Source organism: Salmo trutta, chromosome 14 (assembly GCF_901001165.1).
Source record: "Salmo trutta chromosome 14, fSalTru1.1, whole genome shotgun sequence".
Taxonomy (NCBI): Eukaryota; Metazoa; Chordata; class Actinopteri; order Salmoniformes; family Salmonidae; genus Salmo; species Salmo trutta.
Window position 1 is genome coordinate 49,415,146 of NC_042970.1, and position 208,440 is coordinate 49,623,585.

At 41.8% G+C, this 208,440-nt stretch overlaps 4 protein-coding genes across 7 annotated transcripts; 1 reads left to right on the forward strand and 3 right to left on the reverse strand.

Annotated features, from left to right (window-relative positions):
- Positions 1-22,155: 22,155 nt before the first annotated feature.
- LOC115147829 (lysophosphatidic acid receptor 6-like) lies at positions 22,156-23,931 on the reverse strand. Its single transcript, XM_029690108.1, has 2 exons — positions 23,876-23,931; positions 22,156-23,324 (listed from the first exon to the last, which is right to left on the reverse strand). The coding sequence occupies exons 1-2, from the start codon at positions 23,929-23,931 to the stop codon at positions 22,457-22,459; spliced, it is 924 nt and encodes a 307-aa protein (XP_029545968.1). The 3' UTR covers positions 22,156-22,456.
- A 23,049-nt stretch (positions 23,932-46,980) lies between these two features.
- Positions 46,981-144,637, forward strand: LOC115208315 (histone deacetylase 7). 4 transcript variants are annotated; one of them, XM_029776263.1, is made up of 25 exons: positions 46,981-47,143; positions 54,654-54,722; positions 91,538-91,731; positions 91,963-92,056; positions 92,864-92,987; positions 93,500-93,606; positions 95,235-95,357; positions 95,757-95,857; positions 98,913-99,168; positions 100,290-100,495; positions 101,140-101,346; positions 103,156-103,393; positions 103,624-103,757; positions 104,322-104,442; positions 107,617-107,666; positions 109,041-109,148; positions 109,439-109,494; positions 110,440-110,527; positions 110,847-110,966; positions 112,302-112,399; positions 134,404-134,522; positions 138,257-138,390; positions 139,357-139,441; positions 140,743-140,896; positions 142,560-144,637. In XM_029776263.1, the coding sequence occupies exons 3-25, from the start codon at positions 91,591-91,593 to the stop codon at positions 142,603-142,605; spliced, it is 2,910 nt and encodes a 969-aa protein (XP_029632123.1). In that variant the 5' UTR covers positions 46,981-47,143; positions 54,654-54,722; positions 91,538-91,590; the 3' UTR covers positions 142,606-144,637. The 4 variants fall into 4 exon arrangements, with proteins under 4 accessions (XP_029632123.1, XP_029632125.1, XP_029632126.1 ...); XM_029776264.1 differs by lacking the exon at positions 46,981-47,143 and adding an exon at positions 53,983-54,355; XM_029776265.1 differs by lacking the exon at positions 54,654-54,722.
- Positions 144,638-149,461: 4,824 nt separating this feature from the next.
- Positions 149,462-157,203, reverse strand: LOC115208316 (twist-related protein 2). The gene is made up of 2 exons (XM_029776268.1): positions 155,849-157,203; positions 149,462-150,793 (listed from the first exon to the last, which is right to left on the reverse strand). The coding sequence occupies exon 1, from the start codon at positions 156,821-156,823 to the stop codon at positions 156,218-156,220; it is 606 nt and encodes a 201-aa protein (XP_029632128.1). The 5' UTR covers positions 156,824-157,203; the 3' UTR covers positions 149,462-150,793; positions 155,849-156,217.
- Positions 157,204-169,846: 12,643 nt separating this feature from the next.
- Positions 169,847-175,565, reverse strand: LOC115208317 (heme transporter hrg1-A). The gene is made up of 3 exons (XM_029776269.1): positions 175,296-175,565; positions 172,253-172,420; positions 169,847-171,736 (listed from the first exon to the last, which is right to left on the reverse strand). Exons 1-3 carry the CDS (start codon positions 175,423-175,425, stop codon positions 171,600-171,602), a joined length of 435 nt encoding a protein of 144 aa, XP_029632129.1. The 5' UTR covers positions 175,426-175,565; the 3' UTR covers positions 169,847-171,599.
- Between the last annotated feature and the right edge of the window lie 32,875 nt (positions 175,566-208,440).

Sequence of the window (208,440 nt, forward strand, 5' to 3'; positions counted from 1 at the left end):
CATTATAAATGGGTGTTTATGTAATGTTATTTTTGTCAGATGTTTTGCAAATCAAATAATAAACGACTGTGCATAGTGTTGTGTTTGTCTGTTTGATCTTTATTGTATGCATAACATTTATGTGATAGGTTTAATATGAATTAAAAACCTATGTTTATTGGTTCAACAGTTCTTGGACACTGCTGCATGAGTGAATAGTCTACTCAATATAACTAAAATACAATTACAGAGAGAAATCTATAAACTGAATGGGCAGAACTGCGCTCATGTGGTGGAGTAACATACTGTAGAAGTGGTGCATCTAAGCTTGTGGCACCAACTTTATCCAGTGTTTTGGGGATGTCAAAACAATGTGGGGAACTGATGTTTAATAGTGTATATAATTACACACATTTTGGTTGCTGTAAAGTATTTTTGGAGCGGATGAGATGCGTGTTTGGTTGATCGAAGATTAATGTGGTAAGACGTAGGAAAGACCGCAAGGCGACTGAATTACTGTCAGACAACGTTTTATGTGGTTGCTTTATCTAAAAACATAAAATATCTATAATATCTGGAATACATTAAAATACATTGAACTTTTTCAAAGCTTTGGAGCTTTGGTGTCAGTTAAAAACATTTCCATGTTCTAAAACAACCCCAATTTGTGATATGTTTGTTCTCTATCTGTTGTGTTTTTATCTTCTACTGCATCATTGATTGTATGTTGTTTTACTCCATGTGTAACTCGGTGTTTTTCTATGTTGTCGAACTGCTTTGCTTTATCTTGGCCAGGTCGCAATTGTAAATGAGAACTTGTTCTCAACTTGCCTACCTGGTTAAATAAAGGTGAAATAAATAAATAAAAAAAATCTCCTACTGCAGGGTTCCCCAACTGGCGGCCCGTGGGCCGGTGGTCTCATTTGGCCCCCTCAAGTTTTCTGAGCCAAAATAAATACATGTTTTATTCTTTTTTATTTTCATTATTGGGCATAAAAGACTAAAAACACCTGGAAATCAGCTCCTAGTGATTTTAATTTAAGAAATCTGTTCCCAAGTATTCCCAAGCATAATGTGTGATTGTATACAAATGTAAGCAAGGTTTGAAATGATTATGTTTTAGTCAAACGTATGTTTGGGCATCTTGTGATCAAATTGTAGTCTACAAATTATTCGTAATTAAGTTCCAGCCCCCCGACCATCCTCTCAACAAAAAATTGGCCCGCGGCTGAATCTAGTTGATGATCTTGTACTCCTACTATCATTTCATCTATTTTCCAGTAGAGGGTAGTGTTTCCTATTGTGATTTTTTTCAATTTTTTTTTTAACCCATTGACCCTTCTTTTTCAACTTTTGAGTTCAACAGGTGTGTACATTGTGCTTAAAATGGGCTAGCTTAGCTATAATAGGTTGGCTAAACTAAAACCCACTGCATGGCTCCCCTTTAAAAGCATTGTACAAGTTTCAGGGCTGTTCTAATTCAATGCTGCTGCCATTCGGTCTACATAATGCCCCTTGTTGGTTCTCAGTTAGACCTATCATGCTGCTGTGTGATTTTAGCGAATATGTTCCATGTACATTGAGAAGAGATTTCAGGTCACTGTCCTCCCCTTCACACACACCACATCCCCCTTTCTCTAGGAATGGAGAGAGAGATTGCATGTATGGGGTACGTGCAGGGGGAAAAATAAAAGGTTATCAGAGCATCCAGTCAGCGTTGTGACAGTTAATTGTCAGTGTTTTTATGAAGCGGTGGCACTTGCTTGTGCACTGATAAGGCCGTGTAAGTGCGGTTTGGTGAGGGGTGAAGTGTTAGACCCCTATAGGGCTGGGATGAGGAGAAAGTCTTCTAGGTGAGGCCGTTGGTTGGTTGTTCTCAGTACAGTAGTGGTTGCATTATCTTAACTGTATTTTCCTAGCATAGCGTTCATACCCACTGCTTTGTATAGACCTAAGCCTAGTAGGCCTGTCAGTACCAGTCACAGCTGCACTGGTTTCAACAAGGTAAGGTCACCGATAGAGACCCACACACTGTTGTATAGCAGAATGTAAAAAAAAAGACGTTTGGAATGCAATAGACACAATAACAACACATATTTATTGCAATCATGCAGCTTCTAATCTTAGTGTAGTAGTATATTGTGCGCCTTCCATTTGGTTTAGATGGGCAGCTATTTTGTGCTATGGCGCTCATCATCCAACTGTTATCATGAGGAATTGTCAATACAATTAGTCATGCAATGACATTTCAACCACGCAACATATAGACTATCATTTATCATAGTCCTCCTGGAATATTTTCCCAAGGGGTTTTGAATGCAAAGGATTTGGGACATTTTCACTGCTCACTACTACGAGATATAGTGGTGTGTGGGCATCCTCTCTTCCTTTTATGCCTTCATATACTATTATATTTGCCTGCGTGTTACAAGGTACAGTATATACGCTTATGACAACATAATTCACTTTTTACCCTCAAGGGAAGACCCCTTTATGCCCTTTTAACAATATGCATGCTCCACTCTTCAGCTGCTATACCTTTTGGGCCTTAAATCAGATGTCAAGTAAGAAATGCGTCTACATAGCCGCTACCAGGTATGAAAGCAAGGCCTGGAAGTCGAAGCTAGTGTCATCAACAAAATACAATTGGGTGGGGGAAGATATTTCCTTATTCTCCTTCCTACCCCACCCCTCAGTACACCCTATAGAAATGTGCACTATTCTTCATTACAATTATATGTACCTGACAACATGTACCATTTACCTGTTATAATTGTAAAAGTCATTTCTATAATAGAATATCATTTTCCTCTTAAAATAAATGTTCAGTAGGAGGACACCTCGGACACCCCCCTACACCCTAACCCTCCATGATCTGTCAATGAGCGCTCCTCTTTTCTGTTCATGCAGCGCAGTCAGCGGCAGTGTCGGGTCAGCTCAGGACGGCTTCTTGGAAGCGTGCCATTGGCCCTGCTGCGTTCTTCGGGCGAGGTCTGGACCGATAAAGGGCACCAGATAAAGATGTAGAGCGAAGGCTCGGAGAAAGCGTGGTTTATTGGCTCAAATGCCAAGGAGGAGCGGCCCCTGAATTAGCATTTATTTCTGTCTGTATAGGGGGTATTAATACAAAGGGTGGTAACTGGTGGCCGCCTCCTCGTATCAGAAATCCACTGAGACACAGCTTATGGGCATACCGATATGGGAGTCTGTCTTACGCGCCAAATGCAACTGTACTTTTTACTGAGAAAGTGCCTTGGTATAATCAGAAGTGTGTTATATTTTACGTTCCAGTTGGGGTATGCCTGCTGAGTTGGCGATGATGCAATTGCCTCTCTAATGTAAAACTCATGCATTACCTGTGTGTGGACCCTTATGTTGTGAATGACACTCTGTGTATGTGTCTGTGTGTGTGTGTGCGTGCGTGCGTGCGTGCGTGCGTGCGTGCGCACGCCTCATAGAAAGAAGTTCCTTTTCCTCTCCTCATTTTCTATTAATTCTCTGTCTACTTATATAGATTGAAAGTTGGATGCCCTTGATGCAAGTCATCCAAATATCATTACTGCAAACCCACCATGTGGTTTACTGGAGAATGTCTGGAACGCATACAGATATCACATAGATGTTTCTTTATTTTTTTTTGCCCTCTTTTGGGGCAGAATAACATTCTTTCCCCTCAGAGTTTTCAAGGTCGAGACAGCCTCGAACTACATACAGTTTTTAAATAAACCTTTGTTTTTGCAATGGTTAGCGGTTCAGCTAGCAGAATTAGCGGCTTGATAGACTGAACATGGGTCAAAAGCTAATGGTTAGGGTTAGCAATAAAAGAGTCTTGGTGAGCACAAGCGCAAGAGCCAAGCCCAGTACAATGCTGTATGTATTGATTTTAGATTATCAAGCATGTCAATGTGTAGGTTTACATTCACACTAATAATTTGATTTTAAACTGATTATGGCAGTAGTCCGAGTATGGCATTAGTCATGTAAACACCTTACTTTACTTATCTGAATTAGCATAAGGTCTTAATCGAAGTAAGCATACACCGAATAAAACACCTTTCTTAGCAATCTTTCAAATTATTTGGACATGTGAACACCTTAATCCGAGTTACCGGAGGTGTACCAGCAGCGCGAGCCTCCCTCTTTTGTGCCAGTGAAGAGAGTTCGGAAAAACTGAAAGTATGCATCTTAGAAATAGTTTTCACATTCAGACTTTATATATTTGAAATCAGAATCAAATAGGCTTCCCAAAAATGACATGGTCGCTGTGGCAGAACGTTTATTTTGAATGGCAATTTTCTGCATTCATCAAGGTCCCATTGGGTAGCCTGATTTCAGATGTGTCCATGTAAACAGGATTATTAGGGAAATCGTTCCTCAAGCATGCAAAAGTTTTTATCAAACTGCTATATTACTCTGACTATTCACAAAAATCGTATTTATAATTATGTACACGTACCCAACGTGAATTAAAGATTATGAAAAGAGTTAACAATGAGCTTGGGGTTGTAAGAATATGAAACTTTGGTAAGAAGAAGAATTGTTCAAACATGGCCAGAGATTGAGATGGGCCTGTACAGGATTTAAGGGAGAAAGTTCTTTTGAAAAAATAAGCATTTTTCAAAAGAGTACTTGAATATAATACAAACCAAATGTATTTATCTGTATATCTGCAAGTATCAAATAGATGATACCACACTCTCACTCTCATTCCCTCCCCCCTCTCTATCAATATACTCTCTCGCTCTCTCTTGCACTTTTGTTTGACATTGTTCCAAAGAAAGGAAAGAAAAATAACTTGACTTCTTCCCTCCTGCGTGTGCCCTTCTTACTTTACTCCAAGCAGGCTCGAGAAAGAGGGCAGAGCTAGAAGAGATTGAAGGAGGGAAGTGTGGGTGGGTGGGTGGGTGAGTCTGTCTGTGTCTATGTTTGTATGCCTGTATATGTTGTGCGTGTGTGTGTAATAAGGCCATTCACAGCCAAACATTCCCTCGTGCTTTACATTCATACTCAGCCTGAAAGTAAGACATCACATGTAGAGGTTCAGATTTGAGTTCACAAAACACAATTGTGTGTGTGTGTGTGTGTGTGTGTGTGTGTGTGTGTGTGTGTGTGTGTGTGTGTGTGTGTGTGTCAGTGAAGTCTGGTAATTTGAAAAATTGAGGAGGATGGGAGATCCATGGTACAGGCGTGGACTACACGGAGACAACAAAGCATGTTTCAATAATAAAAGACAAATTATTTTAACCTAAAACATTTAATAAAACATTCATAGTAAAATATTTTGGGGAATGGGACAGGCCCAGTGCATATAGAGAGTAGCAATGCTGGATAGGCTCATCAAGTAAGGAGAAAAATCATTGATGTGTATAGTGCCTTCAGAAATTATTCACACCCGTTCACTTTTTCCACATTTTGTTGTGTTACAGCCTGAATTCAAAATGGCTTAAATGTAGATTTTTTTTTTGGTCACTGGCATACACACAATACCCCATAATGTCAAAGTGGAATTATGTTTTTTCAATTTTTTACAAATGAATTAAATTGAAAACTGAAATGTCTTGAGTCAATATGTATTGAACCCCTTTGTTATGGTAAGCATAAGTTCAGGAGTTAAATGTGATTGACAAGTTACATATGAAGTTGCATGGACTCACTCTGTGTGCAATAATAATGTTTAAGATTATTTTGGAATAACTACCTCATCTCTGTACCCCACACATACCATTATCTGTAAGGTCCCTCAGTCGAGCAGTGAATTTCAAACACAGATTCAACCAAAAAGACCAGGGAAGTTTTCCAATGCCTCACAAAGAAGGGCATCTATTGTTAGATGGGTAAAAAAAAAGCAGACATTGAATATCCCTTTGAGTATGGTCAAATTATTATTTTAACTTTGGATGGTGTATCAATACACCCAGTCACTACAAAGACACAGGCGTCCTTCCTAACTCAGTTGCTGGAGAGGAAGGAAACCGCTCAGGGATTTCCCCCGAGGCCAATGGTGAATTTAAAACAGTTACAGAGTATAATGGCTGTTATAGGAGAAAACGGAGGATGGATCAACAACATTGTAGTTACTCCGCAATACTAACCTAATTGACAGAGTGAAAAGAAGGAATCCTGAACAGAATAAAAATATTCAAAAACATGCATCCTGTTTGTAACAAGGCACTAAAGTAATACTGCAAAAAATGTGGTCAATTCACTTTTTGTCCGGAATACAAAGTGATATGATTGGGGCAAATCCAATACAACGCATTACTGAGTACCACTCTCCATATTTTAAAGCATAGTGGCTGCATCATGTTATGGGTATTCTTGTAATTGTTAAGGACTGGGGAGTCTTTCAGGATAAAAATAAACAGAATGGAGCTAAGAGCAGGCAAAAATCCTATAGGAAAACTTGGTTCAGTCTGCTTTCCACTAGACACTGGGAGATGAATTCATCTTTCAGCAGGACAATAACCTAAAACACAAGGCTAAATCTACCAAGAAGACAGGGAATGTTCCTGAGTGGCTTAGTTACAGTTTTGACTTAAATCTGCTTGAAAATCTGTGGCAAGACTTGAAAATGATTGTCTAGCAATGATCAACACCCAATTTGACAGAGCTTTGAAACATTTAGGAAAGAATAATGGGCAAATATTGTACAATCCTATGTGCAAAATTCTTAGAGACTTACCCAGAAAGACTCACAGCTGTAATCACTGCCAAAGGTGATTCTAACATGTATTGACTCTGGGGTGTGAATACTAATGTCAATTAGATATTTCTGTATTTCATTTTAAATCAATTTGATAACATTTCTAAAAACATGTTTTCACTTTGTCATTATAGGGCATTGTGTGTAGATGTGTGAGAATAAACAATACATTTAATACATTTTGAATTCAGGCTGTAACACAACACAATGTGGAATAAGTCAAGAGGTATGAATACTTTCTGAATGCACTGTATGTGTAACAATTAGATTGTGTTAGTTGCTGGTACTATGGTATTTATCCAAATGTGAGGCGACTACTTACACAATGTTGGGAAGAGATCACAGCAGTGATTTAATTAATTGATTGATTAATTAGCTTCTCCTTTTGAGTTGTTGAATTGTAAGTGGAGTTTGCTTCCTAAATTGACTGACTTCAATTGGGATTGACGCCAACCCTGAATCACACGTAAACAATGAAACAAGACAACTTTATGCCAGTGACTAATAGAAACTGAAAATCAAACTTGTTGTTTTTTCTATATGAGTACATTCGTGGAAAAAGGACCAAAAGGACTGATTGGCCTGGATCTTGTTACTTTAAAATAAAATGGACAATTTGAATTGAAAACAGTTGTGACTTTATTGTTACACAAAAATGTTTTTTTATTGAATTTAAAACAGCTGTACTGCACCTGTAATACATTGGGTAACAATTTACTTTCGGTGTCCTTATGCATGCATTCATAAAGCATTTATAATAGCTATACAACACATTATAGCATTTGTCAGAAGTAGTTATAGTTATGAGTCACGGCATGAGATGTTGTAAAACCGGTTATAATGTCTGTTAAAAACGACTGTTCATCCTGTTGTCATCCTGTTAATAACAACTGATATTTTTCACGCCCTGGCCATAGAGAGGGTTTTGGTTCTCTATTTTGGTTAGGCCAGGGTGTGACTGGGGTGGGCGTTCTATGTTCCATTTTCTATGTTTTTGTATTTCTTTGTTTTGGGCCGAGTAGGGTTCCTAATCAGAGGCAGCTGTCAATCGTTGTCTCTGATTAGGAATCATACTTAGGCAGCCTTTTCCCACCTGTGCTTTGTGGGATCTTGTGTTTGTGTAGCTGCCTGTGAGCAGCCCAGAACGTCACGCTACGTTTTCATCTGTATTGTTTTGGTGAGTTGCAAATTTATTAAACATGTGGAACTCTAAGTACGCTGCGCCTTGGTCTACTCCTTTAGACGATCGTGACAATATTACACAGTCCACATGATAACTTATGTAATATGTTATTATATACTACATAAGAGTCAACATACGAGATGTTATAACAGGGTATTATGTAATTTACCAACCTCTGTGTCACATTATTAAATTGAATGGAATGATGGGCATCACAACGTCATATGCTCTTATAGAGTGTGCTCGGACACCTCAAGTAAAGTGACATTAATTGGAGGTGTTTTTTAAGGATCCGCCCCTATTTTTCAATTTTCGCCTAAAATGACACACCCAAATCTAACTGCCTGTAGCTCAGGACCTGAAGCAAGGATATGCATATTCTTGATACCATTTCAAAGGAAACACTTTGAAGTTTGTGGAAATGTGAAATGAATGTAGGAGAATATAACACATTAGATCTGGTAAAAGATAATACAAAGCAAAAACCATGCATTTTTTGTTTCCTTTTGTACCATGATCTTTGAAATGCAAGAGATAGGCCATAATGTATTATTCCAGCTCAGGTGCCATTTAGATTTTGGCCACAGTGGCAGCAGTGTATGTGCAACGTTTTAGACTGATCCAATGAACCATTATATTTATGTTCCAAATTTTGTACTAAGACTGCCCAAGTGTGCCTAATTGGTTTATTAATAACTTTTCAAGTTCATAACTGTGCACTTTCCTCAAACAATAGCATGGTATTATTTTACTGTAATAGCTACTATAAATTGGACAGTGCAGTTAGATTAACAAGAATTTAAGCTTTCTGCCAATATCAGATATGTCTATGTCCTGGGAAATGTTCTTGTTACTTACAACCTCATACTAATCGCATTAGCTTACGTTAGCTCAGCCGTCCGCGGGGGACCCACCGATCCTGTAGAGGTTATGAGGTTAAGGACACAATAATACCAACAACTTGCCAAAAAAACAATGTTGAAACAAAATGGACAACAAAATCAACATTGCATGGTGCACAACATGATTTGTGACAGCTGTGAAAAAAAAGGAAGATGCTGTGCAGGCTACATTAACAAAGGCAGCTATATTATGAAAAAATGGCTAGTTAATCAGGTAACTGAGTAGCTAGCTAGTAGATATTGCAACATTTCCTCGACCCACCAATGGCTAGGTATCTAGCAATCTGCTAGAACTAGCTAGCTAGCTAATTTCACTAGCTACATGTGGAATTAAAAAATGCACATTACACATGAACATCCTCTTTCACTTACACTTTAAACACATTTACCGTTTTCTGTTAATAAACATTCTCCCATTTTATGTTAATCCCACCCTTCTTCCGATTTCAGCGATATGATTTGCTGGCACAATAGTTCTCAGTAACGTTTCATTAGATCTCCAAACTGTCCATGACATTTTAGCTGTGTGAATCGCTGACACAAATGGACAGTTTGCAGATCCAATCAAAAACTAGCTATCCATTTTTTTATAAACTGTTTGTTACTGTAGCCTACACATCTTCCTATTTTCACAGGCTACAGCTGATTTTTTTTTTTTTTTTTTGTGAAGTTTGCCTCCATTTAGATTTTTGATTTAAATTTAAAAAATCCTAAGTATGCCTACATCCTGTGGTATAAGCACATTTGTAACTGTTTTATAACACCTCAAATGAATGTAACTTTACTTAAGGTGTCAATGCACAATCTATAAGGGCATATGACATGGTTATGATGCCCATCATTCCATTCAATGTAATAAGGTTGGTAAATTACATAACACCCAGTTATAACATTTGGTGTGTAGACTCTTATGTAGCATGTAATAACATATGACATACATTGTCATGCAGACTGTACAGTAGCAATTGTTATTAACATTTGACATTAGAGCATATGATGAAGTCATTTTTAACACCCATTATAATAAAGTTTTATTACATCTCATGCCATGACTCATAACTATTGACAGCTACTTATGACAGTTTATGAGCGGTATTATGTATTATATAGCTGTTAAAAAGTCTTTATGAATGCATGCAGAAGGACACCTACAGTACAGAACAAATTTAGTGGTCTTGGTGTTGAGACCACTCAAGACCACATACGTTTGATCTTTAACTTGTCAAGGTCTCAACTCACTTGGTCTGGATCTATTTATTTTACCGAGATGCGCAGCAAGACACATCAATCTCAGATAAAGCATCTGAGCGAGCAAAACAGTGCCCCTCTTTCTCCGTATGTGTAAACCATGTATCTGATGCTGTCTGGACAAAAAGAGTATGACATGTCATACTATTTTTAGCCAGACGGCATCAAATACATGGGCTACATACAGTATAGTAAGACAGAGGGGCACTCTTTTGCTTGCTTGGATGCTTTCTTCAGTGAGATTGTTTCAGCAGAGAGGAAGAGGTGAAGCAACAGGGCTCACTCTCACACAAATCTGTCACGAATAAACCCAATGCGTTTCTATGGGCTTAAAATGCAGACCGAAACTTGTCGCATGCCTTCCCGCCTTTGGGACAACAACTCACTTATTTGGGCGGAGACATGAGCATCTTTTCATTATATACAGATCTCTGGTTTCAGGCAGCCACTTCCGAATTGGAAAGGAAAGTTGGCATGTTTTTCCTCATAATCCTGGACTATCGGACCATGATTTTATTACGTTTGCAATCGCAACAAATAATCTGCTCAGACCCCAACCAAGGATCATCAAAAGTTGTGCTATAAATTCTCGGACAACCCAAAGATTCCTAGATGCCCTTCCAGACTCCCTCCACCTACCCAAGGACCACCTAACTGAGGAACTCAATTTAACCTTGCGCAATACCCTAGGTGCAGTCACACTCCTAAAAACAAAAAACATTTGTCATAAGAAACTAGCTCCCTGTTATACAGAAAATACCCGAACTCTGAAGCAAGCTTCCAGAAAATTTGAACGGAAATGGCGCTACACCAAACTGGAAATCTTCTAGCTTGGAAAGACAGTACTGGAAGTCGACTAGCTTGGAAAGACAGTACCGTGCAGTATCGAAGAGCCCTCACTGCTGCTCGATCATCCTATTTTTTCCAACTTAATTGAGGAAAATAAAAATAATCCTAAATGTATTTTTGATACTGTCGCAAAGCTAACTAAAAAGCAACATTCCTCAAGAGAGGATGGCTTTCACTTCAGCAGTGATAAATTCATGAAAATATTTGAGGAAAAGATCATGATCATTAGAAAGCAAATTACGGACTCCTCTTTAAATCTGCATATTCCTCCAAAGCTCAGTTGTCCTGAGTCTGCACAACTCTGCCAGGACCTAGGATCAAGGGAGACACTGAAGTTTTTTGTATTATATCTCTTGACACATTGATGAAAAATAATCATGGCCTCTAAACCTTCAAGCTGCATACTGGACCCTATTCCAACTAAACTACTGAAAGAGCTGCTTCCTGTGCTTGGCCCTCCTATGTTGAACATAATAAACGGCTCTCTATCCACTGGATGTGTACCAAACTCACTAAAAGTGGCAGTAATAAAGCCTTTCTTGAAAAAGCCAAACCTTGACCCAGAAAATATAAAAAACTATCGGCCTATATCGAATCTCCCATTCCTCTCAAAAATGTTTGAAAAAGCTGTTGCGCAGCAACTCACTGCCTTCCTGAAGACAAACAATGTATACGAAACGCTTCAGTCTGGTTTTAGACCCCATCATAGCACTGAGACTGCACTTGTGAAGGTGGTAAATAACCTTTTAATGGCGTCAGACCGAGGCTCTGCATCTGTCCTCGTTCTCCTAGACCTTGTGCTGCTTTAGATACCATCGATCACCACATTATTTTGGAGAGATTGCTAACCCAAATTGGTCTACACGGACAAATTCTGGCCTGGTTTAGATCTTATCTGTCGGAAAGATGTCTCTGATGGTTTGTCCTCTGACAAATCAACTGTAAATCAGTGTTCCTCAAGGCTCCGTTTTTGAACCACTATTGTTTTCACTATATATTTTACCTCTTGGTGATAACATTATGTTTCCGAATGACAACTTTCACTGCTATGCGGATGACACACAGCTGTACATTTCGATGAAACATGGTGAAGCCCCAAAATTGCCCTCCCTGGAAGCCTGTGTTTCAGACATAAGGACGTGGATGGCGGCAAATTTTCTACTTTTAAACTTGGACAAAACAGAGATGCTTGTTCTAGATCCCAAGAAACATCTTCTGTTGAATCTGACAATTAATCTTGATGGTTGTCACGGCTTTCTTCGTCGGAGGACGATATTGCGAAATCGTCGTCCAAAAAGGTGGACCAATATGCAGCAGAGTTGGTGTTCATTTTCTTAATTTATTTACAAACGTTGAACACGGAAAAACAAGAAAACAATAAGCACGACAAATGACAGTTTTGCAGGCTAACAAAACACGCAATGCAAAAACAATCTCCCACAAATACAAGACAAACACACCCAACTAATATAGGACTTCTAATCAAAGGCAACACCAAACAGCTGCCTTCAATTGGAAGTCCACCCCAATTAACTCAACATAGAAACACACTCACTAGACTACACATAGAAATACATAAACATAGACCATAACTCAAAACCCGGAAATAATAAATCAAACACCCTCCTAACTAACACACCACCCTGAACCACATAAAACAAATACCCTCTGCCACGTCCTGACCAAACTACAATAACAATTAACCCTTATACTGGCCAGGACGTGACAGTACCCCCCCCCCCCCTTAAAGGTGCTAACCCCGGAAGCACCTTAAAAAAAAAAAACACACCCCCTCCCCAACCCACCTATATCAGGAGGTGGCTCCGGTTCTGGCCGTTCCAGGCAGTCGGGTGACTCTGGCAGCTCGGGGCAGTCTGGCCAGTCTGGCAGCTCGGGGCAGTCTGGCCAGTCTGGCAGCTCGGGGCAGTCTGGCCAGTCTGGCAGCTCGGGGCAGTCTGGCCAGTCTGGCAGCTCGGGGCAGTCTGGCCAGTCTGGCAGCTCGGGGCAGTCTGACCAGTCTGGCAGCTCGGGGCAGTCTGACCAGTCTGGCCGCTCGGGACAGTCTGGGCAGTCTGGCAGCTCGGGACAGTCTGGGCAGTCTGGCAGCTCGGGACAGTCTGGGCAGTCTGGCAGCTCGGGACAGTCTGGGCAGTCTGGCAGCTCGGGACAGTCTGGGCAGTCTGGCCACTCCGGCGGTTCGGGGCAGTCTGGCCACTCCGGCGGTTCGGGGCAGTCTGGCCACTCTGGCGGCTCCTGACTAGTGGGTGGCTCTGGCGACTCTTCACTGACGGGCGGCTCTGGCGATTCCTCACTGGCGGGCGGCTCTGGCGACTGTTGACTGGCGGGCGGCTCTGGCGACTGTTGACTGGCGGGCAGCTCTGGCGACTGTTGACTGGCGGGCAGCTCTGGCGACTGTTGACTGGCGGGCACCTCTGGCGACTGTTGACTGGCGGGCAGCTCTGTTGACTGGCGAGGCTGGGTTTACGCACTTGAAGCCTGGTGCGTGGTGCTGGTACTGGGCGTACCAGATTGGGAACACGCACCTCCAGGCTAGTGCAGGGAGCGGGAACAGGACGAGTCGGACTGGGCTCACGCACCACTGGCTTGGTGCGGGGAGCAGGAACGGGCCGGGCCGGACTGGGGACACGCACCACTAACCTGGTGCGGGGAGCAGGGACGGGCCGGACAGGACTGGGGACACGCACCACTAACCTGGTGCGGGGAGCAGGAACGGGCCGGCCAGACTGGGGACACGCACCACTAACCTGGTGCGGGGAGCAGGAACGGGCCAGACAGGACTGTGAACACGTACTGGTGACCTGAAGCGTGGAGCCGGTTTAGCCACTCGTTCTGACTGGATGCCCATCCTAGCACGGCATGTGCTGGGCATGTCCACCGGACGCACCGGGCTGTGCGGGCGCACTGGCGACACAGCGCGCAGCTCCGCATACCATGGCTCCTCCTCCAGCTCTTCCCTCTGCAGGTCCTCAATCAACTGTCTCATCATCGTCTCCTCCTCCGCCGTCATCCCCCACGAGAGCAGTGGTCTGGGCTCTTCCTCTGCCCTTCCGGACCACCCCGTTAGCCCCCCCCCAAAAAAATTATTGGGGGTGTCTTCCCGGGCCTCCTTGGCCACCGCCTGCGACTCCGTCCACCGGCTGGCTTTACCTCCTCGACCTGGGAATCCTTCCGCCAGGGTCCTTTCCCCGACTTGATCTCCTCCCAGGTCCAGAACTCCTTCACCTCGCGAGGCCATCTCTCGCGCTCCTTTCTCTGCTGCTTGGTCCATTGTTGGTGGGAGATTCTGTCACGGCTTTCTTCGTCGGAGGATGATATAGCGAAATCGTCGTCCAAAAAGGTGGACCAATATGCAGCAGAGTTGGTGTTCATTTTCTTAATTTATTTACAAACGTTGAACACGGAAAAACAAGAAAACAATAAGCACGACAAATGACAGTTTTGCAGGCTAACAAAACACGCAATGCAAAAACAATCTCCCACAAATACAAGACAAACACACCCAACTAATATAGGACTTCTAATCAAAGGCAACACCAAACAGCTGCCTTCAATTGGAAGTCCACCCCAATTAACTCAACATAGAAACACACTCACTAGACTACACATAGAAATACATAAACATAGACCATAACTCAAAACCCGGAAATAATAAATCAAACACCCTCCTAACTAACACACCACCCTGAACCACATAAAACAAATACCCTCTGCCACGTCCTGACCAAACTACAATAACAATTAACCCTTATACTGGCCAGGACGTGACAATGGTAGTACAGTTGTCTCAAATATAACTGTGAAGGACCCCTGATCTCTCTTTTGACGAACATATCAAGACTGTTTCAAGGACAGCTTTTTCCCATCCACGTAAAATTGCAAAAATCTGAAACTTTCTGTCCAAAAATGATGCAGAAAAATTCATCCATGCTTTTGTCACTTCTAGGTTAGACTACTGCAATGCTCTACTTTCCGGCTACCCGGATAAAGCACTAAATAAACTTCAGTTAGTGCTTAACACGGCTGCTGGAATCTTGACTAGAACAAAAAAATTGATCATATTACTCCAGTGCTAGCCTCTCTACTCTGGCTTCCTGTTAAGGCAAGGGCTGATTTCAAGGTTTTAATGCTAACCTACAAAGCATTACATGGGCTTGCTCCTACCTAACTTTCCGATTTGGACCTGCCGCACATACCTACACATACGCTACGGTCACAAGACGCAGGCCTCCTTACTGTCCCTAGAATTTTTAGGCAAACAGCTGGAGGCAGGGCTTTCTCCTATAGAGCTTCCTTTTTAAGGAATGGGCTGCCTATCCATGTGAGAGACGCAGACTCGGTCTCAATCTTTAAGTCTTTATTGAAGACTCATCTCTTCAGTAGGTCTTATGATTGAGTGTAGTCTGGCCCAGGAGTGTGAAGTTGAACGGAAAGGCACTGGAGCAATGAACCGCCCTTGCTGTCTCTGCCTGGCCTGTTCCCCTCTTTCCACTGGGATTATCTGCCTCTAACCCTATTACAGGGGTTGAGTCACTGTCTTACTGGTATTCTTCCATGCCGTCCCTAGGAGGGCTGCGTCACTTGAGTGGGTTGAGTCACTGATGTGCTCTTCCTGTCTGGGTTTGGGTTTGGGTTGCCCCCCCCCCCCCCCCCCCCCCCCCCCCCCCCCCCCCCCCCCCCCGGGTTGTGCCGTGGTGGAGATCTTCGTGGGCTATACTTGGCCTTGTCTCAGGATGGTATGTTGGTGGTTGAAGTTATCCCTCTAGTGGTGTGGGGTCTGTGCTTTGGCAAAGTGGGTGGGGTTATATCCTGCCTGTTTGGCCCTGTCCGGGGGTATCGTCTGACGGGGCCACAGTGTCTCCTGACCCCTCCTGTCTCAGCCTCCAGTATTTATGCTGCAGTAGTTTGTGTCGGGGGTTAGGGTCAGTCTGTTATATCTGGAGTATTTATCCTGTCTTATCTGGTGTCCTGTGTGAATTTAAGTATGCTCGCTCTAATTCTCTCTCTCTTTCTCTCTTTGTCTCTTTTTCTCTCCTTCTTTCTTTCTCTCTCTCGGAGTACCTGAGCACTAGGACCATGCCTCAGGATTACCTGGCCTGATGACTCCTTGCTGTCCCCAGTCCACCTGGCCGTGCTGCTGCTCCAGTTTCAACTGTTCTGCCAACGGCTATAGAACCCTGACCTGTTCACCGGACGTGCTACCTGTCCCAGACCTGCTGTTTTCAACTCTCTAGAGACAGCAGGAGCGGTAGAGATACTTTGAATGATCGGCTATGAAAAGCCAACTGACATTTACTCCTAAGGTGCACCTGTTGCACCTTCGACAACCACTGTGATTATTATTATTTGACCCTGCTGGTCATCTATGAACATTTAAAAAATGTTGGCCATGTTCTGTTATAATCTCCACCTGGCACAGCCAGAAAAGTACTGGCCACCCCTCATAGCCTGGTTCCTCTCCAGGTTTCTTCCTAGGTTCTGGCCTTTCTAGGGAGTTTTTCCTAGCCACCGTGCTTCTACAGCTGCATTGCTTGCTGTTTGGGGTTTTAGGCTGGGTTTTTTAGGCTGATGTAAGAAGGGCTTTATAAATAAATGTCATTTGATTTCATGTACACAGTGTACTGTTCAGATGCTGGCTTCCCCTAAAATAAATTGGTTTTGCCAAAATTATATAATTACTCCTGTCTAAATAAAATCATTCAAAATACTTCACCAGAGAGCATGACTTAGTCACAGAGGATCATTAGCTTCTTCCAAAAAAATCTAATCACAAGCGCATAGGCCTATGCCTATTTAGGAAGCCCACGTGGCAATGGGCCTAGCTGATTATTGAGTTGCGGCTGTCAGTGAAAATAATCTAAAATATTTGTGAAGATTATGTCTTGAGTCTAATTTAAAATGCTGAGAAGAAGAATGGGAGGGGTGTGTGGCTAAGATTATGGACTGTCTCTCTCCAGAATGCATGCACTCAGCGCTCCAGAATGTACTCAACTGTCTCCCGCCAATTCTTGTGCTTTCATTACTTCGTTGTGTGAATTGTTTGACCTTTGATTGTTTATTTGTATCAATTGCCCATTACATATGTCACCAGCAATGTTCCCTCAAATTTTGGGGGGCACTGAGCAAATTTTAGGTCTTATGAGCAGAAACTTGAACGTTGTGAGAATTTGGTGCAACTTCTGACGTGCATTTACAGTAAACACTGAGGCTGTAGCTTTACAGTTTTAGACAGTAGCCAGTAGGCTACTAGACAGTAGGCTATTTGTGCATAAAGTAGGCCTAGCAACTAAACCAAATCCCATAATATTCTCACATGGAAATAGCTTTTGAATTCTATGATATATCCTACAGTAGCCTACAGTGAGGGAAAAAAGTATTTGATCCCCTGCTGATTTTGTATGTTTGCCCACTGACAAAGAAATGATCAGTCTATAATTTTAATGGTAGGTTTATTTGAACAGTGAGAGACAGAATAACAACAAAAAATCCAGAAAAACGCATGTCAAAAATGTTATAAATTGATTTGCATTTTAATGAGGGAAATAAGTATTTGACCCCTCTGCAAAACATGACTTAGTACTTGGTGGCAAAACCCTTGTTGGCAATCACAGAGGTCAGACGTTTCTTGTAGTTGGCCACCAGGTTTGCACACATCTCAGGAGGGATTTTGTCCCACTCCTCTTTGCAGATCTTCTCCAAGTCATTAAGGTTTCGAGGCTGACGTTTGGCAACTCGAACCTTCAGCTCCCTCCACAGATTTTCTATGGGATTAAGGTCTGGAGACTGGCTAGGCCACTCCAGGACCTTAATGTGCTTCTTCTTGAGCCACTCCTTTGTTGCCTTGGCCATGTGTTTTGGGTCATTGTCATGCTGGAATACCCATCCACGACCCATTTTCAATGCCCTGGTTGAGGGAAGGAGGTTCGCACCCAAGATTTGACGGTACATGGCCCCGTCCATCGTCCCTTTGATACGGTGAAGTTGTCCTGTCCCCTTAGCAGAAAAACACCCCAAAGCATAATGTTTCCACCTCCATGTTTGACGGTGGGGATGGTGTTCTTGGGGTCATAGGCAGCATTCCTCCTCCCAAACACGGCGAGTTGAGTTGATGCCAAAGAGCTCCATTTTGGTCTCATCTGACCACAACACTTTCACCCAGTTGTCCTCTGAATCATTCAGATGTTCATTGGCAAACTTCAGACGGGCATGTATATGTGCTTTCCTGAGCAGGGGGACCTTGCGGGCACTGCAGGATTTCAGTCCTTCACGGCGTAGTGTGTTACCAATTGTTTTCTTGGTGACTATGGTCCCAGCTGCCTTGAGATCATTGACAAGATCCTCCCGTGTAGTTCTGGGCTGATTCCTTCCTTTCTCATGATCATTGCAACTCCACGAGGTGAGATCTTGCATGGAGCCCCAGGCCGAGGGAGAATGACAGTTATTTTGTGTTTCTATCATTTGCGAAAAATCGCACCAACTGTTGTCACCTTCTCACCAGGCTGCTTGGCGATGGTCTTGTAGCCCATTCCAGCCTTGTTTAGGTCTACAATCTTGTCCCTGACATCCTTGGAGAGCTCTTTGGTCTTGGCCATGGTGGGGAGTTTGGAATCTGATTGATTGATTGCTTCTGTGGACAGGTGTCTTTTATTCAGGTAACAAGGTGAGATTAGGAGCACTCCCTTTAAGAGTGTGCTCCTAATTTCAGCTCGTTACCTGTATAAAAGACACCTGGGAGCCAGAAATCTTTCTGATTGAGAGGGGGTCAAATACTTATTTCCCTCATTAAAATGCAAATCAATTTATAACATTTTTGACATGCGTTTTTCTGGATTTTTTGTTGTTGTTATTCTGTCTCTCACTGTTTAAATAAACCTACCATTAAAATGATAGACTGATCATTTCTTTGTCAGTGGGCAAACGTACAAAATCAGCAGGGGATCAAATACTTTTTCCTCTCACTGTATATGTGGTGTTCAATGCAGGCCTACATTGCATGAGATTTTTAAAAACGTTTTTCCATTAAGGGCTTGACATTAATTATATATATATGTTTTACTTGGTATGTAACACCATGGGCCAAATAGGTGCCTGTAAATTGCAATGTATGATACAAGAAACCACTTTACAAAATAAAAGTAATTATTATTACCATACAGAGAATTAGACAATGTAGGCTACCCCTCTGCCTATAGGCTTATTTGCATATTCAAGCCTGACTCAAAATACAACACTGCCCCTTTATTTAAGACATAAGCTTTTTCGCTTTTCAAAGACAGTTTGAAATGTAGACTACATGTTTTGTGCTATTGTAGGAAGCAGTTACTCCCCATTTCTGACATACAGTTTACGTATCTATAACTGGGCTAATAAGTCGCTAACTAGAAAAGAATATCAACAAATGTGCACGCAAGGCTCTGCGCTCTGATCAGAACTGAATTAAAACATTCACTTGCAGAAAGACTGCTGGTGGGCTACCCCTGCCAATATATTTCTACTCCGTTGCGCTCTGGCTCTGCCTACAACAAAATCACAGACTCAATCATGCAAAGTTATATTTGTTTTGATTTGTTGCATTGAAAAGGGTCTGATATAATGTTGATTGTATCACAGAAAAAAACATTGATCTATATAGTGCAAACTAATAGGGCGAACTCAGTGAAGTTCAATCTCTTGCATCTCTGCACCGCATGGCATTTCTTCTGCGTGGCAGCACACGCGCACAGTTTAGAGGGAACATTGGTCACCAGTAGGCCTAGTAAATGTATGGTTAATCCCACCCAGCTAGCAATGAGGAATCGTCCCAGAAGTCGCCTTCTTCCGGGGGGCCGGAACTGATTGAATCGGCCCAGAATCGGGTGTCGGACTCGGCCCGGAATCAGAATGAATGACTGCCCAGAATCGGCCCAAGTACATCGGGCCATTTCCATTTTACGGAATTCAGCTGACTTTGCCGGCATTTTACCAGAATTCCCAGAAGCGGACTGATGCAAATATAATTAAATATATACTTTTTGTGTCGGAAGAAACACCATACACCTGGTGACTGTGTCAGCGTGCATGCGCCTGGCCTGCCACAGGAGTCGCTACAGCACGATGGGACAAGGACATGCCGGCAAAACCCTCCCCTAACTCAGATAACGCTGGGCCAATTGTGCGAGGCGGCTGGCACGGGTCTCGAACCAGCATCTGTAGCGTGTCTTAGACCCCTGTGCCACTCGGGAGGCTCCATCCACAAAGCTGTTAATGCTTATCAATTGTTTTGCACAAAGTGTACTAAAATACTACACAGGACTCTTAAATGATTTCATTTATTTGTTAATTGTGTTTTTTGATCACAGAAACAATGAAAAAATATGGAAAAATTAAATTCTGAAATGTTAAGACTTTCTTCAGCAAACATGGCTGACAAAAATACTAGGATGGAAGCAAATGTAAGTGATTATAACGTCATAACGAATCATGCAAAAATTTTACAATTGACAGAAATATGTTAGTTAATGTAGAGACAAACGGTTGTGCATATTTTTTTATCATAAAGTTAATTTACAAAAATTGCGATTTAGCCAGCTAGCTTTATGGTGTTGTTTGAGAATTACACAAATATGAATTTTCACAAAGTGTGCTGCTTCAATTTGTATGATGGCAATTTGCATATACTCCAGAATGTTATGAAGAGTGATCAGATGAATTGCAATTAATTGCAACGTCCCTCTTTGCCATGCAAATAAACTGAATCCCCCAAAAACATTTCCAATGCATTTCAGCCATGCCACAAAAGGACCAGCTGACATCATGTCAGTGATTCCCTCGTTAACACAGGTGTGAGTGTTGACAAGGACAAGCCTGGAGATCACTCTGTTATGCTGATTGAGTTCGAATAACACTGGAAGCTTCAAAAGGAGGGTGGTGCTTGGAATCATTGTTCTTCCTCTGTCAACCATGGTTACCTGCAAGGAAACACGTGCTGTCATCATTGCTTTGCACAAAAAGGGCTTCACAGGCAAAGATATTGCTGCCAGTAAGATTGCACCTAAATCAACCATTTATAGGATCATCAAGAACTTCAAGGAGAGCGGTTCAATTGTTGGAAGAAGGCTTCAGGGCGCCCAAGAAAGTCCAGCAAGCGCCAGGACCGTCTCCTAAAGTTGATTCAGCTGTGGGAGCGGGGCACCACCAGTACAGAGCTTGCTCAGGAATGGCAGCAGGCAGGTGTGAGTGCATCTGCACGCACAGTGAGGCGAAGACTTTTGGAGGATGGCCTGGTGTCAAGAAGGGCAGCAAAGAAGCCATTTCTCTCCAGGAAAAACATCAGGGACAGACTGATATTCTGCAAAAAGTACAGGGATTGGACTGCTGAGGACTGGGGTAAAGTCATTTTCTCTGATGAATCCCCTTTCTGATTGTTTGGGGCATCCGAAAAAAAGCTTGTCTGGAGAAGACAAGGTGAGTGCTACCATCAGTCCTGTGTCATGCCAACAGTAAAGCATCCTGAGACCATTCATATGTGGAGTTGCTTCTCAGCCAAGGGAGTGGGCTCACTCACAATTTTGCCTAAGAACACAGCCATGAATAAAAAATTATACCAACACATCCTCCGAGAGCAACTTCTCCCAGCCATCCAGGAACAGTTTGGTGACGAACAATGCTTTTCCAGCATGATGAAGCACCTTGCCATAAGGCAAAAGTGATAACTAAGTGGCTTGGGGAACAAAACATCGATATTTTGGGTCCATGGCCAGGAAAATCCCCAGACCTTAATCCCATTGAAAACTTGTGGTCAATCCTCAAGAGGCGGGTGGAGAAACAAAAACCCACAAATTCTGACAAACTCCAAGCATTGATTATGCAAGAATGGGCTGCCATCAGTCAGGATGTGGCCCAGAAGTTAATTGACACCATACCAGGGCGGATTGCAGAGGTCTTGAAAAAGAAGGGTCAACACTACAAGTATTGACTCTTTGCATCAACTTCATGTAATTGTCAATAAAAGCCTTTGACACTTACAAAATGCTTGTAATTATACTTCAGTATTCCATAGTAACATCTGACAAAAATATCTAAAGACACTGAAGCAGCAAACTTTGTGAAAATGTATATTTGTGTAATTCTCAAAACCTTTGGCCACGACTGTATATGGATATATATATTTACCCCCAAAATATATGGGGGATTGGATATGATGCAGACAATTACATTGATGGAAGCAACAATCTATCTGCAATATTAAAGCTGATCCACCCCTTAACATAAAAAAAACAAAATAAATAAGAATACAATGAAACATAAACCTGAAGGTTGGATGACTCATTTGAAAACATCTTTCTTCCGTCTTCATTCATTAATTCAGAGTTTTTCGTGAGACTTGTCTCCTCTGCTGTGGGGATCTGAGTTTCCTGTTTGTCAGAGGTGATAGCCATCCATCTGTAAGGAATGAGTCTCCACCCTGCTCTTCACTCTGAACACCCTAAGAAGTAACACACCTGATAAGCAAGATCTGTTTAGAAAGTATTTTCTGAATCCATGGACTTAGATGTCTGAGCCTGTTTCTTTGGGTTTCTGCAGAAGGTCATTGGCCTAGACGTTGCCCATCGGCTGTAGCTGGTTAATTTCCCCGGGCCTCCCCACCATGTTTCCTCTAGCAGACAGCCTCCTCCTCTCCTGGCTGGCAGTCAGCTCCTTCAGGATGAGATAGTAGCAGACCCCATCCATCAGACAGTTGATGCTGCTCACGCAGGTACTGATGTGGACAAAGTCTCTGAGGGGGCCGATGATGCCCGGCTCCTCCGTGTGGTTCTTGGCCAGGAAGTAGACCAGCGCAGCCACATGGTAGGGGATGAAGAATAGCAGGAAGGCCACCAGGTTGCTCAGGACGATCTTTAAAGACTTGTTGTTCCTCAGCTTCTCGTCCCGTGGATTCCGTCGCCGCATGTCCTTCAGGATCTGTATCACGCACACTGAGAAGAACAGCATGGCGACCATGCTGACCGTAAACACGGTTTCCATGACGATGAGGATCCACTTCTTCTTCCAAGTTTCACTGGAGAAGCTCTGGAAACACATCCTGGTTTCTTTGATGTTATTGTTTGGCAGTCTGGTGGCATTGTTTTTGTTGTTGTGGAGCTCATAGACGGGCTTGGTCAAAGTGAATATCGTCACCCAGACGGCCAGGCAGAGGAAGGCGGCGCTGTATGGCGAACGAAGACGCTTGGCTCGAAGGGGGAAGCGCAGAGAAACATAGCGGTCACCCGAGATGCATACGATCAGTACGATGCTGCTGTAGATGTTGACGAATACCAGGCTCTCCAGGAAGGTACAGAAGCCCATGCTCAGGCCCCAGGTGTGTTCATAGGCGCACATCTTGAAGGGCAGAGAGAAGATGAGCAGGCTGTCGTTGATGATCAGACTGTTGAGGTACACTGTGGACTCAGTCCATCGACGGATTCTGAAGAGGAGTAGCCACAGAGCAGCCATGTTGAGAGGTAGACCCACCACAAATGTGGGGACATAGATTATCCACTGGATGAAGCACACTGCACTGTCACACAGTGGCATTGTGCTGCAAACAGATTGCGACATAATAGGCATCTGGGAAACGGTCATATCACTTTTCACTTATACAAGTTTAATTAAACGTATACAAAATAAATCTAGTCAGGATGGTGATTGAGCAAGAGTAAAGAGATGGAGATTTAAGCCTCACTGAGATTTAACTGTTGGCTACATGTTATGTCAACTTGATGGGAAATCCAGTAATAAGTAGTCTCTCTTTCTAGTTAGTTGGTTATTGTTGTAAAATGCTAAGTTTACCATGTCATTTCTCAGTAAATACCTGTAACCGTAAAATAAGGTGCTACTCAAAATCCTATTATAAGCATACGTAGCTGTGGCAAAATGATCCGCTTATTAATCATATTGCCTTTATTTCGTTAAATTTAGGATGTGGATACGAAGGCTGAAGCGAGATATACCCTATGTGTTACAGCTTTAACTTACTTTTTATACGAATTCAAGAGAATAAGCACCGTTGATGAAGCGATCTTGCAATCCATATAAGTTGACCTTAGAACTGTAAAGCGATGTTAGAAAACATGAGTCAGAGGCCAAAGGGCAGAGAAGTTGGTATCTGATTGTGAGATAGTGAAACATTAACACTTTATTGATGTAGCCTGAAAAACATTAAGGATAACTTCCTAATATTGAGTTGCCTGCTCCACTTTTGCCCTCAGAACAGCCTCAATTCATCAGGGCATGGACTCTACAAGGTGTCGAAAGCATTCCACAGGGATGCTGGCCCATGTTGACTCCAATGCTTCACACAGTTGTGTCAAGTTGGCTGGATGTCCTTTGGGTGGTGGACTATTCTTGATACACATGGGAAACTGTTGGGTGTGAAAAACTCAGCAGCGTTGCAGTTCTTGACACAAACCGGTGCGCTTGGCACCTACTACCATACCCCATTTAAAGGCACTTAAATATTTGGTCTTGCTCATTCACCCTCTGAATAGCACACATACACAATCCATGTCTTAAGGCTTAAAAATCCTTCTTTAACCTGTCTCCTCCTTTTCATCTACACTCATTGAAGTGGATTTAACAAGTGACATCAATAAGGGATCATAGCTTTCACCTGGATTCACCTGGACAGTCTATGTCATGGAAAGAGCAGGTGTCCTTAATGTTTTGTACACTCAGTGTATATTGTTAGTTATACCCACAGAAATGGATCTGATGAGATTTAGAGATGAGAGAAAGATGTAAAAGCTCTATAGCAAGGGCATGTAGTATCAAACGGAGTGGTGAGACTTGTACTCTGCAGCTCAGTTGGTCGAGCATTGGGCTTGAAATCCCAGGATAGTGTGTTTGATTCCTGGGACCACCCGCATGTAACACGTATGCACGCATGAATGTAAGTCAATTTGGATAGAATAGTCTGCTAAATGGCATATATTGAAGACTCAGTGTTGTGAATGTTACTGTGTCGTGTAAATGTCAAACACTTAAGCTGCACCTCTGTGGTTTTCTAAAGCCCTAGGTGGGACAAAGAAAACATTGAGCAATGCAGTAAGCCATGGGTATTTGGTTATCTCTGTGTGCATGTGTCTCCAAGTTGTAATTAGATTTCCCTGCAACAGGACTGTGGCTGAGCACTGTGCATAATACACAGAAAACATCCTGCTACACGGACCATATCACAGCCTGTGATATGGTCCATGTACAGGGGCAGGGTGTTTTCTGTGTAAAGCACAGGCTTCTCTGTGCTTCACAGCTGTGGATCCAGGACACCTGTAGAGCTCCAGTTCAGCCCTGTGGTTACATTGACCTACATACACTTAACAGTGAGAAAGAGGAAAGTACAGGGTGAGAGAGGGACATGCAAAGAGAGAAAGGCTTATGATAGGTGTCCTTTAACTAATCAAATAAAGATTTCCAGTGCCAATGGTTACCATGATCCCTGACCTAAGTAGTGCCTGTGTCATGTTCAGTGGGCACAATACAGGAGAAACAGTGAAATGGAGGTAGTATCTGAACTTGTCCAACCTGAATTAAAATGTTTCCTTTTCCTATTTAAAGCTTTGCTACGTTATGCCGTATTGAACACAACCCAGATGAGACAGCTTTTGTCAACTCTTCCTTTCCATGCCAAATGTTTGTATTTCAGTTGACTAAATTTAAAGTAAAGGGTACTTGATCGCATCCAGGCTCCTCTTTCTGGGAAGAATTGGGCCCTAAACATGTGCCTTCTCTTTATTCTTCCTTTCGCAGTGTATTCGTCTTTCCTCTAAACTTTCTATACCATCCCACCCACCCATACACACACATACTCAATTACCGTGAGGCTATTTAAAAAAGGAGTGTGTCACACAAGTGGCTATATTTAAGCTTGTGGATTTTGACTATAACTTTGTTTATGTTTATGTCTATATCGGGAGGAGGGGAGAAGGGATACTTGGATACATCAAAAAGACAGTGTGACCTCCCCTGAGACTTTGGGGTAGATTGGGGGTTGTAGAAAATGTTGTTTCTAGACATGTTAGATCTACTGGCCTGACACATTTATCTCTATTATTCTGGTGTGTGTGTGTGTGTGTGTGCGTGTGTGCGTGTGCGTGTGTGTGTGTGCGTGCAGTGTTGGCGTGCAAGCTTGTGTGTGTGTCTGTATGTGTACAGTTTGTAAGGCATGCCTGTGTGTGCGTGTGTGTGTGTGCGTGTGTATGTCTGTCAATGGCACAAAGGTTTGTAACATAACAGGGAGGTTCCCTAATTCCTCTCCCTTTCTTCCCTATTAATCTCAGAGGGACGAGGCACTAAGTGAAGGAAGTGTGTGGGAGCAGATATGGATAGTAAAGACTTCTCCTCCTACTTCTCCTACGCCGTCTGTAACTTATCTCTTGCACAGACAAGCGTGAGAGTGTTGTCTCTACACACACACACACATACACACGCATGCATGCATGCACACATACACACAATCACTGTCCCTCGAGTCCTAATAAGGTAAATGCACGTGTGTTGTTGTACCTAACCCTCTTTATCCACACTGAAATGAGCCTATCAGGGCCCATTATTTTTTTAATGACTTGGGACACTAATTATTTCTGTATGACCATTGTTTGAATGACATAATTACTGACTATGGTCATGTTGTATATCAGAGACTAACGTTTGGAGAGACAGAATAGTGTTACAGTGCAGATGGTGTGTGTGTGGTGAGTTGCCGGGTGCATTTCCGGCAGTATGCAGGTGTGTCAATATGTTGCCCCTGTTCCCTATCAACCACACACACACACCACACACTTGCTCTGATGAAGTCACGTCTACTATGGTGACAGTCAAGTTTTCAGTAGAACCACTGTAAGGGGAATTTCACAAGAGGAGGCCTCACAAAAATATGACCAACTGGGGACATTTTGTTGATCCCCGCAAGGTCAAATGCTACTTCTACGGGGTTTTGAGTCAAGGTTAGAATTAGTGTTAGGGTTAGAATTAGGTTTAGGGTTAGGGTTAGGAGCTAAGGTTATTTTTAAGGTTATGGTTAGGAGCTAGGTTTAGGGTTAGGGTTAGGTTTTTGGGTTAAGGTTAGGGTACGGGTTAGGTTTAGGGTTAGGGGTTAGGGAAAATAGGATTTTGAATGGGACCGAATTGTGTGTCCCCACAAGGTTAGGTGTACAAAACTGTGTGTGTGTGTGTGTGTGTTTGTTTAACTATCCTTGTGGATACCAAAAGTCCTCACGAGGATAGTATAAAGAGGAGAATTTGGACAAGTGGAGACATTTTGTTAAGGGTTATGGTTAGATTTAGGGTTTGGAGTTAGGTTAGGCTTAGAGTTAAGGTTAGGGTTAGGTTTAGGGTTAGGGGTTAGGGAAAATAGGATTTTGGATGGGAATCAATTATTTGGTCCTCACAAGGATAGCAATACAAAACTGTGTGTGTGTATGTTAATTTTGTGCATGTATAATAATTATTTGTGTCTAAAATCCTTTGTAGCTGCTCACAAGTTATTTCCTGCTGCTTTCTTGGTAATATTGTCTTAGTGTGTTTTAGAGTTAGTGTGGTTTGTTTTTTTCTGAAGGGTCTAAGAGTTACACTGTCAACCACAGACATCCAGGTGCTGTCTACTGCTCTTATCTCCAAGAGAGGAAGAGACAAGGCAACACACAGACACCCACACGCAAAGAAGTAATGGGAAAGAGCTAAAAGGAAATAGGCATTATGCCAGGGTAACTGTAAGGGTAACTGTAAGGGTAACTGTAACAGAACAACTGATGTAATAGGACAGTATATTAGTACATCTAGCTAAAAACGTACTACTGCTAAATCTGTTGTCCAAGTAAAGACAAAGGGATGAGTATTGCGGAACTGCATGTACTTAGCCTAGTTTGTCCTAATCTCTAAGTGTTGCGGAAAAGGCGTCAACAAATGTATTCGTCTGACACATGATAGTATTGTTAGAGGTGTGTGTGTGTGTGTGTGTTCATGTGTGTGTGCATACTGCGTGACTGAGAGAGTGTTATGTGTGCACACAATGTATGGCTTTGTGCATGAATCAGTATTTCCAGGTACAGTATGAACACATGCAATACATGGATCATCACCCCGAAAAGCTTGTATCCCACCTAACCATGATGCCATTATTTTATTTCCAGCCCACCCACATAGGGAACTGTGGTCTGTCGTGTATATGCCTGCGTGCTTGCGTGCGCGCGTACACTTGCGCGAGAGTGTTGTTTTATATTCGCTACTTTTCTCCTGTTCTGCAGGTAGTTTTAGAAAGGGCTTAAACACATCAGGGATTTTCTAAAGATATCCGGCTTTAGTTAACCTGACGATCTAAGTCCAAATACTTCAGCTGATCGAGACATATGTGGAGCTATTATTTCGGAGGCAGGAAATTCTAAGTTGAAGCTCGAATTAAATTACTGAATCAATGAATCAATTAATTAAACTGCTTTTTATACAATTACCTCTCTGTGTATTTCCCTCTGTCAAACAATGTTCTTAAACTCCCCATCACGCCCTCTCAATCTTCCTTCCCATTTCTCTTTCTCTCTATCTCTTTTTTTGTTCTCTCTTTCTCTCTCTCTCTCTCTAACCTTCAATTCAGGCCATATCCCAATACCCGCCAAAAAAGCCTAAACTTTAAACCCACTTCCCTATACAGCTGTTCCTTTGCCTCATGTTGCACATTCTTTCATTCTTTAGGGCTCTGGCTGTCAGGGACCCATTACTCTCTTTCCTGCTGTGTGTGTGTGTTTGTGTGTGTGTGTGTGTGTGTATGTGTTTTCGGCTATGTAACAGTCTGAGAGGGATGTAGACTCTGACAGACAACCCACAGCTGCATGGAGTCAACCCCCAACACATACACACACACCGTGTGTTCCCCAGCTGTTTGTCTCTGGCTAATTACTTCAATGCCGCTCCTTTTGCCCCCTTATCCCTCCCCTCGATCCTATAAGCACCTTCCTGCTCCATCTATTTTTAGATATATCCAAACAAGATGTGGGAGAGAGATGGGTAGGGAGAGAGGGAAATAATGAGAAAAAGAGAGGGAGAGACACCCCATTAGGGCCAATCACGACAACCACTGGTCTCAAATTCTCAGTCAATGCCTTCCTTCGGCTTTCCTTCCTTCCCTCGTCTCACTCCTTCTCCCCCACCCTTAGGCTAACGGCCAATCTTTAAAAAGGGCTTTAGTTTCTGAGATACCCATTTTAACAGTTTTGTCCTTTAGCGGACGCTCTTATCCAGAGCAACTTATATGACCAATTAGGGTTAAGTGTCTTGCTCAAGGGCACATCGACAGATTTTTCACCTTGTCGGCTTGGGGATACAAACCAGCAACCTTTCGATTACTGGCCCAACCCTTGAAATTGCTTGGCTACACTCTTAGAAAAAAGGGTTCCAAAAGGTTTCTTTGGCCGTCCCCATAGGATAACCCTTTTTGGTTTCCTGTCGAACCCTCTGTGGAAAGGGTTCTACATGGAACACAAAAGAGTTCTACTTGGAACCAAAAGGGTTCGACCTGGAACCTAAAAGAGTTCTTCAAAGGTTCTCCTATGGAGTCAGCCGAAGAACCCTTTTAGGCTCTAGAAGTATACCTGCTGCCCCGTTGTTATATCCCTACCCGAGATATAACAAAGCACAGCCATGTTTTTCCATATCTCTAAGGTTTCCCATGTATGAAATGGATGGTTGTATAAAAATATTTTACAGCAAAAGTAAATTGATCGATATTGCGACACACACCCTTAACTCAGTGCAGAATAATGCACCTAAGCTCATGTAACCCAAAACTGTATGCTCTGATATTGCAAAAATGTGGAATACAAGTAGTTAGTTGTCTGCCCTACTGTACATACACAAACAAACATCATTAGGATATCTTAACGCATCTTGGAAATATGTACTTGTATACCACCTCGGGGACGACTGTGTGATCACGTTCTCCGCAGCCGATGTGAGTAAGACAGGTCAACATTCACAAGGCCGCAGGGCCAGACGGATTACCAGGACGTGTACCGCGAGCATGCGCTGACCAACTGGCAAGTGTATTCTCTGACATTTTTAACCTCTCCCTGTCTGAGTCTGTAATACCAACATGTTTCAAGCATACCACCATAATCCCTGTGCCCAAGAACACTAAGGTAACCTGCCTAAATGACTACCGACCCATAGCACTCAGGTCTGTAGCCATGAAGTGCTTTGAAAGGCTGGTCATGGCTCACATCAACACCATTATCCCAGAAACTCTAGACCCACTCCAATTTGCATTCCCAACACATCCACAGATGATGCAATCTCTATTGCACTCCACACTAACCTTTCACACCTGGACAAAAGGAACACCTACGTGAGAATGCCATTCATTGACTACAGCTCAGCGTTCAACACCATAGAGCCCTCAAAGCTCATCACTATGCTGGGACTAAACAACTCCCTCTGCAACTGGATCCTGGACTTCCTGACGGGCAGCCCCCAGGTGGTAAGGGTAGGTAACAACACATCCGCCACGCTGATCCTCAACACGGGGGCCCCTCAGGAGTGCGTGCTCAGTCTCCTCCTGTAATCCCTGTTCACTCATGACTGCATGGCCAGGCACGACACCAACACCTTCTTCATTAAGTTTGCCGATTACACAACAGTGGTAGGCCTGATCACCAACAATGACGAGACAGCTTATAAGGAGGAGGTCAGAGACCTGGCTGTGTGGTGCCAGGACAACAACCTCTCCCTCAACGTGATCATGACTAAGGAGATGATTGTGAACTACAGGAAAAGGAGGACCGAGCACGACCCCATTCTCATCGACGGGGCTGTAGGGGAGCAGTTTAAGAGCTTCAAGTTCCTTGGTGTTCACATCACCAACAAACTAACATGGTCCAAGCACACCAAGACAGTCGTGAAGAGGGCATGACAAAACCTATTCCCCCTCAGGAGACTGAAAAGATTTGGCATGGGTCCTCAGATCCTCAAAAGGTTCTACAGCTGCACCATCGAGAGCATGTCAAAGACTCCAGCCACCCTAGTCATAGACTGTTCTCTCTGCTACTGCACGGCAAGTGGTACCGGAGCTCCAAGTCTAGGTCCGGGAGGCTTCTGAACAGCTTCTACCCCCAAGCCATAAGACTGCTGAACATCTAGTCAGTTGGCTACCCAGACTACTTGCATTGCCCCCCCACCCCTCTTTTGCACTGCTGCTACTCTCTGTTATTATCTATGCATAAGTCACTTTAATAACTCTTCCCACATGTATATATTACCTCAATTGCCTCGACTGGCCGGTGCCCCCGCACATTGGCTCTGTACCGGTACCCCCCTGTATATAGTCTCACTATTGTTATTTTACTGCTGCTCTTTAATTATTTGTTACTTTATTTCTTATTTTTTAGGTATTTTTCTTAAAACTGCATTGTTGGTTAAGGGCTTGCAAGTAAGCAATTTCACTGTAAGGTTTACCTACACCTTTGGTGCATATAACAAATACAATTGGATTTGATTTTGATACAACAGTCGGAAGAATCCACTATGAATATTTATAATGAATGCAAATTTCACTGTTTGGTAGCTGTTCAATAGGCAACTTTCCAAGTTAAACTTGCTCTCATTCAGTGCTGTATGTTCCTGCCTGACAAAAATGCATACAGTTACACATGTTTAAAAAAAATGTTGTGGCTATTGTACATCAGCTCTTAAGTAGGCTTCAGAGTGGCACAATGGTCCAAGGCATTGCATCTCAGTGTTAGAGGCGTCACTACAGACCCTGGTTCAATTCCAGGCTGTATCACAACCGGCTGTGATTGGGAGTCCCATTGGGCGGCGCGCAATTGGCCCAGCGTCGTCCGGGTTAGGGTGTGGCCGGGGTAGGCCGTCATTGTATATAAGAATTTGTTCTTAACTGACTTGCCTAGTTAAATAAATAAAATAAAAAAGTGGTCTCAGACACTAAAAACTGTGATTTTCTTCCAGTCAAAGGTTCCACTGTGGATTTTATATGTTTAGCATCTACTCTTGCAATTAGGGGCCCCGCTAGATTTAAACGTAAATCCAATATTGCGTCCAAAATCAAATATGGCTGCCACATTAGGATTAAATGGTGGTGTAATCACCTGTATATGTACAGTACCAGTCAAATGTATGGACACACCTGCTCATTCAAGGGTTTTTCTTTATTTGTACTATTTTCTACATTGTAGAATAATAGTTAAGACATCAAAACTATTAAATAACACATATGGAATCATGTAGTAACCAAAAATATGTTAAACAAATCAAAATATATTTTAGATTTTAGATCCTTCAAAGTAGCCACCCTTTGCATTAATGACTGATTTGCACACTCCTGGCATTCTCTCAACCAGCTTCATGAGGAATGCTTTTCCAACAGTCTTGAAGGAGTTCCCACATATTCTGAGCACTTGTTGGCAGCTTTTCCTTCACTCTGCAGTCCAACTCATCCCAAACCATCTCGATTGGGTTGAGGCCAGGTCATCTGATGCAGCACTCCATCACGCTCCTTCTTGGTCAAATAGCCCTTACACAGCCTGGAGGTGTGTTGGGTCATTGTCCTGTTGAAAAACAAATGAAGGAGACCAATGCTTCACGGTGGGAACCACACATGCGGAGATCCTCTGTTCACCTACTCTGCATCTCACAAAGACACGGCGGTTGCAACCAAAAATATGGACTCATCAGACCGAAGGACAGATTTCCACGGGTCTAATGTCCATTGCTCGTGTTTCTTGGCTCTTCAGTTTTTGTTGGAAAGGTAAGAGTTAACACTGAAGAGAAAAACATATCCAATCAGGATTTTTCTTTGCTGGTCTCTGGGGAGATAAATCTAGCTAGCCAAGTCAGCCATTGGCTAGGCCATCAGAAGCTAGATAAAGGCATCTGCCATTCAACTGTATTAGGGTAAAATTTTGTAGTGACAGTGGAATCTACCAATCACATTTTGACTTAATGGATGGGACCATTTTTACAAAAATGTATGGGAACTTCTGCCTTCTTGAAGGCTAACAGGTCACTGCGCAATAGCAAGCAGTAGTTTTCCCACGGTCTTGGTAGCTAGCTAGCTTTTGTTGTTGGCTAGTTTTCAGCAGCTGCAGCAGGTGTTATCAAAGAGGATGTTATTGCTAATTTGTTAGCTTCTCCCTTATCAAGTATAACTTTCAACAAGAAGATACGTTTCAAAGGGCTATCATCTGGTGAGTGGAACTGTGTTTTTTATCATTGAAAATAACTTGTGTGTGAAACATTGTTGCATTTAAAGTGGAACGTTTTTGTTACGGCTCGAAGTCCGTAACAAAAAGGGAGACAACGTGGAGATAAGGAATAACAAAAAGATATTTTCTTAACTGAAGAAACCTAAATACAATTAACAATGGTGTGTGTAGTCAATAATCAAAAGTGTAAGTCAGTGGATGCGTGCATAGATGTGATAATGAGTGGTGTTGAAAGGTGCCAAAGCAAACAAATAAAACGGCCACAAAAATGCCACAACCAAAATCTATCAGTGTGCCTGCATGGAGAGAGTCTCCTCGATGAATGGGGAACAGGTGTATTTATCCCGGGACACACCCGGGCCCAGGTGTGTCCCATGTCGCCAAAAATTGGCAGACAGAGTGGGAGGGTCGTCACAATTTTATCAACATGAAATCTTATTAAAATCTTTTAAAAACATTTTCTGACAAGCAACGATTTAGATATTTAGATAATTTAGATAATTCTTAAAATGTTTTGGAATTTAGTATACTTAAGGCCTTTGTGAAAATTCTATAACAATATACAGTAGAGTGGGAAAGCAGCCATGCGTTTGGACAATTAATAGACACAGCAGTAAATAAAACAAACAAAAAAACATCTGTCTTGTCCAGGACCGGAGTCTACACAGACCGGTGCGCCGTAGCCAATCAGAGCTACCGTAAGCCTTTATACAAACAAGCCATTTGCCACACAGGCCTGCTATCATTCTCTTTAAATCGTACTGAGTATTTACAGGCAGTTGCAACAGTGTGACTTTAGATCATTAGAACGCATTCGACAAAAGCCACAAAATACACCTGAATAGATTTCTGAAAATATGTAATTACATTTGGGAACTTTACAGTCCTATTGATCAAACAACCATGAAAATGTAGTCTCTCTCTCAGTTATGCACATCAACAACAACTAATGCTAACCAGAGCAAGATGAGCTCAAATCTAATGAAGGAACATTAGATAAACCTTCTCAAACGTTTTCAGCTAGTTGGCCGTCAAAATTGCACTGATAAACGATAGGGAATTGTAGCCTCCCCTTCCTTCTGCAGCTTGCCTGCTAATGCATGCTTGTCCCAACCATGCACCCAAGCTAAGTGGCTAAAGTTGGCTAGCTTGCTAGCTAGCTACTTCCAGACACATATGAGCTGGTTAGGCTGAGCTGGTTAGGCTGTTTACATGTTATCTAGCGCATTCTTACATTTACATTTAAGTCATTTAGCAGACACTCTTATCCAGAGTGACTTACAGTAGTGAATTCATACATTTCATACATTTTTTTTTTTGTACTGGCCCCCCATGGGAATCGAACCCACAACCCTGAATAACACAATACAAAATTAATAAGGGCTACCTATATGCAGTCGAAGGTGTTTGAATGTAAAGCATGTTGGCCAAACGGTCTTTATAGGCATGACTCTCATTTACAAAATTAATATTTACAGGTGTTTTAACTTCTATTAGATTTTGTCCACCATATTGGATTTGAGGCAAAATATAAAGATCATCTGTGATGGCCCCCTTACTTAATTGCAAGACTAGGGCCTAATGATACAAAATCCTTTAAGGAATCCTGGACCCCCAAAAATGTAATTTCAATGTCTGACCCCAATTGTTTCCCTTAGAGCCGATTACAATAGCCACAACATAAAAAAAAAAAAGTTTTACTGTATCCATTTTTGTCAGGCGTGACCATACAGCACTGAATGAGAGCAAATTTGACTTGACAAAGTTGTCTATTAAACAGCTACCAAAAAGTGGATACATTCATCATATTTCCACCTATTGTATCTGTGTGTTTACAGGTCTATATTTCCTAAATGCTTAAAGATATCCTAATGCTTTTTGTTTCTGTATGTAGGGCAGACATTACTTACTTAATACTTACTAAGTACTAATACTTACTCAGTACTTGTATTCCAAATTTGAGCAGTATCGGAGCGTGCAATATTTGGTTAGATGAGTTTATGAGCCCCCAACCGAGCCAGGCATTATTCTGCACTGTTTGAGTTAAGGGAGTGTGTCACAATATCTATCAATTTAACCACTTTTGCAGTAAAAACATTTTACACAATCATTCACTTCATATTGAAGACCTTAGAGATATGGAAAAACATGGTTGTGTTTCGTTATATCTAGGGTAAGGTTATCTCAACATTTATGGGGCCTTGCCACTAGCCTACCTCCTCCAAACTCCTATTACAGACATAGTCTGCAGGTAATAGACTGGGAATTATAAACAAAGGAAAAAAAGAGGTAACATAGAAAGCAGGCCGAAAATTTAACGCAATTAGCGTTTTGTTTTGTCTGGCTGGATGGCCCCTGACCTTTCAGGAAACACTCACTTCCTGTCTGTCCCGTCGTTGCTGGAAAGGTTGGCTCGCCGGGCCTTGCGGCTGATTGAAAGCTAAAAAACACTCAGAAAATTCCTGGAAGTAAGTAAGTGTGTGTGTGTGTGTGTGTGTGTGTGTGTGTGTGTGTGTGTGTGTGTGTGTGTGTGCGTGTGTGCGTGTGTGCGTGCGTGCGTGCGTGCGTGTGTGTGTGGGCGCGCATGTGTGTATATTTATTAATGTGTTTATTTAGTGTACATCTTTTATTTGAGTAGTGGACCTTTTACTGAATCATGATAGCACAAAGTAATGTTTTCATCGAGTTTTCATCTACAGTGAATCTAAACTAGTTCTCCAGATAAAGTCACCATCATCTCCTCCTAATCCTCCTCCTCCTCCCACTGATCTTCATGGTGTTGTTACCACCACGCGTGCCTCATATTTCCAGATGATGCGGATCACAAAGTTGTGTTTTTTTCAGGAATAGAATATAGTATAATTTTCAGTTCCATTCCATGTATCATTTACAGTTATCATCTAACATGAATGTATCTCAACTGTATCCTACATATAAAGCCACCCTCTCCTCTCCTCATCCTCCTCCTCCTCCTACTGATCTTTAGGGTCTTGTATCGGCCTACGCGTGCCTCATGTTTCCAGATGATGCAGATCCCACTGTACTCCTCAAGGACTCCTAACCTGCTTCCTGTCAGCATTGACGTATTTTTCGCCTTCTTTTCTCTCCGTATTGGAAAATGAATAATTTTGCCATTTGTAATAACTTAACCATAGCCCTCAGGGTTTCCAGATCGCAGTGAATGCGTTACATTGTGTCGGGGGTACAACCAGTGCATTTGTAAAGAGGTTTTATCAGTTGCAGACGCCTTCTCTTGCTCATGTAAACAGACACATGCACACAACAAAGTGCTAACAGTTGGGACACACAATGGACAAAACACATCCAGTAGTGAACCCCTTTGTACATTTAAATATATCTGTCAAGCAACATAATTATTTTTCCATTAGGCCTTGATAGTTTTTTCCCTGTGTACCCCCAACTTTAGTGAGGCAATTTGACTTTGTTTATTTTGTCCATGATTTAGGGCAGGGGTTGGCAATACCCTGCAAAACATTGGTCCAGGTTTTGTTCCAGCCAGGCCGTAGCACAACTTATTCTACTCATCAACTAATCATAGTCTCCAGTCAAGCTTTTGAGGAAGGAAGCCTGTCATAAGCAGGTGAAGAATGGTGTAGTTCATTTCACCATGTTAGCACACTAACAGTACACTTGGTAAATGTGGTGATGGGTATTCAGAACACAGCTGCTGTAACTCAACTGGCCACATTAACCATGTCCCCACCAATCTTCACACACTTACATAGCCTTCGGAAAGTATTCAGACACTTTTGACTTTTTCCACATTTTGGTAGGTTACAGCCTTATTCTAAAATGAATTATATTGTTTTTTTCCCCTCATCAGTCTACATACAATACCCCATAACGACAAAGCAAAAACAGGATATTAGACATTTTGCTAATTTATTCAAAATATAAAACTCAAATATCACATTTACATAAGTATTCAGACCCTTTACTCAGTAGTTTGTTGAAGCACCTTTGGCAGCGATTATAACCTCGAGTTATCTTGGGTATGACGCTTCAAGCTTGGTACACCTGTATTTGGGGAGTTTCTCCCATTCTTCTCTGCAGATCTTCTCAAGCGCTGTCAGGTTGAATGGGGAGTGTTGCTACACAGCTATTTTCAGGTCTCTACAGAGATGTTCAATTGGGTTCAAGTCCGGGCTCTGCCTGGGCCACTCAAGGACATTCAGAGACTTGTCCCGAAGCCACTCCTGCATTATCTTGGCTCTGTGCTTAGGGTTGTTGTTATGTTGGAAGGTGAACCTTCGCCCCAGTCTAAGGTCCTGAGTGCTCTGGAGCAGGTTTTCATCAAGGATCTCTCTGTACTTTGCTCCGTTCATCTTGCCCTCGATCTTGACTAGTCTCCCAGTCCCTGCCGCTGAAAAACATTTGCATAGCATGATGCTGCCACAATCATGCTTCACCGTAGCGATGGTGCCAGGTTTCCTCCAGAAGTGACGCTTGGCATTCGGGCCAAAGAGTTCAATCTTGGTTTCATCAGACCAGAGAATCTTGTTTCTCATGGTCTAAGAGTCTTTAGGTGCCTTTTGGCAAACTCCAAGCGGGCTGTCATGTACCTTTTACTGAGGAGTGGCTTCCGTCTGGCCACTCTACCATAAAGGCCTGATTGGTGGAGTGCTGCAGTGATGGTGGTCCTTCTGGAAGGTTCTCCCATCTCTACAGAGGAACTGTAGAGCTCTGTCAGAGTGACCATCGGGTTCTTGGTCACCTCCCTGACCAAGGCCCTTCTCCCCCGATTGTTCTGTTTGGCTGGGCGGCCAGCTATATAAAGAGACTTGGAGGTTCTAAACTTCTTCCATTTAAGAATGATGGAGGCCAAGGTGTTCTTGGGGACCTTCAATGGTGCAGAAATCTTTGGGTACACTTCCCCAGATCTGTGCCTCGACACAATCCTGTCTCGGAGCTCTACGGACAATTCCTTTGACCTCATGGCTTCGTTTTTGCTCTGACATGCACTGTCAACTGTGGGACCTTATATAGACAGGTGTGTGCCTTTATAAACAATTTCCAATCAATTGAATTTACCACAGGTGGACTCCAATCAAGTTGTAGAAACATCTCAATTATGATCAATGTAAACAGGATGTACCTGAGCTCAATTTTGAGCCTTATAGTAAAAGATCTGAATACTTATGTAAATAAGGTATTTCTGTTTTTGTTTTTTTATATATTTCCAAACATTTCTAAAAACCTGTTTTTGCTTTGGGGTATTCTGTGTAGATCGCTGGGGATGTTTTATTTATTTAATCAATTTTAGAATAAGGCTGTAACGTAACAAAATGGGGAAAAGTTAAAGGGGTCTGAATACTTTACGAAGGCACTGTAACCGATAATAGGAGCATTATTTTCCCCTTTGTAGACCTCCCACGCTTCTTCATGAGTAGTCCTTTAGATAAATAACAGTATACCATAATAAACATATTTTTCATGAAGTTACTCCTTATTATGATTAGCATATGTTGTAGGCTATAGTTTTACATTAATTGTTCTGTTTGTGCAATTATAGCTTAAATGTATTTTTGTAGCTCACCTTCTTGACCCTGTAATTATGACAATACTGTACACAGAGCAAATGGACAGGATTCTAGTCAACATTCTGCCCATGGAACTTGTTTGTTTGGAGAGGATTTGAAACCAGGGGGGAAGCCTAACCAAGAATTATTTTGCTTCGCCAAGAAAACAAAATGTCAGAACCCACAAACACGCGTCCCCTTTGGTCAGTGTGTTTTCCCAAAGGATGGAGTTACAGTTGGATGGCTAGCTAATCCACGGTGGCTAGCGCCATAGCGCAGAGAGCCAGACCACAGGCCCAGGTCACGCGAGTTCTCAACCTTCGCCACTTCTCCTACTATCTCTCCAAGGGAGCAGTTGCTGTTTCAGTCGACTGACAGAGGAAGTCTAAGTTCACGTGCCTTCTTCAAACAAACACATGAATCCACAATAACATTGCTAATGTTAGCATTAGCAATGTACCTGGTGTTAATTAATCTAGCATAGTCTAGTGTCACCTAGCCTTAACATGGCAGTTGTTGTTGACTTGTTTAGTCTGGTTCGTTCTGTCTTTGAGTTATGTCTGGTGGGGCTAGAGTTGTTTTGATAGGTGAAATGAAAGCATAATGTTGATTCATTAAAGAAAAGGAAAAATAAAGGCGGTCAAGTGTTTACTTCCATGGTGTTGTAGCCTACATGTCCTTGGTGTGCACTGTTTCTGAAGTGTGTGCATGCAGATATGTATTAATGTGCTTGTGTGTGTGCATGTGTGTGCGACCAAGTCAAGCTTTATCCTTCGTAATCCATAACCAGAGCACCACTGAGGATCATCTACAGTAGTATTCATGTTCCTACATGAACTTCCTACATTTCCTCAGTTGCCTCTCTGAAAGTATTTTTACTCTCAGTTTGAAGCAAATATTTATTTATAAACCAATAATTTCAGCAATTCCAGGTCCAACCACTACTAAAAGCTCTGAATCTCCTCCTGCCTCAATTGTTTTTTCCATATCACCCACATCCTCCCCATTTTCCTATCATTAACTTTCACTCAAGCTGAAATCGAATCAGTGAAAAATGTCGGTTCGTGTTTGTGATTACAGAGAATGGCCCATTTGTGTCTTCACACTGCCACTGCACGTTGTTACCATAGTAACGTTGCATTTCAGAAAGCAGGATCAATAAGCTAGCCAGCTAACTTTGATAAACACTTAAATTAAACTAAAGTTGAATGTGGGTTATACAGAGTCAGTTAGGCCATGCCATGTCCATATTAATTTAATATTTCTCTGTGAACTAGGACAGATCAGGCTTTTCAGAAATGATCTGGTTAACTTATTGTCAAATCCAGCTGTGCATTGCCCACCAAAGCCTCCCTCCCAGACACATTCTATGTTCGCTTCGAGGCAGACAATACTGAGCCATCCAGGAAGACTCTTGCTGCTCCGGGCGACCAGTTGCTTTCGCTCTCTGAGGCTGATGTGAGGATAACTCTCAAAAGAGTGAATACTTGGACTTCCGGCAATAGCAAAGCTCTAACAAGATGTGTCTGCATATCGTCTTCGAACCTTTGACATTTTTTAAGGCATTTTGACATGGTTGACCTGTTTGTTAATAGTGAGTTGGAAGTTAATATGTCTCTTTTATCACCAAAACAAAAGATGCCCAATCTTGCAAAGACTCAGATGAGGCATGGAGAAGTTCCCCCTCTGTCCGCCCTTCTTCGGCCTTGGTGGATGCTAGCTCGGAAGAAGCACCAGCATGGTTCAGAATGGAGATGGACAAGGGTATAAAAAACATTGAAGAGACACTTTCTGAACACCTCATCAAAATGTATGTGCTGGTCGCTAAACTCCACGAAGACCAGAAAGTCACAAAGGGACGAGTGACAAAGTTAGAAAAATACCATGCTGACCACCAGGCTGCCATCCTGGACGTCCACGAGGATGTGGATCAAAAGTACAAGATATTGGAAGACGCCATTTCTAAACTCGAGGAGCAAATCGAATCTTATAAAAATGTCCAAAGGCACTCGAATTTGAGCGTCTTTGTACAGGAATGGATTCCCAAAATCCTGGATCTACCCCTTCCGTGCACCCACTGGAAATTGAGAGGGCCCATATGGAGGCAGCTGCCTGGCCAGGTTGCACACAGGGCAATTGTCATTAAATTGCTACCATCCCAGGACACTGTCCGCATCCTATCTGCTGCTTGAGCAAAGGGAGAGTTCAAGTACAGAGATGCCAGAATCATGATCTTTCCAGGTCTGTCATCCATACTTCACAACAGGAGGATGGCTTTCTCCCCACTCAAGAGGCTACTGCAGCAGGCTGGCTTGGTATACGATCTGCACTAGCCAGCGACTTTGTGGATCGAAACCAAGAATGGTGAGCGCACATTTGAGGGTGAACTCAGGATGATGGTGATTGTTTAACTTATTGTCCCTATTTCATATTTGAGGGATGATAGTTATTGTCTGGAAAAGGTTTCCATTTATTCATCACAGCTTGATGTATTTTTTCCTGTGCTGCTTGGGTGCGTTTGTGGTCATCACTTTTGTTGCTGCGTGGCACACGTTTCAGGGCGCCTTGGGGAATGTCGATTGGTTGACATTTGAGTGTGCAGGTAGGCGCGGCTGGTGTCCATGAACGCATCCTCTGTGTTTTTGGGGGGGTTTGATGGAGACATGCTCAAGCGGGGATAAATAGTCCGGTCATTTTTGTTTCCAATGTTCTTTGCTTTGATTCACATTTTATTTTGTGACTCGACTGACAACATTTTCATGTTATAGGGAACAGTCAATGCACTTTTATGCACTATACATATAATTTAGAATGAACCTAGTTTGGGTGATGCTATGCATAACAAGTACATGTAGCTTAAAGACTGGCATCTAATGGTATGTTTTTTAACTCCCTCAGTTGGGGAGGGGTTTGGGTGGGTTTGTGGTAGGGTATTAGCTCACAAGATGTTGACTATTTTATACTTTCCTAATTTCCTTTTGTACAATTTGTTTCTATCTCTTTCCCTTTTTCTTATTTTCCTTAAAGATGTCAGTACCTAATAACTATACATTTATGACACTTAACATTAGGGATACTAAATGCCCAGTCAAGCGCAAGTGCATTCTGAATAATCTAAAGCAGCATAAGGTTGACATAGCTCTTTTTCAGGAGACACACCTGACTGACTCTGAGAGTGATAAACTGAAGAGAGAGTGGGTGGGTCAAGTGTACTATTCATCTTTCACCTCTAGGGCAAGAAGGGTGGCCATTCTCATTAATAAGCGTTGCCCCTTTCAGCTACAATCTCAGATTAAAGACAAAAGGGGTACATTTGTGATCATTCAAGGTTCCATTAACACTGAGCCCACAACCATTGTGAATGTGTATGGGCCTAACCATGATCCTACATTTTACCAAGACATCTTTCTGAAGTCAATGTGCCCCTCATCAGAGATAATAATGGCAGGGGGTTTTAACTTGGTACTGGACTCTTACAATGATATATCTTCCTCTAATAGTATCAACCTCACACAAGTAGCTAAAATGTTAAAAGATTTTGGACTTGTAGACATATGGAGATTTCAAAACCAAAAGGTCAAAGAATACTAATTTTACTCCTCAGTCCATAACAGTTACTGTAGAATTGACTTATTTCTTATTCCTGCAGGCAAGGGAAGTTTAACTACGGGGTGTAAGTATTTACCAAAACCTATATCAGATAATTCTGCCATGCTGGCTTCATTACCAGTGAGTAAAACACAACCACCCTCAAGAAGGTGGAGGTTTGGCACATACTTACTAAATAATCTCACATTTGTAACATTTCTGAACACTCATCAACAACTCTGCCTCCCCCCAATTGTACGCTCTCCTTGCATATCTGAGAAGGCAAATCATTTTCTTTATATTAGGTGCTCCTAAGATGTATAAGGCTCAAGTAGATTTGTTGGAGAAATACATTTGAGATCTGGAAAATGAACACAGTATAACATTTGACAACTCAACTCTACAAAAATTTCACTCAAAGCAATTGGAATATAACATGCACTTAGGAGAACAAAACAAAACTACTAACACAGTTGTTCAGGGTCCTGAGGAAATTCATCTAGTCTTTGGGGAGTATTATGAAGCACTGTACAAGTCTGAAGGGGATGCCCCTGCCACAGTACTTGGAAAAAGAGATTACATCTGAGGAAATTAGAGATTCCATTTTCAAAACTGTTAGACGGATTCCTTATTGAATTCTATAGATCCTTTTTACCCAAACGAATTGAGGCTCTTTGCAATATGTTTATTCATGCCATAGAGACAGAAAAGCTCCCAGGCACACTTGAACAAGCACTGGTCACAGTTTTGTTAAAAACCTGGGAAAGATCCTCTGCTTTGTGGGTTGAATAGACCAATATCTCCATTGAACACTTCATATAAGATTCTTGCAAAACTCATAGCTCTTTGACTAGACAAGGTTCATCCTGATTTGGTTGATATGGACCAAACAGGCTTTGTAAGAAACCACTCATCTCCTGATAATATCAGAAGATTATTTAATAGTATGCATTATGTAGAGAATGACCAAGAACGTGTGGTGGTGGCCTCATTTGATGCGGAAAAAGCTTTTGACCGCATAGAATGGAATTGCCTGTTTGAAGTTTTACAGATGATGAATATTGGACCTAAGTATGTAGGTCTGATTAGATTACTGTACAAATGTCCGGTAGCTCAGATCCTGACTAATGGAAACGTTTCCTCCCAGTTCTCCCTATCACGTGGCACGTGACAGGGTTATCCCGCTAGTCCTCTCCTTTTTTCTTTGGCTATCGAGCCATTGGCGGAAGCTTTTAGATCTCATCCATTCATCCATGGTGTTCGTATAGGTGGGCGCAAACGTCTGGTCTTGCTATACGCCGATGACATTTTGCTTTACCTCACTAAACCAGAAATGTCACTCCGAGCATTAGTTGACATCCTGAAAGAATACGGGACCTTTTCAGGATATAAAATAAACCTATGAAAGAGTATAATCATGCCTTTTAACAGGGCAACTATGCAGAACCCAATTTTATACCAGCCGTTTTCTTGGAGACATCCGAAAATGACATATCTGGGATTGCAAATTCCTTCTGAAAATATTAAGACATATCAACTGAACTATACTCCACTTCTCAAAAAGGTTGGGGAAGAATTGGATAGATGGCAGGATTTACCCATTTCTCTTATTGGGCGGGTCAATTCTGTAAAGATGAATATATTACCACAATTTCTGTACCTTTTTCAAACCTTGCCCTTTCCTATTCCCAAAGTTTTCTTCAAACAACTTAATAGGAAGGTCTCTTCATTTCTGTGGAAAGGGAAACCACCCCAGAGTGAAACACACAACTTTATGCAAACCATACTCAGAAGGAGGGCTTACTCTACCTGACTTCCTGTTGTATTACTGGGCATCTCAGTTAAAGGCTGTGGCTATGGCAAGATACAACAACATGTTCACCCTCTTGGAGACAGATAGAGGAATAGTCTTTCCCCTGTTTCATTGGCATTTATACCTTATATTAGCCCACCTAAAGCTTTGCTAGGTCTGATAAACAACCTTTTAATTAAAAACAATCTAAACATATTGATTGAAGTCTGTAAACAAACAGAAGGGCATAGCTCTATATATGAACAAACACATTTCTATAAAAAACCCATCTTACCCAAAGCCCTGAGAGATGGTATTACATTTTCTTGGTTCAACAAAGGAATTAAAATATTTGGTCATCTGTATAGAGAAGGTGAACCACTATCCTTTCAACAACTGGCATCTCATTTTCAGTTACCTCAAACTCATTTCTTCAAGTACCTACAGGTTAGGCATTATATTGCCACTCAGCAGGGATGTAGGATTCAGCCCATGAGTAAACCTACAACTGATAAATTGTGACTGGAGAGGAAAGGGGTAAAAGGTTTAATTTCTCACATGTCCTCTAGTCTTCAAGCTCTTTTAGGGAATGATGAAGCCCTGAAGGCTTGCATGAAGTGGCATGATGATCTTGGTCTCATTTTTGTGGATGAAAAATTGAGAAAACTATTTTTAGATGCCTAGCACCTTTCATTTAACACAAGGCACAAGTTGATGCAATTGAATATTTTACATAGGGTCTAATACACCTGAGAGAGTGTATAAGATAAATTGTAAATATTCAACATTTTGCCCAAGATGTAAAACGGGTGTAGGCACACTTATGCATATGTTTTTGTCACTAATATGACGGTACCACTAGATCCTTCCCTTATTATTTTTGTAGATGACTCTGTTCTTCCAGTTAATATTGGTAAATTGGCAGCCATTGCAACCAATAAATACACAACTGTTACCCATCCAGGACATCTACTCAAAATTGGGCCCAAGGAAGGAACGCAGCTTCATCAAGGAACCCACACACCCCAGCCACGAGCTGTTCCTTCACTTACCGTCGGGTAGATGGCATCAAAGCATGAGGTCTGATACCAACCGTCTCAGAGACAGTTTCTATCTACAAGCCATCAGACTGCTAAACACTTGAACTGGACAGACCACCTGCTCTGTATCTCCGCACCTTAACACACACACACATTATATTATATTGCTCAATTTGTACACTTGCCCCCACCCCCAATATAGGTGTAAATATTGGACTATTTTTTTACTTTTATCTTTATTTTACTAGGCAAGTCAGTTAAAAACAAATTCTTATTTTCAATGACAGCCTAGGAACACTGCCTTGTACAGGGGCAGAACGACAGATTTGTATCTTGTCAGCTCGGGGATTCAATCTAGCAACCTTTCGGTTGCTAGTCCAACACTCTAACCACTAGGCTACCCTGCCACCACAACTATAAATTGTGCCTTCCTGTATTATACTTATACTAAAATGAAATGTATTATTCTATTCTACTGCCATTTACTTTATGTTCATATTCTTTTCTTTTATTATTTATTATTGTTGTTGCATTGTCGAGAAGGAACCTGCGAGTAAGCATTTTGTTGGAAGATGTATTCCATGCGTATCCCATATATATGACTAATAACACATTCAACTTATTGATCATGGTTTGTGAGATACCTGCCTGAACCAGTGACTATAAATAAATAGTCATTTGTTGTAAAAGCCCTCTACAAGATACATTGTTATGCCCAAGGGATATTGCATTGTAATGCCAGGTTAAAAACGTACAGTAACTGTCAAAATACTACCTTCCTAAAGGATATTTTGAGTACAATGTGTTTTCAAGTTGTTTTTATGGGTCTTATTTGATTTTACTGTTTGTATTTTCATACAGTGCATCCTGATACAACATTTCCTGCCATTGTCTATGTCTGCCTCTGGCTGCTACAGTCTCTCGCTCTCTCTTTCTCTCTCTCTCTCTTTCTCTCTCTCTCTCTTTCTCTCTCTCGCTCTCTCACACTCTCGCTCTCTCTCTCTCACTCTTTCTTTCTCTCTGACACACAGACAGACACAGACAGACAGACAGACAGACAGACAGACAGACAGACAGACAGACAGACAGACAGACAGACAGGCACACACACACACACAGTGTTGGAAAAAGTACCCAATTGACATACTTGAGTAAAAGTAAAGATACCTTAATAGAAAATGATTCAAGAAAAAGTGAAAGTCACCCAGTAAAATTCTACTTGAGTAAAAGTCAAAGTATTTGGTATAAAAAGTAAAAGTATAAATCGTTTCACCATTATTATATTAAGCAAACCTTACGGTGCTATTTTCTTGTTTTTTAAATTTATGGATAGCCAGGGGCACACTCCAACACTCAGACATAATTTACAAACAAAGCATTTGTATTTAGTGAGTCCGCCAGATAAGAGGAAGAAGGCATGACCAGGGATGTTCTCTTGATAAATGCGTTAATTCAATTATTTTCCTGTCATGCTAAGCATTCGAAATGTATAGAGTATTTTGGGTGTCAGGGAAAATATATGGGGTAAAAAGTACATTATTTTCTTTAGGAATGTAGTTGAGTAAAAGTAAAAGTAGTAAAAAATATAGAAATAGTAAAGTAAAGTACAGATACCCAAAAAAATGACTAAAGTAGTACTTTAAAGGATTTTTACTTAAGTACTTTACACCACTGCTCACACACACTTTCCATTTTTTTTCCTTCCTCTCCTCGTAGCTTCTGGTTCGGGGGCTGCACTGACAAAACCTACATCACACTGATAGAGCTGAGCAACTGTGTGAGTCTGAGTGAGAGAGAGAGAGAGAGAGAGAGAGAGAGAGAGAGAGAGAGAGAGAGAGAGAGAGAGAGAGAGAGAGCGGAAGTGAGAGTGGCTCAAAAGGCAGAGCAAGCCCCTTGTCTCAAGCACTTCTTCTCTCTCTCTCTCCTTGAACGTACACACTTGCTCTCTACCCACTCCGCTGTCCAGCAAGTATCTAACCCACCCACCCACTTCAACCCGTCCCTCTGAGATTGACCTGCTTGCTAACTGCTGTATGAGGGACAAGAAAGCACCTAACACTGGCTGTCCAAATCTAATACTGGTAAGAAAAAATAGTTTTACTGTTCTGTTTCAGATGGGTACTTTTGTGTCACTCTGCAATCTGGTTTCTCAGGGGTTCTATGCTATTAGAGATGGGCTGACAAGAGAATGAGATGTCACTTTACACTTTACTTCAACTCCACTGTACTTGACATGCTCAAGTTAGAGAGGAAGGATAACAAGTGTGCAGATGAAGAGATATGTTGTTTATTCAAGTTGGTAAAGACAGGGTTTGTTGATTCATCCTTGTTGTCATCTTGTTTGAGTCAAACTCCCCGGCAGATGTTCATGTGTCAAGTCTCTCATTGTGCGTTTCTGGAGAACAGCTTTAGCTTTGGTTCTTCCTCTCTCTGTGATGTAGCTTCCCACACTCGCTTTGTTGTTCATGTTAAATAATACCACACTAATATCACATGCGGAAAAACTCTGGGCTTTCGGAGGAAAATATGATTATTGTACCTACAGTAGGTTTTTCCTTTTGTCGTTGAATTCCGAGGTGATGTTGCTTGGGACTCGGGACGGGGAGAGGGTTGAAAATTGGAAACAGACCCCACCCACCCCTGAGAGTTAGTCAGTCCGCTCAGAAGAAGGGAACACAAAACAACAGTCCCACCACCAGTGTCAGAGTGTGTGTGTGTTTGTGTGTGCGTGCGTGTGTGTGTGTGTGTGTGTGTGTGTGTGTGTGTGCGTGTGCGTGTGTGCGTGTGTGCATGTGTGTAGAGAGAGACACACACAGAAACAGAGAGAGTACACAGGGTAAGGGGAAATTTCCTCATGGTTCGTTTTGTTTTGATCACTCTGATGTGCTACTTTCTCCCCATACGGTTAATAGAGCTTGCAGAGTGAGAAGTAGGAGAGATAGCTAGGAGCGTTGAGAGTGAATTGGCCTGCTTTCATAATCTGACCAATGTATTTCCATGTGTCCCACAGCACTGATCACTGCCCTACAGGTCCCTAAGCAGGGGAAAAGAACAAATCAACTAAATGTGCTTGCAATTTGTCCATCTCATTTCCCCCCTCACTCCCTTCCTGTCCATTGGCACACGTCTTCTTATTCCTTTGAAAAACTGTCTTTATGATAGCGATAGCGCAATTTGAAATTGCAACATACAAACGTTTTCTTAGTTGTATAGCTACAAATGCTGTCCTAGCTGTATAGTTCAACATTTGTGTATTTTACCACTGATTGTATTTTTATGGAGTGGGACAATCTTCAGGCAACCAAAAGTTGAAAACCTAAAGTCATTATCAGAGACTAGATCAAAACTAGTCATCATAAGACACACAAAAAACCCAGAGTTCAGAGCACTCCCAGCTCTTGATTTCTTGATCCTCCTCATCTTGAACTTACAGTGCACCACACTTAAATCTAGTTTGAAAAAACACGACTGAACTCATGGCTCAGCCTTTTGCTCACTCTCTTGCCCAAAACACTAAAGTTCCTCTCTATTTTTAATCTTCCGGGGCTACTCCATATATATATAGTTGTGTATGTCTGGTTTGTCGAGCTCCTAAATCAGGAGTTTTATGTCCTTTTTGACAATAATGGTCCATAATGAGGACACTCACAAGCTATTTTGCTCTGACTTGGAGGTGACAAACTCAAATTACTGTCCGAGGAGTTCTTGTTGGTTTGAGAGTTGAAAGCGCTTCATATAGGAGGTTTGGACTGATGTCATCTGTACCTAAATAAATCTCTACTGTTAAGCAGAACAATTCGATGAATTCATATTGTAGATGTGCACTGTTTTCATAGACGCTCACTGCTCACCATTGAAGTTATATGAGACGTAGATGAGAGTATGTAGTGTATATAACACACAAATGAAGTATTTCCATAACAGAGATGGTATCTCACTCCAGACCAACTCTTGTTGAGAGTTACAGAAAATAGCATAACATCGCAAAACAGTGATATTTCACAAAATGCCCTCGGTACCTAGTTATGAAAAGTTCAAATTGGTCATATTTGCATAGTAACCACTATGATTGCACCCTGTGTTATGCTTCTTGGACCAATGGTATGAGTTCTCTGATTATTACATTAATTTAAATTCAATCAAATGAATTTAATTTTAGTGGAACAGAAACTCTCTCTGTGAAATGCCAGATTGGGTAATCAGCCTCTGCTTTAATTACTTAAGGCCAGTATTTCTGTTGCGGTGATAAATCTTCCAACTCAGACTGTGTTTAGTCTGTGGAGGTCACTAGGTCAAGACGTCAAAAGGTCACTGTCAGACAGAAGTAGCCCACTGGGACATTACACTCTCTCTGGGACAGTAGTTGACTCTCAGTCTTAGTAGAGGAGTGACCTGGACCATAGGTCAAGTGCAGAGAGGGAATTATTGTGCATAATGGATAAAAAGGATGTGTGATGGGTTATTTTTTGTTTATGGTAAGACTCCCTTGGGCTTTAGCCAATGTTGAGATTAAATGAGAACTACTGCAGCCTCAGGGTGGTCAATTGGTTCGTTAACTGCCACCCCCTGCTGGAAAAGTTTAGTCATTGCATGACTCTCAGTCAATTTCTGTAACAATACAACAAAAATAGACATTTAATTGTCACATACACCAGATAGGTGCAGTGAAACGTGTTGTTTTTACAGGATCAGACATAGTAGTACTGCACCCCTGGAGTAAATTAGCGTTAAGTGCCTTGCACAAAGGCACATCGACCGATTTTTCACGTTGTCGGCTCTGGTATTATGAAACAGCGACCTTTCGGTTACTGGCCCAACGCTCTAACCGCTAGGCTACCTGCCGCCCACAATTATAACTGCAAAACTATATACCAATAATGACCAACCATCACTAGTTGTAGTTGTCACTTTGAAAGGTAACTTTTGAAAGGGGCACAGACACTGGGTGATGGAAAGGGAGATGTGCAGGTATGTGCAAAAGGGGAAGTGGTAGCCTTTTTCAGCAGTGAATGACCAAAAGCACCCTCTTTGGCCTCATGGGTGGAATGTTATTAATATTTTTCATAATTGTATCATGAATAAAAAAAAAACATTTTTAAACCGAACGAAAATCTTGTGTTCCTTTGTCAAACGGTTTTGTTATATTTCAGTCTTCTCTGATGTATATAGTGTAATATTGGGACACAAACTGAAAATGGAATACATTTCAACTCTATATCTGACATGGTACAGGTGTCTTATTTTTTTAAGCCCTTAACCATGCGTGTGAGGTGTATACTTTTGTTTCGAAATAGATTTGTTTAAGACTACCAAGAAACACTCTGTTCGACCCTGATTTAGCCCACTGCAGTAAAAGGTGATGCTGGATGTTTGATGACTAACAACTTTTCTCAATTCTCACTTGGGGGTGGAAGGAAACCCACTAATAGCAATATAGACAGGAAGGAAAAATGCTGCACTCTCTATTTCTATCCATTATTCATGGCCTCCCTCGTCTTTTCAATTTGTTGTCATCAAAGAGGTGTGTTCCACGTGAATGAACTTTGTTGAGCATTTTAGATTTGAAACGTACCTAATACTAGCTTACGGAGTTCCCGTGGTCTCAAAGGAGTCAGGGCACAGGGTTTAAATGAAACCTACATTTGATCTCATTGATTTCAAGTTGTTGCCTGCAGAGAGCAAGACATAAGACAAGACATTTACACAACACACGCACGCACGCACGCGCACACACGCACACACACACACATACACACACAGAGGAGTGTGTGAGGGCGTCGTATCGCTGCTCTTTCCAGCATCTCTGTTTCCAGTGAAACGAAGCGAGTGTGTTTTATCTGTCTTCTCTGTGGCTTAGCGTAACATAGCATCTCTACCAGGAATGGAAAGGCTGAAAGGCAACCCATTTTCGCTAGCATCTCAACACCTTCAAAGTCACCACACCACTGCTAGCTAGCGACAGTCGAGTCTGAGGTTTGTTACAGGACGTTGACTAGAGTGGTCTCTGATAGAAAACACACTACTCTGATATGAGAGGGAACTGATGTAATGGCAGAGAGAGACAGCAAATAGAATATCAGGAAATGGAATATACCATAACTATACACCCAAAAAAGATAATACCTTCCAAGTGTCAAAGCTAAATGCAACCACATCTTTCACACGCGCCTGGGAAAGGCTGGAACACAACAATGATCCATTACATTCATTCTCTCAGTTCTTTCACACTTCCTGCTCTGCCTTGCCATTGGAAAGGACAGTTTTGCTCAGTGACACACAGCAGTCAGAACTCAGCCGGTGTGTCTCACAATCAGAGAAAGAGACCGTCAGACAGACAGACAAAACAGAGCAGAGACACAGAACAGAGAGACTGAAATAAATAGATGGAGGGTGGTGAACACACCCTGTGCCCCCCCAGAGATTGAATAACAGATGAGTGTTTGCCCAGGGATATACCCTCAGGCCTCCACCCAGTACCAGGAAATCTGTGACTGAGATAATATGACATATTCCAGGAATCATAACACTGTATGAAGCTACAGTAGGACTCCTCATAATAATAATAATAATCTCTATCAAATATTCTACATCGAATCTGTCTGTCTGTCTGTCTGTCTGTCTGTCTGTCTGTCTGTCTGTCTGTCTGTCTGTCTGTCTGTCTGTCTGTCTGTCTGTCTGTCTGTCTGTCTGTCTGTCTGTCTGTCTGTCTTTCTTTCTTTCTTTTTGGCAATCTGCCCTGTGTGTACGGTAACTTCTGTTCCCTCCATCACTGCATTGCCTGACTGCATTCCATTCATTCCTATTGGCTTCCTGTGCCTGGGAGCGGAGCTGGCACCCCACTGGTCATAGAGCTCAGAGCTGTACATTTCAGTATTACTGAGGAATATGTGCATGGTATCTCTCTCTTCCTCTCTGTTTCTCTCTGTACCTCTCCACCTCACTTGTCCTCCTCCCCATTTCTCTCAGCTCTACCCGTCCTCACCCACAGACACCTCAGCATTTATCTCTCTGACAGAACACAATGTGTGGTACAGGAGGGCACGGAAATGTGAGTTTCAACAGCTTATGAAGGGGGTCCTCCAGGGATCAGTTTTAGGGCCTATTATTTTTACGCTGTATATTTATTATATTGGAAGGAATGTAAAATCTACTCAACTCCATCTGTATGCTGACAACATTCTGTAAGACACAACAGCAGTAGCAGTCTGGCCCATTTGCCACAGTCACAGCTGAACTCTTAGTTCTCACAATCCTGGTCATTCTCAGTCAGATCAGCCTCCACTCCTCAACTCACTCTCCTAGATAATAGGATTATTCCCTTTAAATGAGACTAAAGGTTCTCCATTTGGCTAAATCCACCCTATGTCTACAATATGTCGTTGAGCCCGGCCCATGGAGATAACTCTAACCTGATTTGGGATGGTGAAATAGATTCAAATCAAGTCAGTTCATCTTTTGGAATTGTCTGAACCAGTCTGGCACTGTTTACACTTTGGCTCTCTTAAGTTCATTTAAGGTGAAATTACAATTCCACTCAAAACAAACTGATATCAACAAGTTTATCAGAACCATAATACAACACAGCTAGTGTCTCTCCTTTGGCAAGAGTATTCAGCCAACAAGTCATGGGTATGACTGTGGGGTGGACCCAATCCTAACTTGGGATACGTGCTTGTAGCTTGAATTTCAACTCCGCACTCCCATGGATCAATACACAATTTATATTAATGTTGTGGCCCGGGGACCGTTTGCGGTCCATCCTTGATTAATTGTGGCCCCAATTTGTACTCTCATAATTTAGATTTAATGTTTGATTCTTTGAAAGTATGTTAGGAACATATTATTTTACATTAAGCAGTACATGATTTCAAAGCAAATGCTGTTGAGGTAAACTGCTATACAGCCACATTCCTTCTGATGTTTGACTTTACAGAGGCACACACAGACTGAAAAGGGAAAATCCTTTTGGCATATCTGCCTAACACTAAAAGTAATTGACATTTTTTAAATATTATTTTACACCACCATGTTTTACAACTGTAAGCTGAATAGAAGGAGTTATCCCTCTTCTTTGCTCAACAGAGAAAAATAATGTCCAGCTTTGACTTTACAGTGACAAGGTCATGACCTGTTTTCAATTAAGTTGTGTTGGAGTGTGTTGTATGTGTGTTTGGCACCTCATGTTGTTGTCTATTCCAGCAGGGTGAGGCTGGCACTGTACATTGTCTGCACTCATCTCGCCTCTCCCTCCCTGCCATGCTCCTTATCTTACCCTCACACTCTGAACAGTCTGCCTATGGACATCAGGGCAGTGCACTAGTATTGTCTGTGTTTGTTTGTGAGTTTCTGACTGTTTGTTTATTTTTGTTAATTTGCTAATTGCTACTCGACATTCATACACATACATACAGTACAATTCAGTTAACACCGTATTGTTTACTATAATGCTTTTGCATGTATTTTCTACGTCTCTTGCTATTTGTAGTTTTCATCAGAACTTGCATATGACTTTCTGTTTGTGTGTTTGAACTCGAAATCCTCTATAACAAAACAATATACCACATCCTTTCTATACTCGTTATTATCCTTGCAGCAATCTCTATAGAGAAATGCAGCATTACATCGCGATTGAAAGTTAAAGGCAATGTTCCCGTTAGCGGAGCGGTCAATGCTGCACATTTCGGCTCAATCGGAAATCACCTTTACATTTCTTGGGCAGAATCTGTAGGCCTATAACGCCTCACCGTTACAGATTGAATATCGCCCTATTTTTAGAGTGAGCTGTTTCAGTGTTATTGTGCGATTGATTGTGTGGTCTCCACTTTTAGCTCAAACGGACACGATACAGACAGGCTGATAAAATGGGTGCGCGCACTCTGACACGCAGAGTATTTTGAGTTCAGCAGGTGGAGCCCTGAGACCGAAGGGGCTCATTTTACTGTTCCTCAAAGGAGATGAACGTTAGACTAACAGATCAACTCAACAGAAACGTCGCAGAAATTGTAGCTTCAACAATGCGAAAATTAGACAGGTTATGTCAACACCTCTCGTTTAGTTGTTGTTGCGCGTTAGAAGAAGGGAAGTAGGCTAATCAGTTTTTTTTGGAGTTGTCAAGATATTTCATTCGCTACGTTTACAGTAGCCTCATATTACAGACGGCCTATATGTATCGCAATATTGGACCACATGTTGCTCCCCTGTTGAATTTTATTCGCTAATTAATATCAGCCTTGAAGACATCAATACATTAGAAAACTGATCTCAAATTTATGTGTCAAATAGTAACCGCGGAGGTAGGCTACTTATTATTTGGTCTACTCTTGAATAGTCTGTACAATTGAAATGTATAATATAATCTTCAATTCTTCGTTTGCATTATGTTGGGAGAATTGAGGCATAGTTTAGCGCGTGTGAAAGGTCATCACGCTTTTGCATTTACCCACGTACTTGATTAGCCATTTATTGAAACAATTCTCTCGCTATCTGGTTGCCCATCAGAAAGTGATGATGCACTTAAATGGTGCACCTCAAAACTCACTCAGTGCTGAATGTATGTTGTACTCACGATTGTTTTCCTTTACTTCCTAACAGATGGACCAATAGAATCTGGACCTCAAATAGAGACAGGCAGACTGGAAAGACGTTTTTCGACAGTGACGGGTAGGATTCCATATTTCACTAATATCAAGGTTGTCTGGAATCCAGGTGTAGTGTAACCTGAGGTAGTATCAGGTGCGTCTGTAAACTAATGAAGGCTACATTTCCTGTTGAAAGGAGTGAGCTAACTCCATGGTGGTTGTATTCTGCACCATGTATTGTAGGTTAAGCTTGCCTCAATTACTAGAAAATGTGATATAGACCATTGGTAATCGTGTAATTGTGCAACTAAGGCATACACTTGGACAGAATAGCCTTATTGTCAGTGAAGGTATTACATTTATAAGAGGCTCAAATACGACCTATAAAGTCATTGAAAAGTTTGACTCATGCAATGGGCACAACACTTGGTTTTTTGATGTACTGTAGGCTACAGTAGTTTATGAGTATGGCTGATGTTTCGTAGCAATGGGAGAGCAGCTGTGTTTGTGTGTGTCTGTGTGTGTGTGTGTGTGTGTGTGTGAGTGTGTGTGTGTGTGTGTGTGTGTGTGTGTGTGTGTGTGTGTGTGTGTGTGTATGAGAAAAGGAAAAAACCTGGACACATGAGAGTAGCACACACACACACACACACACACACACACACTAGTCAGGATGAGGTCATAGTAATGTGAGGATATAGTTACGCCAGTTTCACGTGTGCCACGCCAGAGGAATCGACACCACTCTCCGTTTGTATAGCCTTTTAGATCTCTTTCTCTCTGTCTTGTTCTCCTCTTTCCCTCTTTCTCTCCACCTCTCTCCGATAACCAACTTAGTTCACTGTGTGAGCGTACGTGCCTGCCTGCCCGTGTGTGTGTGTGTGTGTGTGTGTGTGTGTGTGTGTGTGTGTGTGCGCGCGTGCGTGCGTGCCTACATAGATGCGCTAAAACATTTTTAGTATCACTTTACCTGAAAGTGTCATTACACAGGGATAGTCACAGCCTCAGGCCGACTCCAGTTGTTATGACTGCCATTTGTTTAGTCGTGCAAGTGTAAAGGAGACTGGTATTGAGGGTTCAGGTGAAATGTTATAACCTTACCTTGGAGGTTTCTGTTAGGTGCCACTGCCATGTGTACAGGGTTTGAACTACACTTTTACTCATGGGGTGGTATCATGATACTACGATACTACATTTCCCATAGCAAGAAGGAAAACATGATGCAGACTAAACTCTTGGGGGTGGTTTCCTGGACACAGATTAAGCCTAGTTCTGGATTTAAGAGCATGCTCGATGGAAAATCTCCATTCACAAAGCTTTTTAGTCCAGGACTGGGTTTAATCTCAGTCTGGGACACCAGCCCATAGTCCTTTAGGGACTTTCTTTATGTAACATATTGTGTGCTGTAACTTGGGGAAAGTGTGACAGTATGACAACATAATCCATACAACATGCGTCGTGCCAAGTTATTCATTTGGCCGAAACAATGCATTATTCATGCTTATCAAATGGCTAGCCATTACCTTTTCCCCTTAAAAAGAAGACCCTGCTGAAACATTTGTTGCTAGTCATTTGATATGTCTCAATGAAGTGATTGTTCACTCAATAAAATGCTTGTTACTATTTTTGTGTCCGCTCAGTTGGTAGAGCATGGCGCTCGTAACATCAAGGTTGTGGGTTCGAGTCCCACGGAGGAACAGTACTGGGGAAAAAGTATGAAAATGTATGCACTCTGGATAAGAGCGTCTGCTAAATGACAAACATTTAAAATGTAAACAGAATGTGTTAACATGACTATGTCTTAGCAGACTTTTTGAGGTAAGCGAAGAAAGTAATATAACTTGGTTGGTACTTGGGTTAAGTGGATGTTCTGGACAGGGAATTGGCTGCTCTACCTCTGTGTATTTTTTATTTTATTTTCTACTGAAAAACCACTTAACCCCCCAGTGTGAGAGAGCAGTGCAGACAATATGGATAGTGTTGTGGGCTGGACAGGACTAGATGTGAAGATCACGTTGTTGCCTCTTCCTGGTTTTAAACCAGCTCAGCTGACCGCACACACACTCCCTCAAAGTATAGCAGTACTGCAGTGTGTGTGTGTTTGCATACATGCATGTGTGAGCAACCAAACTAACATCACATTTGTCTACACAGATCGCATTTGAAACAAAAATAAACATGATATGTGCACACATACAGTTGAAGTCGGAAGTTTGCATACACCTTAGCCAAATACATGTAAACTTAATTTTTCACAATTCCTGACATTTAATCCGAGTAAACATTCCCTGTCTTAGGTCAGCTAGGATCACTACTTTATTTTAAGAATGTTAAATGTCAGAATAGTAGTAGAGAGAATTATTTATTTCAGCTTTTATTTCTTTCATCACATTCCCAGTGGGTCAGAGGTTAACATACACTCAATTAGTATTTGGTAGCATTGCCTTTAAATTGTTTAACTTGTGTCAAACGTTTTGGGTAGCCTTCCACAAGCTTCCCACAATATGTTGGGTGAATTTTGGCCCATTCCTCCTGACAGAGCTGGTGTAACTGAGTCAGGTTTGTAGGTCTCCTTGCTCGTACACGCTTTTTCAGTTCTGCCCATACATTTTCTATGGGATTGAGGTCAGGGCTTTGTGATGGCCACTCCAGTACCTTGACTTTGTTGTCCTTAAGCCATTTTGCCACAACTTTGTAAGTATGCTTGGGGTCATTGTCCATTTGGAAGACCCATTTGCGACCAAGCTTTAACTTCCTGACTGATGTCTTGAGATGTTGCTTCAATATATCCACATCATTTTCCTTCCTCATGTAGCCATCTATTTTGTGAAGTGCACCAACCCTCCTGCAGCAAAGCACCCCCATAACGTGATGCTGTGACTCCTGCATTTCATGGTTGGGATGGTGTTCTTCGGCTTGCAAGCCTCCCCTTTTTTCCTCCAAACATAACGATGGTCATTATGGCCAAACAGTTCTATTTTTGTTTCATCAGACCAGAGGACATTTCTCCAAAAAGTACGATATTTGTCCCCATGTGCAGTTGCAAAGCGTAGTCTGTCTTTTTTATGGTGGTTTTGGAGCAGTGGCTTCTTGCTGAGCAGCGTTTCAGGTTATGTCGATATAGGACTCATTTTACTGTGGATATAGATACTTTTGTACCTGTTTCCTCCAGCATCTTCACAAGGTCCTTTACTGTTGTTCTAGGATTGATTTGCACTTTTCGCTCCAAAGTACGTTCATCTCTAGGAGACAGAAGACGTCTCCATTCTGAGCGGTATGACGGCTGCGTGGTCCCATGGTGTTTATACTTGCGTACTATTGTTTGTACAGATGAACATGGTACCTTCAGACGTTTGGAAATTGCTCCCAAGGATGAATCAGACTTGTGGAGGTCTACAATTTTGTTTCTGATGTCTTGGCTGATTTCTTTTGATTTCCCATGATGTCAAGCAAAGAGGCACTGAGATTGAAGGTAGGCCTTGAAATACATCCACAGGTACACCTCCAATTGACTCAAATGATGTCAATTAGCCTATCAGAAGCTTCTAAAGTCATGACATAATTTTCTGGAATTATCCAAGCTTTTTAAAGGCACAGTCAACTTAGTGTATGTAAACGTCTGACCCACTGGAATTGTGATACAGTGAATTATGAGTGAAATAATGTCTGTAAACAATTGTTGTAAAAATGACCAGTGTCATGCACAAAGTAGATGTCCTAACCGACTTGCCAAAACGATAGTTTGTTAACAAGAAATGTGTGGAGTGGTTGAAAAACGATTTTTAATGACTCCAACCTAAGTGTAGGTAAACTTTTGACTTCAACTGTAACCTTATAGCCATTGAAAGCTGCAATATATAACTTTTTGGTTGACGAAATTCACATAGAAATGTGATTTATAGATCTGTCATTCTCATTGAATCTAAGAAGCGGTAGATCTGTTCTATGTGCGCTATTTCTAGGCTTCCCATCCTAAAGTACATTTTTTGTGTATTTTATCTTTGGTTTTGTACACCAGCTTCAAACAGATGAAAATACTATATTTTTGGGATATTGAAAACATTTTACAGCAGTTTAGGTGGTACAATAACAAGAGACCTTGTTTTGTCACGAAATCTGAAATTAGGCAAACTATTCGAATTTTAGCAACCAGGAAATGGAGGAGCGATTTCTGCATACCGCACCAGTGGCCGTCGGTTCCGTTTAAGATGAGGGAGGACGATTATTTTTTTATGAGCATGGCCTTATTTCTATTACAGCATATTGGATGACTGTCACATCGATAGGTTTAGTCTACTACATGATACTAAAATGTTCTCTGTTCCCTATATTCATCAAAAGCCTAGCCTATGAATTAAAGTTTACATCATAGTTGCACAGGTCGAGAGAAATTTGAGTAATCATGGTGACAGATACACACAGGTTAAACACAGCCTACATCGTTGTCACCATATTCAAATCAAATCAAATGTGTTACATGCGCTGAATACAACAGGTGTAGACCTTACAGTGAAATGCTTACTTACAAGCCCTTAACCAACAATGCTTTTAGAAAAAAAAGTGTTAAATAGTAAATAAAAGTTACAAATAATTCATTAAACAGCAGCAGTAAAATAACAATAGCGAGGCTATATACAGGGTGTACCGGTACAGAGTCAATGTGCGGGGGCACCGGTTAGTCGAGGTAATTGAGGTAATATGTAAATGTAGGTAGGGTTGTGATAGTGACTATGCATAGATAATAAACAGACAGTAGCAGCAGTGTAAAAGAGGGGTCAGGGTATCCCTTTGATTAGCTGTTCAGCAGTCTGATGGCTTAGTGGTAAAAGTTGGTAAGAAGCCTTTTGGACCTAGACTTGCCGCTCCGGTACCGCTTGCCATGCGGTGGCAGAGAGAACAGTCTATGACTAGGGTGGCTGGAGTCTTTGACAATTTTTAGGGCCTTCCTCTGACACCGCCTGGTATAGAGGTCCTGGATGGCAGGAAGGTTGGCCCCAGTACTGGGCTGTACGCACTACCCTCTGTAGTGCCTTGCGGTCGGAGGCCGAGCAGTTGCCATACCAGGCAGTGATGCAATCAGTCAGGATGCTCTCGATGGTGCAGCTGTTGAACCTTTTGAGGATCTGAGGACCCATGCCAAATATTTTCAGTCTTCTGAGGGGGAATAGGCTTTATCGTGCCTTCTTCACAACTGTCTTAGTGTGTTTGAACTAGAGGTCGACCGATTATGATTTTTCAACGCCGATACCGATTATTGGAGGGCCAAAAACCCCGATAACGATTAATCGGCCGATTTTTGTATTTATTTATTTGTAATAATGACAATTACAACAATACTGAATGAACACTTATTTTAACTTAACATATTACATCAATAAAATCAATGTAGCCTCAAATAAATAATGAAACATGTTCAATTTAGTTTAAATAATGCAAAAACAAAGTGTTGGAGAAGAAAGTAAAAGTGCAATATGTGCCATGTAAAAAAGCTAACGTTTAAGTTCCTTGCTCAGAACATGAGAACATATGAAAGCTGGTGGTTCCTTTTAACATGAGTCTTCAATATTCCCAGGTAAGAAGTTTTAGGTTGTAGTTATTATAGGAATTATAGGACTATTTCTCTCTATACGATTTGTATTTCATATACCTTTGAGTATTGGATGTTCTTATAGGCACTTTAGTATTGCCAGTGTAACAGTATAGCTTCCATCCCTCTCCTCGCTCCTACCTGGGCTGGAACCAGGAACACATCGACAACAGCCACCCTCGAAGCAGCGTTACCCATGCAGAGCAAGGGGAAAAACTACTCCAAGTCTCAGAGCGAGTGACGTTTGAAACGCTATTAGCGCGCACCCGGCTAACTAGCTAGCCATTTCACATCAAATCAAATCAAATGTATTTATATAGCCCTTCGTATATAAGCTGAAATCTCAAAGTGTTGTACAGAAACCCAGCCTAAAACCCCAAACAGCAAGCAATGCATGTGAAAGAAGCACGGTGGCTAGGAAAAACTCCCTAGGAAAAACTCTCTAGAAAGGCCAAAAACCTAGGAAGAAACCTAGAGAGGAACCAGGCTATGAGGGGTGGCCAGTCCTCTTCTGGCTGTGCCGGGTGGATATTATAACAGAACATGGTCAAGATGTTAAAATGTTCATAAATGACCAGCATGGTCAAATAATAATAATCATAGAAGTTGTCGAGGGTGCAACAAGCACGTCCGGTGAACAGGTCAGGGTTCCGTAGCCGCAGGCAGAACAGTTGAAACTGGAGCAGCAGCATGGCCAGGTGGACTGGGGACAGCAAGGAGTCATCATACCAGGTAGTCCCGAGGCATGGTCCTAGGGCTCAGGTCCTCCGAGAGAAAGAGAGAAAGAGAGAAAGAGAGAATTAGAGAGAGCATATTTAAATTCACACAGGACACCGGATAAGACAAGAGAATACTCCAGATGTAACAGACTGACCCTAGCCCCCCGACACATAAACTACTGCAGCATAAATACTGGAGGCTGAGACAGGAGGGATTACACCAACCTAATCTTGGGAGTTGACAGGCTTGAAGTCATAAACAGCGCAATGCATTGCGAAGGGCTGCTGGCAAACGCATGAAAGTGCTGTTTGAATGAACGCTTACGAGCCCGCTGCTGCCTACCATCGCTCAGTCAGACTGCTCTATCAAATATCAAATCATAGACTTAATTATAACATAATAGCACACAGAAATACGAGCCTTAGGTCATTAATATGGTCTTCCCCGTGGCTCAGTTGGTAGAGCACGGTGTTTGCAACGCCAGGGTTGTGGGTTCGATTCCCACGGAAGGCCAGTTAAAAAAAAAAAAATGCATGAAATGTATGCATTCACTACTGTAAGTCGCTCTGGATAAGAGCATCTGCTAAATGACTAAAATGTAAATGTAAATATGGTCGAATCTGGAAACTATCATCTCGAAAACAAAAAGGTTTTCCTGTCAGTGAAATACGGAACCGTTCCCTATTTTATCTAACGGGTGGCATCCCTAAGTCTAAGTATTCCTGTTACATTACACAACCTTCAATGTTATGTCAAAATAACGTAAAATTCTGGCAAATTAGTTCGCAACGAGCCAGGCGGCCCAAACTGTTGCATATACCCTGATTCTGTGTGCAATGAACGCAAAATGACACAATTTCACCTGGTTAATATTGCCTGCTAACCTGGATTTCTTTTAGCTAAATATGCAGGTTTAAAAATATATACTTCTGTGTATTGATTTTAAGAAAGGCATTGATGTTTATGGTTAGGTACAGTCGTGCAACGATTGTGCTTTTTTCGCAAATGCGCTTTTGTTAAATCATCCCCCGTTTGGCGAAGTTGGCTGTCTTTGTTAGGAAGAAATAGTCTTCACAGTTCGCAACGAGCCAGGCGGCCCAAACTGCTGCATATACCCTGACTCTGTTTGCAAGAGAAGTGACACATTTTCCCTAGTTAAAAGAAATTCATGTTAGCAGGCAATATTAACTAAATATGCAGGTTTAAAAATATATACTTGTGTATTGATTTTAAGAAAGTCATTGATGTTTATGGTTGGAGCAACGTGTACCTAACCGAGTATATGCAACGCAGGACAGGCTAGATAAACTAGTAATATCATCAACCATGTGTAGTTAACTAGTGATTATGATTGATTGATTGTTTTTTATAAGATAAGTTTAATGCTAGCTAGCAACTTACCTTGGCTTCTTACTGCATTCGCGTAACAGGCAGGCTCCTCGTGGAGTGCAATGTAGAGCAGGTGGTTAGAGCGTTGGACTAGTTAACTGTAAGGTTGCAAGATTGAATCCCCGAGCTGACAAGGTAAAAATCTGTCGTTCTGCCCCTGAACAAGGCAGTTAACCCACCGTTCCTAGGCCGTCATTGTAAATAAGAATGTGTTCTTAACTGACTTGCCTAGTAAAATAAAGGTCTAAAAAAATTAGAATAAAAATTTTTTTTTTGGAAAACTTGAAATCGGCCCTAATTAATCGGCCATTCCAATTAATCGGTTGAACTCTAGTTTGGACCATGATAGTTTGTTGGTGATGTGGACACCAAGGAACTTGAAGCTCTCAACCTGCTCCACTGCAGCTCCATTGATTAGAATGGGGAGTGCTCGGTCCTACTTTCCCTGTAGTCCACAATCATCTCCTTTATCTTGATCACGTTGAGGGAGAGGTTGTTGTCCTGGCACCACACGGCCAGGACTCTGACCTCCTCCTTATAAGCTGTCTCGTCGTTGTCGGTGATCAGGCCTACCACTGTTGTGTCATCGGCAAACTTAATGATGGTTTTGGAGTCGTGCCTCGCCATGCAGTCATGAGTGAACAGGGATTACAGGAAGGGACCGAGCACGCACCCCAGAGGGGCCCCCGTGTTGAGGATCAGCATGGCGGATGTGGTGTTACTTACCCTTACCACCTGGGGACTGCCCTTCAGGAAGTCCAGAATCCAGTTGCAGAGGGAGGTGTTTAGTCCTAGGGTCCTTAGCTTAGTGATGAGCTTTGAGGGCACTATGGTGTTGAATTTTTAGCTGTAGTCAATGAATAGCATTCTCACATAGGTGTTCCTTTTGTCCAGGTGGGAAAGGGCAGTGTTGAGTGCAGTAGAGATGTTATCATCTGTGGATCTGTTGGGGCGGTATGCAAGTTGGAGTGGGTCTAGGGTTTCTGGGATAATGGTGTTGATGTGAGCCATGACCAGCCTTTCAAAGCACTTCATGACTACAGACGTGAGTGCTACGGGTCAGTAGTCATTTAGGCAGTTTATTTTACTGTTCTTGGGTACAGGGACTATGGTGGTCTGCTTGAAACATGTGGGTATTACAGACTCAATAAAGGACAGGTTGAAAATGTCAGTGAAGATACTTGCCAGTTGGTCAGCGCATGCTTGGAGTAAACATCCTGGTAATCCGCCTGGCCTTGTGAATGTTGACCTGTTTAAAGGTCTTACTCACTTCGACTACAGAGAGCGTGATCACACAGTCATCCGGAACAGTGATTGCTCTCGTGCATGCTTCAGTGTTACTTGCCTCGAAGCGAGCATAGAAATCATTTAGCTCATCTGGTAGGCTCGTGTCACTAGGGAGCTCGTGGCTGTGCTTCCCTTTGTAGTCTGTAATAGTTTGCAAGCCCTGCCACATGCGACGATTGTCGGAGCCGGTGTAGTACGATTCAATCTTAGTCCTGTATTGATGCTCTGCCTGTTTGATGGTTCGTCGGAGGGAATAGCGGGATTTCTTATAAGCTTTCGGGTTAGAGTCCCGCTCCTTGAAAGCGGCAGCTCTACCCTTTAGCTCAGTGTGGATGCTGCCTGTAATCCATGGTTTCTGGTTGGGGTATGTACTTACGGTCACTTTGGGGACGACAAACTTATTGATGAAAATACCTGGTAGAATTGAGGTAAACGGATTTGAGTTTCCCTGCATTAAAGTCCCCGGCAACTAGGAGTGCCGCCTCTGGATGAGTGTTTTCCTGTTTGCTTATGGCCGTATACAGCTCATTGAGTGCAGTCTTAGTGCCAGCATCGGTTTGTGGTGGTATACAGACAGCTACGAAAAATACACATTAAAACTCTCTTTGTAAATTGTGTGGTCTACAGCTTATCATGAGATACTCTACCTCAGGCGAGCAAAACGTCGAGACTTCCTTAGATTTCGTGGACCAGCTGTTGTTTACAAATATACATAGACCGTCACCCCATGTCTTACCAGAGGTTTACCGAGAAAGCTTAAAACCCGCCAGCTGTATGTACCATGTCCCGTTGGTAGGATATATGTGATTGTAGTTCGTCTATTTTATTATCGATTGATTGTACATTGACTAATAGGACCGATGGTAAAGTTAGATTATCCTCTCGGCGTCGGATCCTTACAAGGCACCTGGACCTTCATCCCCAATACCTCCATCTCTTTCTCCTGCGAATGACAGGGATGAGGGCCTTGTCAGGCGTCTGAAGTAAATCCTTCCCGTCTGACTCGTTGAAGAAAAAGTATTCCTCTAGTACGGGGTGAGTAATCGCTGTGCTGATATCTAGAAGCTCTTTTTGGTCATAAGACACAGTGGCAGAAACATTATTTAGAAAATAAGTTATAAATAACGTGAAAAAAAAAATACACAATAGCACAGTTGGTTACGGATCGTAAAACGGCAGCCATCTCCCTCTGTCACCATTCATATTAACATCATAGTCAACATAGCTACTAGAACTAACGTGTTAGTAAACCCCCTACAATCACGCAGTACAGTCAGCAGTGAGCGGTTTAGCAGTTATACCGGTGGGCCCTGGTGGCAATAAATTAATAAAACCAAACGAATATCTTGACTTGAAAAAGTTCCATTATGGGATAGTCATAGCCAGCTAGCAAACATAGCATCCCTCTCTGTTTGAGCCGGGTGTTTGAGTAGGCTAAACTAGCTAGCTGCATTCACTGGCTAAGTAAGTGAAAGTAAAAAAGAATACAACAAATATAGCTATCTCTCGCTCTCTCTCTCGCTCTTTTGATTCTCCTTTATTTTTAAATAAATACATTTGTTCAAAACTGTTAAACTGTTGTCTTTCTCTCTCTTTGAGTCAACTGCTCACCAAATGTTATGCACTGCAGTGCTAGCTGGCTGTAGCTTATGCTTTCAGTAGCCAATTCATTCTCTGATCCTTTGATTGGGTGGACAACTTGTCAGTTAATGCTGCAAGAGTTCTGATCGGTTGTAGGATGTCCCTTGGAAGTTGTCATAATTACTGTGTATGGGGTGATAACCATGAGCCTCCTAGGTTTTGTATTGAAGTCAATGTACAGAAACTAGCTGTCCTCGGGCTACACCATGGTGCAAACCTGTTGAAGCTACTTTCATTGCAAAACAGTGTGTTTTAATAAATTATTTATTATATATATATACCATGTTATACCAGTGTTATACCGTATCTATTGCCAAGTTAGCACAGGCATCAAGTCAATCTCATGACATTGTTATGAGCCTCTACTTCTGAGAATGTTACGTCAGTTTTTTACACTTTACACTTTTTTACACTTGTTTTTCACAGCCCAAAACCTGGCTCTCTTGACCTTTTGAGCTGCGTTTAACAATTGTGAGTCTGTTTTAGCCGTGAGAAATGTTGAGCATCATGCTTAAGAACTGGTGGGCTTGTGACTCTCTCTCTCTTTCTTTTTCTCACACATCTTTCTCCTTTTCTCTATCTAATGTCTCTCTCGTCTCTCAACTATGAGTCAGCGACCCCTCACCTTAGCCCTGAGGGGATCGCTTCGTGAAAGGACTTGACACACCCATGACTTTGACCTCTGACCTTTTGATTGATCGGCCAGTGTTCCAACACAATTACAGTGAAGTGGAGCCATTGGGAAGGATGAAGTACAAAATTAACAAAGAGAGAGAAAGAGTGAAAGAGAGATAAAGTGAAAGAGAGTTAGTGAAAGAGAGAGAGAGACAGAGGAAAAGAGTGGAAGACTTCTTGAAAGGGGAGTGTAAGACAGTGAGTGAGTGAGACAGTGAGTGAGTCAGTGAGAGAGTGAGTGAGTGAGAAAGTGCCTCTTTTCTTTTGTACAAAGTGTCTTTTTGTGCCACCCAGTAAAATTGGTATAGTCAAGTAAGAGGAAGTGTTACTTTTGCGGTGGCAAAGTTAGTTGTTACTTCATCATGCTGGCTTTTGAAAATATCTGTAGTGAACTACTTTTTGAAAGTAACTTTAGTATGTGTATTAAGTGTAGCTTTAGTGTAGCTTAAGTTCTTCCAGTGTGAATTCATTGGTAGCTTGGCAACTGTATTTTCAGAGTAGCTTCCCCAACACTGGTCATTACCTAATGTTTTCATAGGAATGTTCCAGTGACGTGCAAAGACTGTTTCCAAGAGACCATTCCCTTACTGTCAAACAGAACTTACCCAGAACGTGGTTACCATATTCTCTGAATATTCTATATTAATTTTCTAGACTCGTTTCATGGGAACGTTTTAAGAACATTCCTGTGTCCAGGTTTCTAAGGGTTAAGAGAATATTCCATCAACGTCCCACCAAACATACACAGAATATAGTTGCCATGCGTCACGTCCTGACCACAGAGTGCTTTTATTTTCTATGGTAGAGTAGGTCAGGTCGTGACTGGGGGGTTTTATCTAGTTTCTTCTTTCTATGTTGTGTTCTAGTTTCTTTTTTCTATGTTGGGGTTTTTGTATGATTCCCAATTAGAGGCAGCTGTTCATCATTATCTCTAATTGGGGATCATATTTAAGTAGTTGTTTTTCCCACCTGTGTTTGTAGGAGATTATTTTGAGTTAGTGCATGTTGTACCTCTGTCGTCAAGGTTTGTTGTTTTGTTTATAGTTTATTGTATGTCTTGCATAGTTTCACATAGTAATAAAGATGTGGAACAATACTCACGCTGCGCCTTGGTCCGTTTCTACAAATGATCGTGACACCATGTTTTCAGTATATAAGATCTTTTTTTTATATATTTTTTAAATTTAACCTTTATTTAACTAGGCAAGTCAGTTAAGAACAAATTCTTATTTACAATTAACGGCCTACTCCGGCCAAGCCCTAACCCGGACGACGCTGTGCCAATTTTGCGCCGCCCTATGGGACTCCCAATCATGGCTGGTTGTGATACAGCATGGAATCGAACCAGGGTCTGTAGTGACGGCTCTAGCACAGAGATACAGTGCCCAGTGCCTTAGACTGCGCCACTCGGGAGCCCTCTATTAATGAGCTACACACATTTTATGAGAACGTTGCATGAACATTCATGTGTCCAGTTTTCTGTGGGCTAAGAGAATATTCCAACAATGTCCCATGAAACATTCACAGAATATGGTGGCCGTGTTTTCAGAATATCAGATATTAATGTTCTAGGCACGTTTCAGGAGAACGTTGCATGAACATTCATCTGTTCAGTTTTCTGTGGGTTTAGAGAATATCCCATTAACACAAACACGTGACTGTCTCAAACCACTGTTTCTGAAAACTAGTACCAGAAAGCTTTAAAAGGAAAAAATATCTAACAGGCGAAATGATGAACACGATCTGTTTTATCTATTGCATAGTGCACAAGTTGACTGCAGGTATTTATTTTAAAAGTACAAATATTCAAATGTATTAAAACAACGGTATTGACACTATTGGAAAATCATACCGAGGGTATTTCGAAATACCCCGGGATACAGTATATACAGTATACCGCCCAACCCTTATAGAATGTTCCCCTAAGTAACACGGAACCCAAACCGGCTGCGCGCGTGCGCTATCGTGCATACATTTATTTTGTCCCCCTACACCAAACACAATCACGACACGCAGGTTAAGATATCAAAACAAACTCTGAACCAATGACATTAATTTGGGGACAGGTCGAAAAGCATTAAACATGTATGGCAATTTAGTTAGTTAGCTTGCACTTGCTAGCTAATTTGTCCTATTTAGCTAGCTTGCTGTTGTTAGCTAATTTGTCCTGGGATATAAACATTGAGTTGTTATTTTACCTGAAATGCACAAGGTCCTCTACTCCGACAATTAATCCATACATAAAACGGTCAACCGAATCGTTTCTAGTCATCTCTCCTCCTTCCAGGCTTTTTCATCTTTGAACTTATAAAATTTCATAGTATTACCACGACGACCGGCAAAACAGTTCGTCTTTCAATCACCCACGTGGGTATAACCAATGAGGAGATGGCACGTGGGTACCTGCTTCTATAAAACAATGAGGAGATGGGAGAGGCAGGACTTTCAGCGCGATCTGCTTCAGAAATAGAAAGGAGTTCTATTTTAGCCCTTGGCATCGCAGACGCTCGTTGGCACGTGCGAGCAATGTGGGTGCAATAATTGAATAACATGGATTTCTAAATGTATTCTGCGACCCTCGCGCACGCGACGTGTCCAATCTGGTCAGCATGTAACGGAAAACTGGACACTCAAACATCTGGGGAACGTTATGGGCAACATTACAAAAATGTTCTCCTTACTTAGAATTGTTAGCTGGGTATGTTAGTACAGCATAATATGTCCATGCAATCGAATGCATACAAAGCAGCCTAAATATGCATCCACTCTATGCTGCTTTGTATGCATTACAATGCATGGAAAAGCAATGCCAATTGCATGGTTTGTGTAAGTAAACATTCTCTTCCACACACACCCTCCATAGGACTCCATACGAGGCTGAACATATTGACAAGCACACACACACACACCATTCACAAACACACAAAGACACGAGTGTGTGCATGCAATTCATGACACTATTAATACATTGACATGCATATATACCACACATGCACACACAAACACGCCTTACACTCACAAAGAGACAAATGTGTGTAAGTGGCAAGCGGGGTGATGCTATAAATATATATACAGTATATACACACACACACATACACTTGAACATATGCACACACTTGCTTTGCAGGAATATTCACAGTGACACAAGTGTTAACCAACAGGTGACACTATAAATAAACTAGCACGCCTAGTTACCTACATATACTACTTCAACCCACACAAAGACGTGCTGTGTGCCGTAAAGAGACAAATGTGCACTATTAATACACTGGCACACACACGGACATTCATAAACACACTCGACTGACACACACAGGCATACATAGGCGTACTCAGACACACACACACACACACACACACACACACACACACACACACACACACACACACACACACACACACACACACACACACACAGTAAGGAAGGGGATGGATTCTCCAGCTGCTTGGAAGCAGGGGGACAGAATGTCCCCAACAGCTGTGGATTCCTCCAGTAGTGAAGGAGAAGGATGGAAGGATGAAGGGATGGAAGGAGGGAGAGATGGAGGGAGGGGTCCTAGGAAAGTAGCTGCTTACCATTTTCACACTACCATGTCAAACAGTGCTGACTCTGATATTTACAGCTTGGTTCAGCTTAGTTTGGCTTAGTGTGTTCCAACTAATTATATCAGAATGCCAAGTTAGAATATTGTTATATCTGCAATTGGTCTTATACAGATGTACAGTAGGATCTTGATCACCCTGTTGCAGGAGAACTTTCCATCCAAGAAATGTAATACTTGTATTCTATTTGAGGTTTAAAAAGGCTTCTAAAGTTTGTAATTTCGACTTAGAAATTTCAGACTGTCGAAATTACAGACTGTAGAAGCCTTTTCAAACCTCAAATAGACTACAAGATTTACATTTCGTGCGTTTCAGGAAAGTTCTCTTGCAACAGGGTGATCAAGATCCTACTGTACAGCGGGTACACCCCCCCCCCCCCCCCCAGTTGGTTGTACCTGCTGTAAATTCATGACTGGGGCACTGAGTAGGGGACACTGTAGGGAAGGCAGCTGCTGGACTGTATTAAAGACTGAGCCTTGGCAACCACAACCGCTCGATCCAAAATGGCCGCTCAATGAACCCGAAATGGTCAGATAGGTGTTAGCAATATGGTGGTATGTTTAAGAGACCAAACAAAAGATTTTGCTGTTACATTTATATGGATAATATTACAAATATTTGTTGGTCTGATGTGATTAATAAGGAGCATCTAGATGCTGCACTTGATTAATTTATGAAATTGCTTCTTTCAATTATTGATAAACATGCACTTGTCAGAAGGTGAGTGTGGCTGGTGCATGAAAATTCCTTCTTTCAATTATTGATAAACATGCACGTGTCAGAAGGTGAGTGTGGCTGGTGCATGAAGTCAGGCGCAGGAGAGCAAAAATGAGTGAGCAACGTACTTTACTCATAAATCAAGGCGCAAGGTAACAAATACACTTGACCAAATACAAATGGAAAATATTACGCATGGGTGAAAACAGCACCCGTCAAAAAAACAGCCATCATGAACCGACATGAACATAAAAACAATCACGCACAAAAAACATGGGGGAAACAGAGGGTTAAATACATGAACATGTAATTGGGGAATGAAAACCAGGTGTGTAGAAAACAAAGACAAAACCAATGGAAAATGAAAGGTGGATCAGCGATGGCTAGAAGACCGGTGACATCGACTGCCGAACGCCACCCGAACAAGGAGAGGGACCGACTTCGGCAGAAGTCGTGACAACATGTTAAAAAACTGACTGTTAGAACTGTTAAGTCTCCATGGATTGATGAGGAATTCAAAAACTATATGGTTGAAAGAGATGGCTAATAAGTATGGTTGAACATCTGACTGGCTGACTTGCTGCAAATTGAGAAATTATGTGACTAAACTGAAAAAAAGAGGAAGAAACTGTATTATGAAGCCAAAAAACTGTGGAGTACTTTAAATGACATTTTGGGCAGAAAGACAAATTTAACTCCATCTTTCATCGAATCAGATGGCTTATTCATCACAAAACCATTTGATGTTGCCATTTATTTTTATGATTACTTCATTGGCCAAGTGGGAAAACTTAGGTGGGAAATACCAACAATGAACAATGAGCCATCGTACTCATGCATAAAAAAAACTAATAATGAAAGAAAAGCATTGCAAGTTTGAATTTTGAAAGTTAGTGTTGGAGAGGTGGGAAAATTATTGTTATCAATCAATAATGACAAACCTCTTGGCATTATCAACTTAGATGGAAAGCTACTGAGGATGGTAGCTGATGGTAGCACCCGGGGCGGCAGGGTAGCCTAGTTTGTTAGAGCGTTGGGCTAGTAACCGAAAGGTTGAAAGTTCGAATCCCTGAGCTGACAAGGTACACATCTGTTGTTCTGCCCCTGAACAAGGCAGTTAATCCACTGTTCCTAGGCCATCATTGAAAATAAGAATTTGTTCTTAACTGACTTGCCTAGTTAAATAAAGGTAAAATAAAAAATAGCTGGTCTTCTTAGCAGGCTAGTTAGCAGGCTGACTGGTTGGCTAGCGAAGCCAACTTTGCTGGGTTCATCAACATTTGAATGTCATTCTCTTTTTTGTTTAAATTTTATTTTTTCATTTCCGACCCAGGTTCTGGCTGTTTTCATGGTTCAGTTGTAGTTTTACCATCTGTATTGCTGTTAAACCTCTCTTAACCAGGTTTTTGTCCCCGTAGACTCTGCTGGGGACCAATCTATGTATGTTTGGCTTACTCTGGTTAAATGGTCACAAATTTCAGGTAGCATAGAGTAAGAGTTATCATGCTTTGCTCTAAACTTTTTTTGTATTTAGGGTTTTGCTTGGATCTCAGTTGGTGAGATGCTTCGGCAAGGGAGGGTGTGAGGGAAGGTTGTTTTTCCCTCTTTATTTGTATATAGTTTTTATATGTTTTTTGTGCTTCGTCGCTTGTCTTTGTTTTTTAAATTTGCACTTTTAGGTTCAACTAAGATCTTTAGTTTACATTGTACCTTGTCCTTTACACGTCCTCTCTCTCTTAAGACATGACTCAGACTAGTGTAGCCCATCCTGCTGGAGGGAATGGCTTTAATTTTCTTACTTGGAACTGCAGGGGCATAAATAACCCAGTTAAACGTAGTAAGGTGCTACATCACCTTCATCAATTGAAAGCTCACATCATCTTTCTCCAAGAAACTCATTTGAAGGTATCACAACACTCAAATCTTAAGTGCAGACGGGTGGGTCAGGTGTTCCATTCCTCATTTCAGAGTAAGGCAAGAGGGGTGGCTATTTTACATCACATATCGGTACCTTTCACATATTCTAATTTGATCGCAGATCCCCATGGTAGATAAATAATTGTCAGTGGTTGGCTGCTCAATACGAATGTACTTCTTGTTAATATTTATGCTCCTAATTGGGACAATGGTGATTTTTTTCAAATTGTTTTTTTCTACACTTCCACATATGTCTTCCCATATGTTGATCTTAGGCGGTGACTTTAACTGTTGGTTAGACCCACATTTGGATCGATCCTCCGCTAAACCTACCACCTGATCAACCTTAGCTAGAGTTGTCCGAACCTTTATGTCTGAATTCGAAGTCTCAGATCCTTGGAGAATGTTTAATCCATCTGGAAAAGCATACTCTTTTTTGTCATCGGTTCACCACACTTTTACGCACATAGACTGCTTCCTTGTAGATGACAGGCTCCTCCATTCCATATCTTCATGTTCATATAATCCCATTGTTGTATCTGACCACGCCCCTGTTACTATGGAAGCAGTCTTTCAAACTGTTGACAATCTGCGACCGCCTTGGCGGCTAAATACTCAACTGCTCAGTAATGAACACTTTGTCAATTTTGTTTTATGTCAAATCGACTTTTTCATGATTACAAATAGAACCCCAAACATCTCTGCGTCTACTCTTTGGGAAACTTTGAAAGCTTATATCAGAGGTGAAATTATTTTCTACACCGCACATAACAACAAACTGAAAAGGGATAGGCTATCTATGTTAACACGCTGTATTGCCCAATTAGATGACATTTATGCCGTTTCACCATCTCTGGCTATTTATAAGGAATGTTTAACTTTGCAAACAGAATTTGACACATTATTAACAGACCAGGTTAGTGAACTGCTTGTCAAGTCTAGGAGCACTTACTATGAACAAGGAGATAAAGCCAGTAAATTATTAGCTCACAAGTTATGTCAACTATCATCATCATTTCAGATTCCTAAAATTTGTACATCGTCTGGGATATCATTAGACCCTAGGGGATCAATGATGAGTTCAAGAGATTGTACCAGTCTCTATATACTTCTGAAAGTAAAGCAGATACATTGGAATTGGATGATTTCTTCCACTCACTTGCTGTGCCTTCGGTCAGCTGGGATTTGGTAAAAAAAATTAGAGCAGTCGATCACTATTGAAGAATTGTCTAATGCTGTCAAATCCCTTCAATCTGGGAGAAGCTCAGGGCCTGATGGCTACTCGGCAGAGTTTAATAAAAAGTTGATCTACAAAATAGCCCCTATTCTAATAGAATGTACAATGAAGCATTTGTAAATGGTGTTCTCCAACAGACTCTCACTCAGGCAACCATTTGTCTTATTCTTAAAAAAAACAAAGACCATCTTGACTGTGTATCATACCATCCAATTAGCCTGCTAAATGTTGACTATAAAATTCTAGCCAAACTTCCAAACTTCGCGTCTGGAAACAGTCCTCCCATCAATTATCTCTCCGGATCAAACAGGATTTATTAAAAATAGACTTCAATCTTCGATGATTATTTAATATTATATATAATTCTTCTGTCGCCAATACCTCTGAAGCCATTATATCCCTGGATGTGGAGAAAGCGTTTGACTGGGTGGAATGGAAATACCTTTTTTTACACTCTAAATAAATTCCGCTTTGCCTCCAAATTGAGGGGATGAGCCTTCTGTATTCATCCCCTCAAGCCTCTGTCAGGACTAATAACACTCAATCAGATTGCTTCCCTTTGCAACGATCGACATGCCAGGGTTGCCCTTTAAGTCCCTTACTGTTTGCCCTTGCCATAGAACCACTTGCAATAGCACATTGCTCCAACCCCCTTATCAAAGGTATAGTCAGATACAGACACGAACACAAACTGTCTTTATATGCAGATGATTTATTATTATACATATCCAACCTTTCTCTCTCTGTTCCTGCTGCCCTTGCCACTTTCGCATCCTTCGGTCACTTATCAGGGTATAAACCAAATCTCAGTAAAAGCCAATTGATGCCGCTTAATATGGCCGCAAAAAAAATCGGGGTACATGTCACAATCACATTTGAAAACCTTTTTCAAGGCAACTTTGCTCCTCTTTTAACACGTACTAAGGACGATTTGGAATGCTGGTCTTTGTTACACCTCTCCTTAGTCGCAATCATTAATTATATTAAAATGAATACTCTCCCTATATTCTTATATCTCTATCAGTGCCTTACGATTTTTCTTCCCAATACATTTTTCAAAAAGATCAATGGCCTAATACTACCCTTTATATGGGACAAAAAGCCCCCCAGGAGGCCCAAACCAGACGGTGGTCTAGCTCTACAGGATTTCAGATTCTATTATTGGGCCGCTAACCTTAGGATCATTCAGTACTGGTTGCAGAGCAGAGAGATATTCCCACCCCCAATTTGGCTAGAGATGGAGGCCGCCTCATCTATACCAGCATCATTGTCTTCCCTCGCTCACTCCTCCGTTACAGGCCCTTACTCCTATATGTGTCAAAACAACATTGAAGATCTGGAATCAATTTAGGCGCCACTTTGGGTTTCAGACAACCTCTTCTTTGGTAGTCTCAAACCCAGCTTTTCTCCCATCTATGGTTGATGGTGCTTTCTCAACATGGTCTAGTCTTGGTATTAAAAGATTCAAGGATCTGTATATTAACAATACATTTAGTACGTTTGAGCAATTATCAGCTAAATTTGGTCTCCCCAGACATCATTTCTTCAGGTTCTTACAAGTCCGGAGTGATGTCCACAGCATAGATCCAGGATTCCCACCCTGCCTGGTGAAACACAGTTCGACACATTTCTTATCCCACGTTCTACTCAGAAAGGCACCTTGTCAATAATCTATAGTCAAATTTGCTCACTACAAACCATCTCATTAAACAATATTAAATCCTCATGGGAGGAGGAACTGGGTGAGGAAATATCTGATGAATTATGGGAAGGGGCACTCAAAAAGGTACATAGCACTTCTATTCAATGCATACTCATTCATAGGGCCCACTGGACCAAAGCAAGATTATCCAAAATTTACAAGGATGTGAACCCTAATTGTGTACGATGTAATCAGTCTCCTGCTAATCATGTACACATGTTTTGGTGTTGCCCATCTCTTGTTGGTTTCTGGAAAGACATCTTTAACACACTCTCAGAATTAAGCGGCACACAGATTGAGCCAGACCCTGTTATTGCGCTATTTGGGGTTTCCTTACCCACAATACAATTGACCAAAATGAATAAGGATGTAAATGCCTTTGTCACTTTGTTAGGGAGACGATTAATTTTACTTAGATGGAAGTCCTCTGCACCCCCTTCGCATGCTCTTTGGATTAAATCAGTTTTGAATTGCATAAAGTTGGAAAAAATTAAACACACACTCAATGGGTCTGTAGACATATTCTTTGCAATGTGGGCTCCTTTCTTTTCTTATGTTGAGTGACTACATTTCCCTGCAGTTCCAGAGTGATATATATTTATATATTGGTGATGTAAGAGGCCTGGCATGTGCATACACGACATCTTGGATGTTAAGGACTGCATTATCTGTGCTTATTGACGTTTAACAACATTTTTTTAAATATATATTTTTTTGTATTTGTATTTTTTATGTCTGTCTCTCTCTGTTTTGCTGTATTGTTGTCTTTGATATGTTGTTTTATATTACTACCAAATAACTTACAAGTGCAGTTATTTTGTAAATGCTGGTGTTGAAAATTCAATAAGCAAAGTAAAAAAAAAAAAAAAGAATTTGATGTAGCTCTGTCTTTGAGCTGTTCTTGTCTATTATGTCATGTTTCGTGTTTCGTGTAGACCCCAGGAAGAGTATCTGCTACTTTTGCAACAGCTAATGGGGATCCTAATAAAATAACAACAATTCCAGCCCTTTATGAATTTTGTGATTATCCCAGCAACTCCACTATGCTACTTTCAGTTCACCTTCACCCAACAATAAACAATATCTTGATTGTGAGGTTGAGTTGTTAAAAATAACAGGCATCTGGAACATGCACGCATACACACATTCAACCAAAATAGCAGCGTCTGCTTGCCTAAATGAAAAAGAGGATGTCAATGGTGCAGACTAACTTTAGCAACAGGATGTCACTGTTTCAGTTTCTCTGTGTGTGTGTGTGTGTGTGTGTGTGGGTGTGGGTGTGTGTGTGTGTGTGTGTGTGTGTGTGTGTGTGTGTGTGTGTGTGTGTGTGTGTGTGTGTGTGTGTGTGTGTGTGTGTGTGTGTGTTTGTATGCATGTGTGAGTATGTCTGTCTGTGCGTGTCTTTGTGTGTTTGTGTGTGTGTGTCTGTGTGTGGTGGTAGGCTGTTGCAGCAGCACCCGAGAGAGAAAAACGATGGTTATGAAAGCTGAGATGTCAACATAGACCAGAAGTTTGTCTCGTGTCTATTTTTAGCAACAGAAAACGGATGTGATAACTGTTATTCGTGTTAATATTATCATCGTCTTTCCCCCTATTTTTGAGACCTTATGATTAAATCTTATGTGTACCATTTACCACACCAGGGAGAAAAACAATTTGGTGTTGCACACAGGGTATGGAGGCACACAGGGTGTGACCAAATTTGTGCTCTGTGCTTCAAATAGGACTACGACAACATTTCACTGACTGAGCACACTACTGTATGTGGTCGTAAGGGTAGCCTACACTTGAGGCACTTTATGAGTGATAGATATGTCTCCTATATGTGTCTCAAAAAGCACTTCATAACAATGCGGTTATAAAGTGTCCATAATCACTTCAAGGTAGTGCAATACAGGTATACTTTACACAGACAGCCAAGTTCTACAAAAACTCAAGTTCTCTGATTTATAAATATGATTGGCTGTATTTCATATCTGTGTTCATATCTGTGGTTGGCATTTTCATGTTGAATGCAAAATGTAGCATACATTACATAAAGTATACTGTCGATAGTTGGTGTAGTGTTTCTGAGCGACATCATGGCTGTGGTTCCATGGTAAGAACACAGCTGGTGGTTGTTTGTTGTTCACTAGAGACTTCCTGATCGTTTCCTATCAGGGCATAATTTAGGGCTGGGAGATATGGATGAAATATCATATCACAATATTTTTCACATTTTTGACAGTATGAAGGTATTTGACAGTATTTTATGTTTTTGAATAATAAATGTTCTAAATATGCTTTCTAAGTATCTCATGACCCTAGGGTGGCAACACATAAATTATAATTGATTTAAATGTGTCTTTCTCCATTTATACTGTTCAATCCAACTCCAAACAAAAATCATTTTCAGCATTTTCCTCATTTTCTGCAGTTCCTGCACTTTTATTATAATTTCCACACTATGCCATGCAGAATGATATGGCAAAAAATCTATGCCTACTTAATTGGTGAACTGTTGGATCATGGAAATATAATGATTATTGTTTTTCTATAGCTGGAATATAGTGGGCAGTACCTTGAATACATTGTTTGACATGACAATGAATGAATTAGCTAGTGAGGTATTATTGACAGGGTAGGAACCACAGTGTTGGTCAGTGTTTCCAAGTGACCCTAATGTTACATTACATGTTTTCTTACTTTATGTTGCTAGCTAACTAACCAACATATTAATGCTTCTCCTATTCCTCTCTGTTTAGATACCGTTTCACAAACATACTTATCTAGGCCTAAACCAGTACTTGTACCAGGCAGTATTAGCTAACTAGCTACGTTTGGTCTGTCTCTTAACTGGCTAGCTTGTTTGCTAAATGTACGAACTAGCGATTAGCATTAGCGGCAAAAATATATATTTTTAGCAACACCTTGCTAAGAAAAGACAAACTAGCAAGCAGTAGTTTCAGACAGTGAGATACTCAAACTAATAGTGTAATTATAGAACGCTTGTGGAAAGCAGCATGTCACCAACATTGTTGCATCCATCTGACCAGGCAGAATGAAAGGCAAGAAATTTTTCAGTGACTGAAATTTTTCAGCAATTGCTCTCTCCTTGAGTGACAGGGGGCAGGGCTTGGCATGGTTAGCGACATAGAGCAGCATGAGAAGGAAAGTAGCAAATGAGTAAACTATAAATACGGACAGAGTTGCGTATCACATTTAACAAACCAAACATTGAAATACCGTTAATAGATGGTAAAGCCAAAATTCAAACCGGTCTGTGAATTAATACCGGTATATAGTATACCGCCCAGCCCAAGCATAAATCAGTGGGGCTCACGCTTTGTTTATAGTCGTCTGCTGTGTGTTTGTGTGTGTGCGCGTGTGCGTGTGTGTGTCCCCGACCATTTCCTCTGAAAACACACATCTCTTTATGCTGGTAATACACAGTGTTCTCATGCCTCTGGGTAATTCCTGTAGTAGCTGTTTTTGTTCTCAAGCATGAAGAGAAATGGCAACGTTAATAAATGTATCCATACTGAAGTACCACACTGGATCTTGTAGATAAAGTGCCTACTTCTTCAAATACCCAATTCGAGATGGGAAACAAACATGTACTGTAGCTGGATACACACATGAACACACACACTCACTCATGCACACACTGATGTGAGTTCACAGAAATACCAATGTGTCTGGATTGAATAAGATCAGGTGATGCTGGTCACACCTGGGCATCCTCGTCGGGCATCCTGGTTGAGTCTTACCACACTGACATTAAGGCAGGGTGCAAGTGACAGCCCAGAGAGAGGGGTATTTGGTATTTTTTGGTATTTTATTAGGATCCCCATTAGCTGTTGCAAAAGCAGCAGATACTCTTCCTGGGGTCCACACAAAACATGAAACATGACATAATACAGAACATTAATAGACAAGAATAGAACTATGTAGCCTACATATCTATACAGTGGTTCCTCCTTTAAAAGTTGCAGAGTACTGCGGCGCAGCTTACATGTTGCCGCAGAATTCTATGGTAAGTTGGTACCATGAATGCTAGTTAGTGCTATTTTGACCACCAGAGGGAATATTTGAGAAGCTTTTGATAGCCTTCAATAATGGCTGTACTAGAGAATGCTGCACACGCTGGAGACTGGGGTTCAATTCCCCGACGGGTAGGAAGGAGTTGGCTGTCCTTGTAAATAAGAATTTGACTTGCTTAGTTAAATAAAGGTTACACTAAGAGCATAACTTTTCTGCACCATCATTTTCTAATTCTAGTCTAACCAATACCCAAATGGAGATTAAGTGAAAATAAAAATCTAATTGATTTATCAAGATCAGTCCCCATGCTTGTCTCAGAGCAGCACAAAACAGTGCTGAAATAGTTGTAGGCTTTTGCTTCAAATCCTATTGCTTCTAACTTCAATATGCTCTTTAAATAAATAAGACCTACACCACTTTTAACAGCATATTACTCAACACTAGTGAGACTCATGTCGCCTACGGTAGACCTACAGTATATCGAAAAACATGACGTGACTCTCCACCAATAATTACATATAGAGGATTGGAGGATTCTAAATTAAAATCAAAAGCCACCTCATGGGTCTCCCGGTGGCAGCTGGCATGGGTATCGAACCTGCAACTTTAGCAACGCATTTTGCGCTGCGGGAACCCCCATCCATTCCGGAGCCCCCATCCACAAAGTATCAAAATACAGAGAGGTGTTGGTAAAGGTATATTGTCCTGCTAATAGCCCATAATGGGCTATTATAATACTGTACATGGTGTCCAGGTCAGAATAACCAAAACATTTCTTTATTAAAGACTATCAGAAAGAATGTTGAATGAGTGTGTCATCGAGCCATGAATGAGTGAGTCACTCAGCTTTATGTAGGTGCCGGCTATATGACAGTGTCATCAATTTGATAATATATAACGATATTTTGGAGATTATTTAGAAAGAGAGCGATTGTAATCTGAATAATATTTGTAAAGGCCAAATCATGTATTTCTGTTTTTAGAGGGAGAGAAACGGTGGGACAATTGTGCGCCACCCATAAAGGCTAAAATATAGCCCTGCTAATAGCCATAATGGTGCTGTACAACGTGACCGTGTGTTTGAAAGAGTATTTTCCAGTAAGTAACCATTTGTTTACCTTCATTAGACAACTTTGTTACAATATTTCTGTAATTCACTGATTTATTCCCATAGTAATTCGTTATGTATCCATAACTAAATAAACATCAGCATTTTGAAGAGTATTTTTATCATTCTTTTATTAACGAAAGCATAAAGATGTTGATGAAGAAATACTGTACTGCTGTTTTGAGTTAGAAATGCAACACTTCAGAATACTTAAGCATCGAATACATTGCAGGTAGGGGGATGTTCACAGCTACAGTAGCCGGGCTATAAGAGTCTATTGTCCTGCTAATCGGGTGTTTGAAAACCTGTTTTCAAAATGCCACCAGCTGTCCATCACTACTGTAATGATGGAAACCCCTCTGGGTTTCTGTCAGGATGGAACGGAAAATATGGCGCTGTACAACGTGATGGTTGGGAGTACAGTACTGGGCTATTTAGCTAAAGAATCCAGTGTCCTGCGAGCACGCAGGACACCCGGGTTCAATTCCCCGATGGAGTAGGATGTCCTTGTAAATAAGAATTTGTTCTTAACTGACTTGCCTAGTTAAATAAAGGTTACACTAAGAGCATAACATTTCTACACCCTAATCTAACCAATACCTAAACGGAGATTCAGTGAAAAAAATTATCAAATTGATTTATCAAGACCAGTCACCATGCTTGTCTCAGAGCAGCTCGAAACGGTGCTGAAATAGTAGGATATTGCTTCTAACTTCTAATATGCTCTTTAAATAAATAAGACCTACACCACTTTTAACAGCACATTACTCAACACTAGTGAGACTCATTCTATTGGTGGAGAGTCACGTCATATTGAAAAATATGACGTGACTCTCCACCAATAATTACATACGGAGGATTGGAGGATATTTCTGTATTTCATTGATATTTATTCCCATAGTAATTCGTTATGGATCCATAACTAAATAAACATTGGCATTTTGAAAGAGTATTTTTATCATTATTTTATTAATGAAGCATAAAGATGCCATTATTAGTTACATTGTTTTAGTTTGAATGTGCAGACTTGCACTAAGAACAGAACAGCAGGAACGTTTCCCAAGTCGGCGCTTCAATTTTTTGGAGATAATTTTGTTTTCAAATAATAAAATTAGTGAGAAAAAGGCCATTCTTGAACATGGGGTTAGACATTGTTACTAATTTGTAAATAAAGCCAGTTTGTTATTTAGAATTATTAATTTCTGTTTTTAGAGGGAGAAAAACCAAAAACCTACAGTCATCTCTTGGGTCTCCCAGTCGAGGCTGGCATGGGTATTGAACCAGACTATGTAGCAACACAGCTTGCACTGCTATGTAGTGTCTTAGAACATTGCACCACTCAGGCGCTGTACAACGTGACCGGTTGGGAGTGGCCTTCAGTACTACAGTAAGAGCAAAATAATCCTAACAAAATCAAATAAGAAAAACCTTAGTGTAACTACAGTTTTAGTAAGTAATACTGAAGTCGTGCACAATTATCAGTTTCTATTTAGGTTTATGTTGCCCATTCATTGTCAGTTAGAGACACAGTAGGACCCAAAAGCATAATCAGTGCTCTAACTCCACTTTGTGCTGGTCTGGAACAATGAAGTGGTGACGCAGGGTACCGTACAAAACCACAAATGACCTCTAAGTCCCACGGTGTAAGCTCACAACTTTTAAAGGTGGAACCACTGTACATATACACAAACAATCTAGGTCAAATAGGGGAGAGGCGTTGTGCCGTGAGGTGTTGCTTTATCTGTTTTTTGAAACCAGGGTTGCTGTTTATTTGAGCAGTAATGTGACGTAACGGAGTTCCAATGCAATAATAGCTCTATATAATACTTTACGTTTTCTTGAATTTGTTCTGGATTTGGGGACTGTGAAAAGTCCCCTGGTGGCATTTCTGGTGGGGTAAGTGTGATTGTCAGAGCTGTGTGTAAGTTGACTGCAAACAATTTGGGATTTTCAACACATTCATGTTTCTTATAAAAAAAAAATAGAATAAAAGGGGGTGATAGATGGAGAGAGAGAGACATGCACTCGAGATTCAGTACACTCAGTACACTCTTACCTCTTTCAATTTCTACCTGGAGCCTCTCTCTCTTTCATTCTCTCTGTCGGTAAAAAACACACATGCATGTAAACACACATACAGAACCAATGTTACCCACACTTAAGACACTCCACACCATAGCTCTCATGGCTCTTATTAGTTATTATGGCGACGTAATGAGGGTTTATTATACTAAAATGTGATAGTTATTCCAGTGGTTTCAATCTTACTGGCCCCACACCCCATTATAAAGAGTTTTCCAGATGTACTGGAATCTGTTGTTTGGTGATGGGCCTGTGTGTCATGCATATTTGACCTGCAGTAATACGTGTGTGGGTGTGTTTTCCCTCTGAAAGTACTGTTTGACTGAACCGTCTCGCAGACGTCTCTCTCTTAGTCATTTCTCCACTCAGGGTACATATTCATAAATTGTCTCAGAGTAGGAGTGCTGATCTTGGATCAGTTTTTCCTTTCAGGTCATAATGAATACAATTCCATTTACGATTACATACTTTCATTTTGGACCAATGCTAATTGGGTAACTCTTATACCCAGTATTATAATGCACCATGAATCTTATTAATAGGTATTTATAAGTGTATTCATACATTATAAACAGTTGGCTCATAGAAAACGATATGGTAAATAGTTCGGAACATTGTGTACGCCTGCCATTCACTACTACTGTCCTAATGAACTCCTACTGTTCACCAGGTCATAAATGGCAGTGTAAGTGTTATGAAGGTGACTCATAGACAGTGTTACGGTATAGAGTGATGGACATTGTTGTAGCTAGCTATACAGATAGTTCACTAAGGTTTTATGATGGAGGATTTCCATTTGTTTTGACAGTGAGCCCCTTAATCCTTACCTGTCCTACCTAACTGAATGGGGTATACCAGTGTTAGGACATGGGCCCTCTACGGGAAGTATGTGAGTAATGCTGCTGACTAATGTTTGTCATGGCATTCAGAAACCGTGGTACATTTCCATCATATTCCTCCGCTCCCAGCCTGAGGGGAAAGGTGTCTCCACCCTCCATTTCTGTCCTTTCTTTAAATCTGCAGTATTTTTAATAGAGCATTCCATACAAGAACATAGAAACTGCTTGGAGGAAGAGTAATGTCTCAATCCTTTCGACACCTAAACATGACTTGGTGTAAGTTGAATCAATAAACAAATCTACACTGAACAAAAATATATACGCAACCAGCAACAACTTCAAAAATGTTACTGAGTTACAGTTCATATAAGAAAATCAGTCAATTGAAATGATGTCCTAATCTAGGGATTTCACATGACTGGGAATACAGATATGCATCTGTTGGTCAAAGATACCTTAAAAAAAGGTAGGGGCATGGATCAGAAAACCAGTCAGTATCTTGCAGCGCAACACAGCACCTTCGCATAGAGTTGTTGTTACGGCTGTTCAAAGAATCGGACCAAAATGCAGCGTGTTCGTAGTTCCACATATTTATTTACCGTGAAACTAAATGCAATACACTAAATACTTGAATTTAAAAAATAAAAAAAACCGTGACGCAGAGAGAAAACACACTACTCAAAAATGAATCACCCACAAAACCAGGTGGGACAAACATCAACTTAAATATGACCTCCAATTAGAGACAACGACAACCGGCTGCCTCTAATTGGAGATCATACCAAACAAAACTAACATAGAAATACAAAACTAGAAACTGAACATAGAAATACAAAACAGACAAACACCCCCTGTCACGCCCTGACCTACTCTACCATAGAAAATAACAACTTACTATGGTCAGGACGTGACAGTTGTATCAGGCTGTTGATTATAGCCTGTGGATGTTGTCCCACTCCTCTTCAATGGCTGTGAGAAGTTGCTGGATATTGGTGGGAACTGGAACACACTGTTGTACACGTCAATCCAGAGCATCTCAAACATGGTCAATGGGTGGCATGTCTGGTGAGTATGCAGGCCATGGAAGAACTGGGACATTTTCAGGATTTCGTCATGGTAACTGTGCATTGAAATTGCCATCGATAAAATGCAATTGTGTTCATTGTCTGTAGCTTATGCCTGCCTGCCCATACCATAACCCCACCGCCACCTTGGGGCACTCTGTTCACAGCGCTGACATCAGCAAACGGTTCACTCACACGACGCCATACACGCTATCTGCCATCTGTCCGGGACAGTTGAAACCAGGGTTCATCTGTGAAGAGCGCATTTCTCCAGTGTGCCAGCGGCCATTCTCCAGTGTGCGTTACGACGCCGAACTGCTGTCAGGTCAAGACCCTGGTGAGGACAAGGAGCATACAGATGAGCTTCCCTGAAACTGTTTCTGACAGCTTGTGCAGAAATTCTTCGGTTGTGCAAACCCACAGTTTCATCAGCTGTCCGGGTGGCTGGTCTCAGACGACCCCACAGGTGAAGAAGCCAGATGTGGAGGTCCTGTGCTGGCTTACTTACACGTGGTGTAAGGCCGGTTGGATGTACTGCCAAATTATCTAAAACAAGAAATGGTAGAGAAAGAACATTCAATTCTCTGGCAACAGCTCTGGTGGACATTCGTGCAGTCAGCATGTCAATTGCACGCTCCCTCAAAACTTCATTAAATAGTACCCGCAAACACCAGTCTCAACGTCAACAGTGAAGAGTTCCTCTGTCCAGTGTCTGTGTACTTTTTCCCATCTTAATCTTTTCTTTTTATTGGCCAGTCTGAGATATGGCTCTTTCTTTGCAACACTGCCTAATAGGCCAGCATCCTGGAGTCGCCTCTTCACTGTTGACGTTGTGTCACGACTTCCGCCAAAGTCGGTCCCTCTCCTTGTTCGGGCGGCGTTCGGCGGTCGACGTCACCGGTCTTCTAGCCATCGCTGCTCCACCTTTCATTTTCCATTTGTTTTGTCTTGTTTTCCTGCACACCTGGTTTACATCTCCTCATAATTACTATTTGTATTTAGCCCTCTGTTCCCTCTATGTCTGTGTGGGGTATTGTTTATTGTCAGCTTGGCACGCTTCCGGCTGGTTTGTGCCGGGTTTTGTTTTACACCCGTGCTTTGTGGCAGCCGATACTTTGTACTTGGTTATTGTACTTTGTGCTGCCTCACTTGTTCTTTGGGCATTTGTATTTGTGACGCTGTTGCATTCGCTTCAAATGATTGCCTCAGTAAAGTGCTTTGTCCACTCATCTCTGCTCTCCTGCGCCTGACTTCCATGCACCAGCTACACCCAGCAATGACAGAATACCCCACCCCTGATGGAGTCAGCAGGAGCAGGTGCCCCTGTTATAGGGGTAGAGGAGCGCGTTCAGGAACACTCAGCGATGCTCCATCATCTCGGCGCCGCCATGGACCGTGTCGTCCAAACAATGGACCGCTGGGAGAGACAGGGAGTCTCTCCAGCACCTCCACTACTCGCTCCCCCTGCACCCGGTCCCAGTGGGATTCGCCTCGCCCTCCCCGGGGAGTATGATGGGACGGCTGCCCACTGCCAGGGTTTCCTGCTGCAGTTGGAGTTATACCTGGCGACCATCCACCCGGCTCCTTCGGGCCGTGAGAGGGTGTCCGCCCTCGTCTCATGCCTCTCGGGGAAAGCCCTGGAGTGGGCCAATGCCGTGTGGGTGGAAGGAGATGCGGTGCTGGACCACTTCAAGGAGTTCACCCATCGTTTCCGGGCAGTCTTCGACCACCCGCCCGAGGGTAGAGCGGCGGGTGAACGTCTCTTCCACCTGCGGCAGGGGACGCGGAGCCCCCAGGAGTTCGCTCTGGACTTTCGGACCCTGGCCGCCGGAGCGGGATGGAACGACAGGGCCCTGATCGACCACTATCGCTGCAGCTTGCGCAAGGATGTCCGTCGGGAGTTGGCCTGCAGGGACACCATCCTCACGTTTGACCAGCTGGTGGACCTGTCCATCCGGCTGGATAACCTGCTGGCCACCCGAAGATGTCCAGATCGGGCTCTGTTGGTTCCATCCCCCAGACAGTCGACCATTGGGGTCAGGGTTGATTAAGGAGGCCACCGCTCCCCTGGGCATGGTGATGCAGGGGAATCACAAGGCGAGAATCAGTCTCTTTCTCATTGACTCTCCTGCATTTCCCGTGGTGCAAGGCTTACGCTGGTTAGCCTGTCATGACCCCACTGTTTCATGACAACAGAGGGCTCTGACGGGGTGGTCGCGTGAGTGCTCGGGGAAGTGTTTAGGGGTTTCCGTTGGTGCTACTACGGTGGAAAGTCCAGACCAGGTCTCCACCGTGCGCATTCCCCCGAATATGCAGATTTGGCTCTCGCCTTCTCCAAAAAGAAGGCGACTCAATTACCACCTCATCGATGAGGGGATGGCGCGGCTGGGAATGAGAGGTAGCGGGTAAATCTCCTGGTAGATGCCGCACTACCCAGGAGTCACGTGTATACCCTGTCACAGGCGGAGACAGCGTACATTCAGGGGTACATTCGGTCCTCCACTTCACCTGCCTCCTCGAGTTTATTTTTTGTGAAGAAGAATGATGGAGGTCTGCGCCCGTGTATTGACTATCGAGGTATCAACCAGATAACTGTTAGGTACAGTTACCCGCTACCTCTCATAGCCAGTGCGATTGAGTCAAAGCACGGGGCGCGCTTCTTCACCAAACTAGATCTCAGGAGCGCTTACAACCTGGTGCGTATCCAGGAGGGAGACGAGTGGAAGACGGCGTTCAGTACCACCTCAGGGCATTATGAGTACCTCGTCATGCCGTACGGGTTGATGAATGCTCCATCAGTCTTCCAAGCCTTTGTAGACGAGATTTTCAGGGACCTGCACGGGCAGGGTGTAGTGGTGTATATTGATGACATTCTGATATACTCCGCTACACGTGCCGAGCATGTGTCCCTGGTGCGCAGGGTGCTTGGTCGACTGTTGGAGCATGACCTGTACGTCAAGGCTGAGAAATGCCTGTTCTTCCAGCAGTCCGTCTCCTTCCTAGGGTACCGCATTTCCACCTCAGGGGTGGAGATGGAGAGTGACCGCATTTCAGCCGTGCGTAATTGGCCGACTCCCACCACGGTAAAGGAGGTGCAGCGGTTTCTAGGGTTTGCCAATTACTACTGGAGGTTTATCCGGGGTTTTGGTCAGGTAGCGGCTCCCATTACCTCACTGCTGAAGGGGGGCCCGGTACGTTTGCAGTGGTCGGCTGAGGCGGACAGGGCTTTTGGTCACCTGAGGGCTCTGTTTACCTCGGCTCCCGTGCTGGCCCATCCGGATCCCTCTTTGGCGTTCATAGTGGAGGTGGCTGGGATAGGAGCCGTGCTCTCTCAGCGCTCGGATACGCCACCGAAGCTCCGCCCCTGTGCCTTCTTCTCGAGGAAGCTCAGCCCGGCGGAGCGAAACTATGACGTGGAGGACCTGGAGCTGTTGGCTGTCGTCAAGGCTTTGAAGGCGTGGAGACATTGGCTTGAGGGGGCTAAACACCATTTTCTCATCTGGACTGACCACCGCAATCTGGAGTACATCCGGGTGGCGAGGAGACTGAACCCTCGTCAGGCAAGGTGGGCCATGTTTTTCACCCGTTTTGTTTTCACCCTTTCTTACAGACCAGGTTCCCAGAACGTGAAGGCAGACGCACTGTCCCGGCTGTATGACACAGAGGAGCGGCCCATGGATCCCACCCCCATACTCCCGGCCTCCTGCCTGGTGGCGCCGGTAGTGTGGGAGCTGGACACGGACATTGAACAGGCGTTACATGCAGAGCCCGCTCCCCTCCAGTGTCCCGCTGGGCGTCTGTACGTTCCGTCTGCTGTCCGTGACCGGCTGATCTATTGGGCCCACATGTCACCCTCCTCTGGTCATCCAGTCATCGGTCGGATAGTGCGCTGTCTGAGTGGGAAGTCCTGCTGGCCCACTTTGGCTAAGGACGTGAGGGTTTATGTTTCCTCCTGCTCGGTGTGCGCCTAGTGTAATGCTCCTAGGCACCTGCCCAGAGGTAAGCTACACCCCTTACCTGTTCCACAATGGCCATGGTCGCACCTGTCGATCGATTTCCTTACCGATCTCCCCCCATCACAGGGAAACACCACGATGCTGGTTGTTGTGGATCATTTCTCTAAGTCCTGCCGTCTCCTTCCTCTGCCTGGTCGACCTACGGCCCTACAGACTGCGGAGGCCTTGTTTAAACACATCTTCCGGCACTATGGGGTGCCTGTGGATATAGTGTCTGATCGGGGTTTCCAGTTCACTTCGAGGATCTGGAGGGCATTCATGGAACGTCTGGGAGTCTCGATCAGCCTTACCTCGGGTTTTCACCCCGAGAGTAATGGGCGGGTGGAGAGAGTGAACCAGGATGTGGGTAGGTTTCTGCGGTCTTATTGCCAGGACTGGCCAGGGGGAGTGGGCGGCGTTCGTGCCCTGGGCAGAGATGGCTCAGAACTCGCTTCGCCACTCCTCCACTAACCTCTCCCCCTTCCAGTGCGTACTGGGGTATCAGCCGGTTCTGGCGCCTTGGCATCAGAGTCAGACTGAGGCTCCTGCGGTGGATGACTGGTTCAGGCGCGGAGACATGGGACGCCGCCCATGTTCACCTCCAGCGGGCTGTGCTGCGCCAGAAGGCCAGCGCAGACAGTCACCGCAGTGAAGCCCCGGTGTTCGCACCGGGGAACCGGGTCTGGCTCTCGACCCGAAACCTGCCCCTGCCCTGCCGGAAGCTGGGACCGCGGTTTATGGGGCCATTTAAAGTCCTGAGGAGACTGAACTAGGTGAGTTACAGGTTACAGCTTCCCCCCAATTACCGTATTAACCCCTCGTTCCATGTGTCTCTCCTCAGGCCGGTGGTGGCTGGCCCGCTCCAGGAGTCTGAGGTGCGGGAGGTTCCACCGCCCCCTCTAGACATCGAGGGGTCCCGGCGTACTCCGTTCGCGCCATACTGGATTCGAGGCGTCGGGCGAGGGGCCTTCAGTACCTCGTGGACTGAGAGGGGTACGGTCCGGAGGAGAGATGCTGGGTCCCGCTGGAGGACGTATTGGACCCTTCAATGCTGCAGGAGTTCCACCGTCTCCATCCGGATCGCCCTGCACCTCGCCCTCCGGGTCGTCCCCGAGGCTGGTGTCAGCGCGCGGCTGGAGTTTCAGAAGAAAGTTCTTTGTTTCTGGCCATTTTGAGCCTGTAATCAAACCCACAAATGCTGATGCTTAAGATATTCAACTAGTCTAAAGAAGGCCAGTTTTATTTCTTCTTTAATCAGAACAACAGTTTTCAGCTGTGCTAACATATTTGCAAAAGGGTTTTCTAATGATCAATTAGCCGTTTAAAATGATAAACTTGGATTAGCTAACACAACGTGCCATTGGAACACAGGAGTGATGGTTGCTGATAATGGGCCTTTGTACGCCTATGTATATATTCCATATAAAATCTGCCGTTTTCAGCTACAATAGTCATTTACAACATTAAAAATGTCTACACTGTATTTCTGATCAATTTGAAGTTATTTTAAATGGACAAAAAATGTGCTTTTCTATAAAAAACAAGGACATTTCTAAGTGACCCCAAACTTTTGAACGGTACTGTATGTATGTGAAGTGTTATGTGACAAAACTGGACATTTTAGAGTGATCTTTTTTTGTCCCCAGCACAAGGTGTATCTGTGTAAAAATCATGCCGTTTAATCAGCTTCTTGATATGCCACACCTATCAGGTCGATGGATTATCTTGGCACAGGAGAAATGCTCAAATGTCAACAAATTTGTGCACAACATTTTAGAGAAATATGCTTTTTGTGCGTTTGGAAAATTTATGGGATCTTTTATTTCAGCTGATGAAACATTGGATTAACACTTTACATGTTGTGTTGATATTTGTGTTTAGTATAATATGGCGACTTTTTGTCCCGTGAATTTAGCTACCATCATGGGCAATATTTGTTAAGATTTGTCACAGTCAGGTTCTCTTCCATCAATGCACTATACACATTTTATGGTTGATTTACATTATTTATGGTTGATTTACATTATTTATATGCCAACACTAACTACACACGAACGTGTCACTACATAACAAAAATAACTCACCTGTGCTTCTGAGGGGCATGTCCTTGCTTTGGTCACATGGTGGATGATGGACATCAGGGGTCACCATGTGAGGCTTTGTGTTCATGTCAGGATCTGGTGCCAATTCCTGACTAAAATAAGGAACAACAGTTCATGAACATAATGTTTTGACAAGTAGTTAACCTTGATGCGCACTAAATGTTCATTCAATAACCCGTGACTCAAAATAAGTCAAAAAGATTTCTGGGACGATTGTTGCGGGTCATGACACTGAGTTTGGTTTTATTGTCTCGCACTTTCTGGCTAAATGTAGCCTTGTTTCTGGTAAAAAAAGAGGTGACAAATGCATGCATATGACTCAAATGCCTTTGCCACACAATGTTCTAATCCCCTCTTCTCCCCCTCACTTCCTTAGTTCTTTCGTTATTTTGTGGCAACCTTTCTTTCTTCACTTTCTCTCTTTCCTCTCCTTTTACTGAATGCAATTTTGGGACAGTGGCCAAGTCCCTTAGAGCAGGCTGACGTGAATGAAGTATGACTGTTATTCTAAAGTCAAGTACATAATGCACACACGTATGGACAAACTCTCAACACACAAACTTTCCATACACTGAATCACGTTATCCGACAATGAATGGTCTGTTGTAAGGACTATGCCTAGCTAGTAGACACTCTCTTACACTTCATAATCAGCCCATGTTTTGTTTTGATCTAAGCTAGTTGTTCATTGCCCTGAATCATCTAAATACTTGGACAAAGACCAGGTGTGGGATAGGGTTATGGTTGTTGCTATGGTTTATGTGTGCGCGTGTGTGTGTGTGTGTGTGTGTGCATACCATCATTGGTATGTTTTCATCACACAAGTCTAGACTATTCCATGGGGTCAGTCATCCCTTTTCAAGTGTGGCCCGGTACGGACATCAGCATGGGGGCTTTGACTGGGCAGTGACAAGAAACAACACAAAAGAATGAGAGAGAAAAAGAGAGGACAGAAAGGGAGAGCATGAGAGTCATGGCAGGGTTTTCCATTTGGGGGATTTTGTCCCAATAGCAGGGACTATCCGGAGACCAATTGACGAAGTTTAGTCTGCCGCTTAGAATGCAGCACCGCCGCTTCGGTTCATTCCTAGTTTACCCATTCTCCAATCTAATTGTCCAATCTAACAAAGAAAGCCTTGGATCTTAATCACTAATAATCTCCCTCTTTCTTTTTCCTCCTCTCTTCTTCCCTCCCTCTCTCTCTCTCCATAGTGGATGGGCTAATCCCTTGCGAGGTTTCGTCACCACTCCGGCCGGTGCGGCCCATGGACCTGCGTACCCAGGGGCTGGTGCGACCCGGGCCGGACTCAGCCATGCTGGCCCCCCACCTCCCCCCATTCCTGGGGGCCTTCTCAGCCCAGCACTGTGCCAAGTACTCCCAGCAGCACCTGCCACAGCACATCCAGGTGAGCATCCCTTCCATAGAGATGGACAGAGAGCACACTTCCAACATAGCCTGCTTTCAAATGTAAATAGCCCTCAACTGCGCTGCCCAAGCTGCCACAAAAGCAATCAATGGAAAAGATAGGTGTGCCCTCTTTCCATATAATCCCTCTCTTTCCATTGACTGATATCACTTCCTAAATATAGTCTTCACTGCACCCAAGTGAATGGGAATGTTAATGGTCTCGTTTCAGTACGAGTATGACAGGGAGCAGAGTCGGCAGGAGAAAGAGCAGGAGAAGAGACAGGAGCTGCAGCAGCTGATGCACAAGGATAAGAGCGAGCAGAGTAAGTTACAACGCCCCGTAGCCGTGTGGAGGAAAAATGGCATGCAATAGAAATGAGTGCAATGTTATCAGTATGTTATGTGTCAGGATCGCTTACAGTTCCATGTAAACTATGATGACCATGAATGTCTTTTTAGAAATGCAATGTATGATGACAGCAGTGCGATCTTGTAGGTAGTTTAGGTGTTTGTGTGCATGGGTTTCGGTTGTTTATTTTTGAGGCCCCAATATGATCCTCCGAATGTTGTTGTCTGTAACAGAGGGAGTTCCTTAAGATGAGTCACAGTCTATTTTCACATGAAACCTAAATAAAAAAAAAGGAAGCAAGTCACTTAATAATTGTAAATGTCATGTTGTTTGTTGTCTTTTACTTTCGGGAAGGAAGTGCCTACTAAAGAATGCGACCTAGCAATCTGTCAATCACCAAATTCCAAAGAACCTGCCCTTCAAAGTTCAGCTTCAATAACTTGTCCTTGAATAACTTGCATTATCCAAGTCATAGCAGTCAGACATTTGTCTGACTAGTAATTACAAGGGAAATGCCTAGCGTCTTTCCACTTTTTCTAATGTTGAAATCTCAGGAAGGCACATTGAATACTCAGTTTAGTAGATTATAGATATTTGACTCATAGTGAAACTGCTTGTCAGTTATTATACAATACAGATAAAATCGGTGCATTGGAATATATTGTTTATATCCCTACGCTGACACCAATAGATTCAGATTCAGTCAGCTTAGAATGCTGCACCTGGCTTTGGTTAATTTCCAGGTTATTGTCGCTGATTGGGTGACTCTGTTGACGGACAGGTGCTGTGGCCAGTCCCCTGGTGAAACAGAAACTCAGAAGCCAAATCCTGAAGAGGAAGGAGCAGGCTGCCCTGGAGAGGACCGTCTCCAACCCCTTCAGCAGCACCACGCCCAGGGGTTACAGGTGAGAGACAACCCAGTAAAGACTTCGATTCAAGTTTCTACAGAAAGGTTGTTTTCTTGTTGCATTCGACTTAAAAAAAAAGAAAAAACGTGACCGCGAGAGAGCTGTGTCCACTCATGAAAATACACAGTTATTAGACTCCCGTGGATTTGGTGGGAGTACCATCTTGTTCTTTTCACCTTCCCAATTTTGTCCCACGAATTATCCTATTAAGAGATGGAAGTAAGGAAGATTTACCTCTAAGACAATTTGGATAAGCCCGAGTGACTCCTTAGATTAGGTGAAACATAAGCCTGACTGACTGACTGACTCACTAACTTCAATCTATGGTTGTGCCACAGGTGAAGCATTATTTCACAATACAATATTTTACTGTCCATTTTCATCAAAAGTATTGTTGTGAGGTCACCAGTACGTGCACAAAATTGATACAGCACAATACAACAAACACTTAACAATGATTGTTCATGGTTTTGGTGGATGACTCTCAACTGGCTGTGTTGATTGTATAGGGAATTGGCCCCAGATCCTGACATGACCCCAAAGCCTCACATGGTGACCCCTGATGTCCATCATCCACTATGTGACCAAAGCAAGGACACGCCCCTCAGAAGAACAGGTGAGTAATTATTTTAATGTAGTTTGTACTTTCTATGTAGAGACATTTGTACTTTGTACAGCACAGTTAGAACAAGATAATTTCCTGTTCTCACTATGGTGTCATGAGGTGACATTGTAAACGAAATGCAGTTGACTCCTGACAATGGTTTGGGGTCTGCCATCAATGACGAGCTAAACTGGAGCACAGGAGTGCTGATCTAAGATCGGTTTTGCCTTTTAGTACATCATGAATAAGATTACATGGACAGGGGGGGACCTGATCCTAGCACTCATATACTCACTTTATGAATACCGGCCCAGGTCTCCAGAGCAAATGAAGGTACTACATGCCTTTTAACAAAGCCTCAAGAAGGCAATACAGATTCATTTTAAAGGGAGCCATATTACATTACTTCCATTTGTAGTTGTTGGGTGAGTTATGCAGTTAGATACATGTTAACACACATATACCGAACACTGATGTAGAGAGAGACAAAGACACAGAAAGAGACAGAGACAAAGTGGGAGGCACCAAGCCTACAAGGAAGGAAAAATAACACCGGAGAGAGAGAGAGAGACCGAGAGAGAGAGAGAGACCGAGAGAGAGAGACCGAGAGAGAGAGAGAGAGACCGAGAGAGAGAGACCGAGAGAGAGAGACCGAGAGAGAGAGACCGAGAGAGAGACCAAAAGCTATTACGTAACTAAAGTATGTGTAAAATGAACCATGTGTGAGAATGTCAGACACGTCTGTCTGACTGACTGGACGTGTGAATGACGTGCGGACATAGGGGTGAATAGAGGCCAAACTTTCCACCATGCACAAATGAACTAATAGGATAGAGATAGCCCTCAATGCCATGGTCACAGAATTGAACAATTGCAAAGATGGTAGGTGTGGCCTCTTTCCATTATATGCATAAGTACTACTAAGGAGTGGTCCCTACTAAACTACGTCACCGGGAGGACTATTGCAATGCCATTATTTACCTGTGTTACCCTAGCAGCATTGGGCATTTGCGGCTACACACCCCTCTGTCTCTGTATTAATATCCGACAACAATACCATACTGTCATGGGTGTCTTTTGTCTGTGCTAAGCCGCTCGCTGATTGATCGCTTGGTTAGGCCTATTGTGGTCATTGCCAAAGTAAACATGAAACTTTTGGCACTGCTGTCAACTCTTTTGTTATTTGTTCAGCTGGGGGTGTAGAAGAGCTTTTGGGTTTTGTTATGTAAAAGGGATTGTTTTATGATGACATAGCACATTATGGATTTGTAGCCATTTGTAATTTAATACTGTTGGGGTCTGTTATAGAATGGCAAAGGAGGAATTCAGATATTCGGCGCAATCTACTTTTTCGTTTTTTTTAATTGCCGCCGTCTTGGAGCTAGAATTGGGATCATGACGATACAAAAAAAGAGTAACAGAGAGCAATGTACAATACAGCGAACTTAGCAAACAAAGCATTTGTGTTAAGTACATGGGGGCCGCCATCTTTATACACTTTCGCCATTGTCTTGGATTGGTCAAACTCAAAAAATATACATTCTTTGTGTGTGTATTTGCATGTACGTGTGTGTGCGAGAATTAATGCGTGTGTTTGTGTGCGTCCGCGCATGTTTGCTCGTGTGTGTGTGTGTGTTCAGCCTCAGAGCCCATCCTGAAGGTGAAGAGTAAACTGAAGAAGCACATCAACTCCAGACAGAACCCTCTCCAACGCAAAACCAGTGCTCCCCCTACTGTCAAGCACAGAACGCCGGACACTCTGGGTAACGTAGTCCTTCCTGCCTTGTTGTGTCCACCGTCTATCAAACCAACCTCTATCTCTTCCTGGTGCTGTAGCCACAGTGTCTGAGCACTTTGGCCTCGGCCTAACACTAACATACCTGGGTCGTATTCATTAGGGCCCAAAGTAGAATATATTTTTTTTGTTCAGCGGTAAATGTAAACAAGCATTTCCAATTGGACAATTTCAGTGAGTTAACATCCCTTTGGTGCCAAATGAATACGGCCAGGGTCTTGTTGATGAAGTGATTAGTTGAATCAGGTGTGTTAGTGCTGGGTGGACTAGTGTTTGTGTACCGCCACTAACACACACACACAAATCTGTTATCCTGTATGTCAGTATCTCTTTAGCTGATTGGCTATCCCTCCTTTCCATCCTGCAGACTATTCCCCCAGCAGCAGTAGCACTCCAGTGTCGGGGTGCAGCTCGCCCAATGACAGCCTCCTCTCGGATAGCCCAGTTACTACCGGACTGGCCCACGAGGTGAGCCCCTCTCAACCCCCCTCCTCCCTTCGCCCCTCTTTCCTCCAACCCCACTGTACTCCCAAGTACAGTGTAAGTATATTGTAACAATGAGTAATTACAATGTTGGTAACTATAAGAATCATTTCACAGTAAAAATGATCACACTAATGTTAAGTGTGACCCAGTTTATGTATACAATATATTATTGTAATATTTTTTGGGGGGGGGGGTATTTTTTGGTTAAAAGACTGTAAAATCACCTGGAATTCAGCTAAAACTGATTTTAATTCATGAAATCTGTTCCAAAGTATTCCCATGAATAAAAAAAAGAGACATAAGTGATCGTATCCCGATGCAATCAAGATATGAAATAATTGTTATTTTCTAATACAATTTATTTTTGGGCTTAGTTGTGGTCAATTTGCAGTGTACAAATTATTAGAATTATGATCCGGCCCCACGACCATCCGCTCCAACAAAAATTGGCCGGCGACTGAATCTAGTTGCCTACCCCTGCAGTATAGTATGTGCCTGTTCTGCTCAACTCCCCCTCTATCCAACAGGCATCAACAGAATTAACACTTCCATACTTGATTGAGCCATTTCGTACCACACATAATGTTACATTTACTATCATATTGGCACACACACTAGATACAATATCAAGAACACAGTTTCTTCAGAATCACAGTATAAGAACAACATGAGTGTCTGGGCCAGAATTGGTTTTGGATTCCCACGAAGTTTAGTGAGGTCTGTGTGTTCAGGTTTAAAATAACTTTATTAGCTTTAAATGGCATTCAACATGTTTCCTCCCATGGAATTGTATTCCTTTACTACAACAGATATGTAATGGGCATCAAAGATATGTCATATCCTTGAAGACTGTCCATTTCAAATAAAGAGCACATTTGGGAATGTTTTAATTGAATAAGGGCTGAGCGAATAACATGGCAGTACAGTTGTCCGCCTGTTTGTTCCTGTTCTCAGATTCTCTCTCTCTCTCTGTCTCTCTCTCGCCCTCTCTCTCTTCAATAGGCCAGTTTAAAACATTTGGCCACCCGACTGTACTGTACCATGACACATTACACATTAACATTGGAATAATGTTCAAATGACATGCCCTTTTCAGTTTCCCAAGAACATGTTGTAAAATGGTTTTTCATCACTCAGATTTCAGCAATCTGACATTTTTTCTGCTTACACTTATACTACACACAGCAAATTCTTCAGTGTTAAATCAACACTAAGCGTGGACCTGTATAGACACTGGAACAGTGTTAAATTAACACACTGCCTAGTGTAAAGACTTATTTGCATATTTCCCATAGTGCCTTGCCTTTCGAGTGAATTGTAGAGTTACTACCAATGACTGTATTTGTTAGTGACAGAGACATGGTTGTTGCATTCCTCCATTTTCAGTCCTGTGGAGTTCACCATGTGAGATCCGAAGCTAACACGTTAACATTAAAATTACATTCTTTAACACAATACAAAACGTACAGTATTTCATAAGGCCTTATTTTGAGGGCCTAGTTTTACCCTAATACAGTGGCCTGAAACTCATTGTATACAGGCCACAACAGGCCTGTATACCATTATGCTGGCTTGCAAAGTGATGTGTAATTCCTATTGGAATCCAGCCAGAGTGGGGATATCCAACCTTTGGAACGACCTGCAACTAGGGCTGTTACAGTCATGGAATTTTGGATGATGGTTATTGGCTAGCCAAATGACTGCGGTCACCATAATAAACGTTTGAATATAAAAAAAAATATACAAATAAATTGAAGACACACATTTTCACCTCTCCTCCGCACCTGACTGCATGTGCTGCCATAGAAATAGAAAGAATAGAACAGGAATCCCCATTTCAAGTCTATGATGGCATAATGGGTGGACTGGTGGCTATTGCGAGTGTACCCATAGAAGCAAAGCAGGAAGTGTTGCATGAGCCACATTCCATTGCATGAGCCACATCAGTTAACATAATTTGAATGAAAATTCTACATTACCAAGGAAATTATTGCATCACAATACCAGGCAACCATTGGGAGTGTACCCAAGAGTTTACCAGTGAAATTGACAGGGTTAGAGGTTCCAAGTACGTTATATTCATTCTATTTCTATGTGTGCTGCTGCTGCAGGGAGGGGGTGTTGCCTAGGCAACCGGAGTGTCTTTTGCTATAACACCTTGCTTGTTTTAGCACGTTTTTAAGAGTCCATGTTACCGCAGAAACGGACTCAACCACACGAAGGCTGGTTATGACTGTTAATTTATTTGTATTGCAGTTTTCACAGGTTACACAGTTATACGGTAATTGTGCCAGCCCTAACCGCAATCTACATTCAGATTAACTACAAGGGTTGGAAAAACTATGATATAAAACTACCTAAAGCAACTAAACTGGAACAACCATTTCAGTAACAAATGCAATAAGTCCAAGTAACATATTGGATAAGTTTAGAAAATGTATGTCATGCTGGGAAATATGATAATGATGGGCGTGGTTTTGGTTCAACTCTAGTATTAACCCTAGGGTTATTTTACACCAACGAGTGTTAATTAAACACTTACAGGGAAAAATCAACATTAATTAACACTGGCCAATTTGCTGTACAGTAATGAAACTTTCAAACTATTCTAACAGACATTGAATCCCGGAGGACTGACGTTTGATACCCCAGCAGTTAGTAGTTGAGTACATACTACTTAACTGAATCAAGTTCCAATGACTATAGTGGTTTGAGTCAACGCCAATTTATTTAAATTGAATCCAATCAAATTGTATTTGTCACATGAGCCGAATGCAATGGGTGTAGACTTTACCGTGAAATGCTTGCTTACGAGCCCTTCCCAACAGTGCAGAGCTAAAACATGATAATACAAATAAATATAGTAACACGAGGAATAAAATACACAAGAATGGCGCTCTATACAGGGAGTACCAGTACCAGATCAATGTGCTGGGGTGCAAGCTATTATAGATATGTACATGAAGGCAGGCGAGTTTGGCAGTTATGTTTTACAGTGTGTATGACCTATTGTGTCCCCTCCCTCCCTCCCTCTCAGGCTCAGAGGTTGCTGCTCCAGGATGGCACACTGGCCCACTTCTCCTTGCCCTGCTCCACCGCCCTGCCCACCAACAGCGCCAGGCTGACCGCCCAGGGTGACAGGGAGTCGGGTAGCCATCAGAGGGTGGCCAGGGTACTGCCCCATGTCTACCTACCCATGGAGGGCCTCAGTGCTGCCCAGCTGGCCCACCAACGCCTCCAGCCCGTGCTCATCCTGGAGCCCTCAGTGCTGCTGCACACACAGCTAGTCAATGGTGAGAAACACACACAGATATGCACACACACACACACACACACACACAAGCAAGCACATACACAAGCACATACACAAGCACACCCACTCATAGCGTACATATACTGTACACTGAGTGTACAAAACATTAGGTTCTCTTTCCATGACATAGACTGACCAGGTGAATGCGGTGAATCCAGGTGAAAGCTATGTCACTTAAATGCACTTCATTCAGTGTAGATGAAAGGGAGGAGACAGGTTAAAGAAGGATTTTTAATGCTTCAGACAATTGAGACAGGGATTGTGTATGTGTGCCATTCACAGTTTGATTGGGCAAGACAAAAGACTGAAGTGCCTTTGAACGGGGTTATGGTAGTAGGTGCCAGGCGCACCGGTTTGAATGTGTCAAGAACTGCAACGCTGCTGGGCTTTTCATGCTCAACAGTTTCTCATGTGTATCAAGAATGGTCCACCACCCAAAGGACATCCAGCCTACTTGACATGACTGTGTGAAGCATTAGCGTCAACATGGGCCAGCATCCCTGTGGATCGCTTTCGACACCTTGTAGAGTCCATGCCCAAGATGAATTGAGGCTGTTCTGAGGGCAACAAGGGGTGCGACTTAATATTAGTAGTTCCTAATGTTTTATACACTCGGTGTAGATATGTATGCAAACTCACACAAACACACACACCACACCTGCAGTCATCCTGGAGCCCTCAGGAAGGCTGCACACGAAGAGAAACACACTCGGAGCGACACTGCCCTCTATTGATCGTTTGACTGAATGCCACTTATCCTACTAATCTAGGCATGTGGAACTTTCACTAATCTATAATGGATCTGGTTGATCTGGGAGTGACTACACAGACCTAGCTAATCAAAACATTCCACAACACTGTCTGCTTCCTCTCTGGTCGTTTTTATAACGTTTTAGTCAAACATGATGATCCTGACCTCTCTGATTCTCACTCCCTCTCCCTTTCCACATTCTCCCTCCTTCCTCCCCTCTCTCTATTTCTCTCTCCCACTCCCTCTCTTTCTCCCCCCTCCCTATCGCTCTCTATGTTCACCCTCCTTGCTTCCTCTCCCCCCCCTCTCCTCTTTCTCCTTCCCCTTCTCCCCACCTCTCTCTCCTTAAGTGCGAGGCCTGAGCCCGGGCCCTCTCCAGTACCCCTCCTCCAGACTGGAAGGCCTGGCTCCCCCGGGCCTCCACAGACCCCTGGGTCGGACCCGCTCTGAGCCCCCCCTGCACTCTCACCACCACCAGCACCAGCACCAGTTAATGCAGCAGTACCACAACGCACTGCTGCTGGAGAGACTCAAACAGAACACACACCTGGGCAAGGTGAGAGAACACACACACACACACACACACACACACACACACACACACACACACACACACACACACACAGTCTGATTCAGAGGGGTTGGGTTAAATGCGAAGACACATTTCAGTTGTACAACTGACTAGGTATCCCCCTTTCCCCCTTTCCCCTTTCCGTTCTTGTACAGCTAACCTTGTGGGGACAAACAATTCAGTCCCATTCAAAATCATATTTTCCCTAACCCTAAACCTAACCCTAACCCATACGCTTACCCTAACCTTAACCCCAACCATAACCCCAAAACCTAACCTTAACCCTAAACCTAACCCTAGCTCCTAACCCTAAATCTAACCCTAACCCTTAACGTAATTCTGACCCTAACACTAATTCTAACCTTGACCCTAAACCCCCTAGAAATAGCATTTGACCTCGATGTAACGAACAAATGTCCCCAGTTGGTCAAATTTTTGTTTGTTTACTATTCTTGTGGGGACTTAAACACACACGCACACACGCGCGCACACACACACACACACACACACAGCACAATACATATTACATCTAGATACCGCATAATAGTGCTCACCAACACAAGAAGAAGAGGGAAGACTGATGCATGACCTTTGACCTTAAGAGTGTGCCTGTGTCCCTCCCTCATCAGCTCATGACCAAGTCCAGTGAGAAGCCTCGTGTCACACAGATCCCCTCGAAGGACATGGACCCGGCGGAGACCGGGCCTGGGGACGGCTACCAGAGGAGGAGACAGAGTGGGACCAGTAGCACTGAGTCAATGTGGGACACAGAGTCCACCTCCTCAGGCGATTACCTAGGAGATCACACCATGGAACACACACCTCTGATGAATCAGGTACACACACACAAACACAGATACACACACATACAAACCCACACAAAGAGACCTATAGGTCATACATACACACAATTATTATATTAGTCCCACTCTCAAATATACACTATATACAGAAGTGGATTTGGCTATTTCAGCCACACCCGTTACAAACAGGTGTATAAAATCAAGCACACAGCCATGCAAACTCCATAGACAAACATTGGCAGAATAATGGCCTTACTGAAGAGCTCAGTGACTTTCAACGTGGGACCGGCATAGGATGCTACCTTTCCAAAAAGTAATTTAGTCAAATTTCTGCTAGAGCTGCCCCAGTCAACTGTAGGTGGTGAAGGTAGGAAACAACACCTCCACTTCGCTTATCCTCAACAGAGGGGCCCCACAAGGGTGCGTGCTCATCTCCTTCCTGTACTCCCTGTTCACCCATGACTGCGTGGCCACGCACGTCTCCAACTCAATCATCAACTTTGCAGACGACACAACAGCAGTAGGCCTAATTACCAACAATGACTAGACAGCCTACAGGGAGGTGAGGGCCCTGCGGAGTGATGCCAGGAAAATAACCTCTCCCTCAACGTCAACAAAATGAAGGAGCTGATCGTGGACTTCAGGAAACAGCAGAGGGAGCACGCCTCTATCCACATCGACGGAACCGCAGTGGAGAAGGTGTAAGCTTCAACTTCCTGGGCATACACATCACTGACAATCTGAAATGGTCCACCCACACAGACAGTGTAGTGAAGAAGGCGCAACAGTGCCTCTTCAACCTGAGGAGGCTGAAGAAATTTGGCTTGGCCCCGAAGATCCTCACAAACATTTACAGATGCACAATTGAGAGTATCCTGTCGGGCTGCATCACCACCTGGTACGGCAACCGCACCGCTCGCAACCGCAGGGCTCTCCAGAGGGTGGTGCGCTCTGCCCAATGCATCACCGGGTGCACACTACATGCCCTCCAGGACACCTACAACATCCGATGTCACAGCAAAGCCAAAAATATCATCAAGGATATCAACCGCCTGAGCCACGGCCTGTTCACCTCGCTATCATCCAGAAGGCGAGGTCAGTACAGGTGCATCAAAGCTGGGACTGAGAAACTGAAAAATAGCTTTTATTTCAAGGCCATCAGACTGTTAAATAGCCATTACTAGCCGGCTACCACCCAGTTAGTCAACTCTGCACCTTAGAGGCTGCTGCCCTATATACATAGACATGGGATCACTGTTGACTTTAATAATGGAACACTAGTCACTCTAATAATGTTTAAATAATGTTTACATGCTGCTTTACTAATTTCATATGTATGTACTGTATTCTATTCTACTGTATTTTAGTCAATGGCACTCCGACATTGCTCGTCCTAATATTTATATATTTCTTAATTCCATTCTCTTACTTTTAGACTTGTGTGTATTGTTGTGAATTGTTAGATACTACTGCACTGTTGGAGCTAGGAACACAAGCATTTCGCTACACCCGCAATAACATCTGCTAAATATGTGTATGTGACCAATAAAATTAGTCTGGATTTGTAGCTTCAGTTCAGGACACCTTTCTGGCTCTCCAATAGAGGGTGCCATGGCATTACGGCTCACTCTGTTAGTCATCCCTTAGTCATGGCTTTTACAAGGTGCTGTAGTTGGACTGTTTTATGTTGTTGCTAAAGTAACTCCTAATAACGATCTGGGTAAACAAGTAAACAAACATTTAGCCTTTAAATGTTTGTTTTTTAACTTTTCACCTACTTTTTTCCCCTCCCGCTCTCCCTCCCTTTCTATCTTTTTATCTATCCCCCCCCCCTCCCTCCAGTCATTTCGTTGGGAGCAGTCCAGGCACCTCCAGGTCCTGACAGACAGGCGTAGACAAGCGACCCACCTGGACCCCCTGGGTGTGCCCGTGGCTCTGGGCCCTGCCCACCGCCCCCTCGGTCGCGCCCAGTCCTCCCCCGCCTCCACCTCTCTCCCCCCTCCTCCACAGCCCAAGGACACCCCACTGTCTCTGGCCGGCCCTGGTTCGGAGACCACCGCCAAGCTACGCTTCACCACTGGTGAGAGACACTTGGGGAGTGCTGTACTGTACACAGTGCTTGTTGTATCTTGTTGTATCTCATGTACAACATACTGTATATTCAGAAGGTGCTGTATGTCCCATCCATGGAATTATTAGCACTTCATTTATTAGGGTCTCTGTGGTCCCGTCTACTATCTATCTGTCTGGCTGGCTTTCTACCTATTTTGTATGGTCTCTAAACTACAGTGTGTGTCGGTGTGTGTGTAGGTCTGGTGTATGACTCTCAGATGCTGAAGCACCAGTGCACCTGTGGCGACAATAGCCGACACCCCGAGCATGCTGGAAGAATCCAAAGCATCTGGTCCAGACTTCAGGAGAGAGGCCTCAGGAACCAGTGTGAGGTAGGTACAATATAAAGCACTATACAGCAACACATACTACACTACAATATTCTCGATTCAGAGGGTTTGGGTTAAATGCGAAAGACACATTTCAGTTAAATGCATGCTTGGTATCTCCCTTTCCCTTTCTACACATCACAGAACTAAATATGTTGGTTGAAACTCCTGTTATGAACACTGCTGCCACCTAGGGTTACACGCCAGCACTGCACCCCCCCCCCCCCTGGCCTGGCCCAGGTTTCCAAGATCAAACTTTGTGTTTTGTTTGTCTCTTTAAACAGTCCCATTGAGGTCAGAATACCTCTTTTCCAAGGGAGGCCTGTGTGTGTACCTATGCTGTAACTTGTGCGTGTTCATGGCTGTGTGTGTGCATTCGTGAGTGCGTTTGTGAGTGTATGCGTGTGGACTAGTGTGTGTATGTGCCTGCATGTATGCGCCTGTGTCTCGTGTGTGTGTGTGTGGTGCGTTGGTTAATTCTAAATGGCATGGTGTGTGTGTGTGTGTGTGTGTGTGTGTGTGTGTGTGTGTGTGTGTGTGTGTGTGTGTGTGTGCGCGCTCCTCCAGTGTATCCGGAGCAGAAAGGCAACTCTGGAGGAGCTTCAGTCTGTCCACTCTGAGAAACACGTCCTGCTGTACGGCACCAACCCACTCAACCGCCTCAAACTGGACAACCGCAAGCTGGCTGGTGCGACACGCGCTCAGTCTCTCTCTCTCACACATACACCGACACACAAACATGCACGCTCATCTTCACGCGCGCACACGCACGCACGCATGCACTGACACACACACACACGCGCGCGCACGCACGCACTCACACACGCACACACACACACACACACACACACACCGCTCTGACACACCTCATTGTCAAACACTCACACTCACTCACACTCACGCATATAGGTAATAGGTAATAGACCATCAATTAACATAAACACATCTCCTGGCTTCCACGCATAGCCTAGAAGCCATTTAATTTTTTTTTTTTATAAATCCATGTAAATATAGCCTACACCTTCGCAATGAATCCATTATTTATTTTAGACAGGTCTAAAGAAGCATGATATGAAGAAAATGTTGTCTATTTCGGGAAGAGAAGAATAGCATACTCTGAGTTGTCCTTATGTTGGGTCCTGATGTGGCTCTGCCAAATGGCTAGTTCATATAGCAGGCAAGATTTGCTTATAATTCCGTGGCATTATTTTATATTATTTTATAGTATGAAGAATACAATTGAACAAAGCTGAATATTATACATTTTTTTATTCTCCAAACGATTTGAGGGAGTGCACACATGTGGCTATTCTGTGTTGAGCGGTTAACAAGGAAACAGCTACTCCTATAAACTTCATTTAGAGTTATTGATGTAACTTTAGTTGTTCTACAAACTTTGGGCTATATGTTTTGATTTTAATACATTGTAAGGCTGCATGATGAGACTAATGATATCTGCAAAAAAAAGTAGCTTGAAAGGCAGGCTGTACACACTCCAATAGTCTCTCATTCACAATTTGACAAGCACCTGATAATGCCTCGAATTCCACGGCGGCATCCCCTTTGTGGCCGTAATGCACCCTAAAAAAAATCCATGCCTTTTGCGGCCCGGAGTGCTGCCCATTGTGCCCTTCTCCCTGAGTGTGCTGCCAATCCGAGATGCTCACACGGCTCTCAGTCACGTGATCGGGTCTTTCTCCCAGGCTACAAGTTAAGACAGACACATCGGGGACGCAACTGCGCGCGTCCTCATCCAATTCCGAGGTGCATATTGAAGATATTACAACTGTCCACATTTACTTTTCGTCAGCCAACAAGATGAGTAGGCCTTATGAACAGCTAAAGCACTAGCCTATGTCAGTCTGCTATCCCCCATAGTACAAAAGTCGACCTATTCTATTCTGTGCGAGAAATAAATATTCCAAACATAGTCTGGGACAACCACTAGCATCAAAAAAACATTTTTTATGCAATGTGGCTGACGCAACAGATCAGAACGTTTAGCTTAAAATGTTGATAAACTATTTATTTGTCTATTTCTTCACGTTATAAGTGCAGCAGTGCGCAAACGGCAGTAGGCTGTAAGCGCGAAATACCCATTACCGGAAAACACTATTATCAAAAGGGACCGTAAATTCGATTATGCATGTAAATCTTTTATTATAAAGGTGCATTTTTATGGTGAAAATTATCTTCCCCAAACGTGAAACTCATGCGCTGCTTATCTATGCCAGTTTGCGGATTAATGTGCTTAATTGTAAGAAGTTATTTGGCCACTTTAGTTGTGATACAAACCTTATTAAAACATGTAGGCCTATGGGCTAAGCTACATGAGGTGTGTGACTATGATTTGAACAAGTCACAAAAAAAGCCATTGTTTCTTATGCTGGGCATCATTCACAAGTAATAATATATAATTCACAAGTGATAGGCTAATATTGTCACCCATCAGACTATTCTTGATTTAATCTTGTCTTTACATATGCTAAATAATATACCGTAAATTCCGGACTATAAGCCGCAACTTTTTTCCCACGCTTTGAACCTCGCGGCTTAAACAATGACGTGGCTAATATATGGATTGGCAGTTTTTGGATGGCATGAAGCTTTCATTAGACCAATGAAATTGCCGAACGGGTTAAGGTCAAACAACTTTTTAGTTTACTGTTTAGATAAAATCGCGCGCGCTCAAACTTCCCATCATTCTGATTACGGTAGTCATTTTGTCACCCTCATCATGGCAAAGACACAGAGAAATGCATATGATGCAGCTTTCAAGTTGAAGGCGATTGATCTGGCTGTTGGAAAAGGAAATAGAGCTGCTGCACGGGAGCTTGGTCTTAATGAGTCGATGATAAGACGTTGGAAACAGCAGCGTGAGGAATTGACTCAGTGCAAAAAGACAACTCAAGCTTACTGCTAATTTTTTATTTTTTGTTACAAGCCGTGTTTCGTTAAAGCCTATTTATTTTTGTTACAAGCCGTGTTTCGTTAAAGCCTATTTATTTTTGTTACAAGCCGTGTTTCGTTAAAGCCTGTGTAAAGTTAATTTGTTTCAATGTACCGGTAGGCACCTGCGGCTTATAGACATGTGCGGCTTATTTATGTTCCAAAAAAAAATAAAAAATGTATTCAGTGGGTGCGTCTTATATTCAGGTGCGCTTAATAGTCCGGAAATTACGGTATGTGTGAAATTTGTTTTGATTTAGAATGGACCGTTATCATGCACCTGTCTCGAAACATCTATGCACTTAAATAGCGAATGGAGGATGCTTTTCCCCATGTTTCCCCATGTTTCATTTTCATGTCAGCCAGGTAGGCTATACTCCTGATGTAAATATAAGCAATGTGCTTAATATTAGGAAGTTGAGAAATAAATATAGTAGGCCTTGCCTATAGAAAGCTGATGGGGGATCTTCCTCTTTTTATTTAGCGGCCATCACTCTGTTTCCTCCCGCTATTGCATACCCTATAGAAATGTTGCGCAACATGAGCTCATGGGCTCTCATGAAGTGTTTGATTAGATTTTCGAATAAATTTGCATTGATGATTAGAGGGACAATAGAGTGCTGAGTACCAGGCAGTTAGCAAGTTTGGTAGGCTACTAATGACCAGCAGCAGCATCAGAGCTTGGAGTAGCCTAATTACCGTGACTAAACGGTAATGGGGAATTTGACTGCCTTCATGACTCGTGACCGCCGGTGTGGTGGTAATACGGTCACCGCAACAGCCCTAGTAGTAGGCACACATAAGTATTTTTACACACTCATAATCACACACATGGAACTATACACAAATGCATAGATCATCAAGTGTTGAATGAATGTAAGATTAATGTATTGGATTTATCTCACTCTTTCAGGAATCTTATCTCAAAGGATGTTTGTGATGCTACCGTGTGGAGGAGTTGGAGTGAGTTACTCAGAATAACACACACACACACACACACACACACACACACACACACACACACACACACACACACACACACACTTACAGTACACAGGCAAACAGCTCAACAGACCCTGTAACAAACAATCAAAGAGTCATGTGAAATCTGTCCACTTATCTAATCACATTACAAAATGGCAAACATTACATGCTTGATTATACCTCATTACACAATTAAGCTAATAGAGCGACAAATTGTGGAGGCTGTTGTTGTTGGCGGGGACACGGCCGAAACGCCAATCAGATATCAAAGGCAAAGAAGAGGTGAGAGATGAGAGGAAGAGAGAGAGGAAGAAAGGGTGGACTCTGAATTGTTTGCTTGGAGGGGTGCCTGGGGAACTGTGGTTGAGTGGTTGAGTGGAGGGGAATTTATTCAGGAGGAAGGGATGTGGGGAAAGAGAGAATATAGCCACCAGAGAAGAGGATGAAGAGAGGATGAGTGGAGGAGGAAGAGGGGGAGAAGAGATAAGGAGGAAGAATGCTGCTAATATGGTGTGGATAAGGAAAGGGAAAATGCAGACACTGAAGAAGAGATGAGTGCAGGAGGATGATGAAGATGAAAGAGAAGGGGAAGAGGAACGTTGAAGAGTAAAAGAGAAGGAGGTAGACTGTGTATAGTCATGATGAAAAAAAAGTATGTGGACACTGAAGAAGAAGATGAAGAGGGGATGTGTGGAGGAGGAAGAAGATGAGAGCAAGAGGGTGAAGAGGAGAGTAGAGGAGGGTTTGCATGGTGTTGATAAGGCGCCTGATCTGCCTGGATTTCCGGCCTTTGGTTCCTCTGGGGAGGCGAGCTGATTGAAACAAGATGGCGAAGAAAGTGATAAAAGAAATTCCTAGGATTTCATTGGTCTGTCGTGCCAAACCGCCAGAAATGTGGAGTTTTGAAACATGGAATAACAAAGGGAGGAAGAGAGAGAGAAAGAGAGAGAGAGAGAATCTGAGAACAGGAATACTCGACTACCCCCTTTACTGTCATCATCAGCAGTTAAAGTCAAGGTTGTGGTGATTTGTGTGGGTAAATGTTACCCTTGCCACTTCTATCCCCCTGACTCCCAATAAGTTATGCTACTCTTCACATAGTTGGAACACAGTAGAGACTTTGTAATCCAATACTGTAATAATCCAGTCCTTACCACAACCCGTCACCTCTGTTTCCCAATTCCACTGCATGACTTCCTCTTTACCTCATTGGGTTGTCACATAGTTGATATCAAGTGACACCTGTTTCAACCAATCAACTTATATTGTTTCTAAACGATGCCCTTGTTTCTCCTAGTGGTTTTAACTTTGATCCCGCCCCCTGGTAAATTCCTGGTTTTGCATGATTGACAGGTGGACAACGATACGATCTGGAATGAGACGCACACGTCGACGGCGTCTCGCTTGGCGGCAGGCAGCGTGACGGAACTGGCGCTCAGGGTAGCACAGGGAGAGCTGAAGGTGAGACTGCCAACCGTTCATTGTCACCTCGGTTACACCCCCACTTAGTTATGTCAGGGCCGTAACACAACTGGTCAGAATTGTCAACACTGTAACATACATTAACACACCTGGATAGTGAAGCATAATGTCATATCTGTTCATTATTTATGAATTTCACGTGAAATTGGAATTTAAAAATTGCCTTTCTATATCAGTACCATTCGGTGTATTCTGAACTGATGAACATCAAATTGTAAGATGTTCTCAGAGAGAGCCAAAGTGTAACAGTTTCTATTCCCATCTCACAGAATGGCTTTGCAGTGGTGAGGCCCCCTGGACACCATGCAGCCCGCTCTACCCCCTTGTAAGTACTGCACAGACGCACACACACGCGGAGCCAGGAGGTCTCTAAAATCATTTCAAAGGGTTTTCCCTGCACATCAAAAGCACCGTCCGAAAGTGTGTGTTATGTGTGTGTATGGAGTATGTGCGTTACCTGCCCGAGGCTTGTGTGCATGTGTGTGTGTATGGGTGCATGTCTGTGTATCAGTCTGAAATAGAATGCATTAGAAGGCTAACCACATTCAGCTGTGTGTGCTTGCATACGTCAGCGTATGTGTGTGTGCGTGCATGCATGCGTGAGTGGGTTCACGCGCGATAGTGTGTGTACTCAGCAGTGCTTGTCACTAGTAATTTATGTGTCGATAAAGACTTACTGGAGGAAAGGAGTTGGCCAGTAGATATGATCTACAGTTCACACTCGCCGAGCTTATAGCTCCTGCTGACACCACCGCTTTCAACATTCCTCTTCTCATTTTCATACATCAACTCTTTCTCGCACACCTTCTCTGTCTCACAATATCCTACGGATATTGAGTACGAGTCAGCTTACTGTAAGTGGTTTATGAGGAGCACATTCTCTGAAATGCATGAGGAGGGAGGTCACGAGAAATGATTTCAGGTCACGAGAAGTTATTTCACGAGAACTTATTTTGATATGTGGAGAGTATTTTCGTATTTGTGTTTTGCTTTTGTTTCTGTTATGGTTTTCTTTTGTCTGAGATTGTCAAATGTTTACTTGCCGTGTATTTTTCCCATCATTCATACATTGTCCCTTCGCCATTCAAACCAAGCCTAAATATGAGTGCATGTCCAGTGAAACAAAGCATGTTTGACCCATTGGCACTAATATCCTCACATCACCTAGTGTGTGTATTGTGAGGACATTCTCTGAGACGCCCTCACATTACATTGGGTGTCTTTTGTCTCCTGATTCTGTCGTCATAAGTCCATATGTGTCTTTCCAAAGGGGTTTCTGCTTCTTCAACTCCGTGGCCATCGCAGCCAAGCAGCTCCAGCACAAACTCAGCATCAGCAAGATCCTCATTGTGGACTGGGTGAGAGATGACCGCCATCACTGGTCCCCATATGGGAGCTAAACACTTGCTTACTTACACAACACACATATTGACCATAAGCGTGGTGTCAACATTCACACTGATCTCTGCTTTCCACATGAGTCTGGGCCCGCCATCAGTCTGAGCGTTAACACAGACACAGACAGACACACACACGTTGGAACACATGCACACTTAAATACTACCTGGTTTGTAAAGACAAATAAGATGCAAACATCCAGAGCAAGTATGAGACTGGTCAAGCATACTACATATTAACGAGTCTGACGACCCCTTGACCTTCATCCCCAATGTGCAGGATGTTCACCATGGCAACGGTACCCAGTCAGTGTTCTACAACGACTCCAGCGTGCTGTACATCTCCCTGCATCGCTATGACAATGGCAACTTCTTCCCCGGTAGCGGGAACCCAGACGAGGTAAGTTAGGTTGCACTATCCACCACCATGTACATCATGCTCCCCTATCAAATACATGATTGGTCTTTTCATGTGGGGAAAAAAACCCCGTCTGAGCGAGCACAGAACGGATTGGGTCGGCCCAATAGTCTGAAACCCCTTTAGCGTTTGTTACTACCCACTCCATTCCCACCAAATAAGGAGGATTAAAAAAAAGTGGATGTTTTACCATATTCTTCATCATGGGAGGATGGTCCATTAGATGCTATGCTGGCTTGGATGTGGCTTAGCCTTAAATGGCCCCTCGACCGCCACTGAGCTGTGTGGTAAACCTCTGGAGTCTCTGTGTCCCTCGACCACAGCCCCATGTACCTATATAACACACTAAGGGGGTAGCATTGATGTCATCAGGGGTACCACAGAGAAACATCAGGGCACCCGTAATCCGCTCCAGCGTCTCTTAAACATGAAAGGAATAACAGAAGGGGGGGGACGAAGAAAGGGGATGAAGAAGAGAAGAACAATGGAGAGAGAGAAAGAGAGGGAGAGTGACTAGTTGGCAGGGGATGGCGGAGCTCATGTGTTTTGAGTTTGCCCTGTGAACATCCCGTCTACCGAGAGCGAGTCAAGTCAGACACTCTGTAATGCACATCATCCTCACGCACACGAACACACACACACACACACACACACACAAAGGAAAGGACTGCAATTTGTTGCCAAGAGTGTGTCACTCAGAGTCCTCACTATCTCCTCACCATGACATTGAGCGATGGCGGAGGAGTTTCAAAAGCTAAATAGCCGTTAGCAGACATTTTTAAGGCTTACTCTCCTCTTAAGACCCTTGGGATCAGTTAGTATGCCACACCACGAGCGTGAGGTCAAATCAGGGAGACATCCACCGGTTGTGCCTGGCATTTGGTGAAATATAGTCTCTCGTGACAGACGTTAACATTTGGTTCTGGGTGCGGAGATTATGTGAAATATAGCGAGAAACTGAATATCGCCAAGTGCCGACTCAAGAATATACGTACGTCCCTGTGGTGTGTTAAAACTGGGACTTAATCTGGGTGTAGTTTTGTTGTTCGCTGCGAGGGATTTATAAGCAGATTTGACAAATTGTATCAAAAATCGAAATAGTTGAGTTGATGGAGGCGTTGAATTAATGGCCAGTCGTCTTTCATTTGGAAATCATAATCACTCCCGTATGTCATTGAAATGTGACGGGGCTTTTCCTCAATTGTAACAAATGCGCATTTTTTAAACCGCGCTGAACATTTGATGCAAAATATCTCATGACCTTTCAACTCTCAGCACAACTTTCCATCTCTCCCCTCTCTCTCCCGCTCTGTCCAGGTTGGAGCAGGAGCAGGTGAGGGCTTCAATGTCAATGTGGCATGGACGGGAGGCTTGGACCCTCCCATGGGCGACGCTGAATACCTGGCAGCATTTCGGTACAGTAGAAACACACACACCTAACCTACCTCACTTTACCTCCAGCCCAATTCACATTAAAACAAAATCACAAAGATTATATTCTAGTCAAAGCCAGGGGCGCTCGCTAATGATTCATAGGAAGTCTTACCAAACCTCTTCACTCATCCTTGAAATACAACAGACAGCTGTGATGTAACAGACATGTATGTCATGTGTTCAGGTGTTATATTGTGGTGCGAGTTGGATGTTTGTGATGCCATCCAATCCATGGGGAATTCATGAATGTACTGAGACCAGCGTACATTAATGAACATACTGGTGTCAAACATTTTACATTGCTGGTGTCAAACATTTTACATTTTTACATTATTATATTTTTCTTTTTACATTTTAGTCATTTAGCAGACGCTCTTATCCAGAGCGACTTACAGTAGTGAATGCATACATTTCATACTTTTTTTTGTTGTACAAACCATATATGAAAACGTAATACATATTTTGAAAGCTGAGAAACAGCCCTTTCAAATGATATGACATGCAATAGCACCACATAAATCAAATGGTAATCAGTCAAGAAAAAACACCTTTGAAAATGTGTATCTTTGTGTGTCTTTTCTCAAACAGCTGCCATTTACACAAATCCCTAATGAAGATAGAGAAAAACTTAGAGCATACTGAGTCTTCCTTATTTGGTAAGGATTGGTAATTTGAAATCAGAATTGAACTGGAATGACAAAATAAGGCATATAATAAAAATAATTGGCTTTTAACTTACATTTCTTCTTATATACATTCCACTTGGCCAATAGCCTAATACACAAAGAGTCAGAATTAAAAGCATGCAAGAAGGGGAAATTACATGTCACAATCTGAGCTACTGGGTGAAGACTAGAGCTGTGTTCGAATACCCATACTAGCATACTGTACACTGCGTGCACATGTAACAGTGTAGGTTCCGTCCCTCTCTTCGCCCCAACCTGGGCTCGAACCAGGGACCCTTGCACACATCAACAACTGACACCCACGAAGCATCGTTACCCATCACGCCACAAAAGCCGTGGCCCTTGCAAAGCAAGGGGAAACCCTACTTCAAGTCTCAGAGCGAGTGACGTCACTGATTGAAACGCTATTAGCGCGCACCACCGCTAACTAACTAGCCATTTCACATCGGTTACACTCACCCCCCCTTTTGACCTCCTCCTTTTCCACAGCAACCAATGATCCGGGTCAACAGCATCAATGTAACAGTGTAGGTTCCGTCCCTCTCTTCGCCCCAACCTGGGCTCGAACCAGGGACCCTTGCACACATCAACAACTGACACCCACGAAGCATCGTTACCCATCGCGCCACAAAAGCCGCGGCCCTTGCAAAGCAAGGGGAAACCCTACTTCAAGTCTCAGAGCGAGTGACGTCACTGAATGCTATTAGCGCGCACCACCGCTAACTAACTAGCCATTTCACATCGGTTACACTCACCCCCCCTTTTGACCTCGTCCTTTTCCGCAGCAACCAATGATCCGGGTCAACAGCATCAATTTAACAGTGTAGGTTCCGTCCCTCTCTTCGCCCCAACGCGGGCTCTAACCTGGGACCCTTGCACACATCAACAACTGACACCCCACGAAGCATCGTTACCCATCGCGCCACAAAAGCCACAGTCCTTGCATCGCAAGGGGAAACCCTACTTCAAGTCTCAGAGCGAGTGACGTCCCTGATTGAAACGCTATTAGCGCGCACCACTGCTAACTAACTAGCCATTTCACATCGGTTACACACAATTATTAGGCAAGTGAGTATTCTGATCTTATCATTGTTTCTATTCACATTTTCGAACTCCAAACCATATAAACTTGAATGCTTATTGGATTTAATCATTTTCAGATGATATGTATTTGTGTAATGAGGGAGGGTGTGGCGAAAGTGAATAACACCTTATATCAAGGTGTGCATAATTATTAGGCAGCCTCATTACCTCAGGTAAAATGGGCCAAAAAAGAAATTTAACTGACACTGAAAAACCAAAAATGTAAAATGCCTTTCAGACGGATGCGACACAATTTAAATAGCTAAACTACTGAGGTGTGACCACCGGACATTCAAACGTTTTGTTGCGAATAGTCAACTGGGGCGCAAAAAACGCATGGGGAAGAAAAGGCGCAAATAAACTGCAAAAGACTTGAGAAGAATTAAACGTCAAACTACCAGGAACCCATTATCCTCCAGTGCCACCGTATTCCAGAACTGCAACCTACCTGGAGTGTTCAGAAGTACAAGGTGTCAAGTGCTCAGAGACATGGCCAAGGTCAAGAAGACTGAAACAAGACCACCACTGAATAAGATTCACAAGTTGAAGCGTCAAGATTGGGCAAAGAAATACCTGAAGACAGATTTTTCAAATGTTTTATGGACAGATGAAATGAAAGTGACTCTTGATGGACCAAATGGATGGGCCCGTGGCTGGATCAGTAATGGACACAGGGCACCACTTTGAGTCAGGTGCCAGCAAGGTGAAGGAGGGGTACTGGTATGGGCTGCTATCATTGAGGATGAGGTAGTTGGACCTTTTCTGGGTGAAGATGGACTGAAACTCAACTCCCAAACCTACTGCCAGTTTCTGGAAGATTCTTTCGTCAAACAGTGGTACAGGAAGAAGTCCTCAGCATTCTAGAAGGCCATGATCTTTATGCAGGACAATGCTTCATCACATGCATCCAAGTACTCCACTGCTTGGCTAGCCAGCAAGGGCCTCAAAGATGCCTGAATAATGACCTGGCCCCCTTCCTCACCTGACTTAAATCCTATTGAGAACTTGTGGGCCCTTCTCAAACGTGAGATTTACAGTGATGGAAGACAATACACCTTTTTGAACAGCATTTGGGAGGCTGTGGTTGCTGCTTCAGTGAAAATTGATCGTGAACAGTTCAAGAAACTGACAGACTCCATGGATGGAAGGCTCATGGCAGTTATTGAAAATAAGGGTGGCTATATTGGTCACTGAATATTTTTGAAAGGCCAAAAGTTTTATAGAATTGTCATTTTATGTTACTTATCTGTTACACTTACTATAAAAATTGAGAATAAACAAGTGAGTTGAGAGAAATTATTTTTGTAATTAATAATTAATTAATAATAATTCTGCACACTAATAGTTGCCTAATAATTGTGCACACTTATATATTTCCCTGAGTAAGACAAAACTCACTTTTCCTTTGTTAAACATTCAGGTTTGAGGTTCAATAACATTTTGGATTGACAAAGAGCATTGTGTTTGTTCAACAATAAAATTAATCCCGAGGAATACAATTTGCCTAATAATTGTGCACGCAGTGTATACTACATACTTAATGAGAATATACAACATACTACATACTATTCATTCATTTTAGTATATTGTAAACAAACAGTATCGTTTCAGTTGAGCATACTAGTACTTTGCCTGTCTACCGGAAGTTGATGCTGTTGTTATGCAACCTCTTGCTAGCTTGTTAGCATAACAAATGACTAGCTAGACATTTTACGATTTCGTTTGTGTTCATAAATTCAATCTGGAGTGCCACAGTGTGCTCTGGGCATTCGTAAATCCTGAGTGTGGTCAGATTGTCCTTTTGTAACTGTGCTGCTGGCAACAATTTAATTACACTTTTTTTGCCAATGTTTACTGACACCGGCCATATTCTGCGCAAGAGTGCAATGAAATCGGAGTAGATAGCCAGAATTAACAATGTCCATTGAAACGCACAACGACTATACCACTTAGCTAAGAATGATGTGAATTATCAAGTCAATAAATGTTGGTTAGTTAGTTAGTTAGATAGCAGATAGTTAATATACTTCCTGGCAAGTTCGATGTATTAGTAGCCAACTAACGTTAGGTAACTAGCTAACATGCTGGTACATACTGCAGTAATGCTATGCGGTTTGTAAGGATAACGTAGCTAACAAATTGTCAGCCAACATAATGTGTAACGTAACTTATTTGAAAAGTCATTACTTTATTACATTGCTCAACATTTTCTTAACATTTGTCATAATAAGTTAAAGCAATGAATTTGGATTTGGCTGCATATTCAGACTTTGGCTGCATATTTTCTACCATTTTCTTCAAATCTGAAAACGTTGTGAAGCCACGCCCATTTCCTGAAGAATTCCATTACAGTGGGGGAAAAAAGTATTTGATCCCCTGCTGTTGAGTTGTGTTTGGAGGAGGAGGAATGCTGCATACTACAGTCATCTGACCACAACACTTTCACCCAGTTGTCCTCTGAATCATTCAGATGTTCATTGGCAAACTTCAGAAGGGCATGTATATGTGCTTTCTTGAGCAGGGGGAACTTGCGGGCACTGCAGGATTTCAGTCCTTCACGGCGTAGTGTGTTACCAATTGTTTTCCTGGTGACTATGGTCCCAGCTGCCTTGAGATCATTGACAAGATCCTCCCGTGTAGTTCTGGGCTTATTCCTCACCGTTCTCATGATCATTGCAACTCCACGAGGTGAGATCTTGCATGGAGCCCCAGGCCGAGGGAGATTGACAGTTCTTTTGTGTTTCTTCCATTTGCGAATAATCGCACCAACTGTTGTCACCTTCTCACCAAGCTGCTTGGCGATGGTCTTGTAGCCCATTCCAGCCTTGTGCAGGTCTACAATCTTGTCCCTGACATCCTTGGTGAGCTCTTTGGTCTTGGCCATGGTGGAGAGTTTGGAATCTGATTGATTGATTGCTTCTGTGGACAGGTGTCTTTTATACAGGCAACAAGGTGAGATTAGGAGCACTCCCTTTAAGAGTGTGCTCCTAATCTCAGCTCGTTACCTGTATAAAAGACAGCTGGGAGCCAGAAATCTTTCTGATTGAGAGGGGGTCAAATACTTATTTCCCTCATTAAAATGCAAATCAATTTATAACATTTTTGACATGTGTTTTTCTGGATATTTTTGGTGATATTCTGTCTCTTACTGTTCAAATAAACCTACCATTAAAATTATAGACTGATCATTTCTTTATCAGCAAATGTACAAAATCAGCAGTGGATCAAATACTTTTTTCCCTCACTGTATGGGCCCTAAAAGCACGGAAATAGTGTCTACTTCTTGTATACTTCGTATTTTGTACGGCATGACCAATAAGCATATTACAGTTGAAGTCGGAAGTTTACATACACCTTAGACGTATGCATTTAATCCTAGTAAAAATTCCCTGTTTTAGGTCAGTTAGGATCACAACTTTATTTTAAGAATGTGAAATATCAGAATAATAGTAGAGAGAATGATTTATTTCAGCTTTTATTTCTTTCATCACATTCCCAGTGGGTCAGAAGTTTACATACACTCAATTAGTATTTAGTAGCATTGCCTTTAAATTGTTTAACTTGCGTCAAACTTTTCAGGGTAGCCTTCCACAAGCTTCCCATAATAAGTTGGGTGAATTTTGGCCCATTCCTCCTGACAGAGCTGGTGTAACTGGGTCAGGTTTGGTGGCCTCCTTGCTCGCACACGCTTTTCAGTTCTGCCCACACATTTTCTATAGGATTGAGATCAGGGCTTTGTGATGGCCACTCCAATACCTTGACTTTGTTGTCCTTAAGCCATTTTGCCACAACTTTGGAAGTATGCTTGGGGTCATTGTCCATTTGGAAGACCCATTTGCGACCAAACTTTAACTTCCGGCCTGATGCCTTCAATATATCCACATAATTTTTCTACCTCATGATGCCATCTATTTTGTGAAGTGCACCAGTCCCTCCAGCAGCAAAACACCCCCACAACATGATGCTGCCACCCCCGTGCTTCACAGTTGGGATGGTGTTCTTCTGCTTGCAAGCCTCCCCTTTTTTCCTCCAAACATAATGATGGTCATTATGGCCAAACAGTTCTATTTTTGTTTCATCAGACCAGAGGACATTTCTCCAAAAAGTCCGATCTTTGTCCCCATGTGCAGTTGCGAACCGTCGTCTGGCTTTTTTATGGCGGTTTTGGAGCAGTGGCTTCTTCCTTGCTGATCGGCCTTTCAGGTTATGTCGATATAGGACTCATTTTACTATGGATATAAATACTTTTTTACCGGTTTCCTCCAGCATCTTCACAAGGTCCTTTGCTGTTGTTCTGGGATTGATTTGCACTTTTCGCACCAAAGTACGTTCATCTCTAGGAGACAGAACACGTCTCCTTCCTGAGCGGTATGTCGGCTGCGTGGTCCCATGGTGTTTATACTTGCGTACTGTTGTTTGTACAGATGAACGTGGTACCTTCAGGAGTTTGGAAATTGCTCCCAAGGATGAAGGCACAGTTTAAAGGCACAGTCAACTTAGTGTTGACAAAATAGTTTTAATGACTCCAACCTAGGTGTATGTAAACTTCCGACTTCTACTGTGTGTGTGTGTGTGTGTGTGTGTGTGTGTGTGTGTGTGTGTGTGTGTGTGTGTGTGTGTGTGTGTGTGTGTGTGTGTGTGTGTGTGTGTGTGTGTGTGTGTGTGTGTGTGTGTGTATTTATATGTATGTGTACAGTGTGCATGTGTGTGTTATATTTATATATATATATATTTATTTACAAAAAATGATATGGGGTATTCGAAATTAATGACACTTACATTAATGGAAGCTACAATCTATCTGCAATATTAAAGCTGATCTACCCCCTACATTTTTTTAAATACTAATAAATAAATAAAAGACAGTACACATATTTTTCCAGTTTTTTTCAGACGCCCCGCGTTAAAGCTAGTTAAGGAAGAAAAGTATTACTTTGCAGCCTGAATGGAGGATGCTTAATGTACGAGCCATCCACGGCGGACACAAGTGTATTACCGGCTGGGCACATCAATCCTAGACGATAGTGTAGATCTAGCGCCCACAATCAGCTGCCTAGGCTTATGTTGTGTGGTCCTTCCACTACGACTCAGGAAAGCATGCAGTTTATTAGGCTACAGATGAAGTAAGTTATGATGAACTTCACAGGGTGGTGAACGTACACGGTGATGAGCTTGATGCTGCTCTCCAATAAATATCAAGGTTCTGGTGACATGATGATCGATGCTTGGCTGCCGGTTTGACAAATAAATATTATCTCACTCTTTTGTCCATTATAATCTCATCAGGTAGCTAGCCTGTATCTGAGAGCTGTTGGCTAGAGCGCATGTGCAAGGACCAGAGTGGGCACATTTGCTATATAATGCTGTTTTTTTTGTGATCTGTAGCCTAGAGTTGAAAATGCAATGGAAACCATTTGCTTGTATTTTTTATTCGGTACATGGTATTTTAACCACAAAGTTATTTTTATATGCATTGCGTCATCACACACAGCTTTTTATTCACAACAAGTCAATTTGGTGGAAAAATGCTAATTGGCGTATTGTTTTTATGCAGATTTTAGGATAATTTCATGGAAATCTGTCGCGAGTTGGATGGAAACCTAGCTATAGAGTATCATATAATGGTGGAGAACGAGTGGAGGAGGTTGCGCTGCCACTCGATAACATTTCCCAATGTTTACTTTCCAAGGTCTTCCATTTGTATGTCGAAATGCATCTGTATAGGCTAAATGTTGTTGTTGGTGACTCTGCATGTAGAAAACACTGATATCTTTAAACTAAAACTGAACGTTTTTTAACTTGAATTTACAGCAGATGGCAGAGACTCATGTGGGATAGAGTTGAGGTTTTGCTTCATGGTCCTTAGAGGCTTTGCCTTCTTGTCTGTAAGTGAGGATTTTGCCATGATCTCTCGGCTAAAGAGGGCCCTCATCAATTCCAACACCTTTTGGGGGGGGGGGGGGGGGGGGGGGGGGGGGTTCTTGGCTGAACCTTGCCACAAAGTTTTTGAAATTTGGATTTTGGAGCCCTCTTCCAGTTCAACCTATAGAAAACACATAGGCACATCATAAGTTCAGGCAATAGTGGTCACTTTTCCAATCGTGAGATGTGATATGCAAGGATAAATGTATCCTTGTTAATGTTTTTAAACATGTGTTTATGTCATTCACAAAGGATTAGGACAATTTCATTCTGCGCTAAGAAAAGTGAGAGATGCTTTTTCCTTTCCATCCTAAACTCCTGCACTTCTTGGAGAAGCATTGGAAGCTCTACAAAACATAATTGTTAGATTTAGTAATAAATACACATGAAAGGCCATTTCAACTGGGGAACACATTGCTTTTTTGGAGAAACAGCCTCATAAATGAAGGAATTTAAGGACATTATATTCATTATCCACCCTAGTGATTCAAGATGAAGGACATGTATCTCATCAGTACATTTCCATCATGTCAGTCTCAACATAACCCTAATGATAGCAAAGTTACAATCTTTCCCTTTATTTACACTCTCTGTGTGAACTTTCGTTGGAGTCCTGTGTCGCCATGACTATGACAGGATAGCTTGACTGGAGCTAACATTAGCCGATGTTAGCTTCTATGCCAATAGAGATTTATAAATGAATTAAACCTTCAAAACATCATAAAAAAAGAACAACAATAATATCATTACACTCCGCATAACTTGGTGTTTTATATCATATGCTTTATAACTCGCTCACCATGAAGATAAGGTTTAAAATGTGTTTATCTGGTGCTTCTCTCTTCAATTTTCAGTTGGCGCTCTCAATCAACTGGCAGGAGCCACTATAGAGCGAGAGCACAAGAAGCAAGTGTTGTCAACAATTTTTCAGGGAAAATCGCTATTTGCTTTTTGATTTGTCACTAGAAGTCGCTCGATTACGTTTTGCCAGAGATGCGATGACATCATAGCGCCAATTTAACTTGCTGTGGCACAGCTGCCATTAAAACCATATAAACTCTTGGTGCCAAAACTCCCCAAAGGCAGCCTGAAAAGTAGCAAATAAAGGTTGCAGGATGGGGTTTGAAAACTTGCTAAATATAGTGACAAAGTCACTAAATTGGCAACATTGCGTAAACTAAGCACTAGAGCGAGCTGCCCCCTCTGTGGGCCGAAACAAGCATAACATCCCTTGACTATAAATACATGATTACAAAATGCCAAAGATTAGGCTACTGGCTACAGTACCTTCAGAAAATATTTATACCTCTTAACCTACTCCACATTTTGTTGTGTTACAGCCTGAATTCAAAATGGATTAAATAGATTTTTTTTCTCACCCTTCTACTGTACACACAATACTTCATAATGACAAAATGAAACATGTTTTCAGAAATGTTTCCAAATGTTTTGAAAATAAAATACAAAAACATTTACGTAAGTATTCACATCCCTGAGTCAATACTTTGTAGAAGCACATTTGGCAGTGATTACAGCTGTGAGTCTTTATGGGTAAGTTTCGAAGAACTTTCAACACCTGGATTGTGCAAAATATGCCCATTATTCTTTTCAAAATTCTTTAAGCCCTGTCAAATTGGTTGTTGATCATTGCTAGAAAACCATTTTCAAGTCTTGTCATAGATTTTCAAGTAGATTTCAGTCAAAACACAAGGCCAAATGTGCACTGGAGTAGCTTACCAAGAAGACAGTGAATGTTCCTGTGTGGCCAAGTAACAGAACTTGGCCACACAGGAACATTCACTGTCTTCTTGGTAAGCAACTCCAGTGCACATTTGGCCTTGTGTTTTAGGTTATTGTCCTGCTGAAAGGTGAAATCATTTCCCAGTGTCTAGTGGAAAGCAAACTGAACCAGGGTTTCTTCTAGGATTTTGCCTGAACTTAGCTCCATTCTGTTTATTTTTTATCCTGAAAAACTGGCCAGTCCTTTACAATTACAAGCATACCAATAACATGATGCAGCTACCACTATGCTTGAAAATATAGAGAGTCGTACTCAGTAATGCGTTATAATGGATTTCCCCCAAACGTAACACTTTGTGTTCAGGACAAAAAGTTAATTGCTTTGCCACATTTTTTGCAATATTACTTTAGTGCCTTATTGTAAACAGGATGCATGTTTGGGAGTTTTTTTAAATTCTGTACAGGCTTTCTTCTTTTCACTCTGCCAATTAGGTTAGTATTGTGGAGTAACTAGAATGTTGTTGATTCATCCTCAGATTCTTCCTCAGATTCTTCCTATCACAGCTTTTAAACTGTAACTTTTAAAGTCACCATTGTCCTTCCTCTCCAGCAACTGAGTCAGGAAAGAAGCCTGTATCTTGGTAGTGACTAGGTGTATTAATAACTTCACAATGCTCAAAGGGATATTCAATGTCTGCTCAATAGGTGCCCTTATTTGTGAGGCATTGGAAACCTCCCTTTGTGGCTCTGTCTTTGTGGCTGAATCTGTGTTTGAAATGCACTGCTCAACTAAGCACAAGAGCAAGGGGTCCAGAGATGAGGTAGTCATTCAAAAATCATATTAAACACTATTATTGCACACCGAGTGAGTCCATACAACTTATTATGTGACTTGTTAAGCAAATGTTTACTCCTGAACTTATTTAGGCATGCCATAACAAAGGGGTTGAATATGTATTGATTGAAGACATTTCAGCTTTTCATTTTTAATTAATTTGTTAAAAGAAAATTGAAAAACATAATTCCACTTTGACATTATATGTGTGTAGGCTAGTGACAAAAAAATATATATACATTTAATCCATTTTAAATTCAGGCTCTAACACAACAAAATGTGGGAAAGGTCAAGGGGTGTGAATACTTTCTGAGTCTCACATTCTCCCATATTTCTGGTTGGCAACACAGGGGACCCAAACATGAGCAAAAAACTGTATTACCGTTTTTCACAGCAACTATTTCCCCTTTTTTTATGTTACAGACAAACTTGGACCAACAATAGTAGCCTAACAATAGAGGCCTGACTTTATCAGAAACTTGCTCACAGATGTATATAAACGCATCAATACCAGCCAATCTCTTTTGACTTCGGTGGGTCTATTTATGTAAGGGAGTGTGTACACGTATTACTATGACATTATTAACGGGGTTGCAACACTTACTACCGAGTTCCAAACTACCTCTGGAAGCAACGTCAGCACAATAACTGTTCGTCTGGAGCTTCATAAAATGGGTTTCCATGGCAGAGCAGCCTCACACAAGCCTGAGATCACCATGCGCAATACCAAGCCTCAGCTGGAGTGGTGTAAAGCTCGCCGCCATTGGACTCTCGAGCAGTGGAAACGTGTTCTCTGGAGTGATGAATCACGCTTCAACATCTGGAAGTCCGACGGACTAATCTGGGTTTGGCGGAGGTTGGGAGAATGCTACCTGCCCCAATGCATAGTGTCAACTTTAAAGTTTGGTGGAGGAGGAATAATGGTCTGGGGCTGTTTTTCATGGTTCGGGCTGGGCCCCTTAGTTCCAGTGAAGATAAATCTTAACGTTACAGCATACAATGACATTCTAGATGATTCTGTGCTTCCAACTTTGTGGCAACAGTTTGGGGAAGGCCCTTTTCTGTTTTAGCATGACAATGCCCCCGTGCATAATGCGAGGTCCATACAGACATGGTTTGTCGAGGTTGGTGTTGAAGAACTTGACTTGTCTGCACAGAACCCTGAACACCTTTGGGATAAATTGGAACGCCGACTGTGAGCCAGGTGTAATAGCCCAACATCATTGCCTGACCTCACTAATGCTCGTGGCTGAATGGAAGCAACCCTAACCCTAACCCTGCAGCAATGTTACAAGATCTAAATCAAATTAAATCGAACTTTATTTGCCACATGCGCCAAATACAAGAAGTGTAGACTTTACCATGAAATGGTTACTTTCAAGCACTTAACCAACAGTGCAGTTCAAGAAGAAGAAAATATTTACCAAGTAGGCTAAAATAAAAAGTAATAAAAAAAGTAACACAATAAGAATAACAATAACGAGGCTGTATACAGGGGGTACCGGTACCAAGTCAGTGTGCAGGGGTACAGGCTAGTTGAAGTAATCTGTACATGTAGGTGGGGGTGAAGTGACTATGCATAGGTAACAAACAAACAGCGAGTAGCAGCAGTGTACAAGGGGGGGGGGGGGTCAATGTAAATTGTCCAGTGGCAATATTTATGAATTGTTCAGCAGTCTAATTACTTGGGGGTAGAAGCTGTTGAGGAGCCTTTTGGTCCTAGGGGGAAAGCCTTCCCAGAAAAGGGGAGGCTGTTATAGCAGCAAAGGGGGAACAACTCCATATTAATGCCCATGATTCTGGAATGAGATGTTTGACGAACAAGTGTCCATATACTTTTGGTCATGTAGTGTATGAGTACATTTTTTAAGGATTTACGTTACTTAAAAATAAGTCATATAAAAAGTAGCTCTTCAATCTATTCAATTTGAGTTGAGACTTTGTTGGATCTACACATGCTTTGAGACACGGGCAATGTTATGCAATTTATTTCATTGTGGAAATATTTAAATAACAGATGCTGTATAATAAGCAGAAAAAAGGCAAAGAAGCTGAACGACAGTGATGACAATGAACCACAATGTTCGTCATTGAAAAAAACCGCATTCATGATAGGTATGCAAGAGAGCTACTAAAAACTCACTATAGGAATACTATAGAGATTTTGATTCATGATAATGCTATGCAAGTACTATTGAGTATTATTACAGAAAACATCTGGCAGGAAATCTTCTAAGAATATTATATAGGGAGAGAGATATTATAGGACGCTATAAGCCCACTATAGGTTACTATAGAAATCCTATAATATCCTATAGGAATACTATAGTTATTTTATGTAAGGGGGGGGGGCACAGAATATTCTCATCCTAGTCCATTGTGAATTGATACTACAGTGTATTAAATAGCGCAGGCTACAGTAACGAGCAGTAAGCAATGGAGTGTTGACAGTCAACATTGTTGAAATTGGCTTCAACGAGTATGTCTTTACGCATCACACTTCTCCTAAACAAAAGGACACTAGGCTCCTGTAAATTGTATTGCATGTGTGAGGCACATTCTCAATAAGCAAGATATAGCCTAGGCCTACCGTTGATATGGCCTTATACAGTAGGACTGAATCATTTCCATATTTTCGATGGAATGTTTCTTAGGTAAATGGACAAGAGACACTTTTTGGAAACAGGGATGGATACAAGCCGAATGGAGTATGTACTGCAGGTAGACCTATTTTCATTGTGAATAATGCCAAAGAATGATGGCAAAATACTCACGAGTAAACCATTTAGAAACCGGTAACACTTTGTTTAAATAGTCCGTCTGTAGATGCTCTACAGACAGACTATCAGTAACATTTCAGCTAACTATCTACTAACCCTAGCCCTAACCTTAACCCTTATCCTAATCCTAAATTCAACCCTAGCGCTAACATTAACCCTAACCCTTATTCTTAACCTAACCCTAACCGTAACCTTAGCAAGCAGTTGCTTATCAACAGATAGTTTGTTGATAGTATGACCATCTGTAGAGCATTTACAGATGGACTATCCGGACTATCCAACTAAAGTGTGACCTAGAAATATTTTATAGATAGGCTCCTTGGCTAATGCATGGCCAGGATAAGAAATACACGCAACTTATTGCTGTTGAAACAGCTTTCGTTGTAATAGTCCTAGGGTAAGGGTAGCCTACTGAGAGCTTGTTTTTTAATCACATGAAACAGAAAACGAGCAATTGTAACAGAAAAATAACTTAAATGTTTCTAAATAGGGTCAGCGGTATCAGTCATCTCTCATACCATGATGGGTTTATGGACATGAGGGGTTTTACGCATATCCAAAATAATAACAGTAGCTGGCTAAAATACTTTTTCCGCTCACATTTTGTGTTTGACAATGGTGCTGGCTTAACGGCAGCCGGAAATAGAGCCCATGGTGTAAATCCATGCCACTGTATGGAAGTGCGTCCCAATGTCTTTTTTTCTGTGCACCGCACTTTCCACTTCATTCAAGCCACAGCCCCTGAATGAATAGCTGCTCGGTTTACAGCATAATGAACTTTGAGCGTTCCTGTCAGCGGTGTTGGCTCGCCACCAGGCAGTTAAACAGTATGTGAGGTCTGTATGGTGCATACACACACCGTGGGTGGGCCAAGCTCGTCAAACTCACGATGCTAACGGCTAAAGCCATGCTGTACCGTTACAAGCCATCGGTTGCAACAGGCAGACGCTAGGCCCAATGTTTGCCCTTAGCATGCTATGCTATTTGCTAACTATCTGAGAACCACTTAGGCAGTATAGTCTGTGTTGATTCACTGGATGTATAAAAGGAAAAATGAAACTGGTAAATGTTCCTTAGTTTAAGTGTATGTTAACTAGCAACTCTACCTTAGTTTTGTGTACAGGTAGTTCCCAGTAATCTCGCAAATCTCACGTAGTTATCAATACAGGTGTTTGTTACCTAGATGTTACCTAATACAGATGTTACCTCGTAACTTAGTAACTTTTTCTACTGTAATGTTTTCTTAGCTTACCAACAACCTTTTTTTTTTACAGTATCTCTCAATACAGGTAGATGTTACCTAGCAACTATCACTTAGTTTCCAGTAGCCTACATGTACATGTTACCTAGCAACTGTTTCTTGTATGCCTATAGGCTATATCCTGGTGTGGAATTGAAAAATCCTAATGTAAAATCCCAGGAGTTCACCTTTAAAACACGTATTTACATGTGAAAATTATTTCACAGCGTTCCCCCCCACCGTATTCCACCAACGAACACTGTAAAGCAATATTTTGTCGATTCTGTGCAAGAAAAATCTCTGTGACTGAGCCACTTTTCCCTAGACTTTCTGTACAGCCAGACAAGATGCACCCAATTTGAAGAGTTTCTGCAATGGCCGTAAATGTAATAAGTGCAGTGACTGGTTCCATTCTTCCTGCCATCTTTCTAATTTGATTCATATTCATGATTGAGATTTCAATCTCCCAGTTAGAAGCATATGTACTGGTGCATAGAAATGGACCGGTTCTGTTTATTTCACATCTTGCCATTCAGAGGCTGAGGGATCTTGGGTTGCCTCCAAAATGGCAACCTCTCTTCCGTATATAGTGTGTGTGTGTGTGTGTGGGGGGGGGGGGGGGGGGGTAAATAGCGTGTGTCAAAGGGGAAGGGGTAGATTCTGGTTGAAAAGGATTTGAAGTGGTTTGGGGGGATTTCAGTATAATCTGGTGGATTCCTTTGGAGTTGGGGGTAAAACGTGTTGTGTGTATGTGGTACTAGGCAGGAGGGTCAGGTAAAGGGGCTGTATGTGGGGGCGCAGGGGGTCAGTGGTAGGGGTTAGAATCTGATGAGGTAGTGTTTTTTATGGGTGGAGGTTGATATAGCCTGGTGGATTTTTGTGAAGCTTGGTGGGAGGGGGTGGTACTTGTGTGTGTGTATTGAAGAGGAAGTGTGTGTGTTTGTTGGTGTGGTTGTGTGCGGGTGTGCACAACCATGTGTATTTGCGTGTGTGTGTGTGATTGCGTGCGTGCACGCCTGTATGTATTTGTGCGTGTACACATGCATGTACATTCATGTGTGTGTATGAGGAGGTGCACCCCCACAACACGGGCTGCAGGGTCTGGTAGTGCATGGCGGGGAAAAATGGGGAGGGGGGGGCGTGGGAGGGGTGCATTGTTAGGGAATCCAAAGACGGCGTAATTAAGCCCAATGGATCCCAGATGGCTGGCTGTCAGTGACGTGAGAAGAGGGACGAGCCCCTAATGGGAACCAGACGCCCGCCGAAACGCTTTGAACTGGCGGCGAGAGAGAGAGAGAGAGAGAGAGAGAGAGAGAGAGAGAGAGAGAGAGAGAGAGAGAGAGAGAGAGAGAGAGAGAGAGAGAGAGAGAGAGAGAGAGAGAGAGAGAGAGAGAGAGAGAGAGAGAGAGAGAGAGAGAGAGAGAGAGAGAGAGAGAGAGAGAGAGAGAGAGAGAGAGAGAGAGAGAGAGAGAGAGAGAGAGAGAGAGACGGGGACGGGGACGGAGGGGTTGACAGAGGGGGGGATGGAGAGAGAAAGAGAGAAGGAGTAGGTACTCAAGTGTACCTTGCCACTGCATATAAGACACATACAACTATTATTACATTTCAAGGAAGAGTCCAAATGTTTCTTTTTAATTCAGTTTTAGTGACTGTGTTTTCACACGAAATGTCATCAAACAGAGATATGTAAATGCTGTGTAACTATCGTTCGGCTACATGGTATCTGTGCGATTTGATGTAATGTTTGTCCGTCTATTATGTGAGGCTGGAGTTAGAGCACCATGTGGTTAGCATTTCAAATTTCATCTACTTTTAATTAAAAAATTTAATATATATATATATATATATATATATTTGACCTTTATTTAACTACGCAAATCAGTTAATAACAAATTCTTAAAAACAATGATGGCCGACGCTGGGCCAATTGTGTGCCACCCTAGGGGACTCCCAATCACAGCCAGTTGTGACACAGCCTGGATTCAAACCAGGGTGTCGGTAGGGACGCCTCTAGCACTGAGATGCAGTGCCTTAGACCGCTGCGCCACTCGGGACATTGTGTCACATACCTGGGTATGTTACCTAGGAGTTTGTTGAAACGGTTCAGACAGTTGGACTGATCAATGGTAGCCTGGTTCTGGATTTATTTGTGCTGTTTCGCAATGACCATAGGTGTTGGCGAGACCGCACAAACTGATCTGGGACCAAGTTAGATCTGTGGAACATGGGGTTTAATTTGACCATGTCTCTTCAAAATGTTACCCAATGTGACTTGGTAGTCAGTGATTTATTTGTGAATTGCCTTGTCATGTGGTCATACACATACTGTACATCTCTCCCAACCAAAAATGTTACATCACGCTTTTCTCTTCAAGAGCATGTCATATACAGTAAGCAATAAAGCACAGCATGTTTTGTGTGTCAGGAAAGCCAAGGAGTTGAAATTGGGTTGTGCGGTATCCAGATTTCCATATCGTCATACCGTCCTTCTTTCATCTCGGGATTTACGGTATTACCGGTTTAGTACACAAGGGGGCACCAGAAAAACTAGCAGACAGGCGGAGAACGGAGAGGAGGAAAAAAGTCAAGGAAATCAAGATAGCAACTTTGCCTTCTCAAACACGTCAGAAACTAACACAATATGATGCCCCGTCACCTTATTAACTCAGCTACGTACCTAGATAGCAAGTTAAACTAGGGGTCATGTTAACACGTAACACATTCTGCATTTTTCACGCCAGAAAAATATGTAAAACGCATAAGAAATATCTTGCTGCGTTTTGTAAACGCAGATCTAAAATGCTTCTTATTGTAATTTCTGCTCGGCATCAGAGTCATTTTGTGCTTCAGCTGCACTTCTAAACTCGGATGAGAATTCACAACTGGCATTCTATCAGCAGACAGAGCTCAGACTGATGTGTAGCTTCTTTTCTCTGGTACTTTTCTCGGTGTAGCCAACCTATTTTTCTCTGGTAAAATGCAAAATAAAATTTACGCAAAACATTAGGAAATGTAGCTGGTTACATTCTTTCTATAAGCTTAAACATTAGACATATGAAGGCCATGCATAGTCTTTGACAAAAAATACTTGCTTTTTCATTGTAAGCTCATCTACTTGTGTGGCTGCCAGCCAAATAGCATTGCTCTTCTGTTGTCATCTGATGAAAATGAAGCTATATTATGTAGAATGTGGTGCACTAACATATTTTCTGTGAAGGAAAACTATAGACTATAGTTGCACGTCCCTGATCACTCTAATGAAGCAGAAAAACACTGTTGACTTTCAATATAAAACATGACCCCTGTGACACAGCTTTACTCACCTGCTCCCGCTTTCTCCCATTGTGCTATTTACAAACAAACACGTGACTGGCTCAACTGTGCTGGAGAACTAAGTACAATTCATAACGTAAAATAATAATAATAATAATAATGTGACAGGTGAAATAAGAACGCGATCTGCTTTATCTCCTAACGCATTGCATAATTTGACAGCAGGTATTTACTTAAAAAATAGCTACAAATATTCAAATGTATTGAAAAACTTCAAAGAAATAGTTACAACGGTATTGACGATATTGAAAACCGTCCCGTGGCTATTTCCAAATACCCCGGTACAGGGTATATACAGTGAGGGGGAAAAAGTATTTGATTCCCTGCTGATTTTGTACGTTTGCCCACTGACAAAGAAATGATCAGTCTATAATTTTTATGGTAGGTTTATTTGAACAGTGAAAGACAGAATAACAACAAAAAAATCCAGAAAAACACATGTCAAAAATGTTATAAATTGATGTGCATTTTAATGAGGGAAATAAGTATTTGACCCTCTCTCAATCAGAAAGATTTCTGGCTCCCAGCTGTCTTTTATACAGGCAACAAGCTGAGATTAGGAGCACACTCTTAAAGGGAGTGCTCCTAATCTCAGCTTGTTACCTGTATAAAAGACACCTGTCCACTGAAGCAATCAATCAATCAGATTCCAAACTCTCCACCATGGCCAAGACCAAAGAGCTCTCCAAGGATGTCAGGGACAAGATTGTAGACCTACACAAGGCTGGAATGGGCTACAAGACCATCGCCAAGCAGCTTGGTGAGAAGGTGACAACAGTTGGTGCGATTATTCGCAAATGGAAGAAACACAAAAGAGCTGTCAATCTCCCTCGGCCTGGGGCTCCATGCAAGATCTCACCTCGTGAAATCCTGCAGCGCCCGCAAGGTCTCCCTGCTCAAGAAAGCACATATACATGCCTGTCTGAAGTTTGCCAATGAACATCTGAATGATTCAGAGGACAACTGGGTGAAAGCGTTGTGGTCAGATGAGACCAAAATGGAGCTCTTTGGCATCAACTCAACTCGCCGTGTTTGGAGGAGGAGGAATGCTGCCTATGACCCCAAGAACACCATCCCCACCGTCAAACATGGAAGTGGAAACATTATGCTTTGGGGGTGTTTTTCTGCTAAGGGGATAGGACAACTTCACCACATCAAAGGGACGATGGACGGGGCCATGTACCGTCAAATCTTGGGTGAAAACCTCCTTCCCTCAGCCAGGGCATTAAAAATGGGTCGTTGATGGGTATTCCAGCAATGACCCAAAACACACGGCCAAGGCAACAAAGGAGTGGCTCAAGAAGAAGCACATTAAGGTCCTGGAGTGGCCTAGCCAGTCTCCAGACCTTAATCCCATAGAAAATCTGTGGAGAGAGCTGAAGGTTCGAGTTGCCAAACATCAGCCTCGAAACCTTAATGATGATCTGCAAAGAGGAGTGGGACAAAATCCCTCCTGAGATGTGTGCAAACCTGGTGGCCAACTACAAGAAACGTCTGACCTCTGTGATTGCCAACAAGGGTTTTGCCACCAAGTACTAAGTCATGTTTTGCAGAGGGGTCAAATACTTATATCCCTCACTGAAATGCAAATCATTTTATAACATTTTTGACATGCGTTTTTCTGGATGTTTTTGTTGTTATTCTGTCTCTCACTGTTCAAATAAACCTACCATTAAAATTATAGACTGATCATTGTCAGTGGGCAAACGTACAAAATCAGCAGGGGATCAAATACTTTTTTCCCTCACTGTATGTTTCAGTTGAAGTCGGAAGTTTACATACACCTTAGACAAATACGTTTAAACTCAGTTTTTCACAATTCCTGACATTTAATCCTAGTAAGAATTCCCTGTCTTGGGTCAGTTAGGATCACCACTTTATTTTAAGAATGTGAAATGTCAGAATAATAGTAGAGAGAATTATTTATTTCAACTTTTATTTCTTTCATCATCATTCCCAGTGGGTCAGAAGTTTACATACACTCAATTATTATTTGGTACCATTGCCTTTAAATTGTTTAATATGGGTCAAACATTTTGGGTAGCCTTCCACAAGCTTTCCACAGTAAATTGTGTGAATTTTGGCCCATTCCTCCTGACAGAGCTGGTGTAACTGAGTCAAGTTTGTAGGCCTCCTTGCTCGCACACGCTTTTTTAGTTCTGCCCACAGATTTTCTACGGGAATGAGATCAGGGCTTTGTGATGGCCACTCTAATACCTTAACTTTGTGGTCCTTAAGCCATTTTGCCACAACTTTGGAAGTATGCTTGTGGTCATTGTCCATTTGGAAGACCCATTTGCGACCAAACTTTAACTTCCTGACTGATGTCTTGATGTTGCTTCAATATATCCACATAATTTTTCTGCCTCATGATGCCATCTATTTTGTGAAGTGCACCAACCCTCCTGCAGCAACGCACACCCACAACATGATCCCACAACATGAAATGGAGGTCTACCATTTTTTTTTCCTGATGTCTTGGCTGATTTCTTTTGATTTTCCCATGATGTCAAGCAAAGAGGCACTGAGTTTGAAGGTAGACCTTGAAATACATCCACAGGTACACCTCCAATTGATTCAAATGGTATCAATTAGCCTATCAGAAGCTTCTAAAACCATGACATAATTTTCTGGAATTTTCCAAGCTGTTTAAAGGCATAGTCAACTTAGTGCATGTAAACTTCTGACCCACTGGAATTGTGATACAGTGAATTATAAGTGAAATAATGTCTGTAAACAATTGTTGGAAAATGACTTGTGTCTTGCACAAAGTAGATGTCCTAATCGACTTGCCAAAACTATAGTTTGTTAGCAAGAAATGTGTGGAGTGGTTGAAAAACGAGTTTCAATGACTCCAACCTAAGTGTATGTAATCTCCCGACTTCAATTGTATACCGCCCAAGCCTGGTGTGAAATGTACAGTCAGTTAAAGGGTCAAAGTCACATATAGTATGCTATTCTCTTGTGACCCTGAAGAATCGTGTCAAGCTCTTGCAGCAACGCACACCCACAACATGATCCTGCCACCCCCGTGCTTCACGGTTGGGATGGTGTTCTTCTGCTTGCAAGCCTCCCCCTTTTTCCTCCAAACAGAACGATGGTCATTATGGCCAAACAGTTCTATTTTTGTTTCATCAGACCAGAGGACAGACCAAAAAGTATGATATTTGTCCACATGTGCAGTTGCAAACCGTAGTCTGGCTTTTTTATGGCGGTTTTGGAGCAGTGGCTTCTTCCTTGCTGAGCGGCCTTTCAGGTTATGTTGATATAGGACTCGTTTTACTGTGGATAAAGATACTTTTGTACCTGTTTCCTCCAGCATCTTCACAAGGTCCTTTACTGTTGTTCTGGGTTTGATTTGCACTTTTCGCTCCAAAGTACGTTCATCTCTAGGAGACAGAACACGTCTCCATTCTGAGCGGTATGAAGGCTGCGTGGTTGTGTGGTGTTTATACTTGCGTACTATTGTTTGTACAGATGAACGTGGTACCTTCAGGCGTTTGGAAATTGCTCCCAAGGATAAATCAGACTTGTGGAGGTCTACCATTTTTTTTTCCTGATGTCTTGGCTGATTTCTTTTGATTTTCCCATGATGTCAAGCAAAGAGGCACTGAGTTTGAAGGTAGACCTTGAAATACATCCACAGGTACACCTCCAATTGATTCAAATGGTATCAATTAGCCTATCAGAAGCTTCTAAAACCATGACATAATTTTCTGGAATTTTCCAAGCTGTTTAAAGGCATAGTCAACTTAGTGCATGTAAACTTCTGACCCACTGGAATTGTGATACAGTGAATTATAAGTGAAATAATGTCTGTAAACAATTGTTGGAAAATGACTTGTGTCTTGCACAAAGTAGATGTCCTAATCGACTTGCCAAAACTATAGTTTGTTAGCAAGAAATGTGTGGAGTGGTTGAAAAACGAGTTTCAATGACTCCAACCTAAGTGTATGTAATCTCCCGACTTCAATTGTATACCGCCCAAGACTGGTGTGAAATGTACAGTCAGTTAAAGGGTCAAAGTCACATATAGTATGCTATTCTCTTGTGACCCTGAAGAATCGTGTCAAGCTCTTGCTAGCAACTACGTTCTTCTGTCACACAGGCTCAGAAATTACTTTCTCACGTAGATACATCCTCTCCTAATATCTAACTACTTTTTTTTGGGACACTTTCTATGAATACCCTGCATTATAAGCACATTTACTACGCCTTATGAGCTATGCTGTTTTAAATGATTTTCAGACGATTTAGGAATACGTACTAGTTTGAGTGCTTGACCTACAACAGCGTTGAAGACTTGAACGGCTCTTTCTTGTCAATGGGTTTAACGGTCTGATTTCTCTCTCCTGTCTGTCTCCAGGACTGTGGTGATGCCGATTGCCCATGAGTTCTCTCCTGACATGGTGCTGGTCTCATCTGGTTTCGATGCCGTCAATGGACATCCGGCGCCGCTGGGGGGCTACAAAGTGTCGGCCAAGTGTAAGCTCACTAAACACCTCGTCAGTTCCTCACTGAATCATATGCAGGGACACACATGCAAATAGACGTTTGAGCGTACGCACACACACATTCAAAAGTTCATGGGATCACACATTATGACATTTTTTTGTAGTTGACAAGCATAATTGAGACTTAATGGAAATGTTTTTGTAAATACTAATCCTCTCCAAATATCTAACTACTTTATAACAATGCTTGATTTTATTACAGTACATTGCCTATTTATAGCTAGAGAGTCAAACATGTAACAGTGGTAAAATAAACTTGCACAAATTGAGTAGCCTATGCTACAGTTTGTTTAAAGTAGTGTTCAATAATCTCATGTTGGCAGCCATCTTTGATTCCTTGGTGTTTTCCCATTTCAAAGCAAATCAAAAGGATTGATGTAGCAAAGTACTCAAATTGTTCTCTATTATTACTTTTATTCAAATTAGTTTTATCACCTGTGGGAATTTAAATGCCATTCATTCAGATGGTTTATTTTCCAACCTTTTACTTTTAGCTGGCACAATAAGAATCAAGCTAGCTATCTTTACTGGTTCACCATTGGCTCTAGCTGAGCCAATCCAAAACGGCTTGATTAGAATAGATATCAAATAGAGCGAAAATGTGATTGTGAAGGTAAATTAATACCTTACTCTACCTTCTATAGATCTTACAGGTTGAAATTAACCTTCTATACTGTTCTTAGAGCAACCTATTTCTACCTCATCCTAACTATCTTATGATTTCTACTTCGTCGATCAGACTGTTCTATATTTCACAGGGTTTATTCAGTAGTTTTGTCTGTATTAGTTCCTGACAAAGAGCAAACCGTGTCAGTCTTGGCAGATTTGATGTTTATGTCTGTGAGCAGGAAGTCGCCCCACTGTGTGATGATGTCATATCACTGAGTCTACTTTGTAAAAACAAGTTTTCACTTTGTCATTATGGGGCATTGTGTTTAGATAGGTGAGGAAAGAAAATAAGATTTTATCCATTTTGAATTCAGGCTGTAACACAACAAAATGTGGAATAAGTCAAGTTTTGACCATGTCATTAAGGGGTATTGTGTGTAGACAAGTGAGAAAAAAATATATTTTATCCATTTTGAGTTCAAGCTCTAACACAAAAGGTGGAATAAATCAAGGGGTATACAGTGTCTTCAGAAAGTATTCATACCCCTTGTTTCACTGCTCTCAAGGAGTGGTGGGGAGGGGGAGAAGTCAGGCGCAGGAGACCAAAATTGCACTCGCAGAGCGTTATTATTCCAGAGTCCAAAAATACCATGAACAGGTATGAAACAAACCAGACATTAAATGTCCACCTTCAAAAAGGGCTGGGACGCAGTCCAGAGAAAAACACAAGCCCACAATAGACAAAGAAAAAAATAAACGTAACCCCAAAACCCACAACAGGTAACAACAAACAATCCCGCACGAACCCAACCTAGACAAGCGAGACTAAATACCCCACTAATTACCCAACTAAAAACAGGTGCAACAAAAGACAGACAAAACCAAACGAAAAGGAAAAAAGGATCGGTGGCAGCTAGTAGACCGGCGACGACGACCGCCGAGCGCCACCCGAACAGAGAGAGGAGCCACCTTCGGTAGAAGTCGTGACACCTTGACTTATTCCACATTATGTTCAAATGAATTAAACATTTATAAAATCTTTTTTTTCTCACACAATACCCCATAATGACAAAGTGAAAACTTGTTTTTAGAAATTTGAGCAAATTTATAGAAAATGAAATACAGAAATATCTAATTTACATAATTATTCACACCTCTGAGTCAATACATGTTAGAATCACCTTTGGCAGCGATTACAGCTGTGCATCTTTCTGGGTAAGTCACTGAAAAGCTTTGCACACCTGGATTGTACAGTTTTTGCCCATTCTTTTCAAAATTCTTCAAGCTCTGTCAAATTGATTGTTAATCATTGCTAGACAGCCATTTTAAAGTCTTGCCATAGATTTTTAAGCAGATTTAAGTCAAAACTGTAACTAGGCCACTCAGAAGCATTCACTGTCTTCTTGGTAAGCAACTCCAGTGTAGATTTGGCCTTGTGTTTTAGGTTATTGTCCTGCTGAAAATTGAATTCATTTCCCAGTGTATGGTGGAAAGCAGACTGAACCAGGTTTTCCTTTAGGAATATGCCTGTACTTATCTTCATTCCGTTTTTTTTTTATCCTGAAAAACTCCCCAGTCCTTAATGATTACAAGCATATTGTCACTTCCTGACCAGTAAAGGGGTCATTTGTAATTGTAGTATGGTCAGGGCGTGGCAGGGGGTGTTTGTTTTGTGTTTTTTGGTTCTAGGGGATTTTGGTTCTAGTTTTCTATTTCTATGTTTCTTTTTCTATGTGTGGCCAGGTATGGCTTCCAATCAGAGGCAGGTGTCTTTCGTTGTCTCTGATTGGAAGCCATACTTAGGCAGCCTGTTTTTTCCTGTGTTTTTGTGGGTGGTTATTTTCTGTATAGCCTGTGTGCCTTATGGAACTGTTTCGTTGTCTGTTTATTTTGTTTTGAGTGTTCTTTCAAATAAAGAAGAAAGATGAGCACTATACCCGCTGCATTTTGGTCACCGTTCATCGACGCCTATGACACATATCCATAACTTGATGCAGCCACCACAATACTTGAAAATATGGAGAGTGGTACTTAGTAATGTGTTGTATTGGATTTCCCCAAAACATAACACTTTGTATTCAGGACAAAAAGTGATTTGCTTTGCCACATTTTTTGCAATATTACTTTAGTGCCTTGTCGGAAACAGGGATACATGTTTAAGAATATTTTTTATTGTGTTCAGGCATCCTTCGTTTCACTCTGTCAATTAGGTGAGTATTGTGGAGTAACTACAATGTTGTTGATCCATCCTCCGTTTTCTCCTATCACAGCCCTTATACTGTAACTGTTTTAAAATCACCATTGGCTTCATGGTGAAATCACTGAGCGGTTTCCTTTCTTTTACGGCAACGGCGTTAGGAAGAACCCCTGTTACTTTGTAGTGACTGGTTGTATTGATACACCATCAAAGTGTAATCAATAACTTCACCATGCTCAAAGGAATATTCAATTTCTCTTCTTTTTTTTTTTACCCATCTACCAATAGGTGCCCTTCTTTGTGAGGAATTGGAAAACTTCCCTGGTCTTTGTGGTTGAATCTGTGTTTGAAACTGTAGATGACCTAGTCATTCAAAAATCATGTTGAACACTATTGTTGCACAGAGTCCATGCAACTTATTATATGACTTGTTAATTAAGCACCTTTTTACTCAATAACTTATTTAGGCTTGACATAGCAAAGGGGTTGAATGCTTATTGACTCAAGACATTTCAACTTTTCATTTTTTATTAATTCATAAAAATTTGTAAAAACATAATTCCACTTATGTGGTATGGTGTGTAGGCCAGTGACATACAATCTCAACTGGATACATTTTAAATGCAGACTGTAACACAACAAAATGTGGAATAAGTCAAGGGGTGTGAATACAGTATTTTCTGAAGGCACTGTACCTTTAAAAAACAGCACATTTCAGCATTACAGCTCTTTTCCTCGGGGTTCTCACACATCCTGTGTGTGTGCTTGGCAACATGGAGAAGAAGGGGCTTTTTGTATCAACAATTTTATCCATGCATCTGTGACCTTTGGAATGTTTTAACCCTTTTCATTTTAGTTTGTGAATTCTAATAAAGTGTTTAAATGTATCTCTCCCTCAGGTTTTGGCTTCCTGACACGTCAGCTGATGGGGCTGGCGGGGGGCCGGGTTGTCATGGCACTGGAGGGGGGTCACGACCTCACGGCCATCTGCGATGCGTCGGAGGCCTGCGTCCGCATCCTGCTAGGCACTCAGGTCAGTAGACCAGCTTAACCCTCTGTAAATTCTAACCCTAGCCATAAGGGGGAAAAACACAATGCTGACCTTCGATCAGCATCTAGGGCTTCCCAGCCGAAACAGTTCAGAAGAGTTTGTGCATATATTATGATGACATTTTGTGACGTTTTTGTTAGTTTTGGACTTCGGTAAGGGTTTTTTCGGCTGTTCGAGTACACCACATTTTTTTTCGAGGCCAGCCAAAGTTGAAGAGTCGAAGTGTACGCCCTTTCGTCTGTGATTGGTCAACTGTAGGGATTCTTCAATAAAGTCTTTGTTTTCATTCAACGTTTTTATTCGACTCGTTTTTATGCACATGTTTTCATTGAGAAATGCTGCACTAAACATCTTAGTCAGATGTAAAATTGCGCGACTAAGATCTCCTCTGCAAAAAAACGTCAAAATTAATTATAGATACCTTGAGTTATCGTAGATTAATTCTGACTATTTTGAGGAAGTGGCTACAGCTTCTCAAAATGGCCAAACAGTACTATTGCCATTTTTTTCTTGTTTTTCAAGCGAAGGTCTTTTAAGGGAGTATGCGAGCACACTCTTTCGGTTCGCCTAGCCAACTTCGGCTAGCCGCCAGCCGAACTGAAGCGTGCCGATGCCTTTACCCTGCAGGCAGGATGTTGCCCCTTAGGCACAGATCTAGGATCTTACCCCTCCCTAAATCCTAACCATAACTATTAGGGAGAACAGAACATTGCTGACCTTTATATTATTGTCTAGGGCAGTGTTGGGTAGTCTTACCCTGTTGTGGGTTCAGGCTTTTGCTCTAGCCATGCAGTACCACTTTTGTGTGTGCGTGTAGCGTGCTATGTTTGTGCGTGCAACGCGGATGTGGGTTTGAGTGCCTGTCTGTGTGTGTGTGATGTTTTACTCCAATGTTTGACGCCCCCCCCCCCCCCCCCCCCCCCGCGTCCTCTGTGTGTTCCCTTCCAGGTGGAGCCCCTGTCTCAAGCGGTTCTGGAGAGGAGACCCTGTCGCAACGCTGTCCTCTCTCTACAGAGAGTCATACAGGCCCAGGGTAAACATCTGATGATAAACACTAATCTACTTTCTCTCTCATTGTCATTGTCTTACTGTCTTCCTCGCTCTTCCCTCTGCCAATCTGTCTTTCACTCTAGAGTATCTTCCCTCTAGCTCAGTCTCTCTCACTTTCTTACACCACCTCAAGTCTCTCTCTTGCTGTTTTTATTTTTCACTTCTCTTTCTCAACCCCCTCTCCCCATCTTCTTTTCTCTCTGTCTTCCTTTACTTCTCTTACTCTGCATGTCCCTCTCTCTCTCGTTGTTTTTCTTCAAGCCTTCCCTGTACACCTCTCTTGTTCCATCCACTCTTTCCCACATCTCTTCCATCTCCACCACTCCAGCCTCGGTCATTCTATTTATTTTATCCCTCTATCTGTAGTATCTCTTCTCCTCTCCATCTGTCTTGCTGTCATTTCTCTCTCCGGCCACCTCTCTCTCCATCCCATCCCTTTCTCCTGCCTTCATCCCTCCTTCCTTCTCATTCTTTCCTTCCCTCTCTCTCTCTCTCTGACACACGCACACGCGCACACACACGCACACACACAGAGAGAGAGCCTTCCTGGCTCCAATTATCTTCAAACACTTCTCTGGCACACGACCTTCACAACATCCCCTCTTGATTGCGCACAAATGTTATCCCAATCCAATTAGATTAATACAAAATATTTGCAAAGCCACAAGAATGTTAAGCCCCTTCATTTAGGCAGAGGGTGAAATATATGTGTGGTGAATACTGGGAACACACACATGCGTGCACACACGCAAACACACTATGGCCCCCTCTCGCTCTCTTACACACACATCACACACACCGAGGCTCTTCAACACACAAATATCCAATGATTTATTTTCCTTCCGCCATGTGTCAAGAGACACACGCATGTCCTAAACGAAAAGAGCTTGAGAAGATGAGAAGTATGAACCCGTATTGATTTATGTTAATGTCAGAATCACACATGCAACTCAAAATATTGTATAAATCAAGCTTGTTCTGAAGATGGGATTGATGACATGTGAATGTGGCATAATGTGTGTTTTTGTGATATACTTGTGCGATTTAAATTACACTAATGCTGAATTAAAATGGCCGTATTGGTCCATTATTCCGACCACACACAGACACGTATTACTGTAGCTGCAATATTGCTTAATAGAATACAGTTCACACATTTCAAAGACAGAGTAGCTACATTTTTAAGACAGTACTCGTCACGGAGGCAACATGATACCCAACCCCCCAAAAAACTCTCTCCATCTCTCTCACTCTCGCTCTCTATTTCTCTCCCTCTCTATCCAGGTGAGTACTGGCAGTCGTTGAGGGCAGTGGCCCACACAGTGGATCAGTCCTACCTGCAAGCCCAGGGACAGAGTGTGAGACGGAACTCAGAGGACCACAACAACACATTGTCCGCCATGGCCTCTCTCTCCATGGCTAGCCTCACCACAGACAGGTAACAGTACTAGTGCTGAGCGATTTGCGTTTTTTTTTTTTTTAGGTCGGTTCGTCTTCAGTTTGATCATTTATTTGAAATAGTCACGGTTTTCGATTTCGTTTTTTTTTAAAAAGGTGGACATTAAATGCACTGTGCGTTATGTGGGCTGAACACAGAATAAAACAATAACAGTCCCATGATGGTAGTGATTGCCCGTTTCTGCTTATTAGCCATCCTTTATTCATATGACTTTACTGTCTTCAAAGTAAATAAGGGTCTTCAAATTAAATAAGGCATACTTTAATGACTGCTGAATACCAACTATCAGTCGTTTAGATCATGTAGTTTTAGGTAGAGATACCTTGTGAGGCAAATGCTTTCTATCCCTCTCGATCGCACGCTCTTCTCTCCTTCTCCGTGTCCCACACAGACCGGACAAGTAGGTGCGAAATGGATTATGGTCGTTGTAGTTAATTACCACACTTTCTAAATGATGTAGAATATTGGCCTCTTAGAAACTATAACTCCCTACTACATCACACATTTCGGTTTTGATCTGATTTATCACTAGAGAAACTGCGCATCGATCTCACAAAAATAAGAATCAGAATGGAGTTTTAAAAACTCTACATTCTAAGAACATCAAACAAGACCAGGCCAACAGAAGCACTGACAACATGTAGTTATATCGCTGACACCATGTAGTAACAGCACTGACAACATGTAGTAACAGCACTGACACCAATTAGTAACAGCACTGACACCAATTAGTAACAGCACTGACACCATGTAGTAACAGCACTGACACCATGTAGGAACAGCACTGACACAATGTCATCTCATATAATTTCAAGATAATATAGTATCATGTGAAGTGATAACGTGAAATTATATTAAAAGGGATGGTTCACTCAAGACGTCCAGACAGACAGGTAACATCACTGACACCCTGTAGTCGCATATGATATCAATATAACATAATGAAATATTAAGTGAAGTGTTATGACATGAAATTATAGTTAAAGGGATGGTTCAATCAAACTTCAAATGTAGGCTTGTTTTTTGACCTAAGTGCAAATTTAGGTTGTTTAGTTACTTTCAGCAGCCTCTGCCTAGCATTGTCTTTCCTAGACTGAAAGCTGGCAGCCTACTGTAGGTATGCGGAAAAACATCGGTGAACCACCCGTTTTTTAAAAATATGTATTCAATTAAAACATTGCCTTACTACATTTCAAATATTAAGCCCTCAGCTGTCAGCTGAATATCACCATTCTGCTTTTGATTAGTGCTATTTTCCAACACTAATCCCTAGGCTTTTGAACCAGAAGATAAATCAATTAGTGTTCTAATTTCTTTGGAAGAGAGTGTGAGAAAACAAAAATACATTCATATTTCTCAAGGTATGGCATTCCGTTTGCCCATTAGCTATACAACGCCCTGACAAAAGACACAACATTGACACCACCATCCCTCTCCCTTTAAAACCCGATTTAAACAGGTGTTGTCTTCAAACATATGCATCACATCTATTTGCTTAAAGGTACTTGCATCAGTATTCTCTAGAACTATTTGCAACATCTGTATCCTGTGGAAAGATACAACATTAACGCTGCAATACTACAATAGGCTACTCACCAGAATGCTATATAAATCTATTCTCTCCTCTCTCCCTGCTATTCAGGACACACAGAGATGAACTCATGGAGGGGGACTGTGACTCCATGTAGACAAGTGCACTTTCTGATAAACCTATCATCACAGACAAACACACTGTCATCCACTCGGCGCTGCTTCACTTGACCAGAATCCACTGCCTCCAGTTGTCACTGTACAGACCACATTCTGACCTCTATAGTCAAACTGACTAGTGTACGCCTCACACACTCCTACACCTCATCAGAACACAGTACTACTGGCCTTACTAAGACCACTCGCTTCGACCACAACTTAACCACACACCGAGAAGACATCCCATGAACAGGGAAAAGGAGGACCAAGAGGAAGGACAATGAACACTTGTGTTCTTGACATGCCACTCCGTGCCTTTCCAGGTGTGTTACTCCCCCATTACCATATAACATTTTGAATTGTGAGGACACAGAAGGAGAGGAGCACCAGACCTGAGCAGAAACTGGAAGGGTGAAATATACATCCTTACTCCAAACCGCTTTCAAACACCACTGGGGAGGTTACGACTTGACTTGTATCATGAAGTGACTTGACAAAGACCAGCTAGACGGCAGGCTGTGAACAGAGTGTCTCTGGGGAGGAGGACAACTTTTTTTTGCCTCGGTCACAGGTTACCGCGGAGCATCGCCAGGCCGACAGAGCCGAATCACAAAAGGAAGTAGGAAGTTGTCCCACGTCCCCACAGGAAGTCACTATGAAGGAAAACAGACATTGGACACTCACCAGGGGACACCTAAAACGCATCTCGTTCTGATGATGTCATTCGTATTTATGCGTCGCCAACAAAATGAAGAAAAAGAGAGAGGAGACTGAGAATTTTGTACAGACTTTTTTTTGCACTGTGCATTTTGTAATGTGAACCAAGGAGAGAATGACAGTATAGACCACATTGAAGCTCTCCTGGGATTGGTGATAAAACATATACATGATCATACTTGTGTTTTTAAGCTGATTGAATTATTGTAAGTTTTATCTATTGCATATTGTATTGCAAATGTCAATACATAATGGTCATATTTTTTTATTATCACATAGCGAACCCTATGATTCACGTGCACAGATAGGGCTCTACCTGTGCAAAGCATATGCCCCTTTTCCCTTCCAGTCTCCAAAGTGGCCTTTTGGGTGGTGGTATAATTTCCCCAAAAATGTATTTTTTGTAAACATTTTTTGTCATTGTGGTTCAGAACCTACTGCCCGCAAGTCGTCGTGACGTCGTCAAGTACGCCACCTCACACCCCGTCCATTGGTTGTGCCAACCCACACGCCCGGTTGTACCAGTTTCCCAGTCTGCCATGTACAGAGATTTAACAATACTACTGGCCTTACTATGCTAAAAAATTTAAACATTTTCACAACAGAGGCATTTGGTATGTTAGGAATTTCAAGATATGAATTATTAGTATTTTTTTTGGTAGGGGGGTGCCATTTTTTGGGGGGGGAGCACCTGCCCCCTGAAAGGTCTGTGCAAGGCCCTGATAGGTTTTATAGTTGTTTTCCTTAAAAAAAAACATGCAAAAGTGAGGGTAAGACTTTGTTAACACTCCCTTTCAGACAGCAGTTGAGGGCATCTTCACATTCTTTATCATTCTAGTGATAAAAGTTATTAGGAATTAATCATATGATCAGTGAGACAATTCAATCAGGAAACACAGGCAGTCGGATCAAACGTTCCAAAGCTGTTTCAGCCAATTACACACACCGTCATACTGTACGGAGAAGTCCTACTCAACGCTTGACCACACACAAAATAAATGTTTATGGATGTCAAATCAAATGCAAATCAAAATGTATTGGTCCCATACACAGATTTGCAGGTGTTATAACAGGTACAGTGAAATGCTTATTCGCTACACCTGCAATAACATCTGCTAAATATGTGACCAATAACATTTGATTTGATTTGACTGGCTCCAACAGTGCAGTAGAATGTCATACAAATACAATACAAATATACAAATAATCCAAAAAAGAAATAAAGAAATGACAGAACGAGAACACACAATACCCCTTAATGACGAAGCAAAAACAGGTTTTTAGAAATTTTTGCAAATGTATAAAAAAAAAAAACTAACTGAAATATCACATTTACATACGTTTTCAGACCCTTTACTCAGTACTTTGTTGAAGCACATTTGGCAGTGATTAAATCCTTGAGTCTTCTTGGGTATGACACTACAAGCTCGCCACACCTGTATTTTGGGAGTTTCTCCCATTCTTCTCTGCAGATCGTCTCAAGCTCTGTCAGGTTGGATGGGAAGCGTCGCTGCACAGCTATCTTCAGGTCTCTCCAGAGATGTTCGATTGGGTTCAAGTCTGGCCACTCAAAGACATTCAGAGACTTGTCATGAAGCCACTGCTTCGTTGTCTTGGCTGTGTGCTTAGGGTCGTTGTCCTGTTAGAAGGTGAACCTTCACCCCAGTCTGAGGTCCTGAGCGCTCTGGAGCAGGTTTTCATCATGGATCTCTCTCTACTTTGCTCCGTTCATCTTTCCCTCGATCCTGACAAGTCTCCCAGTCCCTGCCGCTGAAAAACATCCCCCCCAGCATGATGCTGCCACCACCATGCTTCACTGTAGGGATGATGCCAGGTTTTCTCCAGACTTGGCATTCAGGCCAAAGAGTTCAATCTTTGTTTAGTCAGACCAGAGAATCTTGTTTCTCATGGTCTGAGAGTCCTTTAGGTGCCTTTTGGCAAACTCCAAGCGGGCTGTCATGTGCCTTTTACTGAGGAGTGGCCTCTGTCTGGCCACTCTACCATAAAGGCCTAATTGGTGGAGTGCTGAAGAGATGGTTGTCTTTCTGGAAGGTTCTCCCATCTCCACATAGGAACTCTGGAGCTCTGTCAGAGTGACCATCAGGTTATTGGTCATCTCCCTGATCCAAGGCCCTTCTTCCCCAATTGCTCAGTTTGGCCAGGTGGCCAGCTCTACGAAGAGTCTTGATGGTTCCAAACTTCTTCCATGTAAGAATGATGGAGGTCACTGTGTTCTTAGGGACCTTCAATGCTGCAGAAATGTTTTGGTACCCTTCCCCAGATCTGTGCCTCAACACAATCCTGTCTCTGAGCTCTACGGACAATTCCTTCAATCTCAAGGATTGGTTTTTGCTCTGACATGCAGTGTTAACTGTGGGACCTTATATTAACAAGTGTTTGCCTTTCCAAATCATGTCCAATCAATTGAATTTACCACAGGTGGAATCTGAACAAGTTGTAGAAACATCAAGGATGATCAATGGAAACAGGATGCACCTGAGCTCAATTTCGAGTCTCATAGCAAAGGGTCTGAATACTTATGTAAATAAAGTATTTTTTTGTTTTTTTTTATACCATTGCAAAAAATTATAAAACCCAGTTTTTTCACTTTGTCATTATGGGGTATTGTGTGTAGATTGATCCGAATGCACGGTACATGGGGCATTAGTCTCAAGGTGCAGGGTAGAGTACCGGGCAGGTAGCTGGCTAGTGATGGTTGTTCAACAGTCTGATGGCCTGGTGATAGAAGCTGTTTTTCAGACTCTCGGTCCCGGCTCTGATGCACCTGTACTGTCTCTGTCTGCTAGATGGTAGCAGAGTGAACAGACTGTGACTCAGGTGGCTGAAGTCCTTGATGATCTCTTTGGCCTTCCTTACCAGGCGGATACTGAGTGTTGTAAATGTCCTGGAGTGCAGACAGCGTGGCTCTGGTTATGCGTTGGGCTGACTACACCAACCTCTGGAGAGCCATGTAGTTGAGGGCGGTGCAGGTGCCATACCAGGCGGTTATGCACCCCGACAGAATGCTCTCAATGGTGCATCTGTAGAAGTGCTGATTTTCTTCAGCCGCCTGAGATTGAAGAGGTGCGGTTGCGCCTTCTTCACTATGGTGTCGGTGTGGTGGGACCATTTCAGGTCCTCAGTGATGTGTATGCCAAAAAACTTGAAGCTTTTGACCCTCTCAAATGCGGCCCCGTCAATGTGGATGGGGGTGTGCTCCCTCTTCTGTCTCCTATAGTCCACGATCAGCTCCTTTGTTTTTTTTTACATTGAGGGAGAGGTTATTTTCCTGGCACCACTCCACCAGGACTCTAAGCTCTTTTCTGTAAGCTCTCGTCATTGTTGGTAATCAGTCCTACCACTGTCGTGTTGTCAGGAAACTCAATGATTGTTGGAGTTGTGTATAGACACAGTCATAGGTGAACAGGGAATACAGGAGGGGGCTGAGCACACACCCCTGAGGGGCCCCTGTTGAGGATCAGCGTGGCAGTGGTGTTGTTGCCTACCCTCTCCATCTGGGGTCGGCCCATCAGGAAGTCTAGGACCCAGTTGCACAGGGAGGAGTTCAGACCCAGGGCACTGAGCTTAGTGACAAGCTTGGAGGGCACTATGGTGTTGAAAGCAGAGCTGTAGTCGATAAACAACATTCTCACATAGGTATTCCTCTTGTTCACGTGGGATAGGGCGGTGTGCAGTGCAACGGCGATCACATCATCCGTGTATCTTTTTAGGGTGGTATGCAAATTGTAATTGGTCTCGGGTGTCGGGTAAGGTGGAAGTGATATGGTCCTTGACGAGACTCTCAAAATACTTCATGATGACAGAGGTGAGTGCTACGGGGCGATAGTCATTTAGTTCAGTTACCTTAGCTTGCTTGGGTACAGGAAAATGGTGGACATCTTGAAGCAAGTGGGGACAACAGACTTATGTCTGTAAACACTCCAGCCAGCTGGTCTGTGCATGCACTGAGGAGGCAGATTGGTATGCTGTCTGGGCTGGCAGCTTGCGAGTGTTAACATAAGGTTAAAAATATATATATTATAATAATGATGCTGGGTTTAACGCAGATTATTAAAACAGTTGAATGGACTTCAGATCAGTTACTATAAATTAGTTATTTCATTATGGATGGCACTTAAAAGTTGTATGTAGACAACACCGGACTCACAAAAAAGAAATGCACTTACGATGTCTTAAGTATTGGAATTGTGCTTTAGTAAAATGACCTATTTTTTACGTGTATTCCACTCTGGCGATGCCTTTTTTTTAAATTGTTGTTCTGTTGTGATTTCACAAAGACCAGTGTTTTAACATGTGGATTGATTGTTTTTTTTATTGTTGTTCTGTTGTGATTTCACAAAGACCAGTGTTTTAATATGTGGATTGATTGACATTCCTGCTCTATTTTATATATCTATAGGCTGTATTTCTTGATACTTACTTTTCTACAAATATAAAAGGCAGGTGAACTAGGATTTGTTCACATCTGAAACCACTCTATTTACAAAAACAGTCAATGATTTTTGTTCCTGGACCAAAGTGCTGTTGGACAGTTAGCATTTAGCCGTCGGAGTTAGCTTGTTGAGCTAGTTGACTATCCATGTAGAACAATTGGACACAGGTTGAGAGAAATAAAAGCTTAAAAGTCTTATTTGAACAATATGCCAGTCGTGAACTGGTAGGGCCTCTGAGCATAACTTCAAAGATTCTTGTGAATTCCTGATAGTAATTGTATCTAAACGGAGATTTTGCAGCTAAATATCACCAAAGAAAGATTAAAAACTGCTTACATTTCTTGTTAGCCCTTTCCATGAGATAATGATGTAATACATTTCTATGTTGTCCTTTTAATTCCTTTGCAGTGCTGTGCTTATGTATTGTGTTTTATGAAAATATGATGGTGCTACAGAATAATTTGAACTATCATGTGATAGTTTATAATGGTGCTGTATAATATACGTTATACAACCAAGACCTTACACTCTTAGAAAAAGGGTTCTAAAAGGGTTATTTGGTTGTCCCCATAGGGTAACTATTTTTGATTCCAGGTAGAACCCTTTTTGGTTCCAGGTAGAACCCTTTTGGGTTCAATGTAGGACCCTCTGTGGAAATGGTTCTACATGGAACCCAAAAATGTTCTGCTTGAAACCAAAAAGGGTTCTTCAAAGACTTCTCCTATGGGGACAGCCTTTTAGGTTCTAGATAGGACCTTTTTTTCTAAGAGTGTACATGACAAGACCCTGCAATATATGTATGATATTAATTACATTGACAATGTGAAAATGACATCATTGAGAATGAAATAATACATTTGACTATGATCAAGTAGAACAAAATGGCCACCACAAATACATTGTTGATATCTTTATCAGAGGGGTTCTATTTCATATTTTATTGTGGTTTATTTCCGGTTTAATTCAATTCTTCTGAGAATATTTATGTTCTGTAAATGTAAATCTATTTTTTGAGAATCAACAATCCCTTTAATTGTCTTAATTTGAATTATTGCTCTTCCTCTGAGTGGTTGGTTATTGATGTTGTCGATAGCTACTGAGACCAAATACAGACATCCTGTGCTTTGAATTATACTGACAAACCTATAGAAAGGAAGCTTTATTGAACTGAATCTTAATTTAGAAAACAAGCCAAGTCGAGATTAGATAGGGATTTTTTTCTCACTGTTTGTCTTTATTGGTTTGTACTTTGTACCTGTACAGTAAAAAATAATGTTGTATTTTTGTTTTTTTCTCAATTTTTTTCTATAAACTGTTTTCCTCAATAAAAGGGTAACTAAGTTCTTAACATAGTTTTTTTCTGAAGTGTATATTTTGTATCCTTTCAATAATGTTTGAAATATTGGGCAATATTTTACTTACACCAATCACTCAGCTATTTTGGTAATATAAAAACACATGACTTTGTAATGTAACACACATTTTGACAAAAATCTTGGATCCTCCCTCGCAGTGTCCAAATACAAAGGGTATTGCTATCCCCTTCTTTTGTATCTTATTTTATAAGATATAACATATAAGGCATTGTCTTGCCTATCCATGTACTCTTTGTTATACATACTACACTGTCAATATGTTCACAGTGTTAGACAAGTTTCTATGAGACAGAAAGATGCAAAGTGTCTTTGAAAATTTGCTTTTTCAGACTATTTCAGTGGTATTTTATTAAAACAGCATTTATTATTATTTTCCACAGGAGCTCATGTAATGAAAAGCTGGAGACAAAAAAAATCTTCTAAGAGAACTACAGCTGGGCATTAGCATGAAAAGATAATGACAAACTACATTTTCTGGCGACAGTATATCAGATAACATTGCCACGACCTAACAATACCCAGTAGCACAATATCTGAATTTATCAAATGTTTTTAAAAAGTACATGGCACTGTTTTCCATTCTTAATACATTCTCAATTTACTGATAGTGTATTACAGTATGTGCATAGTACTATCTTAAAGAGAAATCCTGAGGAATTACTAAACTTACAATATTCAAACTATATTTTCCTCTCATCTTGCATTTAAAACTACTAGACCGTTACTTCTACAATGTACAACAATATGTTTATCTGTTACTCTTTTTCTAATGTATTATTTCATTGTTGTTTTGCATATCACGTTTTCATACTTAAATCCTACAGACAAATAACAATATATCAGAAAGACCTTAGTGGAATCTATCCACTATGTCTAATCTATCCATAATCTGTGCATGCTACAAAACTGTGTGCATTACTCATTACTCAGGTTGCCTGCATAGATTATTGCTTAATTACTCTAATATAAAGTCATTATAATGTAAAATGCATATGCACATGCTAAATCCATTCGCTATGAAGGGAAATAATGCAACAGAGAAACACATGTACAAGGCAACAGAAATCAAGCAGATTAGTTTATACAACTGCTGAAAATGTGTGTCAGGCTTCTTTGACTTTTCCTACCTATACATTTGAGGTTGAAAGCCTAAAGCTTATAAGCATCTTTGCTGTAAACATTCATTGGGCTGGGACCACCAGCTATCGATTACTTTGGCATCCTTATGATGATCATCATTGCAATGATCACGATCATAAGTCATCTCAGTTGTCAAAGAATCTTCCTCTTTTAAAGAGTCTTTGAAGTGGCATAAAAATGGCAGATCATCGTCATGCCTCAGTGACAGTTTTTAACGTACAGAAAGTTCATCATGTGACCCTTAAGTATCCTCCTCACTTCAGTTCTGAAGTTTGTCACATAATGTATGTTGGCATTATCATACTGTCTGTCAGGCTGCAAAAGGAGAGTCGACTGGATATCTGTCCTTAAACCAAAGCATGTGTCCGGTCCAATGCCCATGTCTGTGGGGCAGGGCTTCCAAAGAAGGAGAGATAAGGGTATAGCGGGGGGAACTACTGGTTCGACAGGAACAGACCTTTTTAAGAGAGGGAGATGAGTCCATCCATTTGGCGTCCTTCCTAAAAAAAGAGAAAGAAAAATAGACTGCGTGAACAACAGTTTCTATCTTGGTTTTACGGTTTTATACCTCATATTTCAGCCTCATTCAACCACACAACCTGATGCAAAAAAAAAAAGCTTTTTTTTTTACATTTGTTTTACTGAAGAAACCGACATGGATGTGTACATTTTGTCAGTATAGGAAAATAATATCTGAGAGCGAAAATCCGCAGAGAAGTCGTTAATGTGTCGTGCGTGCAAGTCGTTGTCCCAAACAAACACATAAACCGGCAAACAAAGTTAATTCTTCTCACATAGTGTAAAAAAAAAGCCCACAGCGCTAAACTTCTGCTCTTTCTCTTGTTTAAACAAGCCAATATTCCATCTGGAGTGTTCCCAATTGTCTGTAATTACAGTGTTTCTTTTCATGCTGAGAGAGAAAGATAAGAGCGAGGAAGAGTGAAAGGGAAGAGGGACAAAAGACAAGAGAGAGAAAGCTGCCCAGTAAGCATGTGTGTTTGTGGGTGTCCTCTTTCAGATGGCTGTGCTTACGTCATAATGCACTAATTGCTAGGAATGACTTGTTTACTCGGTATACCAAATGGGGGTACGCTACAGCAGCGAATAACAAGTGGTGTGATCTTAGCGTCACTTTGAACAAAAGTACAGTAGATCCCATTCTACTGCCTGCATTTGGGCAGAGTAACAATAGCTATCCTGTAGAGCCTCCTTGGCATTTGTTTATCTCCCTTTCTACCAAAATGAAAAGTTAAGTGCGGCTGATTTACAAAGGAGCAACTGATGCCGTTTTAGGCTCAAACATGCACACGCACTTGCACAGGAGCGTTTTAGTCTTCCTACGCCGCATTGACCTCATCTGCAACGCTTCTAAGGCAGAAGCCTACTCATGTTAAACCTGTGTGTACAATAACTTAAAGGGGTAGTTCAGCGATATTATATCATTTAGATACGTGTTTCCTATCTAAATATGCAATTTCGCTGAACTATACCTTTAACACATGGATGATGTATATTGTTTTGTTGCCTATTGCCTGACATGGTCTGTAACACTGTATTGATAATAGATGAAGAGCTATATCATACCTCCCTTTGCATTAGACCAATATCTTAATATGGTCTATTGTTTCTACACACTCCCACTTGGTTTGTTCTCTGCTCCTGCATACGTGTCAAACCCAAAGTGTATAACTCAGGGGTGCACTACGTACACTACATACGCACTACAGCTGTTGGAAGAGCCCAGCCCATGCTCACACATCCATCCACACAGCACCTGCTCTAGCATCAGCTCAAAGTTCAAACCCCTAAAAATAAAGATGAGTATCAGAAGCCCACAACTCTTGGAACCACCGGCCTGTTTGCAAGGCTCTGAAGCTCTTAAAAAAAGCAGATGTGCCACAGAGGACCTATAACAGCTGGTTTGAGATCAGATCCAATGTGAAAATGGAAACCCCAAAACACATGCACATGTTACTTTGGACTGGTCCAAGATCAGTCCAAAGGAACTGCAACCCACTCAAACACATGCAAAGCCAGAGGTTCTGGCAGAGGGAAGAACAGTGACAGCCCTTTAATTGGAGGATAAACAGAGTGGAGCTTGTTGTTGCCAGGTTAAACACAGCAGTCTATTCTAAATCACAGCTACACACACACACACACACACACACACACACACACACACACACACACACACACACACACACACACACGCAACACACAGATCCACATTTTTACACACATGCATACACCCAGTAACGCACATATCCGCTTAAATACACACAAATGCAATACACACATATGCGCCCAACAACACACACATCCGTATAAATACACGCCACATGCTACACACACATGCAACCAACAACACGCACATCCTCATAAAACAGCCACACAAATGCATCCAAGATGCACCACTCACATAAACACACACCTTATCCGAACACTTGTTGCACACAAAAAAATATGCTTCGTGCACACACCAGGAGCATACTGTGAACGTACACAAATACGCACATACACATTTCATTTAGGAAGGAATTTCTATTTTTTCCACTTTATTCTTCTTTATCCCCGATATGTTAAAAGCAGAATCAATTACAACCATTTTAGGTCTTCCTTATACTGACACTGTCCATTTCAGTTGTCCATTTCAGTTGTCCATTTCAGTTGTCCATTTCAGTTCATTTAACTGTCCACAGGTGAGTGGATAACGTTAGAAAGCAGAACAGCAGGTAATGGCTATGCTTCTCTTCAAGGACAATCTCATCCACATGTAGGGTTTGGGTTTCCAACCACAGTGGTTGAACTCTCAAAGTCTGGCGTTTGAGGCCGTCGAGGATTTTATAGTAATGTAAGGGGAACACCTGGAGACTGCACATGGATCAGAAGTCCTCACAAGGATAGTAAAACAAGGACAATTCTGAAAAGTGGGGACATTTCTCTGGTTTGATTATTTGAATCAGCTGTGTAGTGTGAGGGCAACAACTAAAGCGTGCACCCCTTGGGGTCCCCAGGACCAAGATTGGGAAACGCTGGGTTAGGGTTAGGATTAGGGTTAGGGGTTCTACAGCTTTGCCTTTGCTGTGCTGCTCTCCCTTGACAGCCTAGTCCAGGTTTACATGAGTTTGGCTTCTGATGGATTACCTCTGCTCTCTGCACCACATCATCCTTTCTTTGGCTCGTCATTCTCTCCTACCTCTCCTTTTTCATCCTGTCTTCCTGGTTATCTGATAGGCTTTTCAGTTAGCCCACACTCATCTTTTATCTTTTAATTAACGCTTATCTTGTAGATTCTTATCTGCGTTCAGAAGAGTGAGTGTCCGCCAATTCCGCAAAGTTTACTTTGTGATTTTTCAAGAGACTGAGAGGAAAGACAGATAACAAAGTCAGATAATATCGAAGAAATGGCATGCACTCACGCACATGTATGTATGTGCACACACACACACACACACATGCGCGTGTGACACACACACACACACACACACACACACATGATAAACACACAAGTACACACATACCAGTGCATAGGCTACACACAGTGATACACAAACACATCAAAACTCCACGTAAACAAGACACACACACACACACACACACACACACACACACACACACACACACACACACACACACACACACACATATATATACATTGGCTCACGCACACACACACCATCAAACTCTCCCTTGGCACATACACCTTCCTAATGCCTCACAACTGTTTCCAATCTAAAGGTTCCTGCTTGTCTGGGACCCGGCAGGGCCTGATTGCACGACACTGGATACAAGATCCTGGAGGAGAAAGGGCAAGGCTGCAGGGGAGAAAAGGAGAGAGAGAGAGGGAGGGAGAGCTGCTTTTTCTCTTTCCTTCCCTTTCCCTCTCTTTATTTCGCCTGATATACCTGTGCAGGACCCCAGTTTCTGTTTCCTCTGGTCTAGTCTGCCTGAGGTATGTTAGATAAGGCTCTGGATAAAAATACTTAAAAAGTACAACATGGTAACATGGTAAACACAAACGAACCCATTCAACGATCATTGATGTACTTAACAATTTTTTGTTGTTGAAAATGTTCTATGATGTTATATATATATATATATATATATATATATATATATATATATATATATATATATTTGCGCAATTAAAGTGTTATATTGTTACTATAACAATAATTTGATTTTCAGGTAGTGGGCTACTGGTATTTGTTATGGCTGGTATAAGGTTTAACTATTATGTAAAACAGAAAATTGATTTTCAGGCATTCTCTTTTCTTATCTTAAGAGTACACCAAGACAGATAGCTAAATATTTATGTCAAAAAGTGTAAAATGATTCCGTGTTATGATAATTTGTTACATATTACATTTTTTCATTCAAATGCTTTTTTCATGACATACGACATTTGGTAGCAACATATTTGTGTAACTGAAATATTATTGTTTTAATGTTTAGCCAATTTGATTGATAATACATTCTATGATAAAAGAAGACAATTGTTATACTATAATTACTGTATATAAATAATTTGATATGAATGAAAATAGTATTTTTTTTATGTTTGTCATCTTGTCAAAATTGTCAAACTGCACACCATATGTTGAAATAAAATATTGTATATTGTAATTATGATCCCACATTACTAGGTGTTATAATTTGTCATTTAGGCTAGTATACAAATACTCTTATTTCATAATTTGTCATTCTGTTTGAACTATGTTGTTACTTTTTATTATGTTAAAAAATATATAATTTTTTAAAAGTTATACAATAGTTACCAACATACAGAGATGTGCATGCACTCACGCACAACTGCAATGGACATGTGACAGTCTGATATTTATCAAATACATTTACCCACTAATCGATTAGGAATAGGCTATACCTTTTTATCTATTGCGCACATTTCTGCCATATTAAATCAAAAACAACATGTACTATTTCCTACTCATTCCCACTTACCACTTAATGTAACTAAACTTGAATCAAAACAAATAAAAACAGCTTTCCTTGGAGGAAGATGCAAATCAATATCTGAACATTACAGAAAACTCGCTTTTGTAAACATGCTGGAGTCGGAAATCCTGATTTGTTTGGCAATGTTTACAAAGGTTAGCTTGCTAACTATCCTGCATTGTGAATCACCCTAAGGGCCACTTGGTTGGTTAAATGTAATTAGAAAAGGCATATTTACATTACTTTCATGCACAAATATGTCATATGTGTTCATTTATCGAACCTGTGTATTGAATGATAACACATGCTCTCATCATTGTTGTCATTCATGTTCACAAAAAAAACTTCAAAGTTAAGGTATAACATGGTAAATCTGAAAAAAATAATAATAACAGTTCACAGATTTAACGACGCTCCTGCCAAGGTTTTAACAATATACTTAAGATACTTTTGGGAAACCACAGGCCTGGCTGTTTGGCCATATGTGACACGTGTGTGTGTGTGTGTGTGTGTGTGTGTGTGTGTGTGTGTGTGTGTGTGTGTGTGTGTGTGTGTGTGTGTGTGTGTGTGTGTGTGTGCGCGCATGTTTTTATACATACCTGCAGGGGTGCACTGTAGACGCTTGTGGAGTTAGGGGCTACATTGTCAGGGGGCATTTGAGGTGGAAGGGGAGGGGCAAGGTCGAATGGTGAACGGGTATGGTGGGAGTGATGGGGCAGTGGATAGGTGGGTGACTCGTTGGGACAGAACGGGTAAAAAGGTTGGGGAGTAAACAGTGACTCTGGGTTGTGGATAAAAGGAGGGGCAGAGATAATGGCTTAAAGGAGGACAGAGATGGTGGCTTTAGGGGTTACATCGATAGTGGGTTAGGGGTTACAAGAGGGGGCAGAGATAGTGGCTTAGGTGGAGGACAGAGATAGTGGGGTTAGGACAGAACAGGATGGGTAGAGCAGGACAGATAGGGGACACTAGTGGCTGGCCGACATGGCCCAGGCGCCCTCCATCCTCCAGACGGAAAAGGCATAGCTGAGCCGTTCGTGGGCCAGGTAGTTGCAGCTGGCCAGCTTGGCGTCCATCTCATCGCTCTGCAGTACCTGGTAGAGGAAGTCGATGTAGCGCGACGCTAGCTTCAGGATCTGAATCTTGCTCAGCTTGTCCGATGGCAGCGTGGGAATGATCTTGCGCAGTGAGGCGAAGGCGTCATTCAGCGACTGCGTACGCTGGCGCTCGCGCACGTTGGCGATCACTCGCTGCGTGTGCAGGTCCTCGAAGGGCTCGCCGCCCGAGCCTAAGCCGAGGCCGCTGGAGCCCAGCGAGGACGGGGCCACACACACCACTGCCGTGGGGGAGTTCTGTTGCTTCTTCTGCCGCTTGGGCCCCGACGGAACTAGGCTGTTGGGGCTCCCGCTGACAACGGCCCTCTCCTCGGCCCGACCCAGATTGTCTTTCTTGTGGTACGGCACCCGTTTTCGGCCCCCTGTTTGCCCGCTCTTCTTGGAACCCCTCTCCAGCTCCTCCTCGCTGGCCCCCAGCCCCCCCTCGGGGGAGTTGGCGCAGGACACCTCCTCGCGCATCTCCTCCTCCCTCTTAGGACCACCGTCCTTCTTCCCCTTCCGAGGCAGGGTGGTTTTTGCACTTTATTTCTCTCTTTCCCTGTCTTTTCTCTTCTTCAGATAGCCGTGTGGGACAACCGTTATCCCAGGAAGTTCTGATAGAGAGTCAAAGGCCTAGAAGTCTTCTTCCTCCAGTGAAACCAAGAAGAATGAGGCCGATACACTTCACGCTTCTAATCTGCAATCTGTTGAAGATCCATAGGTTTTGGCTTTACTCCCAGTCAAAACTTCTGTCTCTCCCTGTGTCTCTTTGCTGAATTCCTCACCTACAGTTTCCCATCTCCTCAACCTGCATGCAGAACAACAACAAACCATCTGCTTTGCTGGGCTAACTCCTGTCCCTTTATACTCGCCCGCAAACTCTGGGCCTGCGGGCAGCTGCGATTGGCCAGCACCGGCTTCTATGGGTGTGGTTTGGAAGCAGGAAGTGAGCTTGAGGTTGGTGGATGGCTTAAAAGGGGGTAAGTAGCCTTCTCAGCCAATTGCGAGAGGCCTTGTTAAAGCGGCTGAAGTTGTCCACGTCTTTATAGGTTCCAGATTTCTGCTGCTGGAGCACTCCTGGCTTCCTCCTGCACCCGCTTGTCTGTTTGTCTCTTGTCTCTCTTCTCATCAATTAATTACATGCTTTGAGACTCATAGGTCTGTTATGCACTTCAACTTCAAAGACATGAAACATTTTCTTTGTTGATTAAGGGGGACGATAAAAGCCATTGTGTTAGTACTGCATGAATATGCTTACATGTGAATGCTTTGGTAGGTGAAGATTAAGTCGATTTAATGCCTAAAACTAAGTTTACACTGAAAACATTTTATGCGTGATATCTCAAGGACCACAGTTTTCAATAAAAAAGATATAGGATTAGGTGTTATTTATTAAGTGTGTCAAAGTGATCTCCCTAATATTTGTGTGCCATAGTTAATATCTATCACATGATACTATAAAAACATAGCCCTCGAGCCAAGGGTCACTCCTCAGTGCCAGTCGGGGAAAATAACATGTGGATTAATATCTTTAGACGGATTTTCACATAAACGTTGTGATCTTGCGTTTCTGTTTACAAAATTACCTAAATAGAAATTTCACCAAGACAACTCACACAAGCTTAAAAAAAACAACTGTTATTATTATTTGAAAAGTCCTGAACAGTCATTGTGAAAATACTGAGTGGGCGGGAGCTTGCCTCGACTGACAGCTCTTTGAAATGTCAAGCAACTTGGATGCAGTGAGCAGTCTTGCAGTAAAATCATCTCAAGCAAATGTGGTGGTACACAAAGCAACTCAAAAAACATTGAAATTGCATCAGTTATATGTAGGTTTTCTACACCTCCCGTTTAACATGTCTCTTGTGATGCGGTTCATAGCAGCACTGACGGATGTGTTGACTTGACAACTGCGTCTGAGTTTTGAAAGACCCCCCCCCTTTGTCCCATGCTGTCTGAAGACCTAGCTAGCCTGTAACTATCTAACACCAGACCCAGATGAAAGCTGAAACATATAAGTATCTTTGCCATAGATGAATAGGGTCAATTTTTATTATATTTGTTGACTCCCTGCAGTCAAATTTTGGCATGAGTAGAGTAGCTATTTAGCTATTTAAACCGCGCCCCTCTGCAAACACGCCTTCTCCGATGTTGGTTTCAAGGCGGCACTTATTTAAATTAGGTAAGAGAATTTAATGTTAACATTGGTGTATTAAAATGAGAGTCAAGGTGATGTCACCTTAATTATGAATCCAAGTGTTTGACATGGGGGAGGAGACCAGTAACTTTATGATCAAACTTTATCAGTGTAGAAGCAACAGTCATTTTTCATACCTTGGTCTTCATACTTTGATCTGGTTTCCTTCAAGTATCATCCAATTTCATTAAACATGATTTTGCCTGTTCATGACCTTTACACCTTAATACCATACCGCCACAGAGAATATACATTTTCTCAGTATAAAAATAGAAAATATGCCACACAACCTAGTAAATCAAAAGTGCATTAAGATCAGTCAAAATATGAATTCCTAAATAATTTTTCAAAACAGACAGGTAAATCTACTGTATTAATATTCCCATCATTATCCCATAGAAATAGAATAACTAGAATGGGTGTCTCCATTTAAGTAATTTGATCTCCATGTATTATCCACTGCAATCACTATATGGGAGAGATGTAGCCATGGGGATGGCCCAGCTCTGACCCTGTATAAGCTCTGACCCTGTGACCAGTAAGGTGAGAGGGCTGCTAATTTTGCATCCATGCCCTCTGGTGAAGTAGACACATGTTCTCTCTCCACACCAGTAACCCAGGGGAACACACATCTGGGCTTGCAGGGCCACACCACAAGGGACAACACACACACTCATACAAATGCACGTAGAAACGCACGCACACACACATAGAATTGTCAATATGTCAAGGATCTATATCTACTGAAACTAAAACAAATAGGATGACTATTTTCTGTATACTGCTTTTTTTTGGGGGGGGGGGGGGGGGCAGGTAGCCTAGTGGTTAAGGCGTTGTGCCAGTAACCGAAAGGTTGCTGGATTGAATCCCAAAGCTGACAAGGTAAAAATCTGTCGTTCTGCCCCTGAACAAGGCAGTTAACCCACTGTTCCTAGGCCGTCATTGAAAATAAGAATTTGTCCTTAACTGACTTTCCTAGTTAAATAAAGGTTAAATAAAAAATTACAAAATTACATAATATGACAATAATATGCATTAAAACCAACTGTTGCATAGGTTTACCGTTTCATGCATGACAGTGATGTTACTCATCAGTAAAGGTGCAATCCTGAAGATTTCCCATTGCTCATTTAAAATACTGGAACATTACTCTCGAATTCTGCAAGAGTCAAACTTATAAATGTGTTACATTAGCTTAGAACAGCTGTCTTCTATCATAATACAAAAGTAATTCTTACCGTGGATGAGAAATAAAGAATACGCAACATTGTCCGTAGTTACAGCTGTTGATAGCAAAAAGTTCAATAAGAGAATGAGAAAGAACCCACCATTTCAAATCTTGACAATGAACATAGTTCTGTATGCCTTCTCGTGGATTTCAAATATATCAGTAGACATGAATAGTTACTTCTAGTAAATTATAGGAATTGTAATTTTAGGTTATGACAGATGTTATATTTGTGTTATGACAGTTTTATAGCAGGACTTAAAGAAAGATAGACAATTCGAGAGAGGTTTTGTAGAGGGGTTAGTGAACTCTGTGATTGCAAAGGGTACGTTTAATTTGGGGGTATTGAAGAGAGCTGGGATCAACTCCACTCAACTTCAATCAACTCAGAATAGGAATTCCAGCAGCTAAGGTATTGAAGTGGAGGTAACACTGTGCATTAGCATGTAGGTATAATGCATTATGATGCCGTTCAAATGCAATGTAAGACTTGTTATGATCATGTATGACCCCCCCTTATAATGTCTTATAATAATCTCATATTGATCCTGACTATATACCAGCCAATTTCAGTCTGTTGAAATGTTGATATGTAATCTGACATAGCCTTATTATAAGAGATTATAAAGGTTTATACATGCTAATAATGCATTGTTGCCAAAGTGAACATCACACTGGAATTGTAACAGGTCTTATTTACACAACAGGCCCTTTAACATTTTCAACCGAAATTCCCAGGTCAATTCCCTGGAATTAGATGTAAATTGGCTCCAACCTCCGGGTGGAGACAGTGGATTTGTGAAGAGGGACACGTAGCCCATTGTTGTGTTGGGCCGTCCAGGGCTAACCTTGGGGTTGCTTACCTTAGCCGAGCATGCCTCCATGCCACCATCATGGAAAGAATGAGCGAACGACAGCCTAACAGGAACAGCATGGAACACGCACCCCTCGCGCAGAACAGAGGGAGAAAAGAAAGAGAGGGACAGAGAATGGGAGAGGAATAAAGGAAGGGAAAAGAGAGAAGAAAGAAAGGAGGGAAAGAGAAAAAAGAAAGGCCAGTCCAAACAGAACCAGATGCAGGAGTGTGGAGGGCCGTTTGATCTCCGTCCTCATAGGCTGATTGATGTTGCACATTTCATTTCCTTGTCAGAGTCTCTACATAATGTTTCACTAAACACTCCGGCCCGTTTCTCTTTTGACTTTTATTTTCGGGGGGTAATAATGAACCTCTCCTGTAGGTGCAAATAGACTGCACCATATCAAAAGGATATACAGTGGGGTCTGAAATGATTGACACCCTTGATAAAGATGAGCAATAATGACTGTAAAAAATAAAAAAATTCAAATACTGAGCTATATTGTATGCTCCAAAAAATTGGGAAATGATATTATTTTATACTAATACAATTACTCAGAGAAAGAGATTTTGTTTAACAAGTAATACATTTTTTATTGACACCCCTAAATATTCTTATAAACATAGACAATAAATAACAGGGGAGGTTAGCATGTCTTGGGGGTATGATCTTTGACCCTCTGTAATTTCTCACTCATCATTATTCACAATTCATTCAGGAATATCTGTAATCATGGTAGCATCCATATTAATGTATGTGTTTAGAAACATTATATTCCTATTTACAATAAAAGTGACTCCAAAATACATTATTTATAATGCATTTCTATTGGACATAAGATAATCTGAAACACAACCAAAACAAAAAGCAAATTCCTCCAAAAAGTTTGTAGAGTTTGTTGACTACTTTATTTATAAGAATCTTTAAGGGTGTCAATAATTTTCACCCCTACCTTTTTGAAAAAATCTATTTATCTGAGCAATTGTATTAGCATAAAATATTATTATTTTTTGCATACAATATACCTCAGTATTTGAAGTATTTATTTTCAAACAATTTCGGCCCCCACTGTATATAGAGATGGCTTCGATATCAAAGAGGAGCACAGGCAATCGTAATGTCCACTTTAAGTTTGGCACATATGGTTTAGTCCGAACTGATCCATAGTACTGAAATACTGTACTGAGGAATGCGTATGTTGAATGAGGACGGACTTTTGAAGTTTTTGAGCAACGAAGAAAAAAATGTTTCTTAAACCCATAATACTGTCAATTCAATTACTGCCTTCCTGTAAAGTTCTTAGAAAATTCAGAGGAGAGACAACTGATCGATGGCATGTCGATCTCATAATATGTAAGCATTGAGTAATGTAGTTTCCTTTGAAAATGAGTCCGAGAATATACTCTTCACCAAACTTCTCACCTTAAAAGTTCGCTCACCCCATTCCCCCTACCCATCCCTCCCTCCTACCGCTGCTGCTCCATCCCTCCTCTGGAGCCCATGGGACACAAGCAGACATCTGGGACCCATTTCCCCCTGTAGCGCAGGACATCCTGTGGGGTATCGACTGAGAGGGGGGTGGGTGGAGAGTGAGGGTGCATGGCGGTGAAGGACGGGGGTGGTGAACAGAGGGCGAATGGTGATGTATATAGATATAGAGTATAAGTAGTGATGAGGGGTTGAGAGGTTTGAAGCTGGGAGAGATGCAGGTCTGGGGCACTTTTATTCACTTCAACAGCCAGCAAAATAGATTTTTCCTCCACTTTTCTTTTTGATGGCTAATGAAATGAAATCCATGTATTCTTATGGCAAATCTGGTCTTTTGAAAACACACACACACACAGTTTGTCGCTATGCCGCATTTTGTGTGTGTGGACAGAGCAAGGAATCACCGGAAAGTATTTTTCTGTTGAGGCAGATAAAAAGAAAAATCCTGCTTTAAAAGCGGGGTTTTTTCTCCACTTCTGCGTGCTAACCTGTGTTATTCCAGTTTGCCTGAGACTTATCTCCCTATATTAGGCTATAATTTATAATAATATTTAGCACTTAAGCTTCCCTTAAATGTCCCTGCTTTCATGTGTAATTTAGCCAATATCCTGCGCTGGCTCTGATTACAGTGTTTAAGTCCCAGGGTCCATCCATGGCACATTACAAACAGTCCCAGCGGAGTTCACAGCCAAGCAGAACTATATAGAGCACGTTAGGCTAGGCTAGGTTAGCATAGCTCATTCCAAATCACAGCCAAGCAGAACTATGTAGTGAAAGCTAGCCTTAGCTAGATTAGCATTGCTAACTCCTTTCACACTTGTCACAAAATGAACGTAGACTGAACAAGTGCCCTATCACTAATTGATGTACAGCACATTAAGCCAGCTAGCATTGCCCATTGCTATTAATATGCAGAAAATCGAGATTTAGAACAAGATTTACTTAGGTTTCTATCTTAACGGTGTGACAAAACCAGTGCTGGGCCCTTCTAAGAAATATCCCATCATCTGATAGATGGGAATGTCTCTGGATGGTGCATCCAACTGAGGTAACCTTAGATCACAGACATTACAGTGGAGGGGGTGATTGGATAGTGATCTATTGCTACCCCTCAAGGAGTCAGAATGCATTGATGAGTGGGTGGATCACACATTGCACCAACTGGGCATGAGGAAAATTCATTTCAATCCGAAGACATCTAACGCATTAGAGTGAACCCAGAAGATGTGTCTGACCAGGCCCTGTGTACCACCATTCGTAGAACAGAGCAATTGCATTAGAAATATCAACATAACTCTGTAGCTAGCTTCAAAGCGTAATACTTTAAAGTCAAATCAATCCCCCTTTTCCATTAGATTAGATTACCTTACGAAAGTTATGTTCGGCTACGTGTTCTGGTACTGGTTCTCCCTATGAAGCCACTTCAAACGCCTGCCCCTGCCATGGCATATCCCTTTGTGCTCTAAAACGGCAAATATGTGTCTCCTAAAATGTTTCAGATGCAAGGTTCTGTGGTCCATGGGCGAAGCAACACAGAAAACAAAAGAGTCGGAGAGGCAAACATTGATTGAACCTGAAGGTCGGCCATCCTACTGTACTGCTGCCAAGTGAAGGGGTTAATCACCTGATGTTACTTATAAAGAAAGAGGGGGGGGGGGGGGGGGGAGAGAGAGAGAGGGTTTAGCAGTAAAAGAGAGGAAGAAGAAAGAGAGTGGGGAAAAGGGAAAAGAAGCCAAAGGTCCAGAGACATATGTTTCAGTTTGTAAATAAAACAGTAAATTGCAATGGATATTGCTTAAATATCTGTGGGCTTTGTACTGCGTTTTGCGGAAGTTCCTCGGAAATCATTCCGAAACTGCCTTCTCCAAAATGCCAAAGCGCCTTTTTAATGTCAAAGCAGCCATCTGGTTCTCTACTAAATCAAGATGTTCGCTTTCATTCACGTATTTTTTTTATACTTTCTTTTTTATAAATACTCAGGAACCAAAGTATGTTTGAGGCTGAATGGGTATTTTCCTAATAGCCGTTTTTTCCTGTATGCAAAGTGCAACAATGGATATCGTTGTCACACAGATGTAGGCCTACTTTAAATACACATAACCAATATAGAAAATAAGGTCTTGTTCATATTTAGACGGTTATAAAGATAAACTTCAAAATGTGTTCACCTTATATAGAAGGCAGTATATACTGTACATATGGTATCATGTGGATATGGCCTTATAAATGCTATACGACCTCCTATATAGATGTTACCATATGATGAAGTTATAAGAACAAGAAAAGGTGAACAGGTAAAGCCTACTGTGACTGTCCCATCTGTACTGTATTATAATGAAGAATTAATCACTTTACTTTATGCATAGGTCATATGCCGCCCATCAATATTTTAGGTGCAATTGCTGTTTGGCATTTACCAATGTATTTTAAGTATGTCTGACAAAATGAATATATAATTTGAATATATCAAATAAAAAAATATCAAATATCAGATTATGAAAAATTATTTGAATACATTTGATTAAGATGTGTAGTGTGAAATGACACGCAAAGGTTTTACCTTTTACCTTTGTTATTTTTTTTCCAAACAGGAAATTTGAAATATTCCTGCATTTTTCAAGTTTCCTCTACTTTTTTCAATTTCATTATTTCTGCCAGTTAAGTCTTAGATGACTTCCTTCCTTGATTTTGCTGGAAAGGAGTCCCCCCCCCCCTCCCCTTTACATACCACACAAAGACACACACATTTTACTGCCTACAGCATAAACTTAATAGGACGGGCTTTTGGTCCAACCCCTACGACTCGTTCAATAGAAAGTAATGAGGATTGTTTTTCAGTGTCTTAATGTAAAATGTTATAACAAGCAAGATAAAAAAAAAAAAATGTTGCTATGGCTACTTAACCACAACATTGCAATTACCTTTATACAACGTGACTCTGAGGGCTTGCAAACAAACCAATGTAATGCAATAAATATATAAGTACCAACAAGAATCCTGTTAAAACAAAAGAGTAGAATGAGGGAAGTAGCATGAGGGCAGCAAAATGGTCTCTTATAAAGGATCAAAGTTGAAGATATTTAATTAAATAATTGGTAGAGCTATGTGCTAGTTTCACTCACACTGCTTTCCTGTTATGGTAATCAAATTTTTTTTTTAAACTATATTAAAAAAGTTATTGGCAATCTATCAGCGTTTGCATCTGTTGCGTCAATCACCTCAACAGAGGTAACCAACATGTCATTTACATATTTTTCATATGAACTTCAAAGTCCCTTTTATCATACACATGTCTTAACCAAATCATACACCAAAACTCCTTGCATCCTCCCACCTCCCCTTTGAGGGGGCAAAATAAAAATGTGGATGGATTTGAATAATTGCCTAACTTCAAAGCGCAGGTTATTGCCCGAGCGTTTACTGTTGCCTGCAGTGCTATAGGGTGTTTTCTTTTATAATGTGGGCTGAGTGAGTTGGAAAATGGCTGCCTCAGTGTAAATCCCACTCTAATGCCGGGGTCTGTCTCTAGCCTGCTGACCTGGCTAAATAAAAACGACAATGTTTCCTTCCCTCAAAAAAACACACTGGGCTCCCCAGACACTCTAACCCTAGTCCCCTCATAGATTCCATCTGAGAAACATTACCATGGTAACTAAACTACAACCACCAAAATACATACAGGTGCTAAATTTGGGGTTTGTAGGTGGCAGAATTAAATTCATTTTTATTAGACAATAATATGAGTGACACTTTACTTTTACTTTAGCACTGGGTAACAGCCTGCAGGTATATAACAGCTTGAAGCTATAATGCTTTATAAATTGCTATAACCATGTATTAGCCTTTATAATGTTGTTTAATAAAGTTTGTCCATGAGAAGTCCTATAATGCATCTGAATGTGGACACCCCTTCAAATAAGTGGATTTGGCTATTTCAGCCACACCTGTTGCTGACAGGTGTATAAAATTGAGCACAGAGCCATGCAATCTCCATAGACTATCATTGGCAGTAGAATGGCCTTACTAAAGAGCTCAGTGACTTTAAACGTGGCACCGTCATAGGATGCCATCTTTCCAACAAGTAAGTTTGTCAGATTTCTGCCCTGCTGGAGCTGCCCCACTCAACTGTTTGCGCTGTTACAGTTTTTTCCAATTGCTAACACACTAAAATGACATGCACAGCACAATTATTTAAACCGACCCACAGAGAGCAAAACCTCTTCTCAAGTCTCCAAAAGTCTAAACACATTTTCTGCTTTACACACATTTTGCAATTCAAAATGGCACTTTTTAAATGCACTGCACACGGTTCTCTGCATAAGACACAACAATCTGACATAAAGTCACATGTTTGCCATTTCAAAACACTGCCATTCAAAATGACACTACATGAGCTAATTGGCCAATACATGTGCCACCTGGCCAAACACTTCAATGGTTAACTGTTACCACTTCAATCAGGAAGTAAGCACTATGAAAAGACCACAGGTGAGCACCTTTTGTTTTACAACAACAATGGAAGCCGTTGCAGAGAGAGGAAGAGGAAGAGGGAGGGTGAGAATGAGAGGGGGAGGAAGAGTGAGAGGTAGGGGCAGAGCTGGTAGAGGAGTTCATGGCCAAAGAAGACAACAACTTTCAAATGAAATCAGAGCAACCTTAGTTGATCATGTCATCAACCATGGGCTGACAATGCGAGAGGCTGGACAGAGAGTGCAGCCCAACTTGAGCCGTTTTACTGTCACCTGTGTCATCTGGACATTTAGACTGGAGTACAGGTATGTAACCAAAATTTCTTTCACACTATGTAGTACACCCCATGTCATAGTGTATCAGTTGGGTGACACCTGTTTACTTCATGAATGGCTGATGTCATACACTAACTGCACACATTTCCTGTAGAATTTACTCTACTGTGGGGGAAATATCTTTAGGCTGCATTGTCCAAGCCCTATATTTTTGTTTTTTTGTTTTTCTAAAGGACTGAGAGACGCAACCATGGTGGAGGAAGGGGCCAAATGTTCACCGGGGTACAGGAAGCTGCCATTGTAAACTTGGTTTTGGAAAATAATGAAATCAGATTACGAGAAATTCAAAGCCACATCATCCAAGACAACACCATATTCAACAACATTCAACGAGTCAGTCTGTCCACATTGGCTCGCATTCTCAAGCGAAACCAAATCATAATGAAACAACTTTATAAGGTGCGGTTTGAGAGAAACTCTCAAAGAAACAAAGAGGTCAGACGAGCATATGTGGATGTAAGTACAATATTGACTGCAGTACACTACACGCAACATTGTTTCCCAGTGTACTGGATAACACCATATTGACTGCTTTTGTTCTTTGTTTTCAGGGAGTACTGGAAATGGATGCTCATGCAATCCCACATGAGTTCATCTTTATAGATAAGGCTGGGTTCAACCTAGCAAAGACCAGAAGAAGGGGGAGAAACGTCATTGGCCACAGCCATTATTGATGTTCTTGGCCAACGTGGTGGGAACATCACAATGTGCGCTGCCATCTCCAATACGCATGGTGTCCTCCACCGTCATGCCAACCTTGGACCATACAACACAGCCCATATTCTCACATTTCTGGACAGACTCCACAACATTCTCATACCACCAGAGCGTATGAATGATGCAGACCATCAAAGAACCCGGTACGTTGTAGTATGGGGCAACGTGAGCTTTCATCGTGCAGCCCCAGTCCAAAACTGGTTTGCTGACCACCCACCATTTCTCGTGCAATACCTCCCACCATACTCACCATTTCTGAACCCCATAGAAGGGTTCTTTTCGGCATGGCGGTGGAAGGTATACGACCGGCAGCCCTTTGTGCGCATGCCTCTTGTGCAGGCTATGGAAGAGGCATGTGATGAGATTGATGTGGGTGCAATTCAGGGATGGATAAGGCACTCAAGGCGCTTCTTCCCTCGATGTCTGGCAAGGGAAGATATTGCCTGTGATGTGGACGAGGCGTTGTGGCCAGACCCAGCTGTGCGGCAAGATGCTGCCTAATTATTTTTCTTGCCTCTTTTTTTTTTCTATATAATTTTTCTGCACATATTTTCTGCAATTTTCTTTTTCAGTTTACTGTTTTTTTTTTAGCATATTTTTGTTCAGTCCAATGTAAATATATCTGCTGTGCATATGTTGCACTGACTTGTTTGGTGAAAAATAAAAAATAAAATGTTTCAACAGCATGTGTGTGTATCTGCAAATATTGCTGTGCATCTGAAGAATTTTCTACAATTTGAACTATTTTAGTATTATGGCAAAGCATACTAAAGATGAGTGTTTTTCATTATGATTTTGATAATGCTATATGTAGTTTTGGTTGCAGTGCTTCATTTTGCAGGATATATGAGGTATTTTGCAGTTTGGGTGTGTGGTTTTGTGAATTGTGTTAATTATTTTGATAAAACCAGCCTAGTTTGCAAAACTGTGTTTTGGTAATTGGGAAAAACTGTATTGCGAAGTGGAAACATCTAGGAGCAACAAGGGCTCAGCCGTGAAGTGAAGTGGTAGGCCACACAAGCTCACAGAACGGGACCGCAGAGTGCTGAAGCGCATAAAAATCGTCTGTGCTCGGTTGCAACACTCACTACCGAGTTCCAAACTGCCATTGGAAGCAACATCAGCACAATAACTGTTAGTCAGCAGCGTAATGAAATGGGTTTCCATGGCCGAGCAGCCTAATATCACCATGCGCAATGCCAAGCGTCGACTGGAGTGGTGTAAAGCTCGTCGCCATTGGACTCTGGGGCACTGGAAACGCATTCTCTGGAGTGATGAATCACGCTTCACGATCTGGCAGTCCAATGGACAAATCTGGTTTGACGGATGCTAGGAGATCGCTACCTGCCCGAATGCATAGTGCCAACTGTAAAGTTTGGTGGAGGAGAAATAATGGTCTGGGGCTGTTTTTCATGGTTTGGGCTGGGCCCCTTAGTTCCAGTGAAGGGAAATCTTAATGCTACAGCATACAGTGATATTCTAGATGTTTCTGTGCTTCCAATTTTGTGGCAACAGTTTGGGGAAGTCCCTTTTCTGATTCAGCATGACAATGCCCCCGTGCACAAAGCAAGGTCCATACAGAAATGGTTTGTCAAGATCGGTGTGGAAGAACTTGACTGGCCTGCACAGAGCCCTGACCCCGTCAAACACCTTTGGGATGAATTGGAACGCTGACTGCAAGCCAGGCCTAATCGGCCAACATCAGTGCCCGACCTCCCTAATGCTCATGGCTGAATGGAAGCAAATCCCCACAGCAATGTTCCAACATGGAGGTGGAAAGCCTTCCCAGAAGAGTGGAGGGTGTTATAGCAGCAAAATATTAATGCCTATGATTTTGGAATGAGATGTTCGATGAACAGGTGTCCATATCCTTATGGTCATGTATTGTGTGTTGTGTTCAAACATTAAGGTGATAGAACCCAATTCCTCTTCCCCCCCCCCTTCAATTCAACCCCTTCCCTGGGTGCACCACAGCAACAGTGCAATCACTTCCTCCTCCACAATGTAGTTAAGCTAAGCCTTTCCATCAAAGCATTATGTCTACTAGTAAAACAAATTCAAAAGAACTATAAAAATCTAATTAGTCTATGGCCACTATGCCCAAGGCCTAGTACACACTCCGGTTGTACAAACGATGTGCAACACAAAGTTACAACTGTTGTGTATGAATTTGTACGAGATGTACTACGCTACCAATGGAATACACGCGGCTGTCATAAAATTATATTTTATTAATATGGCTCTCACACAGACATACCTGTACAACAGACATACATTCCTACATACACACAAGTGGATATACACAATGTCATGTTTCTTTATATTACAATATGATACATGTGGTAGCACACAGAGAAGCAAACAGATGTAAAGGAAAAAAGGTAGAGCACAATCAAATTAATCTCCATAAACAGCAGTTTGATGATCAATGACGTTTGCGAGCTAAAGCGAAGGCACAGCAATAACACAAATTCCACAAAACGAACTCGCTCGTTTGAACGTTCTCCATAAGACGAGGCAGTTGGGTTTCCATGGGCAACTGTTGTGAAAAAGCTGTTGTTCTAACATTCTGTGATGGTAGTGCAATCCTTCATATAAATCTTTTTTAAAAACTATTTCTGGGGATGTTTTGAAATAAGTGTCGAACACCGACAGGTATAACGCTATAAGACATTATACAAGTCTCATTTCCAAAGCATTATAACTGTATCATAATACATAGTGTTACCAAATAGTGTTGCGACGTGATACTCTAAATGTAGTTGCTTCATCACATACACTGACTCCAGGTGACAGCAGGTTTCTGTGGACTAAAAGTTCACACATGGATAACACAGATCAAAACAGTCATCCTAAAAAATAAAAAAATAAAAAAAGACGACTACTAGGATTTCCCAAACAGGCCTGTGACGTGTCCTTTTGTTTTGTATAATGTATGTATTATATGATGTGTGCAGATTAGAAAACAGAGCAAAGTTAACTTTCTAAACGAGTGGGACGTTTTACCAACAGCCGCAACATTTGATCGACTGACTCCCCCTTGTGGCAAGAGAATGGAAATTAATTCTCTGTCATAACCACATCAGTTATATGAGAAAAATGGTATATCTTGTTAAGAATATGTTCCTAGTTATATAAGCACAGGAAGATGTACAGCAGGGTTGTTAAACTCATTCCCACGAATGGCCTAGTGTCTGCAGGTTTTGGGTGTTCCCTTTCAATTAAAACAGAGGCAACCAGGTGAAAGGAGTTTTTTTTTTTTTACTAATTAGTGACCTTCATCAATCAAGTACAAGGGAGGAACGAAAACTCGCAGACACTAGGCCCTCCGTGGAATGAGTTTAACACGTGATGTACACAATTAACAAGGATTATCTACAAAGTCATCAAAAAGAAGATTCAAATCTCATTAAAAAAAGGGAGATATTCACTCTAAAAACATGTTTTTAGGACATACAAGAGGAGCACAGACAGTGTCACATACATACGCATAGGAACAGAGAAAGCCATAACATAGGGATGAACTTGTGGATAGACTGGCCTAGCAGCGGTTGTGCATACCCTGTTTACAGATACAGAAAAGGGGGGGGGGGGTGACCTAACCGAGAAGGTGCGGGCATGGACAGAGGTCCAGGTACTAATTCTCTCATTAACACAGACAACACACAGGTTGCGTTCCGATTCACTACCCTTTTCCCCAAAGTGTGTACCCGTTCACTCCCCCTCGTGGATTTATAATCAAGCGATTGGTGGAAGACATCTCGTGTATTTGCAGCTACCCCACACCTTTCAGATCAACCCTCATTCCATCGCTCATCCTCGTCATGACTACTTGGCTTCACCAACCCCTCAAATCTTCACTCCCTCCCTTCTCCCCTAGTTAGCACCCTCAGGTTAGGCGCCCTGCTTGTTAGTCTTCCATAGACCTCCATTGGGTGGGGGGGGGGATGTTCAAGGGCCCTCATCAAAAGTCACTGAGGATGCTGACGTCGGCAAACTCCTTGCGGTAGCGGTGGGAATAGAGGGCCAGCAGGAAGGACCACTTTAGAGTCATGAAGCTCCACACGCCCGAAAGAAACAGGCTCCTCGGGTCAGTCATGGCTGGGAACCACAGAGATACGACAGACATTAGAGACTTGCAGACTCAGAGAAAAAGCCATGGTTGGCACACTGTTACACAATTCATTGAGTCAGGTGCTTCTCAATGAAGGTTCATGTAGGAAAAGTGACCAAAGCTTCAGGCTCGTAGCATACACAAAGGGCAAGGATCTCTCATTGAATAACCCCATGGAGTCATGTGATGCCAGAGCAAACAGTTTCTGGCAAGCAGTCATTTTGTGTGGAAATAGATTTCATTATGTGGACGTGCCCTAAGGGATTAAAACATGCAATACTAAATACATCCTAATGCACAACAAGAAAAAGTACAATGGATGAAACAGAGGATGGGAAGGGAAGCAAATGGAGGAGAGACGTAGCCATTTGCGAATGAACAGTAAAGCAAGTGAAGGGGAGAGGAGAAGCAAATTAGGATGAAAGGAGGAGTGAATGAATGAATGAATGAATGAATGAATGAATGAATGAATGAGAGAAGGGGGAGGTGTGTGTGAGACTCACACTCTTTGTTGGTAATGGCGAGGGAGAGGAAGGTGATGAAAGCCACCACGGCCAGCAGGGAGAAGACGACTCCGATGAAGAGAAAGAATTTGAGGCCCTTCAGCCAGGTGCGCCAGTAGTCCTGCAGGTACATGATGTGGGTGATGAGGGCCCAAAGCGCCAGCACACCTGAGGGAGAAAGACACAAGCACACACATTCACAGTCAGGGGCTGGCCGTTCACAATCCCTACACTAAGTTAATTACTGGCATGAGACAAGCACGTGTAACTATCGCAAGTATTTGCATCGCATAGAATTGGGAGGATGAGGGGTTCTCTCAAGTCAAGACATGCCTTTGCTTGTCTAACTGCAATCCTGAGCTGTCCGTAGACAATATTTGAGGTTTAGGTCTTGTTGGCGTAGACTATGTCAGTGTGTGGCTCAGTTAGTAGAGCATGGCTCTTGCAATGCCAGGGTTGTGGGTTCGATTCCCATGGGGGACCAGTATGAAAAAAAAGTATGAACTCACTACTGTAAGTGGCTCTGGATAAGAGCGTCAGCTAAATTACTAAAATGTCATGTACATTTTAGGGGTGAACAATGTAATATTTTGCTGTGTGTCTCAAATCACACTGTTCTGTCACTCACTCCTCCATGTTCCTCTTTTACTGTTTCATAACCACACACATTTGGGTCTGGACATAGCACTAGTGTTTAGCACTATCCTTCATGAATCCACTTTCACCGCATCTTACACAATATTAGGCTAAAATGGTCTTCACTAGTTTGCCATGCTAGATAGGACAAAGTGGCAATGTCAAGGGCCGTATGGACAAAGATCCTAAATCATCACCTACGCCGACACTCCTTTTGAATACGGGCCCAAAACTAAATGAGCAAGTAGCCTACATAAACTTTTGTTTTTTTCTTCAGGGTTGGTTGTTAAAACAGTGTTTGAGGTTGGAAAGTACCAGACTTGCTTCCTTTCAAGCATGGTCAGATAGTGAGTGGAGCTGAGCCACAGTTCCCCACCCTTCTACTGAAGTGTGCACTTGCACACATCCTGTCGGAGCTCTAACAATGGTTGAAATTCCCTCTAGCCTATGCTTAGGGCCATATCAATCCAATGCTTTTAAATCCGTGACGGGAGTTTTTTTTAGGGAAGTGTAGAGAATCGGGATGCAGCCAAGCTAGTAAGTTCAGTTGACCCTCATGAGTCATTTCTAGAGGGAATAGGCTTATTCGGCTGTGTCAATCTGCCATGCTGACCCCACTCATTTCCCCATCTCATGGTCTCTAGAATCATATGACCAACCAAGCACATGCCGCAAAAAACCCTAGCAAGAATTGCACCCTTATTGATTCTCTCTGTATTGGCACAGGCACCACATGCTGTTATCACAACTCCACAAGAAAGATATGGATTTGGCCTCGATAAGAACATCAGTGACAGTGCACTTTATAAAAGGTCATTCTCATTCATGTTAAAATAGCAAGACCTGCACTGTCAGTGACATTTACCTACAATACTAAATATGCAAATGTAGCTACTGTTCTGTTTGCCAATAGGCCTACATCAGAGAGATGAGAAGAAAGTCACACAGATATCAGCTTGCTGACCTGAGAGGACAAAGTTCACAGCCATAAAATGCGCCACTTGTTACCTAGTGCAGTGGTTCCCAAACTGTGCAGGGCGCGAGGGGTTGGCAGGGGGGGACTTCCTTTATTTGAAGGTCCAGCTTTCAATTTACTCTTGAAAGTTGTAATAGTAAAAAGCACAAGGCACAATTACAAAATTAGGTAGTGCATCATCAGTTATTGCATACCTTAGAGAGATATTTATAACTTGGCAGAAATGTCCAGATCAACTAGCCCATGTCAGCTAAAAATTCTCTGCACCCCATGATAAAAATGTGTTCCCCAATGCTGGAAGGAGGGCCTGCGTGAAAAAGTTTGGGAACCCCTGCCCTAGTGGGCCATTATGTAACACATAAATAATACATTTTACATTTACATTTTAGTCATTTAGCAGACGCTCTTATCCAGAGTGACTTACAGTAGTGAATGCATACATTTCATACAATTTCATACATATCATACATTTTTTTTCTGTGCTGGCCCACCGTGGGAATCGAACCCACAACCCTGGTGTTGCAAACACCATGCTCTACCAACTGAGCTACAGGGAAGGCTTAAAGTCACTTCATGCAAATACTAGGCCTACGCAATTCAGTGTTTAATTCTAAAGTAACGTTTTTTTTTACATGGTTGTTAACTAGGCGTAGAGTAGATTATGTTCAATGCGCAAGATAAGTATTACTTTATGGTAGGTTCAGGCTTCCGCTCTAGGCCAGCAAATTGTAATGGTGACGCTGAGAACTTCAAAATGGGATGAGTAGAGGGACACGTGTGATAAATTCATCTGAGGAAACGTATCAAAAGCTTTTAGTCCCAATAAGCAGTGTAAGCAGAAATAACACACAGTTTGAGTTGACACCAGACTGTTTTTTGGCCAGTGTGGTTTAAGCATCAGGAAGATCCAGAATTCCAGGTTAACCAAGCTGGTAATATAAAATGCTTTGGATACACGAAAGTAGACAGTGCTGGATATACACCTATTTATTTTTTACCGGGTAATAAAGTTATCCTAGATATTCATGGTATAAGACCTATGTAATGTTACTACATTTTTTTGCCAAAGTTGTAACGTTAGCTACCGTTTTGGAGATCATGGAGCGTGGTGTATAGCCATGTAGCTATTCTCTGAAGTTGAAAAGTCCAACTTTTCTAGAATACCTGAGGTAAAGCGTTTAGGACTTTAGGTAGAACGTTTAGAAATTTAAAAAGATAAATGAAAGTGTGGGCTTCTGACTATTTGTCACTCTAAAATCGTGTAACAGTACTGTAAGAGATGGGTAGCCTACTGTGGCAATATTCAGCTCATGCGAGTCCAATGGACAGGTAAATCCTTAAAATACTGCAGTGTAAACTGTTACATATTGTCCACAAACTCATCCACAAAAATAAATAATTGTTTACATTCTGGCTAATACTTGTCTTTACCTGATAATCCTCCCATTGCAGCTGTCCATGGTTGGTTGTACGCGATGTTCCACACGAGAAACGCTGAGAATCCCATAAGCATGCCAAAAGAGGCATACCCAATGCTGATGTACGTCTTATTGAACCCCATTGGGGACAGGTGACACGCTACAAGTAGAATGGGGAAAAAACAATAACGTCAACGTTTAAAAACAAGTGCCTTATTTTGAGAAGCTCACCTCTGTATGACTCAAGCTAGCTAAACAGATGATTACAGTTCTCCTAGCAGCAGGATATTATGCTGCCAACACGATCGCGGACTGTTTCAAAATAAAAGTCCCCCCACAAGACATGCTAAACTTTGGGAATATCTTATTTTTGCACTCTAGTGCAGTCAATGTTGTGTATTCATAGATGCCAAGGGAACCCAGGTTTGACCAATAAAAAATTATAAAACAATTATAAATGAATTGATCTTTCGTCTCTCCGTGTTTTCATAATTTGCCATCAATTCGCAAGTGGCTGAATTTCACTGGAGAAATCATCTGAGTGAGGGAAACAGCGCCCCTCTGACTCAGTATGTGTAGCCCATGTATCTGATACTGTCTGGAACAAAAGAGTATGACATGTTGCTGCTGTAGCGTTTGATTGATTGATGCCAGCAAGCATTTGGCCTCCCTTGATAAAACAATTATAAAATAATTAGCCAATCAGCGTTGAACTGAGCTCAACTGTGGGTTGTCCTAGTGCAGCAAAATGTCCCCCAAGGGAGGCCAGTTTGTATTTGGCTTCACACCAATTAAATGACATCCTGAGAAATACGTCATAATTGTCATAAAAATGTGTCTGTTTCTGGTCCGCTTGTGGTGATGTCTTGCAGTAGCCAGCTTGTTAAATCGGCCTTTTCCTAAACCATGGATGGAGATGGGGATTTGGACTTGTTGTTTTGACTTAATTCTCCATTCAGGCCAATGATTATGACGGCGATTCTGATCTAACCATAAATTAATATATTGTGCCACTGGCCTGAGACGATTAAAGTTCAATATGTAGCCTAGATGTGGCCTAGCAGGCTCACGTTAACTAGCTAGCTAACTTAGCTGGTTATTTATTGCCCATTCGAGGAAGTTAGGCTAGCAAGCATTTTTGATAGGTAGCCTATGAAAACAAAAACGAAAAGCGTATGGAGCCATAGACCGTTTTGCCAACATGAAAGAGAAGAGGACGGCATTGGCGTTCAACTAGTCTACAAGTAGTCCCCAAAATGTGTTTTACTTCACGCGCACGCACACAAGAAATAAGTACCATGGACAGCCACATATTTAGCAACATTGATTGGACTAAATAGTTGTTGGTATATTTAAGTTTGTTTTCAATGTATTAAACTAAGCATATATATAGCTTTGTTGATTTGATGATGATTAAATGTTTAAGTTGAAATGGAGCTGGAATAGCCGAGGCTGTGCTCCCGTTGTCTTTGTGCTGACTTGCGGTAACTCCGTGGTTCTAAATCAGTCGTTGTTTAGTAAACTGTTGAAAAAATGAACTTGCTTGACCATGCTGCATATAACTGTTTGTTAAATGCAATATTTGCTTTTTGGACTTCACAGGACAGATGTTGCTCTCTGGTTTTGTGATGAAACAAATGTATGAATTTATTCCGCCACTGTGTGACTGTTGTCTATTTGTTGTCACTGCCTTATTGTATATCACAGTGGCGTATGAATTAATGGGTTATAGAGCAAACAACGCAAATACATGCATCATCAGTTCCTCTTGTCATGTTAGTCATTGCATACCGTAGATAGCTATTTATAACTTGTCAGAAATGTCCTGATCAACTAGCCCATGTCAGCTAAAGTATTTTTTTAAAAAAAAATTTAATTAGCCCATAGATTTTGTTGTAATTTTTTTGTCACTCAAATATCACATGAATACACATTAGATATTGCAAACTATATGGAAATGCAAGAAAATGAGCTTTAATACTGCTAAATTGTCTTTGCACCCATGACAAAATGTGTAGAATTGCAGGAAATAAGCTTTAAACGTACAAAATTCTCTCCACCAACAAGAGGGGTGTGAAGAGTTTGTGTTATGAACAGTGATGGTGCCCATAGAAACAGACGTGGCGCGTGTGTGCGGGTAGTTCCTCAATGCTGGAAGGGGGGCCACGAGTGAAAAAGTTTGGGAACCCCTATATTTAAGAAATACACTTTTCATAAAATACAAATATCTGTTATTGGAATTACTCAATAGAGTCTACAAAACTTAAATTGATTTATTGTGCTGGGCAACGGGTTTAATACAGAGTGCTGGTGACTCCTTACTCCACCCACTCCATTCACTGCAATGCAATACACTGTATATGGGATACTTTTTGGGTTGTAGAGAAAAAACTTGACTACATGTCTCATATAAACTGGGCTGAGAAATACTCAGTCAGGTCTCTAATAACCAAATATGTGTCGTTTTGGAGGGGACTGTGCCGTACATATCCAGCAGCACTTTGTTTTCCACCCCCTCCATAGCCCCCAATGCTGTAATAGACTTTGCCATTTAATTGTTGTCGCCATATTTGCTTGTAGAGCGAAAAATGTTCTACCTGTCTCAGCTAAAGTGAGGTGGGAAATACTCAGTAGGGTCTCTACTGACCAGGCATGGTTAGTTTTTGAGGGGGACGGTCAGGGCCCTAAGCAATTCAAGGCATTTTGGCATGTGGTGTAGAGAACATTTGGAAGTTTTCTCTTTTGAACGAGTTATCTAAATGTCAATGTTTTAAAATGATGGCTTTTATTTGGAAGGTTTCGTCATTATCATAAATCGTGTCATCATCGATTGTGCTGCAGGCAGAATACTAGCTTGTGCATGCTAGTATAAAAACGTCTGAATAACAATACATTATGTAGCTGCAAAGGCGACAACAATTAAATGGCAAAGTTGAAACATATATAAAAGGCTACACGACATGAACAGTGTGTCCTATTTGTAAAACAAAAAAACATTTGCTCAACAATGTTGTTATCTAATATTTACAGCCAATGATGTGTCAAAGAAATCCTCACACCAGATATAGGTGTCATGCTCGAGCGACTGCGGAATCATGAGAAACAGCGCCTACTGTGGTCTTGGAAGACTTCTGTGATGTTCTTGCAAAGCAGCAGGCAAAATATATAACATTTTCACATCAACAAATAGGGGAGGACCATCCTCCTCAGTGAATTTCTGAAAAATGTAAATAGTGAAACACTAAAAAAGCTCAAATTTTTTAGATAAAACGACTAAATATATTCACGTCAACAAATAATTGATTTAAACACACTGTTTTGCAGTGAAGGATCTACAGTAGCCTCAACAGCACTCTGTAGGGTAGCACCATGGTGGAGCCGGACGACAGCTAGTTTCTGTCCTCCTCTTGGTACATTGACTTCAATACAAAACCTAGGAGGCTCGTTAGGGTTGAATATTTTCCCGGTATTTTACAAATGTTCCATCTTGAGAATAAATCACTTTTCTCCCAGGTAACCCGATATTTCCCGCCAAAACCGGAAGTGTCATTCAAAAGCATTATAAAGCATATAAATAGGCCTATGTCTTTATTTGATTAGAGCTTTGATTGAATATGCAAGCCTGATGCTACCTGAGCCTGATGAGCCATATATTAAACCCATTTAATGAGCCCAAGCCCCAAAAAGCCCAGAGGATTGTGCCTTTAGCCAATACACATGATATAGGCTACTGCCATTATGCACGACATAAAAACATTAAAGCCCATAGACGTAGCTAGCTATATGCTCTCTTCGCTAAATACATGAAATGAGCTCCAGTAGGCTAATATTTTTGTGTGAACTGTATTACTGTATTGTATTATATGTGCATGTGTCTGCTCAAACGGTCAGAAACAGACTCCATGAGGGTGGTATGAGGGCCTGACGTCCACAGGTGGGGGTTGTGCTTACAGCCCAACACCGTGCAGGACGTTTGGCATTTGCCAGAGAACATCAAGATTGGCAAATTCGCCACTGGCGCCCTGTGCTCTTCACAGATGAAAGCAGGTTCACACTGAGCACATGTGACAGACGTGACAGTCTGGAGACGCTGTGGAGAACGTTCTGCTGCCTGCAACATCCTCCAGCATGACCGGTTTGGCGGTGGGTCAGTCATGGTGTGGGGTGGCATTTCTTTGGGGGGCCGCACAGCCCTCCATGTGCTCGCCAGAGGTAGCCTGACTGCCATTAGGTACCGAGATGAGATCCTCAGACCCCTTGTGAGACCATATGCTGATGCAGTTGGCCCTGGGTTCCTCCTAATGCAAGACAATGCTAGACCTCATGTGGCTGGAGTGTGTCAGCAGTTCCTGCAAGAGGAAGGCATTGATGCTATGGACTGGCCCGCCCGTTCCCCAGACCTGAATCCAATTGAGCACATCTGGGACATCATGTCTCGCTCCATCCACCAACGCCACGTTGCACCACAGACTGTCCAGGAGTTGGCGCATGCTTTAGTCCAGGTCTGGGAGGAGATCCCTCAGGAGACCATCCGCCACCTCATCAGGAGCATGCCCAGGCGTTGTAGGGAGGTCATACAGGCACGTGGAGGCCACACACACTACTGAGCCTCATTTTGACTTGTTTTAAGGACATTACATCAAAGTTGGATCAGCCTGTAGTGTGGTTTTCCACTTTAATTTTGAGTGTGACTCCAAATCCAGACCTCCATGGGTTGATAAATTGGATTTCCATTGATTATTTTTGTGTGATTTTGTTGTCAGCACATTCAACTATGTAAAGAAAAAAGTATTTAATAAGATTATTTCATTCATTCAGATCTAGGATGTGTTATTTTAGCGTTCCCTTTATTTTTTTGAGCAGTGTATATTATTGAAGTTAGAATATTCTGAAAAATCCAGTGGCATTCAAGGACACTGGAAATTTAATAATTCACTCCTAAATTATCCAGTCTTTAGCAAGAGCATAAAGACCTTGATCATAGACTCATTTAATTCAAATGATTTAAAACCAAAGCATGGAAGTAACTGGGAAATATTTAAATTCAAAGTAAGCTCTATCGCCATTACACGCAGTAAGGAACTAAAGAGGCAAACATTTTTGAAAGAAGATGAGCTTATGAATAAATGGACTGTTCTTTTAGAAAAGGATACCCTTTCAGCAGTGGAAGAAACACACTTGAATAAATCTGAAATATAACTAGATCAAATGTACATTGATTTAGCTAAAGTGACCTTGATTAGATCTAGAGCAAAATGGGTTGAGGAGGTTGAGAAAAACACAAGCAATTTTTTTGCTCTTCAAGAAAGGAATTATAAGAGAAAATCTCTTTCTACCTTAAATATTGATAATACCTTGTGTAAAGACCCAATTTATTTATTTAACAAGGCAAGTCAGTTAAGAACAAATTCTTATTTACAATGACGGCCTACCCCTAAAACAACGCTGGGCCAATTGTGCGCCACCCTATGGGACTCCCAATCACGGCCGGTTGTGATACAGCCTGGAATCAAACCAGGGTCTGTAGTGAAACCTCTAGCACTGAGATGCAGTGCTTTAGACTGCAGCACCACTCGGGAGCCCAAAATATATATATCGCCACATGAGTGCAGTGAACTGTGTAGGTCAGCCATAGTAGTACTGCGCACCTGGAGCAAATTACGGTTATGTGGTTTGCTCAAGGGCACATTGACAGATTTTTCACACTGCCAGCTCAGGTATTCAAACCGGCAACCTTTTGTTTACTGGCCAAACACTAACCGCTAGACTACCTACCACCTTAAGATCATCTCTAGCTTTTTGTATTCTTTCTATGAAATTCTATTTAAATCTAATTTTAATGGGATTGAATGTGAGCATTTTATGAAACATGTCCATGGTCATGTTCCAATTAGTTCTGATGAGTTGAAGTCCATATGTGAAGATGAGTTTCTATAGTAGAGATTAGAGATTTGCTTAAATCTATGAAGATGGGCAAAGCAACTGGAACAGATAGTCTTTCTGTTTAATTTTATTTACACTTTTGGGAACATTTAGAGGGACCAGTATTCAACATGTTCCAAGAATGCCTAGCTAATACCCTGACTACACCGCTCGTGTCGCGTGCGCAAGCGTTGCAAAATAAATGTAGAAATCTATGTTATTCAATTATTGCACCCACACTGCTTGCGCGTCTGCATTGCCAAGGACTAAAGTAGAAGTCCTTTGTATTTCTGACGCAGATCTCGCTGCAAGTCCTGCCTCTCCCATCTCCTCATTGGTTTATAGAAGCAGGTACCCACGTGCCATCTCCTCATTGGTTATACCCACGTGGGTGATCGAAAGACGAACTGTGTTGCCTGTCGTCGTGGTAATACTATGAAAGTTTAGATGCCAATCACCATATAAGTTCAAAGAAGAAAAAGCCTGGAAGGAGGAGAGATGACCAGAAACGATTCGGTTGACCGTTTTATGTGTGGATTAATTGTCAGAGTAGAGGACCTTGTGCATTTCAGGTAAAGTAACAACTTAATGTTTATATCCCAGGATAAATTAGCTAGCAACAGCAAGCTAGCTAAATAGGACAAATTAGCTAGCAAGTGCAAGCTAACTAGCTAAATTGCCATAAATATTTAATGCTTTTCGACCTGTCCCCAAACTAATGTAATTGTTCAGAGTTTGTTTTGATATTTTAACCTGCGTGTCGTGATCGCGTTTGGTGTAGGGGGACAAAATAAATGTATGCACGATGGCGCACGATGGCGCAGGCGCGCAGCCGGTTTGGGTTCCGTGTAAGGGTGAGATGATTACTACCATGAAACAAGGGGTTATTTCCTTAATACCAAAATCTGATAAAGATCCCCTTTTCATAGATAATTGGAGACCTATTAAATACAGATTATAAATTGATAACTTTAGCATATGCTAATAGACATAAAAGCAGCCTAAACCACCTTATTAATGAAACCCAAACTGGTTTCATGAAAGGTCGCCACATCAGCTGTTACATTAGGTTAGTTTTAGACTTGATTGATTAAGCTGATTCAATTGACTCAGAGGATATTGTTTTATTCCTCCACTTTTGTAAAGCATTTGATAAAATTGAACACAAATGACTAATACATTCAGTGTACACTTTTGGTTTCGGGACTAGCTTTGCCTCTGTTATCAATATGTTTTATAAAGATATTAATAGTTCTATTATGATTAATCATAACACATCTAAAATATTTAATATTCACCGTAGTGTATGCCAGGGTTGCCCCATTTCAGCCTTCTTATTCCTTTTAGTTGTAGAATTACTATCTATTAGCATTTTAAACAAACCTGAATTAAAAGGTATTTCAATATTTGGAAAAGAAATACAAATATCTCAATTAGCAGACAATACAGCTCTGTTTCTAAAAGATAAGGATCGGGTTGCTATTGCACTTAATATTATCATCATTCTCTTCTGCTTCTGGTCTGGAACTTAACTTAAATAAATGCGAAATATTGTTCATACATAACTCAAATTACCAATCTGTGGGTGCACATGGCGAAAAACCATATTGTCCGTCAACATCTCAATTTCTCTCAAGAGATAAAAATAATCCATCTTTAATAACTGATATCCTTTTTTATCTCTTGAGAGAAATTGAGATGTTGACGGACAATATGGTTTTTCGCCATGTGCACCCACAGATTGGTAATTTGAGTGACATCTCTATTATTGGAAGGGTTTTATTGTCCAAAGAAGAGGGTCTGTCATGTTTTGTCTACCCCGCTCTATCCCTATTTGTAGCTGATCAAACCAGCAAGGATATCAACAAAACTTTCCTAGACTTTATCTGGAAAAATAAACCACACAAATTTAAGTCTGTAATATCAACAAAGAGCTGATTTTTTATTTATTTTTATTTTATTTCACCTTTATTTAACCAGGTAGGCAAGTTGAGAACAAGTTCTCATTTACAATTGCGACCTGGCCAAGATAAAGCAAAGCAGTTCGACAACATACAACAACACAGAGTTACACATGGAATAAAACAACATACAATCAATGATGCAGTAGAAAAAAATAAGACTATATACAATGATGGTGAGCTTGAAGTACTAGACTTCATTGATATCAACAATACCTTTAAAGTAAACTGTATTCAAAGATGTATGCTTAGCTCTAAATATATATGGTACTTCATTCCCTGTCATATTTTTATGAAAGTGTGTGGTCTTCAATTTTTGTGGATGTGCAAATATTCTCCAGCAAAATTACCCATCAAATTTCATTGACAAGCCCTTTTAGCCTGGAAACTGTCATGACCACAACTTCACCCCTCACAAGGCATTTCTGTGTAACAACAAAGATATTGTTGTTAAATACAAGTCTTTGTTCTTCCTTAAGTGGTTTGAAAGATATGTTATATTTGTGCTTGATTTATTTGATAAAGAAGGAAATATACTCTCTTAGAGAAAGTTCTTAGAAACATATAACTTCCCAATACATTATACAGAATTATACGCAAAGCAATACCCTCAGGACTTACTCAATTAATTACATCTCATTTGTGTTTTGGAGAACATGTCAAGATAGATGCACAACTTATGTCAGAAGGATGCCCCCTACTGGATAACAATGTAATAATACATTCTTAACAAAGCTTTTTAACTCCAAGAAAAAGATCTCTCCTAGAGGGAAATTATTCTGGAGTAATTAAATGGAAGAATGCTTGGTTGCTCCCTCACAAATTTTGTATATGAAATAAAGTCAAATAAATTCACTTTAAAATCTTGCACAAAATATACCCTTGCAATAACGTGTCTAAATTCATGGACATAGAGGACATATGCCTTTTCTGTGATAAAGAAGGGGAAACTATTATACACATTTTATTGGAGTGAGGTAAGTATATACATTTTTTATTTCACTAATAAGACCCATGTATTTACAATGAAATATGTCAAATGTTATTATTCATATTAAAACAAAACTACTTTTCTGTACAGCACTTTGAGATATCAGCTGATACCAGCTGATGTAAGAAGTGCTTTATAAATAAATTTGATTTGATTTGATACTGAATTAGTCATTCATTTCTTCATTCACTTTGGTAAATGTTGTATATACAAAAACAAATATTTGAAATCTGTGCAATACATTTTTACTTGAAATACAAGATTTTATCAAATCTTGAGAGTTAATCAATAACAAAATGTTTTATTCTTACAACTCTATATATAGGTTTGTACATTTGTAACCCCTGACCTTATTTTATTGTTTGTAATTTCACTTTTGAAACTCAATTTATGTGTAGTGGTTTTAGTCTTTTACTTTAATGTTATTTTATGTTTCTTCAGAGAAAATATACATGTAGTAATGACCTATGATTTTTGTTATTGTATTGTAATTCGAAATGTAATTTAAAAAAAAAGTTTGGCAATTTGAAATAGACATTCTTTGTGGAATCGACCTCCGTTGTCCTGCCTGCTCACAGGAGATGCTTGCTATATCAGTGAATGGAAATCGCAATCAATAACACTTACAGAAAGCCTCAGGGTTTGTACTACCTTCTTATGTGTTGATGTTTTGTTCACGGTATAAGTGATTCGTTTTTTTGCTTTATTCAAACACCTCCGAGAGGTTGGAGCAACACTGTCAGATGTCTGGTATATGAACCAGCAACCCACCTCTCTTACCTCTAAGCTACCTGCCACCTTTGATGTATAATTTTGTGATGTAATCTTGCAGTCTGACTCTCTGTTTAGTTCTGAGAAGGGCTTCTATGACAGTGTCTTCCAGGCCAAAGGCATGTCCATAAAAAGTCCAAGCGTGTAATTATTCTCTTACAGTCTCTATAACATAGCTTTAAGTTAATCTCTGCACTTCACTGTGATTATTATGTTGTAGACGCCAGGCAAAGGAGTGTGTGGCACATCAGAGTGGACAGCGGCCAAAGAGACGTCAGAAAAATCATCTGCTAAAGATGAGGAGGACCTTGACATAGCAGTTTGCCGACATGCTCCTCAAGGCCCTCAACATGTGCAGATGCAAAATGTATGCCTACGCAGTGTACTTGCAGAAGGAGTTGTGTTCTTTTGGCATGGTGGGCTTCTTCTGCTGCGATGTTGCATGCAAATACTGGCCATATTTGCAGAAAGTCATACAGGCATGGCCAGAGTTGGAGGACCGTCTAAAAATGCACCCTCTCCGTCAAGCATGCGAAGGCGCATGAATGGTCTTGTGAGGTATGCAGAAAGGATATTGTAAAGACTTTTTAAATAATAGAATACATTATTTAAAAAAATGTATTTGTTCATTATGGCATTATAGCTCAAATGGGGAGGCCGCAATCAGCCTGGTACCAGAAACTCAACCAGAGAAATAAGTCAAGCAGGACGTCAACGATTGCTTCAGGAGTGAGTTGCTGAGGTGCAGCAGTGGCCTGAAGGTAGAAAAGTTCATGTTTCTCTTTCTCTCTACTTCAGAATTGCATTGATGTCAGTGGAGTCATGTTTGTAACTTGCCCTATGTTTGATGACTCTGATGAAGATGAAAACTCAAGATGAAGATAGTCCTATTGCCTAGAGCTCAGATGACGACTATGCTTTCTGAAATAATACACCACCCCTGCCTCTTTCTCTCTGTCTCTCTCTCCAGCAGGAGAGGGAGAAGGCCGTCACCACCTCCCTCAGGAGCAGCCTGGTCTCCTGACGTTGACACCTGACCCCTCACCTCTGAACCCATCCAGGGAAATATGATTTGCCTGATGACACTCTAGTGGAGATTTCGGCGCATTTGTTGCCATGTTTCCTCACCTCCGTTTCTTCCGGTCCTAGACTATGGCGACATCATCATTAATTCAGAAAATGATCTGAGGACCTCTTTACTGAGGAATGTGGTTGTTCTACATGATTGTTGTTTGTATTTTCTATGCTGCTGTGATTTATGTGTAATTGTGAGTTGCAAAACAGTGTTTGGTCTCAATGGGACTGGTAAAATAAATAAAGTAAAGGGCTTAATAAACGTTCATTTAGCACTAACAGCTCTGTGTCTGTGTTTCAATCGATTACATACAGTGGTTGCTCCACTAAAAGTTTTGCTGCAGGACTTAAGAGGTAATTTGTGGTTTAGTACGGTACCCTGTGTCACTACTTCATTGCTCCAGACCAAAGCAAGGGGGAGTTAGAGCACTAATTATGCTTTTGGGTCCCAAGGTGCTACTGTGTCTCTTTAGTACTGTAGCCTACTCCCGACCAGTCATGTTGTACACCGCCTTAGTGGCGCAACAGATGCTAGTTCAATACCTGTGTCAGCCTCAACTGGGAGATCCATGAGAAGACTGTAGGTTTTTGGTTTCTCTCCCTCTAAAAATATTAATAAATAATTCTAAATAACAAACTCGCTTTATTTACAAATGTCTCACCCCATGTTCAAGAATGGCCTTTTTCTCGCTCATTTTACGTTATTTGACAACGATATATATTGATATTTTTTAAACAAAGCGATTATTATTATTACTATTATTAATTTAGAATGATATAAAAGCCCCTTAGATATTCTTACAGATATATTATTAACCCTGTTATTAGCAGGACAATATGTACAGTTGAAGTCGGAAGTTTACATACACCTTAGCCAAATACATTTAAACTCAGTTTTTCACAATTCCTGACATTTAATCCCAGTAAAAATTCCCTGTCTTAGGTCAGTTAGGATCACCACTTTATTTTAAAAATGTGAAATGTCAGAATAATAGTAAAGAGAATTATTTATGTCACGCCCTGACCATAGAGAGCCCTCGAGGTCAGGTCGTGACTAGGGGGGTTTCTAGATAGTATATTTCTATGTTGATGTATGTGTATGGTTCCCAATTGGAGGCAGATGATAATCGTTGCCTCTAATTGGGGATCATACTTAGTGTGTTCCTTTTCCCACCTGCGATGTGGGATATTGTTTGTTTTGTATGTGTGCTACATATTTCACATCGTTATATATTTGTTGTTTTGAGAAGTTTCCTTATTATTAAAATGTGGAACTCTACTCATGCTGCGCCTTGGTCCAATTATTTATATGACGATCGTGACAATTTATTTCAGCTTTTATTTCTTTCATCATATTCCCAGTTGGTCAGAAGTTTACATACACTCAATTAATATTTGGTAGCATTGCCTTTAAATTGTTTAAATCGGGTCAAACCTTTTTGGGTAGCCTTCCACAAGCTTCCCACAATAAGTTTGTAGGCTTCCTTTCTCGCACACACTTTTTCAGTTCTGCCTACAAAATTTCTATAGGATTGACGTCAGGGCTTTGTGATGGCTACTCCAATACCTTGACTTTGTTGTCCTTAAGCCATTTTGCCACAACTTTGGAAGTATGCTTGGGGTCATTGTCCATTTGGAAGACCACATCTTGAGATGTTGCTTCAATATATCCACATAATTTTCCATCCTCATGATGCCATCTATTTTGTGAAGTGCACCAGTCCATCCAGCAGCAAAGTACTCCCACAACATGATGCTGTCACCCCCGTGCTTCATGGTTGGGATGGTGTTCTTCGGCTTGCAAGCCTCCCCCTTTTTCCTCCAAATATAAAAATGGTCATTATGGCCAAACAGTTATATTTTTGTTTCTTCAGACCAGAGAACATTTTCCAAAAAGTACGATCTTTGTCCCCTTGTGCAGTTGCAAACCATAGTCTGGCTTTTTTATGGCGGTTTTGGAGCAGTGGCTTCTTCCTTGCTGAGCGACCTTTCAGGTTATGTTGATATAGGACTTGTTTTACTGTGGATATAGATACTTTTGTACCTGTTTCCTCCAGCATCTTCACAAGGTCCTTTGCTGTTGTTCTGGGATTGATTTGCACTTTTCGCACCAAAGTACATTCATCTCTAGGAGACAGAAAGCGTCTCCTTCCTGAGCTGTGCGACGGCTGCGTGGTCCTATGGTGTTTATAGTTGCGTACTATTGTTTGTACAGATGAACATGGTACCTTCAGGCGTTTGGAAATTGCTCCCAAGGATGAACCAGACTTGTGGAGGTCTACAATTTTTTTTCTGATGTCTTGGCTGATTTCTTTAGATTATCCCATGATGTCAAGCAAAGAGACACTGAGTTTGAAGGTAGGCCTTGAAATCCATCCACAGGTACACCAATTGACTCAAATTATGTACACTTTCCTGCCAGAAGCTTCTAAAGCCATGACATAATTTTCTGGAATTTTCCAAGCTGTTTAAAGGCGCAGTCAAGTTAGTGTATGTAAACTTCTGACCCACTGGAATTGTGATACAGTGAATTATAAGTGAAATAATCTGTCTGTAAACAATTGCTGGAAAAATTACTTGTCATGCACAAAGTAGATGTCCTATCCGACTTGCCAAAACTATAGTTTGTTAACAAGAAATTTGTGGAGTGGTTGTAAAACAAGTTTTAATGACTCCAACCTAAGTGTATGTAAACCTACTGTATTGGTCATATTGGTCATGGCTCTCGAGTGGCACACAATGGGATTGCCATGCAGTTCTCCAGCTGTATCCACTGAAATAGTGGTGTGCGTGAGGTTCAAGGCACGAGGGCAGGGGCACGGGATGTGCTGCAGGAGATGGACCTAGCCCGTGGGGAAGGGAGGAGGAGGAAGGGGGAGGGGGGACCAACACTTTAAGGGGCATTGCACTAATAATGGCGCTGACTAGGGAAACATTCCCGCTGTTTTCAGTGCCAGTCTGCACGTTCAAACTAAAACAATGTAACAAATAATGGCATGACAAATGCCCTTTAGATATGAATTCGAAAGGTAGATATGATTAAATATTAAAGCATTAGACCTCTCACTAAAGGCGTCACTCAAACGTTACACTTAAACTCTAAATTTAATTGGACAGGTAGATACAAATGATTTGTGACATGGTGGTTACGATAAAAAATGTAAACAAGATGCTGTGTTTTTATTTAGAGTAGTGATGGACAGCTGGTGGCAATTTGAAAACAGGTTTTCAATCACTTGTAGCCAGATTAGCAGGACAATCGACTCTTAGTAGCCTGGCTACTGTAGGTTTAAAGTCACACCTTACCAGTACTCCTCACCCCGCCCCAAACTCCACCCTTAATACAGTTACCATTCAAAAACGAGCTGTTTATCTAAAAAAAATTACATTGCAACCAAAGAGAACAGACGAAATGGACATCGTTTTCATCAAGCCAGCTTCTTTCTACGGTTCTACCCGTTCCAGGGTTAGGACCATAACCACGAGAGGACTTGAAAATGAGCTGGAGCTGAGAGGATCACCAAAACTAAAGGTATTTTGGTTTCAGTACATTTTCTTGAAAAAAAGATGTATATAGCCTATCAATGTGTAGGCATACTGTGTCATAAAATTGATAATTAAATAAAGGTTAAATTAAAAGTAAAATTAAAAAATGATTGTGTACTAAAAATGTGAATGTGTTTTTGCAGACCATACAACCATGCCAACAACCATCTGTGGAGATCAGTGGACAAAGGACTGGACAGCGGGCCGCACCAAAAAAACGCATTGTTGCCAAGAAAGTGATTAGTTTTGCTAGATTCTTAAATTGTGTACACAGCTTTTGTGTGTTGGAGTCACTTTTAATTCTTAATTGATCTACCGTTTCTATCATAGGACACTGTAATCAATGGGGGCTCAGGGCGGTACCATTCTGTTCATCTGATGAAGGTGCACATGGATCAGAGTCAAACTTTGAAGACCGAGATGGAGTCATTGAAGGCAGACCAGCAGAAAGAGAAACATTATCTGAGGGCAGAGATGAAGGCGATAGCTGATGCATTGGTCCAGAGCCAGGCGGCATTGGTGGAGAGTCAGGCAGAGAATGACGCGTTGAAGAGGGCGAGGAACGAGATGGAATCACAATCCATGCCAGACACACCTGTGAGCTCTGGAACTCCACCTCCAACAGGCAGAGTCAACATACCTGGCGGGTTCACCAGGCTACAGTACTAAGTACCATTATGGGCTATTAGCAGGACAATATACCTTTACCAACACCTCTCTGTATTTTGATACTTTGTGGATGGGGACTCCCGAGTGGCGCAGCTGTCTAAGACGCTGCATTGCAGTGCAAAATGCATTGCTGCAGGTTCAATACCTGTGCTGGCTGCCACTGGGAGACCCATGAGGTAGTTTTGGGTTTTAATTTAGAATCCTCCAATCCTCTCTATGTAAATATTGGCAGAGAGTGACATAATATTTTTTGATATACTGTAGGCAACATGAGTCTCACTAGTGTTGAATAATGTGCTGTTAGAAGCAATAGCCTACAACTCTTTTAGCACCGTTTCAAGCTGCTCTGAGACAAGCATGGAGACTGGTCTTGATAAATCAATGAGATTTTTATTTTAACTGAATCTCCATTTGGGTATTGGTTAGACTACAATTATACAATTAGGGTGTAGAAATGTTATGTTCTTAGTGTAACCTTTATTTAACTAGGCAAATCATTTAAGAACTCCTTTCTCCCCATCAGAGAATTGAACCCCGGTCTCCCACGTGCCCACATGACACAGAGATTCTTTAGCTGAATAGCCCAGTACTGTAGCGTACTCCCGACCGTCACGTTATACAGCTCCATATTTTCAGTTCCATCCTAATTTATTTAAAAAGCATATTAAAGTTAGAAGCAATAGAATTTTAAGCAATAACTATTTAAGCATCGTTTCGCGCTGCTATGAAACAAGCATGGGGCCTGGTCTTGATAAATCAATGAGATTTGTATTTTCACTGAATCTCTGTTTGGGTACTGGTTACACTACAATTAAAGTGTGGAAATGTTATGCCCCATAAATATTAATTTAGAATCCTACAATCCTCTTATGCTCTTAGTAATGTAGCCTACTCCCGACCATCACGTTGTACAGTGCCATATTTTCCGTTCCATCCTAACGGAAACTCTGAGGGTTTCATTTTAAATTTTTCTTGGAATAGAAACACCATAATATTAATCAAATTAATTAAGCTACATTTCTTAAAATCAATCCCATATACTATTTTCTTCCAAAAAAGTTTTTAAATTCTCTAGTAATGCCAATATTGAAAACGATCAAATGTTTCTCAAAGATGCCCTCTGGTGGTCAAACTAGCACTAACTTGCATTAATGGTAAAAATGGCTGACAATTAAATAACGTGCCATAGAATTCTGCAGCAGCCTGCAAGGTGTGCAGCAGTATGACACCATTTTTAAAGGAGGAACCACTGTAGTATGAAATAATTATTTTAAAGTGTTAGTGCAGCATGCTGTTTTTCTATTTGACAATAAATCAGTTAACGGTGTGTCAATAAAAATCTTATATTGAGTAGAATGTACTGTAGCCACCAACCCATACATTTAAATGGTAGGACATAGGGGCTCTTTCCATGTGTCCTATTGAAGCTTACTGGCTGATGAGGGAGATAACGTTGTATGCCTATTTACAGCAGCATATGATTTGATAAAGTTGTTTATACCAAAATGTATTAATGTAAATTGATATATTCATGATATAAAAAATATAGAATTTTACAGTATACAGTTCACAAACTTTAGCCTATAAGATAGGCAGCAGGAACAATGCTGATATAGGTTATGAGCAGTGAGCCTATTACTTATGAGCAGTGGATTGGTCTGAACCACTTTAGTAGGCCTAGAGATTTTATTTTGAGTAATGAGAAAACCATAATAAAACGTGATGGGAATATTGCATTTTGAAAAGCAAATACTTACATTGAATACGCAGGCAAATTCTGACCTCAGTTGACCTGCGTGAAGGGTGTCATGAATAATTAGGTAGGGCGTTTGAAGGGGCTGATACAGTGTTGCACTAATTAGGCCGTGCAGGGCTCCTGTTACTTTCCCCAGATGAAATTGCATGCTTATGCAAGACAGTCAAGATACGGTAAGTAGCCTGCAAGCAACTTGAAAAAAGGATGAAACATGCGGCTTCACAGCAGCATAAACCACTATAGTCCCCTTTCCATTTTATTACTTGTAGAACCTGCAGCCTACATTAGGGCAAAATGTTTAATCAATTTGTAACGGGGAACAATTTATGATAGATTATTATATTGCCGACTGACCTTCAAAAAGATTATGGAATATAGGGCCACACCTCATCTTTAACTGTGATGAGACTGGGTTCGGGAACAAGTCCAGGGAGCGGGTGCTGGTGCAGAAGGGCAGAAAGCATGTTTATCAGCAACAGAACACCACCAAGGAGAACATCATTGTTCGAAACGAAACGCATGCATACAGAGTTGGTCAGGTTCTGCCAGAAGAACACCAGCACACTGGACATCAGTGTCTTCGGCCCCCTGAAGTCGATCTTCACCACTAACGCGGCACACCTGGGCCCGATGCGAGGGGATGTTGTCATCTGCAAGAAACACTTCTCTGCCATGCTGCACCAGGCCTACCCCAAGGCGGTGAGCAGTGAAAACATCAAGAGTGGGTTCAGGAAGGCCCCCACCAATTTCCCCATAGCCCACGACCACCGAAGCCCTCACAGCAGCGACCCTAGCAGCTCCTACAGCAGCCCCCACCGCAGTGAATACCACAACCCCCACCGCACTCCCCATAGCCGAGACCACCACAATTCCAGCAGCAGCAAACCCATCCCCTGTGTGCTGTCCCACCTGCAAACAGGTCACCCCAACCAAAACCCTGGAGGCTGCAGGCATTGTCTCAGCGAAGCTGGCAAACATCCAGATGCCTACCGCGAGGCGCAGACTTCCCCTGCCAGTTCATGTCATCACCACTGACAACTTTAATGAAATGCTCACCCAGCAGGACCAGGAGAAGTAGGACAAGGAGGAGGCTAAGCAGAGAAGGCAGGAGGAACTGCGCAGGAAGAGGGAGGATCTGCAGAGGAAGAAGGAGGAGTTGCAGAGGAAGAGAGAGGAGAACAGGAAAGGCAAGGCTGAAGTGCAGGTAGCAGGTAGCAGACCTCGCCGGGGGGCACTGCCACCTGTCACAACGTCAAGCCACCGATTGATGAGGACGACATTGACGAGTGGGTGCAGTGTGAGTTCTGCCAGCTCTGGTTCCAGACTCCCCCCCCCCCCACACACACACGGAACATTTTGAAAATAGTTTTGTAAATAGGTTTTTGTACAACCAATATGTTTTTATTCACCTATCAGGTATTCCAATAGATTTATTCCAATTAGTTTTTTTTATTCCAATCAGTTATTTATACAATATTATTTTTATTGCAATCATTTTCTTTGGGAGACATTGGATCAGCGTTCTCGTCGTGCCTCCTGTCAGTACCTGTTTATAGGGAAGCCAATGGTACAAAAACATTCCAAAAACATTTGCAGTTTGGTGACAAGCTGTAAAAGGTCACCGAACTGGCTGTGCACTTTGGGCTTTCAGGGAGTCCCAGTTCATTTTCTTCACCGAGCAGAAAGAGAGGCACGCAGGAATGTCGCATCTCATTTTGGGTTAGAGCATGTCATTCACAAACAAGTTTAATAGGTAGCACATGTGAGAATTTTGGACATGCGTTATTGCACACATGAGATTTCACACTTCAATTACTGAACACACAGCACTTGTAAATACCAGGTGATGAGTTTGCTTGTGTAAATGCAGATCAGAGGTTGGTGCAGTGGTATTTCTTTTCTGCACCAAAGTCTCATGCAATTCATTATTGATTGGTTCAGTGTTTGTGTTATTGATGACCACATTGCTAATAGCACCCTACTCATATTATCCATAATAATATTAGTACTAATTTAAACGAAGATCATGAATAATGAAGGTTTCTTACAAGTGTATTTTTGCCACAGGCTATGAGCCGGCCTGTGACAAGTGGGGGCTCATCCATAAGTTAAAGTTAATTGTACTTTAGTCTTACTTTAGTATTTTAGTTTACTTTAACATTTTGTCATAGTTGGTTAAGGTCTTGACTTTGCTTTATTGATACGTTTGTTTATTTGTAATTTGGCTTATTTGACTATTGTTTTAAAGTTTGCCAAGTTTTTGTTTGAGAGGGATGTTTTGGTTGGGCCAACATTGTTGGAGAGAGCATTGAGAGCCATGTGTTCTTTTGGTCCAGTTAGTTTGGTAGCTAAATTTGGTTAGCAATTCACTCTGGGTTTTTCAGGGTTTTTGTTCAAGTGGGAGTCCTCTCCTGTTCAGGCTTATCAGCGAGTGTCAATAGGAGGCTCGTGGTGTTTTAGGTGGCAGTGAACGTGGGTAGAGCTTTCCTTTTCCCCTACATCGGCTCGGGAGCACCTCTGTGGTTATGGGGGGGCCGCCAGTTTCTGGTTGTCTTTTCCACTCCGCTGGATTTGTGTGCATAAAACCCCACCACATGTGACTGCACGAAGACCAGCGCCAGTTAGTTAGTTGTTTTTGGAGGATAGTGGGGTGTGGCTCCTGTCCTTGAACCCAGACTGACTGCAGGTGAGTTGTGTTTTTTTTAGCATTTGTAATAGTTGTATTGGTTGAGGAAAATGTGGTTTTGTTCAAGCTCCTTCAGAGGTAGCCTTAGAGTTGTGTACTAAGGAGCAGTTAATTGAAATTGCTGAACATTATCAGATTGAGATTGTTGATTAAAAAAATTAGACTGTTAAAGCAGGGTCTTAAGGAAATAGGTGTTTTTTCGGGTCAATCTGCTAGTAGTGAAGGTACAAATTCAGTCTAGTACTTCATTAACTTTTGAGCAGCAGCGGGAGCTGTTGCGAATGCAGTTGGAGAGCGATTGCGACATGCTAATAGACCAGAAGGACTACCACAGTTTGATGTTGCACAGAATTTTCGTTTGTTGCCTAAATTTGATTCAGATCCAGATACATACTTTACTTTATTTGAGCGTATTGCGGAAGCTAGAGCTTGGTCTGATTTGGACATGACTGTTGTTGCAATGTGTACTTACAGGTAAAGCACGTGAGGCTTTTGCAGCGCTGAGTGTAGCTGACAGTAAAGTGTATGCTAAAGTTAAATCAGCAGTTCTGAAGGTTTACGAACTTGTGCCGGAGGCATATCATCAACGTTTTTGTTACAGGAAAAAGTTAGATTCACAAACCTATTCTGAGTTTGTTCGTGATTTGACTTCTGCATTTAATCGTTGGTGTACAGCTTCAGAAGTTAGTACTTTTGAGGATCTGTCTAATTTGATTGTTAGAACAGTTCAAAAGTTCTGTGTCTGACCAGGTTGCTACATACATGAATGAACGTAAAGTTAAGTCTCCAAGTGATGCAGCAGTCCTTGCAGATGAGTACAGGCTAACACATAAAAGCAATTTTGAGTCAAACAGTGACATGTACCATAAAAATAACTTTACTTCCAGGAATAGTAGGTCAAATTTTTTTGGAGCTTCTTTCCAAAGGCCTCAACAGAAGTTTGGGTCTGGAGGACTTAAAGCACCGGTGAATGCTAATACCTGTCGCTACTGTTTAGTTGAAGGACATTGGAAGAAAGATTGTCCTCTACTTAAATCAAAAAAGTCAGGTCAAGTTAAACCTGCTGTAATGGCTGCTCCTGTTTCAGCCTCTGACCACCAGGGGGAGTTTTTTCAGCCACTAGTTAAGTTTGATTCTCAGTCTTCCCTCTGATTTTTCAGCCTTTACTTCAGATGGTGTAGTATCCCTGGTAGATGGCAAACAAAATGTTTCAATCAAGATCTTAAGAGACACTGGAGCTTTAGATTATTTTATTCTGGAATCTGTTTTGCCATTCTCTAAGCAGTCTGATACTGGCAGATGTGTAATGGTATGTGGTATGGGTTTAGTTCCATTCTCTTCTCCTTTACATGAAGTTACCCTAAAATGTGGTCTGGTAGAGGGTGATGTAGATGTTGGGGTTAGACCCCAGTTGCCAGTAGAGGGAGTCCACATGATTTTGGGGAATGATTTGGCAGGTAGTAAGGTGTGGGTAGATGGAAAAGTAAACATCTTTACGAAGCAACCTTCAGTGTCCCCAGCAAGGGTATCTCCAGATAGCAACTGTATCTCCTGAGATATTTCCAGTTTGTGCTGTTACCCCCGCTGCCTCTCGTAATAAGGTTGAGAGTAAGCCAGAAAGTCTTGAGTTGCCAGTCAAACTCCAGACAGAACAGTTGACTAGTTCTAGAGATTCATTGATAGCTGAGCAAAAGGCTGATACTACTTTGGATGATCTGTTTGAGAAAGTTGTTCCTGATTCAGTGGTGAGGAATAGTGCTCAGGGTTACTTTCTTCTTGATGGGCTGTTGGTTAGGAAATGGCTTCCACGCTATGATCAGGGTCTAGGAGAACCAGTCTTTCAAATAGTTGTACCTACTACTTTGTGAAATAATGTGTTGCAAACTTCACATGGTGATGTGGCAGGTCATATGGGTGTTTGTAAAACTTATGATTGCATACTCCGTTATTTTTTTCTGGCCACGTTTAAAGCGGGATGTATCTGTTTATTAAAACTTGTGATACGTGTCAGCGCACAAGCAAGCCAAACCAGGTTGTAAAGCCAGCACCTTTGTATCCAAGACCAGCCGTAGGGCAACCTTTTGAGCATCTTATTATCGATTGTGTTGGGCCTTTACCATGGTCCAAATCAGGTCATAGCTACTTATTAACTGTTATGTGTCAAGCAACTAGATATCCGGCAGCTTTTCCCTTGCGTACCATAACATCAAAATCAGTAGTTAAAGCGTTAACTCAATTTATTTCAACATTTGGGATTCCAAAAATCATCCAGTCAGATCAGGGATCTAACTTTACCTCCCATTTATTTGCTCAGGTTCTCAAACAGCTTAAAGTTAAACACAATAAGTCTACTGCGTACCATGCTCAGTCAGGGAGCTTTGGAACGTTTTCATCAAACTTTAAAATCCTTGCTTCATGCATATTGTACAGAACTGTCTGCAGATTGGGAGGAGGGGTTACCTTGGTTGTTACTAGCTGCTCGTGAAGTAGTGCAGGAAAGCACAGGGTTTAGCCCAAATGACTTAGTGTTTGGTCATAAGGTGCGTGGGCTTTTAGCAGTACTGCAGGATGGTTGTTTGCCTGAGGAACCACCTCAGAACCTTATTGACTATGTAAATGGTTTTAGGTTCAAGTTGTATAGGGCTGGTGAACTGGCGAAAGAAACTAAAATGTTCTCAACAGAAAATGAAACTGAAATATGATGGACAGGCTGAGCTGCGTGAGTTTAGTCCTGGTGATCGTGTACTTGCTCTTTTGCCTTTTGTAAGTTCATTTTTTCAGGCAAAATACTGTGGTCCTTTCACTGTTGCGCAAAGTGTCAGATTTGAACTACCTTATTGAAACCCCTGGTCATAGGAATTATGCCATGTGAACCTGTTAAAATGTTATCACTCCCGTGATCTAAGCAAAGTGGAAGGCACTCCAGTGAGGTCAGCGTTGACTGCTGCTCCAGTCACTGCATCTTGTGGCTTTAACTTTGTGGAGGGGGGAGAAGAGGAGGTAGTTAGGGTTTTGGATGAGGTCTTACAAGGTCGGTTGAAAAACTCCCAGACTTTGCAAAACCTTGGGGTTTTGGTAGATCATTTAGACTCTGGGAAACGTGATTTGGTAGCTCTTATTAGAAGCTACCTTGTTTTGTTTTCTGACACTCTATCGAAAACCCACTTAATTGAGCATGACATAGACATCGGAGATGCTAAGCCTATCAAACAGATTTTATCGTGTATCTCAGGAGAAGGGACTGCAATTGGAAACAGAGGTGCAGTATATGTTGGACAATGGTATTGCGGAGCCATGTTATTCAAATTGGGCTTCACCCTGTCTTCTGGTCAAAAAGTCTGATTCCACTTTCAGACCTTGCACTGATTATAGAAAAGTTAACAATGTTACTAAAGCAGACCTTTACCCTCTTCCTAGGATGGAGGACTGTATCGATCAAGTTGGGTCAGCAAAGTATGTTAGCAAATTTGATCTTTTAAAGGGATATTGGCAAGTACCCCTTACCAAAAGAGCTTGTGAGATTGCTGCCTTTATAACTCCATCTGGTTTGTTCTCTTATACAGTGATGCCTTTCGGGTTGCGGAATGCTCCAGCCACCTTCCAGAGGCTGATGAATCGGGTGATCTCAGGTTTGGAAGGGTGTGCAGTGTACTTGGACGAGGTGGTCGTCTACTCAAACTCTTGGGAGGAGCATGTCTGTAGAGTGCAAGCCCTGTTCGAAAGACTGGTGTGGGCCAGGTTGACTATCAATTTGGGCAAGTGTGAGTTTGCCAAAGCTACAGTCACATACCTAGGCAAGGTTGTTGGTCAGGGTGTTGTCTGTCCTGTGGAAGCCAAGGTTCAGGCTGTGAAGCAGTTCCCACAGCCCTCCACAAAGAAAGAACTGATGCGCTTCCTGGGAATGGCGGGGTACTACCGTGCTTTTTGTAAACTTTTCGGTAGTAGTGTCCCCCCTGACCAATCTGTTGAATGCCAAGGCTAAATTTCTCTGGTCCACCCAGTGTCAAGAGGCATTTCATGCAGTTAAGGCTCTTTTGTGTTTGGCAACTGTGTTGGTAGCACCAAATTGAGAAACCTTTCAAATTGCAGATAGACGCCAGTCAAATCGGTGTTGGGTCTGTGCTTCTCCAGGAAAATGATGACAATATTGAGTGTCCAGTCAGTTTCTTTTACTGGAAATATAAGAAGTATCAGAAACAATTCTGTAATTGAAAATGAGGCTTTAGGTCTCATTTGGGCTTTACAGCACTTCGAGGTCTGTTGGTTCTGGTTTAACCCCTTTAACTGTGTTCACGGACCACAACCCACTTTTCTGAAGTCCCTGCAAAATCCCAACCAGCGCCTAATGCGTTGGGCTTTGTTCTTGCAACCATTCAACCTTGATATTAGACACATTAGGGGTAAGGATAATATTATTGCTGATGCTCTGTCCCGTGCTCCTTTAATCTAGTTTGTATTTTCTCTCTGCTGAACCCTGCGGGCTGTCTGCGCCTCTTTCCTCTTAATTAGCTCCCCAGGTACCAGGGCTGCTGAGTTTGAGGACGGACAGTCAGCTAGGGGACACAGGGCTACTACTAGGAGCCGGGACTGGTATCTGTTTTTTTTTTTTGGGGGGGGGGAATTTGGATTGTGTTAAATATGTTGGGTCGTAATTTGAATTGAGGGTGGGACCCTCATTTTAAGGAGGGGGGTGTCACGGCTCCTCCTCTGCAGTGCAGGGGCGGTTCCTCCTGCAGGCAGAGGAGGGTCGTTAGTGATTGGAGCTGGTGTGATTGGAGCCACCTGGGCTCAGGGTATTTAACAAACTGCTCCACTAACCTCTCTCTCGCTTGGCTTGCTCTCTCTCTCCCTGCTCCTCCAGGTATGATCCTGTTTTGTTTGTTCCTTTGTTGGTTTATTTAGTTTCCATGCACCCTACATACACCCTACATTATGACATTTCCACACCTCATTCCTTTTTCTTTGTTTAGAATTAATAGTTTTGTTTAGTAATAAAGAACTTTTTGAATTGGCCTATATCGGTTGTTGATGTCCTCTCATTTTTGCCACAGGCTATGAGCCGGCCTGTGACAGTATATTGTTAACCTCTGTGGGAAATGTGGGACGCTAGCATCCCACCCCGCCAACAGCCAGTGAAATAGCAGAGCACCAAATTTAAAACAACAAATCTCATAATTCAAATTTCTCACACATACAAGTATTATACACCATTTTAAAGAAACTTCTCGTTAATCCAACCAGTGTCAGATTTCAAAAAGGCTTTACGGCGAAAGCATACCATTAGATTATGTTAGGACAGCACCTAGACAAGAAAAACCACACAGCCATTTTCCAAGCAAGGAGAGGCGTCACAAAAACCAGAAATACAGCTAAAATTAATCACTAACCTTTTATCTTCATCAGATGGCACTCATAGGACTTCATGTTACACAATACATGAATGTTTTGCTCGATAAAGTACATATTTATATCCAAAAACGCCATTTTACATTGGCGTGTAATGTTCAGAAATGTTTTGCCTCCAAAACAACCGGTGAATGAGCACATCAATTTACAGAAATACTCATCATAAACTTTGATAAAAGATACAAGTGTTATGCACAGAATTATAGATAAACTTCTCCTTAATGCAACCGCTGTGCCAGATTTCAAAAGCTTCACGGCGAAGGCACATTTTGCAATAATCTGAGTACAGCGCTCAGACACCAAAACAAGCCATACAGATACCCGCCATGTTGTGGAGTCAACAGAAGTCAGAAATAGCATTATAAATATTCACTTACCTTTGATCTTCATCAGAATGCACTCCCAGGTTTCCCAGTTCCACAAATGTTTGTTTTGTTCGATAAAGTTAATCTTTATGTCCAAATACCTCCATTTTGTTCAGGGTGTTTAGTCCAGCGCTCCAAATTCACTAAGCGTGCAGGTTTAGTCCAGACAAAGTCAAATTAGTTACATTACAGTTCGTAGAAACATGTCAAACGATGTATAGAATCAATCTTTAGCATGTTTTTATCATAAATCTTCAATAATATTCCAACCGGACAATTCCTTTGTCTTTAGAATTGAAAGGAAAGGCAGCTCGCTCTCACGGCCGCGCACATGATTGAGCTCATGCCAATTTTCCAGACACCTGATACAATCAGCTCTTATTCTCTCCCCATTCACAGAAGCCTGCAACAATGTTCTAAAGACTGACATCTAGTGGAAGCCTTAGGAAGTGCAATATGACCCCACAGACACTGTATATTGGAGAGGCAATCACTTGAAACTACAAACCTCAGATTTTCCACTTCCTGTTTGGATTTTTTCTCAGACTTTGCCTGCCATATGAGTTCTGTTATACTCACAGACATCATTTCAAACAGTTTAAGAAACGTCAGTGTTTTCTATCCAAATCTACTAATTATATGCATATTCTAGCTTTTGGGCCTGAGTAGCAGGCATTTTACTTCGGCCACACTTTTCATCCAAGCTACTCAATACTGACCCCCTTTCCCAGAGAAGTAAAGCATGTTTTTAATCTGTGAGAGAAGATCAGATACGTCATCAGAGCGCGCAACAGAACATTGTACTGTCTACACTCGGTTTGTTGTTTATATAAAAAAATGTTTCATTAAATCATTTTTAATCAGAAATAAAGTTGTTGCTAAGGATTCCACGACGCGGTTAGCCTTAAAATCTCTTATGGCTAGGGGGCAGTATTTTCACGGCCGGATAAAAAACGTACCCGATTTAATCTGATTATTACTCCTGCCCAGAAACTAGAATATGCATATAATTATTCGCTTTGGATAGAAAACACTCCAAAGTTTCTAAAACTGTTTGAATGGTGTCTGTGAATATAACAGAACTCATTTGGCAGGCCAAAACCTGAGAAGATTCCAAACAGGAAGCGCCCTCTCTGACCATATCTTGTCGTTCGTGATCATCTCTAACCAAAACAGGGGATCTCTGGCATGACGTGACACTTCCTACGGCTCCCATAGGCTCTCAGAACCCGGGAAAAAGCTGAATGACGTAATTCCAGGCCCTGGCTGAAAAGCATTAGCGCATTTCCTAAGTGGTCTATCAGCGGACAATGGAACTGAGGCTCGTGCATGAGACGACCCCATGTTTTTATTCTTTCGTCTTTGAACGGATACAACGACTCCCGGTCGGAATATTATCGCTTTTTTACGAGAAAAATAGCATAAAAATTGATTTTAAACAGCGGTTGTCATGCTTCGAAGTACGGTAATGAAATATTTAGAAATTTTTTGTCACGAAATGCGTCGTGCGCGTAACCCTTCTTTACCATTCGGCTAGTGTCTTGAACGCACGAACAAAACAGCGCTATTTGGATATAACTATGGATTATTTTGAACCAAACCAACATTTGTTATTGAAGTAGAAGTCCTGGGAGTGCATTCTGACGAAGACAGCAAAGGTAATAACATTTTTCTTATAGTAAATGTGACTTTGGTGAGTGCTAAACTTGGTGGGTGTCTAAATAGCTAGCCGTGATGGCTGGGCTATCTAGTCAGAATATTGCAAAATGTGCTTTCACCGAAAAGCTATTTTAAAATCGGACATGGCGAGTGCATAGAGGAGTTCTGTATCTATAATTCTTAAAATAATTGTTATGTTTTTTGTGAACGTTTATAGTGAGTAATTTAGTAAATTCACCGGAAGTTTGCGGGGGGTATGCTAGTTCTGAACGTCACATGCTAATGTAAAAAAGCTGGGTTTTGATATAAATATGAACTTGATTGAGCAGACATGCATGTATTGTATAACATAATGTCCTAGGGTTGTCATCTGATGAAGATCATGAAAGGTTAGTGCTGCATTTAGCTGTGGTTTGGGTTTATGTGACATTATATGCTAGCTTGAAAAATGGGTGTCTGATTATTTCTGGCTGGGTACTCTGCTGACATAATCTAATGTTTTGCTTTCGCTGTAAAGCCTTTTTGAAATCGGACAGTGTGGTTAGATAAAGGAGAGTCTTGTCTTTAAAATGGTGTAAAATAGTCATATGTTTGAAAAATTGAAGTTTTCGGATTTTAGAGGAGTTTGTATTTCGCGCCACGCCCATCATTGGATATTGGAACAGGTGTTCCGCTAGCGGAACGTCTAGATGTAAGATTAACCTGTTAGGGATAAGGGGCAGTATTTTCACGGCCGGATAAAAAAGGTACCCGATTTAATCTGGTTATTACTCCTGCCCAGAAACTAGAATATGCATATAATTAGTAGATTTGCATAGAAAACACCCTCAAGTTTCTAAAACTGTTTGAATGGTGTCTGTGAGTATAACAGAACTCATATGGTAGGCCAAAACCTGAGAAGATTCTATATGGGAAGTGCCTGTCTGACCATTTCTTGGCCTTCTGCAGCCTCTTTATCGAAAATACAGGATCTCTGCTGTAACGTGACATTTTCTAAGGCTTTCATTGGCTCTCAGAAGGCGCCAGAACGTTGAATGATAACTCTGCCGTCTCTGGGCGAAAAACAGTAGGGGTTTTGGAGAGTGGTACTTCTGAGAACAATGACACTGGTGCGCGCGTGCATGTGACGACTCCATTTTCTTATTTCAGTGATTGAACGGATACAACGTCTCCCGGGTTGGAAGATTATCGCTATTTTACGAGAAAAATCGCATAAAAATTGATTTTAAACAGCGTTTGACATGCTTCGAAGTACGGTAATGGAATATTTTGCATTTTTTGTCACGAAACGCATCGGCGCGTCACCCTTCGGATAGTGACTTGAACGCATGAACAAAACAGAGGTATTTGGATATAACTATGGATTATTTGGAACCAAAACAACATTGGGTGTTGAAGTAGAAGTCCTGGGAGTGCATTCTGACGAAGAACAGCAAAGGTAATCAAATTTTTCTTATAGTAAATCTGAGTTTGGTGAGTGCCAAACTTGGTGGGTGTCAAAATAGCTAGCCATGATGGCCGGGCTATCTACTCAGAATATTGCAAAATGTGCTTTCACCGAAAAGCTATTTTAAAATCGGACACCGCGATTGCATAAAGGAGTTCTGTATCTATAATTCTTAAAATAATTATGTTTTTTGTCAACGTTTATCGTGAGTAATTTAGTAAATTCACCGGAAGTTTTCGGTGGGTATGCTAGTTCTGAACAAAACATGCTAATGTAAAAAGTTGGTTTTTGATATAAATATGAACTTGATTGAACAAAACATGCATGTATTGTATAACATAATGTCCTAGGAGTGTCATCTGATGAAGATCATCAAAGGTTAGTGCTGCATTTAGCTGTGGTTTTGGTTTTTGTGACATATATGCTAGCTTGAAAAATGGGTGTGTGATTATTTCTGGCTGGGTACTCTCCTGACATAATCTAATGTTTTGCTTTCGTTGTAAAGCCTTTTTGAAATCAGACAATGTGGTTAGATAAAGGAGAGTCTTGTCTTTAAAATGGTGTAAAATAGTCATATGTTTGAAAAATTGACGTTTTTGCATTTTTGAGGTATTTGTAATTCGCGCCACTCTAGCGGAACGTCTGTCCCTAACAGGTTGTGTTTATTGTTTGTCTGTCTTTTTTATGTAAGTGTCTTCAAGTTTATATATGTTTACAACAAGCAAGGGGAAGATATCAGAATAGGGGCATTGGGGAATAATAACATATTGTACGGAATACATTTGTACTGTAGTGAAGCTGTCTCTAGAGTAATGCAAGGTCCCTTTCATGATCATGTGAAACGTTAATTGCTGTGGAAATGCTGGGATGTGTTTGTCAATGATGTTAAAGGTAATTATGATGCAACTATGATGGTGATATGATATGGATTACAATTATCATCATGAATATTAAGGCTATACACCCTACATGTTACACACATAGACACTAAAACATGCAAATTGGCGGAGTTATTATTTCTTTGGACATCCCCCATTATAGTCTTACTCTTATACAGGCATTGTACACACTTTCACTAAATCACATCCAATATCATACACATCAACCTACTCAGATTTACTACACACATAATATCTTGTCTCAATTTTCTAACATCTGTGGCATTGGCTCACAGGCAAACAGGCAAGGGAATAAAACAAATATTGCTAGAACCTATTTCTTGAATTCTAAATATCAGACACTTGAAAGCTCTATTTTTTACTGTCATAATACCTCTGATGGCAGTGTCATGACGTGGCCCTTTCTGGGTATAGAGCGTGGCATCCCCCTCTCTCTCCTACACCCAGGTTCTGTTATCTCAGGTCGTACATTCCTGGAGGAGACTCTCTCCTCCTGGCCATGCAGTATAGAGAGAGAGAGTTTCACAGTAGAACAAAGGAACTTCTTCTACATCACAGAACTTGTGAACTGAACAATATCCATGTTTTGGAGAATGTGTAAAAGGTCGGTGGAGAAGCCAGCTACGACCCGGTCCATTTTGTTTCATGTTTGTGACCTCATGAAAGACAATACAGCCACATTACCATAACTCTGTTTATACAGGTGCCTCCGTTATGAGGTTTGCGTCTAATTATTGTATAAAATGAATGAGTAAAGATGAAACTATTTGTGAATTGATATAATGCTATGTTAAACTGTTAATGTGAGAGAATTATATTCCCTTTAAAGTTTAACTAAGTCATTGGCCCTTCCCCGTGAGCACAGACATGATCTGGCTCATGGGACAGCCCTTTTCTAATGTTACGAATAGTCTATAATGGTACAGTTGCTCAAATACTAGATTGTTGAACACAATACATTTATTATTGAACCCTTGCACCAAACAACCACACTGTTTTTGGGGGGTTTCAGTGGATGTACTGTAAAAGTCAGCATCAAAACACAAAAATATTTTCGGCAGACTCTCATACAATCAAATGGTTTAGAAATGCAAATGGTTTATAGCCTAAATATTGATTGGTGATCATTTTGAATCAATGAAGCCTATTATTGTAGGCTCTTAAAATCTACATTTCCAGTGAATAAGATACAGGCCCATTGTGAGATTATAAATGATGTTACAATCAAAATGTTTAGAGCTATGTAAATTATATCAGAGGTAACATGAGGGCCTTCATCTCTGGTATTTGTGTGACAAGTTGGATTTGAACTTGGATTCCTGCTTGTCAAGACACTGCCTTAGTCCACTCAGACAGTCTTCAGGACTTGACAGTTGAGTAGACTTAACATGGACTTAAGTCAATAGAACATGGACTTAAGTAAAACACCTATATTTTTTCAACACTTTTTTTTACAGATTAGAAACAGAGAAGGAGTAAAAGTGGGACAGGTAAAGCAGGAAATGAACCCCCGACTTCTGGGGTAGTAAGATGGCAAAATTCTTTGGAAAGTTACCCATTCAACCACACAACCATGTACCATGTGAGGAACTTGTGAATCCCATTGAGCTAAAGCCTGGGCCCCAATATCAGAAGATATATGTTTCGATTAAAGGCAAAATGTGTACTGAATTTGCCCCGTCTGGGGCATGGAGGTGGAGATAGCGAATTTGTGGCAGGTGTGCCTTCTAGCAAACTCTATGGACAAGTATAAAAACAGGCACGTTTATGGGTGCTTCCCTCAATTCGGGTCCTTCTTGAACTCAGAGAGGTGAGCGCACACCAAATGGTCAGCAGAAATCGTAGAAAGTATGCGTCAATAAAAATTTGAGTACAAAATGTTATCACATTGAAGAAGTAAACAGAAAAGGAATTCACTCAACAAGAACATTGGTTTTATGTAGCATTTCGGACATTACTGGCCGCTACATGCTAATAGTCCAAGTCAAACAGCAATTTTGATTCATTGACCAGTTTTGTTTATGCTACATGTAGTTAATTGACACGTTGTTGTTGCGCCTTTCTTGCATTTGTTTTTTATGCAAATTAAGACCGGCTTTGTTGTTAATACTGCTGGCTTGTTTGCCTACTAGCTTTATATATAGCTTTGGCATACCATGCCACATGTTATTGCATAGCTCTCAAACTCGAGGCTGAATTCTGCGTTCTCCATACAGTTTTCAGCAGTTAGCTTCGCCCGTGACTGGCTCATGTGAACTACAATCCCGACTCTGTGTTTTAACGTTTAGAAACGGCAATAATCATCGCTTTTGATACGCTTTTGAAACATATGGCCCTCATTATTCATCAGTGAGAAAGAAATCCTTCAATTAAAATAAAAGACACTAACGCAAAAAAAGTATGATTCTTAATGACTGTAGAACTGGAAATGATCACCAACATTTTCAGAAAACAAGATATGGTATGGTACTTTGATTCAATTTAATCAAATTTCTAAAGCCCTTTTTACATCAGCAGTTGTCACAAAGTGCTTATACAGAAACCGAGCCTAAATCCCCAGAGAGCAAGCAATGCAGGTGTAGAAGCATGGTGGCTAGGAACAACTCCCTAGAAAGGCAGGAACCTAGGAAGAAACCTAGAAAGGAAGGGGTGGCCAGTCTTCTGGATGTGCCAGTGGAGATTATAGTACACGGTCATTAAGGCCCGATCGTTCTTCAAAATGTTCAAACATTCATAGAAGACCAGCAGGGTCAAATAATAATCACAGTGGTTATAGAGGGTGCAACAGGTCAGCACCTTAGGATTAAAGAAATTTACCAACAAAGGTAGTTAAGTTGAATACTTACAGTGCCTTCAGAAAGTATTCATAGTCCTTCTCTCACTCCACGTTTTGTTGTGTTACAGCCTAAATTCAAAATGGATTAAATTGATATTTTTATCTCACCCATCTACACACAATACCCCATAATGACAAAGTGAAAACATGTTTTGTTATTTCATTTGCAAATGTATTGCAAATGAAATACAGAAATATCTCATTTACATAAGTGTTCACACCTCTGAGTCAATACTTTGTATAAGCACCTTTAACGGCGATTACAGCTTTGAGTCGTCTTTGCTATGTGTATCAGTTTTGCACATGTGGATTTGGGGATTTTGTCCCTTGCAGACTTTCCCACGCTCTGTTAAGTTAGATGGGGAACGGCAGTGAACAATAATCTTTCCACAGATTTTCAATGGGATTCAAGGTCACTCAAGGACTGTATGCTTGGGTGTTGCTTTGGCTGTATGCTTGGGGTAATTGTCCTGCTGGAATGTAAATCTTCGCCCCAGTCTGATGCAGGTTCTCATCAAGGATTTTCTTGTATTTGGCTCCATTCATTGTTCCCTCTATCCTTACCAGTCTCCCAGTCCCTGCCGCTGAAAAGCATCCCCATAGCATAATGCTGCCTCCACCATGCTTCACGGTAGGGATGGTGTTAGATGGGAGATGACATGTGCCTGGAGTCTTTCAAGTGCCTTTTTGCTAGTATTGGCCTCCGTCTGGCCACTCCCATAAATCCCAGATTGATGAAGTGCTATAGAGACTGTTGTCCTTCTGGCAGGTTATTCCATCTCAGCCAAGGAACTCTGACCAAGGTCCTTCTTGCCCTGTTGCTTAGTTTGGTCAGACGGCCAGCTGTAGGCAGAGTCTCGGTACTTCCATATTTTTTCCATTTCCCAATGATGGAAATCACTGTGCACTTGGAAACTTTCAACATTCTAGAAATTGTTTTATACCCTTCCCCAGATATATGCCTACCCTTCCACAGATATATGCCTCATCACAATTATATCTTGGAGATCTACGGACAGTTCCTTGGACTTCATGGTATAGTTTCTGCTCTGACATGCACTGTCAACTGGGACCTTAAATAGACAAGTGTGTTTCTTTCCAAATCATGTCCAAACTATTGAATTGGCCACAGGTGGACTCCAATCAACTTGTAACGACATCTCAAGGATG

Bases quoted from the DNA above. Each gene is read 5' to 3' on its own strand.
- LOC115147829 (XM_029690108.1), bottom strand. From the start codon at position 23,931: ATGGATTGCAAGATCGCTTCATCAACGGTGCTTATTCTCTTGAATTCG. The intron at 23,325-23,875 runs GTAAGTTAAAGC...ACTCCTCTTCAG, and splicing joins CTCTTGAATTCGTATAAAAA to AATCCGTCGATGGACTGAGT.
- LOC115208315 (XM_029776263.1), top strand. From the start codon at position 91,591: ATGGACCTGCGTACCCAGGGGCTGGTGCGACCCGGGCCGGACTCAGCC. The intron at 92,988-93,499 runs GTGAGAGACAAC...TTGATTGTATAG, and splicing joins ACCACGCCCAGGGGTTACAG to GGAATTGGCCCCAGATCCTG. The intron at 99,169-100,289 runs GTGAGAAACACA...TCTCTCCTTAAG, and splicing joins GCACACACAGCTAGTCAATG to TGCGAGGCCTGAGCCCGGGC.
- LOC115208316 (XM_029776268.1), bottom strand. From the start codon at position 156,823: ATGCGCGAGGAGGTGTCCTGCGCCAACTCCCCCGAGGGGGGGCTGGGG.
- LOC115208317 (XM_029776269.1), bottom strand. From the start codon at position 175,425: ATGGGGTTCAATAAGACGTACATCAGCATTGGGTATGCCTCTTTTGGC. The intron at 172,421-175,295 runs GTAAAGACAAGT...TTTCTCCCTCAG, and splicing joins TGCAATGGGAGGATTATCAG to GTGTGCTGGCGCTTTGGGCC. The intron at 171,737-172,252 runs GTGAGTCTCACA...TGTGGTTCCCAG, and splicing joins CGCCATTACCAACAAAGAGT to CCATGACTGACCCGAGGAGC.